The following is a 236,787-nucleotide window of genomic DNA, read 5'->3' on the forward strand; positions in this document are numbered from 1 at the left end:
TGTTGAGCCACTAAATCCCAAGAAGAAAGACTCTCCCATGTTATAGGGGTGGGTGCACAAAGCATAATGCAGCTGTGAAGAGGCCTGCCATTCAAAGCCACATCCCAGTGAGACATTCAGTCATCAGTTCCTTTCTTCCACTGCCACATGGAATGCTCTTTGAATGCACGGCATTGCAATGCAGCCACATAAGTGAGAAGTCAGTACAGGAGGCATCTAACAGGTTTAGGCGAGTCATCTAAGCAGAGTAGTTACGGGAAAGAGCTTTGGTCAACATGATAATTTGGAAATAAGTTTGTCAATTTTGATATTTGAAGATTTAGATCAAATGTCCTTTTTCCTCTGGCCCCTTTGGCAAGGTCTTGCAGCTCCTGCAGCCCTTTCTCTGAGCCCCATCACCATGCTTGCTACACTCAGCTGTAACCCTGGACCTAAAGTGTTAGCTTCTCTATGGCTCTACTACTGGCTCTTCAAAGGGGCATCTAACATCCTTCACCCACCACCTTCAGTCTTTTGGCTCCACTCCATATTCCTTGAGCCTAATTCTGATCGTTGCACCTTAGTGACACCTAAATGTTTCTGAATGAATGCAAAGAAAAGAGATGCACTCAGATTGGATATAAATTTATACACAATTAAGGAAATTTTTAAATTACTTGGAGGTTCTTTCAAAAATAAAAATAAGTAAAAGGATAACATTTATCTGATATATATATATATTGCTTCAAATCAGAGGAAGAATCATTCTAAATAGGGGCTGAGAGTAATGTATTTTCTGTATAGAATTTACCAGATTGCTTATTTCTTTAAGCAGATATAATGTATTATCTATACATGTCCTGAGAACTATTTCCCTAGGTAAACATTTCTTAATATACATTCCTATAATACAAGTCTTATTTCCCACTAATTTGCCTTACACAATTAGAAATGCATATCTATAGGAAAATAAGCCAACAAAACAAAAAGGCAAACTTAAGTGTATTGTAAGTTTTCTATAAATTTAAAAAATCAGTAGCATTATAAAAGGTTACTAAAATTACTCAAATAATATTAGTACAATGTTATCTGTAATGGGAATTTCTATGTTGCTGGTGCAGATATGGTGGGAACCTGAGTGCCTCACTATTTGGTTCTCTTTCAAAAACTGCCTCTATATTCATATTTCATTAAAAGGAAAGTCTCCCCAGTTCCTGTTCTTAAGGATCATATGTGGGCACAGATTCTTCAGAGAATAGGTGAGCTGACAGTGCTGGCCAAGCAGCTGGTCTTCTCTTGAGACCAGGTGCTGCATTCTTACTGGTTACTGACCCTGAAATAAATGAAAGAAAAGCTGGACAATCCAATCCAAAACTGTGACATGTTCTAGTTAACAGTTTTTCTTTGGGATTTATATTAACATGGTGCCAGTAAGCTGATAAAGGGGTCAAAAAATGATCCAATTCAATGTTGGAATCCATTATGACCAAAGTGACTGGTCATGAGAGCGGGAAAAGTCTATGGCATATCCTATGACAATGGTGTTGCATGGCATTTGGGGATTACAGTGAGGTGTTAACCACTGGTCAGGCTAGATTTGTTTATTGTGTGGATGAGTGGCTTAAGAGCTGGTAAGTTGAAGGCTATTGGGCTTGAAATGACCAGAAAAGTGTTTCAAGGAGGCTTTGGAGACCCTTCTTAGAACTTCAAGGGCCACCCTGGTTCACCAGCAGTATCAGGGTATATCAGAGGCTTTGTAGTTGGGACTCCCCTATCTGGAAGGCCCATCAGGTCATTCTGTCAATGCCTCTGCATTCCACATCCTTGGGGGCCATGTGTGGGCAGCTCTTTGTTAGACTGCTCCTGTTTATAGTGTTCTTTAGCGGTAGGTATGTTGGGACTATGATTTCCAAGTCCTCTAGAATTCTGGCTTGTTTGTCAGCACACTAGCTCAGTAGTTAAGCTGAGAATTAAGCATATGTGTGGAAGTCAAGTCTGTTGAAAGACGGGTTACCAACTGGTCTCTGAGTTCAGAGAGAAGCTGAGAGCTTCTCTCACTGTAGCTGAGATCTTGGACCCTGCTGTCAGATATACTAGATTTGATTCAGGCTTTGTCACCTAACAAGCTGTTAGGTGATATGGGCATGCTACTTATCCTGAGTATATTTGGGGATGAAAGCAGAGCCCACTTCAGAAAGCTATCGTGACTAAATGAGATCAAATATATGAAATACTAGCATAGCACAAAGCTTACACAAGGCAAATGCTCAATAAATAATGGCTATCACTACTATTCTGGTTTTACCCCAGTAGCAATAAGTGACAGCAGTCAGGCTGCATCCACCTAGAAGCCTTCCACTCCACATGTTGCTTCCATGCTTTAAAGGTAGGTAGCCCTGATGGCCAGTATTCCCAGAGTGGTTGTTCTGGGACAGAAATAGCTTCAGGACTTGCACATGTGGGCTCCTGTGTTTGAGTCTCTGTAAATACTGGATCCCCAACCCAAGAGCTAACCAGAATTTGTTTCAAAGTGACAGCCATTTGGGATCATAGCAGAGTAAAAGCAGGGCAGAAGAAATCACATAATCTTCTCTTTCTTGCCTGGGCTTTATCACTGGGATAGCCAGAGTAGAAAAATGGGTGATGTATTACCAGGAGTACTTTGTCAACTCCATGATCTGTTGAAGATCTGGGCTGTTGGAAGAAGTGAGGACATCTTATCTGTCAAAAAGAAGTTTGCATAGCAAGGTAGATCATGGGGATTGTTTGTCCTGTCTTCACACTTTTGGAGTGTTTCTTATGTCTGGTCAAGAGATATGGGCTGGGGTTGTGGTTCAGTGATAGAGTACTTGCCTAGCATGTGCGAGGCACTGGGTTCGATCCTCAGCACCACATATAAATAAATGAAGGTCTATTGACAACTAAAAAATATTTTTTTTAAAAAAAAAGAGGTAGCTTAAAGTGTGCCTCTGCCAAATCAGGTGTTCCTAGAGGGCCCAAACCCTGCAAATGTAAAATGTTGATCTCCAAACAGAAGATACTGCATTCTTGCAGGGGCCCTTTCATTGGTCTTTCAAGAACAAGAGCAATATCCAAGCCTAATGGCCATGCTTGCATTGGGACTGCTTAGGGAACTTGCTGAGTAATCCTAAATTGGAAATGACCTTGAGGCTATGGAGAGTTGGTCAGAATAGCTCTCCATTTTTCTGAGAGAAAGATGCAAGTTCTAATGAATTCTAGGCATTGATTTCTCCCAATATGGCTATAGAGGTCATCATTCTCAGCAAGCATTTCCGTTTTGCAGGTATGCAGATCCTATGCATCAGGGCTATAGCATTTATATTTCTAATTTTGGAGAAACTCACTTTGCTTCTTCTGTGAAAATATTTTGTTAGATAAGATACATATTTGGGATTCCAGAAATATGCAGATAATGCTCTAGAGCTTTTGAGCCTGCAGGCAGAATTGCTAGCAGTTTTTGAAAGTAAAGTGCAAGATGCAGGTTTGCCAGGTAATACCTGAGTCTCTGATATCTAGCTAGGAAAGTCCAGTACCTTTGAGTGGGTGTTCTTCAAAAGCTAAAAGCTTGCTCCACAGGGTGGCACTAGTGGGAGGTGGTGGAACCTTTAAGAGGTGGGGGGGCCCAGGGGAAGATCTTTAGGTCATGGGAAATGTGCCCTTGAAAGAGATTATGGGACCCTGGTCTCTTCGTGTTCTTTCTCTTCAGTTCCATGGCTAACAAAGTTAGCAGTTTTGTTCCACCATGCACTCACAGCATGCTGTGCCGCCTCATCAGAAGCTCAAAGAAATAGGACCACTCATTCAGGGACTGGAACCTCCAGAAGTGTAAGCCAGAAATAACTGTTTTCTTTTCATAAATTAACTCAGGCATTTCATTACCATGATAGAAAGCTAATTAACACATTTGAGACCAGAGGAAAGTATAGTAAACATGAGCTACAAAGTACTAGACAAGTGGCCTGACCATGGTCAAGTCTAGGAATATAGGAAAGAGAGTTGTACTGAATCTCAAAGGAAATTGCCATGAACAATTGACATGAACAGAAATCCTGAGTGACATGCCCTTGTAAAATAAGGGAAACATGCGAGTGCAGGGGAAATTGGTGTGCAATTGTCTGGATCTACCATGGTTCTACCTCCAGTCTTGCTCCTAATTTCAGACTCCCTGTAAATACTAGATCCCCAATCCAAGGAGAGGCTTCTCACTCTTAGTGACTGCCTGAATTCTCCCTTGAATGTGTGTTTACTTCCTAAATAAACTTCTGTGTTTGACGGACAAGTGCTGAAATTCTTTTCATCACATATACCAAGAACCCCACTGGTCTTGAGTTCTCCCCTCTCCTCTGGGAATACCTCAGACCCTTCTCTGGAGATATTTCTACTCCTGTGCTAAAGGCAGTGGGACCAATTATATGAGTAGGGCCAGATCTTGCAGGAAAGACTCTCATGATGCCCACATGCGTGGAGTAGGTGTAGATATGTAGTGAAGAACCAGGCCTGGGGGATGAGGAGCTAATTCCCCACACTTCTGAAGGTCTTCCTTGTAGATGAGAGTCCAGTGAGCTGTGGGCTCACACCAATCAGCTCTGTGACTTCAGGACATCTTTTAGTCCCATTCTTGGCAGTGGTTTCATCTTCTGAGAAATGCAGATAACTATCTTCTCCACCTATTTATAGGGTTATATGAAGAAAAATCCTAAGAATGCCTAAAATCAGAAGAAATCTGATAACACTACAGAAACCTAAGGCATTATCAGGATCCTCTCTTCTAAACTGAAAAAATAAAGCCTTTTATTTGACAGTCCTTTCTGCAGAGTTTAAAGTCTTTAAAAAGTATAGTTGTTTTTTTTTTTTTTTTGACAGAAACTGGTATTTTTTGACACAGCCACATCAATGTTTATAGTAGCTCAATTCACAATAACTGAGCTATAGAGTCAACCTAGGTGCCTTTCAACAGATGAAGGAATAAACCAAATGTAATATATACACACAATGGGATATTACTCAACCATAAAGAAGAATGAAATTATGGCATTTGCCAGTAAATGGATGGAACTGGAGACTATCATGCTAAGTGAAATAAACCAATCCCAAAAAACCAAAGGTCAAATGTTCTCTCTGATATGCAAATGCTAATACACAATAAGGGGGCCCAAAGGGAAGTAGAGAAGTTCATTGGTTTAGACAAAGGGGAATTAAGCGAAGGAAGGGGGGATAGGAAGATGAAAGAAATAGAATGAATCAGACATTACTTCCCTATGTTCATATATGAATATATGACCAGTGTAACTCCACATCATGTACAATTACAAGAATCAGAAGTTATATTCCATGTGTGTACAAAATACCAAAATACACTCTACTGTCATATGTATCTAAAAATAACAAATTAAAGAAAAAAGAAAAAAAGAAACTGGTACTTTCACATACCTCTCAGAAAATTAATTGAAGAGGCTAGCACACTTTTGCAGGAAGTGTTTTTAATCTGGGAAGTAAGCTAATGCACTGATCTCCACAGCCACTGCTGTGCTTTTAAAGAGAAAATGCTCTTGGGTTTTATACTGTGACTTTTCTAGTAGCTGTTGCAAAGGGAGTCCTCCAACTGAGCCACGTGTCAGCTCTTTAGCTCAGTACTATCTGGGTGTGTCAGTGATGTAGCCACTGTGAACCCCACCCAGCATACTTTGGATGCTACTTGGATTTATCTTGTTAATGGATTTAGTCCAGATTCTGGCTTTACCATCAGGATTACTTTCTTTGCGTTGTACCTCTACTCTATAAAGAAAAAAACAAATAGAATATCATAGTAATAATACTTATACTTACGATGGCTTTTAGCTTTAATAGCAGTTTAAAAATTCCATTCTGCCGGAGTAACTTTCATACTATGGACAAGTTGTGTGCCAAAAGTTTGACTCCACATTAGTGACTGAGATTTTGAACACATTTCCCAAAGTTTAAGTGTGATCAGTTAAATTGCTTGCACTCTAGGTCCTGGGGCAGGGGACTATGTGACTGAGAAGCAAAGAAGAGAAAGAATATTTCCTCCATCCTCTTGTACATATCTCAATTTTAATGGGAAAAAAATTCAAATAGAGTTAATCTTCAGGATCTTCCCTTTCCATTCAGCACACCTCTGCAGTTTCCCACCCTCTTTCTCCAGACTTGTGAGCACAGACAGGGATGAGCACAAGAGGCCTCTAGGCATCAAGCCTGCTCTCCCTGGCATGACATGAAAAGTGGGTCCATGATTCCCCGCTTCCCAATGTGAATCCTACAGACTGGCTGCTGCTACCTCCAATGCACCTCTGGTCACTTTAGTTTACCATGTGCACTGCTTTTAGTGTCTTCCCCACATGTAATCACAGGCCCACACTGGAATCCAGGATAAACCATATTCATCTTTGTAAACTCCCCTTTCTTCACTCACAACTTACTCTACAGTGATTTGCTAATCATAAACATACAAAAAAATATATTCCCCTACTCTATCCAGATCTTTTCTTTACTCAACAAATCACATGCTCTTTTCTTTACCATAATAGAATGTTCCTTCCTTTACTGCACAACTTTCAGGAAAAAAGTGATTTCACTTGCACTAACTCACACAAATATAGCAGTATCAGACTGCTCCAGAGGTGCTTGAATTCTTTAAAGGGCTACTTGCTAATTTTAAGAAATGTTAGACTTGGGGATTTTTGGGGAGAAACAGTTCAGGTCAACTGCCTGAATGGATATCGGCTTGCTTAGGAGTCAGCTATCCTAAGCTTTGCAAAGCTTCTCATCTTTCCCTTTTGATCCCCCTGGCAATGACTTTGATAGTAGAAGGGGTAAGGGTGACAATTTTTTGTGTGTGTAGGTTACTGTTTGCAGATTGGAGATAACTGCATATAGTTAACCTCTACTTAAATCACTAAAACTTCTCAATTCTGGGTTTAATTTGGTTTAGATATAAGGTGTTCCCCAAAAGCTCATGTGTGAGACAATGCAAGAATGTTCAGGGATGTAGCTTAGTGGCAGAGGGCTTGCCTAGCAAGTGCGAGGTACTGGGTTTGATCCTTAGCACCCCATAAAAATAAACAAATAAAATAAATGCATGCTGTCCATTGACAACTACAAAATTTTTTAAAACAGAATGTTCAGAGGTGAAATTATTAGATCATGAGAGTAAATATTATAAGTGGATTAATTCACTTTTATGAACTAACTGGGGTTAATTGTAGGAAGGTAGGGTGTGGTTGAAGAAAATAGGTCACTGGGGACATGATTGGGTTTTATATGTTATCCCTGATGAATGGAGCTCTCTGCTTCCTGATTGCCATGCCTGAACTACTTCCTTCTGCCATGCCTGTCACCAAGATGTTCTGCCTCACTTCAGGCCCAGAGCAATGGCATTAGCTGACCACGGACTAAAGCTCTGGAACTGTGAGCCAAAATAATTCCTCTAAATCATTCTTGTCAAGTCTTTTGGTTACATTGAGTAAAGCTGACTAAAACAAATTAACCCTCAAGATATTTGTGAAAATGGGCAAAACCCAAGTCCTTCATTCCATATTAAGGTAACCTCTCCAATTTAACTTGAAAATTTTTTGTATGGTTTGCATGCTTATATTTTTACATCTGGAAAAGGTCTAGTTTTAAAATTATTGGGATTAAAGCTTCATCCAGAATTTGAGAGGATGAAACTTTAAATTCATGAAAATTATCTCACATATATTCAAAACCTAAAACTAAAGGATTGTCACACTTAGAATAAATAACATTTTGATCAGTTCAGAGTTGAAAGGAGAAGAGAAAATGAGTTGAAACTCTTTCTTCAAACACTGTTAGTGAATCTGTGCCCAGGGCTGGGAATGGTGAGGGTTGGCTAACTTCATTGCTTTTGCAGGGGGTGAGGCAGGGGTGACAGCAGAGAACAGGAGTAGATACTTTCCCAGTACCATCTCTTATACCAGGAGTTGTCCTGGAAATGGAACACAGGGTGGAGATAAAAGCAAAAATGAAACAGTCTCCAGCAGTGAAGACTCTGAGAATTTCTTGTGGGCAGATTACTGTTCCACATAGAGATAAGAAATGAAAAGTCAAATTCCTCTTCCTGAAGAATTAAATTTTTGAATAATAGAAAATCCAACATAAAGACAAAATTCTCCATAAATCTCTATCATCCAGACACAATGTCTATCAGTATTTGGTCATATTTATTTCTGGTCTTCTAACCTTAAAAAAAGTCATATCCTATTTCTTGCATTTCATATTTAACATAAAAATTTCCCTTGTTACTGAACCCTCCTTTAAATACTATTTTAATAGTTGCATATTCAAGTATATTGAGATAGCATGATTTATTTAAAATTTCTTCCATGAGTGAAAAGGTGGATTGTTTCTATTTTTCCTATTATATATATTAATATACCAAACACCTCTGCACATTAAACTTTTTGCTATATTGAAGATTTTTTGGTTGCAGTGGGGGGGAAGCCCTGGAACTGTTCCTGCTAGGTAAACACACTACCAGCCCCCAGGATCAGGATGATGATGATGATGATGATGGTGATAATGATGATAATGATGATTGAGATGAGGTCTTACTATGTTTCCCAGGTTGATCTCAAACTCAGGGGCTCAAAGGATCCTCACCTCAGCCTCCCAAAAGTGGGACTATAGGCACATGTCACCACAGCAGCTATTTCTTTAGGCCAGATTTTCAAGAGTGACATTGTAAGTAGAATATATGCATGTTTTAAGGAATACCCATACCTACTCTCAAATTATATTTATTTTTATTTTTTTGGCAGGCCTTGTGCATACTAGGCAAGCACTCTTCCATTGAGCTACATCCCTAGTCTCAAATTATATTCTAAAAAATTGACCAAATTATTCTAAGTACATACATGAATATAACACAGTGAATTTCATCTTTATGTATACCTATAAAGCACCACTTTAAACAATCAATAGGTAAATAGAAAAAAGACCAGTGGAATAGAGGACAGGGAACAAGTGGAGGGATAAAGAATAGAGAGGACTGAAATAGAGCAAATTATATTCCAGGAATGTATGATTATATCAAAATGTACCCCACTATTATGTACATATAATATTTAAAACACTAATAAGAACATTATAAAACAATTATGCTGTTACTTATGATAAACAGTTTTATTTCACTTAAAGAAACTTTTGCCAGTTTTTTAAGTAAACGTTGTATTTCATGTTTATTTGTCCACTACCTCTAGTTACTTGGTTTCCTTTACGTGAGTTGTCCAATAAGCTAGTGAAATATATGTGTAAGCCTATCAGAAGCATAGATTAGCGGATCAGCACTAAAGATATGCTACTCTTTTAAAATATTTGTGGCACAATCTTGTTTTCTTTCATAAATACAATCTAAATAAAGCAAAACGAGAAAGCAAATCTCACCTTTCTTTAGAGGTTTTGAGTAAATTTCTATTGGCCTAAATTTCTTCTTCCTCCTCCTCACCCTCCTGCTTTTGTTTTTCCACCACTTTAACTTTCTCTTCTTTTCCTCTTTCATATTTTTCTTGTTTGTCTTCTGATTCCTTTCTAATCTTGATAATTTCTTCTAGTTCCCCTTCCAGATCTTTATTTTTTATGAGGGTGTAATGAAGCTTCTCATATACTTCATCAAATTTCTCTTCTGCCTGTCTGGCTCTGCTTTCAACCTCTCTGTTGGACAATGTCCAAAGAAACACAACAAAATGAAAAGTGTTGAAAAGGGATAAAAACTGATCATGTGAAAAGGGCAGTGGGGTTAGATGAACATGTCCCAAGGGTGTAAATACAGGAAGCAGGAACATCAATGATTAACCAAGAATTCAGGGCCTTGGAGCTACTATGGCCTAATGTTAGAGTTGAATCATGCTGTGATTTAAGAATATAACATACTTATTATTCTTTAGCAAAATCTGACTTTTAGGTATTTGAAATTATCTATCAATAGTCAGGAATGAAACTTTAAATTCATGAAAATTATCTCACTTTCAGTAATTAACTTGGACTTCACATAATTGATGTGATCCAACAAATTAATATAACAGCATCCCTTCTTTTCTTGCACCTCTAAAACCAGATTTTATAACTACAACAACAAAAACCAGTTTGAGATGTGCCTCTTATTAGGGCACATGTTATATATCTATATGGCCTGCTCTTCTGTTAGCATCCTTGGACATCTTAACTACATTACCCTTCCTACTCTTTAGGCTATGTAACATTCTCTCTTAAGTACAATAATTTCTCCCAGTTCTGTTTATTTCCTTAAGTCATCTGTTAGAAACATACTGACCCTCCTAACTCCCTACACACAGATGCACATGTGAGCACATACATACACTTTGACTCCTACCTGCACTGTGGGTGAGGCTAAATGTTCCTTCCAGAGCACTACAGTTTATTGCCTCTAGCAGAAGATTTGGAGATACTCACCACACTAGTAAGAATAAAGTAGGCAAGACAGCTAAAGGTAAGCCAAGAAATGTAGATTTTTCAGATAACCCCCTGGTGAGTAGCTTTCATTTTCTGCCTTATACTTACTTTAATTTCTCCTGCATATGTTCAATTACAGCCAATACTTCAACATGCTTTTGAGCCAATGTACCTTGCTCAGCTTCTTCTTTCTGACAAAGAAAATACATGATATGAAGGAAATGAAAGTCCCAAAGTTAATACTCTACTTCTTTAGGTATCTGAAATCAAGCCTTCCAGAATGTTCTTTTTCTACTCCTCATATTTGTCCAGTAGATTATTACACATGTTATTAACACTAAAAAATAACAAGGATACCTGTGACCAAACAGACAGCAGCTTCCAAATTATTCATACTACAGTGGGCATAAATTTCACTATGAGTTACAAGAGGCAGGAAACACAATAAGAACAAAAAGAGAGGAACAAGGATTTAAAAAATAAGAAGGGCAAACATGTTTTTGTAATAGATCAAATTAAAGATCAAGGAAATTAACTATATCTTATTAATAATTTACTTCATGAGGCACATAATGTTGCAAAATCCAATAAGATTTTAAAAAAATTTCAGTTATAGAGGGACACAATACCTTTATTATTTTTACATGGTGCTGAGGATCAAACCCAGTGCTTCACACATGCAAGCTGTGAACTCTACCACTTAAAGCTACAACCCCAGCCCCCCAATAACATCTTTTTAAATTCCTACTAGAGAACATCATAAAAATCACTTAAAGGTATAAAATTTTTGTCAGGAAAAGGAAAAAAATAACCTCTATATTTTCAATCTAGATATATTCTTGAAAACAAAGTAACAGGAATGTGAAAGAGGAAATTAGAGGCAAAAAATATAAGCATATTTCCAAATGAATATTCTATTTCCCCAGAAGTATGAGCTTTTAAAAATCTACCTGCTTTTTTTTTTTTTCCAATCAGAGGGAAATAAAAGGAAAACCCCACATAACAGCTGAAATGGGAGTTTTAAGTGTGTAGCCAGACGGCCACAAAATAGGGTCCTATGGGACCAAGCAAAGCCCTGTTGGGGCCTCATCCTCACGTGTGTGACTGTGCTGCTGCACTACCTTTCACTAAAACCTGAGAAATAAAATTATATGAATTGTTTTCAGTTGTAGTCTAATATTGTACTCTCTTCTTATGTTTTCCATTCCCAGTTTTCTAAGGAATCTCCATACTGCCTTCCGGAGTGGTTGCACCAATTTGCAGCCCCATCAGCAATGTATGAGTGAACCTTATCCCCACATCCTTGCCAACATTTACTGTTGCTTATATTCTTGAAAATTGCCATTATGACTGGAGTGAGATGGACTCTCAGTGTAGCTTGCATTTCTCTAATTGCTAGAGATGTTGGACATTTTTTCATATATTTGTTGACACTTCTGTGAAGTGTCTATTCAGTTCCCATGCCCATTTCTTGGATTATTTGGGGTTTGGTGTTAAGTTTTTTGAGTTCTTTGTATATTCTGGAAATTAATGGTCTATCTGAGGTGCAAGTGGTAAAGATTTCCTCCCATTCTGTAGGCTCTCTCTTCACACTCTTGATTGTTTCCTTGGCTGTGAAGAAGCTTTTTAGTTTGATACCATCCATCCCCTTTATTGGTTCCTGATTTTACTTCTTGCGCTTTAGGAGTCTAGGTTGAGGAACTTGGTTCCGAACCTGACATGATGGAGATTTGGGCCTATATTTTCTTAATGTAGGCACAGAGTCTCTGGTCTGATGCTAGGTCCTTGATCCACTTTGAATTGAGTTTTTGTGCAGGGTGCGAGATAGGGATTCAATTTCATTCTACTACATATGGATTTCCAGTTTTCCCAGCACCATTTGTTGAAAAGGCTATCTTTTCTATAATGTATATTTATGGTGCCCTTGTCTAGCATGAGATAACTGTATTGATGTGGGCATGTCTCTGCATCTTCTATTCTGTTTCACTGGTCTTCATATCTGCTTTGGTGCCATTTTTGTACTATAGCTCTTTAATATAAGATCTGGCATTATAGTGCCTCCTGCTTCACTTTTCTTGCTAAGGATTGCATTGGCTATTTTGAGCCTCGTATTTTTCTCAATGAATTTCATGACTTTTTTTTCTATTCCTGTGAAAAATGTCATTGGAATTTTAATAGGAATTGCACTAAATCTGTATCATGCTTTTGGGAGTATGATCATTTTAACATATTAATTCTGCCTATTCAAAAACATGGGAAATCTTTCCATCTTCTAAGGTCATCTATAATTTCTTTCTTTAGTGTTCTGTAGTTTTTATTGTAGAGGTCTTTTACCTCTTTTGTAGATTGATTCCCAAGTATTTTTTGGTCTTCTAAATGTAGGGTCATGTTGCCAGCAAACAGCAATAGTTTGAGCTATTCTTTTCCTACTTATATCCCTTTAATTTCTTTCTTTTGCTTAATTGCTCTGGCTAGAGTTTCAAGGACTATGTTGAATGAAGTGGTGAAAGAGGGTGTCCCTGACTTGTTCTAGATTTTAGAGGGAATACTTTCAGTTTTTCTCCATTAATAATGACGTTAGCCTTGGGTTTAACTTTTACAATGTTGAGGTATATTCCTACTATCTCTAGTTTTCCTAGTGTTTTGAATATGAATGGATGCTATATTTTGTCAAATGCTTTTTTCTCCATCTGTTGAGGTAATCGTGATTCTTTAAGTCTATTGAATTGCATTTATTGATTCACATATGTTGAACTAGTTTGCATCCCTGGAATGAAAAATAGCCACATCACATGCTGCTGGTTGAGGCTGATAAATGACAGCACAGTAGTTTTCCCTTATCATGGGGGATATACTTTCCAAGATTCCCAGATGATACTTGAAACTGCAGATATTATGTGCTATTCAGCTTTGTATCACTGTGACAAAATATCTGAGATACACAACTTTTAAAAGGAGGAAAGATTTATTTTGGTTTATGATTGCAGAAGTTTCAGTTCATGGTCATTCAGTCCTGCTGCCTTTGGTTAGGGTGAAGCAGAACATCATAGTTGGGGGCACATGGTGGAGTAAAGCTATTTACCTCATGATAGCCAAGAAGCAAAGAGAAAGAGGAAGATTCAATATCCCAACATCCCCTTCAAGGGCATGTCTGCAATGATTTAACTTCCTAACCATCAGGTCCTACACCTCCTAAAAAATCTCCCATCTCCTCAGAGTGCCATCAGACGGAGATCAGGTCTTCAACACATCTGAACCATAATAGTGCCTGTCCTGCTTCTGTGACAGTCAATCTAATAACTAGGGCATCTATTGAAGCAGGTGGCACATAAGTACAGACATGCAGAACAAAGGGGGTAACTGTCATCCTGGTCAGCACAGAGCAGGATGGTATGAAACTTCATCATATTACTCAGAATGATGTGTGGCTTAAAACTATGAATTGTTTATTTCTGGAATTTTCCAAGTAATATTTTCAGATGTGGTTGACCATGGTATAACTGAAACTGATGAAAGTGAAATTACTTTATTATTTTCCAAATAAATTACCCAGGAAGGGGCAGGAAAACATGACAGAAAAAAAAATCTGCTAAATGAATATGTCTAAAAATTAATCAAATACTGACCAGGAGATTGACAAAATAAAAGAATGAAATTCTGATATTAAAATGAGGCTTAAAGATGAGAATGAGAAATTTCTGGAAAGTTAAGATAAAGAAATGAGAGTTTTTCAGGGATGATGCTAGAAGAAAAAGAAAATCTGTGTAATACCTTACTTAGGAGTCCTGATCCTCCTAGAGGACTAAAAGCTATGCAACATTCACATCATTTTCACACACTGTTAGTTTTAAGTGTCCTAGTTGGGTTTTAGATACATACCCAGGAAGCCAATACATATTCTACTGATAGAGGTTTGGAATAAACATTTTCATCTTCCTCAATATATCGAATGACTTCTTCCTTCTCTGTAGATGTTGAAGGGATCTGGATTACAGAAACACCAAGGACCTGTTAACCAGCAGGTGTATGACATGTGGCAAGTCAAGTTACCTGGAGCCAGGTCTGAAGCTTTAATTTTCCATTTTCTTAAACATTCAGCAAGCATTTTGAAAATGTCCACACAGCAAACACTGACAAATTGCTAGGGAAGAGGGGGTGGGGACAAGGGGAGATCCCAATGGGAAAAACAGAGGATTTCTTCCAGGCCTCAGGAACTCACAGTATAGCAGGAAAGACAAATAATAAAACAAAGAAAACACAACATGATTACTGTTAGCATAAAAGTGTGTCCCAAAGGCTGTGTGCACCCAGGAAAAGGAGCTTGCACTCTGTCCAGAAACTCTGCCCAGAAGTGTTCACTGGGAAAATGACATTTGGAGGCTGAACAGATACTTATAAAACAGGAAAAGGCCTGAACTAAGTCCACAGGCAATGATAATATTAATAAAAATATAATAATTATTATATAATTATAAAATAATAATAATAATAATAATAATAGCTATTATTATTATGCTGTAAACAAAGGGAAAAGTACTAGCCTTCGATGTGCCAAGAACTTTACCAGAAATAACAGAAACTGCTGGTCAAAAGAGACTTAGGTACTATACAATATTTTTGTTCTGTCTTGTCCTTAGGTGAGTAAAAGGCCCAGGACAAGGTCTGGAGTCATGGCCACGTTAAAACTATATGCAGAGAATATTAGGGAAGTAAATCAAGGCACTGGAGACAGTGTTGGGCAGTTATGAGTTATGTAAGCTAAAGACAGTAGCAGTTAGTCTAGTATCCGCAAGTGCTCTTCTGCCAGGCTCATCTAGGTTTGAACGTTTGTTCTGCCACTAAAGCTATATGGTTTAGGGTAATACAGTCAACCTATCAGAGCTTTAATCTTCCTATCTATAAATGAGCATAATGTTATACCTTCATGTTGTTTTGTATAGGTAAGAATGTGCAGAGTTCATGATGGGAACTCAATAATTGGTAGTTACAATTTTTTTTATTATATTAATACAAATGCCCACGAAGGGATTTTATAACTACAAGTGCATCAGCAGGGGTAGAGACTAGGACGGGGAGGAGAAATATGGGGCTGGGACAGGAGAAAGGTAAAAGCAGATTGGGGTTGGAGCTGAATCAGTGGAGATATGGAATTTAAACTGCTATTTGAAAAATCTGGCAATGAAGGACAAAGAAACAGCACCAGGGTAAGAGGTTGTTCATGCAGTTAGTAGGACAGGGATGAAGCAGCTAATGGAGAAAGGCTGGATTTAGAAAGGAAAACAGAGTGACACAGGGTAATTGTGTCTGTGGGTGTGGCTAGATCTATGAGGAAAAAAAGGAAAAAGTCACTCCAGAGGGTCTACTTCTACTTTCCATGGGGCTTATGTCTGTTTCTTAAAAAGATGAAGGAAATAATCTTAACCTATATGCTTAACAGACTGGTTTTGAACTTGGGGGTTCAAACAACTCTTCTGCCTCAGTCTCCCTAGCAGCTGAGACTACAGGTACCCACTACCACTCCCCAGCAAATAATCATACCTCTTCTGCTTTCTCTTCTTCCTCTTCCACTCTCTCCTGAGATTCCTTAGTCTCTTCACTTTCTTCTTCAGCCTCTTTGGAAGGCTTATCTATATCTATTTCAGGTTCAATGAAGTCTTTGCTAACTTCCTGTGTGATGACACAATATTATAATCAAGGCTTACTGTCTGTCATTATTTATTCATACATCTTAATTGAGTGCTAATTCTGCAACTGGGTTATGAGCCCTTGGTAAGAACACAAAAGTTGGTAAGAAAGGTCTCTGCCTTAAAGAAGCTTACAATTTTGTGGACAACAAATTCTATAGATATCCATAGTCATGCAGTAGGGAGCACCTAATGCAGACCAAGTGAAAGAGAAGGTTGATCAAGCAGGTTTCCTGGAGATGTCTGAGTTTTTTCTTGTAGCCTAAGAAAAGGAAGGAAGAAAGCACAAAGAGGTTCTGGGCAGAGGATTTTGTATGTAAATAACTGGTTTGAAAATAAAAGTAGTTCAATTGAATAGAATATTTGAGGTAAGCAAGAAGACAAGAACAATCATAGAGGACAGGCTAGACGGTCATGCCATGGAAACTGGATTTTACCCTGAAAGTAATGAGGCAGGAAAAAGGAAAGAAAGAAAAAAGGAAAAGAGGAAGAGAATGAAAGAGAAGGGAGAAGAAAAAGACAGAAAGCAGGAATGAACAACAGAGGTTGCAGGGATGAAGAGGAAGAGCACTCAAGATGTTTTAGAGGTAACTCTTGTGATTGACAAGATGGACATAGGATGGGGGGCTGGAGTTGTGCCTCAGAGGTAGAGCGCTCACCTTGCATGTGCTAGGTCCTGGGTTGGATCCTCAGCACCATATAAAATTAAATAAATAAAATAAAGGTACTGTGTCCAACTGTGGGAGGCCACTCTGAATGATTCGTGTTCTCCCCGCCCCCGGAGAGGCTTTGACCATCACCACATCTCACAGTGACCTGGACATTGCCCGGGTTCTGGAAGTTGAGGACACGTCTTCACAGGTAGGTGTGTAGCCCTGCAGCCCCTTGGGTCGAATTACACTCGCCTGTCCTTTGTAACCTTGCCCCTCCTGACCTTTTTTGGATGGAACTTTCTAAGAACAAGGGTCCCCCCAATAAAAGCCCATTTCCAGACATGCTTGCTCTCTCTCGCCAGCCTCTTGTGACTTTTCCTGGCTCTCCCATTTGGGGAGCTTGAGGCTGAGAGCGGAGGAGCCATCTTGAAGCTTGTTTAAAGGTAAAGTGTGTGTCTGTGTTTTATTTGGTGTCCCTGGAAATTCACAGGAGCGACCTGAAGATCAGCTGCCCTCACAGGTCAGGGGCAGCATCCAACTACAACTAAAAAATATTTTTTAAAAAAAGATGGACATTGGATGATTAGGGAAAAGGTGCATCTTGAATGACACATGGTTTATAATTTAGGCCACTAGATAGATGATGATGCCATTCAGACATAATGAACAAAGATGGATAAACAGGTTTGGAGAGGGATGAGTTCAGGTTAGGCTATATGAGTCTGAGGTATTGCTGAGATATCTGAGTTTATATATCCAGTAAATACCTGAAAATATGGAGGGATTTGAGCTAAAGATAGAGATTTGACAGTTATATGACTTAGTTAAAGCCAAGAAAGTAAATCATATTCCAAAGTCAAACTTGCAAAGTGGTGCAAGGATAAGGGTTTAGGACAGTAAGACAGTAAGTTAGTCATAAAAAGAGGTTGGGCAAAATAAAGAACTCACCTCAAAGGCATAAAAATAGACATCCTATATCCCATGTTCTTGGTTAAAACAATCCAACATGATAAACATGTGTTCTAAGTTAATATATAAATTTAATATTCTCAGTTTTTAAAAAATCATATTTTTCTAGAGCTCAATGATAAAATTATACAGAAGAATAAATAAGCAAGAACAGCCAAAAAAAAATACCTGGAAAAAAAGATCAATGAGAATGATTGGCCCTACTAGATATGAAAATATATCAGAAAGCCTCAAAAATTAAAATGTTGTGGTAATGATCCATAAATAGAAAAAAGCAATGGGTAAGGATAGAAAATCCAGAAACAGACTTAAGTGGATGTGGTTGTTTTCAAATGCTGGGAATACTGTAATGTGAAAGGCAAAGCCACCTTATTTACATTAACCCAAAAGACTGAATTAGGACCTGTGGGTAGAAAAAGATAAAGTAGGCATATTATATTTAGTTTAATAGAAAGAATAATGTTCTAACAGTGTTCGCCAAAAGCAAATGGGATTAGAGATACTTTGACAAGGCAATAAGAAATCACTGATGACCTTCGAGTAGTTTTAGAATTTTAATTAAAGTGACTGTGATGGGATTCTAAAAAATGGGAAAAATGAACCGTGTTTATAGGTTGTTTTTAGATAGATAAAATGGAACCATTAGAGAGAAAGATACTAAAGATAGATAGAAAAGAGAGAAGACTTTGGACATGAGATTAAATGTCCAAAGGAAAAAGTAACCAGGTGTAAAGACTCAGGCTGGAGAGATAGAAGGGTGAATACACAAGCAGGCATCTGAGGAAGTAGCAGGGAGCTTGTACTTGGAAGCCATTCTTCCCTTATGAAGTAGGATTAAAAAATTACCTGCCATTTGTCTAATCCAATGGACTTCTATTCTTCCCCTCCCCACCTTCCCTTGTTGTGGGTTAACATCCACATACCAGCAAAAGGGGAATGAAGGGAAGGGGAGGGGGAGGGGAAAAGAAGGACAGTAGAATTAATTGGACATAACTTTCTTAACCTTGAATATAAACACACGACCAATGTTAACTCCACATCATGTACAACCACAAGAATGGAATCCTAATTAGAATAAGTTATTCTCCATGTATGTACAACATGTCAAAATATACTCTGTGTCATGTATACCTAAAAAGAACAAATTTTTTAAAAACCACCTGCCAACAAAGTGAGGCAAGATGTTTGGGTAGGTGATTTTCTTCCTTAAAAGGGAGAAAAGTTGCCAATGCTCTTGATCAAATTCTCTTCTGATAGAGTAAATAATGAGGATTTGCAATACTCAGTGGAAAAAGTTGCTTGAAATTCACCTAATGAAATACAAGAAGGACCTGAATAATGACCCAAATAATGACAGATCCCAGGCATAAAAGAAATGAAATAATGCTAACATGTGACAAATACCTCTTCTTCAAGTAGTTTCTCTTTTTCTTCAGATGTCAATAACTTCACTTTTCTGCCTTTGATCTGAGAAAGGAGGTGAGTACATGTGTTGATCCACTCATAACATTCATTCTGAGAAGAGATACAAGAAAATTTCTATGTCGGAAAATATCAGATTAAACCAACTCAGTCATTCACTCCTACTGAGGAACAACTGAGTACAATTCTTCTAAATATAACTCCCTTCAATTAAATTTGTATTAGTACAAAGACTGGTTCAGAAGCGATTTACTGTGAACATGGAATATCTCTCTTATTTGACCAAGTTTGAGATCAGGTTTATAACAAGATAAGGTATGATGATGTGCCATAAAACCAGATGCAGAAGAATTATTGGGTCTACTAACACTCTAAATGGTCTGTCCTGATAAACTGTATGTGAGTGACCAGTTCAACAATGATTGCATGACAATAACATGCACTTACATAATATATAATTATATGACAAACTCTAAGAAATGTAAATATATTAATGAATTTGACCCTCAATATGAGGTACAAACTATTTTTATCCTCATTTTTTAAAGATGAGGAATATAACAGTTAAACATCTTGTTAAATATCCTGGATATATATAAAGCATAATTGGATTCTAATCTAGGTTGTGTTTTTTTTAATTTTTTTTTTGTAAATGAACACACAGTATATTTATTTTTATTAGTACTGAGAATTGAACCCAGTGCCTCACATGCTAGGCAAGTGCTTTACCACTGAGCCCCAGCCCCAGCCCTTGTCTGTGTTTTAACCAATATAAAAATATTACTCACAGTTGGGCACAGTGGCCCCTGCCTGTAATCTCAGCTTCTTGGAAGACTAAGGCAGAAAGACCACAAACTGGAGGCCAGATTGGCCAGATTGAGACAAGACTCTGTCTCAAAAAATATAAAAGGCTGGGGATGTAGCTCAGTGATTAAGCATCCCAGGATCAATCCCTAGTACCAAAAAAAAAGGGGGGGGGGTGCTCAAAAATCAAAATGTCATGGTAATGGCCCATTTAGAAAAATTAATCGTTAAGAATAGCTTTCCTCTGCCACACCTTTCTGCCATGATGTTCTGCCTTATCTCAAAGCAATGAAACTGGCCAACTATGGATGAACCTCTAAAATCATGAGCCCAAAATAAACTTTCCCTCCTCTAAGTTGTTCTTGTTGGACATTTTGGTCATAGTGACATAAACTTAACACAGGACAGATGCTTACATTCTGAATTCAATGGTTTAGGATGATGTCTTATTGCATATCACCAAAAGAACTGGACAAGGCAGATGATAAGTATTGGGTTTTACTCCTAACTTTACCTAATTAATTGTGAGTTCTCAAGTAGATGCTTCATAGTCCTCATATATTTTTTTTAAAGAATTTTAATATTTATTTTTTAGTTATCGGCGGACACAACGTCTTTGTATGTGGTGCTGAGGATCGAACCCGGGCCGCACGCATGCCAGGCAAGTGCGCTACCGCTTGAGCCACATCCTAGCCCCCTCATCTATTTTTAAAAAATGAAGTTGGTGGTTTATTCTAGGTGACCCTTATACATTCATGAGCTGGAAAATGTTTAACAACCATCTTGGGGGTAGGGAGCCCTGATTTGTAGCAAATGCTGATTTCCATGATATGAATGCTCCCACCATCATAATTTCCATGATATTCATCAATTCCAAATGTTGTCACTAGGTGTGAAGTTGGGAAGGAGTGTACAATCAGCTCTTTTTAAACCCATGTAAGCCTCCATTCCACCACTACCTTTAAGGATTCTTCCAGCTATAACATTTGATGAATATATTATTTACCTTCCTTCTTATACCTAGAACAAAAGCATTAGTTAATTTAATTGTATATTTTGGGCAGGGGCATGCTTAGAATTTAACCCAGGGCAGCTTTACAATTGAGCTACATTCCCTAACCCCTTTTTTATTTTTTATTTTGAGACAGGTTCTCACCAATTTGCTGAGGCTGGCCTTGAACTTGTGATCCTCCTGTCTCAGCCTCCCAAATTGCAGAGATTATAGGCATGCCACTATGCCCAGCTGTGTTTATTAATTCTTAAAAAAAATAATGGTATTTTAAAATTTTTATTTCTTCAGAGTTAATTCACCATTCTCTTATTGAATGTACATACTATGAAGCAGATTCTAGTCATTCTCTTACAAACTTCTGAGACATTGAAAATATTTTTGTAAGATGACTTTTGATGGGGGAAAATCATTAGGAGTTTTTAATAAAAGTTTTACAGTGATCTGTAGAGTTAAGTTTTCCAGATTTAAGCAGGTTTTCCTTCAAAATCTTCAACATCACCCTTTATGAGGTATAGGGGAAGGTAGCTTGGATGCCTAATCAATAAACACAAATCTCTTTCCATGAATACTTTCCTATTTAATTCTAATAAAGTCTGATTCAGCACTGTGTTATTAAATGCTTTTGGTAAAAAGCCAAAGGACTAAAATTTACTTCCTGGGGTGAAGGAGGATTTAAGAAGCAAGATGTGATCTTAAATATTAAGCCCATTTTTGTTGATCAAAAAAAGGAGAAACAGAAGGCTGTAGGACATAGTCTTTTATGGGTACACGTAGGGAAAGCTAGAACTTTCTTGAATTTACCTGCTGGAACATCATGAGAAGCAGGTTTCTAGTACTACTCTTCAAAGTCATACTCCTTTTGGAGGACCAAATCCTGGAACTAGAAGTTTCTTGGATGACATAAAGGAGGCAACTGCAGCCCAAGATGAATGGCGTTTATAGATTACAAAGGGCAGAGATGGGTAAGAATGGCATGGAGGAAATCATGATCTGAACAAACAGCAGGTGATCTGGAAGGATCTCTAAGATATCTTTCATTAGGCTAGGATGGGTAAAAAAGACTAGCACCTAAGAATGGGAGAGAAATACCTGCTACTACCAAGGAAATTGAGGACTTTTAGTTGGAGCTCTTAAAACTGACTTCTGGCTACAACAAACTCCAGGATTATAAGTGACTCTAATTGTAGGTACTGGAACATTAAAGATAGTTAACCTAAAGCACTCCTTTATTTATTGGGGGGGGGGGGTACTGGGGATTGAACTCGACCACTGAGCCAACATCCCCAGCACTATTTTATACTTTATTTAGAGACAGGGTCTCACTGAGTTGCTCAGCATCTCGCTTTTGCTGAGGCTGACTCTGAATTCACAATACTCCTGGTCTTAGCCTCCTGAGCAACTGGGATTACAAGTGCCCAGCAAACCTAAAGCACTTTAAATGATATCTATCTATCTAGGGACTCTTCCCATGTTTTTAGCTGTTACTCCAGGTTGTACAGTACCAGTGTACTTTTATTGAAGCCAATACTCCACTTTAATGCCTCCAAGCTTCAAATGAAACCTTAAGGACAAACAATTGTCATTACCAAGTGGAGTAGGTGATATTCAGAGACCAGCTCCTTTCAGAAAACAGGCACAAGGGCTGAGGCTTGTGGGGCACTGGGTTCGATCCTCAGTACCACATAAAAATAAATAAGGATATTGTGTCCATCTACAGCTAAAAAGAAAACAGACACAAAGGCAAGGATCCTGGGACTGAGCCCTCCAGGAAAATGGGCTCCTGAATTTAACTGGAGCTCTACTGTGGGAGGTCAAGACTGGATCAAGATATGCGAGGATCAGTTGGGAGGTAAATACGGTCATTAGTCACTAGACTGACTTAGTAATCTTGGAGAACTAGAGAATTACCCATTTCTTTTTGAAATTTTGTGTTTTATGTAGGCTGTTTTGCCCGAAAAGTGGAGTAAAACTCCAAAACTTTACTTAGAAGCCCTCCCACTTCAGAACTCTGTCCAGAATCACGTGAATCTCCTTTATTGGAAAGGAATTCTCAAAACATTAGATTTTGGAAAACTATCACTAGTTATCCTAATAACAGCCTTTAGTAGGTGTTCAAGATGATGGTCTAGAACATAGCTTCTTTTTTTTTTTTTAGAGAGAGAGAGAGAGAATTTTTTAATATTTATTTATTTTTTTTTAGTTTTTGGCGGACACAACATCTTTGTTTGTATGTGGTGCCGGGCCACACGCATGCCAGGCGAGCGCACTACCGCTTGAGCCACATCCCCAGCCCTAGAACATAGCTTCTTAAAATGCTAGAAAAAACATCTTAAAATGCTAGAAGGTGATGCCCACAGCATCACTGTATACCCACATTAGACAAGGCTTCTCCAGAAGACCATCTTTTACTCTTCACCTCATGGGGTATAGATGGGGCCATCTGAGTCCCCAGAACCTGATGTCACGAAGATTCACATACCATAGAGGTCGTCTAGGAGATCATGGGATGACACTAATGAATTTGAAACTAAGATAACTTCAATAAAACTGGAACTAGGGCTGGGGAAGTGGCACAGTGATAGAGCACTTGCCTAGCATGTGGGAGACACTAGGTTTGATCCCAGCACCACATAAAAATAAACATATAAAATAAAGGTATTGTGTCCATCTACAACTAAAAAAATAAAAAGTAAAAACTGGAACTAGCCACTCATTTTAGAGTGCTAAAGCACTCCAAGAGAAGTAGAGGTCTGCTTAGCCCCCTAAATAGTTTTATATATCCTGAAAGACCTCAGCTGCAGAATTAAATAAGGGGCACATATTGTTTTAGAGAAAGAAGGTCCAAGCATGAGATTAGTTAGAATCTTATTTCTGATATAAGAGTAGATTCTCATTCATCTGATAATATTCTAATTTATCGGAGATCATTTGTAAAGGGTTAGTGATAAAGAGCTTAACAGAGGACCTAAGTAGTAATGATGGGAAGTGTGGATCCTCAGAGAGATGATGAGGTCATGGGCCTTTGATCAGGGCCTGGGGTGGAATGGGCAATGAATGGCCCATAGTACAGTGCTTTCACAAGATCGAATACAGATGGTTTTACAGTATACAGGTCCCCAGGTCCCCTTAGGAATGGCCCCTCACTATAGTATCCCTCATATTGCTATTGCCTTAACTTTAATAGGGAAGTATACACCAAAGCGTCCTGAAGATCTTATTCTAAAATTGCCTTTATCTGGAAACATGGTCTCACCACACAGAGTTCTACCTCCTTTTAAATAAGTAATAATTAAGTATGACATGGAGCTGACCGTGGATCTCCACCACTATTCATGGCACATCCATCCTGCCAAAATCGGGATTTCCATCATTTCTGAGGGTGGGTACTGGTAGGGCTGGTTGTAGCAAGCCTAAAAAGATCCAAGCACATTTTTAGATGTGCAATGAGGATGGCAAGCTCTAAGGGGCTACTCAGTTCAGAGGCACATCAGTCTGTTGTGAAGAACACCCTGAAGCTTCTCAGAACCAGAAATGAAACGGATATGTTTCATTCAACTCCCAGATAAGAAGTGAAACACACCTAGAGGAAAACACTTTCAAAGAGTTTCCCTCTCTGACATTACTCTAATTGTTCACACACAGCATTTTATTTTTTTAACTTTCTGCTAAATGAAATTTGCTATTTTAAATTTGGATTTAGCATCCATATTTATGAGGCTTATTTCCTCTATACTTATTGGGATTTTTTAAAAGAACTTTGCTAGCCATATGAAATAAACTGGGAAATCTTTTAGTCATTATCTATATTCCTAATTGTTTATATATCACAGGGATTACCCTTGCTCCTTCAAAGTCTAAAAACACTGTCTACAGAGTCCAGGTAATTTCTTTTATTTTTTTAAACTTAATGCATCAATTTCTTCTCTAAAAATTGGCCACTTTTCTCCTTCCAAAGTTAGTGCTATTTATTTTATATTCTCCTACAAAGTCTCCATCTCCTAGAGACTTAAAAGCTTGCTAGCAAGATATTGTACATAATGTAAGAGTGTGTGTGTGTGCGCGCACGCGCAAAACACACACATATAAATTTTTTCGTACCAGGAATTGAACCCAGGGCACTTAACCACTGAGCCACATCCCAATCCTTTTTTATTTTGAGATAGGGTCTTACTAAGTTGCTTACAGCCTGACTAAATTGCTGAGGCTGGCTTTGAACTTGTGATCTTTATGCCTCAGCCTCCCAAGTCATTGAGATTGAGATATACATAATTTTTAATAATACACTGTTTAAAAACTGTGAACTTGGTCATACATAAAAAAAGCATAACACACATACATGCCATTTAATAAGAACATTCGTTTAAACAGCACAAGGTGAAGAACAGAAAATTACTTGCATTCTATATGCCAGTTATCGCATACCATATTATCCATTCGCTGTTTAAGGATATTTGAACTGTTTCTACTACTTTGGAGATACTACTAAGGATATTCTCAAATATGTCTCCCAGTCTAGTGAATTTGTTGCAAAATCTTCTCAAGTTATTATAGATATACAAATAGAAATGTTACGTTCCTGGGTGTGGGAATCCAACTTTTAACAAGTAATGCCCACTGATTTCCAAATGGGACACATACATTTACATTCTTACAGTCAGTGTCCAGAGTACATGTTGTTTACCCCATTCTTGTTAACACTTCTGCATTGTCAAATTTTGTATGTTTTACCAATTTGATAGGTAAGCAATTGATATTAATTTATATTTCCCTGATCACTTGTGAAATTGTTAGCCAATTGGATTTTCTCTTTTGTGAAGTATACGTTCAAATTTTGACAACTTTTTTCTATGGGGTTATTTTCATAATATTGATCACAGAAGGCCATTTCATATTCAGGATACTTGTCTTTTATCAGTTATAGGTGTTGCAAATGTATTCTTCCAATCTGTGGCTTGTTTCTGGTTTTGAGACATTTTTTAGAAGTTCTTAAATTTAAGATAATCAAATTATAATCTTTTCTTTTAGTGCTTTTTTATTTTGATAAAAATAAAATTTAAAATATTTTCTACCCCAAGATCTTAGAGATACTGTCTTTGAAAATCTTTAAAATTTGGGGGCCTCTTGGTGAATTCTATCAAACTTTCATGGCAGAAATAATATTCAATTCTAAACAAATTGTTCAATAAAATAGAAATGTAAGAGAAACTTCTCAACTCATTACCCTGAATAATAAGCCAGTATTACCCTGGTATCAGAACCAAATACATTACAAGACAATGTGTGTAATCAACATCCCTGTGAACATCAATGTAAAAAATCTAAACAAAATTTTAATTAATTGAATTTGTGATACATAGAAGGATGATAATACCTCATGATCAAGTAGAGTTTATTCCAGTAATTAAAGGTCACTTTGACATTCAAGTTTTAAAAGTCAATCAATGTAATTCAACAGACTAAAAAGGCAACTCAAGGTCATCCCAAATTGATGTAGAGAAAGAACTTGATGAAATTCAATATCCTTTCCTGACTGAAAAAAATATTCAGTAAACCTGGAATAAAAGGAACTTTCTCAATCTAATAAAGGGCATCTTACATATGATCAATAGATTTTTTAACAAAGATGCAAAGGCATCTTGATAGAGAAAAAAGGACAGTCTTTTCAACAAACGGTTCCCAAACAATTAGATATCCAAATGCTCCAAAAGGAACTTCGATCCATACCTGGAATCATATATGAAAATATTTCAACTCAAAATGAGTCATAGATCTGAGTATAAAGTCTAAAACTATAAAACTTCTAGGAAAAAAAATAGGAAGAAAATCTTTGGGATGTTATACAAAAATTTCCTTAAGTATAATACCAAAAGCTAGATCCATAGAAGAAAAAAAAATAGCTTGAACTTCATCAAAATTAAGAACTTCCCATCTTTCAGTCATTATTAAGAGAAGGAAATAAAAAAAAAATCACAGACTGGGAGAAAATATTATAAAATCATATATCTGGCAAAAAAAAACCACTTGGTATTTATAATATATAAAGAACCCCTAAAACTCAATAATAATTAAACAAACAAGCCATTACTGGGCCAAAGATTTGAACATATATTTCATGACAGACAATATAAAGATGAAAAATAAGCAAAAGAAATGCCATTAAGGAAATGAAAATTAAAACCACAGTAACATATCACTACCCACCTATTAAAATGTCAAAAAAATTAAAAGACTGATAATTATAAGTGTCAGTAAGTATATAAAGCAACCGAGATGCTCATTCACTGCTGAATGCTTTAGCCACTCCAGAAAACACACACATTCCATTCTTAGATATTACCCAAGAGAAATGGGGATAAAAGTCTATTCAAAGACATGTACATAAATATGCACTGAAGCTTTGCTTTTAATAATAAAACATTAGAAACAATTCAAATGCCCACCAATAGATAATGGATAAATAAATTATGTATATCCCTATAATAAAATATATATGTGTGTATATGTATTTTATTATATGTTAACCAGCACTAAAAAGTATCAACTTTAGATAAAAGCAACATGTATAAATATCAAAATAAATGTTTAGTCAAAAAAGTCAGACCAAAAAAAATTATATTCTAAATGATTCCATTAACATAAATTCTAGAAAATGAAAAATAATCTTTGGTGTTAAAAAGTGGACCAGATATTGCCTGGAGATAGGATGAGGTTGAAAGGAGAGGCTACAAGGCACACACCCTTGAGTCGTTGGATATCTTCAAAACAAAGTGGAAGAAAGAAGTATTACCTTCATCCTATCCAGCTCCTGAAGCTCCTTAGCAGGATTACTTTGTGACTGTGCTGCTTGAGTCAGAGCCATTGCTGTTACCATCCCTTTACAACAACTGCAAGAAACCAAACCAAACCAAACAATAATAACCGCAAAACAAAGTACAGGGAAAAGGAAAAATCACACTCAGTTCTATGGTTTAGATGAGTATCCCCCCAAAGGCCCATGTGTTAACACTTGGTCTCCAAGGTGGTACTATTGGGAGGTGGTGGAACTTTCAGGAGGTGAGGCCTCAGGGGATGTCCTTAGGTCACTGGTGATGTGCCCTTGGAGGGCATTGTGGGACCTCAGTCTCTTTCTTTTCCTCTTCCTCTTCTGCTGTTTGGCTCATGAAGTGAACAGTTTTGTTCTACCATGCTCTCTTACAATGATTGACATGCCATCTCACCACAGATCCAAAGTACTGGGGCCATGAACTGTAAATTTACCTTAGTCTCCTGAGTAGCTGGAATTACAGGTATGAGCCACCTCCAAAACTGTGAGCCAATATAAACCTTTTCTATTTATATGTTAATTATCTCAGGCATTTCATTATAGTAATGGGAAGTTAACAAATATTTTTAGCTTGAACTATTTGTTATTGGTTCCACTAAGTGTTTAAAATCCAGATACAGTGGGAATTAACCATAGTAATTCAGCTACAGGCTTACCATGGAGAACATTTTGTCCCTTCCTAAATTTTTCACCATTTTCCTCTTCCTCTCCTCTACTTCTTTCACCCTGGTCCACTGACAAACTTAAATTGAAGGAAAATTCTGACTAGACTGTAAGAGCTACTTCCCAAAGTTCAAAAAACCATAGTGACCATCTTCATTATAGTTAACAGATTATACCTCATCTTTATTTGATGTGACTTTTCAGATATAACAATATTTTTTTTCATTTTAAGAGATATTTTGTGGCATTTAGTCAAACATTCAAAAGCATACATCCAATTTTGCAGGGAAATTACACAGAAATCACAAGCTTCTTTAAATGTCTCATGTGCAAAAATGCAAGGTGTATCTTACTTAGACAAGCAAGTTGGGTCTTTTTATTTTAAACTAATTCTCACCCTCATATAAACACAGTTCTCATCGTTTCTATGCTAACATTGTTTCTAAAAGAATTCCAATAGGCTAGGAGAGAACACCAAAAACTCATATCTCAACTGGGCAGAGTGTCGAAGTCAGATGAGAAATTAAAATAGTATTTCTTTGAAGATTTTAAAATAACCCCTACTGCTGCTACTTTGCTGTCCTTCTCGTCTGCCTTCTTTATATTTAATTTTTAAATGAGCAGCAATACAATAACCAGACAGTTTTACCTGTTCAAATAGGTGGAGTACTGGGACAACTTTCTTGCCAGTGCAGTCGCATCTAGCTCTAACTGCATAACTCTTATATTACGTTTCTCAGCACTTTCCTTCTCCAATTTTGGAAGAGTGTTTTGGTCAGTAAAGTCAGGAACCATTATAATCAGCATATTTACCATCCACTGGACCATAGAAATGTGCAACTCATCCATCTGTTAAAAATTATCATAACACAAATGACCCACTTTAAATAAAAACGGTAAAAATTAGACCACATTTAAAAACAGAAATGATCATACCTCTGTTCAAGTTTCAACAAACCCATGATTCTTAAGGAACTCAAATAATCACCACTTATCTAGTGTAACCCCCTTTTCTTCTGCACTGTCCTACATTAAACTAGTCTCTTATTCTTTTTGGCACCTTAAAGCTGCAGTTCCCAAGTTTCCTTCGGTGCGCAAAGACATTCCAGCGCTCCACAGAAAACTCATGAGGATGCTGCGGGGTTTTTAATTGAGGGAGACAATGATATATGACATCTGCAGGTACAGAGTGAACTAAACATAGATCACAATGTCAACATCAAATGCACAGCCACTTTTAATGACATCATCTTTTCTTTTTACGCGTTTTTATTGGTGCATGGTAGTTGTATATGTTGATGGGATTTGTGGTTATATATTTAAACATGTACACGATATAACAATATAATTTGGCCAACATCACTCCCCAGCACCTCCCCCATTCCTCCCTGCCACTCAGGGAAGTGCGAATTTGTTGCTGAAGATGATACATAAATCATATTTTAAAAGTCTCAAAGCATATATTTAAAAATCTAGAAGTAGGGCTGGGGTTGTAGCTCAGTGGTGGAATGCTTGCCTAACACATGTAAGGCTAGTTCAATTCTCAGCACCACATAAAAAATAAGTAAATAAAATAAAGGTATTATGTCCATACAACTAAAATTTTTAAAAATATAGAAATAAAGTTCTAATCTGTAATAAAAACTTACAAATAAGGACTGGGATTGTGGCTCAGCGGTAGAGCACTCGCCTAGGACATGCGAGGCCCTGGGTTCCACCCTCAGCACTACATAAAACTAAATAAATAAAGATATTGTGTCCAACTACAACTAAAAAATAAATATTTTTTAAAAATCTTACAAATAAAATATTTTGATTAACTGGGATATAGAAATGCTACATTGTCTAGTGTTTGCAAAAGGAACTGTGACTTGATAGAAGGAAAATTTTACTAGTCAATTAAGAAGAAACCATTCTAGGGCTGGGGTTGTGGCTCAGGGGTAGAGTGCTCTAGGTCTAGCATGTGTGAGAGGCCTTGGGTTCAATCCTCAGCACCACGTAAAAATAAATAAAATAAATGTATTGTGTCCAACTATAATTAAAAAATAAATATTTTTTTAAAAAAGAAGAAATCATTGCATAATTAATAGAATTGAAAAGTGAGTGTTAAATGATACAGTTTGTTTAGATTCATCTCTTTGTGAACTATCATTTCAACAATGACTCATTTAAAACAACTACTGAAGTAAACTGAACTTAGAAGCAGACCTTTAACTATCAATAAAATAGTAACCTTGTAATTATGTAAATTATGAAACCTATTCAATAACATCAGTTTGGTTTTTTTGTTTTGTTTTGTTTTTGGTACTGGGGATTGAACCCAGGGGCACTCGACCATTAAGCCACATCCCCAGCCCTATTTTGTATGTTATTCAGAGACAGGGTCTCACTCAGTTGCTTAGCACCTCGCCATTGCTGAGGCTGGCTTTGAACTCGAGATCCTCTTGTCTCAGCCTCTGGGGCCACTGAGATTACAGTTGTGTGCCACTGCACCCAGCCAGTTTTTTAACTATTAATAAAACTTATTTGAAAATATTATTTATCCCTTTTGACTTTTTGGCATAAGTTTTATGACATATAAAACTTGTCAATGGAGTAACTCTGGCAGGCAAATTAAAAATTGTAAGTTACAAATTACTTGCTCAAAGATTATTTTGCTTATAGAATTACATGATAAAAAAATGTTCACTACATCATGTACAATCAGAAGAATGAGAAATTATACTCCATTTATGTATGATGGGTCAAAATGCATTCTACTGTCATGTATAACTAAAATTAGAATAATTTTTTAATGAAAATTAAAATAAAAAATAAAATAAATGTTCAGAGACCACTGTTTTGGACAGCCAAGCAGCACAGATTAAATAGAGTAAGAGGGCAAAGGAAAAACAATAAAACTGAAGGTCAGACAATGGATCAGAAAGGAAAACCTGCTTGGTGAGTGAAAAAAAAAGACAAATTTTATATTTTTAAATTCTTGTACCAGTTAATATGGATACACAGAGTTCCTGAAGGAGCTTACAATCTTTTCAGTTTTCCACACAGACTAACTTTAATAATGCAGTGTTAAAAGAGAGGTATATTGTTATAATTTGGATGTGAGGTATCCCCCAAAAGTTTATGTGTGAGACAATGCAAGAAGGTTTAGAAGAGAAATGATTGGGTTTTGAGAGCCTTGACCCAATCAGTGAATTAATCCATGATGGGATTAACTGCGTGGTGGCTGAAGGTGGATGGGGTGTGGCCAGAAGGAGCGGGTCACTGGGGATGTGCCTTTGGGGTAAGTATTTTGTATCTGGCAAGTAGAGTCTCTCTCTACTTCTTGATGGTCTTGTGAGCTGCTTTCCTCCACTATACTATTCTGCCATGATGTTCTGCCTCACCTCAAGCCCTAAGGAATGGACTCTGTTGTCTCTGAAACTGTGAGCCCTCTAATAAATTTTTTCCTATTGTATAATTGTTTTGGTCTGGTCTTTTTGTCACAGCAGCAAATAAAGCTGATTAAAACATATACTATGAGTATATAAAAGCATTTCTATCTATATTATAAAAACTAAACTTCTAGAATACCAAAAAAAAAAAAATGAGTTCAAGATTTCATGGAGATCAAACCCTAATAGTAAACTGAGTATTTTGCCAAGATGGGTTTAATATAGCAACACCATAAGACACCAACAATGCCAGAATGGTCTTCCTAGCTTCATTCAACAAAAATTGAGTCCCACCTATGTGACATGCACTCCATCTCCCTTTTTCTTTTTCATTTTTTGTTGTCTCTCAAAAGACACTGGAATTTTCCCCAAGCCTAAGGATCCTATGGATCCGTACTTCCAGACTTAACATATTTGCTCCTCAATTCTTGGTGTCTACAGGTTTATAACAAGTTGACAGAATTGTAATTTTTTTTTAATTTTTTAGTTGTAGTTGGACACAATACCTTTATTTTATTCATTTATTTTTATGTGGTGCTAAGGATCGAACCCAGGGTCTCGCATGTGCAAGGCAAGCACTCTACTGCTGAGCCATAACCCCAGCCCAGAATTGTAATGTTTCTTCAGTAGTTGTTCCCATATAACATGGTGTTGCTGCCTTTCAAATTCCTAACTTAAGCAATATTAAAATGAATTAAGTTTATTGGTTCTATAAGATCAAATATTTGCATCTCTTATAATAAGAGATTCCTATGTACATTCAGATTCTAAAAAGAGTTGGCAGTAAGAGTAAATGTAGTAAACTAAGACATCCTTGGAAATCATTATTTAATGTTTACTAGCTTATGGATTTATTAATCCATAAGCTTTGGTTTTTTCACAATTGCAGAATAATTCTGTTTTTCTAGTAATTACAGACCAACAGTACTGATGCATCTCGCTTTTCACCTAGTAACATGTTCAGGTAGGGACTGAAGGAATGACAGAAACACAATCCTACAAAAGTCTTTAAAATGGCCATATCCCTGACTAATGCCATTGAGGAAAACAATGTCAGTATACTTAGCAAAGAGTAAAGATAATACTTAGAACTTTTCAAAACTCCATTCCAGATGCAAAAACATTATGCATTTAAAAATATATTGAGGTCACATAGATGTATAACCAATGTGATCCTGCAATCTATACACGTGGAAAAATGAGAATTCATACCCTATTTGAATCAAATGTATGATATGTCAAGATCATTGTATTGTCTTGAGCAACTAATAAAAAAAATAAAAATATATTGAGGGGCTGGGATTGTGATTCAGTGGTAGAGCACTTGCCTAGCATGTGTGAAGCACTAGGTTCAATTCTCAGATCCACATATAAATAAATAAAATAAACTTTGATATTGACAACTAAAAAAAGAAATCAATTGAAAAGCTAATATATAAGCTTCTGTTTTGTTCTCCCAATCTCCTGCTTCAGTTGTATATGTAGGAACTGGTTTGTCCTTAAAGAAAACCATTAGCAAAGGCAAAAAATAATCTCACAAAGTCTTATTTGTACATACATGGCGCTGAAGTTCAATGTTTCCATTGTTAATTTCATTGTCTATCTTCAAAATCCATTGTTGAATCACGTTAAATATGTGTTCTTGGAATAGTCTGAAGGAAAAATCAGGCAAAATAAACTTAGAGTACACAAGTAACTATCAGCTAAGAGAAAGGGTTTTATTTGATTGAGCATAATAAACTTGGGTGTTGACAACTGAGTACTCAGGCAAAGGTGAATGAAAGCCTTGAATTATCTGGTGTGAAGGCTTAGTTACTGACATTGCTTTCCTAATGCCCTGGTAGGGAGGAACTGGCATCATACACACCTCGGACAATTCTATTAGGCAGCTTTTAATTGCTGGAACCAAAATATCTGACAAAAATAATTTAGAGGAAGGAAAAAAGGGGTCAAAACTTCAGAGATCTCAGTTTATGCTCAGCCAACTCCTCTGCTGTAGACCTGAGGTAAGCAAAACATCATGGCAGACCTGAGGTGAGGCAAAACATGTGGGTGGAGGAAAGCTGCTCAGCTGTGGCAAGCAAAAGGAGAGAGGGAGAAGGAGAGGAGAAGGGGAGAGAGAGAGAAGACAGACCAACCAGGGATAAAAATATAATCTACAACGTCATGCACCCATTGACCTACTTCCTCTAGCCATGCCTACCTGTCTACAGTTACCACTCAGTAATCCATTCAAATTATTAATCCACAAATGAACTGATCCACTGATTAGGTTATGAGTTTCATAATCCAATCGTTTCACTTCTAAACACTCCTGCATTGCTTAACACATGAGCTTTTCAGGGGATACCTCATATCCAAACCACGACAGACAATATACATCTTACCTCCAATATTAGCTCTCTGTTATAACAATTTACACCTTTACATTCACTCCCAGGTCACTAGGAACTACTCATATGAAGAGAATTTATTTTAAAGTTGACTTCCAGCATTGACAGTGGGAAGAGGAAGGCTGCCTACCAGTGAAATTGTTGAAAATTATTTTTCTTTAACAAACCATTTAAAGCCTCTGGAAATGGTGAGAAAGAGAAAGAAATAAAAAGAAAAAAAACCACATTCAAAGAAATAATGACTGAAAACCTCCCATCTGTATTGAGAGAGAATAACTAACATATCAGAAGTTTAGCAATATCCAAGTAGGATAAACACAAAAAGATCCACACATATATCAGAGTAAAAATGCTAGAAGTCATTGATATAGACAATGTGCAAGGCCATAAAGAAAACATCAATTAATTCAAAGACCAGAATAATACAAAGTATATACTCGCAGCACAGTGAAATGAAATTACAAGTCAAAATAGGGTAAAAGTAGCAAACCACATAAATATGTGAAAATTAAATAACACAGTCCTAAACAACAAATTGGTCAATTAATAAATCATGAAAGAAATCATAAAACACTTTGAGATCAATGAAAATGAAAGTACAACTACCAAAACTTATAGACTGAAACTAAAGCAGTCCTTAGAGGGAAATTTACAGCTGTAAATGCTGATGGTAAGAAACAAAGGTCTAGAATTAATAACATAACAGTTCACTGTAAGACTACGGAAAAGATTTAGTAAAATAAAATCTAAAGAAAGCAAAAGGAAGGAAATCATAATGGCCAGAGTACAAATTAATACTATAAAAAATACTAGAGAAAATCAATGAAATCAAAAGAGAAGTCTTTGGAAAGATTAATAAACATTTAGCTATATTTGCCAAGAAAAAAACAGAAGGCTCAAATTACTAAAATCAGAAATGAGAGATGGGACACTAGTACTGATCTTTCAGAAATAAGAAGATCGTGAGGAAATACTGACATGGTCTGGATATGGTTTGAGTGTATCTAGCAAAGATTCATGTGTTGGAAGTATGTCCTCCAATGTGGTAATGGAACCTTCAAAGGGTGGGGACTAGGAGAAGGCAATTAGGTCAGTAGGGTGCCACCAAAAGGAATTAATGGAGTTCTTATGGAATCTTAGTTAGCTCCTGCAAGAGTGAGTAGTTAGGAAAAGTGAGCCAGACCCCTCCTGTCTTGCCATGTGATCTCTCCCTCTTGCATGATGCCATATGCTGTGAGCCCTCACCTGAGGCAGCATTTGATGTTTAGACTTTTAGCCTCCAAAACTATGAGCTAAATAAACTTTTCTTTATAAGCCAACAACCTCCAATATTTTGTGATAGTAACAGAAAATGAACTAATTTACAGGGAAACAGCTGAATTATATGAAGCATCTTTTTGAGGTGATAAAATGTTCTAAAATTGACTGCAGTGGCCCAAATCTATAAATGTACTGAAAACCACTGAATTACACACTTTAAAAGGGTGAAATGTATAGCATGTGAATTATATTTCAATAAAGGTTTTAAAAACATTCTCTCAAAAGGAAGAGAACTCATGGGAACTTACGGACCAGAATCCACATCGATGTGCTGTGGAACAGTGCCAATAATGTTTATCAGTGAATCCAACCGAGGTTTCATTTCATTAATTTTTTTATCAACTCCCTCCCATTCTTCAAGAAAGAAAGCAAAAGACTCCACATTTTCCAACTTGTAACAACAGAAATCAAGAGTACCAACCAAATCTGGAATCATTTTAGAGATGCCTAGAAAAGTAAGAAAAGCATGACTGTTAGAAGTATTCGCAAGACTGCTACTTTAGTACTAAAATATAAAATCCAACAGGGCATGGGCATATTTTTTCATCTTTTATTATCTTATAATTTGCCTAGCAGAGAACCTTGAAAAGATTAGTTCCTAAATGAACATTTAGTGAGTTTCCATTGTGCAAATTAGAACTTTTATGACTAATGAATGATTAATAAATTCTTTTATGATTTATACTCTTTAGTTTCTTATTTCCTCAGTAGAGAATCAAATGCATTAAAACCACAATCATTCAACAATAACGTGCCCTAAAAGGTATTATTATTCTGTTAAGATTATGATGATGATAAACAGCTTCTTCGTGATTATGGGACATTTAATAACAGAAATGAGAATACATATGGTTCTTAAGTCATTTTTTTTGAGTCACTGATAGGTTTTCATGAAGTTCATAGTTTTTTTTGAGACTTAAATAGCACATGCTTACTAAAAACAGAGATAAGTGAAACAACATAGGAACTGCTATTGATAATATCTTGGTGTCTATTTTTAAATTTGTTTATTTATATGACAGAATGCATTACAATTCTTATTACATATACAGAGCACAATTTTTCATGTCTCTGGTTACATAGTTTCATATCTCTGTATACTCAGTATATTCACATCAATTTGTGTCTTCATACATGTACTTTGGATAGAAATGATCATCACATTCCACCATCATTAATTACCCCATGCCCTCCCTTCCCCTCCAATCCCTCTGCCCTATCTAGAGTTCATCTATTCCTCCCATGCTCCCACTCCCTATCCCACTATGAATCAGCCTCCTTATATCAAAGAAAACATTCAGTATTTGGTTTTTTGGGATTGGCTAACTTCACTTAGCCAATCCATTTACCTAACTCCATCCATTTACCTGCAAATGCCATGATTTTATTCTCTTTTATTGCTGAGTAATATTCCACGTGTATATATGCCACTTTTTTTTAATCCATTCATCTATTGAAGGACATCTATGTTGGTTCCACAGTTTAGCTATTGTGAATTGTGCTGCTATGAACATTGATGTGGCTGTGTCCCTGTAGTATGCTGTTTTTAAGTCCTTTGGGTATAGACCCAGGAGAGGGACAGCTGGGTCAAATGGTGGTTCCATTCCCAATTTTCCAAGAAATCTCCGTACTGCTTTCCATATTGGCTGCACCAATTTGCAGTCTCATCAGCAATGTATGAGTGTGCCTTTTTCCCCACATCCTTGCCAACACTTATTGTTGTTTGTATGCAAAATAGCTGCCATTCTGACTGGAGTGAGATGAAATCTTAGAGTGGTTTTAATTTGCATTTCTCTAATTGCTACTGATGATGAAGATTTTTTCATGTATTTGTTAATCGATTGCACATCATCTTCTGAGAAGTGTCTGTTCAGGTCCTTGGCCCATTTATTGATTGGGTTATTTGTTTTTTTGTTTTGTTTTGTTTTGTTTTGATGTTTAGCTTTTTGAGTTCTTTATATACCCTAGTGATTAGTGCTCTATCTGATGTGTGAGGGGTAAAGATTTGCTCCTAAGATGTAGGCTCTCTATTCACTTCACAGATGGATTCTTTTGCTGAGAAGCTTTTTAGTTTGAGACCATCCCATTTATTGATTCTTGATTTTAATTCTTGTGCTACAGGAGTCTTATTAAGGAAGTTGGGGCCTAATCCCACATGATAGAGATTAAGGCCTACATTTTCTTCTATTAAACGCAGGGTCTTTGGTTGTATTCCTAAGTCCTTGATCCATTTTGAGTTTTGTGCACGATGATGGATAGGGGTTTAATTTCATTTTGTTGCATATGGATTTCCAGTTTTCCCAGCACCATTTGTTAAAGAGGCTATCTTTTCTCCAATGCATGTTCTTGGCACTTTTGTCTAATATAAGATACTTGTAGTTTTGTGGGTTAGTCTCTTTGTCCTCTATTCTGTACCACTGGTCTACCAGTCTGTTTTGGTGCCAACACCATGCTATTTTTGTTACTATTGCTCTGTAGTATAGTTTAAGGGCTGGTATAGGGATGCCATCTGCTTCACTCTTCCTGCTAAGGATTGCTTTAGCTATTCTGGGTCTCTTACTTTCCAGATGAATTTCATGATTGCTTTCTCTATTTCTATGAGGAATGTCATTGGGATTTTGATCGGAATTGAATTAAATCTGTATAGTGCTTTTGGAAGTATTGTCATTTTGATAATATTAATTCTGCCTATCCAAGAGCAAGGTAGATCTTTCCATCTTCTAAAGTCTTCTTTGATTTCTTTCTTTAGTGTTCTGTAATTTTCATTATATAGATCTTTCCCCTCTTTTGTTGATTCCCAAGTTTTTTTGAGGCTACTGAGAATGGGGTAGTTTTTCTCATTTCCCTTTCTGAGGATTTGTCACTGATTTACAGAAATGCCTTTGATTTATGGGTGTTGATTTTATATCCTGCTACTTTGCTGGATTTATTTACTAGTTCTAGGAGTTTTCTGGTGGAACTTTTAGGGTCTTCCAGGTATAGAATCATATCATCAGCAAATAGTGCCAATTTGAGTTCTTCTTTTCCTATGTGAATCCCTTTAATTTCTTTCATCTGTCTAGTTGTTCTGGCCAGTGTTTCAAGAACTATGTTAAATGAAGTGGTGAAAGAGAGCATCTCTGTCTTGTTCCAGTTTTTAGAGAGAATGCTGTCAATTTTTCTCCATTTAGAATGATGTTGGCCTGGAGCTTAACATAGATAGCCTTTATGATGTTGAGATACGTTCCTGTTATCCCAAATTTTTCTAGTGTTTTGAACATAAAGGCGTGCTGTATTTTGTCAAATGCTTTTTATGCATCTATGGAGATGATCATATGATTCTTATCTTTAAGACTATTGATGTGATGAATTACATTTATTGATTTCCATTTGCTGAACCAAAATTGCATCCCTGGGATGAATCCCACTCAATCATGGTGCATGATCCTTTTTGATGTTTTCTGATGTGCCAGAATTTGAGAATTTTTGCATCTATGTTCATTAGAGAAATTGGTCTGAAGTTTTCTCTTTTTGATGTATCTTTGCCTGGTTTTAGAGTGATATTGGCTTCATAGAATAAGTTTGGAAGTGCTGCCTCTTTTTCTATTTCCTGAAATAAATTGGAGAGTATTAGTATAAGTTCTTCTTTAAAGGTTTTGTAGAACTCGGCTTTGTATCCATCCAGTCCTGGGCTTTTCTTACTTGGTAGACTTTTGATGGCATCTTCTATTTCATCACTTGAAACTGATCTGTTTAAATTCTGTATATCATGTATATCGATGCCTTTGATATTTTCTATTTCATTGGAGTACAGGTTTTCAAAATAATTTCTAATTATCTTCTGTATTTCTGTAGTGTCTGCTGTGGTATTTCCTTTTTCATCACATATGTTAGTGATTTTTCTCTCTTCTTCTCTTCGTTAGCATAGCTTAGGGTCTGTCAATTTTATTTTATTTTTTCAAAGAACCAACTTTTTGTTCTGTCAAATTTTTTCAATTATTTCTTTTGTTTCAATTTCATTGATTTTAGCTCTGATTTTAATTATTTCCTGTCTTCTGTTGCTTTTGGTGTTGATTTGTTCTTTTTCTAGGGCTTTGAGATATAATGTTAAGTCATTTGTTGACTTTTTCTTCTTTTAAGGAATGAACTCCACGCAATGAACTTTCCTCTTAGAACTGCTTTCATATTGTCCCAGAGATTTTGATATGTTGTATCTGTGTTCTCATTCACTTCTAAAAACTTTTTAATCTCCTCATGTCTTTTATAACCCATTTTTCATTCAGTAGCATATTATTTAGTTTCCAGGTATTGGAGTGAATTTTATTTCTTATTTTATCATTGATTTCTAATTTCATTCCATTATGATCTGATAGAATGCAGGGTAGTATCTCTACTTTTTTATATTTGCTAAGAGTTGCTTTGTGGCAAAGCATATGGTCTATTTTAGAGAAGGATCCATGTGCTGCTGAGGAAAATTATCTCGTTGAAGGTTGGAATATTCTATATAAGTCAGTTAAGTCTAAGTTATTGATTGTATTATTGAGTTCTATAGTTTCTTTGTTCAGCTTTCGTTTTGAAGATCTATCTAGTGATGAAAGAGGTATGTTAAAGTTACCCAAAATTATTGTGTTGTAGTCTATTTGACTCTTGAACTTGAGAAGAGTTTGATGAACATAGCTGCTCTGTTGTTTGGGGCATATATATTTACAATTGTTAAGTCTTTTTGGTGTATGGTTCCCTTGAGGAGTATGTAGTGTCCTTCTTTATCCTTTCTGATTGACTTTAGCTTGAAGTCTACTTTATTTAATATGAGGATGAAAACCACTGCTTGCTTCCACAGTTCATGTGAGTGGTATGATTTTCCCCAACCCTTCACCTTCAGTCTGTGAATTTCTTTTTCTAGGAGATGTGTCTCTTGGAGGCAGCATATGGGTCTTTTTTTTTTTTTAATCCAATCTGCTAGTCTATGTCTTGATTGGTGAATTTAGGCCATTAACATTCAAAGTTATTATTGAGACATGATTTGTATTCTTAGCCATTTTTGTTTATTTTTGGTATTTAATGTGACTTGATTTCTCCTCTGATTAGATTTTACTTTAGTGTAATCCCTCCCTCTGCTGATTTTCATTATTGTTTTTCATTTCCTCTTCTTGGAATATTTTGCTGAGGATGTTCTGTAGTGCAGGCTTTCTAGTTGTAAATCCTTTTAATTTTTGTTTATCATGGAAGGTTTTTGTTTCATCATCAAATCTAAAGCCTAGTTTTTCTGGATATAAGATTCTTGGTTGGCATCCATTTTCTTTCAGAGCTTGGTATATGTTGTTCCACAATCTCCTGGCATTGAGGGTCTGGGTTGAAAAATCTGCTTAGATATGAGTTGATCTCCCCCTAAATGTGATCTGATTCCTCTCTCTTGCAGCTTTTAAGATTCTATCCTTATTCTGTATGCTGGGCATTTTCATTATAATGTGCCTTGGTGTAGATCTGTTGTAATTTTGTACATTTGGTGTCCTGAAACCCTCTTGTATTTGGTTTTCCAATTCATTCTTCATGCTTGGGAAATTTTCTGATGTTATCTCATTGAAGAGAGTGTTCATTCCTTTGGTTTGAAATTCTATGCCTTCCTCTATCCCAATAACTCTTAGATTTGATCTTTTGATGCTGTCCCATAATTCTTGGATGTACTGTTCATGGTTTCTAATTGTCTTCACTGTGTGATCAACTTTATTTTCCAGATAGTATACTTTGTCTTCATTATCTGATGTTCATGTTCTTTCTTCCAAGTGATCTAGTCTGTTGGTTATGCTTTCTTATTGAGTTTTTTATTTGATTTATTGTATCCTTCATTTCAAGAATTTCTGACTGATTTTTTTTCAGGGTCTCTCTCTCAAAGTAATCTTTTGCTACCTATTTTTGCTCTCTTATCTCATTGTTGGAGTGATCAGTTTTTGCTTCTATTTGCTCATTTAGGTCATTCTTTAATTCTTTAATTATGAACCTTTTGAACTCCTTCTCTGACATTTCATCAACTTTGCTGTCCATGGATTCTGTTATTATAGTGTCCTGGTTTGTTTGGGGCACTTTCCTCCCTTTTTTTTCATGTTGTCTATGTGTCTTCCTTTCTTGCAGTGGGGATCTGAGACATTACAATTTCTTCCCTATATTCTTGTAGTACCTGTGCAGATTCTCTGTACCTCACCTTGATGCTGGGCTTCCAGACCCTGCTGATGTCCCTCAATGGATGCTACTGCATCCTGTGTCTGGGATCTGAGTAAGTTGGAGTGTGTGGATCTGGGGCCTCTGGGCTTGACCCCCTGAGATAGTCTGCTGGTAGGAAGGGGTGGTCTTGTGCCAAAGGCTAGGCTCTAGCAGTGTCTGCCCCGCTGGGGGAGGAGTGAACCAGGCCTACTTAAATACTGGATCCCAGGTTGGGTGTTGTGAGCTGCCTGGGCTGGATCTCAGCTGGCTCTCGGGGTAGTGCACTGGTCAGAAGGGGTGGTCCTGTACCAGAGGCTAGGCTACAGTGAGTGTCTGACCAGCTGGGAAAGGGGTGGACCTAGCCCACTCTGTATGTGGGCCCTGCAGAGGCCGGTGTGAGCGGATATCAAGTTTATAGTTTTTAACCTGAACAAAGACTGAGTTTGGATCCTTATATGGATCCAGTAGACTGATTAATTGTGAGATCACAGAATATATCCTCAAAATAAAAAATAAAAGTGCTCCTTTTCCCTGAGTTATATAATAATTTAAAAACCAATTGTTTTTCTAGTCCTTAATGAAAATATTATCATTGCATTCATCAGTAAATGTAGATCTTTTATGAGTATTCAAAATGAACTGTTAATTCTGCCATCGTTCATCATTTTTACTTCCTCATTTATTTTAAATAAATTTGCTATTTCATTTTTTTGCCAACTATATACTCTCATGGGTAAATCTTGCCATTTTATTTAAAACTATGTTATTATTGCTACAGAAAATTATAATTGTTTTCCCATGTAGAGTAGTTTTAAATTGAACATCAGTGCCGGTCAATGGATCAGGGTAGCCTGGAACTCTTAACTGGGAAGTTTTTGATTGTTGTTTTGGTACTGGGGATCGAACCCAGAGGCACATAACCACCAAGCCACATCCAGCCCTTTTTACTTTTTGCTGAAGCTGGTTTTAAACCTGTGATCATCCTGTCTCAGCTTCCTGAGCCACCATGCCCAGCCTGGGAAGGATTCTTAAAGAACACATGATATACTGAATAAAGTACCTTTATGGGCCAGCTGTGGTGGTGCATGCCTGTAATCCCAGCACCTCAGGTGGGGAAGGCAGGAAGATATTGAGTTCAAAGCCAGCCTCAGCAATTTAGTGAGGCACTAAGCAATTCAGTGAGACTCTGTCTCTAATAAAATATAAAACAGAGCTGGGGATGTGGCTCAGCGGTCGAGTGTCCCTGAGTTCAATTCCCAGTACCACTCCCCAAAAAAATAAAGAAAAAAAGAATAAAGTACCTTGATGGATTTTTAAGGTCTTTCATGGGTTTGTGGGGGATGAATTTTTAACATCTCCATGGCAAGCTGTGATATTAGTTCACTCTACAGGGGTGGGCACTGGGGTGTAGATAAAAGTGAAGCTCAGAATCTAAGGAACAGAGGTTTTCACTTGGGACCCCTGAATCCCTGAAATACTCACTATACCTTAAGGATGAGGGTGGAACAGAAAGACACCAGCCCTCACAAAACCTTTAGTCAGACTCAGTCCCTGCTAAAATTAAGGTAATATTTCCCTATTTTAAATGTCCTTCCAGAAGAAAAAGTAAATAGTCATTCTGTGGAACATGGCATCATCCAGAGTCTCCAATTTTCTACAGATTTTTTCATTCATAATGTCCAACATTCAACAAGAAAAATTCATACAAAAAGAAATGATTGATGGAAGAAGAAACAGAAAATCAAAGTAGACTTATGAGGAGGAAAGAGATTAGCTTAATACTCAAAAAAATCACAATGAGAAGCCTAGGAGCTAAGTGCAGTAGCACATGCTGACAATCCTGTGGGAGACTAAGTCAGGAAGATGGCAAGTTCGAGGCCAACCTGAGCAACTTAGTAAGCCCTGTCTCAAAATAAAAAATAAAAATAGCTGGGAATATAGGTTAGCGGTAAAGCATCCCTGGGTTCCATTACCAGTACCTCACAAAGAAACCTAGAAACAGATGAGATATTATTTGAATTTTAACTAACATTTAAAAAGAATTTACCCATTCTTTCAAAAACTCTTCCAAAATTAAAAGATGGGAGAACACCTGCCAATGAATTCTGAGGCTAATACCAAAGACATCACAAGAAAACTATTGACCACTATCCCTTATAAATTTACACAGAAATTCTTAACAAAATACTAGGAAACTAAATCCAGTCATATATAAAAGTATTATACATGTGACCAACTTGGATTTATCCCAGAAATGTAAGGCTGGCTTAATAAAAACCAATCAGTGTGATGCACTATAATAATAAAGAGCCAAAACTACATGATCATTTCAATAGACACATATGACAAAAACTAATAACATTCATGATAGAAATACTCAACAAACCAGTGTTAGAAGGGAACGTTCTCAACTTGAAGAGACTGTTGTAGTTTCTTAGATTCTGTACTTGTCTTTTCACCATCCATTCATCATAAGCATCATTGTATTAACTATATACTCTATATTCTTAATTCTAGGGCATCATTTCAGGTCTTAAAGTTTTTAATTCATTTTGGTTTTTTTAATATAGTGAGAGATAAGGGTCTAGTTTCATTCTTTTTCATATGGATATCCAATTTCTCCAGCATCATTTATTAAGAAGACTTTCTTCCAATGCATGTTCTATAAATGTAATCAAAGGTCATGTGCTTGTAGATACATGGGTGTACTTCTAGTATTCTGTTCCATTTATTGATGTGCTCTTTTTTATGCCAATAGCATGCTGTTTTCAATTACTATAGCTTTGTTGTATATTTTGAAATTAGGTACTATGATGCCTCATGCTTTGTACTTTTTGTTCAAGACTGCTTTCTCTATCTGTTTTCTGTGGTTTCATACAAATTTTAGGATTTTTTAGCTCCATAAATAATCTCATTTGTATTTTGATAGGATTATATTAAATCTGTGGATCACTCTGAGCAGTATGGACATTTTAAGAATACTGATTCTTCCAATCCATGAACAGAGGGTGTCTTTCCATTTCTTTGTGTTCTCTTTAGTTTCTTTCCCATTTTATAGTTTTCATTGTAGAGATCTTTCACTTCTTTGATTTAAAATTTATTACTAGGATTTGGTTTGTTTTTTATTGTTGTGTTGTTTTGTAAATACTGGAAATGGAATTGCATTATTGGTTTCTTTTTCAGATAATTCACTATCAATGTATAGTAATGGCTACTGACTTTTGCATATTAATTTTCTGCTCTGTTACTTTGCTGAATTTACATTCCAATAGTTTTTTGGTAGTCTTTAAAGTTTTCTATATATGAGATCATGTCATCTGCATACAGTTACAGTTTGATGTCCCCCAATACAATTTAAACGCCTCATTTCTTTCTCTCGCTTAGTTGCTCTAAGATTTCCAGTACTATGTAGAATAAGTGGTAAAAGTGGGCATCATTGTCTTGTTACAGATCTTAGAAAGACTTCAACTTTTCCCATTCAGTATGTGATGTTAGCTGTTGGCTTGTATCTGACCTTTATTATGTGGAGATACGTTCCTTCTGTACCTAATTTGTTCAGAGTTTTTATCATGAAAGGATGCTGAATTTTATTAAATGCCTTTCTGAATCTATTGAGAAAATCACAAGGTTTTTGCCTTTCAATTGATGTGGCATTACTGATTTGTTTTCCCGAGTGGCCTTGAACTTCCAGGCTCAAGCAATATTCCTACCTCAGTTTCCCAAGTACCTGAGACTACAAGCATGTGTTACTGAGCATGATTTGATGATCTTTTTAATGTGCTGTTGGATTTGATTTGTTAGTATTTTGGCAAGGATTTCCTCATATATGTTCATCAAGGATATGGGCCTATCACTTTCTTTCATTGCTGCCTTGTCTGCTTCTAGTATCAGGGTAATGCTGGCCTTACAGAAAGAGTTTGGAAGAATTTCCTCCTCTTCAATTTTTTGGAATAATTTAATAAGAAGTGGTATTGGTTCTCTTTTAAATATTTTTTAGAACTCTTCAGTGAAGTCATCTGGCACCAGGTGGATCCAAAAGCTCCACTGGGTAGGCACTGGGGATAGGGACCATTAGGATCTTCCCAATGTTAGGTTTTACCAGCCTGGCACTGAGTTCCAAGACATGGTTCTGTGTTCACTTTCCTGCCCTACTCCCTCTACTAGTGGTGTCTTACTTCTTGCTGTCTGCCTGAGGTTGGTGGAGGGATGGTGGAGGCAAGTCCTTGGCTGCCCAGGCTGACACTAAGCTGGGTTACACCTAAGTCTGACAACCACAAAGATATATGCAGTCTTAAGGGTGCACATTAGGCCTGATACAGTTGCCAGTGATGCAGGATGAAACATGAGTTCACTCTACTAGGATATATCTCTCTGACTGATGCTTGAGGCAGGACTAGAGGCTTCTATTAGAACTGACCTAGGAATTGGGACATTTGGGCTCTATATTGTGCTGGGTCTAATGGAAGTAGATTCTTCTCTGAGCTCCATGGCAGTCTTGTTTACTTTCCTGTCCTTGCTCCCCTGTAGTTCAAGTCTTACTTTAAGCTGTCTGCTCAAGGTTGGGGAAGAGGTGGTGGCAGCATTCCCATGGCTACCATGCTATGAAGGGTTTAAAAGCTCAGTCTGCAAGTACTGGCCCAAGGAGAGGGGCTATGGGGTCCTGTCTGGCATTTGGTTTCATCATGGTGGACCTGGTACTAGGTTTTAAGTCTAAGGTGTGGACTTAATTCTCTCTCCCTCCTCAAGTGAAAGTATCTCTTTTCACACTGTTCTGCATGGAATTGCAGGAGGGATGTGTGTAATTCTTCACTGACTTCTTCAATGTGTCTTCTACTATTACACTAAAATTAGGCACAGCTTTATTGAGGATGTAGCTCAGAAATACCAGGAGGAGAAAAAAAAAAGTATACCACCACATAGCAACCATTGGAAAAACAAATCAGAAAACAAATAATATCAGAAAAATAAACTTTAAAATAAAAAAGTTACTAAAAATAAAGTAATACTTTATACTGATAAAAGGGTCAAATCATGAAGAAGCTAAACAATTATAAACATGTATGCATCCAATAACACAGCACCACAATATATAAAACAAAAACTAAGAGAAATAAAAGAAGTATGTAATTAAAACATAATAGTGACTCCAATACCCTACCCACAAAAATATTAACAGAGGTTCAACAAGGAAATATAAGACTTAAACAACATTATAAAACCAAATAGACCTAACAGACAGTTATACAACACTCTACCCCAAAAACTTGCATTCTTATCAAATACACAAGAACATTCATTCTCCAAGAAGACAAGGTGCTAGGCCATAAAACAAACCTCAATAAACTTAAAAGGACAGAAATAATGTCAAGTATATCAACCCACAATAGAATGAAATTGGAATTCAATAATAGAAAAATTTAGGAAACTCAAAAATGTGTGGAAATAACATTCCAGATAACCACTGAACCAGAAAAGGAAACTCATAAAATACTTGAGATGAATAAAATGAAAAATTAAGCATACCCACACTTATGGAAATTAGGAAAAGCAGATCTAAAAAGGAAAATTTATAGCTCTAAGTGCCTAAATTAAGAAAGAAGAAAGAAATCAATAATCTAGCCTTTCATCATATGACACTAAAAATAGGAAAACAAACTAAACCTAAAGCAACCAGAAGGAAGGAAATAATTATAACTATAGTAAAAAATGACAGAGAAATTAAACACAATATACAGAATAAATGAATCCAAAAGCTGGTTCTTTGAAAAGATAAAAAAAAAATTTGAAAAATCTTTACCTAGTTTTACAAAGAAAAAGCCTGAAAACTCAATTTACTAGAATCAGAAATGAAAAAGGGAATAACTACCAACTCTACAGAAATAAAAAAAATTATAAATAAATCCCATGAACAACTGTGCTAAAAAATTATATGACCTAGATAAAATGGACAAGACCTTCATGACTTTGAATTTGGCAAAGGATTTTTAGTTATGACAGAAAAATGCTATCAATAATAGGACACTATCAAGAAAATGAAGACAGCCTACAGAGTGGGAGGAGATATTTGCAGTTCAGATATCTGAAAAAGGACTTGTACCCAGAATATATAAAGAACTCTTACAACTCAATTATAAAACATGACTGGATTAAAACATGAGAAAAAGATCTGAATGTACACTTAACCCAAAGAAAATATACAAATAGTCAAAGAGCTTTTTAAATATGCCTGAAATAATTTGTCATCAGGAAAACATAAATCAAAACCATAAGATATTTATTTCACACACACACTACTATGGCAAGAATAAAAAAATTAAGATAACCACAAGTGTAATAATATCAGAACCCTCATACTTGCTAGTGGGAATGTAAAATAATGCAGCCTCTTTAAAAACTGTGGCAGTCTCCAAAAGTTCAATATAGTGTTACCAAATGAACAGGAATTCCACTCTTGGGGATACATCAAACAGAGATGAAAAGCAAACACATGTCCACACAGAAATGTGTACACAAATGACTATACCAGCATTTGTATTCATAATAGCCAGGACAGGAAAGCAACCAAAATGTCTATCAATAGATGAACTAATAAAATGTGACATACATATGCAATGGAATATTATTTGGCCATAAAAGTGAATGAAGTAGTGATACATACCACAACACAAGTGAAACCTGAAAACATAATGCCAAGTGAAAGAAGTCTTTTATAATTATATAAGATCACAAAGTATAGATTTCATTCACATGAAAGGCCAGAACAGGGAAATCTATAGGGACAGAGGTAGACTTAGGACTAGGTTAGCAAGGGGAGATAAGGGTAAAAGCTAAAGGATATAGGTTTATTTATACTGTGATAAAAATATTCTAAAATTGATTGTGATAAAAAATAAACAATCAAAATGTAATAACAGATACACCTGACTGAATACATTCTGTACAATTTAAATAGGTGATTTATATAGTATATGTAAATTAACCTCAATAAAATAATGCTCAATGCTTTAATCAGCTTGTTTTTAAAACGATATGATCACTTTCATTTTAGCTACTAAATACATTCAAAATAATAATTACTGTTAAAATGCTTTCTAGTCCTAAGAAATTGTCATTTTTTTTCTTACCATTATCTCCACTTATTCTTATTTCATATTCTTTGTAGAGTCTTCCTATGCTTTTCAAAATGTCCTCCATGTCCCGTCGCTCTGGTGGCACCTCCCCCTCCATATTTTTATGGCGACTAAAAATTCCAAGCCCAATATTCACCCAGTTTTCCTGTAAATGTTTAATAATCTTGAGGGTATCATGTTTTGACATTAGAGCATCCCCAGTATACTTTTCCTTCTGTTCAGCCAGCATCTAGAGAATAAAGAGGAGGAGGAAGTAGCACATTATTCATCAAAGTCTACCTAGATCCTTAATCCCCAGTTATCCTTGATTACTTTGGAGTTACATAGCCATTTTACTATTGTTCATACCATTTCTTCTCCAAAAAAGTGGTGTACGAAAGCATTTTATTTTTAAAAGCAATATAAATTTAACTTAATTTTAATACCTATGAAATAATGCACAGTTTGCCAGGATGAAAATCATTATATTGAATCCTATGAGGGACAGGCTAAGTCCTAAAGAGCTGAACATGTTTTATTATAGCAAGGTTGTAATACGTCTGTTTACATGATCCCCATTATACTGGAAAATTTACTAGCATGAATAAGTGTTTGATTCATATAAAATTTATTGGTCTCTCCCAAGTCCAAGTCCTAAACAAGAAATACCAATAAATATTAGTGAAAAAAATAAAGAACAATTTAGACATAAAGTTTGTCATTATTTGTTACTCAGATAAATAGATTTATCAACCACCTTTTATTAAGAGTAATCACTGTAAGGAAGAATTTTAACAGACCAACTAAGAGTAGGAATTTTGGAATTAGACCCAGATTCAAATGCTCACTGTGCCACTTACTATTCATAGATAACTTAAGTAATTTAACACTTCTATGCTTTAATTTCTGCATATGTAAGATAAGGATTACAAGATCTGCACCATGTAGTTGCCAAAAAAGTAAGATAACACATGGAAAGCACTTTCAGCCTAACAAAGAATAAGTTTTTAATAATGACAATTATTATTATTCCTGGTAAACATGACTTTTTAAATTTTATCTATGTACATCAAAACTGCCAGTATATAGTAAAAAGTCTCTAAAGTAGATATATAGTATACAGACCACAAACATGAGAATATTATGATCCCAAAAGCAAAGAAAATGGGTTCTTGGGAATCTAGATGAGATTTCATTAGATCATGAATTTGCTATTAACCTTGGAAGTATTTCAGTTTAGTATGTTTTTGGCAGACTACTGTAACATAATCATTTAATTAATGAAACTTACTTTCAAAGGTCAACCCCATTTTAAAAGAAGTAATTAGGGCTGGGGATGTGGCTCAAGTGGTAGCACACTCGCCTAGCATGTGTGAGTTACTGGGTTTGATTCTCAGCACCACATAAAAATAAAATAAAGATATTGTGTCTACCTAAAACTAAAAAAAAAAAAAAATTTTAAAAAGATGTGATTAATGGTTAAATAAATTTTAAAAAATATATATGTAATATTATGTATGTTTTACTACAGTAAAAAAGATGTTATTAATTTTTCTTGGGGGGGGTACTGGGGATTGAACTCAGGGGCACTCCACCACTGAGCCATATCCCCAGCCCTATTTTGTATTTTATTTAGAGACAGGGTCTCACTGAGTTGCTTAGTACCTTGCTATTGCTGAGGCTGGCTTTGAACTCGAGATCCTCCTGCCTCAGTCTCCCAAGCCACTAGGATTACAGGCATGTACCATCATGCAAAAAATATGTTATTAATTTTTAAAGTCCAATCTGTCCTTAAGACAAAAGCCAGATTTGTGTCAAAAGAAGCACAAATGTTACTTATGTCCAAATGACAGAATCTGAACTACTCCCTCACTGCTACCCAGGTATCTGATCCCTTTGTTCCCACTAGCAGCCTAACTTTATTTTACCCCAAAATCTGAAATAGAACTTACAATGTTTAAGCATATTTTTAAATCATTGTGGTCTTTCTGTTTTGTCTTTCATAAAACTAATAATGGTACTTTTAAAGGATAAGCTGTAACTCAGATGGAGGTGAGGAGTTTCAATTTTACAACCAACACTTCAATTTCCAAGCTGTTTTTAGCAAGTCTTACCCTTTGCCATTGCCTGAAGTCTGAAAGAACTAAATTGCATAAATTTCCCTTATTTGAGGATAAAATGTCTTTTGCACTGGAAGAAGAAAAAAGAGCAAGAGAAAGGTCTTAGAATGAGGTATAAACAAAGAAAATCATAGGTCCATACAGTAACAATTCTCCTCAACAATTTTTAGGCATGCTTTCCAGATTCAACCCTCACCCCATAGACAATCATCCTTATTTTTTATTAACATAATAAAATTGTGTTTATTGTATAAATTAGTGGGCTTCACTGTGAGCATTCATCTTTAAATTTACACATATATATTTTTTATTTTTATTTTTAGATTCTAAGTGAACCTGAGCAATTGTCACAGGACCATGGGAAACAATAGTATCTTTTTAAAAGGGTGGGAACTCAAAACTAGATCGATATAAGAAAAATTCCTGACACATACAGGAGCTTCTTTTAATTTCTCCAAAGTCTCAGAAGGAAAGCCTATTTTTAAAAAAGAAGAGTGAATTATGGCCAACCGTGCTAGTCTCACAGATAAGAGTCAGAGAAGTATGCACATGGCAGCAGCAATCAGCCTGGAGATATACCAGTTTCCATTTCCAGAACTTCCAATCTACTAAGTAGGAAACTTTTTAGGGTTTGTGAAAAACTGAAACTACTGTACTCAAGTTGACACAGAAATGGTACCTAAAAGATGTCTCTTTGACAATGTATCTTAAAGCTGAAGAAAAAATACTTAGAAATTATCCTGTCTATATCCAAAGTATAGATGCCCATTATACTTTGGATAGTGATTCATCCAGTCTCAACTTCACTAACTTATTATTAGCTTCTTCCATTATCAGTACTCTAATCATTAAAAAATATGATATTCAATCAAAATTGATCTTTCTGTAAATGTCACCCATTGATTCTACTTCTCTAAAATGCACTAAGCTACAGAATTTGCAAATATTCAGATATTTGGATATTCAAGTGTGCCAACAGTATAACATAAATTGACTTTATTTTAAAAAGAGAGAAAAGAAAAATAGTTGGACTTAAATGAAGGCAACAGGGGCTGGGGCTCAGTGCTTGCCTTGCATGTGTGAGGCACTAGGTTTGATTCTCAGCACTTTATATAAACAAATAAAATAAAGGTCCATTGACAACTAAAAAAATTTTTTTTTAAAAAAATGAAGGCAACAGCAGTAAGGCAAGGAGATCAAAAGGGACCTCGGAAATAATGAGCACTACAAACCACCAGAGGGTTCAAGGTCCTTAACAGCATTCTGCCCTAGTAAGGGATGCTGGTTAATTTCCCTAATATCAATGTTAGAGTAATTACAAAGTAGGAGAGAAAGAGACAGAGAGAATTGGACTGAGTTATCAGATGTGATATGATAAAATCAGAAAAAAAAGATTCTTGGAGACCCACTTATTTATGAAGAACTGCTGCCATTTGATAAGGCCATCTTTAATTATCTGCAATGTCTCCTTTGTAGATTCTTCGTTTCGTTCCGCCTCCTTTTTAAATTTGTTCATTGACATTTTCCATTTCACTGTCAACTTCTGTAACACTGCAAGGTCTACAGTGTCCTAAAATGCACAGAATCTAATTATCCACTTATTCATGTAACAAATATTTATTAACATTATTAATATTAACCAGGCCATTATTAATATTACAATACTTAGAACAATCCATAGAAAATGTATCAAAACTTTATGAAGAAATTCCTCTTTCAAAATATCATTAGTGACATAATTTTCAATGATACTTTAAATATCAGGGATAAGACTTTCCTTCTGAAACATGGACCAAATTTTCCAAACATGGACTTTCACAGGGGCAAGTGATACACTGGCAATAACAAGAACCAGGAAGCCAGTCAGAGGTGAAATGATTATGAGAGGTGTGACCCAATCAGTGTATTAATCCACAGATATGAATTAACTAGGCGAGCTAGGTGTAGCTGGAGGAGGTAGGTTACTGGGGTGTGCCTTTGGGGTTTATAGTTTGTCCCTGGGGAATGAAATTCTCTCTGCTTTCTGGTTGCTGTGTTTTGAGCTGCTTTCTTCTGCCCCACCCTCCTGCCATGATAGTCTGCCTCATCTCCAGTCCTGAGGTTTGGAATCCGCAAACCGTGGACTGAGACCTCTAAAACTTGAATGCCAAATAAACTTTTCCCCCTCTACATCGTTCTTCTTGGTTCTTTTGGTCAAAAAAAAAAAAAAAACCTGTTTAAAACAAAATCCTGGGGCTGGGGTTGTGGCTCAGCAATAGCGCGCTCGCCTGACACATGCAGGGCGCTGGGTTCAATCCCTAGCACCACATAGAATAAATAAATAAAATAAAGATATATTTAAAAAGTATCCATGTGCTTATAAAAAATCCCTAATACATATCTCATCAAATGGTTTTAAAAATTAAAGGAGTAAGGGCAGAGCAGAGCCGCCGCCCGCGCCTGTAAGGTAGGCAGACCTGCGACCGACCGGCAGAACAGCCCCAGCGGCCCGTCAGCGTGGTAGACAGATCACCCCAATTGGAGGAGGAGCACAGCCGCCGCCCGCCCCTGCAAGGGAGACTTTTCAACTATACAAGAGCAATATAAATATATAGGGGGAAAATTTCAAAAACACAACAGTTTCACCAAGCAGAAAGAAACGCGAGCAGTATGAAAAGACAAGGAAAGAAAGGACCACAAGCAATGCAGGTCAACTCAACTTTAGAAGAGGTAATAGCTGCAGCAGATGGAATGTCAGATAAAGAATTCAGGATATACATTTTCAGATGATCTGGAGTCTCAAGGAAGACATTAGACAGCAAAATCAGACAATGAAAGATCACTTCGACAATGAATTACATAAACAAATCCAAGAAGCAAAAGATCAACTATACAAGGAGATAGAGGTTATAAAAAACAAACAAACAGAAATCCTAGAAATGCAGGAAGCAATAAACCAACTTAAAAACTCAACTGAGAATACTACCAGCAGAGTAGAACACTTAGAAGATAGAACATCAGACAATGAAGACAAAGTATTCCAACTTGAAAAGAACATAGACAGCTCAGCAAGACTGTTAAGAAACCATGAGCAGAACATCCAAGAAATATGGGATAACATAAAGAGACCAAACTTGAGTCATTGGGATACAGGAAGGTATAGAGGTCCAAACCAAAGGAATGAGCAATCTATTCAATGAAATAATAAGAGAAAACTTCCCAGACTTGAAGAATGAGACAGAATCCCAAATCCTAGAAGCCTACAGGACACCGAATGTGCAAAATCATAAGAGATCCACACCTAGACACATTATAATGAAGATGCCCAACATACAGAATAAGGAGAGAATTTTAAAAGCTACAAGAGAAAGGAAGCAGATTACATTTAGGGGTAAACCAATCAGGATAACAGCTGATCTTTCAACACAGACTCTGAAAGCTAGAAGATCCTGGAATAACATATTTCAAACACTGAAAGAAAATGGGTTCCAACCAAGAATTGTGTATCCAGTGAAATTAAGCTTCAGGATGGAAGATGAAATTAAAAACCTTCCACTATAAACAAAAGTTAAAAGAATTTGCAACTACAAAAACCATCTCTTCAAAACATCCTCGGCAAAACATTACAGGAAGAGGAAATGGAAAATAACAATGAAAACCAACAGTGGGAGGTAGGACAGTAAAGGGGGAAAAATAATCAAAGAGGAAAACAAACCATGTTTAGTAACATAAATAAACAAATATGGCTGGAAGAACAACCCATATCTCAATAATAACCCTAAATGTTAATGGCTTAAACTCACCAATTAAGAGACACAGGCTAGTAGAATGGATCACAAAACAAGACCCAACAATATGCTGCCTACAGGAGACGCATTTGATAGGAAAAGACATACATAGACTGAAGGTGAAAGGTTGGGAAAAATCATATCACTCATATGGACTTCGGAAACAAGCAGGAGTGTCCATACTCATATCAAATAAAATAGATTTCAAGCCAAAGTTAATCAAAAGGGATAAAGAGGGACACTACATACTGCTCAAGGGAACCATACACCAACAAGACATAACAATCATAAATATATATGCCCCAAACAATGGTGCAGCTATGTTCATCAAACAAACTCTTCTCAAGTTCAAGAGTCTAATAGACCACCATACAATAATCATGGGAGACTTCAACACACCTTTCTCACCACTGGACAGATCTTCCAAACAAAAGTTGAATAAGGAAACTATAGAACTCAATAACACAATTAATAACCTAGACTTAATTGACATATATAGAATATACCACCCAACATCAAGCAGTTACACTTTTTTCTCAGCAGCACATGGATCCTTCTCAAAAATAGATCATATATTATGTCACAGGGCAACTCTTAGACAATATAAAGGAGTAGAGATAATACCATGCACCTTATCGGATCATAATGGAATGAAACTAAAAATCAACGATAAAAGAAGGAAGGAAAAATCATGCATCACTTGGAGAATGAACAGTAGGTTACTGAATGATCAATGGGTTATAGAAGACATCAAGGAGGAAATTTAAAAATTCTTAGAGATAAATGAAAACACAGACACAACATATCGGAATCTATGGGACACATTGAAAGCAGTTCTAAGAGGAAAATTCATTGCTTGGAGTTCATTCCTTAAAAAAAGAAAAAACCAACAAATAAATGATCTCATACTTCATCTCAAAATCCTAGAAAAAGAAGAGCAAAACAACAGCAAAAGAAGTAGAAGGCAAGAAATAATTAAAATCAGAGCTGAAATTAATGAAATCGAAACAAAAGAAACAATTGAAAAAATTGACAAAACTAAAAGTTGGTTCTTTGAAAAAATAAATAAAATCGACAGACCCTTAGCCATGCTAATGAAGAGAAGAAGAGAGAGAACTAAAATTACTAGCATACGGGATGAAAAAGGAAATATCACAACAGACACTTCAGAAATACAGAAGATAATCAGAAATTATTTTGAATCCTTATACTCCAATAAAATAGAAGATAGTGAAGGCATCAATAAATTTCTTAAGTCATATGATCTGCCCAGATTGAGTCAGGAGGATATAGACAACCTAAACAGACCAATATCAATTGAGGATATAGAAGAAACCATCAAAAGACTACCAACTAAGAAAAGCCCAGGACCAGATGGGTATACAGCAGAGTTTTACAAAACCTTTAAAGAGGAACTAATACCAATACTTTTCAATAGCTATTTCAGGAAATAGAAAAAGAGGGAGAACTTCCAAATTCATTCTACGAGGCCAACATCACCCTGATTCCTAAACCAGACAAAGACACTTCAAAGAAAGAAAACTACAGACCAATATCTCTAATGAACCTAGATGCAAAAATCCTCAATAAAATTCTGGCGAATTGGATACAAAAACATATCAAAAAATTGTGCACCATGATCAAGTAGGATTCATCCCTGGGATGCAAGGTTGGTTCAATATACGGAAATCAATAAATGTTATTCACCACATCAATAGACTTAAAAATAAGAACCATATGATCATCTCGATAGATGCGGAAAAAGCATTCGACAAAGTACAGCATCCCTTTATGTTCAAAACTCTAGAAAAACTAGGGATAATAGGAACATACCTCAATATTGTAAAAGCAATCTATGCTAAGCCTCAGGCTAGCATCATTCTGAATGGAGAAAAATTGAAGGCATTCCCTCTAAAATCCGGAACAAGACAGGGATGCCCTCTCCCACCACTTCTGTTCAACATAGTTCTCGAAACACTGGCCAGAGCAATTAGACAGACGAAAGAAATCAAAGGCATAAAAATAGGAAAAGAAGAACTTAAATTATCACTATTTGCAGGTGACATGATTCTATACCTAGCAGACCCAAAAGGGTCTACAAAGAAACTATTAGAGCTAATAAATGAATTCAGCAAAGTGGCAGGATATAAAATCAACACGCATAAATCAAAGGCATTTCTGTATATTAGCGACAAATCCTCTGAAATGGAAATGAGGACAACCACTCCATTCACAATATCCTCAAAAAAAATAAAATACTTGGGAATCAACCTAACAAAAGAGGTGAAAGACTTATACAATGAAAACTACAGAACCCTAAAGAGAGAAATAGAAGAAAATCTTAGAAGATGGAAAAATATACCCTGTTCATGGATAGGCAGAACTAACATCATCAAAATGGCGATATTACCAAAAGTTCTCTATAGGTTTAATGCAATGCCAATCAAAGTCCCAACGGCATTTCTTGTAGAAATAGAGAAAGCAATCATGAAATTCATATGGAAAAATAAAAGACCCAGAATAGCAAAAACAATGCTAAGCAGGAAGTGTGAATCAGGCAGTATAGCGATACCAGACTTCAAACTATACTACAGAGCAATAGTAACAAAAACAGCATGGTACTGGTACCAAAACAGGCGGGTGGACCAATGGTACAGAATAGAGGACACAGAAACCAATCCACAAAACTTCAACTATCTTATATTTGATAAAGGGGCTAAAAGCATGCAATGGAGGAAGGATAGCATCTTCAACAAATGGTGCTGGGAAAACTGGAAATCCATATGCAACAAAATGAAATTGAATCCCTTTCTCTTGCCATGCACAAAAGTTAACTCAAAATGGATCAAGGAGCTTGATATCAAATCAGAGACACGGCGTCTGATAGAAGAAAAAGTTGGCTACGATCTACATACTGTGGGGTCGGGCTCCAAATTCCTCAATAGGACACCCATAGCACAAGAGTTAATAACTAGAATCAACAAATGGGACTTACTCAAACTAAAAAGTTTTTTCTCAGCAAAAGAAATAATAAGAGAGGTAAATAGGGAGCCTACATCCTGGGAACAAATCTTTACTCCTCACACTTCAGATAGAGCCCTAATATCCAGAGTATACAAAGAACTCAAAAAATTAGACAATAAGAAAACAAATAACCCAATCAACAAATGGGCCAAGGACCTGAACAGACACTTCTCAGAGGAGGACATACAATCAATCAACAAGTACATGAAAAAATGCTCACCATCTCTAGCAGTCAGAGAAATGCAAATCAAAACCACCCTAAGATACCATCTCACTCCAGTAAGATTGGCAGCCATTATGAAGTCAAACAACAACAAGTGCTGGCGAGGATGTGGGGAAAAGGGTACACTTGTACATTGCTGGTGGGACTGCAAATTGGTGCAGCCAATTTGGAAAGCAGTATGGAGATTTCTTGGAAAGCTGGGAATGGAACCACCATTTGACCCAGCTATTCCCCTTCTCGGTCTATTCCCTAAAGACCTAAAAAGAGCATGCTACAGGGACACTGCTACATCCATGTTCATAGCAGCACAATTCACAATAGCAAGACTGTGGAACCAACCTAGATGCCCTTCAATAGACGAATGGATAAAAAAAAAATGTGGCATTTATACACAATGGAGTATTACTCTGCATTAAAAAATGACAAAATCATAGAATTTGCAGGGAAATGGATGGCATTAGAGCAGATTATGCTAAGTGAAGCTAGCCAATCCCTAAAAAACAAATGCCAAATGTCTTCTTTGATATAAGGAGAGTAACTAAGAACAGAGTAGGGACGAAGAGCATGAGAAGAAGATTAACATTAAACAGGGATGAGAGGTGGGAGGGAAAGGGAGAGAGAAGGGAAACTGCATGGAAATGGAAGGAGACCCTCAGGGTTATACAAAAGTACATACAAGAGGAAGTGAGTGGAAAGGGAAAAATAATACAAGGGGGAGAAATGAATGACAGTAGAGGGGGTAGAGAGAGAAGAGGGGAGGGGAGGGGAGGGGAGGGGAGGGGAGGGGGGATAGTAGAGGATAGGAAAGGCAGCAGAACACAACAGACACTAGTATGGCAATATGTAAATCAATGGATGTGTAACTGATGTAATTCTGCAATCTGTATATGGGGCAAAAATGGGAGTTCATAACCCACTTGAATCAAAGTGTGAAATATGATATATCAAGAAATTTGTAATGTTTTGAACAACCAACAATAAAAAATTTAAAAAAAAAAAAACAAGTGCTGGCGAGGATGTGGGGAAAAGGGTACACTTGTACATTGCTGGTGGGACTGCAAATTGGTGCGGCCAATTTGGAAAGCAGTATGGAGATTTCTTGGAAAGCTGGGAATGGAACCACCATTTGACCCAGCTATTCCCCTTCTCGGTCTATTCCCTAAAGACCTAAAAAGAGCATGCTACAGGGACACTGCTACATCGATGTTCATAGCAGCACAATTCACAATTCAGCAAGACTGTGGAACCAACCTAGATGCCCTTCAATAGACGAATGGATAAAAAAAAATGTGGCATTTATACACAATGGAGTATTACTCTGCATTAAAAAATGACAAAATCATAGAATTTGCAGGGAAATGGATGGCATTAGAGCAGATTATGCTAAGTGAAGCTAGCCAATCCCTAAAAAACAAATGCCAAATGTCTTCTTTGATATAAGGAGAGTAACTAAGAACAGAGTAGGGTCGAAGAGCATGAGAAGAAGATTAACATTAAACAGGGATGAGAGGTGGGAGGGAAAGGGAGAGAGAAGGGAAACTGCATGGAAATGGAAGGAGACCCTCAGGGTTATACAAAATTACATACAAGAGGAAGTGAGGGGAAAGGGAAAAATAATACAAGGGGGAGAAATGAATGACAGTAGAGGGGGTAGAGAGAGAAGAGGGGAGGGGAGGGAGGGGAGGGGGGATAGTAGAGGATAGGAAAGGCAGCAGAATACAACAGACACTAGTATGGCAATATGTAAATCAATGGATGTGTAACTGATGTGATTCTGCAATCTGTATACGGGGTAAAAATGGGAGTTCATAACCCACTTGAATCAAAGTGTGAAATATGATATATCAAGAACTATGTAATGTTTTGAACAACCAACAATAAAAATTTTTAAAAAAAGAATTAAAGGAAATGACAAGTGTAAATGGTTTGACTCAATAGAAACACATCAAATGCCCATTCCTTCCTTTTCTCCCCCCCTAAAAATCATTGAATTTTCTGATAAACTTGCACAGAATGTATCCATAAAACAACTACTTACTTTATTTTTAGTTTAAACACTACTAGAATAATTATATGAAAAACATCATAGTGTTATTAAGCTCAAATTATCAGAATTACAATAGAAGAGGAATTTAAGGAAGTAAGAGCCTTCATTTACTCTCCCTTAAATTTTTTTTTCCATTCTACCCACAAAAAAAGCACAAATATAAAACTATATTTAAAATTTTGCAAATTTAACAAAGCAAATCAATATTTGGTCCTAACCCTCAACACCTGCAGTCTCTTCTCCCATAATATAAGCGGACTGAGCTTTACCTTGTTTGACAGCAATATGATGAAATGCCTTGCATATTTATTCCAACCTTTTTCATTGAGGTAGAGTCTTTTAGCCAAAATGACTCTATTTCTTTCAATTACCTACAAAAAATAATGTACCATGATCAGGAACCTAAAACATTAACAAATCACTATAATTTATTACAGTAGTTTCACATGTCAATGTTTCATTGAATCATTATCTGAATCAAAATTTTTTGTTTAACCACTAATTGAATCACAAATTCACATTTTCTAAAACCACTGAACTGTAACCAAACTCAAGTATAGTATATAGTAGAGGTTTTTAAACAATTTGATCTCAAGATCCCTTTATACTCAAAAAAACTACTGAAGATTCCAAAGTGCTTTTATCTGTATGGACTACATCTATCATTATTTATTACACTGGAAATTAAACTAAAATTATTTAATATATATATCTATTTGTCAATTCACTTAAAGTGTTAGTAAATCCATTATATGTTAATATAAATAGCATTTTAACAAACTACATTTTTTAAAAACATGAATAAAATGTTATTGTTTTACATTTTTACAAGTATTTTTAATACATGCCTAGTAGAACTGATTCTCATATTTGCTTTTTTGCATTCAATCTGCTGCAACATCCCATGTCTAATAGCTTCTAAAAAATCCACTGCACACTCATAAATGAATGAGAGTGAAAATGGCAAATAACAACTTTTTAAAATATATTTTTAGTTGTAGGTGAACACAATGCCTTTATTTTTTTAAATTTATTTTTATGTGGTGCTGAGGATTGAACCCAGTGCCTCACCCGCGCTAGGCAAGTGCTCTACCACTGAGCCACAACCCCCGCCCCAGAAAGAACATCTTAATGTTATTAAGAAATTAATTTTGACATCACAGAGCTATTAAAAGGGTCTTTTGGATCCTCCCCCACTCCCCAAGGTTCCCTGAGCCACACTCTGAGAATCACTTAATGAATGACTGTTCTAGACACTGTGGATATAGCCATGAACAAAAAACAAAAGTCCTCGTTTCAGAGTTAACATTCTAGGTGATATTTTTCCAGTTGGAAGGTACTTTAGGGATAATCTAACACACACCCCGTCAATGCAAGATAATCCTGTACAGAAAGGTTTACCAGGGGTCAGTTATCTACTATTTAAATTCCTTAGTGTGAGGAAGCACACTTGTCTTTTTTTTTTTCTCCTACTGAACTAATATGCCTAGTTCAATCTTGTTTCTTACATATATACTGTCATGACTGTTTCCTCTGAATATGTCAATGATGGAGCAGCCACAGTCTCTCCTCATCAGGACAGCAGGCAATGACTGAGCCTGGGGTTTGCTGCTGCTACCTCTGTCCCTGCTAAGACCTGCTTTTGGCTCGGGCCATAGGACCTTAGTATCCTGAGACATTTTAGATTCTTAGCTCCCAAGACTGATATGGTCAGAGCTCATCATGTCTAAGTTAAAAAGCTCAGAGACACTCCAAGTGGTGGCTTGCTGTCGGCCCATAAATGCAAGGAAAAGACCATTTCCTATGAAAAGGTGGTGGACCTGGACGTAAATCTAGGGAAGTTGTCTGTGAAGAGCTCCGAAGGCACAGCCCATAAAATGCCCAATACCTTCGCCTCATTTGCAGTCTATGACTAGAACACCAAGCAGTTTGGATTCTATGATAAGATGTTCTGACCACTCATGGACTCCGTCCTGCAAAGTTTTAATGGGACCATTTTGCCTATGGACAAACTGGGACTGGGAAAACCTACACTATGAAAGAAGTCCATGGTGACCCTGAAAAAAGAGGGATAATCCCCAATTCATTTGACCACATCTTTACCCACATCTCTTGATCACAGAATCAGCAGTACCTTGACAGGGCTTCTTTCTTAGAGATCTACCAGGAGGAGATCTGAGATCTGTTCTCAAAGAATCAGACCAAAAGGCTGAGTTCAAAGAGAGCCCTGACACAGTAATGTAGACAAAGACCTATCTTCCTTTGTCATCAAAAGCATGAAGGAGATAGAGGATGTGATGAATGTGGGGAACCAGAACCAATCTCTTGGTGCTACCAACATGAATGAACACAGCTCATGTTCTTGTGCTACCTCTGTCATCACTATCAAGAGCAGTGAAGTCAGTCTTGATGGTAGAAAACCACATCCAGGTAGGGAACCTGGTAGATCTTGTTGGCAGTAAATGGCAAGTCAAGACCAGTGTACAGGGGAAAAACTGAAGGAAGCAACAAAGATCAACCTTCCCTTTCAGCCTTGGGTAATGCCATCTCTGCCCTGGTAGATGAGAAAAGCACTCACATTCCATATCCAGACTCAAAACTTACCAGGCTCCTCCCAGATTCCCCTGGTAGCGATGCGAAGATTGTATGGTAGCCAATGTGAGTCCTATATTACACAATGTAGAAGAGACTCTGACCACTTTGAGATATGCCACCCATGCCAAAACCATTGAGAACAAGCCAAGGGTCAATGAGGAACCAAAGGATGCCCTCCTTCAATAATTCCAAGAAGAAAATGCTCAACTCCAGGCCCAGCTGGAAAAGCAGTCCATTGGCAGGAGGAAGAGGCAAGAGAAGTGGAGGGAAAGTGATAGCAGTGGGGAGAGGGAGGAGAAACAGGAAGGAGAAGGGGGTGAGGAGAAAGGCAATGATGAGGATGATTACTGGAGGAAACAGCAAGAAAAACTGGATTGAGAAGCCAGGCCCTTGTAGAAGACCACAGCTTGGTTATAGAAGAGAAGATGAGGGGACTGGATTGTGGCTCAGTGACAGAGCATTTGCCTGGCATATGTGAGGCCCTGGGTTCGATCCTCAGCACTGCAGATAAATAAATCAATAAAGGTCCATTGACAGCTAATACACACACACACACACACACACACACACACACACATATATATATATATATATATATATATATATTAAGTGGGGAGAGAGAGAGAGAAGTTGAGGCTGCTAAATAAGAAGGAGAAAAAGATACATGGAGGACATGCAGCAGGAGAAGGATGCTGCTGAGATGCTAGGTGCCAAAATCAAGATTCCATGCCATTCCTAGGCCCTTTCCCCCATCACTGCTTTTTCTTTTACTTAAAAAAAAATACAAAGGCCAGGCACAGTGGTGCATGTCTGTAATCCTAGTTACTCGGGAGGCCAAGACAGAAGGATCCAAGTTAACAGCCAACCTGGACAACTAAGCAAGACCCTGTGTTAAAATAAAAAGGGTTGGGGGAATAACACAGTGGTAGAACACTTGCCTAGCATGCATGAGAGCCTACACTGAACACTACACACACACACACACACACACTCACGAAAAAGATACTAAGGATTTTTTTTGGTTAGCCATTTCCAACAGCTCCTTGTTCATCTAGCGCTCAATAAACATTTGTTGAATTGAATTAAAATGAAGAAAACAATTTTTTCAAATTTAAAAAAAAATTTAAAAATTGGATTTATAATAATAATTAAATATATGCACAGTATAAAGAACAGCAATAACACTAATACCCATGATGTATCCCCCCACACCAGACCTTAAATTATACTACAGAGCATAGAGCATGGTATTGGCACCAAAACAGACATGAAGACCAATGAAACAGAATAGAAGACACAGAGACACACCCACATAAACAGTTATCTCATACTAGACAAGGGTACCAAAAAACATACATTGAAGAAAAGATAACCTCTTCAACAAATGGTGCTGGGAAAACTGGAAATCCATATGTAGTAGACTAAAATTGAAACCCTATCTCTCACCCTGCACAAAACTCAATTCAAAGTGGATCAAGGACCTAGGCATTAGACCAGAGACCCTGTGCCTATTAGAAGAAAATATACAACCAACACTCCATCATGTCAGCTTGGTAACTGAGTTCCTCAATAGGACTCCTAAAGTGCAAGAAGTAAAACCAGGAATCAATAAATGAGATGGAATCAAACTAAAAAGCTTCTTCACAGCCAAGGAAACAATCAAGAGTGTGAAGAGAGAGCCTACAGAATGGGAGAAAATCTTTGCCACCTGCACCTTAGATAGAGCATTAATTCCCAGGATACACAATGAACTAAAAAACTTAACACCAAAACCCAAATAACTCAATCAATAAATGGGCAATGGAACTGAACACACACTTCACAGAAGAAATATGATTGGTCGGGGCTGGGACTGTGGCTCAGTGGTAGAGCGCTCACCTAGCACATGCGAGGCCCTGGGTTCGATCCCCAACATCTCATAAAAATAAATTAATTAATTAAATAAAGGTATTTAAAAATGTAAGCATAATATATTATAAAAAAAGAAATATGATCGGTCAACAAATATATGAAAAAATGTTCAACATCTCTAGCAATTAGAAATATGCAAATTAAAACTATACTGATATTCCATCTCACTCCAGTCAGAATGGCAATTATCAAGAATACAAGTAACAATAAAAGTTGGAGAAGATGTGGGGAACCAAGTACACTTATATATTGCTGATGGGACTGCAAATTGGTGCTACCACAATGGAAAGCAGTATGGAATTCCTTAGAAAACTTGGAATGGAAAACATAAGAAGAGAGTACAATATCTAGACTACAAATGAAAACAATTCATACAATTTTCTTTCTCAGGTTTTAGTGAAAGGTATGCAGCAGAATCTTTAGAAGCTTCTGCTATTCCCTTCACTCAGAGGGTACACCTCATCCTGAATTTGGTTCTTACCGTTTCCTTCCTCTTCTTTAAAGTCCTTCCATATATGTATATAACTTTAAATAAAACAGAGGTCAGTTTCATGTGATTTCTTACTTTTCAAAAATGATTATTGGGGCTAAGGCTGGGGCTCAGCAATAGAGTGCTCGCCTAGCATGTGCAAGGTGCTGGGTTCAATCCTCAACACCACATAAAATTAATAAAGATATTGTGTCCAACTACAATAACAATAAAAACTTAAGAAAATAATAAATAAAAACAATTACCAATGACTTTTTTTACAATTCTGCATCAGGATGGATGTAACCTAGATAAGGTTTGACCATTCTAGAGGAATATGGGACAACTATCTCCACCTATTTTCTTTCTTCTCATCTTGTCAGATCTAGCATTATTTTAAGAACCATCTCATGAAATTGCCTTATAGAGAATTTGCAGTCATTTCAATGCCATTGAACTTTTTTCTTACACGGGTTGCTTTTACACTGGGTCTCATTAGGTGTCTGCCCTGAATTTGATCTATTTGTCCCTGAAGACAGAATATCATGGTAGTTGGGAGTTCAGGCTCTAGAGCAGACTTGCTAGGCATTACCTATGTAAACTTAGGCAAATTCCTTGAGTCCCAATTTCCTCATGTGAAAAATGAGGGTAATTATGGCCCTCTTTCATGAGATCACTGAAAAAACAGTGCTAATTACTCCTTTAGTAAATATCTGACACATAGTAATAAAAGAATGATAGCTGCTATTCTTTTAAATGTTATAATCATAGTATTATTAATGTTAATAACATTAATAAGGATAATCTATACATGTATCCCTGCTAATATTTCATTTGTTTGGATAAGCCTATCATTCTAGATTGATGCAATATTTGAATCTCTCAGTTTTTAAGTTTTTGTCAATTATTTTTGTTTTATCAACCAGAATATGGCATATTGCCTGACCCATAAGGTGCTCAAACTTTGCTTTAAAAATTAATATTTCCCGGGGCTGGGGTTGGGGCTCAGTGGTAGAGCATTTGCCTAGCATGCAAGAGGCACTGGGTTCAATCCTCAGCACCACATAAATGTAAAATAAAGATATTGTGTCCACCTAAAACTAAAAAATAAATATTTTTTTAAAAAATTAATATTTCCCTCCAGGCGTGGTGGTGCACACCCGTAATCCCAGGGACTTGGGGAACTGAAGCAGGAGGATCACAAATTCAAAGCCAGCCTAAGCGACTCAGCAAGACCCTGTGTCTAATTAAGATCTTTTAGTGAAATTTTAGAGTTTTCACTACTGTTTAGGTCTTATTCCTGTTTGTTTTGCCTCTGCATTTTAAATTGCTAATTATTGATGTATATTTGCTGGGTTCTGCAAACAGTATTTATCTTGTATCTAGCTACCTTAATAAAGGCTAATTAATTCAAATAATATTTACATTCATTTTTCCAGTTTTCTGACTAAATAATTTTATCACTAGCAAATAACAGAATTTTGCACCTTTCTTTCAGTATTTATACTTCTTGGTTATATCTGCATTTTATTATCTTAACTAATAAGTTCAGTGACAGCCGAAATTCTAGGAATAACAGAAAACCCTTTTCTCTTGAATGGGAATGTCTCTAACACGTCCCCAAGAATGCTCCAGATTTCTAATAATTATTTCTGTCAAGTAAATGAATTTTCCCAAATAAACAAGTCTTTATAAACCCTTCAGTATATTAAATTTATCTCTAACTTTAGGGCATCTGAACACTTTGACAAGGAAGGCTTCTACATTTTCATCAAATAATTGACAAGCTCCCATGGAAGGAAGGATCTAATATAAATGTATTATGCAGCTATCTCCATGGAGAACACTGTGACTTGCCACTAGTAGACTACCAAACTAACCCAACTAGACCAATTTTTTAGTCTATTATGGGGTCATAATTCACTGTTAATACCCATACGTCCCATATGTCAGAATAGGCAATCAAAAGGTAAACATTTTAGAAATATAGAATATTGTGGAACTTTGCAATTTCCCTAAAGAATTATCATCATGTTCCACTGCCACATTTTAATTCACTTGTTATATACCAAGGTAAAGAGACAGGGTGTGATATTCAGTGATCCTAATGATTCCATTATACAAAAAATAAGAACCACCTTTTCTAGTTTATTATTACATAAAGTTGAATTTTTAACATTTCCAAACAACAGAAAAAGAATTCTTGTTCATACTCTATATATTCTGGTGAAAAACAAACAAACTCTGAATTGTGCAATAGTTAGTACCTAACACAGAAAAGAAAAAGAAAAAAAAAATTAACTTTCCATTTTCAAGGCACAAAAAAGCTACCTTGTTTATCAATAAATATATACTTTATTCTTTTGTTGTTTTGTCTATGATTAAAATTGAAAAATGAAACTTTAACCAATAAACTTTGAGCTGTGGATCCAGAGAACAGTGGATCCAGAGAACAAACCTTCAGGGCCAATTCATATGTAGCTGCGCTCCATATATCTCTTTCTTCCATTAACTGTTTAATATCATTCTCCATCCTTCCTCTTTGTAATGTATATAAGTCATGGTATTCTTCTACAATTCTAAAAGAAAAATTAAGAAACAGCTATTTAGACATTTTTTAAAAAAGAGGACTATTATAAAATAGGCAATTTCTTCCTTTAAAATTTGTCACAATATGGTATAACTGATATTGATATCGACTGTATATACTATATAGAATGAAATAGAAGAAAATGTTTCGTTCATAAATCTTTTATCTATTCACTAAACTTTTAACAATATGATATCCCAATGAATTATATATAAATATATATATATATATATATATATATATATATAGTTATATATAATGATAAATTAGAATACAAGTAACAGTAATATAACAGTTTTATTGTTATGCTTCTTTGACCATAAACTTAGGCTTCTTTATTAAAGGCATAAATCCCAATAACTGTGAGCCTCTAAATTTTAAATTTTAGCCAAGTGTTATGGCACATGCCTGTAATTTCAGCAACTCGGGAGGCTAAGGTAGAAGGAGGGCGAGTTCAAAGACAGCCTCAGCAACTTAGTAAGGCCCTGTCTCAATAAAAAAAAATAAAAAGGGGGACTGGAGTTGTGGCTCAGTGGTAGAGCATTTGCCTAGTATGTGTGCGGCAACACATAAAAATAAATAAAATAAAGGTCTATCAACAACTAAAATAAAAAAAATTTTAATAAAAATAAAATAAAATAAAAAGGGCTGGGAATGTGGCTCAGTAGTTAAGTGTCCTTGGGTTCAATCCCTGGTACTAAATTAACTAAGTGATTAATTAATTTTAAATTATACATAATTAGTACAAGATTAAAAGAAATTCCTCCCAGCCCACCAAAGGCTTAAGTATAAAAAGCTCTTTGTTACTCATTATTTCTTCATGTCTACCAGAGCATATCTTTTCCTTTTAAGTTACACTGAAGCTTCTCTCAAAATTAAAAATTTCTGAAATTAAATGCAAACACAGAAGTTTTAAAGTGACAAATAGTATCTCACAAATCTTTTAGAATACTTCCTCCTAAGGGATATTAACTCTTTTAAAGGCTCCTTCTATTTGGAAATTTCCATTTGTTCAAAATCAATAAGAAATACAAGCCGGGTAAGGTGGCAACACCTGTAATCCCTGTGGCTCTGGTGGCTGAGGCAAGAGGATCGAGAGATCAAAGCCAGCCTCAGCAAAAGCAAGGTGCTAAGCAACTCAGTGAGACCCTGTCTCTGATAAAATACAAAATAAGGCTAGGGATGTGGCTCAGTGTTCAGGTGCTCCTGAGTTCAATCCCGGATACCCTAAATAAATAAATAAGTTCACACAGGTGAATATACATGTAAAAATTCATTAAGTAATACCTTTAAGATTTGTGCACTTTAGTGTCTGAGAGTTAGAAAACAATTTTTAAAAAGGAATTAATGATCTTAAAAAATAAGAGCAAAAGCAAAAAAATTCAGAAACAACCTCAATATCTAATAACAAAAGACAGAATGGCCAGATAAAATATGATTAAGTTCTATGATAAAAGCACTCTTGCAGCTGATACTTTGATACCTAGGAAAACATTTCATTTTATGGCATAAAATGAAAAAATGATAAAAAATATATATTCAGTTTTATTTCATTTTTATTAAAAATGCATAGAAAAAGAAAATAAATAAACATTAATAACAGTTAACCTTAGAAGAAAATAATTATGGATATTCTTTATTTTATATTTATGTATTTCCATATTTTCTAAATTTTCAATTAAAAATCAGTTATGAGAAAAAAATATTAAAAAATTTCAAATCGCACAAAAAGATAACCATCCCACTTTAGAACCAACATTTTTGTTTTTGAACCAACAGTGATAAAGAAAACAAAACTTCCTTCTCCTTTTTCATCTCTTCCTTTCTGATTTGAGAAAGTGCTATTTTTTTTTGTTTGAGTTTTTTTTTTTTTTTTTGGTCTTATAATGCCCATTAGTTCAAGGCCAGGCTGAGCAACTTAGCAAGACCCCTGTCTCAAATGAAAAATAAAAGGGGCTGGAAATGTAGTTCAGTGTAAAGTTCCCCTTGGTTCAATCCTCAGTACTAAGAAAAAAAAAAAAAGGAAGACAATGATTATGGAATAGTTATATAGGAAGATGTGAAGGATAAAACAGTACAGAAAACAATAGTATATACAAAAGTATATACAATGAATAAGTTACCTCCTCTTATTCTAGTAAATAATTTGAATTGTTATATATATATATATATACACACACACACACACACACACACACACATACACACACATCTATGTGGTATAAGAACACAGTTTTTAATTTAAATTTTATATACTGGTATTTCTTTGCATTTAAAAATTAAATAAAATCATTCTTCAGTAAGTTTTTTTTTTTTTTAAGCCTAAGCACAGGATAGATTAAAAGAGACATAAAGCAAAATGCCATGTGTGGTCCTAGATTGAATACTGGTTTAGACAACCCAACATAAAAGACATTTTGGAAACAAAAGAGAAATTTCAAATATGATCTAGGTAATCTATGAAAATGTATCAAATAGATAGGGATTCCTAACTGAAAAAGAAACTGACCAAAAAACAGTATATACAATACAGTTTTAGTATTAAAATATGTATACATGTAAGCACATGTATACTGAAGCAAATATCCACAATAATACACATTAAGGTATTTATAGTAGTGGTAGTTGGTAACGAGATTATGGTTTTCTCTTCACTTTTGTTTGTATTTTTACCTTATTTACAAGGCATATTTGTCACAACTGTTTTTTGTGGGGGTGGGAGGGTATTGGGGATTGAACTTAGGGACACTCAACCACTGAGCCACATCCCCAGCCCTATTTTGTATTTTATTTAGAGACAGGGTCTCATTGAGTTGTTTAGCGCCTCACCATTACTGAGGCTGGCTGTGAACTCGTGATCCTCCAGCTTCAGCCTCCCAAGCCGCTGGGATTACAGGCATGTGCCACTGCACACAGCTTGTCACAACATTTTTAACCAACAAAAGATGTAATCAGATATGAAATTACAGCCTATGGATCAAATCTTGCCTATCATTTGTATTTTTGTATAACCCACAAGTTAAGAGTTTTACAATTTAACTTTTTAAATTTTATTTTCCTTAATGTATATATTATATATGAGGGGAAAACTGGGGATTGAACCCAGGGGCACTATACCATGTTTTGTCCCCAGTGTTTTTTATCTCAAGACAGGGTCTCATTAAATTGCTGAGGTTGACCTTGAACTTCTAGGCCTCCCACCTCAGCCTCTGAGTCCCTAGGATTATAAGCAACCACACCAGGTTCCTTTTCACACTTTTGGATGGTTAAAAGAACCAACAGAATATGGGTGCAAATTAAAATAAAAATAAAGTTTAATTAAAATTAAAATGGTTGGAGACATAGCTCAGTAGTAGAGTGCCCCTGGGTTCAATCCCAGTACTACCAATAAAAAGAAAAAGAAAAAGAGAAAAAAACACATCTCACTATCTGACCCTTTTCAGAAAAAGTTTACTAATCCCTGAAATAGCATAAAAACATTAAGACCTCAGTAGATTCATTACTTCTAAAAAAAAGAACTAGATTCACCACAGAACTAATTAAAGAAATGCAATAAAAAAACAAATACCTTTTCTTACCTAGCAGATTGATAAAAGATATTAGCAAGAGAGAGCTCTCATATCCTGATACACTGGTACAACCACATGGTATAACTTTTGGCAACATCTAGCACAGCAAGGCTATGCACATCCTGTGACCCAGTAATCCCACTTATAGGTTTACACCTCTCAAAAACTCGCTCACAAAAAAGACATTTATAAAGTGTACATTTCAACAATGCCTCGAAGAGATGCCATATGTAAACAACTTAGAATAGTGTCCGAGATGTCACTACATATGCTCAACAAATGCTAGGGATTATTATTTTATTAACTGAAAAATCAATTCATACTATTGAATGGATCCATAAATTATTAGTCATATGACTTAATATACACAGCAGTAAAAATAAATTTATTTATTCTGTATGAATCATGGACAAATCTCAAAACTGTAGTATTGGTTGGTAAAAGCAAATTTTACAAACATAAAATGACAATATATATTGGGTTTTAATATATAAAGATGTAGAAAACATAAAAACAGGAAAATCACATAACTGCTGACTAGTAATTAATTCTGAAGAGTGAAGAAGGCTAATGGAGATAGCTCTTAAATTTTTTAAATATTTCTATAAAAGGTTAATGGATATAGCTCTTAAAATTTTTAAATATTTTGTTTCCTAAAAAAAAGGTATGAAGCTGGACATGGTGGCACACAGCTGTAATGCCACAGTGCAAGGCAAGAAGAACACAAGTTTGAAGCCAACCCTGGCAACTTAGCAAGACCCTATTTCAAAACAACATATAAAAAATGCTGGGGATGTAGCTAGCTCAGGAAGAAAGCTACATCCCCAACAAAACCAATATGGGGCAAGTATCACATGATAGTAAACATTTGAAAATTAGGATGGAGTATGCATGAGTGTTTGCTATAATGCTTTATTTTTCTGAATGTCTGAACATTTCATAACTTATAAAATTTTACAAAAAGGGAAACAGAATAAAAATATATCGTACTGTCAGGGCACTGAGTAGGTGCCAAGCACCATTCCAAGTGCTTTATTTATATTAATACCTTTAGTCCTCATAATAACCCCAAAAAGGTAGGTGATATTATAATCCCAATTTTATGGGCAAACTAAGACTCAGGAAAATAAAGCAACTTCCCCAAAGTTGCAAAGATATAGTATGGTTCCAGAATTTGTGCTATGCACACTGCCTCTCTATACTTTCTACTAGAAAACCAAAAAGGAATAACCTTCAAATGTCATTCAACAAAATGATTAAGGCTAAAACAAACAATATGCCTACAAGAGAAAAATCACATTTTCTTGAGTTTAATCCCCAGCAAGGAAAAAAAAATCACATTTTCTTTCCACCTATCACCCAAATTCAGATGAAGTAAATTATACGTGTTTTGGGAATTTAAAAATTTAGCTAGCATTATATGTTATTTCAGAAGCTGTAGAATCTTCTCCCTTTTCCCCTACATAATATACATATACCTTAAGCAACTTACCTAGCATTCTTTTCAGCATCTAAAAGAGCTTGTGCTAAATCTTTGTGGGCTTTCTCTGCTTCCTCTGTTAATTTAATATCCTGCGCCCGAACCAGACACAGTTCCCTGTCAAAATAAAGCAAAAAAATTTCAAAATCACAGTTGGAGACTTCCACAAAGTTTCTACCCAGGAAATCAGGTATCTTCTTCTTGGTTATTGTGTGTATTGCCCTAGTTTTTCCATCCCATAACATCAAGAAATCTTCAGTTTAATGCTTTTCCAGCTGAGCTCTCTCATCTACTTGCAAACCAAGAAATCTAGTATGCATTCTAGATAGACTCTTGTGAGGTTTAGCAACTGACTCACATTGGCAGGAAAAGGCAGAAAGAAGATATAATGGGGTATCCCCTAAAGTAAAGTGGAGACAGATGCTGATGGACAAGGCCACCACTCTGCTCTACCCCACTCTCTGATCTGCCTATACTGTCCTCTTTATTCTTTCCACTAGTCATCTTGTTACCAGGTTAGATAATCACGAATCTTGATTGCTATATATTATTTATTCTCTTTAAAATTTGAACCTTAACATCCATAGTTATGGTAATGCTCTGTAAATCTGATTAAGATAAATATCTGTATCTTGGAAGAGAGAGCAAGAGTCTCTTCCCTATCAAATATGCGTAGATCTTAAGTTCTGCATTAACCTGTGTGACTCATTTCTCTTCACTTACCCCTACTGCAATATCCAGTTCTTTCCATTTGCTTGCTAAACATGAAAGAAGACAAGAGTTTCCACCTTTATCCATTTATTCTCCAACAATATTTTTTACTCTTTAGACAAATGGCTCTGACTTTTTTGTGTGTGTTTAGGATAATCACACTTTTTACCTGGTCAGTTCTTCAATAACATTCTTGAAATTATACAATTCTTCTAAAATGCGCTGGTCCATCATTCGCTGAGCTACCAAGTCTTTGTAGAAGTCAATCATCTCCTGGGCAATCTGGTCAAGCATTTGCACATACCTCTCTCTGAATGAGAAACAAGGGGAACACAATATCATGCAAAAGCAAAATGCAAACTTCCCTTTCAAAGTGGCAGAAGCCCAAAGTGGCTCCAAAAATCCTGAAATGGCTCAAAGAAACTGAAGAATGAGGAGGAAAAGGAAGGGTGAGGCCCAGCATACACTTAGCAGGGATCACAATTCAGGACCCATAGAGTCCAAGAGTTCATTTCTCTTTTTCACCTAATGATGGTAAAAAGCAGCCAGTGCTGGCCCAAAGTGGAAGAGGACTGGGTGTCAGTAGAGGGGGGAAAATCACAAAAGGAAAGAAAAAGGGAGCCAGAAAATATATGACAGAAAAAGTAAAGAAAAGAAATACTAAACAGACATTCATAAAACATATGTGGGAATAACAACAGGGAAAAAGAAAGGAATCTTGGCTGTGTTTTCCCGCCATGTTCATACAAGTGAATGAATAATTGTGGAAAATTATAACCAGAGCCATAATTATTCAGAATATTATAATTGAAATGTAAAATAAAAATAAGGACCTCTTTTTATTTCTTCTTCCAGATTATAAATGCTGTGGGGAAAGGAACTATCTCTTATATTTTTTATATTAGGATGGTTTGTTTTCATTTTCCATCCCTAGAGATTTGTATTCTTTTTGCAAGCCCAGTAATGCTTTGTGAAGTTTGAGCCTATGGATTAAATTGTGTAAACAGTAGGGATCTAGTGGTATTGGAATGGGAAGGACCTTCAGAGTTTCTAGTCCCTATATTACCAGGAGCAAATTTCCCTTTCAAACAGAGTACCTGATTTATGGAAGCTGGTTTTCTGCTGACAGTGCTGAGAAACTCATCCAACAGAGTTCCTTGAATTTGTGAGTTTTTTTTAATAAATAATCAAATTCATAAATAACAACACTTTCCTCAAAACTAACTAAATGTAAAAATACACCTGTTTAAAAATAAACAAAGGACTTTAATTCAAAGAAGTCTTTTTTTCTTTTTTTTGCTTCTAAATAAAACCAAATGAGATTGTCTGGAAATCACCATAGATGATAAAGTATAGATACTATAACTTACTTCTACTGATAGTAAAAGTGATCTAGGTATTATATCCTAAGCATGAAGTCTGATAACTGTAATATCTTTTAATTGAACTGGTCATTTAGACTAATCTCTCACCCACTGAAAGAAAGGATTATCTAGCCCTTATTTAAACACTTAAAGTAACAGGAAACTCATAAATTCAATATAGAGCTCAAACATTGGAAAGTATCAATTTTAGGACTTCTGCTCCTGGTAATATAGGGACTAGACACTCTGAAGGTCCTTCCCATTCCAATACCACTAGATCCCCCACTGTTACACCATTATATCCATAGGCGCATACTTTACAAAGCATTACTGGGCCTGCCAAAAGAATACAAATCTCTAGGGATGGAAAATGAAAAGAACAAACAAGAAACAAGTGGTATGGGAGATAGTTGTGTTTCAGTAAGCAAACCCAGGATCAAAGTCGCCCCAGGAAGAATATCAACATTGGGATGCAGAGATAGGTCTCGGGCCCACTTCAAAATGAGAGACCAGGGCAAGCACAGGACTGCCACAGGAAGCCTGTGTCCCAGAGGGAGCAAATACAGATTCTCTTTTCAGAAAGGAATCCCTGACTTATGCCCTGAGGATTCCACAGTTAAGATCTTCCCAGTATGAGCTTCACAATGAAGAATACTAATGTTAATAAATCATCATGAAAATGACAGAAAGCTGACCAACACTGTTTACACAGTTAGTCATGTAGTTCTTTGCCCTGCTGCTTCTACTACTCTTGGCTTGTTTCTTAGATTGACAACTCAGACCTTAGTTGTCCCTATCCTCATTCTGATTTGGCACTTTGGGTTTTCCACGGTATTCTAACTACTTTATTGTATCTAATCTTAATGGCTTTCCTCTGAGTTTCTCAGTACTAGATAACAGAAAATCAGCTTCCATAAATCAGACAGTGACCAGATTTATACCTCATTTAGAAGAAACCAATATTCAGAGAGATCTAATAATTTTCCTCTTGCCCCAGAGCAAGTCAACATAGATATATATTATTCTTTTCAACTTTTTGGAAAGTACTACAGTTATAAGAAGAATTATAGTAACAATAGTATTTGTCATCCTTGTTGCTAATAATTATATTTATTAACAACCTACCTCAGCATTCTCATTTAAAAAACCTCACTGCATTCCTATGAAGTATCTCAATACTTGGTACAGCGTAGGTACTCAATAAAAATTGTTGGCTTATGAATGAATAGATAGAAAAAATGAAAACTTTCACAGTAGTTATTATTTTTCACTTACAAATGAGAAAAGTAAGGCTCACATGTTTAACAAGATTTCATACCAACATGAAGAGTAACCTATAGAAAACATAATAAGGGGCTGGGATTGTGGCTCAGGGGTACAGTGCTTGCCTAGCATGTGCAAGGCCCTGGGTTCAATCCTCAGCACCACATAAAAATTAATAAAATAAAATAAAGATATTGTGTCCAAACAAAAAATAAATATTTTATAAAAATAAAATGAAGATATTGTGTCCAACTACAACTAAATATTTTTTTAAAAAGAAAATATAATAAAATGCAACTAGGTTCCTCATTATCAGTACAATGGAGAAGTGTTTTTGTGGCTTTCTCAAAAGTAGATATAAACATAATTCTAATATAAAATCCAAAAGTTGGAACATTCCAATAATAGCTCTAACCTGATTTTGGACAGCAGTTCTCCTCTATCTGCACAGTCCACACTGACCTGCCGAATAAGTTCATGAAAGACTGTATTGTAAATTGTCTGCTCCTTCTTCAAAATATGTAGTAGCTGGTGCATCTGGCAGAAAATAAGCAAATTAATCAGCATTATCACAGTCTTACCAGAAAAAAAAAAAAACATTTTAGGAGGTAAGTACTCTAAACATGAACAAATTTTAGTAACTCCTTGATTGACATGTTCATACACATTTACAAAAATGATGATTTTTAAAAACCTCTCTAATTGTGCATCTATTTGTGGTGCATAGAGGTCATCACAATATTACTTTTATGTGATACCTGCTAAAAATACAAAACATGAATCTAATCATGAGCATATACATCAGACAAATCACAACTGAGAAACATTCTATAAGTTATTCTGTAGAATAAAGAAGCCTGTGCTCTTCAAAATACCAAGGTCAATAAATACAAAGAAAGGCTGAAGAATTGTTTCAAATTAAAGTTGTCTAAAAAGAGGCTGAGGTTGTGGCTCAGTGATAGAGCACTTGCCTAGCATATGTGAGGCACTGGGTTCAATTCTCAGCACCACATATAAGTTAACAAATAAATAAATGTCCATTAACAACTAAAAAAAAAAAGCTGTCTATAAAGTAATATGACAACAAAAAGCACTGTGTGGTCCTGGGATGCTAGACTAGGAGGGAAAGGTAGCTATAAAAGACATCATAGGGATTGGGTGTGGTGGCACACACCTATAATCCCAGTGGTCAAGAGGCTGAGACAGGAAGATTGTGAGTTCAAAGCCAACTTCAGCAACTTAGTGAAGCCCTAAGCAATTTAGCTAGACCCTGTCTCTAAATAAAATTTAAAAAAGGGCTCCAGATATGGCTCAGAGGTTAAGCACCCCTGAGTTCAATCCCCAGTACCCAAAAAAAGCCATTATAAGGACAATTGATTAAATATAAAATTTGAGCATGAACATCAGATAATTCTATAATATCTGTGTTAAATTTCCTCATTTTTTTGGTTTTTGGGTTTAAGTTCCTTTTTTATTTGTTCTAATTAGGTATACATGACAGTAGAATGCATTTTGACACATCGTAAATGGAGCATAACTTCTCATTTGTCTGGTTGTACATGATGCAGAGTTATACAGGTCATATAATCATATACGCACATAAGTAATAATGTCTGATTCATTCTACTATGCTTCCTACCCTCATACCTTCTCTCCCCTCCCTTCATTCCCCTATGTCTAATTCAAAGTACTTCTATTCTTCCCTAGACCCCCACATTGTGAATTAGCATCTGCATATCAGAGAAAACATTCAGCCTTTGGTTCTTTGGGATTGGCTTATTTTGCTTAGCATAATATTCTCTAGTTCCATCCATTTATCAGCAAATGCCATAATTTAATTCTTCTTTAAGGCTGAGTAATATTTCATTATGTGTATATATACCACAGTTTCTTTATCCATTCATCTGTTGAAGGTTACTTAGGTTGGTTCCATAGCTTAGCTATTGCAAATTGAGCTGCTATATAAACATTGATATGACTGTGTCACTGAGTATGCTCATTTTAAGTCCTTTGGGTTAAATTTCTTGATTTTAATAACTAGATTATGGATATTTAAGAGAATATTCTTGTTAGTAGGAGTAAACACTGACATATTTAATGGTAAAGAGGTTTGATATCTCCAACTTACTCTAAAATGGTCAAGGAAAAAAACTGCATATATAGAGGAGAGAGAATGATAAAGCAAATAAGGTACAATGCAAACAACTGGATGGAGAATCTGGGTGCTATGCTTTCAATGTCCCCTTCAAGATTCATGCTGAAGTATAACTGCCATTGTGATATTTAAAAATGGGGTTTGTAGGCAGTGATTGGATTAATGCTATTGAGGAAGTGAGGTAGTTATCACAGGAATGGGCTCCTGATAAAAGAATGAATCCAATCGATTTCCTCTCTCTCTCTCTCTCTCTCTCTCTCTCTCTCTCTCTCTCTCTCTCTCTCCTGTGAGATCACTTGCCCCTCTACCTCCTACTATGGAATGACACTGCATGAAGACTCTCACCAGATGCTGGTGCCATGTTCTTGGACTTGCCAGCCTCCAGAACTATGAGTCAAATAATCCACTAATGTTTATAAATCATCCAGATTGTGGTACTCTGTGATAACAGCAGAAAACAGACGAAGATCCCAGGTAAAGGCCACATCAGAGTGCCTTGTTTCAAATTCTATGCAAGTAAAAATGTATAAAACAGAAAAGAAATAGCCCAAAAAGTCTATATCTAAGACTGAGAGAGTTCTTTCATTAAATACAAATAAAAGTGACAAGTGGTAAAAACATGTTTAATGGAACATAAAATAATGAGAGTCTTAAAAATAACAAATGCTGAGGAAATGCCAAGGAAGAATGAAAGGGGAACTCAGCCAAGATATGAAATCAAACTAAGTGTTCATCATGACTGAAAAGATAATATTGTATACATACACAATTGAAAATTATTCATTCATTAAAAAGAATGAAATTCAAAAAAAAAAAAAAGAATGAAATTCTTGCAGTTAGAAGAAATGACTTCTAGAGCACAGTAGAGTTAACTATGATTGACAATTAATGCATATATCAAAATAGCCAGTAGAGAGGATTTTAAATTTTCTCAGTAAAAGAAATTATAAATGTTGGAGGTGCTGATCTGATCATTGCACATTTTATACATACTTCAAAATATCACATTGCACCTACCCAATAAATATACATAATCATTATGCCAATTAAAAGTAAAAATGAATAACTAACAAAGGTCTTAAAATCACTGATGCATTATGTTCAATGAAGTACAATAGTAATAACACAGCCATGTTTTTGTTGCATAAAAACATTTCCGTCAACAGCAAACCACATATATGAGGATGATCCCTATTGGAGCTGAAAAATTCCTCTCACCTTTTAATTTTAATTAATTTTCACTGTCCTTTTCGGTAATTAAATACATAAATACTAACCATAGTGTTGCAACTGCCCATGGTATTCAGTACATTAACTTGAAGTAGTAATAGGATATGCCATATATCCTAGGTGTGTAGTAGTCTAGGTTTGTGTATACAGATTTTTGTAAGTATACACTATGATACTGACACAGTGACAAAATTGCCTAACAATGTATTTCTCAGAGTATATCCCCATTATTAAGCAATATATAACTATACTAAAAAATAATTATATAGTGTTTACTATGTGCAAGTACTTTATAGTTATTATTTCATTTCATCTCACATTAACCCCCATGAGGTAGATACTATTATTAACTATGATTTACAAATTAGGAAACTAAGGCAAAAGGACATTAAATGATTTGCCCAAGGTCACCCACTAATAAATGGCAGAGTCAGTATTCCAGCCCAGGCATTCTGCTTCCAGAGTACATGCTCTACTTCTGGGTTACACTGATCTTTACAATTACCTTGGTTGGTCCTCTATATTCCTCATTTTCTACACCAGCCCTCTCGAGCATAATATCCATCACATCATTCAGCTTGATCACTTCTACTCTTTTATTAGGTTTCCTAAAAGATTAAGGTGGTAGACTTATACAATTAGCATTACAAAAAGTCATCTCAAGTGACAAAAAGAATGTAAAACTTTTAATGAAAATGTATATATGATGTAATATTAATGGTGTTTTAAAGCATTAAACATACACCTGCTGATAGAGTAGGATATAAGTAATACAGTGAAAAATTAAAAATAAGAAAATTGCAAATAGCATGATCTTTTTTTCTTAAAATAATTATCCCCTTCAAAGATTCCATAGAACTATTGTGTAGGATGATTAACATCGGTTACCTCACAAGGTAGGAGAAGAAAAAGAACAAAGGAAGATAAACTAGCAAAATGGAGAAATACTAAAGATTAAATGTAGAATATAAAAGAATTTTACAGTACTTAAATAAAGTTGATAAATTAACATAAATTTAAATATACAATTGGACATATAAACATTGTTTATATGACAGAATTATAAGCAATTACTGTTATAATATTTTACTTAATAAAATACCAGTAAAAATAAATATATGTGTATCTAATTATTCTAAAAATACTTGAGAAAATAAATTCTACTCACATGGATGGGAAGAGTAACAGCCTGTTTTCACTATCTGTCAGGAGAGTAGTATATTTGCTACAATTAAAAAAAAATGAGTGAATGTTATTTTAAGAAACTATTTTGAGATGTAGCTCAGTGGTAGGGCATGAGCTTAGCATGCACAAGGCCCAGTACAGATAATACTCTGGCCTGTTTATCAATTCGCATACCTAATACCCAGAATCTTGGTTTCTAAGTATCGTTCTCTACTAAAAGAAATCAGAATAAATCACATGATAAAATTAAAACCTAATGGAGCCAGGTACAGTGGCACACACATGTAATTCCAGCTACTCTGAGGCTGAGTCAGGAGGATCCAGAGTTCAAGACTAGCATGGGCAAATTAGCAACGTGTCTCAAAATAAAATATAAAAAAGAGCTGGAGCTTTAGTTCAGTGATAGAGCACCCCTGGGTTCCATCCCCAGTTCAAGAAAAATACTTCATGGAATTTAGAAACTTGAAGGTGATGATAAAGGCCTGCCATTTGCAGACAAGACAATACCAAATATCTATAGACATCTACAAACTTAGATATAATGACATTTGTCATATTTGGAACATTTTAGTAAAGGAGATTTTATCACATTCCTTGATGTGTCAAAATTTGAAAATTTCAATTCAATAAAATTCAATAAAAGAAAAAAAACATGTCTTTTTAGCTATTTCAAAGGTGAAAGGAGGGGCTGGGTTTTTAGCTCAGTGATAAAGGGCTTACCTAACATGCGCAAGGACCTGGGTTTAATCCTCAGCACCACGAAAGAAAAAAAAGAAAAAAGGTAGAAGGCTGTCCTAAGAATATTGAAGTCAACAAATTTAACTTACTAAACAGGTTATAAACTGTTTAAGAAGCTATTATAAAACTAGAACCCATCTTTCCTGATGCCTGGGTTAAAAAACATACATTTAAAGTATTTGTATATGTGTAAAAGCAAACAGAACAAAATATAAATACCCAATGAATCAGGATAAAGAGCATGTGGGAGTTCCTTGTCCTACTTTTGTAATTTTTTATCAGTTATCAGAATTATATAAAAAACAACAGAAAGTAACCCAAAAAATGCATTCCACATAGTTGTACTTTCAAAATACTGTTCTTATAAGGAAATGCCATGTTATTATATAATATATAAGATCCAAAGAGTGACATACTCTGAATATTTTATTAAAAAACCATAGTCCAAAATTCTAGTTTTTTAAACTATAAAACAATTAAATGTTGCTTCAGAAAATAAAAGCAAGATCTCATTGTCAATCAGACAAACAGGAATCAATGACTGGTCTGCAGTCTGGAGCAAATCCCTGAGTGTGCATTATGAAATCCTGACTTTATTACTTTACTTTGTCTGCGTGGTCATTGATCATAACCATTCCTAAAGGACATGGTCAAGCATTCAGAACAAAAAAGCACTCAGAAAAAATCCCATTTTTATTTATTTTTATTGGTGCATTATAATTGTACATTGTAAGATTCATTATGCTATATTCATACATGCACATAATTTGATCAATCTCATTCCCCAAAACCTTCCCTTTCCCTCCCTTCCTCCTTCCCCTGATCCATCTATTCTATTCATCTCCTTTCTAGTATTTTTATTATTATTATTACTATTATTATTATTATTTCAATCAATATATAACTTCATATATGTATACACACACACACACACACACATACACACACGGGATTTACTGTGGTCTAGTCATACACAGTGTGGTAGATTTCATTCCCCAAAGTTCCATTTTTTAAAAAATTCAAAATTAAATGGCAGGAAAAGATAGAGAAGAGTTAATTACTAAAATACCAAACGTTTTTAAGTCTTTCTCATTAGTTGTGGCATCTTTCTTAAATTGTATTAGGGTGGCTAGCCCAAATATTTTCACACTACATGAACATGATGTACTGCTCTCAGGTTCTTCTGTGTGTGGGAAGGGGGAACAACGGTTGGGCACCTCAGATATTCAATACACAACATAGTACTCACTCGTCATAACACTCCAAACCTGAAACTCCTGTACTTGACACGATATGAAATTCTTCAGGAATCAAAGTATCTGTTAATGTCTTTGGCTGAAAAGAAAAGAAAATGAAGACCATCTAAATAGATGAAAAAATTAAATTGCACAAATACTAATTTCTATCCCAAAGGTATACTATTTATTGAAATATTTTGATTAGCGAAATAACAATATTAGCAATGTGGGTCAATACAGATGACAAAAAAAATTAAGCAGAGCACATGTTAAAAATAACCATGAGTTAGAGAGCAACTTTAGTTCTAGTACAATCAGCCCTTGATATGTGCAGGGGGTGGTCCAGGCCCCCATACAGATGGAAAAAAAATTGTTATACTGAATGGTTTAGGGAATAATGACAAGAAAAGGACTTATATTCAGCACAGAGACAATATTTTTTTCAAATATTTTCTATCTGTGGTTTGTTGTATATGCAGGTGGGGAATCCTCAAGCGTAGAGGGCCAACTGCATTTAGAAATTCATTAACTCTTTTTTTATTTGATTCAGTAGGAAGCTTAAAATTCAATTTAGCAACATACCAAGGATAAGAATTCTACAAAATTACATGTGGATTTCTGTGAGGGGAAAACCTAGTCTCCCATACTTTTCTAGATTAAAGCAAATAACTGTGGTTCGAAAAATGGCTTAAATATCTTTAATCTTTTCCCACTAACTACCCTTTTAAAGAAATAATTGGAAAGCTCTATGAAAACAAATAAACAATGCAGTGTTATAGTGTCAGATTGCCTTATATTTGGGGGAAATTATTTTTAAAACAAAGAAGGAGAGATGATTTTTCAAATACTTTACCTTATGAGGCACCATGGCACCATCATGTGACTCTAATGAACGGTCCATACGTGGAGGACAAACTACATTCTCTCTAATCTCTCCTTTTACACGTTTTATGTCATACAGAAAAGAAATGTCCCTAAAAATTAGAAAATATAGATATATAAAAATATATTTTAAAAAATAACTGTTCTGTCTAGCTAACTAAATACAGATGGTAAAGAGTTGTTATGCGGGGCTGGGGATGTGGCTCAGGCGGTGGCGCGCTTGCCTGGCATGCGTGCGGCCCGGGTTCGATCCTCAGCACCACATACAAACAAAGATGTTGGGTCTGCCGAAAACTAAAAAATAAATATTAAAATTCTCTCTCTCTCTCTCTTTAAAAAAAACAAAAAAAAAAAGAGTTGTTATGCTAAATTGTTTAGGGAATGATGACAAGAAAAAGCCTTACATATTCAGTATAGACACATATCTTACCAGTGAGTAAAATGTCATTTATGTCAGGAAAAACTGATCTCCTTACCTCATACTCTCCTGAGGCACTAGGTACAAGTTCCCATGCATTCTTCCTCTTTTCTATCTGATATTTCTCATTCTCATCACAAACTCTTTCTTTTCCTTCCATCTCAGATTAAGATACTGTTTCTATGGTTATTCCTTCCATTTATGTACCTTCATTACATCTTTGCCCATACCCTCACAGCTCCTGTTCCATCAATCATAATTTCTGTGTATTTCCTACAATTTTAGTCTTTTCTCTAAAAATCTTTTTCTTGACCAGGCATTACCAGTCTGTGCATGACTGTATTATATGGCTGACTGGCTATCTATCTATCTATCTATCTATCTCTTGCTTTCTGTTAAATATCAAACTTCCTAAAATTTCCCTTCAATCTAATTCCTACCCAAACATCCCCCAAAACCATTCTCCAAAAAGCTGATGATACTTCCCACTGCCAAGTTAAATAATTTCTTATTAGTTATCTTTCACTACACTGTGGAATATTTTCTAGGACTGATCATCTCTGTTTAAATACACTCTCCTCCTCAATTTCCTGTGGTACTAGATGCTCCTGGTTTATCCTTTCTACTTTCTTAGACTTCTTTGTGCTCTCCTGCTACTAAATGGAAGTACTCTACAAAGTTGCATCCTCATCCCTTTTACTCTTCTTTCCCCTACATTTTCTTCCTTGACAATATCATCAAATCTCACATTATCATAGATGTTACCCTGTAGGCACAACTAAATCGTTCTTCCGTTCCTTCTTTTCCCCCTCTAGTATTCACTGTCAATTAACACCACCACTCTCTTCACCAAAATCTCAACATCTATAATCAATCCCTTCCCATCCTTTGTACCTAATATCCAATCTACTGCTACCACTTATTCTTTTTTCCCCATGGTTTTATTGAGGTATAATTGAAGTACAATAAAATGCATATTTGAAGTATGCAATTTGATCAGTTTTTGCATGTATGTAACCAAAACAATCAATACAAAAAGTATTTCCATTACTTTTTCTAAAATTTGACATCATGCAGACTGTAATTCCTGCATGATTTATTACATCAGAAACCAATTACCTTAAGATATACAGAACCCCACCCCCATGCCAACTATTTCAAAATTAAATGGCACATTTATAAATATTTATGAGGTCAAGGAATAAAGCACAAGGAAAGTAAATAAGAAGTGCTTTGAACAAAGTGATAATAAAAACTTAAAATACTAGGATCTCTGGGATTAAACAGTACTCAGATGAACATTTATAACTTAAAGTACTTGTATCAGAAAGAAGCTAGAATAACAATCAAGTTATTTTCAAATTAAGTAGTAGGAAGGAAAAATAAGAGTAGGAACAGAAATATATGATCTAGAGAAGAAATAATATAGCTAAAATTTGATAAAAATCAAACAAGTCTAAAGAAAAAATAAGAACACACAATTTAATACCAATGGAAAGGAAGCTATCAAAATAATCCCATAGATGCCAAAAATATATTAAGGTAATTTTGCAATTGTATGCCAACACATGTGATAGCTTACATAACATGGTCCATATTAGAGAAGGATCCATGTGCTACTGAGAAGAAAGTGTATTCCATCATTAATGGATGAAATATTCTATATGTCTGTTAAATCTAAATTATTGATTGTATTATTTAGTTCTATAGTTTGGAAGTTTTTGTTTGGAAGATCTACCCAGTATTCAGAGAGGTGAGTTAAAGTCACCCAGTATTATTGGATTGTGATCTATTTGATTCTTAAGTTCAGAAGAGTTTTTTGATGTACATAGATGCTTCATTGCTTGGGGCATAAATATTTGTGATTGTTATGTCTTGTTGATGTATAATTCCCTTAAGCAGTATGGAATGTCCTTCTTCATCCCTTCTGATTAACTTTAGCTTGAGGTCCACTTTATCTGATATGAGGCTAGAAACCCCTGCTTGTTTACATGATCCATGTGAGTGATCTGTTTTTTCCCATCTTTTCACCTTCAGTCTGTGGATATCTTTGCGTATGAGATGAGTCTCTTGGAGACAGCATATTGTTGGGTCTTGTTTTTGTTGTTTTTAATATTTATTTTTTAGTTGGACACAATATCTTTATTTTAATTATTTATTTTTTTTATGTGGTGCTGAGGATCGAACCCGGGGACTCACAAATGTTAGGCGAGCGCTCTACTGCTGAGCCACAACCCCAGCCCTGGGCCTTGTTTTTTAATCCAATCTGCCAGTCTATGTCTTTTGATTGATGAGTTTAGGCCATTAATGTTCAAGGTTATTACTGAGATATGATTTGTTCCTGTTGGTTTATTTCTAGTTTTTAATTTGAATTAGTTTCTCCTCTGATTGACTATTTCTCCTTTAGTGTAGTTCCTCCCTTCATTGGTTTTTACTTTTTTTTCCCATTTCATCTTCATGGAATATTTTGTTGAGAATATTCTGAAGTGCAGGCTTTCTGGTTGCAAATTATTTTAAAAAGTATTTTTAGTTATAGATGGACACAATACCTTTAATTTGTTTATTTAGTTTTTTGGTGGTGTTTTTTTTTTTTTTTTTTTTAATTGTGGTGCTGGAGATTGAACCCAGTGCCTCAGGCATGCTAGGCAAGTGTACTATCACTGTGCCACAACCCCAGCCCTGGTTGTGAATTCTTTTAACTTTTGTTAATCATAAAAGGTTTTTATTTCATCTTCAAATGTGAAGCTTAATTTTGCTGGATATAGGATCCTTGGCTGGCATTCATTTTTTTTCAGAGCTTGATTTATGTTATTCAAGGATCTCCTAGCTTTGTGGGTCTGGGTTAAGAAATCAGCTGAGATCCATATTGGTTTCCCCTATATGTAATCTGATATTTTTCTCTCACAGCCTTTAAAATTCTAGCCTTATTCTGTATGCTAGGCGTTTTCATTATAATGATGTGGGTCTGTTGTAATTCTGCACATTTGGGGTCCTGTATGCCTCTTGTATTTGATTTTCCATTTCATTCTTTATATTTAAAAAATTGTTATTATTTCATTGAAAAGATTGTGCATTCCTTCGGTTTGTATCTCCTTTCCTTTATCTGTTGGCTCTTTTTATATTTTCCCATAATTCTTAGAAGTTGTGTTCATAGTTTCTTAACATCTTCTCTCCGTGGTCCACTTTATTTTCAAGATTACATATTCTGTCTTCATTGCCTAAGGCTCTGCCTTCCAAATGGTCTATTTTTTTGGTGATGCTTTCTATTGAATTTTTAATTTGGTCTATTATTTCCTTTATTTCAAGGATTTCTGTTTGTGTCACCCCCCCCAAATCTATCTCTTTATTGAAGTGATCTTTTGCTACATGTATTTGCTGTCTTACATCATCCTTTACTTTGCAGATCAGTTTAACTAAATGCAGTCCAAATTCCTCTGACATTTCTGTGGTGTTGATAGATTCTGTTATTGGAGTATCTTGGTTTGCTTGGAGCGATTTTTTCCCTTGCTTTTTCATGTTGTTTGTGTGTCTACCCATGTAACAGTATGGATCTGAGGCAGCAGTTTCCTTCCACTTTGTAGACTCATAGTGTCCCTGAAGGTTTCCAGTACCTCATTTGCTGAGAAGCTGCCTATTAGTTTTCTTTGTTTCACTCCACAGAGCAGCCAGGAATGTGAACTTCTCTATTCTGCCATCTACCACCACTTATTAATTCTATGGTCACCCTCCTCTTAATAGTGGTCCTCTTGTCTCTTGCCAATGCCAAATCACTAGTCAAAGTTGTCATTACTTTTTATGTTGATTCCTGGTGGGGTATAATGGCACATACTAGTAACCTCAGCAACTTGGGAGGCTAAAACAGAAGGATCACCTCATATCAGCCCTTTTGTTTTTGGTGTGGGGACTGAACCCAGGGCTTCGTGCATGTGAGGAAAGCACTCCACAAACCAAGCTATATCCCCCAGCCTCATAGCAGCTCTTTTAAAAAAATTTTATTTGATAAAAGGCTTACCAAGTTACCCAGGAAGGCTTCAAACTTGGGATCCTCCTGCCTCAGTCTCCCAAGTAGCTGGAATTATGGATGTGTGCCACCAAATCCTGCTAAACTCTTTTTGATTTGTTATGAGACCCCCAATATCCTTGTAGTTAGCAACCATATTAGGAGATCAAACTTCACCAGTTATTCCAGAAGCTTCACACACCATCCTTCTCTATTGCCCTCACCTCTGAGAACGAGTGCTATCATTTCCTTGTGCTTTAATCACCCACTTAAAAGCAGGGAAAAGGAAAACAACTCTATTAAGCTAGCAAAAAATAAGAAAAAAAGGATGCAAAGAGAAAACAGAATAAGATGGCATAAATAAATCAAAATGCATATGCTCGGGATAAATATCTATTCCAGGGTATTATACTCTTAGACCCAAAGCTCCTGTGGTGGTAGCTGCTTCCTGGTAGCTGCCTCCTGCTTCCCCTGTCCTGGGAGTTTTTTCAACAGACACTGCTTCATACCAGCTCCTTTGGCCCGTCCAACAATTTTGTATTCAATTCTTTTTGTGTTTAAAAATATCTAAATTTTTTTTTCTAGAGTAGTTTATTTTTTCCACTAAACTCTGACAAAGCCATCAAAAATATGATTCAGGGATACTACTTTGTATCTTTTTGTTGTGCTCTGGATATTTGAGGTTGCAAGACATGTTACGTTTTGTTATTATTAGTTGTGTGCAGGTATATTTCTATTGGTGCCACAACAAATTATCACAAACTTAGCTTAAGCAACACAAAATTTTTTTATTTTATTTTGAGACAAGGTCCCAGGCTGGCCTTGAATTTACCATCCTCCTGCCTCAGTCTCCTGAGTTGTTGGTATTACAGGCATAAATAAGCCACTGTACCTGGCTTAACATAAATTTACTACCTTACCATTCTGCAGGTCAGAAGTTCAATACGGTTTGACAGAGCTAAAATTTAGGTGTGACAGGACTGTGTGAGGTTCCAGATGTGTTAGAGGAAGACCCATTTTTGTGTGTATCCAGGATAACAGAATCCAGTTCCTTGGGCATACAAGATTGAGACCCCTGTTTCCCTGATAGCTGTTAGCCGAGTCGTCACTAGAAGACCCAGCTTCTAGTATCCAGTTGCATTTTTTGGCTCATGTACCCCCCCACCTTCCATCCTCAAAGCTAACAATGGAAGGTTGAACCCGTGTCATGATGCATATCTGCCCTCCTCTTTCTATCTCATCTGCAACCCACTTGACTGCCCTTCTTTACAACTTTCAGGGATTCAGGTGATTAGGTCACTCTGACAATCCAAGGTAAGCTTTCCATCTCAAGTCCTTTCTGCCATATGAGGTATGTATTCACAGCTCCCAAGAATACAGTAAGAACATTTTAGTAGGGGCGAGGGAACATTATCTGTTTACCTGATTTTCACATTTTAAAAATTCTGACTCAGAAGTCATTTGACATCAAAACTTTAATGTCAGTTTATTGCTGAATTCAGATATGGCTATTTTTTCAAAGTACTTTAAATATCTCATAACTATTAATTATTACTATTAATAATTATATCCATGATCTAAATGCATAAAATGAAATACAGATGCTGTATGACACTAAAGCCCCAGGACACAAAAGTCAATAGACTAAGTTTCTGCCACTCTTTGTAGCACTGAGACACAACTGAATAATAACAACTTATACTTGAATAGCACTTATGGTTTTACAAGTGCTCTTGAATTCATTATCTCATTTGTACTTTTACAACATCCCTAGAGGCACACAAAACTGAGTTACATTTTTTAGTTGTAGACAGACACAATACCTTTATTTATTTATTTTATGTGGTGCTGAGGATCAAACCCAGTACCTCACAAGTACCAGGCAAGCACTCTATCCCTGAGCCACAACCCCAGCCCTAAGTTATTTATTACCTTTTTTACAGACTAGAAAATTAACTTCAGAAAGAGTAAATCACCTACCCAAGTACAATAAGCATTTTCAGACAAAAATGACAGGTAAACAAGCAGCATGCAGGAAGTAAACTGATAAATGTATTTTACTTATAAAATGGGGTCACAATCTTCACAGGAAAAAAAATTTGACACTTAGAATAGTTTTAGGAATGATACAAAAACAATAAATAGTATTTGCTGATTTGACCTAGAAAAGTATTAAAGAGTACGGGTTCCCTTTGAAGAGAACCAGAATTAAGCACTTGTTCTACAGGGTTTTCCACATTATAAAGCTTTTTCCTCTAAGATATTCAAAAAACACCTATACATACAGATACAGGAAACTCTAAAGGCATTCTGCCTGTCAGATCTTGCTCCTTTTAGTAGGTAGCAATAAGGAATAGGAGAGTATAAGGACAGCTATACAAATACATGCAAAAAAGAAATAAATTTAAACAAACTGAAAATATGCAGAGCCAATACCTACAGCTATCATACTTATAATCATCATAAACAAAAACATGACCACCCTTTTGGATTGTATTCTGATTTATCAAAGATACTGCAAGTACCAACTTGAATCTAATGTATGAAATATGATATGTCAAGAGCTTTATAATGTGTTGAACAACCAATAAAAAAAAAAAAAAAAGATACTGCAAGTTTTATAATCAATGATTTTATGAGTTCTACAATCCTGCCCCTCCCAAGGCTGTCACATGAAATAAGAAAATGACTATTAATCTGCATCTATCTGAACCTCTTCCTTCTTTACCTTGCAGCTCCTGTCAGGGAGACAGGATGGTCAATCAGGTATTTGAATTTATTCCTTCGAATAGGGTGCTGCCAGACATGGTCTACAGGGCGTGGAAGAGTACCCTGGGAAAAAGAAAAACACATGGATATCCAGCAGAGGGCACTCTAGTCAAGCAAAAAATCTATTCTTAGTAATTGAATATTTATATTTTGATACCCTGTGGAATAGAGCAGAATTCTTATTCAGTAGCATGCGCAAAGACTGAAAATAGAACATTTCTACAAATATTAAAACTAAGTATGATAATTTTGGTAAGAAAACAGATTAATAGAAATATTCAAGCCTTAGAAATTTGGGTGAAAACATGAGTTTTCAATGTAGAAAATTACTTTAAAAAAAGTTAAGACCACTTGGAATATATAACCTGTGCTCAACTAACACTTAGTAAACAGGATACCAAAGAGATAATATCCCCAAGTAGTCTACATGCAAACTTACACACCTTTGGAGTTTTAGTTTTCTTAGGAGGCAGTAAATATTCAGGACAGGGACCGGCATTGGCTGCATAGGTCAGAGAAAGCAGAATCTCCTCGGGGATGAACTCATTCTGAAGGGAAGTAGGAAGGGGTTTGGAATGACCCACCATACTTTTTTGCTCCCTTAGTTCAGGAAGTCCTAAGAATGAAAAAGGAAAGAAAAGCTCTTATTCTAAGTTTTTGGATGGAGCTTCCCATACTGCCTCATAATTCTCATCTGTATTTTCCTAATAGAGAGAAACATTGCTTCTGATTGAAAAGGATAGTAACAAATAATATTTAAAACACCAAAGATTATCTGGTCAAAAGAAATGTATTACCTACCCTACTCACATCAAACAACAGGTTCAAAACCTCATATACAAAGCTGAACCTCAATTAGTCCAAGCTGAAAATTAACTCACTTCACTTATCATATACAAAACTGAACCTGAATTAGTCCAAGCTGAAAATTAACTCACTTCACTTAACTGGGAGAGCTTTAAGATGATGGGAATCAACTATTTTCCTTTTGATATGCAAATAAAACAAGAAATCTTTCCTTCAATCTGTCAGATTATTTATAATTTCTCTCAAATAAATTCAAAGGTAAAACGACTGTATTAAATTGAGGATGGGGGCTGGGGTTGTAGCTCAATGATAGTGTTTGCCTCTCATATGTGAGACACTGGGTTAGATCCTCAGCACCAAATAAACATAAATAAATAAAGGATTGTGTCCATCTACAATTAAAAAATATTTTTAAAAATTGAGGATGGAAGGGATCTGAGTGGAGTTTAAAAGTAAAAGTAGGGGTTGGGGAAACAGTTCGGTGTAGAGCACTTACCTAGCATGTATAAGTCTTTGGATTGGATCTCTGGCACACACACACAAAGTAAAAGTAGAACTAGGATTGTTGGAAATGAAAAGTGGAATAATCTCAGCAAGCTGATAGAATAAGAACTGTGAAGAGTATTCTCCATAGCTTGATTAGTACACAGAAGTAAAAAACATGGGTAATAGGGCTAATTCGGGAAAAGGCTTCCAGGAAATCAGTCAGGTAGTTTGGTAGTCACTGTTCATAACTTTCAGTAAAGAAGTACCATGTTTTCATCACCATCAAAACTTTTAAGATTTATACTACCAAGTCTCTCTCAAGGGTTTGGTATAGAATATCAGAAGAAATAGGGGGGAAACAAAAAGGTTAGGTGGGACTTCAGCAGAATCTCTCCCAACAACTCCTGAAGGTGAGACTGGAGAAAGTGTTACCCTAATAGGGTGAGGATGCTTTTAGCAATTTTTGTTTATTTTTTTATCTTTTTTTTTTTTTTTTGTAGTTGTAGATGGACAGCATGACTTTATTTTATTTATTTTTATGTGGTGCTGAGGATTGAACCCAGTGCCTCAGGCATGCTCCTAAAGTACTCTATCACTGAGCTATAGCCCCAGCCCAGCAATTTTTATTCTAGTGTTAGATCTGCATTCATCTAAGAATGAAAAGCTCACAGAATTGCTTTCATTTAGAAAAATTATTAAAACTTGATACAAATACATAATTTGTATGATTTGCATGTGTCTGTCTTATCTCCACTATTCTTTTTAAGTGCCTTAATGTCAGAGACCAACTACCAAAAAAGATGCCATTGTATTTAAAATAGGAGGGTGAATTTTTAAAACAATATAAAACTCATCAGCATTTGGAAAAAGTATAAACATAGCCTTTAGGTGGAGTAATCAAACAGGACTGGCTCTAAACTACTATAAAAGAAAATGGCTTTTGGTTTTACTTGAACGAGTGTCAGAAAAACAGCTCTAGTGCCCACTGAGGATCATTTAATCATCAGAGACCAGCTTTGATAACACAGGGAGACCCTGGGCTCAGAGGAAGGGAGGGGAAAAGGGTAGGGGGAAACGTCTGGTGAAGAAAAATGGTGAATGGAAGGTGATTTCTGCCAATGACCGCGATTATGTCGGCGGGATCCTTCAAGTTTACCTCGGGTCTCCTCCTTGACTACAGAGACTCTTGACTTTTTGGCCTCAGATGATAAGGAGTTCAGAGATGCGGACGGTGTTTTCTGAAGAGACATAGTTTTTAAAAAAAAGGGAGAGGGCGCGCGAGAGCAAGCCTCCTACCGTTCTTTAGTAATTTGAAATATTCCTCAAATTAATTTAAAAGTAAATCGGCCTCGTACCAGGACCTTCAGGCTGTCAAATTGTCCTGTAGGCAAAAGAAATGAACAACAAAAAAAAGAGAGAGAGAGAGAGAGAGACCCATTACGTGCTTGTGTTCATTTCGGAGTTGGAATCCACCTAGCAGTGTTCCCCTTCTTTGGGGGGGACCCTGAGGTTCTCTAGGGTCCTCTAACGTGACTGAGAAGCCAGCGAGTGTGGGAGGGTCGGGGAAGGACACGCTCGCCCCACCACAGCCTGCCCGCCCGCCCGCAGCCCTGTGGGCACCGCCCGCTCGTGTCCCCAGCTTCCCCAAAACAGTGCCCCTCGCGCAGGACAGAGCCACGGTGTCGAATGTCAGGCAGGGCTCGCAGCGTTTCTCCATTAAAAACCACAGGAAAGGACACCTGTGATCTGTACCGGCAAATTGGGTTTCCCTCCAGGCCTCCGGCCGCCCGGCCCTCCACTGGAACGCCTGCGCATCGTCATGGAAACCCAGGACTCCGCTCCATAGCAACCCTCAATCGGGGCTGCCTTCGGAGGTGCCGGCGGAGGAGGAAACAGCCGGAAAACCGTCCCTTACACTCTCCCGGAGCTTCAGTGCAAGTCACAGCATAGATTCACTAACAATTAAGAACAAAAGTGTTTAATCCAGCTGTTGTCACGGAATCCGACAGCGTCTCTGCAACGGCCTAACGTCCGCGGACCGGGCTAGTGCGCAGGCGTCAGTCGGGCAGGCGCTCGCTCCCAAACGACCTCCTTGGGCCGCGCCGGAAACGAGCCAGGGTGGTTTCCGGCGTTGTCTCCATTCTGTCTTGTTTTGCATATTTTTTTTAAAAAGCTAAGCTCGGGAAAATTGGATAGCCAGAAACTCTAGATTCCTGTCCGTCGGGGTTTTCTTGCTAAAGCTGTCTGGCCCCTGGCATTTGTAACCCCGTCTTCTGTGGAGGCGTGGCCTTCCCCAGAGCACGCGCAAGGCTTTCCTGTGTCCATTTTCCCTTTTTTTCTTTTGTGAAGACAAAGGAGTGCTGCACTTTATAAGGAGCCAACCCAGGTAAAATCGTTTAAAAACCCAACTTTTGCCGGGCTTCGTGGCGCACGCCTGTAAACCCAGCCACTCGGGAGGTTGAGGCAGAAGGATCGCAAGTTCGATGCCAGCCTCAGCAAGTTAGCGAGGCTCTAAGCAATTTTATAGAGTTCCCGTCTCAAAAAAAAAAATTAAAAAAGGGCTGGGGATGTGGTTAAGCACTCCTGGGTTCAATCCCCAGTACAAACAAAACTAAACACAGGTTTTCTCGCTTAAAAACCTGCTCTCAGGACAGACTCTTCTCGGCTCTTACACTCCTACCTACCTACCAGGGACCATTTGTATTAAAGCGGGGATTCAGTGAAGAATAATGAATGCTAGTGGAGACAAGGTCTAGATAACTTTGAGAAGGAAAGGAAACTTGATTGTATTCAGTCGTCATATTCCTTACAGTGCCTGCACAATGCCTTCAGTGTTCGCTTTGATAACACAAAACAGTTATCCAACCGATTAATAAAATTAAGGCTCTGGTTTCCAGAGTAACAGAAATATGGGCAGAGGATTCAAAACCAGAAACATAGTCACTTTTAACTCTTCCAGTCTGACATCTTGGGTGTCTGCGCATTTTAGCCTGCAGCCCTATCTCCCCTATCCCCCTAATTTTTCTTTTTCAAATAATTAAAATACACAAAAACAGCATCATAGAACACGTATAGTTCATGTTAAGGATTGGCAACCATCAAAACAAGTGACAGGTTAGAAGCCAGGCAAGTACAAGTAGGCAAGGGTAATTCCCCCCAAAGCTTGCCGCTTTTATCTTCACTGTGTCACTTTATAGTTTGGAGCCATAGCCATCAGTAGGGAAATCAGGTCCCAAAGCAGTGTCAGGTACTATATGGCTAATCAAGTCTTTAGTTACTAGAAGAAGGAAGTAATCCATCATTTATGTTCTTTTTTTTTTTTTTTTAATTAGAAGACAAAGGGTTTCTCCACCTACAACCCCCCCCCCCATTTTTTTTGAGAGAGAGAGAGAGAGAATTTTAATATTTATTTTTTAGTTCTTGGCGGACACAACATCTTTCTTTGTATGTGGTGCTGAGGATCGAACCCGGGCCCCACGCATGCCAGGCGAGTGTGCTACTGCTTGAGCCACATCCCCAGCCCCATCATTTATGTTCTTAACCCAACTTGAAAAAATCTTAGTAGTACTGATAGTGGAACAAATAAATGAATACGTTCAAAAAATACATAGAAAGTAAAATCTGTGGGATTTGGGAAATGATTGGATCTGTAGTGTGAAGAAAATGCCATCGAGGGCTGTTCAGTTATTGTCTTCTCTTTTGGCTATAGACAACAGTTGCCTAAGATTAGGATGAAAAGCACTTATGATATACAAAATAGTTAATATTGAATACATAAGAAGTTACTTTTAAAACAGACTAGATTTTTTTCCAAATATATTTATTTACCACATTCTTCACATATGCAGTATTTTTCCATCTTGTGTGCAGATATATTTTTTAAAGTTTAAAACATGAGATTAATGTTAATACAATACATACTAAAAGTCATCACACAATGATTAGACAAACAAGGACTTGCAAGGAGAGGAAGGAAGAATAATTCAGGGAAAGAGCAAACAAGAATTAGAGAAAATGTCTTTAATTGTAGAAAATCCTTTAAAAACAACTTTGGGTTTCTGTGACCTTCTGCTTATCTCAGAACACTATGGATGAGTACTTAAAATGGAGAGGTACAGAAAGAAAGCAGCTGCACTGGCCCAACTGAGAGAAGCTTAACTCCAGGCTCATTTCCATCCAAGAATTGGCACACTGGCACAAGAAAATTCAAATTATATTTCTGAACAACTAGGTGCATGAACTGCCTGTTTCAACAGGTTTTAAAAACAAAGTACAGCTACCACTTCATCAAGACAAAATTCCACTAGCTTGAAGGTCAGCACTCCATTGGAAAAGGCAGAAATGTCAACGTAATAATGTAAAAATAAGGATCAACATTTAGGAAAAAGGAAGACATAAAAAAAAATAAAAAATAAAAAAAGGAAGACAGAGGCAGTATTAGATTTAAAAAAAAAAAAAAAAAAACGTATCCCTTCCAATATTAATTCATTCTTTTTCTCAAGTCCAAATTCCCTGTTAATTTCTTGCTGGGTGCAGTAGTGCATACCTGTAGTCCCAGCTACGGATGAAACTAAGGCAGGAAGATGGCTTGAGACCAGGAGTTCAAGTCACCTAGGTAACAGAGCAAGACCCCATCTCAAATTTAGAAGAAAAAAAAAATACTCTATATAAGCATTCTTTGCACTCTTAACAGTTTTATTAAGCATTTAGATAGATTTATGTAGATTATACAGCTTTCCTACTAAAGTTTAGTAACTATTATTGTTATTGTCTACTGATTTTCAAGTAGGCATTAAATTTAAGGTGGGGAAGGGCTGTACTCTCCTTGCTTCAGCCAGACTAGTTGTAGTTTATCATCTCTGTAAACCAGGCATATCTGTAATATTTTATTTCAACAAAGGTTTTCAACACTCAGCTGATAGTGATGTTAAAAATGAATCAAATTGCTATAAAAACTTCACTAATGGCATTCACAGTATTCCTCAAAATGTTTATGTCCCAGTCTTTAATTTGAGCTAAAAGCCTAGAGATAAGATATGTGAAACAATGCTGAAGACACATCTTAGCTTGTGTGTGTAGTATTAAATAAACTACATTAAATTTTGCACAAGATTGTTAAACTTCATTAACAAAAAGTGTGAGCTATTTTCCATTAAGAAATTTTTTCTGCCTTCCAAGACTATAAGCTTTCTTTGCACTGGTAGAAATGAGTTCTCATTAATGTTTCCTTCCCCTCCATAAATTCTAAAACTTAGCTATAAAATAGACACACTAGTTCTAAACATTTAAAGTAATAGCAGCAATACTTCCTTTTAGAAGCTTGCTACCTTATAATGCTAAAGCAGATAAACCTGATAACAACATTGGAAAGATGGAAATAAGAGCAAGTGCCTGTAACAATCATGTTTAAAATGACCAGGTTAATTCCGTCATGGGAAAATCTATCAAAGTGCAGCACCAATTCGCATTATCCTGAGGGTCTATTTTAAAAGACAAATACAAGTGCAGCATTTGAAAAACCCACCCCTACCCCCGCCCCAGATACTGGGGTTGAACTCAGGGAGCTTTACCACTGAGCTACAGCCCCCGTCCTTTTTATTTTGAGACAGAGTCTCACTAAGTTGTTGAGGGTCTTCTTGAAGTTAATCTTGAATTTGTGATCCTCCTATTTCAACCTCCTGAGTCCCTTGGGTTACAGTGTTCATCACTGTCCCTGGCAAGAAAGAGGCACATTCTTAAGACACCAGTAGGGACCTGGGTTTCAAATTTAGGGAAGGAAAATAATGAGACCATATGTCTACCAGGGATAATGCTTTGCAACAATTCTGTGAGGTAGTTGTTATCCCCATTTTACAGATGAGGAAAATTCTGGCTCTGATAAATTAAGCAATTTTGCCCCAACTCATGTTGCTAATAAATACTGGGCTATCTTAATCAAAAGCCAATTCTCTTTTTAATCACACTACTGGTTTCAAACTGAGTATGCTGGGGTAGGAGAGAATGAGTGCACCAAGCAAGAAGAGGTCCAGGCCCACCATCCCTTTTTCAACCTGAAGGAGCTCTAGTCTATTGGTTTTATCTACTGGTTTAAGAGTAACATTCCAAAACTGAAACAAAAGTGTACTGTATCAGGCCACCTCATTACTAGTTATGTTAGTTTCTGTGATAATGTCACCCCCACCCAACAAAACAACTGGACTTAACTCAAAATTATACCCTTACAAAACAAAGATTTCTTTACGTGAGAGGTATCAACAACTATTACATCTTTTTAGGGATATAGACAAAAAATAATAAGTGTTTTTTTCCAGTACTGGGAATCGAACCTACGGTGCTCTACCACTGAGTTACATCCCCAGCCCAGTTTTTTATTTTATTGTTTTAGTTATTGATGGACTTTTATGTTAATCATTTATTTATTTATTTTAATCATTTATTTGTGGTGCTGAGAATTGAACCCAGTGCCTCATACATGCAAGGCAAGTACTCTAGCACTGAGCCACAACCCCAGCCCGTTTTTTATTTTTCATTTTGACACAAGTTCTCATAAGTTGCTGAAGCTGGCCTCAAACTTGCAATCTTATTTTTTTAAATATTTTTAGTTGTAGATGGTGGACACAATACCTTTACTTTGTTTATTTAGTTTTACATGGTGCTGGGAATCGAACATATGCTAGGCGAGCACCCTGCCACTAAGCTACAACCCCAGCCCCCTGCAAACTTATTTATTATTTTTTTGCAGTGCTGGGGATCAAACCAAGGGTCTTGAGCATGCTAGACAAGCGCACTACCAGTGGGCTACATCCCCATGCCTACAATGTACTTTCTTGCCGATATTAGCAATTTTTACCTTGCACATATTGAAAAGGGGAAAAATATTTTCCTTTGCTTCCAAATGTTGTAGTTACTATCATCAGGTTAAAAGCAGATTCAATTAATTATCTTATAATTGAATTCTAATATGGGATGAACAGTTTTACGGAGGAAATTTTAGTACATTAATCCACCACCAACAACAAAAAACAATTGTTTTCATTACCCAGGATTCAGAATAAAAGTATCAACACATTTATCCCACACATAAAAGGTACTAAAAGACCAACTTAAAGGTCTAATGAAAAATTAAATGCTGTACACATACTAAAGTTTTCTTGTATTACCACACAAAAATCATGGTTATTATCATTAATACTTCTTACAGAATTCTAAATTCATTACTTTTCAGAAGAAAAAACAGTACCATTTTATAACTTAAAATAACTTTACTGCATTAGCAAAATAGGAAACAAAATAAACGAATCTTCCTGAAACATGTTAGCTAGAGGTTTTAGTTTTGTTTAGCATGTAGATGGTGGTTTAAAGAAAAGATTTTTGCTAAAAGTAGCCAGCAGTAAGAATCTCCTTTCAAAAAAGTGGCCATTCCTTTAAGTACTAATGTGTTTCTGAATGTTTCTCAGTACAGCTGGCATTCTAAACACTACAATCCTATATGCATCATTAATTATTACTTAAAATCTCAGGCAGAAAAACAAATCACTACTAAAAAAAAAATGGGAAAGCTTTAAAAAAAAAAAAAACAAAACTTGACCAGTCCAATACAGTATTCAGAATTGCTACATAACAGAGTCCTCTTGCAAGAATAAAAGACTCCAGTATTTCACAGAAATGCACAACTAAGCATTTCATTCTCTTGCTTCAAAAGATTGGCAAATTCAGAACCAAATCTTAGGCCAGTCTGTTCCCTCATTACATGTAGTGGGGTTTGGTTTTGTTTCTGGGGATTGAATCCAGGGGTGCTTTACCACCAGCCCTTTTTATTTTGAAACCACGTCGTAAGTTGCCCAGGCTGGCATTGACCTTTTTTTCCTCCTGCCTTGGCCTCCAAGTTGATGGAATTACAAGTGAGTCCCCATGCCTGGCAATCCTCATATTTAAAATGCAGTGACAGATTCAAGTAACTGATTCATTTTAACTTTCAAGAAATATTTCAGAAATTACAAGGTATAGTACTCTTGTTAGGGGTTATGGTCCTATTACATTACTTCTTAGAAATATGCAGAATAATTTTTTAATAACTTGTTTTGAGGTGAACTTGTGTCTTTTAAACTGGGTCTTACGTTTGAAAACTGCTTCAACTCATCTGATTCAAAGGTATGGTAAACAAAATGGGATCTTAAGCTGGAGACCTGTGGTCCAAACTAGGTGTGACGGTTAAGAAACTCCACCTTATCTTCTTGTGAGATTCAAATGACTGTAGAACAGTGGTGAAAAAACATCCGAAAAGATATCCCAAAACTATCTGGATATCAATAATCTCTCAAGTGGCTGCTCCAGCTAACAATAATCATTTGAATAATATGTAAGTCTCACTTTTGGGGGGGTAGAAAGTTGAACTATATGGTATCTGATATCTCTTCCAATGTGCAAACTTTATAAACATAATAATATTTCATACATACAAAGAAAAACATTATTTTACACACCACATTGTATTAGGAATGAGTATCTTATATCCTGGAAATATCACATAATAGAGTACATTTCCTGGATAACAGTCACATATTTATCTAAAAATAGGCTACCATTGAGCAACTGCTTCAGAAGCCAGCTTCTGGATCCTTAATGATCACTTTACTATTAACTGAGGAGATTAATATTATGTTATATATGACTCGCTAGTCTGTAAAATAAGGGAAGTCACTGTTTATTAGAAAATAAAATAATTGCAGCAAAGGATACTTCTAAATAACTTCAAAGAAGTTATTACCTTAAAGTTAACAAACCTTCCATGTAATTGAAACACATCATTGACTCAGAAATTTTTTTTTAAATTACTCTGGAATCAAACAAAGAAATGTTCTTCTTGTGCTACTTCTGATCCCCTCAAATATATACTGTGACTGACATAAACTCGAGAATTCAAGGTGAAAGGCAGCTAATTGCTTCACAATATTGTATAGAGAAAGAAAAACTGAGTAGATCTGAACTTTTAAAAAAATATAAAATGGAATGTATAACAAATTTATCTTTGGAAAATTGATATTTTTTTCTTTTCTACAAGAAATACCAAAAAAATCTTTATTTTCCTTTCTTCTCCAATTGCATGTTTAATTAAAATACCTTCCAACAACATGTATGAAAACAACTCTAAGCCAGAGATACTTAAAGTGAGATACTTCCTAAGTGTTTTGGCTAACTCAGTGGCCACACAAGTATGTTTAGTCTCTGATTGGATGAAGTGAAGGAATAAAACAGATATAATTACCAAGGCTTAAGCTGAGATGACCCAGCAAAAATCTGTCATTACCTCAGCTATAAGTCTCCCTTCTCCCAAAAAGGGGAAAAAAGTCCTCTTAAGCATACAAGATTCCAGTGAACTCCCAACAATCCAGCACCAGGAGAGCTAGGAATGGAGTGAGCCATCTGTAAAGCCTGGAATAGTCCAAATTATACAGCTGTCCCCAAATCAGGCAGAATATCCTATCTTCAGTGATGAGGATGGAAATAGTCCAGGCTTCTAAAACACATAACGGCAAGTCCAGGAACGTGGCCGGATATAGTCCAGAAATGTTGGCTATGACAGAAAAAAAAAAAAAAGAAGGAATGTTTTATTTGTGTATACCATATATATAAATTATGGTGGTGGGACAGGTGTAATGTTATACAGTATACATCTCTAAATTGCCCCCCAGCCATTCAGAAACTTTTAAGCTATAAGAAACTAATACAAAGGTGTTTGGTATTTTCATCTATAGCACCGATTTATTCAACTTAGAAGCTTCACATGAAGTCTCTGAAGTTCAATAAACTCTACACAATTACATGACTGCTGACCAAATTCTAAATAGGTACTAGGCCTTTCAGCACCTTGCCTTCTTATTTTAGCAAAATCCCACTTTGTGTCCTAAAATCAAAATAGTGATAGATTAAGGATGATAAAATATGTACACAAAATGACCATAATATAAGGTTTTAAGGTACTAAACTATTTAAAGGAGAAGCAGACTAAGTACTATGAAATTTTAGAAATAAGATGGGAACAAAAATTTGAAGAAGCTTCATGGAAAACAGACCTTCCAAATTAGATTTTGATAGGAGAATAAAATCTGACGTGGATTCCGAGTATAAAGAGCAGCATGACCAGGGTAGAGTCTAGAGTCAAGAGTGATTAGTTCAGATGCACACAGGGGATCAATAGGAAATAAGAAGGGAGGATTAAAGCTACATAACGGAGACAAAGTCTGCAAAAAAAGGAACCATAGGGAAAGCTGATTAATTTTATTATAGATATCCACAGCTATAGATGTGTGGAAGATACACCCAGGCTAATATATCAAGAATGCAACCCCCCTCAAATTTTGGAAGTTATCCATATACAGCTAAAAAACAAGGCCCTAAGAATCAATGAAACCCGAATATAATTACAAAAAAAGGGGGGGGGGTGTGGAATTCTAGGCATATCAATGTTGTCCGGCATTTTTTATAAGAGTTTATTTGGGAAGAAAGAGATGAAAAACATATTTAGATGGTAGGGGCATACATGCTGCTGGGAAAACCCTGGAGAATACCTACATTTTCAGGAGACAGGAAGAAAATTAGAAGAAGCTGAAGAAAAGGCAGTAAAGGAGGGAAAAGAAGAAGAAAGAAAGGAAACCAAAAACTAGGAGAGTTCAATGTGAAGAAAACCCAAGAAGGAAGAAACTTCAAGGATAGCATAGAAGGTGTGATAATAAATGAGCGCCTTTTACTCTTTATTTCAACATAATCACAACTACCCTTCTTAATATTGCCCACCAACCCTTACATCAGAGGTCAAGGAAGTTACTTTTGCATTCTAACTGAATTGAAGACTCACATTTTTCAGAGGACAGTGCTGACGTGCATACCATTCTTGAGAATAAAAGCACAAAATGACTCCATTGCCCAAGAAAAGGGAAGCCCACACCATAATGTTCCAAATTGGCCTTTTCCGACTATCATTAACAATGAAGTTGAAAGCCACTAAAGTTAGAAAACAAAAATATACACACTTATCAAAACATAATCCATTAGTGACAAAAAAACAAATCAGGAGATGAGCAGCCTCAGTTATGTGCTGCAATCATTTAATCATTATACTGAGCATCAACAGTTCATATATGTATTTTATTCTGGTCATTGGTTCTATAAATAAAAAGGAAGCTTGATTGTCTAAATTTAATAACCAGTAATCAGTAGGAAATCAACAGTATCTAAAACATGAAATTATCAGCATTTTAATTTTTTCCTATATACCCACTCAAAAAATGGTCAGTTTCCCAGGCAGTGCATGCTGATAGTATGTATGAATCAGGAAGTTGTTTAGATAGATTTCATGTTTTTTCAAATTATTGTTATCAATGGTCCTCAAGAGATAAACCAGTTTATTTCTCTAACTTAAAAGTGTAAACACCTTGAAACAGAGTTTTGTACAATTACTGAAAGCCATTATTCTGATATACACTGCCTTGAAATGGTCATTACTATTCTCTCATTTTTCTATATTGATTTTATAGTTTCCTTCCTGATTTTCTCTTTCAGCATAATACCCAGGATTCAAAACATGCCAAGATACTCACTTCCAAAGAACATGAAGAGCACGAAGAGCACTGGATAGAAATAGCTCAAGCAAACAGCAAGGGCATACTCATGCACTACAGCAGACATGGCAAAGACAGCCAACATGGCAGCAGACTTGAACCTCTTCGAGAAAAACTAAGGTACAAAGAAAATATGTAAAAGTAACATTTTAAAATAATTTTTAAGTAATTAAGCATGAACCACATAAGACATTATCATATGCTAAGGGCACCTAGAAAATTTTATTTATACTTGACTAAGTTTACTCCTTGGATTAACCCAAATCTATTAAAATCAATACAGAAAACATGCTCTTAAACACTTGTTTTATTAAAATGATGCATTTTCCAAAGCATTAATGTTCAAAGATCTGGATTACTTTCAAAGACATTAATTTTTAATTAAATTAATTGAGCTTACATTTGTGAGTTACCATGGCTAACAAAACAATTTTCATATGTAAACAAAGACATCAAATTTCAATCTTTAGAGCAACGATGTACTGTGAAAATAGGGCAGGCATCCTCTCTAAAGCTAAAATTTAGAAAGGAGAAGGGACTTGCCTCATCCCATATGTGAAGCCACACATAAAACAGAACTAGCACTCAAATACATTACCATTTCCACCAAAGAGGTTGTCACTTAAATGATCCCCTTATTTAATAATAAAAACTGTAATCCATAGATTCTAGTGTTAACCAGAAGAGTTAAGATTACATTTCAGCAGCCAGGCATGGTACATCCTATAATCCCAGCTACCCAGGAGGCTGAGACAAAGGATGGCAAATTTGAGGTCAGTCTTAGAAACTTAGAGATCTTGTCTCAAAATACAAAATTAAAAAAAAGATGTAGCTCAGCGGTAAAGTGCCCCTGAGTTCAATCCCCACTACCACAAAAGAAAAAAAAATAATAATTTCATCAGTCTAAATACATTCTACTACAAAGAATGTCTCACAGACATGTGTCATTGATGGGAGAGAAAAATCCACACACAGGTATTTCTTCATTTATAACAAAGAAACAAAACCAAATGAAAAAGAGCTAGAAGGAGACTATTTGTTGGTAAAGAGATTCATAAGAAGCAATCCATTATTGGTGATTATGAGCAATTAAGTATAACTTCTTCCCGCCTGGACAATATTTTGTAGGAAAGGATCTCCATTTTTTAAATAGCCTGAGCTAACTCTTGCTGCTTACCCAGAGAAGGTCCTTGTAGGCATAGTAGTATAGCCAGTCATGGACCACTACATTCCAGGTCCTATAATAGTTAGAGTATGATGTAGAGTTCCACCAATCCTGAGGGGGAAAGTAAAGGTATAAGATTACATACACACATACACACACACACATACCCACACCCACACCCACACCCCTCTAAAGCAAAACCCTGGAATAGTCCCAAGGAACATGCAAATATGACACAGAATCAGAGCATACTCTGAAAAATTGCTAGTCCATATACAAACATTAGAAAAATCTTAAAAGGCGGGGCCAAGTTTGTGGCTTAGTGGTAGAGCGCTTGCCTAGCATGTGAGAGGCACTGGGTTCGATCCCCGGCACCACATAAAAATAAAAACAAGTAAATAAAGGTATTGTATCCATCTACAACTAAAAAAAAATTTTAAAAAAGAAAAATCTTAAAAGGTATTATTTATTAGTGTTTAGTATGACATTATTCTAGTGCTACATATGATTAAGTCTCTAGAGTAATTCTGTCTCATTATCAAACAAGTTATGATGGAAAAATACAGAAAATACAGAATGATTTAAATCTCTAATGTTCATTTAAACAGCAATTAGTAAACCCCTGCCCATCTTGCTAAAACAATGAGAGAATTAAAAGGTCACAAAGACTAGATTGAGTGCGAATATTAAAGAGTTGTTGGGGCCAGGCATGGTGGTGCACGCCTGTAATCCCAGTGGCTTGGGAGGCTAAGACAGGAGGATCACAAGTTCAAAACCAGCCTCAGCAATTTATCGAGGCCCTAAGCAACTCATTGAGACCCTGTCTCTAAATAAAATACAAAACAGGACTGGGGATATGGCTCAGTGGTTTTAAATGTCCCTGGTTTCAATCCCTAGTACAAAAAAAAAAAGTTGGGGGTGGTATATAAAGATTTAATTACACAAGAACTGACATGGTACTTACTTCCAAGTCCTGGTATTCCTTTGTATATCATTTTAAAAAATTTTTTTAGTTGTAGATGGACACACTATATTTATTTATTTAATTTTTATGTGGGGCTGAGGATGTAACCCAGTACCTTACATATGCTAGGCAAGCGCCCTACCACTGAGCTGTAACCACATCCCTTCCTTTTTATATGTCTTATTCCCAATTTTAAGACCAGACTAACAGAATCAGACATCTAAAATTTGCAACACATACTGCAAGAAAAGAGCAGTAGACTTGAGGGTAGCGTTGTGGATCACTATGAACCACTCTGGCTACAGCTTAACTCCAACTTCAGAAGTATTAAGAATATAAGCAGAATCAATACCTTTCAAAGTAAAGAAGGGAAAAGTTAATTCCCTCATAAACGGCTAATTTACTGAGGACTAATTGACTGAGGTCACTCTTACAGAATAAGACAGCCAATTTCAAATGAATGAACAGTCAGGGGAAGTCTTATATAATGCCCTTGGGACAAATGCTGTCCTACCATAATCACCAATATATCTTCAGAGGATTCAGCAGAAACCACACGCTATATTATGGAAGCAGATGTTAGAAGCAGAAGATGGGGCTATGTTAATTAACCTGTTATCAGAATTTCAGACTTAATACTGGTAAAATTTGTGGAAAATAAAATTATTTCACAATGTTTGAATCAAAAAGCTGGTTAATATCAGCCAAAAGTATTCAAATACTTAACAATGAGGAAATAAATAAATTAGGAAGAGGAAGATGAATCCAAATGTATATTACCTTATAAAACATCCTGTCACCAAAGCGTAACATCTCAGCAAAGGCATTAAGCCAGCAGTGCAGAAAGGCAAAAAAAGCAAGGAACAGTATCAGCACACCTAAAAATAAGATTGACAATATGAAGAATCTTTCCAAATAGCTCACATACCAAGCCATTAATTCTACATCATTTGTTCAGCCGGAATTATTCTGTAAAATATAAATTGTTATTCTAGTTTACCCATCCCACAGATGAAACATATACTTTTTAAAATATATATACATTTTTAATTTTCAGTGGATCTTTATTTATTTATATGCAGTGCTGAGAATCGAACCCTGTGCTTCACACATGCTAGGCAAGCACTCTACCACTGAGCTATGACCCAGCCCCTGAAACATTTACTTTTAAAAGTTAATATTTTTTAACATTTATTTTTTGTAGCTGTACACAAGAACTTTTATTTATTTTTATGTGGTGCTGAGGATCGAATCTAGGGCCTTGCACATGTGAGGCAAGCGCTCTACCGCTGAGCCATAACCCCAGCCCCCAAAAAGTTAATATTTTTTTAATTTTAAAAAGCAATGACTTCCTTCCAAATGGGTTTAACAGACAATAGATGACTCAGTCTATTTTTAAGAAATATCTTGATACATGGCTTAACTTGGTATCCAGGGCCCCTTAAAACCTAGCCCTCATGGGGCTGGGGTTGTGGCTCAACAGTAGTGCATTTGCCTGGCATGTATGAGACACTGGGTTCAATTCTCAGCACCGCATGTAAATAAATAAAGGTCTATCAACAACTAAAAAATATATATATATTAAAAAAAAACCCTAATCCTCACGATGTCCCCCTAAACCAACTATTTAAAACTGGGAGATTTTGTTCCCTTTACTTTGGTTGTCGCAACTGGAGGAGTAGGGGTTGTACCACTGATATCTAGTTGTTAAGAGGCTAGGATGCTGCTAGACAACCTATAAGAGAGCCACCCAAAAGAATTATCCAGCCCAAAATGTTAGTGGTCACAGGTTAACATACCCTGGTCTAAACTTATCTCCAATAACTTTCCAGTGTTGTAAACACATCCATACTGAATTTCTGCCTCTGCAAAACATTTCAAGCATTTGCATCCACCCTACTCTCTGACAGACCTTTCTACCTCTTCCCTGCAGGCACACACCTACCTGTTTTTCAATACTCAACCTTAAATATCATCTCTAGTATGAAACAAAGCCCAAAAGCACTTTATTTACCCTATTTATATAGTAGCCGTACACACTACAAGGTAAAACATCCATTGACTTGTCCACCTCTCTCATTCATTTATTCAAGAAATATTTATAGAGCATCTACTATGTGCCAGACAACAGGATATTGACTGACTGGCTTTAGGACACATTCCTAAAGGAAGGCCTGGTGAGGAAGGTATCCAAGTATGCAATACTCGTCCGATCATAGGGACAATGTGGACTTCACTGAAATTAAGTCTTGGGCATAGTGAGGGAGGGATACCGGAAGAAGCCTGTGAGAAAGGGAAAGGAGGAGAGATGGTAATGACAAAATATTACCAATGTTTAATAAAAACTTACACAACAAAACAAAACATTTCATGAATGAACGAAGAAGAGGAAGTCAAGGAAACTACAAACTGCAAGATCCCAAAGGGTAAAGACTGTGTATGTCTTGTTCATTGCCAAGTCCTCAGCATCTGGCACATAGTAGGTACTCATATATCTCTAGAAAAATAAATGGAATAAATGAAGTTAAGAGATGGAGATATGGCTGGAAAGAAAAGGAGACTAAGAAATGATACCAAGTGAGATTTCAACATGTGGTCAGAATATCCCATGCATCATGGAGGTCAAATTGGATAAGGGCTAAATCACGTGCTGGGTTTAAAAGTCAGGAGGTTACTAATGATTTTAACAAAGGACATTTCAGTAACCTGGTAAGACTGAGAGCAAGATAATAGTGAACTAAATAGTGAAAAGGAAGGTAAAACATAATAAATATGGAACATTCACCATCAGAGAAAGCAAAACTTAAGTGAAAGCTAATAGATAAATAGAAAAATTGGCCTGAAACTTGAAGGACACTTCATTTCTGAGATAGAAGGAAAAGAGGTTACTTAAGATGGCATAAGTGGGTAGATACATTTACAGGAAAAAGGAGGAAAACCAAAGGTGCTCAGAGGCAGTGGCTATTTTCCTTCTGCATAAATGAATTAACAAGGACCCACTATACCTGGCAAGATGGAGTTAAATACACACAGGACCAGAACACGAGCACTGAAGGGCTCCTGTTTGATATTCTGAAACAAGGGGGCGCAGAGCCTTTCAAAGATGTAGTACACATAAAATAGACAGCCAAAAACCTGAAACAAAACAAAGATGATTAGAAAATTGATGACTTAATGAGAAAAAATAAAGCTTATGTTTTTGTTCCAAAAGACCCTTAAACCAATGCGACACTTAAACCAATGTTTCATATATATTTCAGTTAGCCCTGGTATATAAGATTACTATGCTGGGTGAGGTGGTGCACACCTATAATCCCGACTACTCAGGACTACAAGGTTGAGGCCACCCAGACAATTTAAGAGAAACCCTGTCTCAAAATAAAATAAAATAAAAACTGGTGTGTAACACAGAGGTGGGCATTTGCCTAGAACATGAGAGGCCCTGGATTCCATCTCTAGTACCACCAAAACAAATAACAAACAGGTACTCAAGCTTAGTCTCTACCATAATTTTTATTAACCTTTACCAAATGACATTTTTTTGATACTTCTTTTAGTTGAGATGGACACAATACCTTTACTTTATTGTTCTGTGGTGCTGAGGATTGAACCCAGTGCCTTACACATGCAAGGCAGGTGCTCTACCACTGAGCTACAACCTCAGTCTCTGACATTTTAAAAGATCATCTAAGAACTGTTTTTCCTACTACATGAAGCCTAAACAAAAGAATAAATAAATGGGTATTAGAAACAATTTAAATGGGATCTTCTGGGATTTATGATTTTCACAATGGAGTGGGAATGGAGTGAAGGACCATACCCACAAACATATCTCCCCACCCCAAAGTACAGAGAGGGGAAAATTAACATAGATGCTTACTGAAATAACCAAACAGAATTACTTCAATTAAAATAATTTCTCTTCCTGAAGAAAATTATCTTTGATGTTGGCAAAAAAAAAAAAATACTACATATTTGTTTTAAAAGATTTCATAGTCTCAATAGAAAGCATTCTCAAGCTCCTCATTGACACACATTTACCATTTTGAATAGATTACATTATAATAAATATGAATCCCCATTTTCCAATCAACACACCTTAGGCAATTAAACAATTTACCTGTGCAAACTGCATAGCAACATAACCCCATCTCACAGTGGGAGTTCTAAAGAAAGAAGAAACAAAATAAGTTTTCTAAAGTATGTAACTGAATTTAAAGAATGACCTTCACAATTAGTATTTTTCCACACAGAGTAACATTTATGGGCTGGGGGAGTAGCTCAGTGGTACAGCACATGCTTAGTTTGCATCCCTAGCACCAAAACAAACAAAAAAAAAAATTACTTAGTATCATTTATGATCATACAAAATTATAATTCTTCCAAGAATTAATATTACCAAGTTAGACTGCTGGAATGACCATTTAAGGCTTCCCATATCAGAGAAAAAAATGAGGATACTTTCTATTATCTCTGTACCCCTACATGACCTGGCCTCTGCCTACCTACCCATCTCACTCCTCTATACCTCCAGTGCTCACCACAGTTCTACTTCATAATGCTATTACCTGGGATAGCTGTCACGGTAGATAAGGGTAGGAGCAAACAAGAAGTACAAGTACTGGTTGACTGTGGGTATTGGAATCATGCCTAGAAAAGAAAAAACAGTATTAGATCAGAGGCTCTTTGATTTCTCCCAGCAAAACTAAAAGGGGGAAATAAGGAAGTACAGGACAAAGAAAAACATGACCTCTAAGCTCATGTTATTTCCTCTTGGTCTCCTAAAACAACCTATTCTTGCATTAACTGAACATTATCAATCTAAGTTATTCCTGTGACTGAGATAATTTCCAGAGTGTGAAGCACTCTTGGTGCTTGGTAATCATTAGACTCTTCTGTAATTTCGCATTGTGAACTGTTATCAGCAGTAGGCACAGTTGTTAATGAGGCTAGTAACAGTCCACAATAAGAAGTTACAGAAGAGTCTAATGATCAATTTTTTTTTTAATTGTAGGTACAAGGACAATCAGTAAACAGTCTTCCAAATCAGCCACTGATCGATGTATTTAAAAATAAGTATCATCTCTACAGAATGTAACATGTCTTCCTAGTGAAAACTAAAGGCTGAAATATCCTATAACTCTAATGGAATTACATACTCGACTTCTCCTTAGCTGCATGCAGTACCCGTGGCACATTCTCTCTGACAAATGAGTGAGCCTTCATTATCAAACGAATCTACAAAAGGAAGAGGGAAAAGATGAATTTTCTATCATTGCCTTATCTCCTATAAGCAACCCCAGAACTAGATTATATTGACACTAATGAACTTCACTTTTATGGAATAAAGCAAATTAAAAAAACAAACCCTAAAGGACATGTAATTACTCAAATTATTCTGTACCTAACAGCATTATTAATATAAATATTATAATAATCTAAATTAAGAAATTAAGTCTGTTCAAGATGGAGGTAGTGGTGCATGCTATAATTCCAGTGACTCAGGAGGCTGAAGCAAAAGGATCTCCATCTAGGCTCAGCAACTTAGCGAGACCTTATCTCAAAATTAAAAGTAAAAGGGTCTGGGTAGCTTAGTGGTAGAGTGCCCCTGGGTTCAATCTCCAATACAAAAGAAAAAAGAAAAAAAAAGAAATCAAGTCTGTTCAAAGAAATTCTGAATTGGTCTTTATTAGTCAAATAGTGCTACAGACAATATATGTTAGAAAATTCTAAAGGATATATTAAAAAATTGAGATAAGGGCTGGGGCTGTAGCTCAGTGATAGAGCGCCTGCCTCGCACTTGTGAGGCACTAGGTTCAATCCTCAGGACCACAGAAAAATAAATAAAGATATTGTGTCCATCTAAAACTAAAATAAATAAATAAATAAAATAAAAATAAAAATTGAGATAAATCTCTTACTTAGAAGGAAATAGTTACATGACAATACAATGAGTTTTATTTTTTATACCTTTATTTTATTTATTTATTTATTTATTTTAATTTTTTTTAATATTTATTTTTTAGTTATCGGAGGACACAACATCTCTGTTTTGTATGTGGTGCTGAGGATCGAACCCGGGCCGCACGCATGCCAGGCGAGCGCACTACCGCTTGAGCCACATCCCCAGCCCATTTATTTTTATGTGATGCTGAGGCTCGAACCCAGGGCCTCACACATGCTAAGTGAGCACTCTACCGCCGAGCCACAGCCCCAGCCCAAAAGTGGAGTTTTAAATTACAAAGATATTTAATCATCTAGATGATTTTTACAAAAAGTATTTGGGGGAAAAAATTTAATTCATCCAGAACTGTTCAATATAATTTATTTCAATTACTAACATCCAGAGAACACTGGAGCTAGAATGAATTTTAAAAGATAAGATGATATGCCAGGAACGGTAGTGCACACCTATAATCCTAGTGACTCGGGAGGCTGAGGCAGGAGGATCATAAGTTCAAAGCTAGTCTCAGCAAAGCGAGGCTCTAAGCAATTAACTGAGACCCTCAGTTAAAATACAAAATAGGGCTGGGGATGTGACCCAGTGATCGAGCACCTCCGAGTTCAATCCCCAGTCCCCCTCCAAAAAAAAAAAAAAAAAAGATGAGATAATATAGTTCAGCACTTAAATTCTACATCTCCTGGCACACAGTGCCATATATGAAAACTTACCCACGTTAATACAGCTAAAAATAATACCACTATTATGTCATTATTGTTATTATTATTTAACTAAGCACAGCACCCTTTTGGGTAACACTAAAAATCTTACCTGTTCAAGTATAACAATGAACCGAGAAGCTGGTGGTAGTGTATATACTAATACAACATATGTTGGTCCAAACCCTAGAATTCCAAGCTGGAAGACCATAAAAATCAAGCCATGGACAAGAGAATAGATCACTGGATGAGAACTCCTGCTGTAGCCATCGGCCCAATGTTGAAACAGGAAATAGGGAATTGAAAGCGTACACAGGAACATGATACACCATGTCCAAACAACAGTAGGAAATTTACCAAAAGCATAAGACAGGAGATTGAACTCAAGTACAAGCCTGGAGAGGAAAAAGCAGAGAGGAAGAATAGAGAAGTTAGTTTCTAATATGTACAGAATTCAAAACTTTCAGACCCCAAACTTTCAATCCTCATAAACAATACAATATTAATACACTGAACATAATTACACTGGATATAATGGCTCGCTGGACAGAGACCTGTGTCTAACCCTCTCTCTGCTTCACAACATATCAGCAACAAACTCTCTAAAAGCCCTATTTGGCTATGAACTCAAGATACCTAAGGTGATACTTCTGAAAGATCAGATTCTTACATTAGTATTTTAAAACCAAAATATTAAGTGGCAAAATATTCAATAACAATTATTTTTATGTACAAAAGATGATTTTTCAGAAGGAAATAGGTATGATTCAAAAGACTACTAATATACTATTTTACCATTATTTCAAAATTGAATTTTTAAAAAAAGCATGCACATTCAATCTATGACTACCACACTGCTATTACATTCAATATTTATTTAGTTTGTTTGTATACTGGGGATTGAACACACATAGTAAAGACTTTTCTTTTAAAGTAGTTTAGAACAGTGTAGGGACGAAGAACAGGAGAAGAAGATTAACATTTAACAGGGATGAGAGGTGGGAGGGAAAGGGAGAGAGAAGGAAAATTGCATGGTAATGGAAGGAGACCCTCAGGGTTATACAGTGGAGGAGGTAGAGAGAGAGGAGGGGCGGGGAGGGGAGAGGTGGGGAGGGGGGAGGGGGGAGGATGGGAAAGGCAGTGGAGCACAACAGACACTAGTATGGCAATTTGTAAATCAATGGATGTGTAACTGATGTGATTCTGCAATCTGTGTATGGGGTGAAGGTGGGAGTTCATAACCCACTTGAATCAAAGTGTGGAATATGATATGTCAAGAAATTTGTAATGTTTTGAACAACCCACAATAAAAAATTAAAAAAAAAATAGTTTAGAAGATAATTCACCTTTCAAAAACATCTCAAAATATTAATCCTGACCTACACCTCCAGCCATTTCTATTTATTTATATTTTTGAGACACTGTCTAAAATACTTGTGATTCTCCTGCCTCAGCCTCTTGAGTAGCTTGGGTAACAGGTGTGCACCACTGCACCCCCTTACACTTGATTTTTTTTTCAATAAATATTTTTTAATTGATGATGAACCTTTTTTATTTTTTTTATTTATTTATATGTGGTGCTGAGAATTAAACCCAGTGCCTCACATATGCTAGGCAAGTGCTCTACCACAGAGCCACAACCCTAGCCCAACACTTGATTTTTATATTAAGGGGCTGGGGTTGTGGCTCAGTGGTAGAGTGCCTGGTGTGCACCAGGCCCTGGGTTCAACCCCCAGCACCAACAACAACAAAAAAAAGGAAACAGAAAGCTACCTATTTTTAGCAACAGTCTTAAATATGCACCTTAGAACACTGATAAATCATACATACAAAAATCTCCTCCTGTTTGGGAAAGTTGCCTAGTCCTTTTTTTCTTTTTCTGGTGGTGGTGCCGGGGATTGAACCCAGAGTTTGTGCATGTGAGGCAGGCACTCTACCAACCGAGTTATATCCCAATCCCCAGGGAAAGTTGTCTAGTAATTATTGATCGTGGTCTATTAAAATTGAGTACTTTTAAAATAAAAGCAAAGAAACTTCCAACCTTCTCTTTAGTTATACTTTTCAGGAGAAAGGAATATCATCCTCTTTTTAGCCAAACTATCCTTTACTAAAATATAGTGATAACTCCCAACTTCTCATACATCAACTAGCAACTTTCTTCTCTTACCTTCCTTCATCGATGTAATCTACCACAAGTGTGCTGAGGATAAAAAGAATGAGGAGGGCAATAAACATGTGATATATTGTCCTGATGTGGTCCACTTCAAACAGCTCACTGTAAGTGTAGTTCAAACAAATCAAATTAGAAATCTGTACCTAATTTTAAAATACCACATAGTAAAGACTTTTCTTTTAAAGTAGGTTTAGAAGACACTTAATTCACCTTTCAAAAATACCTCAAAATATTAATCCTGAAGTACAGTACAGAGACAATGAATGATCAGACCAAGGTAAAACTATAATGGATTCTCAACCTTTCTTTCCAATAAAATTATATTGCCTTCTAGAAAGCAACATGATGCCAAATCTTTAAACAAATGGTCTGCATTCCACAACACCCACCAGAAATGACTGTTTTCCATTATAAGCAGAGTCCATTCACTGAAAATGGGGAGTTTGGAAACAACTACACTTAGCTCCCCACATCACCTATTCCGGATGTTCAACCTGACACATCTGAGCTCCTTTGCTGTTGCTGCTGCTGACCACCGACCACCTGCACATTCATGACACTTAATCACTTAACAGACGCTTCACCCTTTCTCTTCACTAATATTTAAAACTTTTTCTTTTAAAATGGCAATACCTTCTAGATGACTTATCCCCAGTAAATACCTTTTATATCTGACTAAAAGCAAGCATTTAACCTTATTTATAGAAAGTGGCAAGTTAACCTTTCTCTACTGACTTTTAGAGAAATCTAAATACTATTAAATCTCTAGAATAAGGATCTTCAAATTCTAATAAAAATCCACCTGAGCCATGGAAAAATGTATTCTATTTCCTTGATTAACATTCTTTTTTGTTAAGGTGCATTTTATTTTTTTTCCCATAGAGTACATACAATCCTAACATTAAAATCATAATTACAATGTTCAAAGCAATCATTTTATTTTCCCTTTACGTGAAAAGCCTGTATTTCCCCCTAGATATAATTTTTTCTTTTTTTGACACAGAGGATTGAACTCAGTGGTACTTGATCACTGAGTCACATCCCCAGCCCATTTTTGTATTTTATTTAGAGACAGGATCTCACCAAGTTGCTTAGGGCCTCACTAAATTGCTGAGGCTGGCTTTGAACTCATGATTCTCCTGTCTCAGCCTCCCAAGCCGCTGGGATTACAGGTGTGCACCACTGCGCCCAGCTCCCCCAGATATCATTTAAAAGATCAATCTTGTCAAATCATCATGTCACAAAACCCACTGAAATTGAATTTTTCATTACATGTTTAAAAAAACTCTAGCCTTCTTGTTGAAGTTAAAAGGTACAGATCAATTTGGTTCATGATTTTTCCCCTCCAGCAATGGGGATTGAACACATGGGTAGTGCTTTACCACTGAGTTACATCACCAACCCTTATTTATTTATTCTGAGACAAGGTCTCCCTAAGTTGCCCACTCTGTCTTCAAACCTTTCTTGCTCCTGCCTTAGTCTCTCGAGTAACTGGGATTACTGGCATGTACCTCTGCCCCATAAAGTAAATTTTGATGAGTGTAAGGTACATGTTATTGTTTAGATATGAAGTATACCCTAAAGACTCATGTGTTGAAGGCTTGGTCCCCAATACACCCTATTCAGAGGTGAGGATTCTGGGAAGTAATTGAATCATGAGGGCTCTGACCTTATCAGTAGATTAATCCATTAGAAGGATACATATCTGATGGTATTATTGGAAAGTGGTGGAAAATTTAGGCAGTGGGACCTAGTTGGAGAAAGTAGGTCACTAGGGGCATGCCCTAAAAGGGTATATCTTGTCCCGGGCCTCTTCCTCATTCTCCCTCTGCTTCCCAACTGTCATGAGAGGAGCAGCTTTGCTTTGCCGTGCCCTTCCACATTGACGTTCCTGTCTTGGAGCCAGCCAGCAATGCACTGGCACCTCTGAAACCGTGAGCCAAAATAAATCTTTCCTCCTCTAAGCTGTTTTTCTCAGGTATTTGACACTATAAAAGGCTGATTAACACAGTGCATTTTTAAAGACAGGCAGGTTAAAACACTTAACATAATTTTTTAACAAAATAACTATCTCAATGATCTACACAGATTAAATTTCAGCAGTATTTTAATTTCAGCAGTATTATATTTGCTATTACTGAATGAGTAAACAATATACTCAGCATAAAAGAAAAATATTCATCACCTACTCAAAATGCACCTTTAATTTTCAGTTCACAAATGAAGTCACCATAATGAATTTACATGGTATAGATTCTATTTTAAAGGCATTAGGCAATCAAAGTTTTAAAAATTACCAATCAAAGTTTGAGAAAATTACCAAGTCTTCCAGCAAAAAAGAGAGGAGGCATTTAAGTCCAAAACTAAAAGTCTACCTACATTACAAAACTTGTCACTCTATCCCTTGTCCTTGTGAAACTAGATCCAAAACCAGAAGATCAGCAAGAAGGAGGAAGAGAACCCAATGTACAAAGAGAAGAATCAAAACTAATGACTTATATGGATATAGAAAGACTCATTAAATATTTATAGATTAAGCAATCTACTATCAGGAGACTCACTCAGGGCAGCTTTTTAGAAAATTCAAACTAATGATTAACAAAAGCAAAAACTACTCACTCTAAAAGTGATCTCCTTGCAATAAAAATTTTTCCTTGTTCTGGAGGTGCTCTGAAATCTCTGGAAAAAGCAAAAAATACAATAAAATAAGTAACCCAAATATTATAAGAAACATAATCCCATGGACAAGAGAAATGATATTAACTACAACAACCAACATTAATTACCCTTCACTATGATCTGGGTACTGTGTTAAAGATTCTGTGCATGTTATCTCAGTTACTCCTACGGAACAATTTGTGAAGGTGGGTACATGCGTAACTGTTTAGGTTGGGAGAGATGTCAGACACACCTAAGTGCAGCACCCAGTCCCTGTGGAAAAGCATTCTCTGCAGCACAGGTTGGCAACCATTCTTCCTGTTTCTAGAGAGTCTTTGAGATCAGGGACAGGCCTGCAGCCATACTTTACTCCAGGTCAGATATTGTTACTAGTTTGTCTTCCCAATTTCAATGAACAACATATGTTTATTTTATATGTTTATACATGGTGCTGAGGATCGAACCCAGTGTCTCACACATGCTAGGCAAGTGCTCTGCCACTGAGCTATAGCCCCAGCCCCATAAAGACATATTGTATAGAGTACAATGGCAAGGCATGAAATAATGTGGTTAAGAGCAAGGACTGGTGCAGACTATGGGTCGAATCCCTGCTGTTTAATCTTGAATATCATTTAAGTGCTTTGTGCTTCAGTTTCCTAAGTTGTAATATGCAGACAGTTATAATATCTATTCAGAGGGACACTATTCGGTTTAAATAAGTTATTCCATGTAGAGCACTCAACTATTATTAGTCAGTAGTCTTCAGGTATGTATGTGTTATAATTCACACCCTAAGAAGGAAAAACCTGCCCTTCAAGGGATTAAGTAATGTACCCAATGCAACATAGAGTCAATTGAAGTGATGGCAGGGCATGAATCCAGGCGTTTTTACCGCAGTCTATACTCTGACCACTGAGATTCGCCAGAGTAGATATCTGCATTCAAAGAAAATAACTAACACTTACTTAGCTCTGTGGTTGTTTTTCATTTCTTCAAGAATGGAAAAAGTTGTGAGGGCGCAGCCACCATTGTCTAATGATGCAGATTTTTCAATGAGATTGGTCACAAAATCATCAAAGTGACTGCCAACTTCCTTCATAAAAAGTGGCTTTAATTCCTAGAATTTTAATACACATGAAGAAAAATAAGAAACTAACATATACATGTGGGTTATTAATGTTTTTCTAAAGGGCTCTCTTAAACAGAGCTGGTTCAGGAGAAAGACATACTAAGTAAATGAATTCACAGGAGTCAAAGCAGAAAAATAATTTCTATAACTGACTTGTAGTTCCAGAAATGTCTACTGAAAAAGCAATACAGTGATTTTACACTCTTTGTTAAGTGTATTCTCCTTTTGAGCACAAATTAAGATACCAAAGATACTAAATAAAATCCTACAAATGATACACAAAACCAAAATTACAGAATGAAGAAAATGAGGCTATTCCTTTCTCTTCACATTCTTATTTAGAAAACAAAGTTTTTATATTGTAGCCCCATTACATAATTACCATAAATTTAAGTCTTTCTTCTAAAGCAATCCCTTTACCCCAAGTACTCACCATTTATATTTCATAGCATGTCATTCTACATCATATCTACATTTACATGATGCTCATTCCTAACTCCAAACTATGTATTTTTCTAACCACAATACATGTACATGTATGTGAACATATTTATGTTAGCTCACCATTACACTCAGATGAATTACACCCTTTGCTCTGATCTAACAATGAGGAGAGAAATTAAATAAAGGACTAATGGTGCAGTGAATGCCACAAAGAAAGGACAGTTCAGAGTGACAGGAAAACAAAAAGAAGACAGAATACAGAAGAGAAGAAATCACTGGGTAGTGTGAGGACTGATGGAAGGAGGAAGGTTTCAAGTGTCCTTGTACGTTTCTTTCACACCCTCACACCCAACACCTCAGACAATGATATCTCTTAGCTAGGCTGAGCTTGTAAGGTTTCTCTTTTACCAGGATTAATTCTTGTCCTTTTCTTCCTGCAGTAAAATTTACTGGTAGGTAGTTCAGAAATGCAAGATGACCATTTAAGTCTACCACATTCCTGTATAATTAGGTGCCTACTGCTCATTTCTTAAGGCCTTTCTTCTCTTTCTCTGAGGAACTAAAAGTTGGTAAAAGATGCTGCCAAAGGGACAACCAGAAATATCTTTATGGCTGAGGACACCATTATATTTCCTTAATCCTTAGAGCCTAGTAGTGAAGGTAATAAAGAATCACTGCTTGTTACTGTCACTCACTTTGTAGGATGGGATGCAGAACAATACAGTACAAGCAGTGTCCATTTTGCCTTCTTCTAAGTTCAGTCACATGAAATTTGTTAATTAAAACTTCAGTATGTGATCACAAGATGGGCATATTGGCGCATGCCCGTAATCCCAGCAGCACAGGAGGCCGAGACAGGAGGATTGCAAGTTCACAGCAGCCTCAGCAAATTTAGCAAGGCTCTACGCAACTCATTGAGACCCTGTGTCAAAATTTTCAAAAATACAAAAAAAAAAAAAAAAAAAAAAAGGGTTGGGGATGTGGCTCAGTGGTCAAGGGCTTCTGAATCCCTGGTAATCCACTGCCCCCCCCCAAAAGTGATCTCAATAAATCTGAGCAATGTCTAATACAAGTAATCTAAAAAGGATGAGGTTATAGGCTTTCTGATTTACTGAACTCTTATCTAGTCCTATTTATTTCTTTCAGTCAATAGACCATGATAGCCCCAGTACCAAGATGGAGGAAGGAAGAGAGTTAACTAGAAATCAGAAAAGGTGGTGCTTAGATAATCTTGTAAACAGAATCACTATTTGGAGTTTAAAGAAAGCTGATTTTTTATTTTTCCAGTGCTAGAGATCAAACCCAGGGCCTCACACATGGGAGGCAAGTGAACCACCACTGAACTATACCCTCAGTCCAAAACATTTTATTTTAAATAAGCAGATGAACTAGATAGCCTTTATGATAAGAGGGAATGACAACCATGAAGCAAAGACCCTATGGTAAGAATACATAATAAAGATACCAGTGATCAGAGAGAAGACTGGGAAAAAAAGACGGGACTAGACTACAACAGACTTTTTTGCCATTTTAAGAATTTTTAACTTTATCTTGAGGACAACTGCAAGCCAATGACATTTTAAGCACACTTATAAACATGTCCTGGATGTGCAATTTAGAAAGATAAGTCCTTCTAAAAAGACTTCCAAGCAGAGATTTCTTTGGACTGAGTCTTAAAGTAAGAAAAGGGCAGGTCATTTATAGATAAATAAAATAACCCTTTCAAAGGTACAGAGGCATGAAAAATTTAAAAGTAGGCTGAGAGAGAAATACATAATAGAATTTTCAGTTTCTCAAAAAAATTAGGTTACTTGATCACAATTTCTTTAATATGACTCCACACGGTCATATTACTAGCCTTTGAATTTTTTGACTCACTGCCTGGCTTTGCACAGAGAACCTTTCAACCTTACTATGGCTGGGAACCAGAAACCTGACCTTTCTGGGCAAAACTAGTAGCACAAGGGCACAGTTAACACAAGGTTTTAGGTCTTATTCTATGCTGACGGCTCAGAAAGGTCTCCCCTGATGATTCACTCTGAAGTTCTTTATATTGTTCTTTCTTCTCACATATCATTATTTTCATTTTTCTGAATACCGTTTAAAATTCTGTATATTTCTACTTTTGGGCCTCTTCCTATTTGTCTCCTCAACTGACTTAAATACATATTTTTGTGAACTGTATGTCCAGCAATCAGCAAAGGAATTGGCAGGTGACTTTGTAATTTCTAAACAGTTTTTAGAACCAACCTGGCAGCAAAATTCCTACTTACTCCTTTGCTGGCTTAATTCAATTTTTAGTATAAAGTACACAGAAAGTAGTTATTTAAAAAAAAAAAAATATTTATTTTTTAGTTGGTGGACACAAATATCTTTATTTCATTTTTATGTGGTTCTGAGGATCAAATCTAGTGCCTCAGGCGTGCTAGGTGAGCACTCTACCTTGAGCCACAACCCTAGCCCAGATAGTAGTTATTTTAAAAGCTATCTAGTCTTGATTTCTTTCGAGAAGCTAAGAAAAGTACTAAAAATCATCACTGTTATTGCTCATTAACAGCTATCATTTTTTATTGGATGATTGCTATATTCTTGATCTCTGTTAAGGGGCTCTTATGTGTTATTTCTAGTCTTAAAACAATCTTTGAGTAACCATTATAATTCCTATTTTACGCATGGGGGACCCAGGCTTAAAAAAGTCAAGTAGAGATCTAGTAAGCTGTAGAACAGGGATCAGAACCCAGGTCTGTATCACCCCCACAGTTCATATGACACCATATTGCTTCAGCTGTACAATCTGAAATAGGTTCCATGCAATTAGTACCATAAACCCAAAAAACAAAAATAAACAGCTAAGAGAAAAAAAAAAATCACTGATATACCTAACGTGAAAATGGTCAGATATCTAATAAAAAGTATAGTCTTGGGCTTGGCTTGTGGCTCAGTGGCTGAATGCTTGCCTTGTACATGTGAGGCCCTGGGTTCGATCCTCAGGACTATATACAAATAAAAAATAAAGGTATTATGTCCATCTACAAGTAAAAAAATATTTTTTAAAAAAGGTACAGTCTTGTTTAGCTCAGTTCTACTGCAGACATTTCATTTGAAAACATCATTATAGAAATGGTTTATACTAAGCAGTGCATTGTAATAAACTCCTATTTTTTCAACAAAGTGCTTGGAAATTATCCCGAAAATAACTATTACATAACCCTTGATACAAGAGGCTAATGGTTCAGGATAAACCAGCAATAAAATTAGGTCCCTGAATTATATAATTATAAGCCCTTTGCATTAGCACACCTATAATCCCAGCTACTTGGGAGGCTAAGTAGTGGAGCACTTCAAAACCAGACTGGGCAACATAGCAAGTTAAGTGCCCCTGAGTTTAATCACCAGTACCAAAAAAAAAGAAGAGAAAAGAAAGGAAGGAACGAACAAAGGAAGGAAGGAAGGAAAGAAAGAAAGAAAGAAAAGGAAAATATACAAACTAAGCATATATATATTCAATCTAGCTTTGCTGACATACTTATACATACATACATGTGCCAATGTATATCTACACAGATCCATATGTTATGACAGAAAAAGGAAAATGAATTATCAGGAGGAAATGAACCAAAATATTGTCTCCTGGTGGGGATGGGCATTGAAGTAGTAACTATTTTCTTTTTTTAATTGCAGATGGACACAATATCCAATACCTTTATTTTGTTTATTTAGTTTTATGTTATGCTGGGGATAAAACCCAGAGCCTCACACATGCTAGGCAAATGCTCTACCACTGAGCCACAACCCCAGCACCCACACTTTTTTGAAATGATTTTTTCTGCAATGAGCCTATACTACTTCTATATTTGTTTTGTACAGTTTTTGTTTTTTGTGGTGCTGGGGATTGAACCCAGGGCCTTGTGCATGCGAGGCAAGCACTCTACCAACTGAGCTATATCCACTGCCCCTACTTCTATATTGGGGGACTATGTAAGTAAACATGTTCCCCCTGCTCTTAAAGCAATATTACATAAATATTACATAAATCTATCACATGTTGTATGATAGCACAGCAGTAAAACAAACTCTTAAATCTTGGGCATTTTTTTTCCAAAGAATGTATTTTATCTAATCTAAGATGCCCCTGATTTTTGTGTGGCATGAAGAAAGAAAAGTTTCCTGCTGGGCTAGGGTTGTGGCTCAGTGGTAGAGCACTTGCCTAGCATGTGTGAGGCACTGCCTAGTGTGTGTGAGGTGCTGGATTCGATGCTCAGCACCACATATGAATAAATAAAAATAAAGGTATTGTGTCCACCTACAATTAAAAAACAAATTAATAAATAAAGGTATTATGTCCATCTATTAAAAAAAATTTCTAGCTGAACCACACAACACAGTGCCTTCCTCACAGTGTATAATATATGTGTTCTAATTGAAGAGATATTAAGTAAGCAATTTGGAAGGGAGTATTCCTCAATCAGTGATATGCAGATTATCATCACTTAATCAATTTAGATATTCTAGATTCACATTAACCATAAAATAGAGGAGCAATCATCTGTAAGGTTTTCAACAGCTCTAAAATTATGTTAAGTGTTTATCATGAACACCAAAATTGCTTTCATATCATTTTTTAACTTTCAAAGAATAATTTTAAGGTAACTAGTTCAGTCATTGTTCTTCATCAACCACTTTTTTTTGCATAGTATTCTTGGTCAGCATGAGGACAAATCCAAGGTCTAACATAGTGCTTGACAAAGAAACTGGGCTGCTCCTAAGAGAGCAACAAGGCAGGAACCTAACTTTTTCAAGTGATAAAATCATAAAGAATAATGAGCTGACTTTCCAAAAAAGCTCCAAAATAGAATACAGACTCATACATCAATGCATTTAAGTAAAGCAGGAACAGGAAATATTATAAGAATGTAGTTATATTTGCATAGCCTCAAGAAGGTGAGATGTAGTCTGTAATCCCAGTGGCTCAGGAGGCTAAGGCAGGAGGATTGCAAGTTCAGAAAGCCTCAGCAAAAGTGAGACGGTAAGCAACTCAGTGAGACCCTGTCTCTAAATAAAATACAAAATACGGCTGGGGATGTAGCTCAGTGGTCGAGTGACCCTGAATTCAATCCCTGGTACCCCCCCCCCCCCAAAAAAAAAAGATCAAAGTAAAATGGACAGCTGTAACAGACACTGTTAGCCATCCATCTTCTCATCCCATGTTCTCTTCCATAGTCCTAAAATTCCTGGTTTTAATTGCAGGCTTATCACTACCCAGAATAAGATACCAATGAGAATACAGGAGGAATTCTTTTGTTAAAATCTCCAGAAAACTTCCTTAAGATAGCTGGTACCTTTCCTGGTCCTTCTTCTTCCCCAACTCAGGTGAGATGGCTGCAGTCATTTGCAGGAGGAGGATGACAGCCTACCCATAGTGAGATAGGGAGCAGGAAGGAGCCAGGGTCCCTACAGACCATGTACCTCTGAACTTCCTACCTCTGAAGAGGTTTATAGAAGAGGTGAATATACTTGTGTTATTATTATTATAGCAAAACCTAACTTTTAATTTATTCAATAATAAGAATTTCTGGGTAAAAAATACTTGTATCTTCAGCAGTCTGCCAATAAATCAAACAGATCAACATTATTCAAAACCTTTTCTAGAAGAGGTTGTTAAAAGAGGCTTGTTGCAGTGGTGCACACCTGTAATTCCAGCAACTTGGGAGGCTGATATAAGAGGATAACAAGTTCAAGGCCAGCTTAGCAAGGCCCTCAGCACCTCGGTTAAGACCCTGGCTCAAAATAAAAAATAAAAAATAGGTGCTGGGGATATAGCTCAGTAGTATAGCACCCCTTGGTAAATGCTAGTTCCAAAAAAAAAAAAAAAAAGTGATAAAACTTGGAGAAGCCCTCATTTGCAGACATGCCATCTGGGTCTGGCATCTGGGTTTGGTTCTTATTGTTACAATTTGCTCATTTAATGGCTGAGCACTAGCATAGAGTATTGATGTGAAAAAACAATACCTGAAATGCTATATAAGAAGCAACAGGGCTGGGGTTATGGCTCAGTGGTAGAGTGCTTGCCTAGCACGTGCGAGGCCCTGGGTTCGATCCTCAGAACCATGTAAAATTAAATAAAATGAAGGTATTGTGGCCAATTACAATTAAAAAATAAAAATTTATTTTAAAAAAGCAAACAAAATATGCCTCAACTATCATACACTTTTAAGAAGCAGAAATAGGAAGTGATTTTTTTATCCCTTTAATTTTCACATTAGACTTAACAGTCCCTCTATAAAATTGTGTGTTAATAAAAGTTCCACAAATACTAACAGTAAAGACACCCTCTTTCCCAACTAGTAAAGAGGAAAAGAGAGAAAACTCAAATTACAAAAATTCATGTTGAGAAATGAACACTACTGAAAAAAAGAAAAAAACAAAAAAACGACACCCTCTTTGCCCTTCTCAGCACACTCAGTTTCCTCTAGAAACCATCTTCAGAGATAAGAACAGGCACCCAGCAATCAGGCCAGGAATGTGCTAAATGGCCTTGCCCTTCTGTCCAAAATGGAATTCTCTTCCATAAATCTGAATTTCTGAGCTTTGAAATATCTAAACTCTTCCTATTAAAACACTTACCCCTTCCAGAGCTGAGTATTCAACTTCTCCTTGGCTTCCAGGAAATATTTTAGTACCTTTCAAATACATTTTCTTTTATACTTAAATAAGCCTTAGTGGTCTGTTATTTGCAACTAAAACAAACAATTTAACACAACATTTAAACAAACAAACAAAAAAGCTAATTTATCTATTAATATAAGTTGGTTGGAGCTTAATCATTTGAATCTCCTGGGCTCTTTGAAGAACTTTTAAGTCTTGTTAAAACACAATTCTAAGGATTTCAAAAGACCATGACTCAGGCCTATTACACAATTTTGTATGACCCCACTAATTTCACCCCACTAATGTCATAATCTCCCTCATTCCACTTCCCTTCTGACTAAAGAGATTACTCATCACTTGACAATGTTCTTTATGCCTTTCCTTTATAGGCTCCTTTATTCATGTAAATCGTCATACTTTGGAGATTGCTAAATAAGCAAGTAAAAATACAGGCACCCAGTTAAATCCGAATTTCAAGTAAATAACAAATAATTTGTTAACTCTAAGGTATGTTTCAAATAATGCATGATGGTTTTAAAAAGTAGTCACTGTCTAAAATTCAAATTCAACATGACATAGTATATTTTATCTGACAATTCTAGTTTGTGGAGTTAAAAGAGTTGTCTAATAAGATTTGTAGACTACCTGGTCCTTTTACAATAAGAAACAATGAATACTGAGCAAAAGTTTTAGTCAGTTACATGACGGTGACATAAGCCACTGGTGCCAACGAGGGCCTTGTGGACAGCTAGTCCAATGCTTCACCTTAAATATTAGGAGACGACCAACTAATGAAGATGTGTGACAAGTGGTGGAGCATGACACTGAATTCCAGTGACTACAAAGATTCCTGACTTTCTGGGGACTAAACCCAGGGCTTCATGCATGCTAGGCAAGCACCACTGAGCCACATCTCCAGTGCAAAAATCATTTGTTTAAAAAAAAAAAAAAATTGAGAAAGAAATTAGTATATGCAAAAACAAGCAAATTTTATGGCTATGAACAATGTTCACATACCTGCCTTCTCAATTAATTTTGTGCTAGTAAATATTAACCAATAAAATAAAACTAACAAAAATATAACCAATTACAGACCTCTCTTATAAACTAGGATAATTTAATAAATAAGATGTTACAGTTTGGGGCTGGGATTGTGGCTCAGCAATAGAGCGCTCGCCTAGCACGGGTGCGACCCAGGTTCGATTCTCAGCACCACATAAAAATAAAGGCATTGTGTTGTGTCCATCTACAAAAAAAAAAAAGAGAGAGAGAGAGAGAATCTTTAAAAAAAAAAAAAAATGATGTTACAGTTAATACATGAGATGTATACCACACCTGCTAAGGCAGAGGCAAATGATTACATTATGAGAGCTGGAAACTAATCAGTGGATTAATCTAGTTGATGGATTAATAACGTGAACATTATTTGGTGGTAACTGTAGCCAGGTGAGGTGTGGCTGGAGGAAGTGGGTCACTGAGGGCATGCCCTGGGGATTATATATTTTATCCCTGGTTTCTCACCATCTCTCTGCTTCCTGGCTGACATCAATTTTCCTCCTCCATTCTCGTCCATCATGATGTTTCACCTGACCTTGGACCCAGAGCAATGGAGTCAGTCAACCATTGCTGAAACTGGGAGCCAAAATAAACTTTTTCTCCTCTAAGTTGTTCTTGTTGAGTATTTTGGTCAGAGCAATGAAAAGCTAACACACAAGGCTATGTCTGTGAAGCACCTAGTACGAAGACTGGCTTATAATAGGACTTCCCTTCTCCTACCTACCCGTTTACTCAGTCTAGAATACCAAGATATCACAATAATCCCTATCTCATTGTCTCCAAACTATCTTAATAAGTTATCTTGAGCTTAGACATCAGAATATTGGTCCTATATCTGATTAAAAAACATTCTAATTAATAAAGAATGGCAGAGTTGTGGGGTGTCCCTGTAGTTTAGCATGCATATGGCCCTAGGTTAAATTCCCAGCACCAAAAAAGTAAAATAAATAAATCAATGGCAGAATGTTTAATCTCACTAGATTTCAAATAACTGCCAATTAAAACAAATCTAAATCATTATCTTACAAATTCACCAAATGCAATTTAGTGATTTATTCAGAATAAAGCACTCTTTATTAAATACAGAGTATATATTAAGGATACAAAGTACGTACTCAGGAGTATAGAATAAAGAGGAAATAATCCCAAACAGGAATGTTTAGAAAACTGTAGAAAAACATGGATTTGAACTAGAAATTAAAGGCCAACTGTACATTATTTTGATTGGTAAAGATATGAAGTTAAGGGGCTGGGATGTGGCTCAAGCGGTAGCGCGCTCGCCTGGCATGCGTGCGGCCCGGGTTCGATCCTCAGCACCACATACAAACAAAGATGTTGTGTCCGCCAAATACTAAAAAATAAATATTAAAAAATTCTCTCTCTCTAAAAAAAAAAAAAAAAAAAAAAAAAAAAAAAAGATATGAAGTTAAAGAAAAATCTGAGGTAGAACTATACATAAAAGGATTCAAAAATAGAGAAAACATGCTTTACAATCCAGCCCCAATTTCCCCCATTATATTATTCTTTCCATTGTACCCCAACCTAGACAAAGATGCTCATCAAGTGCTATTTCCAAGACACAGTGTAGGTTTTCCAGCTCCATACCTATATTCAGGCCAGTCCCTCCCTTAACCGCAGGGACAAGTCTCATACAACTTTGCACCCCTCACATCCATTTGTTCAATATGAGTAACAAATAATATGGTTAAACCAGTGTCTACCTTTCCCTCAGCTACTTTTCCCTTATTCACTCAATTCTTTTTCCTTCCATTCCTCCTAACTGAGCAAACTAGTTTTATTCAGTAATATATAAAGCAGTTAAGCAGACTATTCACTTTAAAAAGTTTAGCTTAGATCCTTGCAGGAACTCCATTCTTTCCTTTCTTCCCATCCCCTTCTACTCTTTGTCCCCCACCTCAACTTCCCATTTCAATTCCCGTTACCCGTGTATAACCTTGTGTGGAAAAATATTTATTTTGCTATTAAAACCTTGATATCTGTTTTTGTTGATATTTAAGAGAAAACAGCTTTTCCCCTAATTCACTGTTGCCTGGACTTGTATTTGGGCCAATTAGGAAGCAGATCAAATTGCATTCTTCATAACTCTATTCAGTTGATAAATGGTACTTAAACATTATATTTTTAAAAATCATGGTTAACAAGGTTCTATGACACTGATTATTCCACAAAGGATGAAGAACTGGTGGTAATTCAGATGGGCACCTCTGAAAAGATCAGTGAGCGGCATGTCCCATTAAAAAGAAAAGAAAGCAAAACAAAACCTTGGAGAAAGACAAAAATTCCCCATCACTCTAAGACTTTGTAGGTTTTTATAACATCAACTGGAAAAAAACAAGATGGCACCCAACAGATCACCACAGATAAAATCATCAGTCAAATAAGCATCATGGAGGGCTGGGGTTGTGGCTCAGCGGTAGAACGCTCGCCTCGCACATGCGAGATCCTGGGTTCAATCCTCAGCACCACATACAAAAATAACAAGTGAAATAAAGGTTTTTTTTTTAAAAAATAAGCATCATGGACATCACAGGAGGCAGATGCACCTTAATGGGATGTGGAAGTCCCCGCACTGTCCCCTTTCCCTGCCACAAAAAAAATTGCTGAATCCATTATAAAAAAGAATGAGCACCAAGCCTTGATAATACTATCCAACTCCATGCCGTTTCAGCAACTTGAAAGCTTGATAAGTGTTCAAAAATTTGTCCTGATGTTTGTGGTCTTGAAGCAACATCTGAACTCTTTCCAATGAAGCAATAATCCTAGCTATCCCAGCAGCACTGCAGCCACACCAGGGCTGGAGCAAAGGTTGGAGCATTGACATATTTTTTTGCGAAGGCAAGATAGGACCTCACACAGACCAAATGTAAGTGCCGGCAGCATCATCTCCCACGTTAACGCATGAAAGAATCTGCCCCACAAGCTTGGAAATCCGTTTGATTCTTTACAGCTATTGCTGAAAGAGGGTCTTCTGAAGGGAAAGATTATGGTACATTATTCAAAGCCAGGCAGTAGACACACAAGCAGTGCCTCATTTCACCACTTATAATGCGAGGTTACATATCTTGTTTTGAAGATGACAGGATCAATGGCCTCTTTGCATGAGTTTCTGAATCCACATGTTACTTAAGAATTTTTTTAATCTGTAACTCCATCTGAGCCTGATGTGAGGAATTGCTTTTTAATAAATTTCCCAATTTCTTCCACTGTTATTGGTGTATAGGTTCTCTCCTCTGGAGTCAATTTTAACACAGAGATGTACTTAGGAGACATCCCAGTTCCCTCCCAAGCAGATGCCCACCCACAATGATGGAGCCCATGAGCCAACTCACCTGCACAGGCACAAACTCTGCCTGTGCCTAAAGTTTTAAAGCATGTAGCAAACAAACAGGACAGAATGATCCTTCACCTATTTGAATCTTTACAAATAGAGCATAAGACTATATGTTCTTAAGGCTGGGGTTGTGGCTCAGCGGTAGAGCGCTCGCCTAGCATGTGCAAGGTGCTAGGTTCGATCTTCAGCACCACATAAAAAAATAAATAAAAGAAAGGTATTGTGTCCAATTATAACTAAATATAATATATATATATACACACATATATATATAAAATATATATATATATATATTTTTTTTTAAAGACTATGTGTTCTTAAAAAGAAAAATAACCAAATCTTGTAAAATTATTTCAGATTTCCTTCTGGTTTCTTATCAGTTACATGGAGCACAATACAAATATAACTGCCATTTTTGCATATAATAGTCTTCCAAAGTAGATTTACCTTAGAATTAAGCATACAAAATGTATGAATACTTTCACATGTGCTTCAGTGTTTTCATTTCACTGAGTCATTTTCCTGAATTATTTTTACTATTACAGTCGCTGTAACTTTAAAAAATATCATCACAATGAACAATTAGACAAGTGTGAGACAGTTTTGCATGATATGTGTAAAAGTTTGAAATGTGTGTACACCAATAAAGAATGTTTTCACTGGGTGGGGGGGAAGGACTATTTGTTCTTGATGGGAAGGGGAAAATGAACAAAAGACATACACCAAGGAGTCTGTCCTGTCTACAAGAATGACAAGTCAGAAACACATTAGGAAACTATAAAAACAAAAATTCTTTATTTTAATCACTAAATTCATAAGAATAAACCTTCGAAAATAGAACATGGGTTGGACACAATGGCATATACCTGCAATCCCAACTATTCAGGAGGCTGAGGCATGACTATGCCAAGTTCAAGGTCAGCGTCGGGGCAACTTTGCAAGACTGTCTCAAAATAAAATAAGACTATGGATACAGCTGACATGAAGCTGAAGCTTGGATTCTTTTGTATCTTTGTAGTTTCATCCAGATTATGAATGTCTGAACACTTTGCACCCTAAAATATTTAGCTTTTGTGAGTTACTAATAAGCATGTGCATGTGTGAGTGTGTATGTGTGGGTGTTGAATTGAAAAAAAAAAAAAAGCTAAGGATATAGCTCAGTGGTAGAGAATGTCTGCCTAGCATGCATAAGGTCCTGGTTCAATTCCCAGTGCCACAAAAAAGAAAAAGAACACATGTGACTTATATTATGAAATATATTTTATAAATATATTTAATTTTTAATAAATATAAAATATATTCTTAGCCAAAATTACAAATTAATCACTCAGATAAGAAGTTGCCTAACAATCATGTCTTTTAACAGTCTCTTATAACAACAAAGTTCCAAATCAGAAAAGACATACATACTCCACAAATGACCTTGTTCACCTTAGTTTTAGAGGCTCATACAGTTAACTTAATGGAATCAGGAAAAAAGAATAAAATTTAACACTCTTATTAACTTCGTCTAGACTTACTATTTCAAATATGGCAAACATGTCTTTTGAATACCACTTTATAAAGCAATATGGTGAATGGTTATAGTGTAGTCATCACAAATACCCTCTAGGATGATGGGGGTTAATTTCTTCATGTGGTAAATAGGTTCTTGTAATAATATTTCTAGTGAAAGCATCATCCCTGGACTAAGAAAGTGTTATGTTTCAAACAAATGAGATGAAAGGGAAAATGATTATGCCCTTAGCCTTGGGAGATAACTGAAAAACCAGCCTGATAATAAAGACACTGATATCAGAGTGAATATAAATAATCTCATACACATTATTTTATGTAATATTTTTAATTTTTCTAAACTATTTGTTATAAAGGCATGTGCATACACATATATATGTAAGTAAATTAATAACTAAAATAAGTCTATTTTATCTACATAATAATAATTATGAATTGAGATTGGTTAACAAACTTCTCTCATTGGAAAAGGTTTGTCTTGGATTTGAAGTCAGCTTACACTAAGGCACAAATGGTATTAAATTACAATTTTTTTTTTTAAAGTATTCTTTGACCCCAGAATTTCCTGAAGGTACACTGAATTCTGATTTAGGAAATAGTTTTCCCTGCTTGATATGGCTCCACTTTGTTATTTTTTGAGTTGTTATTTCTACTTCCCTGACAGAGAATCTACTTCTAGATGTTGACTCCATATTTATTGGAGGCCTATTTACTGTGAATCATGATAAATACTTTCATAAAGCACTCCTACATTTAACTACATCAGCCTTTACATGGCTTATTAAAAAACAAGATTTGGGGTTGGGGCTGTAACTCAGTGGTAGAGCACTTGCCTAGCATGTGTGAGGCACTGGGTTCGATCCTCAGGATCACATGAAAAATAAATAAAATTAAGGCATGCTGTCCATCTACAATTATTAAAAAAAAAAAAAAAAAAAAACAAGATTTGCCACTTAGAGCCAGAAAATGACAGTAAAGGATGGGACAGGGGCTGGGGATGTGGCTCAAGCGCGCTCGCCTGGCATGCGTGCAGCCCGGGTTCGATCCTCAGCACCACATACAAACAAAGATGTTGTGTATGCCGAGAACTAAAAAAATAAATAAATAAATATTAAAAAAAATTCTCTCTCTCTCTCTCTCCCTCTCTCTTTCTCTCTTAAAAAAAAAAAAATCTTAAAAAAAAAAAAAAAAAAAGGATGGGACAGGAAAGAAAAGGGCAATATGCATTCTTATACAGGTCAAAGTGGCAGATCTTATTTTCCTGTGCCTTAGCAAGATAATATCAACTGATGAAAAAGGCAAATAATGCTTAAAACAATTTAACATTAAAACTGTTACTTAATAAAATTCTATAAAAAAACTGTGCATTTATGTTTCTGAAAGAGGAAGTTTCTTACCTCTGCCTCTGCTGCCAACTGTCTCTTCTTAGCTATCACCTGTTTTATGTCAATTCGACCTAAAGGAAGGGAAAAAAGTGAGTTTGAAGTTCATGAATACAAGCTGTCTAGCAGCACTATTTAAATTATGAGGCTGAGGGACAAGCAAATAGTATAAACTACAGTATAACCACAAAACATGGCATAGCCTTAAGAACACAGCATGGGAGCTGGGGTTGTAGCTCAGTGATGGAGTCCAGCAAGTGTGAGGCGCTGGCTTCCATCCTTAGTGCCAGATAAAGATAAATAAATAAAATAAAGGTATTGTGTCTATTTACAAATAAAAATTTTAAAATGCAATATGGGCAATATAAGTAGAAGGAGCTTTATACATAATAATAATACTAAATATGAAAAAAACTACTAAATATATACACAGTGATGACAGCTATGTTATCCACATGATGCTGTAGATCCACTTCTGACAGTATGAGATGTTAGATTCCCTGAATAGATCCTACAATTGAGATTACTAAGATAATATGAAAATATTAAAAACTAAAAAACTTTTAAAACTTATTACCAAGCTGACACAAATTCACAAATGAAAAAAAAAAAAAGAGGAAATATGTGAGAAACATAAGAATTCTTATCAAAGGTTTCTAGCAAATCTTGAGCTTCAGAACTGGCAGCCACTCAGTCCTCTGTTTTTACTTATGAAGTCTAGGTCCTGCCCAAAATGGGAAGTCTGGAGGACACTACCTTACAGCTTAGGACTCCTACGGCTACATCCTCACCATACAGGGTGGAAACAACAAAGAGAACAGTAAGGAAATGAGCCTGTCTCTTTTTAATGCTGTTGGAGGTGGGAGGGGGGTGGATTTCCCTTACTCTTCACTAGATTTGCAGCCTAAATTCACATTATCTGTGTGGCCTGAAAAACCTCAAGAAGTATATTTATTTTAAAGTAAACCCAAATTGTATCCCCAGACAGATGCAAATGTAATTCCTCCCTGGAAGATTATTCATAAAAAAAAAAAAAAAAAAAAATTTAAATCAACCAAGTTCTTAAAGAATTACAACAGATAAAGGTCCAAGAAAAAAAGAAACTTGTAGTTAAAAATCATAAAATACACCAGGAAACAGGCAACATAAATGAGAAATAGAAGAAAGCAAAACCAAGGTACTCGAGCTTCAAAACTAATGATATTAGAATTATTAGTTATAGGATATAAAATAAGATGCTTAATATAATAAGGAAATAAAAGTGAAACTTGAAAATATAAACAAGGAACAAGAAACTACATAACCAAGCAGATCTGAAAAGGCACCAGATTTCTTAAAACACAAAATTTAAACAATTGGAATGTATAGACTAAACACATCTGCAGAAACAGTAGTAAATGAAAACGTAGGTTGATTGGTTAGTTTTTAATCTAATATAGAGCCCAGAGAAACAGTGATGGAAAATACTAGAGGTTAAAACACAGAAGGGATCTAACAAAACAGCCAGTGGGAGAGGGCACCAATGGGACTATGGTGAAATTTGATGACAAGTCCACACAGATGTTTCTGACTTGTAATTTCTGCAGAGTAAATTGGACGGAGTTATTGTTATACAGTCTTACGATGAACATAAATGATCATAAAGAAAAAATTGTTCAGGGCTGTGGTTGTAGCTCAATGGTGGAGTATTCATCCAGCACATGAAGGCACTGGGTTCGATCCTCAGCACCAAATAAAAATAAATAAATAAAATAAAGGTATAAAAAAGAAAAGATACAATGGTTCAAAACAAAGTCTCAGGGAAATTGTCAGTGTCAAGAATTATAAAAAACGCCATACCTCAAATGGGAAAGATTGCAAAGGATGTCAAAGATTATATCCAAAAATTTTACTTCATCAAGCTTTATAGTATCTGAAGTGAATGAAAGATGCCATGAAGAAAACAGAATTTTTAAAAAACCTAATGGACACAAAGATATACCATCTTCATTGATTGGAAGTCTTATTCTTGTTAAGATAGGAATACTTCCCAATTTATCTACAGATTGAAAGCAATCCTCATCAAAATTTCAGCTGGCTTCTTTGTAGAAACGGACAAGCTGATCCTAAAATTCATCTGGAAAATCAAGTGACACAAAATAGAAGAATCCTGAAGAAAACCAAAGTTGGAAGACACTATCAATTTTAAAGATGGACACATATGCCAATGAAACAGAACTGAGAGTGTCTAGAAGCATGCAATCTACCACTGGGCCCCCTTTTTAGCAAGGGTCTCACTAAGTTGCCCAGGATGACCTTAAACTTGCAATCCTTCTGCCTCCGCCTCCCATGCCCCTGGGATTATAGGCATGTACCACCACGTTCAGCTCATTTGATTTTTCTATCAACTGTGAGAATATACTTTATATTCAGTTCTATGACTAGACAGTCACTTCATATTAAGCTATGTATTTCATAAATAAATGAATATGCAAACTTCTCTTTTCAACTACCAAGGGGACAAGGATGAAACGTTCGTTGTAAGAAATTCCCACACCTGTACATCACTTCCAAAAAGAAACTGCCTATCCATAAATAACATGATAACCATTATTACAAACTGGCTAGCAGCAATAGGAACTGGAAACAGAGAAGAGAGTTTGTTCACACTTAAGAATATCTGAAGACTCCACTGAAAATGACATTAAAATTGAATAAGAAAAATATTAAAAACCCAATTAATTTTCTTTTACCCAAAAGTAACTCTTTAGGGCTGGGGATAGAGCTCAGTTGGTAGAGTGTTTGCCTCGCATGCATAAGGCCCTGGGTTCAATCAATCCCCAGCACCACAAAAAAAAAAAAAAAGTAACTCTTCATATAATACTTAAGAGAAAAATACTTTCTTGCTGCCAAGGCACATTGTCTGTTGCTAATAACACAATACCACAGACCAGGTAAATCTTACAAAAATTTCTTTTGGCTCCTGGGTCTGGGGTACAAAGTCAAGGGGTTCCATTTGGCACTGGCACTCTTGCTGGAACAGTTCCAAGGCACTGCAGGCAATGGTGAGAGAGTGAGTGCACAAATGTGTGTATGCATGTGTGCATCTGTCTTTTACTCTCTTCTTTTAGAATCACCAGTATTCAGTTATGGAGGTGCCACCCTGATAGCCTTATCTAATTCCAATCAGCTCACAAAAGCCCTTGCTCTAAACACCATAGATCAAGTCTCTACCCTCTTAAACTTCACAATGGGAATTAACCTCCAACATCAGTGTCAAAGGGGACAATGTATATAAAACCATAGCACTACCCCAATATGTAAAAACTAAACACTAATAAGCCAAGACTGATATTGCTGTATCTGCCTGGTTCTACTAATACCACTAATTGATAACAACACAAGGAGTCAGTTATTTTCTAACTGAAACTTAAGAGAACCAAATGATAGATCCCTAAGGAAAAAACAAAATCTTGTGTTTATTTCCTTAACTCTGATTTCTAAGAAATCAGGCCTACAATATTTATCTTCATGAATGAATGTTAACTAACACTTTTAAGACATGTAACAGTTAACAGAAATGTTTAAAATGCAGTCCTTGAAGTGTCAAAAATCCTATTCTAATGACTTTTAATGAAAAGCTTTCTAAAACTATTACACATTTTACCACCTTACCAAAAAAAAAAAAAAAAAAGTAGACTATAGCACACATACTTAAGCTATAGGCTAAGTGGGAGTAAGTACATGCTGTTGCATGCTATCATAGTTGCACCAGGGAGTTGCACCTTTCCAGTTAGGCAGCTACTTCGTTGATTTTCACTAGAAATGCTCACTTACAACAATCCTGTACTTCTATTACCTCATCAGATCTACTGCCAAAGTTACCCAGAAGAAAGACACATAATGAATATCATTGGATTAGTAATTTATTTACTCATTCAATTTATATGCTTGCTCATTAAACAAAAACCCATTGAAGGCAGTAAATGTAGGTCTGAGGTAAGTTTTCCAAACTCCTCCTTTAGGATCTCAGGAGAAATATACATCAAAAGATTATAATACATGGCAGGGATATGGGAGCACTGGTAGGATAGAGGGGACTTTTGCAGAGGAAGACAATATTTGAGCTAAGGGTATAGCTAGCTCAGTGAGTAGTAGAGCACTTGCCTAGTATGTATGAGGCCCTGGGTTCAATCCCCAGCACCACAAAAAATAAAGCAAAACAAATTTTTTTTTGTATCTTTAAGTCCCAGCCCTACTAAGTAACCTTTAGTTCTTCACTCTGGGTACCAAATTCTTAAATGTCTTCTATATTTCTTAATTTTCACTATCTGTAAACCTCTTTCTTCATTATTCCTATGTCAGAGGAAAGGGTGGCCTCTTTTTAAAAATTAACTATTCAAATGAGACTAGATCTCTCTCTCATCCTACACAAAAGTCAACTTAAAATGGATCAAAGACCTAGAAATTAGACTAGAAACTCTACAACTCCTAAAAGAAAACACAGTTCTTGTAACTACAAACACCACGAAGCACAACTTCAATAAAGATACATTTTTTAAAAAATAAAGTATATAGGGCTGGGGTTGTAGCTCAGTGGTAGAGCACTTGCCTCTCACACATGCGGCCCTGGTTTGATCCTTAGCAACACATAATAAAGATTTTAAAATAAATAAATTATGTTTCATATGTCACCACTTTTAATCTTTTTTTTTTAATGATGGCAATCTTTTTTTATACCTTTTTTTATTTTTATGTGGTGCTGAGGATCAAACCCAGTTCCTCACACATGCTAGGCAAGTGCTCTACCATGGAGTTACGACCCCAGCCCAACATATTTAATCTTTATATCCCAGTGAGAAATACACACACACACACACACACACACACATATGTATGTAACCCAGTGAGAAAAGCAAGGTAACTAATATCATTTCTCTTTAAAAAAAATTAACATTTTAAAAAATTAAACATCGTGCACACTGTCACATGATCTATATCTTGGGGCTGAGGTTGTGGCTCATTGGTGGAGTGCTTGCCTCACACGTATGAGGCACTGGATTTGATCCTCACCCCACATAAAAGTCAATAAAAATAAAATAAAGTTATTGTGTCAATCTACAACTTAAAAAAAAAATCCCACATCTTCTGATCCCACTCATGAAGCATTAAAAAAATAAATAAATAAAGATAGGTCAGGAACTTATAGTGACTATAATTTTAAAGATGACTAAGGAGCCCTAAGCAGTAACTAATTACCACTTTTCAAGTTTCAGTTCTTTCAGCAAATGTTTTGTCCACTTGTGGCAAGAATCAAATTAGCTAATGTGTAGGCACTAACAGGATTTTATTGCCTAGAGAAGTTCAAATTTATTTACAATTCTGATTATTTTCTAAAACACTCTGAATGATTATGTCTTAAACTACCTTCATCCTAGTTTTACCTTGCTCTCCATGAAGAAACAGAAGTAATCTAGAAGTGTCACTTAAAGATAGTCTTTATGTCCACAGGATGGTTGGGCTTAGACAAGTGCTCTACCACGCACTGAGCTACACCCTCAGCTCAAATATTGACTTCCTCTGCAAAAGTTCCCTCTACCCTACCCGTGCTCCCATACCCCTGCTATGTATTATAATCTTTTGTTTGTATATTTCTCCTGAGATCCTAAAGGAGGAGTTTGGAAAACATAACCTACAGACCTGCATTTACTGTCTACAGTGGGTTTTTATTTAACAAGTATATAAATTGAATGAGTAAATAAGTTACCAATTCAATGATCTTCATTATTTGTCTTTCTTCAGAATGTTTCTCCCCAATATTAACTCCTCCTTCGTTGTATAAATTTCATTTTTTATATAACATTAGAATATGCAGCAATTTAAGGGGCTCAAGTTGTGGCTCAGTGGTAGAGCACTTGTCTAGCATGTATGAGGCCCTGGTTTGATTATCAACACCACATAAAAATAAATAAATGTAAAAAATGTTTTTTAAACTTCATTATGTCAACTTAAACAGCAACACTTACATTCCAGTGGAATCCAGCTACTGATATTGAAAATTAAAGTAGGAAAAACAAAATAATGTACTTTTATAAAATATCTCAAGATGCCAAAGACAATATCAGAAAGTTTCACCCTATTTGTTAACCAAACAAGGGTCAAATATCAAATCCGTGTTGAAATCTAACCTATACAAATGTCACTGCAAAAACAAATATCCTGATGTAACAGATGACATCAGAGTTACATTTACAAGTCTACCATTCTTAATCATAAGCCTTTACTTTAACAAGCACTGTGTTATACTCCTCTTTGTATTCAAGTACTTGGCAAACTTGGATATAAGAACTAAGTAAAAAAAAAAAAAAAAAAAAAATTTTAAATAGAACTTCCTAATTTCTCCCTCACTCCTAAGATTTATAACTCAGTATAGACCTAGATTAGGTACTCTGCTAATTACTAGTTTTACTCATTATATCTATTACGAGAGTAATTAGTAATTTTGATAGTATCAGTTATTTTTAATGATCTACTTATGTGTGTGATTTGGGGGGGGGGGGTTGCCATTCACTTAACTTGGAGCTCTAAGGGGCAAACATCAGTATTGCTCACTATTATACCCCAAAATATAACAGGATACCCAATAATTATTAGTAGGTTAGGTGACTCTTTGTTACCAGATATAAAAACTATTAATATTCATTTATAATAGAGAAAAAACAAATAAAATTGTAATCCCTACTCTGGAACACTGAATTTATTATTTCATTAATTCATCCCAAAAAATGTAAAGCCTCACCATTTCTATGAGTCTCTAGGGACTCCTTTGTAGGGTTTTTCTGGTCTTCATCTTTCTCAGAGTTTTCATTGGACTTGGATAGCCGGTTTCTTACAGACATCTTCTCTTTATCCACCATTGATTTGCTAGGAAAAGAAGATGTAAAAAGCTTTAAGCAATGGCTAGAAGAACAGGTTCTGAATGTTCCCAACACAAAGAAGTGATACATGATTGAGATGATGAATAAGCTATTCAGCCTGATTTGATCACTTCACACTTTATACATGTATTGAAATATCATGGTAACCTATAAATAATATACAATCATTATGTGTCAATTAAAAATTTTTTAATATGGAGTGATATAGCTCAGTGGTACAGTGCTTGCCTAGCACACACTAGGCCCTGGGTTCCATTCCCAAAATCACATACACAAAAAAGAATTAAAAATTATAAAACAAGGGGCTGGAGTTGTGGCTCAGTGGTGGAGCACTTGCCTGGCTCAGGCAAGGCCCTGGGCTTGATCCCCGGCACCACATAAAAATAAAGGTATTGTGTCCAACTACAACTAATACAATTTTTAAAAAATTATAAAATAAAAGCTTTGAACTAAGCATCTGACTTAGGTGAATTTCAGAATAAAACCATAAGAGATGTGACAACTGATGATATGGTCTTCCTTGTGTTTTCCTTTAATCACATTTAATCATGAGTATAAAATACTGTAACAAACTTGAAGAAATTAGATCCTATGAATAGTTTAGTTGAACAAACAGGCACCAAGTACATGAAAAATCAAAAATTAAACAGCAAAGTACAGCTACAAAGATGCCACAGATAGAGTATAATTGATAATCAATCCATGGTAAAAACAATAACTCGGAAGTTCAAAGTCAGGAGATATCAGAAAAAGACATAAAAGTCTCACAGAAAAGAAGGTATTTGGGGACTGAGTCTTGAAGGATGAGAACATAACACTCCATGTGTGAGAAAGGGTTAAATCAAGACCTTTAGAAGCCCTGTTCAGGGGACCATAACTGAAGCAGACCACTAGAGAACGAGACTAGACTTTGTTGTCTACTCCATGGAAAGCCCCTACTGTGTGCTTTAGGTTGTCTCATTTAATCTTCATAACAATTCTGGGGGAAAAAAATGTTATTACCTCTAATATGAAAAAACAAAGGCTCAAGAAGTATTACCATCAGTGCCCTCCACCCATACAGGAACACAACGGCAGCTGAACAAGCTGAGTTATTAGGAAGGCCTACAATAGGAAATTAGAAGATCAGAAGTGGAATCTGGCTGGATAGTTTTGAAGAGTCCCAGGGCACAAGGGTTTACTCTGGCTCAGGTACTGTCAGAAAGCAAAGACAATTCTACAATTAGTAGACGCAAACAGAGTGCAGCTGAACAGAAGTCCCCCCTTATCTACAATGGATACAGTTTAAGATGCCCCCCCAGAGAATGCCTGAAATCAGGGACATTATCAAACTATTCATATTTTGTTTTTTCCTATACACACATAAAGTTTAATTTATAAATTAGGTATTGTAAGAGCTGGGGTTGTAGCTCAGTGGTAGAGTGCTTCCCTGGCAAGCACTCTTCCCTGAGGCACTTGGTTCACTTCTAAGCACCACAGATAAATAAAGGTCCATCAACAACCAAAAAAATTTTTTTTTAATTAGGTATAATAAGAGATTTAACAACAGTAATAACAAAATAGGACAATATACTATAATAAAAGTTTGCATTTGGGGATTATTAAGTAAAGGTCACCTGAACAAAAGTGAATCTGATAACCAAGATGGCTACTAAGTGACTATTAAGTAGGTAACATACACATGGTGGATACTCTGGAAAGAGATAATTCATGTTCCAGGCAACAAAGGATGGTATGGCTCAAGATTTCATCAAGAATACGAAGAATGGTGTACAGTTTAAAACTTACGAACTGTTTTTATTTGAAAACTATGGTTGGCTGCAGGTAACTGGATACTATGGAAAACAAAACTGCAGACAAGCCGGTACCACTGTTAATTGGTAAAGCAGCACAATCATTCACATTAGCCTGGAAAGGGGGATGTTTCATCTTTTATAACTTAGCAATGTTTAGTTTCCTCTGTGTTCAGACATGATTAATGCATAACCTTGGCTTTGTCTTGATACATCAAGGTCACCAGATGATCTTATCTAATGTTGGTGTTCAGAGAAATTGTTTGTGTTCAACAGAAGAACACCAAAAGGACTTAGCTATTAAGTGCCAGGTTGGCTCATAGTAACACCAAGGCCTAGCTGAAGTGTCAGGGAAGCCCTAGTGTGCAAGAGGCTACTTTTCTTCTAATTACAGTAACTTGCCCAAGACCACAAAGTCTATAAATAAGAGCCAGATGTGAAGTGGCATTAGTGAGATCCAAACTACAAATGCAACTATTAAAAAAAAAAAAAAAGGTTGATAACAAAGTGATATGAGGAAAAAGATTAGGATTGAGAGGAGTCAAACTAGGAAAGCCTACAAAATTTGAATTTTTTAGGAAGGCAGTGGGGAGAATTTTAAGTACTGAAAACATGGTCAAAGTCAAATTTTGGAAAGATCAGAATAAAAATGGTATCAGATATTATCATCCTATGTACATACATAACTATATGACCTGTGGGATTTTACATCATGTACAACCAGAAGAATGAGAAATTATATTCCACCCATATATGATTTATTGAAGTGCATTCTACTGGCATGAATAACTAATTAAAACAAACTTTTTTAAATATTTATTTTTTAGTTTTAAGTGGACACAATATCTTTATTTTACATTTATGTGGTGCTGAGGATCGAATCCAGTGCCTCATGCATGCTAGGCAAGCACTCACTCTACCCACCGAGCCACAATCCCAGCCCCTAAAACAAATTTTTAAAAAAGAATTTTTAAAAAAATAGGGCTGGGGTTTATGGCTCAATAGTAGAGTGCTTGCCTAGCATGTATGAAGCCCCAGGTTCAATTTTCAATTTGGTGGAGGAGAGGGGATGCTAGAGATCCAACCTAGCACTTAAGACTGCCTTCTACCACCAAGGTACACCCCAGCCCCTCATTACATTATTTTTAAAGTCACATATATTTAAATTCTGGGTTCATGGTCTTCCTAAACTTTTAAAGATGTCTTTTGTGTATGAAATGATAGAATATAGCAAATGGTGAGTTTAGTTGCTTTTTCAGCTGTCACTGTTTGGCAACATAAAAATCTAACAACTCTGGATCAGTTCCCTTTTAATTTTTTCTGAAATCATACAAATGAAAAAGAATGCAAAACAGTAGATGAATATGTCAAAGAAATTTCAGAAGAACAATAATATTTGATTAAGAGGAACCTAGAAAAGATCTGGCCAGGGCTACTGGTAGAGACTTAAAAGTCATCTGTGTTACCATGGTAGAGGAAGCCATGGAGCATCTAATCCTCAAACAGAAATGAGTAGAGAAGCGAGAACTGAAAACTAATCTCTGGTGCAGAAATCACGAAAGAAAACCAAAATAGATGTAAAGGGAAACAAGATGTTTCAAAAAGGAAATAATTTTACAACAGATAATGTGGAATTAAAAACAGGCACTCCTGCTGGGCACTCTAGTTCAGGGGAAGCATGCTTAGTGAAAGACCCTGAGTTTGAGCCCCAGCACTACAAAAAATAGATATGTTTTTAAAAGGCACTCTTTAAAGATATTAGTAAAAGATTAAAATACAAAAGACAGTAATGTAAGAAAACTGAAAAATAAATGCGAGATTAAAGTCTATTACCAGAGCCCTATGAGAGAATACAGCATAGTGCAATGTTTCTCAGACTAACAACAGCCAATTCGGCATGTTTACATGCTTTACATGCATTAAGTATGTAAAGTCAATATATCAGTAGTAACAGCAGTGGTAATGTCATCAACAAGAGCACTGATTGAAGGGGCACCTATGTACCTCCCAAGAACTGTGCTGCTAAGTCCTTTATATTTTCTCAATATTTACAACCTTAGATAAATACTCTCCTCATTTTAAAGATGAGAAAAATGTAGTTTAGGGAGGTATTTTAATATATATTATATATGTATGTATGTATGTGTGTGTGTGTGTGTGTATATATTTGAATTCCAGTTCTGCAGTTATAGAATAATTATTTTTTAACAGTCAATAAATATTTAAGGAATTTCACATGTTGTAATTCTTTCACTGCCCGTCAAGGTCACCGTAGTTCCTCTGATGCTGAAGTTTGAAATTTATCTTTAAGATAATCCTTTTGAAAAAGTACCAATGCTAGATTAATATATATATCCCAAGTCATAATTTTCCAACAGTTTTGTGATCTCTCCCAAGAGGGCTTCTCCTGTAGCCACACATCTATTGAAAACACTCATACAGTAACTTTGTCGTTTTGCTTTACTCACATGAATATGTGGGATGGAATTATAAGACAGTTAACAAAAACTATAAAGACCTAAAAAAATTTTTTTAATCTTAGGCATTGGTATATCCCACAGATCTATACTGTTTCTGAGTATGATGGATCAGAGTGGCAATTAAGAACATGGCAGCCAGGCCACAGTGGCACACACCTGTAATCCCAGCGGCATGGAAGACTGAGGCAGGAGGATCCTGAGTTCCAAGCCAGCCTCAGCAACTCGGCGAGGCCCTAAGCAACTCAGCGAGGCCCTAAGCAACTCAGCGAGGCCTTGTTTCTAAATAATTTTTTTTTAAAAGGGCTGAGGATGTGGCTCAGTGGCTAAGTACACCTGGTACTAAAACAAACAAAACTAGGCAGATCCATCAACCCTAAAAAGTGATCCTGAGGTCAGCTTCTTGAAGAAAGTTGATCCCAGAGATTGATGGGGAACTTTGAAATCATCATGATCTATGTGCATAATTCAAATAGAAACAAAAGAAATCCAAATTTTAAAACTGCAGGCTGATGGAACAATTGAATCTAGCATCTATACTTTTTAAAAAGGACTATCTTAAAGATAAATCTCAAACTTCAGCATCAGAGGAACTACAGTGACCTTGAGGGGCAGAGAAAGAATCACAACATGAGAAATTCCTTAAATATTTACTGACTGTTAAAAAATAATAATTCTATAACTTCAGAACTGGAATTCACAACAAAATCTATCAGATTCTACAGCCTACCATCTACCACTAGCCTGCCTCCAACCCACTACCTCTGCTCAAGTCTCCTCCACCAACTCTCATCTCACCCCCTCTGTAGCTCCACTGCACTCTCCATCTGTCAGTGTCATACTATCCCTCACAATAAGCCTAAATTTGTCAAACAGGGACTATAGAATTTTCTCCTTGAATTTCCAAAATCTCGTGGAAAGTACCTGGGGCACAACAGGAATGCATTAGGAGAGGAAGTGAATGTATCAAACATTCCATAAACCAATTATCCTAAACTTGCAGAACCAAGAGGAAAACATGCTGGGAGGATGCCAATGCGCATCATCTTCACTGTTAATAGCTTCATGTGTCCTACAATTGTTCTTTTACACAATACCTTTGTTTTATTTATTTATTTATTTTTATGTGGTGCTGAGGATTGAACCCAGGGTCCCGCACTTGCTAAGCGAGTGGTCTACCACTGAGCCACAATCCCAGTCCCCTACAATTGTTCTTAATTGATGGTGGGGGATCCCCTAGACTCCAGAGAGTATTCACAATCTATTTCAAGCACTTCAATAAGTGAAAAAGACAATTATACTTTTATTACATAGAAAAGTTATATATGCTATCTAAAATAATATTATTGGGGCTGGGGTTGTAGCTCAGTGGTGGAGGGTTTGCCCAGCATGTGTGAGGCACTGGACTGGGTTCTCAGCACCACATATAAATAAATAAAAATAAAGTTCTATCAACAACTAAAAAAAAAATTTAGAAAAACAATAAAAAATAAAATAAATTATTATTTTTCTCTGGCTGTTATCCCATATTGATTAGACGTGCTCATTAAAAAGTAAAAAAAGAAAAAACCTAAAAAAAGTTTGATAGACAAATGCTGTTTAACCGACACACACAAAAATATTAAACCTGGGTATCCTGTAGAAAAATAAAACATTAAAGGAAACCATGATGGTTAAAATTAGGAACAATCAATCTACTCTAGAAAAAACCATGTCAAAAGCTAAATCACTGGGGCTGGGGATGTGGCTCAAGCGATTGCGTGCTAGCCTGGCATGCGTGCGGCCCGGGTTCAATCCTCAGCACCACATACAAATAAAGATGTTGTGTCCGCCAAAAACTAAAGAATAAATATTGGAATTCTCTCTTAAAAAAAAAAAAAAAAGCTAAATCACTGAAAGACAGTCCTGTAAAAAGACTAAAGGAAAGAAAGATTTCAGAAGACCAAGCATTTTTAAAACCACTGGTATTACAGGCATGTGCCACCACACTCAATTAGTGTTGTGGGTTTTTTTTTTTTTTTTTTTTTTTGGGGGGGGGGGGCTTGTTGTTAAACCAACAGAACTTTTTAAAAGATTAAAGTGGACTAAGTCCTGTCCTTACCTAAAACCCTTCAAACACTGGATTTTTTTTTTTTTGCAGTGCTGGGGGTTGAATTCAGGGCCTCAGGCATGCTAGACAAGTGCTCTGCCACTGAGCTACATCCCAGCCCTCTGCTGTTTCTGAACTAGCTGTGCTCCCCACTCAGAGGCCTTTCTTGCGGTGGGGGGGGGGGGGGGGGCGGGGGAGGGAACATTCCTGAAGAAGCCCCAGAGGCTGCCCTCAAGGCTTTCCCCTTCACTTCATTCAAGTTCTCTATAACTGTCCCCTCCGCTGGACTTCCTTCTTTACCCTATCTGAAATGAACACCCTGAGCCAAGTGGGCTAGGAATCCCAGTCATTCAGGAGACTGGGGCAGAAGGATTCCAAGTTCAAGGTCAGCCTCAGCAACTTAGAGAGGCCCTAAGCAACTTAGAAAGACCATGTCTCAAAATGAAAACATAAAAATAAAAGGGGGGAGATATAGATGTGTGCTAATCCCAGTACCACAAAATAAATAAATAAATAGATAGATAGATAAATAAATAAATAAATAAATAAATAAAATTAATGCCCTGGAATTCTGCTCCTCTTCTACCCCCTCACACTGCTTAATTTTTCTTCAGGGCACTTGTGTACAAATTACATTATACTATTTCTTTCCTATCTACCCCAAAGGACTGTAATCCCCTTAAAAAGAATTTTCTCTTATTCACCATTTTTAAACAAATACCTAAAAATGTATCTGGAACACATTCTGCACTTCATACAGTTTGATGAACTAATTCACAAATACTTACCAAATATTTTCACATGCAGTAAGAACATGAAACCAGATTGCTCACCACAAGTTCCTGGAGCCATCATTCAAACGTTGGTGTAAGCTAGAGCTTGACACTCTGTACTTCTTTGTAACTTTATATGCTAACACTAAAAACTACAACCCTACAACAACTGGCTAGGTGTGGTAGGCCATGGCTGTATCCCAGCTACCTGGAAGCCTGAGGCAGGCAAATCACCTAAGCTCAGGAGTTCAAAAGACAGCCAGGGAAACACCACAAGACCCCAGCTCAAAAATAAACACACAGGGGCTGGGAATCTAGCTCAGTTGGTTGAGTGCTTGCTTCATATGCACAAGGTCCTGGATTCAATCCCCAGCACCACAAAATAAATAAATAAATAAACACACAAGGGCTGGGTTGTGGCTCAGTGGTAGAGTGCTCACCTTGCATGTGAGAGGCGCTGGCTGGGTTGGATCCTCAGCACCACATAAAAATAAATAAATAAAATTAAGGTATTGTGTCCAACTACAACTAAGAAAAAAAATTTTAAATAAACACAAACAGAACAATTAATAAGGATATTGCTGAGTCTGGGATTTAAATTATATGTATATAATTTTAAATGATCTGTTCTAAAGCTTAAGACTTCCATCAACATCGGCCATTCAGGACCCATCCCTACAGTTTGTCTATTGGCAAATGTCATGTCCCTTACTCCACTGGAAGATCTCTCAAACTTGAGATTTTTTTTTTCCTACTGAAACAATTCAAACAATTAGAATAAATGAGAACTGTTAATAAGTTCTCTTTAGAGAACACTTACTGTCTGCTAAACTGTATGAAAAAATCCTTTGTATAGATTATCTCCTCTATTCCTAATAATAATCTTTCTTTTTTTTTTTTTTTTAATTTTAACATTTATTTATTTTTTTTTAGTTTTCGGCGGACACATCATCTTTGTTTGTATGTGGTGCTGAGGATCGAACCCGGGCCGCACGCATGCCAGACAAGTGTGCTACCGCTTGAGCCACATCCCCAGCCCCAATAATAATCTTTCAAGGTGAGTAATCCTGTCCTCATTTTCAAATAGAAAAAAGTAGTGACTGCCAGAAGCACAACTACAGAAGACAACAAAGAAAGAAAGAACACTTTGAAAATAGGAACCAGCACTTAAAGAGAGAGAACAGGCCTTTTAATGTAGGACCAAAGTTTAGTTTCCCAGGCTGGGGTTATAGCTCAGTGGCAGAGCGCTTGCCTCGTACATGTAAGGCACTGGGTTCGATCCTCAGCACCACACAAAAATAAATAAATAAGCAAAATAAAGATTGTGTCCATGTATAACTAAAAAATATTTTCAAAAAGTTTAGTTTCCCAACACATCAGTGTAATAAGGCAGACCTGAGCTGAAGTCTACGCTTACTGACGTTGGACATCAGAAAAAGGCTATGGTAGTTTAAACAGAATGCAAGGGGAAATTTTTCATTTGCATTGAAATTATTATTTTTTTAAAAAGAGAGAGAGAGAAAGAGAATTTTTTAATATTTATTTTTTAGTTTTCGGCAGACACAACATCTTTGTTTGTATGTGGTGCTGAGGATCGAACCCGGGCCGCACACATGCCAGGCGAGCGCGCTACCACTTGAGCCACATCCCCAGCCCTGAATTTTTTTTTTTTTAAAGTTCTAACATTTAAAAGGTATGTATCAATCAACTGAAAAATTCACACATATTAAGCACCATAATCTTCGGTGATATTAGATAAATATGTTGTAATACTTCAGAGGCCTACACCTCTCTATTCTTGCACACAAACACAAAATGTGCTGAAAGAAGTCATAATTAACAATTTAAGAAAGTCAAAACAAGACCTCAGGGAGAAGGTAGCATCCGAGTGGAGTTCAAAGAAGGAATAGAAGTTTTTGAGGCATTAAAACAGGATGAAAGTTAGTGAGCACTCTATGAAAAACATACCATAAAGCGCAGGCCCTGGTGCTAGACTCCTTAACTCAAACACTTCCTTGAGAGCTAACATAAGCCAGGTGTGGCATACAAAGATGTTTACAACAACCTGTGCTCTCAAAGACTGAGGAACTAATGGGAGAAAGACATAAAACATAATTATCACACCTGCTGGTATTACTGGACAGCAACAGAGGTGTAGAGTGTGAAGGGAACACCAGTCTATTCCCAAGGAGCCTAGGGGCGATGAGGAAAGGTTTCCTGAAGGAGGGAAAGTTTAGGTTACTTCTCCAAGGAAGAGAAGCTATAAGGCTAAGCACAGGGTATGAAAGGGCAAGGGCCCTTAAGAACTATTTTAAGAAGTTTGGAACTTAGGGAAAAAAAAAAAAAGAAAGAGCTAAGCCAGGGGTGTAGCTATGTGATCTGCCTCGGAAAGAAAAACAGAAGAGAGGGAAGGAGGGAGACCTAATGCCTAGTGGAGGTTTTTAAACAGAGACTGACTGCATATTTATCTTTAAGAAAATTAAACTCAGGACCTAAGGAAAGGATACACAAGAGAAAGGAGAGATTGATGGGGACCACAATAAGGTCACACACCAAAGACAATAAAGACCTGAAGTAAGGCTCAATAGCATGTATTTATTAAAATAATAAAAGAGTGGAGAGATAAGGGAGATGAGATAAAGTTACAAACATTATCCTGAGGAGTCCCTGAGATATCCAGGCAGCTGTTCACATAGATAACTCACTGACTAAAGCTACAGCCCTGCCAGTATGCTAAGTAATTACACCTGGGGAAGAGAGAGGAGTAGGTAAAGTCAAAATCTGTGCCTGCAGGCCAGCCAAGCGATTATGACCAGCTGAATATACAAGCCTGGGCTGAAGACAGAGATCTAGGATTCATTCATAATGAATGAATTATAGTACTTAAAATTATAGTACAGGCACAGATAAGGACAAGCCACATGAACTCAGGAAGCCTCCCAGGGAGGTGACCTAAGAAATAATACAGCTAACATTTACATAGCACTTCTTAACAACCTATAGAGCAGATACTAGTATCATTCTTATAAATGACTAAATAATTCCAGTTATTATGGGGCATTTAAAGGACAGTAAGTTACAAAATCAACATACAAAAAAAAAAATCAACAGATTTTGTACATACCAACAACAAATCTGCTAAGAAATCAGAAAAACAACCCCATCCACAATAAACTAAAAAAAAAAAAAAAAAAAAAACACCACCTAGAAATACCTCTAACCAAAGAGATGAAAGACCTCTACGATGAAAACTACAGAATACTGAAGAAAAAAATTGAAGACCCCAAAATACGGAAAGACCTCCCATGTTCATGGATGGGCAGAATTAATATTATTGAAATGGCCATATTACCAAAAGCAATATACACATTCAATGCAGTCCCCATCACAATACCAATGATATTTTTCACAGAACTAGAAAAAAAAGTCCTAAAATTCATTTGGAATAAAGACCCAGAATAGTCAAAGCAATTCTTAGTCAAAAAAGGCAATGCTGGAGGCATCACAATACCCAACTTAAAATTATAGTACAGAGCTATAGTCACAAAAACTGTGTGGTACTGGCATAAAAACAGACAGTTTCTAGAGGCCTCATGTTTTCCCTTAAAACTCCCTTTGTTTCAGCCTACTTGCCCTTGGCCTACTGTGACACTCACTTCTGGTTCTGGACAAAGACAGAAACAAATCCACACAGATACAACGATCTGATCCTACCAAAAACACACTCTGGAGAAAAGACAGCCTCTTTAATAAATACTGCTGTGAAAACTGGTTTACCATATGTAAAAGAATGAAAAGAGACCTTTCTCTCTCAACCTGCACAAAAATCAACTACAGGAGCTGGGGTTGTAGCTCAGTGGTAGAGCCCTTGCCTAGCACCTGTGAGGCACTGGGTTTGATCCTCAGCATCATATAAAAATACATAAATAAAATAAAGGGATTGTGTTCATCTAAAACTAAAAATATTTTTTTTTTAAATCAACACGAAATAGGTCAAAGACCTAGGAATTTAGACCACAAAGTATGCAACTCCTAAAAAATAATAATAATAATAATAATAAGGTCAACACTCCAGCATATAGGCACAGACAGTAACTTTCTAAAGCTCAGAAAATAATGCCAAGAGTTAATAAATGGGATGGTATCAAATTAAAAAGCTTCTGCACAACAAAGGAAATAATTAAGAATGTGAAGAGAGATCCCACAGAAGGGGAGAAAATCTTTGCTAGCTACTCTTCTGATAGAGAATTATTATCTAGAACATATAAAGAACTCAAAAAACTAAACACCCCCCCCAAAAAAAAAAAAAAACAATTAATGGGCAAATGAATTAGATATTTCTCAAAAGAAAAAATACAAATGGCAAAAAAAATACATAAGAAAATGTTCAACATCATTAGTAGTCAGGAAAAGCAAAACTACACTGAGATTTCATCTCCACAAATCAGAATGGCAGTCATCAAGAATACGAATAATAAATGCTGGAGAGGATGTGGAGAAAAAGAAACACTTTCACACTCTTGGTGGGATTGTAAATGAATACAACCACTATGGAAATCTGCATGGAGGTTCCTTAAAAGACTAGGAATGGAACCACCATATGACCCAGCTAGACCACTCTTTGGTATTTATCCTAAAGAATTAAAGTTAATGTACCACAGAAATACATGCATACCCATGATTATGGTAATACAATTCACAACAGCCCAACTGTGAAATCAGCCTAGGTGCCATCAACAGACAAAATGTGGTATATGAACACAATGGAGTTTTTTTTTTTATTATTATTTATTTATTTTTGTTTTCGGCGGACACAACATCTTTGTATGTGGTGCTGAGGATCGAACCCGGGCCGCACACATGCCAGGCGAGCGCGCTACCTCTTGAGCCACATCCCCAGCCCCACAATGGAGTTTTATTCACTCAAATAAAAATGAAATTATATCATTTGCAGGAAAATGGATGGAACTTGAAAGTATTACATTAAATAAGGCAAACTCAGAAGGTCAATGGTCATGTGTTTTCTCCCATATGTGAGAGAAAAAGGAAAAGAAAGGGGAGGGAAATTGAACAACAAATCCCATCAATATGTACAACTATAATGCAACAATAAAAAATGTGGAGAAAAAAAAAAAGAAAGTGGGGGTGGGGGATCTCATGAAAATCAAAGGGAGATCAGTAGAATAAGAGGAAAGGAACCAGAGGGTAAGAGGGAGGGTGGGCGGGCGAAAGGAATTGCTAGGGAGGGATACTGGCCAAATTACATTGTTACATTGTGAGCACTAGCGAATATGTAACAAGTCCCATCATAATGTACAACTATAAGGAACCAAAAAAATGTGGAGAGAAAAAGAATTAACAATAAAAAGAAAAGGCCTAAAGTAGAGTAGAACCAGGAGCAAGCAATGTTGGAAATCAAGTTAGAAGATTCAAGAAGTAGTAATCTAAGGTCAATGGAAATTCAAGTATAACAAAAAAAAAAAAGGAGAGTGGGCCAGGGTACAGATATTTCACAATTTGAGGGCATTAATAGCTGTGATTTACTTAACTACATGCATAGTTAGTTTCAGGAACAATGACAAATAGACTGGGGTGGGTTGCAAAATGAGTTAAGGAAATGAAAACAGTGATCATAAGACAAGTCAGTCTAGCTGGGTACAGTGGCGCATGTTGGTAATCCCAACAACTTGAGAGGCTGAGACAGGAGGATCCCAAATTCAAAGCCAGTCTCAGCAACTTAGTGAAATCTTGTCTCAAAATATAAAGAACTGGAGATGTCGCTCAGTGCTTAAGTACCTGTGGATTCAATCCCCAGTATCAAAAAAAAAAAAAAAAAAGAAAGAAAGTCTCTCAAGAGGTCGAGCAGTGAAGGAATCAAGTGTACTTAGCCAGTAGCCTTTGCAGAGCTGGCATCACAGGCTGGCACCACCCCATTTAACATGTCCACTCTATTTTCAGATAAGCAGGAGATTTGTTCAAAAAGTCACAGCCAATGAGTAGAAGTGCAAATATGTTCCTCCTTGGTGACATGAAGTTGACTAGGTAGCTATTTTTAAATACAACACATTGATTCAACAAGAATTTCAGAAACTAATCTGTGGCGCTGCAGTTATGTAATGTTCTGTGTGATAAGTAACTTGTCAGAAAGCAAATAATATCAGTTTGAGAAATAAATGAATCATGTTGAAAAAAGTGTCAACATTAGGCTGCCTGTAGCATTCTCGTTAATAAAGCATTCAGAAGAACCTAACATTACAAATAAATACTGAATACCTATTCTGGTAAAGAACTCTGCGACATCACCCTTAAGTAGGGGGAAAGAGAAACAACTGTGAATAAAATTTTAAATCCAAAACATAAAATATTTGGACCTTCTTCCTTCCAAACAAGTTTGCCCTAGTGCAACCCCACAACTTTTACATATGGCAGAACCAGGTTATTTAATCAGTTAGCAAAACTGAAGGACCTGGGCAAATTTGATTTACATCTCTACAGTTAGTACAATCACTTATCCACTGTGGTAAATTCCAAAACAGGGGCTCCTCTTAGACAAACCGAGCTTGACTGGCCTTTGTTAAATTCTTTTTCCTTTTCTTTCTCATAGGAAACTGCCACTCTTCCCTAGTTAATGTTTCTCATTCAAAAGTTCTTTCCTGCTGGCCAGGGTGGCGCACACCTGTTACAAATCACAGCAGCTGGGGAGGCTGGGGCAAGAGGATCAGAAATTCAAAGCCATTCTCAGCAATTTAGATGAGCAACTTGGCAAGATGCCGTCTCAAAATAAAAAACTAGGGGCTCGGGATGTGGCTCAGTGGTTAAGTGCCCCTGGGTTCAAACCTTGATACACACACACACAAAAAAAGTTCCTTCCTTTTTCACTCAAGTGCTTTATTGTGCCAGGTGCTGGTCTAGACCCTAAGAAGACATAAAGAAGATAAACTAGCCCAGCCTTCATGAAATTTACTAGTAGAGAACAATTAAAGCATCTAATTAACTAACATACTCATTACAATTAATGATTAATTATTGGTAAGGAGACTAAGGACTGCTAGGGAGACAAGGAGATAGCTTGATTTCCAAAGGAAACAATATTTGGGCTGAAGTTTTAAAGAACGTTTAGGAACTGGGGAAAGGGAGAGGTGAAGGAGACATTAAAGGTCAAGCAGATAAGCAAAGAGGAGGCTTTCCAGGAACAAAAATTAAAGCCAGTGTGGCTTGAGTCTGAAGAGCCAGGGGAAAAAGAGGCTCCAATGAGCTGGCGACAGGAAGAATGAGCTCACTCAGACCTAAGAGAATGTGAAACCCTTGAGGGGTTCCAAACATGTGATACACCGAGACACGTGCTTTTCTTCACAATTACTCCTCTTTACTCTTCCATGCATCAGACCTCTTTCCAAAACCCAGTCCCAGGCCCCCAGCAGCACAAACTTCCTTAACTGGTCATTCATGATGCTGCTCAAGGCAAGCAAGGAGGGGGGAAAAAATCTTCAAGTTGAATTCTGTATTTAAGAGAAGAAGAAGATAAGTACTCTTCGGGGGTGGATGGGGGAATAGTTTAAACAAGGGGCAGCCACTTAACTATTCAAGTGATAGCTGGACTTAACCTATGCATAAAAGCAGAGAACACAGTTTATAGATGTTTCTTGCAAATAACTTCTAAAAATATGTGTGTGTGTGTGTGTGTGTGTGTGTGTGTGTTTAAATTACATGGGTATTAACATTTAAAGTCAAAGATTGAAAACTTAACTACAGCCTAATATTTAAAAAACAAAACACGAGCCCACAACCTAACAGATTTTGACATTTTATTGCGCCATCCTTCCCTTCTCACAGTTTTTCCCCCCTAAATCAACAAAAAGATGACTTCCCGAATGCAGTTTGTGGTTTCGCTTTTTAAAGAATAAAATGCCTTCTAATTTATAACTTTCTGTGCTACTGGCTTGAGAGATGCCACAGGGCTGGGGGACACCAAACGAGCATCCGAGGTTTAAACGACTGCCAGTAACGTGGATGGATGCCTGACCGTAACTTTCCCGTCCTCCCCTCCCAAACTCCCGGGGACTGGCGGAGCCTCCCGGTCTCTGGGCTGCGGGGACTGGACAGCCCTGGACAAGGCCAGGCCCGCAGAGCCGGAGTTGCAGCCGCCACCTCTTTCCCCTTCTCCTCGGGCTGAGGCAGGGGGGACCCAGACGGGAAATGAGAAGGAAGGTGGGAGCATGGGCATTACCTGGGGCCCAGCCGGGCTGCGGGGACTTCGGCAAAGAGGGCCGGGCAGGGAAGCCGTCACTGCACAGCGGCGGGAAGGTCGGCTACAAAAGACGTCCCGGGGCCAGGGCCCGCAACGCCGCGAGCCCAGCCGCAAACGAAGATAAAGCGCCCGACTCGCCCGCCCCTCGGCCCCCAACCTCCAGCCGGCTCGCCTGCGTCACGCGCACGGTCCTCGAGCTCGGGACTCCATTGGTGGTCCCGGCGATCGCAGGCTCCTCCCACTGCCCCGCCCCTTCCCGGGCGCGCGGGTACCCCGCGCTAGAGCCTTCAGCTGGCGCTGGCGCCCTATGAGCGGTGCTTCGCACTAGCCGCTCGTGACACCGGCCACAACAGCTTGCTTTCCACTTCCACCCAGCGGTCAAATGTGGGACAGAAACGTGACCAACACAACTTCCTGCAAGTTCGAAAAGGCACCCTGCGTGGTAGCATGGGACAGGGGAGTCTAGTGCTGCTTCTGTAGACTCGCATAAGCCACTTCAGGAACGGAGGATCATTGACATTGAAACTGATCGTCAAGGAACAAAATAGAAACTCTAGTCAGAAACCCTTGTCATGAGTAGCCTTTTGCTCTGTAAATCATGCTTGACAATGCCCTTCAGCAACATGCGAACTAGATAAGGAGAAAGAAGTCACATAAAATAAACAGATAATCAAGTAACTTAAAAGGAATCTTGGGACTTCATAATCAAAGAGAAAATGATGCAGAGAGATTTAGGACGTAGATGAGATCCAACAGTTTATTGCTTAGATTTTATGAAGTTAAGGATGTGGGAGAATTTAGGGTAAAGATTGCTAAAAGTGAATGCTAAGAGGAATAGAGACTGAAGAATCACACTCAAAGCCAGCAAATCAGTATCATCCAATTTGGCCTGGCTAATCATTCCCTTAACTTATCCCATTGGAATAATCACTGTTGAGATGGCCACTCCTCCAGGTCAGAAGCCCTAAACAAATGGATCGTGTTTATTGGAACTCACTAATCTCAGTAGACTTCCCCTCAATAGAAGAGATCGAATCCAGGAGCTTTACCACTGAGCTACATATGCAGTTTTTTGTTGTTGTTGTTGTTGTTGTTTTGTTTTGTTTTGTTTTGAGACAGGGTCTTCTAAAATGCTGAGACCAACCTCAACTTGGGATCCTCCTGTTTAGCCTCCTGAATAGCTGGGATTACAGGCTTGCTGCTACCAAGCCTGGCTCTGTAGACCTTTGAACAAAGTAGATAGATAAAAGTTCCCCTGGACACCCATAGTAGGCAGCACTGTAGCATTGAGTTGAAAAGGCACTGGCTGTCATTGGCAGACCAGCACAGTTTTGTTTGTTTGTTTCTTCTATAACAATTGGGATTGCTGCTTCTGTCAACTATATGCAAACAGAGTCTGGTAGATCCTCTCTGCTTTTGTGTTTCACCTCTCCCCTCCCACCAGTTTAAGAGCAATAGGAACATAGGAATCCATTTCTGTTGGGATTCCAATATCCACCTTATATATACCCCAAGAAGACACTTGTCTATTCATTGTTTGATTTATTCATTTTAAAAAATATTTTGGTTGTGTTTTCCTGGTGCCAGGGATACAGCAGTGAATAAACAGAAGCAGGCTTTGCACTTGGAAGCTTATGTTTCTAATAGGGAAGATAAATAATAAAACAAGCAAACAAGACAATTGCGGGTACTGATAAATGTTAAGAAGAAAACACATCAGGGTAGTTAGAGAAAGACATGACATAATGCACAATCAAATAATTTAAAAGGAAACTTGAGGCTTTATAATCAAAGAGAAAATAATTCAGAGAACCAAGCATGGTGGCACACACCTGTAATCCCAGTGATCCCAGAGGCTGAGAGGCAGGAGGATCACAAGTTCAAGTCCAGCCTCAGCAACTTAGTAAGGCCATAAGCAACTTAGCAAGACCCTGTCCCAAAAAAAAAAAAAAAAAAACTATGTATGTAGCTCAGTGGTTAAGCACCCCTGGGTTCAATTTGGTACCCCCCCCAAAAAAAAAGAAATAAAAAATGCAGACAGATTTAAGACATAAATTAGATTTAATTGTTAATTGCATAGCTTTTGTGAAGACAAAAAGTTCAGGTAACCTTCTGAGGAGGCCTGAACTAAGACCTAAATGAGGAGGAGTCAGGCATGCCAACCACAGAGAGGAAGAGCATTCCAGACAGGGCAATGAGTGTGAGGGCTCTGATACTGAAGAACTGTGGCTGGCTTGAGGAACAGGAGACCAGGAGTACTGAGCACACTGAGTCACAAGTATGAGACTGAGGCTGTAGTGTTAAGCAGGAGCTTAATCATATTGTTTGGATTATTTGGTTAAGTGCAAAGGGAAGACAAACTTCTTTTTTAAGTTAACCTATTTTATAGAGAAATTTGGAGGGAGCAGAAATGGAACAAGGAGAAGCCAGAGAAGAAAAAGAAGTTATTGGACAAGTCTATGGGATAGATTAGGGGAGTTGCTATGGAAATACAAGTTAAAAGATTTCAGGATGGGGCTGGGGATGTGGCTCAAGCGGTAGAGTGCTTGCCTGGCATGCGTGTGGCCCAGGTTCGATCCTCAGCACCACATACAAACAACAATGTTGTGTCCGCCAAAAACTGAAAAATAAATATTAAAATTCTCTCTCTCCAATCTCTCTCTCTCTCTCTTTAAAAAAAAAAAAAAAAAGGTTTCAGGATACTTCCCTGAGGCACAGGTGTGAAGAAACTAGTAAACAAGGTAACTCCAGGTTGTTTCCTTAAGCAACTAGGAGGATGGCAATATCATTTAGTGCAAAGGCAAATACCATATTATATGATTGGAAGGAATCCAAAAGCTTCTATCTAGAATCCAAGCATGTCCCCCCCGCTGGCCTGAAAAATCTCATATCACTCAATCCTTGAGATCAAGTCCTGGTTAATTACTAATGTCAACTTCTTCATACTCCAAAAAACATGTGTAGGGAACTCGTAATTAGTTCCGGGCAAATAAAAATTAATAAGTCTGTTGGGGAGATAAATAAGTGAGCCATTTCAAAACAATATGATAAGTATAACAATAAAAATAGATTTTAAAAAAACAGTGCCTACCTAACAGTGTAAATATTAAATGAGTTAATGCTTTCAAAGATTCACATACAGACCCTGGCAGATAGAAGTGCTCAATCAAAGGGCTGGGATTGTAACTCATAGGTGGCGTGCTTGCCTAGAATGCATAAGGCACTGGGTTCACTTCTAGCACCCATAAAAATAAGTAAAATAAAGGTATTGTGTCCATCTACAACTAAAAACAAAATTAAAGAAGTACTCAATTAATACTAACAATTATTATTGTTGACAGTATTATCTTCTGGTGAGAAAAGGCAGAATGGAGGAAGATTAACTGAGCCCAGCTTTCTGAACCAGTGTGAGTTTAGTTGTTAGAGAGGAGGAATTGCCCAAGCAAAGGAGCAGGGTCAAAGGCCAGAAGACAAGAAAGAGCCAGAACCATCTAGGAGACATGCAGGTGATTGATTATTTTTAAAGGGTAGGATACTTCCTGAGAAATGGCAAGAGGAAAAGCTGGTGTCCAGACTTGAATTTCGAGACCAATGTCTATGAGACATTCTGATTCAGACTCTCAGACAGCAGGGAGCCAGTGAGGGATATTAAGTAGGAGGGAGTCATAATTTTGGAGACCTTATTAGAAGGAAATGCAACTGGAGGTGGATAGATTAAGTGGAAAGGTGATGTGGTAATATAGGTGAAAGATGATAAAGGCCTAAACTAAAGCTGTAGCAAGTGGGATAGAAAGAAGGCATATCTGAGAGATATTAAAAGAATAATTAACTGAATTATTAGCATTTGGTTGTGGAGATGAAGGATATATTCAGGATTTAGCAAGGTAGGTGGCTGGAGTTAAGGCTGACTAAGATAAGAAAATACACCCTGGAGAAAGAACAAGAAGAAGCTTTCCTTGAGTTAATATTTAAGCTACATTAGTCCATACTGAGAAGAACTGACCAAGAAGCAATCAAGTTTTGTTTTGTTTTTACAATAGAACAGCTTTCACATTTTCTTTGTTATGTCAACAGTGCATAGTTACTGCAGAATATTTTTAAAAATTAAGAAAAGTACAAAGATAAAGGCCACCTAGTATTCTACCCAGAGATGCAACTGAATTTTGATGGGGAGAAGGAAAAGAACAATGGCTTGAACTTTACTGTCAGAAGGCACTGGCTTCTACAGGGAAGATAAAAAGGGAAACTGCAGGGGAACCAAGCCAGATTTCAAAACACAAACGATCTCAGTTCTTCAAAGGGCCCCCTTAAGGATACCAAACATGCAATAAACCTCTATCCCATCCTAAGCATGTGTAACTTCACCATTGGCATTCAAACATACAGAAAATAGATTGAGTAAGAGTGAGGCAATGGAATGAATCAGGACACAGAACTTGCCTGGTATGTTCCTTAAAATTTTTTGGAGTTGGAATCCTCTCTCATTTAAGTATTCCTGAAGCACCCAACACAGCACCTATGTGTCATGTGTTATATGTATTGAATTAATTAAGGAAACAAACTGAAGGTATAAGACTGCAAGGTGTGGGTCGGACACAATTTCATTCCTTCCCTTGGTGACTTACTCAGCTTGAAAGCTGTTTTTCACTTGTCTTCTACAAAGACAAGGCTTCATATACAAGGGCAAGAACCATATATCCCAGTTAGGTAGGATGCCATCTTGACTGTAAGGATCTTCTATACCTCTAAATAGCAAAGTACGTTCCAGGCACCCCCATAGATGTCATGATAGTTCAAGACCTACGCACGTGAAGAAACAACATCAAGAGTTCCTGAATCATCACTGGTGACGAGTACTCTCCGTAAAAATAGAAGAGCTGACACACAGCTGTGCTCATGACCCAGTTCATCTTTTTTGACCCTATTACTAGAGATTATTCCATGAGTCTCCAAAAGACAGTGGCTAATTTATTTTAATCACCCAACTTGGATTTTTTAATTCCATAAGGAAAATAGATTTATTCCTTATTAGATAAATAACACAAGCTTATTGGAAAAACTCCTTCCTCCATACGTGTAGAGCCTTCTTCATTTAACACTCCCCACCAGATTGGTACATTTATCCCAGTTGATGAACCTACACTGACACATGATTATTACTCAACATCCACAATTTACCTTGAGGCTCACTTTTTTTTTTTTTTTTTTTTAAGAGTGAAAGGAGTAGGATTTATTCAAGAATGGAAACAGAACTCTCACAGGGAGAGGGGACCCAAGAGGTTGCCCCAGGGCTCATTCTTTGTGTTGATATCTTTGTTTGGTGACTTCAAGCTCTTCTTGAAATAATTACTTTATAACCTGTAAGAAATTAGAACTTTATTTTATTTGTGTCAAGTGTGTCTTTCTTTGAAAGTTCAGAAGGTATCCCTTAGTCAATTTTAGTAATTTAATCAATATTTAGTAAACTTCATCATTTTATATACTTTAATTACTTCCTTCTAAATTTCCATTCTTTGTTTTGAAAATTCCCAGTCTTTCTAAACTACCATGCTACAGCTTCTCTAGTGTCCTCCTTGACTTTGCTTTTTCTTTCTGTCTTTCTTTTTCCCAGCACCATAGATTGAACCCAGAGGTGCTTAACCACAGAGTCACATAGCCAGCCCTTTTTAATTTTTGAGACAGGGCCTTGCTAAATTGTTGAGACTGGCAGCCTCAGCAGGAGGTTGCCTTCTGCCTCAGCCTCCCAGATCTTTCAGATTACAGGCATGCACCATTCTGCCCAGCTTCCATGACTTTCTTGATTATCTCCATATTTGTAGACAATTATGTTTTCCTTAAGGTTCAGATGGTTGGGTGGTTAGATGCACAATGGTGCAGTAATAAGGTTAGATTTTGAGGTGGTTTTATTTTTTGTGTATGTGTGTAATTTTACAATATTGATTAGCTTTGGGATCCTTTAAGAAAACACTGAGCTAGTCCACAGTCACTCCAAGACCTCTTTGTAATATTATAAATTATATTTCAAAGGCCAGTTATGCTATGGGTATCATTTCCCCAAGGTCTGTCTCCTTCAACTTTTATACATTGAGGTTCATTTTTTAATTGGCTGACCCAACCTTTGAGATCTTTCCTTTTTCCTTTTTTTTTTCTTTTATTCCGATCAGATTGATACATTTCTATAAAGAATTTTGTGGGATGGGGGTTACTGAGGATTGAACTGGGCACTTAACCACAGAACTACATCTCCCCCAGCCCTTTTAATTTTTTTGAGACAAGATCTTACTGTTACTTAGGGCCTCCCTAAGTTGCTTAGCCTGATCTTGAACTTGCAATTCTCCTGCCTCAGCCTCCAGAATTGCTGGGATTACAGGCATGCACCACCATACCTGGTTTACACAGAAATTTCAAAGTAATTTATAAACCAAATTTTTCCCTGTGTTTTATGTCCACATTGTACAATATTGAATGACACTCAGACCCAGCTCACTTTTTGTTTTCTATTTCTAATATTTTTTCTTATCTAGGGAAAAGCAATTTTCATAGCTTCTCCTGCAGATGTCTTTCAATGACTTTTGGAAAAACAAGTTTTTATCTGCAATTCTCCCTTTCCCAGACTTGTTTATTTTAGGACATTGTTTCCATCCCACATACCACTGTCCTAATTCAGGTTATCCTTACTTCTCACCTGTAATTGCAGGTATGACTGAATCCTAACAAATACCCACACCTCTACTTTTTCTTTTGCAACCAGACTGGTCTTCCTAGAATGAAACTATAATTATTACCCTACTCTGATTTGAGTTCTAAAATTTTTTAAAAAGATTTAAAATATTGTGCAAGTATATGTTTTCACTTATATCTTCTATTACCCCCATACTCATAGCCAGTCAAAATGAGACTACCATGCCATGATTTCTCAGCTCTGCCTTAAAAAATTCTACTTCCTTGTCTGCAGATTACTTTTAGCCTCACATCTCTGCCTGTAGAAATCAAATTCATCCTTAAAGACCTATTTTTATTACCTTCTTTCTCAAAAACCTTATATTCCCACAGGCCCTTCATAAGTTAACCCAGCTAAGTGGAACCTACCTGGCAGGAGAACAAACCAAAAAGACTGGCTTCAGCATCTCTGCCTGAATTTAATTATATTTGGTTGTGTAGCAGTTTATATCCCAGGATATTGTTGAAAACAATAGCACAATTAGTAGAAAGTAATTTAAAGTCTAACAACTGGGTATGGTACTACAGAGGTATGCAGCTTAGCAGAGAGGCTGGGAGAGAGACAGGCTGAGAGCTCTGCTAAAATCGCTGCCAGGACAGTTCTCCTCCAAGGAGTGACACAAAAAGTTTCACACTGGAGGGGAATAGACTATTAAAATAGTTCACACTAAACAAAAATAAAAACAAGCCAGGGAGTTGGGTGTGGTGATGCATACCTGTCAGCCCAGCCACTTGGAAGGCTGTGTGAGGCAGGAGGATTGAAAGTTCAAGGCCAGCCTCAGTCTCTTAGTGAGACCCTGTCTCAAAAATAAAAAGGTCTGAGAATGTAGCTTGGTGGTAGAGCATTCCCCGACTTCTGGGCAAGGGGGCCAAAGAGAAGGGGAAAAGGAATCAGTGTTCAGAGTTGTTACTGGATAAATATCTATTTTTCAACAAAGAATCATGAGACTTGGAAATAGGAAAGCATGACTCTCATACAAGAGGAAGAAAAATCAGGCAACAGAGTCTCCTGTGAGAGGGCCCAGATGTCAGATTTAACAGATGAATCCTTCAAACAGCCATTATAAATATGTTTTAAAAAACTAATGGAAACTGTGCTTTTAAAAAGCAAAAGAAGTGTTGGGTGTGGTGGCGCACTCCTGTAATCCCAGCAGCTGAGGCAGAAGTATTAGGAGTTCAAAGCCAGCCTCAGCAACAGTGAGGCAGTAAGCAACTCAGTGAGACCCTGTCGCTAGATAAAATACAAAATAGGGCTGGGGATGTGGCTCAGTAGTTGAGTGCCCCCGAGTTTAATCCCCAGTACCAAAAAAAAAAAAAAGAAAGAAAGAAAGAAAAAGAAAAAGAAACGGGGCTGTGGTGCAATTCAATGGTAGAACTAGCACTTGGTTCAAATCTCAGCACTGAAAAAAAGAAAAAATTAGAAGAAGCTGTGATAGCTGTGATGATAGTGTCTCCTCAATTAGAGAATATTAATAAAAAGAAAATATTTTTAAAGAGCTAAATGGAAAGTCAATATTAAAAAGTACAACTGAAAAATTCACTACAGGGCCTCAGTGGGAGATTTTAACTGGCAGAAGAAAGAATTAGCTAACTTGTAGATAAGATAATAGAAATTATGCAATATAAAGAATAAAGAGGAAAAAATGAAGAAAAATGAAGCCTCAGAGAAATGACAACATTAAGTGCACCAACATACAAATAATGGGAGTATCAAAATGAGAAGAGAGAGAAAAAGGAACAGGAAAAAAATTTTTTTTCATTGCTGAGGATTGAACCCAGGGTCTTGTACATGCTAACAAGTGCTCTACTGTACCATATCTCCAGTTCAGAAAAAAGTATTTATTAAAAAAAAAAAAAAAGTTGCTGGAAATTTCCAGATTTGTTGAGAAACATGAACCTAAATATCCAAGAAACTCAACTCCAAGGAGGTTAAACTCAAAGAAATCCACACCTACAATATCACAGTAAAAATGTTGGAAGCATGTAAGACAAAGAGAAAATCTTGAGAGGAACAATTTATCAGGAACTCCTTCAAGACTATTAGCTAATACCTCATCCGAGACAATAGAGGCAAGAAAGCAGTAAAATGAGGTACCAAGGTGGGGGAAAACTATCAACCAAGAACTGCAGTCAGAAAAGCTCTTTCAAATATGAAGACAAGGTCTGGGGCTGGGGCTCAGCGGTAGCACACTTGCCTGGAATGTGTGAGGCATTGGGTTCGATTCTCAGCACCACATATAAATTAATAAAATAAAGGTCTATCAACAACTAAAACAAATTTTAAAATATGAAGACAAACTAAAAACATTCTCAGGTAAACAAAAACTGAAAGAATTTAATGCTAGCAGACTTCCTTACAAAAAGGGCAGACTGTTGGCAGTGCACACCTGTAATATCAGGAACTCAGGAGGCTGAGACAAGAGGATCACAAGTTTGAGGACAGTCTGGGAAACTTAGTGAGACCTAATCTCAAAATAAAAAAGGAAACGGGCTGGGAATGGAGCCCAGGGGTAAAGTGCCCCCTGGTTCAATCCCCAGTACAAAAAACAACAACAACGAAAAAAGTCATACAAAAAGCAAGCAACAATAAAAAAGTAAAAGTAGCTATTTCGTATCAGACAAAATAGACTTTATGGCAAAAAAATATAAAATTAATACAACTGCTTTACAAAACAGTCCGGCAGTTAAACCTAGAGTTACCATAAAATTCAGTAATTCTACTCCTAGTTATTACCCAAGAGAGCTGAAAATATGAGGCCACACTTATCCATAATAGCAAAATGTGGAACCAACCCAAATGTCCATCAACTAAAGAATAGGTAAAATATGGTACATCTGTACAATGAAACATTATTCACCCATAAAAAGAAGTGACGACACACTCTAACCTGGATGGACCTTGAAAACATGCTAAATAAAAAAAGGCTATGGGGCTGGGGCTGGGGCTGGGACTCAGTAGTAGAACACTCGCCTACTACATGTGAGGCACCAGGTTCAGTCCTCAGCACCACATAAAAATAAAATAAAGGTAGTGTCCACCTACAACTAAAAAAATACATTAAAAAAAAAAGACTATCACAACAGACCACCTGTGGTATGATTTCACTTAGGTAAATCTACAGAGACAGACAGTAGATTGCAATTGCCTAGAGTTGGGAAAACTGCAGGGACATCAAGAGTGACTGCTCATAGATACAGGGTTCCTTTTGGGGTGATGAAAATGTTCTAAAGTGATTGTTGCTGTGGTTACACAACCTTGTGACTATACTAAAGAAATTATTTTTGAATTGTATTATTAAAGTAGGTGCATCATATGCTTTCTGAATTATATCTAAATAAATTTGTTTAAAAGATAGAAAAAGCCTCTTAAATAGTGATAAAGTCCTGAATGGTAGTTACCTTTTTTTGGGAGGAGGGGTGATTACTGGGGATTGAACTCAGGGGCACTAGACCACTGAGCCACATCATCCCCAACCCTATTTTGTATTTTATTTTGTATCTCACTGAGTTACTTAGCACCTCACTTTTGCTGAGGCTGTCTTTGAACTGCAATCCTCCCACCTCAGCCTCCGGAGCTTCTGGGAATACAGGTGTGCGCCACAGAGCCTGGACGGTGGTTGCCTTTTGCAGGTTTATGAGCTAGAAGTATGGCATGAGGAAGCATGTGGGTATGTCAGGCTGTGGGTGTAGCTCAGTGGTAGGGAGCATGCTTAGCAGGTACAGGGCCTGGGTTCAATTCATTCTACCAAAAAATAAAAATAAATATTCAGTGTCCCACTCTAAGTGGTGATTACATGACTATATGCACACGAAAAAGTTCTTCCAACTTAAAATTTGTGTGCTTTACTATATTTAAGACTTTGAACAAAAAGAAAAATGTTTTTAAATGTCAGCTTTACTTAAAAATAATTTTATTTTAAAATAATATTAGTTAATTAAAATTTTATTCTTTTGTTAACTTTTAATAGATAAGAATATTTTAAGACAGGTGCAGTGAAACACACCTGCAATCCTAGTAACTTAGAAGACAGAGGCAGGAGGATCACATGTTCAAGGCCAGTCTGGGCAACTTGAGGGAGCTCCTGTGTCAAAATAAAAAATAAAAAGGGCTGGGGTGTGTCTCAATGGTAGAGCACACCTGGATTCCATAGCCACTACTATATACACACAAAAGATTATTTTAAAAGATATGAAAATAATATTTATTTGACTTTTTTGGGGGGGTACCAGGGATTGAACTCTGGACCACTCAACCACTGAGCCACATCCCCAGCCCTATTTTGTATTTTATTTAGAGACAGGGTCTCACTGAATTGCTTAGCGCCTCACTTTTGTGGAGGATGGCTTTGAACTTGAGATCCTCCTGCCCCAGCCTCCTAAATCACTGGGATTACAGGTGTGCACCACCATGTCCGGCTTATTTTACATTTTTGATATCAACATTCTTTTTTCTTTTTTTGAGATTGACATTCTTAATAAAAATATAGTCAACATATTCAGGTTTGTACACTTTAAGTTTTATTACATTTTTTGTACTAATCCTTTAGATGATTGCTTTAGATAGAAGATAAATAAAAGCTTTCATGATAATCTAACTAATGACTGTTGTTGAAATGATGGCAAAATAAGTTATATAATAAATACATGGCAATATATGCATTACATGTTTTAATCTTATTCCTCATCCAAACATCACTGAATCTTTAGCCAAAACATGCCATAATATTTGAATTCTGTCATTTTTAACATTTCACTTCTCTTTCCATCATATAAAAAACCATATATATATATATATTTGGTTGTTGTAAGATCAGGCAGTGGTGACCAAAAGGAGGCAGATTCAAGAAGGCCACTGATTGAAGCTTTCTTGAGATTTTGCTCCTGGGCAGAACTCTCAGACCAGCAGAGTGGGAAGAAGGTTTGAGGAAAAGCGAGTGACCAGACTGGAATTTTTATTGGGCTTAGGGCAGGAAAGGAGGGCTTGGAACAGGAAAATAGGTTTTTAGAGTCCCTTGTCCTACTAGAGTTGGTTAGGGGGGAGCTGGCTAAGATCCAGGATTGGCCCGGAGACCCCTGGTAGAGCACACCTGGATTCCATAGCCACTACCACATACACACAAAAAAACCCGCTGATTGACAGGCAGTTCTGTCAGTGCCTGATAGGTGTTTCTTTCAAGGGAGAGTTGCTTGGTGCTTTGTTCCTTAGTCACCTCCATTGACCTGACAGTTGTTATGAAGGATTATTTGTTGAGTTATGTAGGTATATTTTTAGAGTGTTATTAACTTGATTTTAACTTTTAAAGATTTAATTGCATGTGGGTCTTAATTTTTCCTCATCTCTTAATCTCACAAATGTTACTGGTGTGCCTACATACAGCATGTGTGCTTTGCCTTATGTTCCAGTTATTTATATACTTTCTGACCTTCCTCGACTTTATCTTCCCACACACCTATACACAAACACACTCACCATCCTGTAAAGCTCCTGAAGTGCAAATATTGTCTTACCCCTTCCTGGTTCCACTGTGTGGTGTCCAGCACAGTGATGGTAGGCACTCAATAAACAGGTTTTTAATGTCAGAGATCACACACGGGAAGGGGGAGGGACGCCTCAAGACCCAGCAAGCAGGAGTGACAGGTGTTGAAACTCTAGTCTCTTGTCCTCAGGACACAGAAAGCAAATGCAATAGAGAACACATTCACCCAGTCTGCTCCACTGGTGAGTGTCCTTTGACACAATGAGCAATTTATATAGGTGAGAGACTCACTGACTCCGGGTTGGCTGATATGTGGTAACAAGACGTACATCTTCCTGTTATGATTTTTAGAGTGAGAGGTGGGGAGACATTAAACTTCAGGGATATTATAAGTTCCTTTTTGCAATATTCTAACAGTCCACCTTCCAATGCCACTAGCATCTAAGTGTTGAAACTACCAGTAAAAATTCAAGTAACAATTCTGTTGATTTTAGCAATATAAGGAATAGCCGCCATCTGTTAGAAATTTGACTAAAATTCCCTACTAAGTTGCTGGGGCTAAATAATTCTAAGTAACGAAAATAATTTTTCCTTTTTTCTAAATAACAAAAATAATTTTAAGCGGCAACCAATTTCATCAAATCAATTGATTAATTCAATTTAATCAAGTCCATTAATTTGGTTGATTGGATTAGATTGACAAATTCCAGCTATGAACTGGAAACAGTTCCCTCATAGGCTATACCATTTCGTGAACAGAATGAATCAACATTCGTATTGTCCTCAATTTCGGATCAAAGCAAACTTGCACAAACCTAAGACAACACAGAATGTAGGTTGAAATCATGCTAGTTCCAGGCAAGAAACAGTGGCCTTATCACCCACTCCCTCTTTACCAAGGCAATTTTATGACTTGAAAAGTTTGTGGTAGAGATAACGGCAGGAACAATATCATGGAGTAAGAAGAAACAGGATGTGTTCAGGAGATACTGAGTCATGAAGTAGGTCAGAAAACCCAAGACTTCTCAACAGTTTCTGTCAAAATGTCCCTTAGAGAAAGAATAAATCTGAATGCTCACTCTGGAATTCAGGCATTTGGCCCCATCCCTCACTCAATCTTTGAAGTCTCCTGTTTTATCTTTAAAATGAATGTAAACTTTGCCTCCTACTCTGTCATATCAATAGTACTATATAAAAATAATGTTTTCCAGGCCCGGGGAGGTAGCTCAGTGGTACAGTGCTTGCCAGCAAAACTGAGGGCCTGGGTTCAATCCCAGTACCTCAAGAAAAATAATAAAATAAATAAGATTATTTTATATCATTAGAGGACTTTTCTATTTTTGGTTAGTAGACTTTGGTTAGTAGGTTTCTAGCACATTCCTCTACTCCCAGTGACTCAAGTGGATGGGTTTAATTCCCAGTACCAAAAATAAAATAAAGTAAATAGGTTTCTGCTGGTGTTATTCATTCATAAATATGACTGAGTCTTTCATATAAGCGCTTGTTTTTCATATTTGAGAAATCATAAATATGAGAGTACATATAACATATACATGTTTCTAAAATTAATAATTAACTGACCACTAAATAAATGCCACTCAACCTAACAAATAGAATATCTTAGAACTTTAAAGCTCCCAGTATACCCGCCCCCAGATTGCTGCTTAGGCCTATTCTCCCTTCCTAAAATCAATGTCTCAAAATTCCTTTGAGCAATCATTTCTTTGTTTTTCTCTATAGTTTATTTATCACAAAGATAAATCTTCCTAAACTATACATCATAAAGTAGTATAAATATCTTCACTTATTTGTGACCTCTATATTATTTATATGAGTGTATATATTATATGTGCCTTTTGAGCTGCACATTGCTTTTGTGATTTATCCACATCAATATGTGTGTAGCTGAAGATCATTCATTTTTACTTGTGAACAATATTCTTTTGTATTTGTCCATTCCAATTTTGCTGGACATTTTGGTTGTTTTGCTGTTTGTAGTTACAAAGTGTTGTGTCTGCAGGTGCACATAGGAAAGAATTTCCCTAGGGCAAATACCTGCTGTGAAATTACAGTCAAATAGTATTTAAATCTTGCTGGGCAAGGTGGCGCACTCCTGTAATCCCAGTAGCTCAGGAGACTGAGGCAGGAGGATCACAAATTCAAAGCCAGCCTCAGCAATTTAGCAAGGCGCTAAGCAACTCCGTGAGACCCTGCCTCTAAATAAAATGTAAAACAGGGCTGGGGATGTGGCACAGTGAGCAAGTGCCCCTGAGTTCCATCCCCAGTACCCCTCCCAAAAAAGGTATATAAATCTTCAATTTTAATACACAATTCTTGTGGCAGATCATATTTTCTAAAGACGGTTACTGTGCTAACTTTCCATTACTGTAACAAAATACTTGAGATAATCAACTAAATAAAGGAAAAGATTTATTTGGCCTTGAGTTTCATAGGTTTGTGCCCATGGTTGCTTGGCTGTATATCTTTGGGTCTGTAACAGCACAATACCCTGTGGCAGGAGTGCATGGTAGTGAAGAACTGTTTACCTTCTGGCAGCTGGAATGCAAAAAAGAGAAAAACAGGAAGCTTTCAAAGTCCCAATATCCTTAAGGACACACCCCCAATGACCCAATTTATTTCCACCTGTCAACGTACTACTTCCCAATAGTCACAGGCTGGGGAAAAACCTTTAACACATGGTCCTTGGGGGCATTTCAGATATAAGCTATAGCACCATAAAAATATCTTCCATCCCATGTATACTTCTTATAAGATGACTTTGCCACACCTTCCATTAGGAGGTAGAGTCTATATACCTTTTCTTCTTCTAACTGGGTAGACTTTGCAACTGTTACAACCGAGAGAGTATGGCAGAAGGCATTTCATGTGACTTACAATGTTTCTTCATAAAGGGTCATGCAGGTCTACTTTGTTAACTCAAATACTTGTTCCTAAAACCTTCAGCTCCTGGGGGCTGGGGTTGTGGCTCAGTGGTAGAGTGCTTGCCTAGCATATGTGAGGCACTGGGTTTGATCCTCAGGACCACATATAAATAAATAAATAAATAAATAAAGGTATTGTGTCCATCTGCAACAAAACAAAACTTCAGGTGTCTCGTAAGCACTCTGACCACCCTGAGACCAGAAGGCCACGTGATGTGAGCTCTATCAACCCATGTGAAGAGATCATCAGGAGGGTCCCTGAGACAAAATGAAGAGAGACTTTAGCCAGTCCCCAGCTGCCCCAATTCCAAATGTTCAACTGAAAAAGGAGAAGTGATTACAGAATTGTCTAAGTTTTTTCCAACTTGCTGTCCCACAGAAAGTATAAGATACTGTTTTAAGTTGTTAAAATAAGTTTGTAGCCAGGCAGAGAACTCCAGAACAGTAAATACCAAAACGTTTCCCTAAGTGGTTGTAAGGGAGACCTAACTAGCAGTGAAGTACCTGTAGAGATGTCCCTTAACACCTTCACACATGTGACAGGAAATATGAGCATGGTTTTAGTTTGAATTTCCCTGATTTTCATGTATTTAGTGGTTGTCAACTCCACAATTGGTTGTACTTGGTCAGAAGGGTAGGTTACTGAAAGACCAAAGAAAGTGCCCAGAGATGGCGTTGAAGGCATATGATTTATTGGGGAAATATTTATTGGATCAGTGACTGCTCCAAGGAGAGTTCAGTGGCTCCAGAGGCTGAACCAGTAGGGCCTTGTCCCTCAAAGCATGCTCCAGAGAAAAGCACCTTCATTCCTAATAGCTCTTTGTTCAGCAGTGGCTCTCTGACCACAAGTGACACGTATCCTCTGCACAATGCCCTCAGTTCTGCCCCAGTCACCACTGAGAGTGGAGTTTTATATGTTAGGCTTCAGGATCAGTGACATGATCTTGCTTAGTTTGCTTACTTTGCTTGTAAGACCACCATCCCAAGCAGCAAGTGCCCTAGAGTAAGAAAGCAGCTTTCTACAGATAACACTAACTGAAGTGGCACCCCCTTTCTCCATAGAAAAGCCCTCTTCACCATGACTGATTTTAAGACTGTCGGCAAAAGAGTCTCCATGAAAGAGTCCAATATAGATGAACTTCCTATTCTCATGTTGCCCTATTTTACTTGGCCACTGGCCAGGAAGATACCAGCACTCCAGGTGCTGGACACTCCTTACTAGTTTTTCACAAATATATCCAGTATAGTACTTTGTAGAAATATGCAAACAAGGCCTCTGGCCTTGAGCTGGGCTTCACAGAGATGTCTACATTTTTAAGATACATTACAAGTGGGCTCCATGGTAACAGCTGGCAGGGGGAGGAAAAAAAGGGGAGAAGAAGCTCTCCCCTTCTCAGGTGTTGTCCTTGAAGAGTTAACATGCCCAAAACAGTGAAAGAAAAAGCTGCTTTTATGTGAACTTCTGCAGACTGTGAACTTCTGAGCCCTTCCCCTTACATGGTATAAAACTCTGAAACTCCCTGAACTCGGGGTTCAGGGGATTGATTGATTACAGCAAAAGCTGTACCCTCTGAACCTGGCTGCAGCCAAATAAAACTGTTTCCTGCTATCTTTGGTGCCTTGCCTCCTTTGTCCCTACAACAGAGCTAGCTCCCCATGTGCAAAAGACAAAGCCAGTGTCCTTCAAGATATGTATCTGGACATTCCAACTCAGTCTTGCTGTCAGTGTTCCCTTATTTTTGGTACCGAGGATTGAATTCAGGGGCACATAACCATTGAGCCATATCCCCAACCATTTTTTGTATTTTATTTAGAATCTTGCTAAGTTGCTTAGGGCTTCACTAAGTTGCTCAGGCTGGCTTTGAACTTGTGATCCTTCTACCTCATACTCATGAAGCTGCTGGAATTACAGGTGTCTGTTACCATGTCCAGCTTGGCTAGCTTTTTGATCACACAAAGAGGACATTCAGGGACATGATGTTTTACTGTTCCCCTTTTCTTTAAGAGAACATGGTGACCCATTGTGTTTTTTCTTGCACATGGTGAAATATATTATAGCTACGACTTCTAGGTTGTTGCTTACCCTCTGCTCTTTTAATAGTGCATTTTGATGATTAGAATATGCAGCAATACTTTTTTATTATTTGAGCTTTCTTATATTGAGAAATCTTCCCATAATTATTTCCAATTATTGTGTGTCAACCAAAAAATGTTTAAGCTGGATGTGGTAGTGCACACCTGTAATTCCAGTGATTAGGGAGCCTGAGGCAGGAGGATCACAAGTTTGAGGTCAGCCTCAGCAACTTAGCAAGGCCCTGTCTCAAAATAAAAAATAAAAAGGACTGGGGATGTTGCTCAGTGATTAAACACTCCTGGGTTCAATCTCTGGTGGAAAAAAAAAAGTAAGAGATAAAACTATCAATGGAGAGAAATTATTGGCCTATATTTTTGTGACCTTGCATTCAGTGATGCTTCCTTGGATATCATACCTCTACATATAACTTCTAACTCATGACACCAAAAGTACAAGTAACAATAGGAAAAAATAGATAAAACGTTATTTGTTAAAAGGTTTTCGTATCCATAATTCTTAATTCAATAATAATAGTACAATAACCCAATTTTTAAATGGACTAAGGACTTTCATAGACATTTCTCTGAGGACAATGTATCAATAGCCAATGAACACATGAAAACTGATTAGCATCATTAAACATTAGGAAAAAAGCACTCAAAACCACAAGATTTAATTTCATGCCCACAAGAATATCTATAATAAAAAGATGAATAATAGCAAGTGCAGGTGAGGATGTAGAGAAATTGGAACCCTCCTACATTGTTGCTGTGAATGAAAAATGATGTAGCCCCTTGGAAAACAATTTGACAGTTCCTCAAAAAGTTAAACACACAGTTACCATGGGTACGCTGATATTCTTTGGTATTTTTCTGAGGTCCAGATTTAAAGTATATTCCTTCAGAAAGTATTTGAATTTACTCTGCCAGGTGGAGCAGTAGCAACTACCAAGACCACTTGAAACTGAATTTTGACCTGGGGGTATAGTTTCAGTGGTAGGGCACTTGACTCGCAGGGGCAAGGCTATGGGTTTGATCCCCAGTACCAGCACCACAACTAAACAAACAAATAAATAAGTAAATGAATAATTTTTAAAATTAGTTAAATTCTCAGCCAGAATCTTTTTTTTTTTTTTTTTTTTTTTTTGTATTGAGGATTAAACCCAGAGGCTTTTTTCTTTTTTTTCCAATGAACTACATCTCCAGATTTTTTATTTTTTATTTTGAGCCAGGGTCTCACTGAGTTGCTTAGGGCCTTGCTAAATTGCTGAGGCTGTCCTCAAACTTGAATCCTACTGCCTCCTGAGTTGCTGGGATTACAGGCATGCACTACACACTCAGCTTTACCGGGAACTTTATGTTGATTTTGCTTTGCTTTTTGCATGGTTAGGAACTTTCACAAAAACATATTTCTCCCCCAACAAAGCTTAGATTGAAATGGACAAGGATGCCTGATGAATCCTTCGCATGGTGTTTTGTCCTATTTTACTTGCTGAATTGGTATTTTTTGGGAAGTTCCCAGATCCATGTAGGGATTTCCATCACATCTTTCCCCATAGGGCCAATCCTTATTTTCTCCCCTGTTCTCTGCATTAGGCAGAATTCAAGCTTTAGGACTCCCATGTAGACAGATGTCACCAGAACAAATATCAACACCTGAGGGCATTGCTGGTTTCAAGTTTTCCTACCAATTCAGCCAGACATTTTATAGCTCCGTGTTGTTAAAACTGTTCATTTTTTTTTTTTTTTAATTTGGTAGGTCATTAGGCTGAGATGGCTCACAGCACCTTGGATTGCTGCATGAGTAAACTCAAGTTTACCCAACCACCCACTAACCTCTAACTAGTGACTGTCCACTTTAGCCAACCAAATATATTTTCTTTGTCTTGCTTTCACAAACACTTTATGAAAGACTTTCCTCTCACCTCCCTTGGTAGAGCAGTAAACCCCTCTCAGACTGGTGCTACCCAATTCCTGAATTGCTGAATGGTCAAATAAACTTATTAAAATTTTGGCACTGGGCACAGTGGTGCACGCTTGTAATCCCAGCGGCTCAGGAGGCTGAGACAGGAGAATCTTGAGTTTAAAGCCAGCCTCAGCAATGGCAAAGCATAAAGCAACTCAGTGAGATCCTGTCTCTAAATTTAAAAAAAAAGAAAGAAAGAAAAATAAAAAGAAAAAAACACAAAGTAGGTTTGGGATGTGGCTCAGTGGCCAAGTCCCCAAGTACCCTTGAGTTCAATCCACGGTATCAAAAAAATTTTTTTTTACATGTCTAAGTTTATCTTTTAAGAGTTTGTATGTATTGGGCTGCGAATATAGCTCAGTTGGTAGAGTGCTTGCCTCACATGCACAAGGCCCTGGGTTCAATTCCCAGCATCACATACACACACACAAAAAGAGTCTGTATGTATTTGTGTGTGCATGTGGTGTGTGTGTGTGTGTGTGTTTCAGCACTCTTGGGGAGTTCCAATGTAAGGGTCCCGCGAAACGTCGGAGAAAGAGACCACCAAGTGACCACTCATGCAATTGGCAGAAGGGGATTTATTGAACCAGCATGCTGGGGCTCCGTGCCCACTCAAGAAGGGAAAGCAGCCCAGAGCCCCGAGCAGGGGCTGAGCACTGCTTAAATACACTTTTTGGGGAGGGCGGAGGGCTTTGTATACATCAGAACAAATCATCATGAGGCACAGGAAAATTGAACAACAACTCCTAAACATGATTAGTTCATTCATTGGCGGGAACAGGTCAGGCTGGAGTGATAGGTCATTTCTAAACGGGGTACACATTCAAACTGATTGGTTTTAGGGCCTAAAGGACTACGTGACCAGTTACACAGAGCCCTGAATTATTAAACAACCAAACAGGGGAGATGTTTACTGGGCAGTTCCAAGCATTGTCTTAACAGCTACAGAAATTTCAGGTTTTGCAGGTAGCATAGAAACCTAACAATACCTAATCCTTTACATTTTAACTCAGACCTTGCAGCTTAGAAACTTTACAACACCCGGTCTTTTAACCTTTAACTTTTATGCTTTAACTTCAATTTCTTTTACCCTTACATCAGGATGCCAGAAAGAGTTCTCTGAACACCTAATTTGTCATAATGCCTGAAACAAAAATCTGACAAAGCACATTAGTTGCACAAAAGTTCACATGCCCCATCCATGACTATTCAAAATAATCTTTGAATAAACATTCCTCTCTGGGAAAATATACCATGCTCACCTGATGACTTCTTTTATCCCCTGGACATTCTTGCATCACTCATAGTTTAAGTAACACAGTGGAGTGAGAGATTAGATTAAAAAGGTAAATTGAAGTCACATTTAAAACAGTCTTCAGTGCAAAAGTAGAAATATAGAATATTTAGATTGCCTAAGTTTTACTTTTGTGATTCAGTGGAATGAAATTCCATGCCCAACATACTTCCAATTGGCAATAGTTATTTTTCTCAAATGGATTATTTCCTTCAATCTTTTGAGTGATTCCTATATGCCTGCCACTGGTGACAGTGTATGGGATAAAAGAAACAATGAAAGGCACTTTTCTCTCCATAAGCAATTTATAAACAACTCTTGGAGACCCTTCTTGTATGAAAGTGACAACTATGTAAAGCAGAGTATGGTAAGTGACAAATAAATGGTGAAAGGTCAGAGAGCTAAAGAAGTTCAAATTAGGGAATGGTACCTCCATCTTGGAGTGTAGGTAGGGTGGGCAACTGTCCTGGCGTGCAATTGCTGGGGACTGAGAGGCTTTTAGGGGTGTAGAACCTTCAATGAGAAAACCAGGATCCCTGCAGACAAATCAGAACAGCTGGTCACCTAGCAAAGGCAGGGATATAAGAAGAGTCAGAGAAGGCTTCATCCAGGACAGGAGACAGAAGCTGAAAAGAAAATTGTAGAATTAGTTGGATTCTTTTGGCTACCTTCATTAATACATTGAACATAAATACAACCAAACCTCCTCCTCCACACTTCAATAATAGCCTGGCAACCATGTAGTGATCCTGTTCTTGTGTCAAAAGACAAAATTACAACAAATTTAGTTTAAAGATCTAATGGCTTTTTTGCAGTTCTACAATCAATCAAATCACATTCTATAAAATAGAATGGGTGTGCCAGGTACCGTGGCACACTCCTGTAATCCCAGCAGCAGGGGAGACTGAGGCAGGAGAATCTCCAGTTCAAAGCCAGCCTCAGCAAAGACAGGCGCTAAGCAACTCAGTGAGATCCTGTCTCTAAATAAAATACAAAACAGGGCTGGGGATGTGGCTCAGTGGTCAGGTGCCCCTGAATTCAACCCCCATACCCTCCCCCTACAAAAAATAGAATGGGTGTTCTGCTGAGTTGGCAGAGGGGGTGGCTTAAAGTCAGAGAAGGCCTGAGGACAGTAGAATGAAGAAATAAGCAGATTTCCCTCATAGGGTTAAAATGGAATTTTCTTAAAATGCAGCTCAGGTAAACTAAGATCCTTCCGATGGTTACTACTGAAGTCAGAATTAGACAGGCAGTCAGTGTAAATCGAGTCAGGTCGGATCAAGGAGGCCAATTTTGAGTGAGGCTGGGAAGTTGGAGACTGTCCCCTGAGGGATCTTACCAAAAACCTGCTGGCTACTCACCTGTTGCCAAGGTAACCTGTTCCAGGAATTTCCCTTCCCTACAGGGAGCTATAAGGTTGTTAATGAGTCTTGGCTACTCCACCCTGCCCTTTCGGCTTCAGCCCACCTGGTTCCCACCTTTTGGCCACCCCACCGAGCATTCCCTGGGCCTAGTCAGCAGGCAGAAAGGAGAAAGGGGAAGAGAGCAAGAGAACAAAGGAATCCTAGGACTTATAAAAAGGGCAGAACACCTTGTTTCTTGAGATACCAGGATACCAGCTATGGCCCCCTTCTTCCTCGTGGGAGAAGTCTATGTTACTCCTTTTTTCCTGCCTCGGTGTGCTTCCCTAATCAAACTTCAACATGTGGGGAAGCAGGACCCGTCAGCAATAACCGGCGGTATCACTGTGAATCTCCTGTTTTGTTCTGTTTTGGAAAGCTGGCCCATTTCAAAGTTCAGGTGGATTCCTTAACACTCAGCACCAATGGTTCTACTTTGGTTTGGTTTGGTCTGTTGGGCTGAGGAATGCAGTTTGAAACAATGGTCTCCCATAAATTTTGTTTAACAGTGATACTCTCTTTCAGTAGTCATATGTGTTGGAATCTTTTATTCAACCATTGTCTGCCACTCAATCACTGCACCGGTATAGATAGTGTTCTAATTTCCAGTTGCTTTACTTCCCTTCAATGATTCATTAAATGAAAACATTTTTTTTTTTTTGTACTGAGGATTGAATCCAGAGGTGCTCTACCACTGAACTACATCTCTACTTCTCCAATCCTTTTTGGGGGGCGGGGGGGTTGAACTCAGGGGCACTCAACCACTGAGCCACATCCCCAGCCCTATTTTTATTTTATTTAGGGACAGGGTCTCATTAAGTTGCTTAGCGCCTGACTTTTGCTAAGGCTGGCTTTGAACTCAGTCTTAGGTTCCTGAGGCTGCTGGGATTACATCGTGTGCCACTGTGCCTGGCCTCCAGCTCTTTTTATTTCTTGAGATAGAGTTTCACTAAATTGCTGAAGCAGGCCTCAAATTTGGTGGTCCTCCTGTCTCAGCCTCCCAAGTGGCAGAGATTATAGGCATGTGCCCCTGAGCTAGAATCCTAAATGAAAGCCTTTTATAATTCCTCCTTCTGTTCAACTGTATTAAATTACAAATTAGTCTATCTGTGGCAGTTATGCCCCTGGGTCAGTAATTACAAGAAAGGCTGCTTAGAAACAGAAAGTTGGGCGTCATAGAATAAAAATTCTCGCAAACAACAGTTGACCTAACGTTTCCCTACAGAGGAGAGAAAGCCTTTATCTGTATGGAATGATCTAAACCAGTGTTTCTCAAACATTAAGGTGCCTGCAAACTACTACCACCTCCTTATCTTGTTAAAATGCAAATGACAAGTGGGCTTGGGGCTCTGCATTTCTAAAATACTCAAAGCTGATTCCATTGCTGCTGCTCCTAGGCCCAGGCTTTCCGCAGCAAGGCAGTAAAGCCAAAGGCCTTTTATTTGTCTTCTACCTTCCCGGATTTCCCGCCACTCCCTAAAGTTCTTTCACAGTGCTGCTATCTGAAATTTTACCAATACTTTTATGAGACAATCTGCCAATTTATTTCCAACTTAATACTAATTCTTTTAATCAAATAGTTCATCATATCCACTGAGTTAGAAACTAATTAAGAATGAACATTAATTTTATAGGTAAATAAGGAAGAATTTTAAGAATGAGGTGAACATAAAAGTAGGCATGAGGGAATTAAGAGGTGGATATTGGACCCCTGCACGTAAGGGAAAGTGGCAGGTAATGCAGGCAGTAGTGCATATACATAATCCCAGCTATCTGAGAGGCTGAGGCAGGAGGATGGCAAGTTCAGGGCCAGCCTCCACAATTTAGTGAGACCCTGTCTCAAAATTAAAAAAAAAAAAAAAAAAAAATAGGCCAGCATGGTGATGCACACCTGTAATTCTCGCATCTTGGAAGACTGAAGCAGAAGGATCACAGGTTTAAGGCCAGCCTCAGCAACGTAGTGAGGTCCTAAGCAACTTAGCAAGACTTTATCTCAAAATAGAAAATAGAAGGGCTGGGATTGTGGCTCAGTTGTAGAGTACTCACCTAGCATGTGTGAGGCACCGAGTTCAGTCCTCAGCACCACATAAAGATAAATAAAGATATTGTGTCCATCTACACTAAAAGAATATTTTTTAAAAATATAGAAAATAAAGGGGTTTGGGGATGTGGCTCAGTGGTTGAGTACCTCTGGGTTCAATCCCTGGTACCAAAAATAAATAAAATTTTAAAATAAAAAGGTCAAGGGATATAGCTCAGTAGTAGAGCACTTGCCTGGCATTCATGAGGGTTTCATTTCATCTTCAGTACCATTAAAAAAAAAAAAAAGGATTGAGAAAGCAGAGACACTTGGGGTCAGGAGGACAAAGGTAATATGAGGAAGTAGGAGGAGGTGAAGAAAGAGAGGTGAGAAACCACCTGTACAAATGTCAGAGCTTCCGGAAGCCTTGCCTCTGGCCATTCTGAAGAAATCATGATCCTAATTAAAACAGCAAATCTATTCCTAACTTTTTATAGAGGGATAACCTGACACATACATATGTCGATAAGGATTAATTGTCTTCTCTTAATTTGCTTATGCAGTTGTGAAATGCAAAGAGTCCTTTTGCTAAATGCATAAGCCGGTTGATTCTGAGGCAAATATCTTTTAATAAAAACCAAAGATTTCAAGATAGAATTTAGACATATATATATATATATATATATATATATATGTGTGTGTGTGTGTGTGTGTGTGTGTATAATTGATTATTTATATACATATAATTGGTTCTTTTTCATTATACATGACTGTAGAATTCATTCTGATATACAAGCATGGAATATATCTTATTTTAGTTAGGAACCCATTCTTATGGCTGTACATGATGGTGGAATTCATTATGGTGTATTCATATAAGTACATAGAAAAATTATTTTAGATTCATTCCACTGTCCAAATAGAATTTAGAGCTAAAGGCAAGATTGGTGAATGGCATCCCAGAACGGTAGTACTTAAACACCTCTGAGATCACCCAGCCTTTTTAGTCTATGGGTGAAGAAACTGAAAACAAGTAGTTGGTTGCTCAATGTCTGTCATTCAAATAGTTAATGAAATAGATTGCACTTGAACACCAGGACTCTTGACTCTTAATCAAGTGCCCTCTCTAATACTACACACTAGTTCAAAAATCCAGGTTCAAGGACTGAGGATGCACCTCACAGTAGAGCATTTGCCTCACATGCCCGAGGCCCAGGGTTCTATCTCTTTAGTACTACAAAACAAATAAATTTATTGATGAATTGACTTTAAAAATACTGGTTTGGGGTGGGGAGATGGTAGAGCACTTGCCTAGCCATGTGTGAAGGCCTAGGTTTGATTCCCAGAAATAAAAAAATTTACAAAAATCCAAGTTAATATTTCCCAAAAGACTTCACATTTTTTAATGTGTAGAAACCTGTGTGCTTAGTGATCTTACACATAATGGTTCAACTAATTTTGACTAATTTTCATGTTGTTATTGTTGTTTTGAGTTTTGTTTTCAGTTCTAGGAGGGCCATACAATTTGTATAGTCAAAACCAAAATTAATCCATTTATTTTCCAAATATATTCCAGGGTTACCTGGAGCCCTCCTTTTGAGAAACCAATGAAATATTTTATTGAAAATAAACTGAGTTTTCTTTTTTCTACCTACCATTTTTTAAAGATATTTATTTTTTAGCTATAGGTGGACGCAATATTTTTATTTTATTTTTATGTGGTGCTGAGGATCAAACCTAGTGCTCCACACATGCTGGGTGAGCCCTCTACCTCTGAGCCACAACCCCAGCTCCTTTAACCTACCATATTTTAAGGGAGGCCAATGACCATCTCTAGCTATTTTAACTATCTTAGGTTTTTTTTTTTTTTAGTATTTTTTTTAGTTGTCAATGGACCTTTATTTTATTTATTACATGCAGTGTTGAGAATCAAACCCAGGGCCTCACACATGCTAGGCAAGCACTCTACCACTGTGCCACAACCACAGCCCATGGGTTATTTTAGTTAATTTACACAGATCCTTATTAGTCAGCTTTTCATCACTACAAAATACCAGAGACAGGCTAACTTATGAAGAAAAGGATATTTACTTAGCTCACGGTTTGGGAAGTTCAAAGTCCAGGATTATATGACCCACTGGTTTGACTTCGGATAAGGACCGAAAGGTGCCACATCGTGGCAGGAGGGTGTGTGGAGGGGGAAGGGATTGAGAAACTAATGTGACTCCATTTTTGAGAAACCAGCCTCTACCTCAGAGCAAAGCCTGTCCAAGGAAGGGGGCGTGACCCTTGTCCTTGGAAAAACCCACAGAGCACTCCTAAGCACATACTCACCCTTCTGAGTTGTTTGTCTGTAAATAACAGGAGAAGTCTGTGGCGCCAGGTATCCCTGATTCAGTTAGGCTAGGTGAGGACCCATAGCAACCCCCTAGCAACCTCCAATCAGCATGAGACAGGGAAAATACCTGGAATGCCAGATGACCCCCCCCAGTAGTTTATGGTGGTTGATAACATGTTGGGAAACCATGTAGTTTAGCACGTACACCCCTCATGGCCTAAACCAATCAGTTCAAACAAATCCCCCTATTGTACTAACCAATCACCTCTACCCAACTTGTTCCCGCCAGTGAATGTGCTAATCAATGTTAAGAGTTGTTGTTTGATTTTCCCGTGGTATGGAATGATTTGCTGTGTGATGTTGTGACGCATAGAGTACCCCCAAAACCTATAAAATCTCACTGAACAAAAGACCAGACTCACTCACTTCCTGCTGTGTGGGGAATGGTTGTGAGTCCAGGCTCGAGCTTGCAATAAAGACTCTTGTGTGATTGCATCGGATTCGGCTCCTGCAGATCTATTGGGGTCCCACGAATCTGGCATAACAGGATCACATCTCAAACAGGAAGCTGGAGAGCCACAGGCTTGCTCTTTTATAAGCAGCCTCTCAAGAACTATCAAGGGGTTGCCTGGAAACTACCTTATTCCCTTTAGAGGGCATGCCCCCCCATGACCCAAGACGTCCCACTGGGCTTCATCTTTTAAAGGCTTCCCATCTCCCCAATACCACCACCCTGGTGATCAAGCTCCCAATGCATGGACTTTGGGGGCTTCCCGATCCATGTCCAAACCAAGGTGGATCCATTGCAGCACCCATCCCGGGTCATCGGTGATAAGGGTTGTTTCCTTCCCTTGGCCCAGAAAGGCACCTTTCCCACAGGAATTTTATGATTTACTGTGAGTAAGCAAAAGGCAGTTCAGATAGCCCTTCCTGTAGATGCTGCTTCCCAAGTACTTCACTCAAAATAATCAATATGGCATATTTTGAGATGCCAAGTGCTTAACTCCCACAATACCTATATTCCAAGTCTGAATTTGGACAGCCAAGGGCAATGTGAAATGGAAGCGGGAGCCAAATAAGACACACCTGTGACATGATCCCACCTGCCAGCTTCACATACTTGGCTAGGATATACTGTAAAGCATCCATAAAGTACGTATGGAACAAATGAAAGGTGATGCTATGTCATCATGCAGGTCAAAAGCAGTGGTACATTTCACTAGAAAAGGCACAAACTAATATGTTAACTTCCCAGAATCCACTTTACCCCCTATCAAAAATGCATTATAATGTCAGGCTTTTACACTCCAGTGTGATTAACTCAGTGTATTGCATTTTCTTTTTTTTTAATTTTTTAAAAAATATTTATCTTTTTTAGTTTTCCGGCAGACACAACATCTTTGTTTGTATGTGGTGCTGAGGATCGAACCTCTATCGAACCCGGGGCCTGAGGCTCGAACCCGGGCCGCACGCATGCCAGGCGAGCGCGCTACCGCTTGAGCCACATCCCCAACCCTCAGTGTATTGCATTTTCCAGAACAATTTGGATCTTGTACCTTAGTATACCTTAGGGCTATTCTAAGTAAGTGTAACAGGAAAGCAAGTCCTCCCCATTACTCATTTCTATAGAAGGCAAGAAAATATTATTTTTAGTAGAAAATTTATAGAAGTCACTCTTGGTTAAAGAACAAACTATTCTAGCATTATAATTATATAATAAATTATATAATTCTGGCATTATTATAATTAAATTTTAGAAAAATTTGTCTCTTCATAGGTAATTATTATTGTATGAGGTTTTGTTTATTTTTGCAACAGGAACATACCTGTTGCCTAGGCTGGTCTCAGACTCTTAGACTCAAGTGACCTTCCTGCCTCAGCCTACCCAGTAACTGAGACTACAGCTGAACACTACCCAGCTCCAGCTCCATAGGTACTGATATTTTTAAGGAAGTATTAAAAGAATTAGAGCTAGCATCTCTCTCTCTCTCTCTCTCTCTCTCTCTCTCTCTCTCTCTCTGTGTGTGTGCGTGAGCACGCACTCTAGAGATTAAACCCAGAACCTCAGGCGTGCTAAGCATGCTATGCCATCCTTGGAGAAAAGGACAGAAAAACACACTATGTCCCTATAATGCCCCTTTCCACTCCCAAGAACCTAGTCAGGTTAAGAGAACATTAAGAGCAAGTCTGGGCCAGAATACCCAGATAAGTATTCTCTCTAAGAACACTGACTTTCTCCTGTGTATGCTAGGAATTAGGTAAATGAGTGTTATCTGTAGAAAGCTGCTTCCTTGTGTGCATACCAAGTTCCTTGAGATGCTGGTCATACAATGGAACAAAGCGAGGTAAGGTCATGATGTCACCTCTCCTGTAGCCAAGCTTATGAAACCTCTCTCCCTGCAGTAACCGGTGTGGAGCAGAGCACCATGGAGAGGACAGTGCTCCAGCCACTCCCAAACCAAACATCATGAGGGATGAAGGCACTGTTTCCTGGTGACCAGGAAATGGCCAGTCCATCATCACCACACTTTCTGGTGAAGCACCTGGCCAGCCCATTGCCACTGGATCTTCCTTGCAAGCACTTCTCAGTAAACCCTATGTCTCCCATTCCACCTCTGGGTGTTTTCTTTGGTCTCTTGACTACTTATCCCATTGGCCTGCTGCAACTGGGCTGTGGACAGTGTACATGCACTTAACACTGAACTAAGACCCCAACCGCAAGAATCAGAATCTTATAACTAGGACCACATAACCTTTCTCTAGTTGAAGTTAGGAAAGAAAACTTCTCACAAAATATTCTTTAATGTATGTCAACATTAAACTTAATGAACTCACTTGGATAAATCACAAATGTTTTCCATGATGGCAAAGAAAACCATAGAATCAAAGAAATTACCTAGTGCAAACTTGTACTTTGTAGATGTTTAAACTAATTCTTACATTGTTGTACTTAACATCTTACCATTAATGAAATGAGGAGAAAACAAAATCTACAGAAATCATAAGAAAGGAAAAAGGTGGGCGTAGTGGTATATGCCTGTAATCTCAGCTACTTGGGAGGCCAGAGGCCAGCTTAAGCAAGTTAGACCCCTGCCTTAAAAAAAAAAAAAAGGGGGGGGGGCTGAGGATGTGGCTCAAGCAGTAGCGTGCTTGCCTGGCATGCCTGGCATGCTTGCGGCCCAGGTTCAATCCTCAGCACCACATACAAACAAAGATGCTGTGTCCGCCAAAAACTAAAAAATAAATATTAAAAAATTCTCTCTCTCTCTCTCTCTCTCCCCCTCTCTCTTGAAAAAAAAAAAAAAAAGCTGGGCGTGATGGCACACACCTGTAATTCCAGCAGCTGGGGAGGCTGAGACAGGAGAATCACAATTTCAAAGCCAGTCTCAGCAAATGCGGAGAGTTAAGCAACTCAGTGAGACCCTGTCTCTAAATAAAATACAAAATATGGCCAGGGATGTGGCTTAGTGGTTGAGTGCCCCTGAGTTCAACCCCAGTACCAAAAAAAAAAAAAAAGAGGGGCGGGGTATAACTCCATGGTAGAGTGCTTGCCTAACATGCTCAAGGTCCTGGTTTCAATCCTAGCACCATATTAGGAAAAAAAAAAAAAAAAAAAGCCAGAACTCAGAAATATCCCAGTCATTATATTCCAAGTGCCTTACAATCCTATAATCCTTATCATGCTTTATATTTCCAAATAATTTTATAAGCATTTAATGCAAAGTTTTCATTCTTTTCTGGAATTTAAGCTAATTTAAGAAAACTTGAGATTGAATTTGTTACACAGAACCCAGTAATGCCTCACTGTAGCTTCAGGGAAATATAAATAAAGAAAATAATCATAAGCATCTGCAGGTACTGGGACAATTAAAAGTCATCAGCATCTCAAAACAGATGCAGGTATTATTTCCCAATATATCACAAAATATAGGATGAGCCAACGTGTTCAATGAAAAGTAAAAAAGAACAGATGTGAGGAAAATTCACTGTGTCGAAAATTCATACTATTTTTCTTCGTAAAGAATAAAAATTGGGGGGCTGGAGATGTGGCTCAAGCGGTAGCGCGCTTGCCTGGCATGCGTGTGCCCCGGGTTCGATCCTCAGCACCACATACAAACAAAGATGTTGTGTCCGCCGAGAACTAAAAAATAAATATTAAAAATTCTCTCTCTCTCTCTCTCTCTTAAAAAAAAAAAGAATAAAAATTGGCACACCTGTTGTTATGCTCGATTTGGGACCCCCAAAAGACCACCAGAGACCAAGATCGATGTAAACAGCAAAGAGGTGTTTATTGCGATCTAGCTCGGTCCTCCGCGTGCACACAGCAACTGGTGACTCTGAGAGGCCCCGGCCCAGGGTTAGCAGCAGTTTTATACATTCTTTGGAGAAGGCAGGGACCCCCACATACATCATAGCATCTCTTAGCAAATCATCACACATCGCGGGAAAATCAAATAACAACTCTAAAATATGACTAGCACATTCACTGGCGGGAACAAGTTGGGTAGGGGTGATTGGTTACTACAAGAGGGGCATTTATTTGAACTGATTGGTTTAAGCAAAGAGGGGTGTTCATGTTAAACTACATGGTTTCCCAACACGTTATCAACCACCACAAACTACTAGGAGGGTCATCTGGCATCCCAGGTATTTCTGTGTCTTGTGCTGATTGGTGGCTGCTAGGGGGTTGCTATGGATCTCCACCTAGCCTGACTGAGTCAGGGACACCTGGCGCAGCAGATCTCTCCTGTTATTTGTAGATAAACAACTTAGCAGGGTGGGAATATGCCTAGGAGTGCTCTGTGGGTCTTTCCAAGGACAAAGGTCGTGTCCCTTCCTTGGACAGGCTTTGCTCTGACATAGAGGCTGGTTTTTCACTGTAATCCCAGCTACTCAGGAAGGAGAAGCAGGAGGATCAAAGTTCGAGGCCGAGTGGGCAACTCAATGAAATCCTGTCCTGAAAACTAAAAAGGGCTAGGGATTTAGCTCAGTGGTAGAGTGTTCCTGGGTTGAACCCCCAGTACCACACATACACTCACACACACACACACACACACACACACACACACACAAAGAAGGAAAGAAAGAAAAGAAGTGGATTCCATTAGTCAACCCCCTGGAGTCTGGACAAGCCTTATGATTTGCTTTGACCAATGGAAAGCAGCAGAAGTGATGCTATGTGAGTTCCAGGGCCTTTGCCCTCAGATTCTTGGCAGTTTCTGCCTTCACACTTTTAAAACAACAATGCCAGGCCAAGAAGTTTAAGTAGGCTGCCTAGCGATGAGAAACCTCAGGGAGAGAGAGACAAGTCCCAGCCTTACAGCTATCCCCACTAAGGTCATGGAACAAATTCTATCATGTCATGATCATAATCAACGTAAATATAATGACTTACAATATATATAAAATTTTTACTAAATGTGAAATGAATATATTGTACAATACACATGTAAATAGAAAGAAAGCTTTTTTTCTCCAAGATCCTATAAGAGAATATTCCCAGTATGTCCATAAACTTGGGAATTGTGTTGTAAAATGAACAGAAGGGCAAGGTCAATGACATTTTACCATCACTTAAAATCTCTTAAATTAATGTAGGCAAGATAAAGTCCAGGGACTGGGGTTGTGGCTCAATGGTAGAGTGCTTGTCTAGCATGCGTGAGGCACTGGGTTTGATCCCTGGCACCACATAAAAATAAAACAAATAAAATAAAGGTATTATGTCCATCTACAACTAATTTTTTTTTAAAAGACAAAGGCCAGACATTAAAGAATACTGACTTTTGACAACTCCAAAGAAAAGCCAGAAAGGCCAGTTACATAGCTAAGTGGGTCACAATGTGCATGTATGTGGTATAAGGAAGTAGTTTGGAAATAATATCTACACTTAAGGAATCCCAGTAAGGACAAGAAATTCAAGTGTTTGTTCTTTATGTTATACAATTTGTTTATTGGCTAGTTTGAGGATTTTCTGTAGGGGGGTGGGGTGGGGGGGTGGGTACTAGAGATAGAACCCAGGGATGCTCTAATGCTCTATACTGAGCTATACTCCCAGCCATTATTATTATTATTATTATTATTATTATTACAGGGGTTTGCTAAATTGCTGAGCCTCAAACTTTTGATTCTCCTACCTCAGCCTCCCAAGACACCAAGATCACAGGTGTGCACCACCATGCCCAGCTTTACTGGCTAATCTTTAGGTATTTAGCTTGTGACATGCCTAAGCCGAAATTGAAAAGAAGACTAGGGGATAAGGGATAGCTCAGGTGTAGAGCCTATGCTTAGAGTGTGGAAGGCTCTGGGTTCAATCCCTGCACCCCCAGCAAAAAAAGAAAAAGAAAGAAAGAAACTTAAAAAATACAGTAATTTGGGGTTTGTGACTTTCTCATTTACATTTCTTGCAAGGCTTTGAGTATAAACCACATACAGACCTGCAGTTGAATAGACTGCACTATTTATGGCTCACATTTCTAACATCAAGAGCACACCTTTCTAAAGGAAGTCCTTGAGTACAATAGAACTGACATTGATTATACCAGCAAGCCTTTCCTTTCAGAATTTTGTTTGGAATACTTTCATTATTGGGAAACAAGAGGAGGACAGTTGTAAAAGGGCCCCTGACCTACAACTGACCCAGAAGACCCAATATCCCTCTTGCCAGGCCATTAGGACATCAATTTTCCCTCCTCTTTAGTGGGTGGGGCTATGGAAGAAACCTATCCTTTGAAGGTGAACCTATCCTTCCCCACATTCCAGAAATGATGTTTCATTCCAGAAAGAGGACCGGTGCTCTCTCCAGTAGATTTACTGGGCAGGCATCATGTTCCCAAGGTCATGCATGTGTCCCCAGCTTGTCCGAAGTCAGTTGACTGTTATATGACCTGAAGTGGGTACGCTAGGCAAGAAAGAGCAGCGGCTCAAGTGGGCAAGCACATGCTCTTGGTTTTCACACGGTGGAGGCATATGACTTCCCCAAATGGGCAGTAGCTATGCAAGCCCTGAGTGCAAAAGGTGTGGCTACCTGGCACTCCAGAGTTTCCCGCTATAGCTCATCCCACCCTCTATCCCAACCCATCCTAAGTCTAAAGCCTTTTCTCTTGGGTGTATTCCAGTTCCTAGCTGTTCTGTGGGGTGTATCTCACTTCACTGCCTCCTGCCTTCTCTGATTACCATCCCTGCATTGCTGGGTTTGTTTCTGTGCTGGGGTAATAGGCCTAATCTTAGGCATGACACCCAGGACAAGGATCACTCCACTGTTATCTCAATCTCAGAAAACACTTCCTGATGGCAATTTATAAGTCTTTAGGGTTTATGTTTGACCTGCATATCTTTTTTATTTTTAATATTTATTTTTTAGTTGGACACAATATTTTTATTTTATTTATTTATTTTTATGTGATGCTGAGGATCAAATCCAGGGCCTCACACATGCTAGGTGAGCACTCTACCACTGAGCCACAACTCCAGCCCCTGCATATCTTTTTTTTTTAATATGTATATATTTTTAGTTGTCAATGGACCTTTTTTATTTATTTATAAATGGTGCTGTGAATTGAACCCAGTGCCTCACACATGCTAGGCAAGTGCTCTACCACTGAGCTACAACCCCAGCCCCTGAACTGCCTATCTTTAAACAGCTTACTTCATGAGGCTCATGAATCAGAATAATAGATATTTATTTCTCAGAGGAAAAGCATTAGAAAAACCCAGAAATGTTGTCATTGTTTTAACTTCATTCTTCTCCCTCCCACACACAGTTTAAGAAAACACATTTAATAATTTTCTGAATCTCTCTGAACTGAATTTTGAAACAAAGACTCACTAAATGCCAGGCTGGCCTTGAACTTGTGATTCTCCTACCTCAGCTTCCCAAGTAATTAATCTGCTTTGTGCCTCTAAAATTTTATGTACTTTATGAATAGGATCTCATGGCTTTTTGTATCTTAGCATAAGGGTTATCCATGTTGTTGCACATATCAGAACTTTATTCCTTTTTATGGCTATATGTAATTCCACTCTCTGGATAAACATTTTTTGTTACCTATTCATTTGTTGATGGGAATCTTGATGCTTCCACTTTTTGATTATTGTGAATGGTGCTGTTACAAACATTCTTATACAAGCTTTATTTGAACACTTGTTTTTAATTCTTCAGGGTATATAACTAGAGTGTAATTGCTGCATCGTGTGATAATTCTGAGTTCAGTTTGTTGAGGACCTGCCCAACTGTCTTCCACAGACTGTACTTGACATTCCTACCCAGCAATGTATGATGTTCCATTGTCTACATCCTGATCAACACTTGCTGGTTTTCTTTTCTTTTCATTTTTCTTTTTCTTTCTTTTTTTTTTCCCCAGCTATAGCAATCATAGTGGGCTTGAAGTAGTATCTCAATGGGCTTTGATATTTATTTTCCTAATAATACTGAACATGGTTTCATGTGTCTATTGGGCATTTGTAAATATTCTCTGGAGTCATGTCTACTCAAATTCTTCACCCATTTTTAAATTGGGTTGTTGGTCTTTTGCTGTTGTGTGTTTTATATATTCTGGATATGGATAAAAGTCTCTTATCAGATATGTGACTTGAAAATATTTTCCCTCATTCTGTAAGTTCTTTTCCCTCTCTTCACAATATTCTTTTTTTTTTAATATTTATTTTTTAGTTTTTTTTTTTTAGGTGGACACAATGGTGTTGAGGATTGAACCCAGCACCCTGTGCATGCCAGGCGAGGGCGCTACCGCTTGTGCCACATCCCCAGCCCACACAATATTCTTTTATAGCAAAAAATTTTGTTTTTTTTTTAAATTTTTTAATATTTATTATTTAGTTTTTTTGGCAGACTCCACATCTTTGTTTTGTATTGGTGCTGAGGATCGAACCTGGGCCGCAGGCATGCCAGGCAAGCGCGCTATCGCTTGAGCCATATCCTTGGGCCACATCCCGAGCCCATCTGTTTTTTTCTGGTGCTGGGGATTGAACCAGGTCCTTATACATATTAAGCATGTGCTCTAACCACTTAGCTATATCCCAACCTCCAGTTTCTAATTTTTATTAAATCCAAATTATCTATTTTTCTTTTTTGTATATACTTTTTTAAAAAATGTTTTTAGTTGCAGATGAACCAGGTACCTTTATTTTATTTATGTATTTATTTTTTAATTTATTTTTAAGTGGTGCTGAGGACTGAACCCAGTGCCCCAATGTGCTAGGCAAACAATCTACCACTGAGCCACAACCCCAGCCCCTTATTTATACTTTTGATATCATACCTAAGAAGCTATTGCCAAATCCACAATCATGAAGGTGCACCCCTGTGTTTTTTCTAGGAATTATATAGTTTTACCTTTTATATGTAGGTCTCTGCTCCATTTTGAGTTAATTTTTGTCTATAGTGTGAGGTAAGGGGTCTGTCTTAGTCCATTTTGTGGAATACTTGAGACTGAGTAATTTTTTTTTAATCTAACAGAAGTTTCCACATACTTATTGCTGAGCCAACTTTCTAATGCAGAACATTGAAATAAAGAGAAAAATCATTTTCCTAATAAAACATCTCTAGCTTCCCAATGAAAATATTTTCAGCTTAATATGGTAAGATGATAATGACCTCAATCGAGCATAAATATGTATGCCATTGTACATACACTCAATTCCTTAGACACCCAGCTTGGTTCTTCTTCAAGTTCTTTTCTTAGAGTTGTACCTGATTTTATTACTAGATTTCATCTAAATTTACTGAAGAAAGGGACAATTTGCCTTAGTTTCTTGGCCAGAAATCTCTTGATCCTGAAAATCTTGTGAAGAGACAGCAAGGAATAGAGTCAACCACACACACAATGATGGCAGAGGAAAGGAGAGGACATACTGGATACTTTATTAATGGAAATGTATTCTTTCACAGTCTGGACATAAAGAAGCCCAAGATCAAGATGCCAGCAGGTCTGTCTCTGGTTCCAAGATGGTGTCTTGTCGATGCACCCTCCAGAGGAGAGCAACAGTGTGTTCCTAACATGGCATAAGCACAGAAGAGAGAAAATATGCCTACAAGGCCTCTTCAGAGCAGTATTAATTTATTAAATCCAAACACTTCCCATAGGTCCCACCTCTTAGCATGTTTCATTAGAGATTATATTTGTAACACATGAATATTGGGAGAATATGTGTTCTCCCAATATTCACATTCAGACTATAGCAGTATCAAACTTTATTCTTTTATTTTTAATTTTTAAAAATATTTATTTTTTAGTTGTAGTTGGACCCAATACCTTTATTTTATTTATTTTTATGGGGTGCTGAGGCTCAAACCCAGGGCCTCATGCTAGGCGAATGCTCTACCCTTGAGCCACAACCCCAGCCCCTCAAACTTTATTCTTTTACATGTGGCTATCCAATTGTCCCAGTAAACCTAAGCAATGTTTTTAAAATTTATATTTTACTTTATTTTTCTTTTATTTTCTTACACTTTCTTTTCTTTTCTTTGGTACCAATTGAACCCAGGGGCACTCAACCACTGAGCCATATCTGTAGTCTTTTTTTTGTATTTTATTTAGAGACAAGGTTTTGCTGAATTACTTAGGGCCTCAATAAATTGCTGAGGCTGGCTTTGAACTCAGCCTCCTGAGCCCGGGGGATTACAGGCGTGCGCCACCACTCCCACCCAGCTACTTTCTTGTTAGTTCATTTGTGTTATTAGTAAGAAAGTTATGGTAACTTTATATCAAAAACAAAATAATAATAACAACAATTATTATTATTATTATTATTATTATTATTATTATTAATAGCAATAGAAAGTAAGGATTGGAAAAGGAATACATGCCAATCACAGCAGCCAGCTGTTCAACCCCAGTGCTGCAAACACACCAAGCATGATGTTTCCCAGTCCCCAAGAAAGAACTTGGAGAACTCCACAGAGAGATTTTGGAAATTTTATTACTTCTACACTTTTGGTGGCATCAGGCTGACATATGATGGAGGACCACACTGTGCCTCTAAACAGGAGAAATGTATAGGACAGGTTGCATGCCACTGCACAGGTGCAGTTCTTCAGATGCTGTATGCATGCATTCTTTTACTTTACAACCAGTGCCACTCTGTTTTGATCCTAACCTAAAGATTTGAGATAAGGGAAATAGCCAGTTTGCCTGCCCATTTCCTTTGTTATATTCTTTAGAGTCCTTCTTATTTCACTGTAAGTTTTCCCAGGCAGTCGCCCATCTCTTCAGTGCCTTGGAAGTCCCCTAATGTCCCTTACAATCTTATACCACTCCACATCTTCTGTGAAGCCCTTGGAAGCCTCCAGAGTCATACTGCATCCATATCTTACAACAACAGTACAAAGAGCAAGAACATATCAGCAAGTATGCGAAGGTAATCAAGATAGCATTAATTTGTTTAGATATTTAGGTTAAAACATGAATGATGTTGTATTTTTAGTCCAGTTGCATTTTATCCAAGTCCATTTGGGCTCATTTGCAGGTTGGACTATCAAGAGAAGTCCTCATGCTGCAGTCACAAGGAGTTCTGAGCAGACCCAACAAGTCTGGTTGGGATGATGTGTCACTTCCATTGCCCAGTCCAGGAATAGGTTACTTGTTGCTAAGCGATGGAGAATATAACATATGTTTAATAGGCACCAATAATGGCACATTAGCTCCATTTGTCAGTATACAGGCTACTCTACAATCTTGTAAAGTAGCCTGCACAGTAGACTTGTCTGAGCAAGTATACCATACCAATCTATCTGACTTCAGGGGTATAGAAAAAATAAGACATATTTGGAATATATAATTGCCATGAATTGATACAAGTGTCTCTTGGGCTGGGTGTGGGAGCACACGCCTGTAATCGAAATGGCGAGGGAAGCTAAGGAAAGAGGATCGCAAGTTCAAAGCCAGCCTCAAAAACTTAGCAAGGCCCTAAGCAACTCAGTGAGACCCTGGTCTATAAATATATATACATATATATGTATACATGCATATATACATATAAACACACGCTCACACACAAAAGGCTGGGGATGTGGCTCAGTGGTTAAGCGCCCTTGGGTTCAATCCTGGGTACCATAAATAAATAAATAAACAAACAAACAAGTGTCTCTTGGATGCTGACCCCCAAAGGTAACATCGTGTGTACTTGTGAGGGCCTCCCAACAGAGTAGGATTTATTTGTAAGTTTAGACATTATCCCTCCCTCCAAGGGGTCAGAAGGGCAAACCATCAGGGTCTTACTTATACACTCCATGGACATCTATCTGCTCCTTGTCTCCCATGTGAAGTCTTGAGAAGCCAGCAACAGAAAGCTGTTATTTGTGTCCCATGCCAGTTTTAAAAAATGTTCAGTGAATGTGTGCTTTATCTGTACCTTAATGCTGATGGGCAGGTTAATATAGAAATTACTGCAGGCCACTGATGTCTGGGTTTTTTATTTAATGTCCTCAGTGTCTCAGACAGAAGAGCAACTCACCCCTGCAAAGAGTTATTTTTAGGCATTAGAGCTTGTTTCAGCAAGCCATTCATTCTTTTGATTATCCTAACTTCTGTTGGATTGTATGGCAGATGGAGAATCCATATGTTCTGGTCTTGAGCCCACTGTTGTATGCCATGGCCTGTGAAATGAGTTCCTTGATCATTCTCAATTACCTGGGGTGTGCTGCCATACATAGCACTCAGCAGGAATAGCCCCTTAATGGTTGTCTTTTGATTGGCTCTTTTGCTGCTGGAGGCTTGCATCAAGCCTGCAACTGTTGACACAAGTCAAAGCATATTTGGCCCCTTCTAATAACAGAAGAGGGCCAGTGTAGTCTGTCTCTGAAAAGGGTTGCCCCCTCATTTGATATGCTCCTCAGTGGCATCTAGTCACTGAGAGTAGGCAAGAGGAGTATGGCATGCAGCAGCAACATCTGGCATCTTTATGGGCAGTCCTCAGAGGGTTACAGCTGCCCACAGAGTCTTTTGGCCTTCATGTTTTTTTTGTTTTGTTTTGCTTTATTTTGTTTTCTAAATATTTTTTTTTTTAGTTGTCACGGACCTTTAATTAATTAATTAATATGTGGTCCTGAGAATCAAACCCAGTACTTCACATATGCTAGGTGAGCGCTCTACCACTGAGCCACAACCCCAGCCCTGGCTTACATGTTTTAATCTACAATGTAGCTAAGTGGTGATTTCCTCTGCTAGGGCTTCATGTAGCCATCTTTTCTTCACCAGTTATACAGCCTTGAATGGTCCTTCTCTGGTAATAGGTTCCACAGCAAGAATGGCATAAGTTGCACACAGTTGTCTTTCCTACAAGCTATAACACTCTTCCACCCCCTTTCATAACTGTGACCAAAATCCCATTAGAGGTCTTATGTCCCTTAATCTGCTGCCCAAAGCCTCATCCAAAGTCATTTGCAGTGACATGGATTGTAAGCTCAGCAGGTTTCCATGTGTCTCATGTTTCAAGGGTTTGTGCCTGTTTACTGTCTGTTGGGTCTGATTAAAAGTGGTTCAGTGGGGGCTGGGATTGTGGCTCAGCAATAGAGTGCTCGTCTAGCATATGCGAGGCCCTGGGTTCGATCCTCAGCACCACATAAAATAAATAAAGATGTTGTGTCCACCGAAAACTGAAAAATTAATATAAAAAAAAAATTCTCTCTCAGATCCGTAGGCCTAAATATGGACGCCTGAGGAATTCTGGATCCGGGGGCCTAAACATAGACACCTGAGGAACTTCCGGATCCAGACGCCTAAACATGGATGTGCACCTTTGAAACTTCTGGATCCGGATCTGGGGGCCTAAACACGGATGTCTGAGGAACTTCCGGATCCGGGGGCCTAAACATGGACGCTTGAGGCATTTCCAGATCCGAGGGCCTAAACATGGACATGTCCCTGGAACTTCTGGGTCCTTGTGCCTATAAAGGGCAGGGCGTGACTCTCAGAAGGGACGTGGCCCATGAAGGGGAGCTGAGTTTGGGGCCTGGGGGGGGGGAGGTAGACTGAGCTGTCGCACCCTGAACTTGAATGTGTCGGTGGCCTCACTTCCCGGCCTTCCCCTGGGTGTCACTTCCTCCCCTTCCAGGTGGTGCTGGGGAGGAAGTGAGACCAGGCGCAGGGATCAGGCCACCATCTTTCTCCTCGCTTAGCCAGGCGCCCAGCCTGACTGGGGATGGGGACATCTTATGACACTAGCAGCCTCCTACATCCCTGCCCCAGGACCTCAGGGACCACAGGCGGGGAGTCGTTGACATGATTCTCCCCTGGCCGCTGACCCTCAGCCCTGGGGTCTACCCAGGGAGAGCTCTGTCTCCCAGAGGGTCAGGGGGCCCCTGTGACCTGCTGCTCCTTACCCACTGTCATCCTGGGCGAGCACAGGTCAGGACACTGGAGGCTACTGAGAGTGACATCTCCTGGATGGGCAGCTGGGGACTTTGCCTCTGTCTCCAGGCCTGAGACTCCAGATGATCCCTCCCAGAGACAGAAAATAACCCCACACTGTCCAAGACTTATTTTTAAGCTTTGGATTATGAAATTTTCCTGCTGCCACCTTCTTTGTGAAGCCAGTTTTTCAACAGAGACAATATTCCAGGGGGGATAAAAAAAACCAACATGGAGTCAATCAAACCAAGCTGACACATCTGGTCCTCCAAGAGAAATCTGGATTGGGGGGAGAACAGCCATTCTCAACTGGTGAAATAGTGAAGTTCCCTTGTCCTTATTTTGTGTAAGCAAAATAAATAATCTGATGTTAGCCATCAAAAAAAAAATCTCTCTCTCTCTCTTCTCTCTCTCTCTTTAAATAAATAAATAAAATAAAGGTATTGTTTCCAATGTTTAAAAAATAAATAAATACATAAAAGTGGCTCAGCATGCCGGGCACAGTGATGCACGCCTATAATCCCAGCAGCTCGGAGCCTGAGGCAAGAGTATCTCGAGTTCAAATCCAGCCTCAGCAATTTAGCAAGGCACTAAATGTAGAGACCCTGTCTCTAAATAAAATACAAAGTAGGGCTGGGGATGTGGCTCAGTGGCCCTAAGTCCAATCCCTGGTACTCCCCCCTACCAAAAAAAAAATGGTTCATAGGCTTGTCAGTCCAGTGCTGTACTGCTTAGGATAACTGAGCCAGATGAGGAATGAAAGCCCTCCAATAACCTAGTAGCCCCACAAATTCTTGTATTTGCTTTTACTGTATTGGGAAGTGGAATCACCTGAGTTTTATCACAGCCTAAGTTATAACCTTTATCTTACCTGATTATACAGCATCCAAGACTTTCCCCATAAGGAAGACCTTGCACTTTGTCAGGGTTTACAACCCATTCTCTCCCTAACAAATGAGTCAAGTGCACGAGGTAACCTTGGTGAGCACTAAAAGACAATCAGATATGATCATTTTTATGAGGAGGGGAGAACAGGTTCATTATCATACCTATGGTACAAGGTGGGATGATGGAGCTATCCTTGAGGTAACACTGTTAGCCTTACTGCATGAAGGCCAATGGGTCTTGACTCTCAGGGATCTTTATCTATCATAAAAAAGGCATTAGCAAGGTCCAGCACACAGTGATATGTTCCCAACTTAGTACTAGTTCTTCCAGAACAGAGGCTATGATGGGAACAGCTGCAGGAAGTGCAGGTATCACTTTACTTAATTCCCTATAACCCACTGCCATGCACCAAGTCCCATCCTTCCTTCTTACTGACCTACTATTGCTATTAAGTCCACTCACATATATTTGTGGGAGACTCAGAGGGGGCCTCCCAGTTTGGCCTGGGTTTTACAGACCCCCATTTTCTTTCTTTCTTTTTAATATTTTCTTAATTGTCAATGGACTTTATTTATATTATGTGCTGAGAATTGAACCCAGGGCCTCACACATGCTAGGCAAGTGCTTTACCACTGAGCCACAACCCCAGCCCCGACTCCCATTTTCTGACACAATCTTCTTCTCCCCTAGATCTGCTATCAGTTGTGCTAGTCGCTGGAGGGGTTGCCCTAGTAATGGGGATAATATTGATACCAGGACATCATAAATGGACAGAGGGGCCATGTGTAACACTTCATCCCTCATCCTGGCAATGAAACTCCTACTGTCCTCCCAGAAAAGACTGCACATATATAGTATGTTTCATCCCCAGTTCCTGCAAATATCTCTGTAGTTCTTTCATTGAAACGATGGCGCCTCTGGGCATAGGAATATCTCTGGAATTTGACCATTTATTGCAATTGGCAAGAAGCAGCCAAGTTAATAATGACTCCATATTTTTATCGGCAGCACTAGCATAAAGTCACTGACAAAAAGCAGGGTGGGCAGTTACTGAACCACTTTAGACAATTCTATACTGTGTCAAATTATCCCACAGGTCCCAGTGTCCCACAAGCTAAGCATCGTCAGTAGACTTTCTTTTGTTTTCTGCCTGAATTTGGACCCCAGTTCCAGCAGCTCCAGTGGGGTATAAGATCTCATGGTCATATGTACATGTCTCTCTGGAGCAGGGAGCAGATCTGGATCTGTCCCCTCAGGCTACTTCTGCTGGGTCTTTAACTTTTGGGTCATCACAGGTCAGCTTCCACTATAGTCTCATTCTCCACCTCGACCTTTTTGTTATTGTTGTTATAGATGGACACAATACCTTTATTATTTTTTTTTAATTTATTTTTACGTGGTGCTGAGGATTGAACCCAGTGCCTCACATATGTGAGGAAGTGCTCTGCCTACTGAGCCACAACCCCAGCCCCTCCTCCTCAACTTTTGAGTCACTGGAACTAGTGCACTTCCTGAATGGGTCTCATGTCTGAGGATCCCAGTTTTTAATAGTCCCAATGCCCTAATACAGGCTCCGGGCAATGTTCTCTTAATTTAACATAAAGGCTGGCCATGACTTGCAGGTGTTTGTAAGTTCTAAACACAATGACAGCAGATCCTTGCTATCAGCCTGCGCTAACAGGCATCTCCTTTAGTTTTAGCTCTTCCTACTCTCTGCGGAGTTGACATGAGTGGCCAATTGTAATGTACACAGTGGGGGCCTCGTGGCCACTGCAAGCCACATTCTGTTTCTTTTAGCTTTCCTGTGATTTCTTTGGATGCCACTTGTCACTCTTGTAGCACCCTCTTCGCCTTTTCAGGGCATCCTCTAGTCATGCAGTAGTCACCACCCCTCTGATCGGGAAGCCAAATGCATGGAGGCTGTGGCCAGTCCAGGAGTTCTCCTGCAGGCCCCATGTCCTTTTCCAATTCCAGAGTCAAGTCAACATTCTATTTGGGATCCTGCTGACCACGCCCATTGTTCAACCCCAGGGCTACAAAGGCCCCACACATGCTATTTACTGATATCAGAGAAAGAACTTGGAGGACCCCAAGATAGGTTTTGGACATTTTATTACTCAATCACTCTTCCATGGCAGCAGCTGGGATACAATGGAGGACTGCTCTGTGCCTACAGGCAGAAGTGACCCATAGGATGAGTCGCATGCCCACTGCACCAGTGGAGGTCTTCAGATACTTTTTTTTTTTTTTAAGAATTTAACTTTTATTTTGTTTATTTGTGTGTTGTTGTTTGTTTATATGTGGTGCTGAGGATTGAGCCCAGGGCCTCACTTGTCCTAGGCAAGTGCTCTACCACTAAGCCACAACCCCAGCCCGTCTTTGGATATTTTATTAATACATTCTTTTACCTTATAACCAAGGTCACTGTGTTTGATCCCCACCTACATATTGGAAATAAGAGAAATGGCCAGCTTCTCCTTCTTATCAAGTTCTTCAGAGTTCTTCCTATCTCTAAGATTTCTAGGCACTGATTAGTGTTTACCCCAACACCAGCAGAATTGCTCTCATAAACATCAGTTGGCTTTGATGGCAGTCAAGGAGCCAAGAGAATCACAGGGGTGGGGCTGGAGGTGCAGCTCAGCGGTAGAGGGGCTGGAGTGGCTCCCCAGGACCAGGAGAGAAAGGAAGAAAGAAAAGAGAAAAAAGAAAGACAAAGTAGTTCTTTTATGTCAATAGTTAGTTTAAACTACACTTTAACCCATCTGAATATGAATCCAATATTCATATTCCAATACTCATATTCTAAAATATCTTTTAAAAAATTTTAGATGTCATTGGACCTTTATTTTATTCATTTATTTATATGCGGTGCTGAGGATGAAACCCAGTGCCTCACACATGCTAGGTAAGCACTCCACAACGGAGCCACAACCCCAGCCCCTAAAATATCTTTTTGGTAGTGCTTATTTGGGAAAAAATTAAGAGAAATGTATCATCCATTTACTCAAATTCCTTACAGATCAAACAAACAAAGCTCAACCCAAGTTTTAAGTGCTGCTTCATTGCAGCCTTTGGGCACGCCAGGCAAGCCTCTACCACTGAGCAGCTACACCTCCTCACCTTTACTAATTCTTTTTTTTTTTTTTTCATACATGGATACAATATCTTTATTTAGTTATGTGGTGCTGAGGATTGAACCCAATGCCTCACATGTGCAAGGCAAGCACTCTACCACTTAGCCACAACCCCAGCCCTAGCCTTTATTAATTCTTAATGAACTTTGCATAGTACCTGTTACTTCCTTCAGTAATGAAGCAGCCCCAAACCAAATCGTAAAGTAGATGTAGTTTGTCTTTAGCATCTCCTCTCCCCATTTTGGTGCATTCCCACTGAGAAGTAAAAACTTCCACAAAGCCCCTCGCCTTCCTGCTCCTCCCCTTCACAGATATTTAATTGCCTTATAAATTGATGTGACAGGCCAACCACTGCTAATGTTTCAACAGGTGTGGGTTATCAACCATTCCCTCTAAGACTGCACCCTGGGAACTTTCTGAAATGACATTTTACCTAAAGGCAAGAGCCTATAGGAACTGATTGCAAAGCCATTGCAGCTTTGTGATCAGGGTATTTTGGGAACAGAATTGCCAAAGAAATCTTGCCACATGGACACCCAATCCCCCCATACAGGTATGACTGGCCTGTCCATATAAAAAGTTTCCCCATAATTACAGAGGTAAATGAGAATTCCCCTTTCTGATAATGGGTGTAAAATCTTTTTACAGGTAAAATTTGCAATAGTATAAAATAAATAAATCCCTTCAGGGTGAGAAGCAGGCTGTAACATGTTGAAATTTGTTTTGCTTTATTTCTTTTTTTCATCATAACTAGTGAACAACACTCTGTTTGGCTTTTACCAGAATATCTTCAATAAAATCATTCGGTGGGTAAATGGATGTTTTACTGAGCACCTATTATATGTCAGTTGCCATCCTTGTGGTTTCAAATGTGCATTAGCACATCTCATTATCCTTACCATACCCATTCCTCCTTTTTCTAAAGCTGACCTAGTGTTTACAATCAAGGTTCTAATCTTGCAACGCATATGAATATAATGTGTGTTAATATATATCCATGAGACCATATTCCACGAGGTAAAAGACTAATTGAATAAAAATTACAGAGGGCCACTGTTACAGATTAAGCTCCTGCACTCCCAACAAACCAGACTAAAAATCAAAATGGAGTCATAGAGGCTAAAGTTTCACATCACCAAACCGAAGCTAAGTTGTTATTTGATCTTCAGAGAAAACAGAAGACGAGAGAGCCACTTCCCACATAAGCCAGCCAGCAAGATAGTGAAGTTCCTTCCGTTTAATCCTTGCAAAAGTAGCCTAAAGTAATCACTAACCAATCAATTACTTCCTATTGTGTCCCCTCTCCACTTTACAAGGAAAGTAACATTAAAATGACTAATCCATTTTTTGTTCTTTATTTTTGCTTTTGTTCCCTTTTATTTTTACTTATTTATTTATTTGGTACTGGGGATTGAACCCCGAATGCTCAACCACTGAGCCACATCCCTAGGCCCTTTTTGTATTTTATTTAGAGACAGGGTCTTGCTGAGTTGCTTAGGACCTCCCTAAATTGCCAAGGCTGTCTTTGAACTTGCAATCCTCCTGCCTCAGCCTCCCAAACCCCTGGAATTACAGGTGCACGCCACTGCACCCAGCTTGTTCCTTTTTATTTTTAACTGATGTGAAAACATAAAGGTTGTACATAATGATGGATATTCTGTAATATTCTCTGTCTATAAAACAAACCTTTTCCGCTCGGCCATTAGAACATTCATCCTACTTTATGGAATGAAAGGTAACCTGATTCTAGAATAAAAATAAAGCCAATTAAGATCTTAAATGTTTGCAGTTTTGCCCTTTGGTAGGTCACCTGTTCATTCTTGTATCCTCTGAGCCCAGTCCAGTGTCTGACATTTGGTACATAAAATCTTATCAAATCATTAAATCTTTCTTTCTATTTATTTATTTTGGTACTGGAGATTGAATGTAGAGGTGTTTTACCACTGAACTAAGTCCCCAGACCTTTCTGTTATTTAAAATATTTTTTTAGTTATACATGGACAAAATATCTTTATTTTGTTTGTTTCTTTCTTTATTTTTTATGTGGGGCTGAGGATCAAACCCAGTGCCTCACAAGTGCAAGGCAAACATTCTGCCACTCAGCCACAACCCCAGCTCCCCTTTCTGTTTTTTTATTTTGAAACAGGTCTTACTAAATTGCTTAAGGCATTGCTAATTTGCTGAGGCTGGCTTTGAACTTGCAATCCTACTGTCTCGGCTTCCAAGCCATTGGTGCCTGGCTAAATTATTCTTGGGAAAATAATTTTTTTTTCTTTTCAGTTCTGGAGATTTAACTTAGAGCCTCACACATGCTAGGCATTGCCTAGCAAGCACTCTACCACTGTTCTACATCACAGACATTTTGAATAATTCATAGAGAAATTATGGAATAGTTTGTTAGATCATTGTGAGTAGTACTTCATAAGTCTCTCTATTGATAGTACTTTTTTTTTTTAGGTACTAGGGATTGAATCCAGGGCCTTGCACATGCTAAGCAAGTGCTTTTACCTCAGAGCTACATCCCCAGTCCTTCTTATTTTATTTTGAGACAGAATCTTGATAAATTACCTAGGCTGACCTCAAACTTACAATCCTCCTCCCTCATCCTCCTGTATATCTGGGATTACTGGTGTGTGCATCATGAGAGGAATTAATATGTATTTGACCGGCCCTAAGAATACTTTGTACATACTAAGCATTCAATAAATATTTAATTAAATGAGAAATTAAAGAAAGCATTGTGAGGAGTGCAAGACTATACATGCTGAGATTTTATAAAAACACAGGTAACCAGAGACTACTTCCCTGGTCACTCAGCTTGGGGTTTCTCACGCCCTTCTTTCCCCCAGAGTGTGGACGTAGGGCATCTAGGGTAAGCGTGCACATTTTCCTGCTGTTGTCATGATGTGGAATGTTGACAGCAAAATGGCAGCTGAGTTGCTCAGAATGCTGGGCCAGTCCTGCTCCAGTTTCAAACACAGCACTGGCAGGATGCTCGTTAGTGTTTCTTCCATCCACGTGCCCGGCCACCTTGTGGATCACTGCTGACCTGGGACCTCAGAATCAGCATGTACTAAGTTATTTGCCACTTCATGGACCAAGGATCTGTATAAATTTTCTCTTTGTTTCATTGGGATCCTGGCAGGTTACCATTTTCCTGTGACTTAACAGCTCTTTCAAAGTTAGCTCCAAACTGGACACACTGATTTTTAGCATGAATAGCTACCAAATCCTTTTATCAGCTATGCAGATAGACTCTAGCTTGGAAGTGGCCAGCCCCGAAGCTGCTTGCTTTCTATTATATTGTGAGCATCCGGCTTCTGCCTCCTCTTTCTCCTAGGTTCTTTCCTGGCCCAAAGGGAGGGTGGGTTGGTATTGAAGCTGCCCAGAAACCCTACCCAGAAGACTCTTGCCATAATTAAGCTTCTCTGGTCAGATCAGCAGAATGTCTGCAGAGGTTATTGTAGTTGGTAGTTTCCTCTTTCTTGCAAATGCCAGGTTTGCACACAAAAGGTGTGACAGAGTAGAATCTGCAATCTTGTTGTTAAAAAAAAAAAAAAGATATTATCGCTGTTTTCTTGGTAAAAACTTGTGAAACCTGTGTCTAGTCTAGAGGATGGAACAGAAAGCCCTTGTTATGTAAAACCTCCAAGGCCCTCCTCCTCCTGGATATAAAGTTCAAAGAATTTCCAAAATCTTTGTTCAGAGGAAGAATTCTTAGGCGTGAGCCACCTCTGAACCCTGCAGTCAATAAACCTGCTTCCTGAGAGTTTCCCAGGTGACCAGCCTCTTCTGTCCTACTTCAGTGTCAGCCTCAAGATCCTCCCTATTTAAGGTTCGCCTTAGTTTTCTGATAACTTGAAAAAATGCTTTAGGTTTCACAGTTCTCCTTTGTGTAGCTCTCTGTGAATACAGCCATGTACCACATCATGATACTTTGGCCAACGATGGTCGGTCCATAAAATTATATGACCTAGTGACATCATGGCTGGCTTAGTATATGTAAGTACACTCTATGATGTTTATAAATGAAGAAATAACTGTCTCCATCATTAAGTGATACATGGCTTACCCATATTTTCCAGAATAAAATAAAAGCATAGCCATGGCTGGACAGCGCCTTCTGGCTTTAAGAGGTTTTGATGATTATTTAAAATTCTGGGCTGTAGTTAATATTCCCAACTGGCTGTTAAGATCTTAGGATGGGACTTTTGTGTGTGTGTGTGTGCTGGGAATTGAACCCAGGACCTCACACATACAAGAACATGCTCTACCACTATCTACATCCCTTCCCCACTTGGGTGGGCCTTGATGGCTCTTTTCAAAAGATTCCTTCTTCTCTTTCTCCAAAATCTTGAATGGGGTTTTCACAGGTTAAGCCTGCTTCTCTGCTCTTTGTTAGGAGCAGTGTCTGCTGGCTTGGTTTTCTTATGGCATCCACTGGGAATGAGATTTTGGAGCACAGACTCTAAATGTGTATGCTGTCTTAAAAGTTCTCAATTGGAGGATTCTCCTTTCTCTGGAGTCTAGTCTTAAGTTATTTAAACCAGAGAAGTTTGATGATTCTTTATATTCCCGAAAATTTTGTTTGTTTTGTTTTGTTTTTAAGGTCTAAAACCCCCATAGCAACTTAGCCTAGACCCTGTCTTGAAATAAAAAATAAAAATGACTAGGAAAGTGGCTAGTAAAGCGCCCCTGGGTTCAAGGCCCAGCACCAAACAAACAAAGGTCCAAAACCTTACGTGTATAACAACGTGACTGAATCTCAAAGCCATTATCCTACATAAAACATGACAGACTCACCAAGTTATGAATCTATTTATATGACATCCCAGAAAAGGCAAAACAATGGGGACAGAAAACATCAGTCAGTGCTGGAGCTGAGGTAGGGGAAGGGTTGACACAGACAGGGAAGTGTTTTGGGGACATAGAACTATCCTGCATCTTGATCATATGGTAGTCAAAAAATGGTACATGATGTAAAGGATGTGCATACCGATTTTTAGTATGAATAGCTACCAAATCTTTTTCATCCTCAGAGTCATAACCATCCTCTGAATCTTTGGGCCCCATAGAAGTGAAGAAACTATTCCTTATTTACATTTATGAAAACTCCTTACTACGCTTGCCTTGGGTCCTGCCATGGGATTTGGAAAACGGACAATAACTCACTTTTTTTTTTTTAAGTTTATTTTTATGTGGTGCTGAACCCAAGGCCTTGCCCTTGCTAGGTGAACACTCTACCGCTGAGCCACAACTCCAGCCCTAGTAACTCACTTTTTTTTTTTTTTTAGAGAGAGAGAGAGAGAGAATTTTTTAGTATTTATATTTTAATTTTCGGTGGACACAACATCTTTATTTTATTTTTATGTGGTGCTGAGGATGGAACCCAGCACCCCGCGCATGCCAGGCAAGCGCGCTACCGCCACGTAGATAGGCTCTAGCATAGAAGTGGCCAGTAAAGAATTTTACTCTACATCATCATACCTAATTTTTAAAAATATATTTTGTTTATTTTATTTTTATGTGGTGCTGAGGATTGAACCCAGTGCCTCACACATGCTGGGCAAGTGCTCTACCACTGAGCCACAACCCCAGCCCCATCATCCCAATTACTTTCAAAGACCTACAAACACTTCCCTAGTTAAAGGCACTTTCTACTCAGGGACCGCCAATAACTGTTAGGGCTCCCCAATAACTGTTAGGGCCCCATCACTCAAGTGTTATATTGATCTCCAGTTGTTCTCTTGTAATATCAGCCTCTTTTGTAAGACTTTAGCAATCCTGATTAAAACTTTATTTGTTTCTTTCCTGGGAGTGGAAAGGTCATTCCCAGGTGATACCCATGGGTTCTGGGGATCTTTATTTCCACCACAGGCTGGACAGCCTTTCCCATGGCCTGTTGCAATGTACCATGTTGGGCATGTCTCTGGTGGCTTGCCCAGCCTTGGGGTAATTACAGTTTTCTTGTGCACCAAGATTTTTCCAGTCAATGCTTTAATAAAAGTGTTTTAATGGTCCACCCCTACCCATGTACTTTAGCCTATTATCTGCATGATAGCCATTGTCTAAAAACAATTAATATGTCCCACTGTAATGTAAAACTTACAGATGCCATATTTTGGAATGCAGCTCCTGTACTGGGCCCCAAGAGACCAGACTAAAAATCAAAATGGAATTACCCAGGCCAAAGGTCCAGATCATTAAACTAAAACTAAGTCATTTTCTGACCTTTAGAGAAATGAGGAGAGATCACAGTCAAACAGGCTCGTTTCAATGGGCACAAAAGCCTGGAGCTGCAGCTCAGTGATAGAATGTCTCCTTTGGCCCTGAGTTCCATTCCCAGAGTGCGCACGGCGCGCACGCACACACACACACACACACACACACACGCACGCACACGCACACACACATACACACACAAATTAATTAATCGGCATGATGATGAAGTTCCCTTTTGCCTTAATCCTTACACAAAAACAGGTAACCTGAAGTCACCTGACTCAGTTATCTTTCTATTGTTTTGTCTCCTTGTCTTCTGCCTTATAAGGAAAGTAACTTTATTTAATTAATTTGTTTATTTACTTATTTATTTGCAGTGCTGAAGATTGAACCCAGGGCCTCACACACACCAGGTAAGCACTCTACCACTGAGCTATACCCCCAGAAAGTAACTTTTAAAAGCCCAATCTTCCTTTTTTAAAAAAAAAAAAATTAGTTGTAGTTGAACAAAATACCTTCCTTTTATTTATTTATATTTATGTGGTCCTGAGGATCAAACCTGGTGCCCCAAATGTACTAGGTGAGCACTCTACTGCTGAGTTACAACTCCAGCCCCCAATCTTCTTTTTGCTCTTTATTTCTGCTTTTCTCAGCCCTTCTCTGTAAAACCAATCTCTTCTGATCAACCCATTAGAAAATTTATTCTATTTTAGGGGATGAAGTGGTGCCTGACTCTAGAATTTAAAGAAAAATAAAAGCTAATTAGATCTTCAAACTAATTGTTGTGATTTTCTCCTTTGACACCATATTGGAAATTTCAGTGAGTCCATAATCCAGGTATGTGGTAATGGAAGGTCATAAATTCTCAAGATAAGGCCTTTAGTAATGCAACCAACTGCCCCCATGAACATGCTACAAATATTGCTATATCTCTTTTATTTTTTCAAATAAATTATGCTGGTCCCATTCATATTATCAATAAATCTAGTATCTTTCTCTCCAGGCTCCCACCTTTTTCTGAATTTTCCAGAAACTTAAGAACTTAAGCAATTCAAAAGTGTCCATCTGCCATCCCTCCTGTGGCAGACACTAGTATTCCCATATTTAGCAAATAAAAATACAGAACACTCAAATATTACACATAATATACATTTTAAAAATTGTCTCCTAGGTGTGGTGATACATGCCTATAATCCTAGCAACTCAGAAAGCTAAGGCAGGAGGATCACAAGTTTGAGGCTAGCCTGAGCAACTCAGCGGTTAAGTACCCCTGGATTCAATCCCCAGTATCCCCCTGTCCCCCCCCCACAAAAAAAATTGTTGTCTGATTGGGGACATAGCTTAGTGCTAAAGCACTTGCCTTCTGTGAGACCCTGGGTTTGATCCTTAGGACCATCAGAAAAACTTTTAAATGCTATTTATCTGAAACTGAAATTTAGCTGGGTGTTCTATATTTCATCTGACAATCCTCCAGCAAACCCATTTCACCTCTGGACACACGCAGCTCCACCTTGTTTCCCGGCTTTCTTTGCAGGTAGGTATGGCCAATGACTAAGTTATAGCTCAAACTCTCTCAGGCACAGTCCTCTTTTTCTTTCTAGTTGGGAATCTATGTGATGAAGGTGACACAAATACAAGCTCGAAGGAGCGTGGGTACCTAGATCATCCTTGGATCATTCCCCTGCACAGGAGAATTACCCAGGAAAGCTGCATGCTGCAAACTCAAAGAACTATTATTTGAATAAGAAATACACTTTTATTGTACCAATAAGATTACAGGTGTGTTTATTATATCAGAGAGTTTACCTTAACCAATACAAAACACTGGTATCTTACAGTGGAGTATTATCATAGAAATCTAAAATTTGGGGCCAGGCATGGTGGTGCATTCCTGTAATCCCAGCAGCTAGGGAGGTTGAGGCAGGAAGATCAAAGCCAGACTCAGCAACAGTGAGGCACTGAGCAACTCAGTGAGACCCTGTCTCTAAACAAAATACAAAATAGGCCTGGGGATGTGGCTTATTTGATTAAGTGCCCCTGAGTTCAATCCACAGTACTCTAAAAAAAAAAAAAGAAAAGAAAAGAAACCTAAAATTTGTAATATCAGCTTAGTGGATCATCAGTGGGAAATAAGAGATACCCACACATAGATAAATGGACACAGATGTTGTACAGTAACAAACATTTGTTAAATTGTCACCTGAAATAATGTAGGTGAATGAAGACATACCTGTTAAGTTAATGTGTTTATAGTTCTAGAGCAGAGAAATGTACCCCCTCTTTTGTCCTCTACCCCTCCGGCAATCTGATGAGATAGTGGTCCACATTACAGACTAATGTTTTCTAGTGTGCAAAATAAAATACATCAGACTATAAGAGCCAATTATATAAAAAAATACTAAAATATGCTTTAAGAACAAATAGCGATATAGTATAATACATCTTCATTAATGCATCAAACAGCAAAATTTAGGGACACTCGAGGGTTCATTCTATGTGTCAACTTGACTGGGCCATGGGATGACCAGATAGATGGACAGACAGACAGACAGACATCCACATGTTACCAGCTTGGTTTGTTCTTATAAAGAACCCAAGGAAGGCACCCTTGTGGCTTCTTATTGTGACTTCCTGCTCTAGCAGGGGGGAGACACAGGATGGACTGAGAGAGCGCCCAGCTGGCTCCCTGAACAAAGAAGGGAGCTAGTTTTTATTTGTGTGTGAGGGTTGCAGGGTGGGCTAACGTCTGGAATTTTAGTTGACGTTGGGCACATTTCCTAAGGGTTTTATTTGCAGGTTTGTGGTAGGGGTATCTGTCTGGAGCCCCAGGTGCCTTCTCTCAACATAGAGCCACCTCTGTCTTGTAGTAAGGATGAGCTGCTGAGAGATCACACAGGTGGGGCGTGAAGAAAACACAAAGCACACAAGGAACAAGAGTCCCAGGAATTTGGTGTTCCAGCCACTCCTCCTCAGTTTTATCCTTTGTGTTGTTTGTCCTGAGTGCTAAGCCACTAAGTCATGGTGAGGGTCATGACTTTAATGATGCACTTGGTTTTTCAAGCTGATAAGACTGTTGAGAGTGAGTGGGTGGGTGGGTGGGGAAAGTATGTGTCGTGTTCTTAAAAGCCAACAAGCATGAGCTAAGGTGCCTGAAGTGCATTAGACTTTTTTTTTTTTTTAAACCAGGGATTGAACCCAGGGGTGCTCTACCACTGAGCCACATCCCCAGCCCTTTTTATTTTTTTATTTTAAGATAGGGTCTCACTAAATTGTGTAAGCCCTCACTAAGTTGTTGAGGCTGGTTTTGAACTTGGGATCCTCCTCCTCGGCCTCCTGAGTAGCTGGGATTACAGGTGTGCACTACCACATCCACATCCTATCCTTTTTTTTTCCTTCTTTCTTTCGGCAGTACTGGGAATGGAAGTCAGGGCCTGGTGCATGCCAAGTACCCTACCACTGAGCCACACCCCACTACCTCTCCCCCCTAAACATTAAGGGATAAGGCAGAAAAAGCCTGAGTGACAGAACCAGTAAAACTTCTCAATGAATTACATTGTTAGCCATGTAGCAATTAGATTAAGGATGCTCCCTCCTCTGCTAAGCCTGAAGGTACTCACTTTAAGGTGAAAGGTGTAGGTGAAAGAACAAATCACAGAGGTGAAGAAGCAAAGAAGTCAGTCAGCCATGAGAACTAGATTTAGATGTGGCTGTCAAATTTAGCAAACAAGAATACAGAAATATATACTTGTGTATAGATGTATGTATTGGGGATTGAACCCAGGGATGTTTAACCACTAACCGATCCCCCAGCCTCTTTTTATTTTGAGACAGGGTCTCACTAAATTGTTGAGGCTGATCTCCAACTTGTGATCCACCTGCCTCGGCCTCTCAAGTTACTGGGATTACAGGCATGTGCCACCATACCTGGACAGGACACATATCATTTTATCTGGCAACTCTAGGTCTAGAAATAAAATTTTTTAGTATCTCCGAGTACTTGAATCTTTCTGAAAACAAATAAGTTAGAAATGTACCAACTCTTTTTTTTTGGTGGGGAAGTGGAGGGATGGGGGTGGGGGCGGTACTAGGGATTGAACTCAAGGGAACTCCAGACCACTGAGCCACATCCCCAGCCCTATTTTGTGTTTTATTTAGAGACAGTGCCTCACTTTTGCTGAGACTGGCTTTGAACTTGGGATCTTCCTGCCTCAGCTTCCCAAACTGCTGGGATTATAGTCATGCACCACTGCACCCGGCTTGTACCAACTTTTTGAGGGGACTATTTTGATAAAGAAACCATAACCCTGGGCTGGAGATGTGGCTCAGGTGTACAGCACTTGCCTAGAATACTCAAGGACTTCATTCAATACCCAGCACCAAAAAGAAAAGAAACCATGAGCCTGACTATAAAGGCTTTTGCCTACCCAAGAAACTTAAAAACAACAACAAGACTCCAAATTTGCATGGAGAGGAAGCACACTAGTAAGACATCCCTAAACAGCATATTACTCAGGGCCTACTGCAGACGGGGGCCATCCTGATATGAACAAGGAAGAGCCTTTCGGAAGATGGAGCCAGGGGCAAGGAGCTCTTCCTGAAGGTAGGATCACGGTGTAATCAAGGCAATTCTCCCACTCCAAGGTAGAAGAGACAGAGAGTCTGCCCAGGAGGTTTGAATAATAGCTAAGGACTTGCAATTACATCTCCCATTCTTCCTTTTCCTGAATAGGAGTTGGTTTTGTTTGTTTGTTTTCATTTTATAGATAGCATGTCCTAGTTCCACCACTGTATGCAAGGGAGAGGAGAACAATTTACAGAAAGTTTGTTTTCCTAATTCAAAAGTCCGAGGTGCTAGGGTGACACAGGCCTGTAATCCCAGTGGCTCATGAGACTTTGGAGTTTGGCAAGTTCAAAGCTAGCCTCAGCAATTTAGTGACACTCTAAGCAACTTAACGAGACCCTATCTCAAAATAAAATATAAAAAAGGGCTGGGATGCACCTCGGCGGTTAAATGTCCCTGGGTTCAATCCCTGGTACAAAAAAAAGTCTATGGTGCTGATTTATAATCTCAGGGACTCCAGAGGCTGAGGTGGGACAATTGCAAGTTTGAGGCTAGCCTCAACAATTTAGTGAGGCCCTAAGCAACTTAGTGAGACCCTGTCTCAAAATAAGCCCTAATAAGAATACTGTATGTCCCCTAGAGATATGGATTTTTCTTTTATTTATTCACTTATTGGTACTGGGGATTGAACCCAAGGGCACTTAACCACTGAGCCACATCTCCAGCCCTTTTTATATATTCTATTTAGATACAAGGTCTAACTGAGTTGCTTAGGGCCTCGATAAGTTGCTGAGGCTGGCTTTGAACTTGGGATCCTCCTGCCTCAGCCTCCCATGCCGCTGGATTTACAGGTGTGTGTTCCGCGCCCTGCCTATGCATTTATTTATTTGCAGTGCTGGGGAATGAACATTGAACTCAGGGCCTCCTACATGCTAGGCAAGCAGTCTACTGCTGAGCTACGCCTCCAGTCCAAAATCCTGGATTTTGACCTTGACCCAATGATGAGATGGGACTTAGGGTTGACTCCCTGGGTGAGGAAAGAGAAGAGTATGTTCTACGTATGGTAAAGGGGTAAAACAGATATTGGATGACCTGAAGTGTGAACTGTGACAGAGTTCTTCCTGGGAACATTAGTAGACTACATTTCCTAATCTCCTTTGCAGTTAGGTGTGGCCATGTGTTTGAGTAATACAGTAATTTCTTGCCTGATCCATTAAAAACCTCTCAGGAGGAATTCTTCATGCTTTCCCTTGCTTTGTGATGTAGAGGGTGATAACACCCAGAGCAGCCTTGGAAATCACATATTGAAGATGGCAGAACCACTTGATAGAACTTGAGTAGCTGCATCACCATCCAGAGGAGAGCTGCCCAAGAGAACCACCTATCCGCGATCACATGCCTTGACTATTAGCAGAGGAAAGAGTATTTTAAGCCACTAAAATTTTGAAGATTCACCTAAGGCATGGTTCTCAAAGTGTGGTTCTCCCAGACTAATAGCATTAGCATCATCTGATGACTTAGATTTGGTTAGAAATCCAAATTCTTTTGCTGGGCATGGTGGTGTACACCTCTAATCCCAGTGGCTAGGGAGGCTGACACAGGAGGTTGGCGAGTTCAAAGTCAGCCTCAGCAATGGCAAGGTACTAAGCAACTCAGTGAGACCTTGTCTCTAAAGGAAATATAAAAAGGGCTGGGGATGTGGCTCAGTGGTTGTGTTCCTGAGTTCAATCCCTGGTATAGAAAGAAAGGAATGAAGGAAGAGAAAAGAGGGCTGGGGCTGTAGCTCAGTGGCAGAGCACTTGCCGAGCATGTGTGAGGCACTGGGTTCGATCCTCAGCACCACATAAAAATAAACAAACAAAATAAAGACATTCTGTCCATCTACTACAAAAAAAAAAAAAAATTAAGGAAAAAGAAAAAAATCCAAATTCTCAGATCCTACCCCAGAAATATTGAATCTGGGGACGGGATCCAGCAAGCTGGATGATTCTGATACACACTGAAGTTCAAGAACAACTGGTCTAAGGAAATAAATAATGTTGGGGCTGGGATTGTGGCTCAGCGGTAGAGCGCTCGCCTAGCATGGGCGGGACCCGGGTTTGATCCTCAGCACCACATTATAATGCGTTGTGTTGTGTCCATCTACACCAAAAAATAATATTTAAAAAAAAAAAAAAGATTGGCCAACACTGGAATACAAGGGATAAAATAAGTTTTTTAAAAAAAGAAAATAAATAATATTGACTAATAAAACACCCAAGTAGGCAGCCCTTAAACTTGATCAGCCCACTGTTGCCTCTGTTTCTCACGGTACCATACCAGGCGTTTCTATGACCAAGGCACTCATTCTACCGGCAGAGGATTCTGGTACACTCTTAACCCTGATCTCAGCCCAGACCACAGCAGACCCTTAAGTAAGTGTGGCTCTCTTCCTTTGGTGGTAAGCTAACTCAGGGTTCCATTAGTGCTTGGTTTTCCCTGATCTTGGCATCCACCAATTCATGAGCCAGAAGCCACAGGAGGACTCTGTCAGTTGGGATGATCAGCTCATCCCAGCTCATGCCTGAGATTTTCCTGGGGTCAGTATTAAAAGCCTCTTTTCCCAGGAAACCACCCAGTCCCAGTCAGTTTGGGCTGAAATATTCACTGTCCTTTACCTACTAAGGGACAATAGTTTTCCACCCCAGTTATGAAACCAAAAGTATCTCCAGACTCTGCGATCCAGGCCCTTTTCTCTCAAAAGATCATGGCTCAACAGGTCAGGCAATTTTTTTTTTTTTTTTTTTGTACTGGGGATTGAACTCAGGGGCACTCATCCACTGAGCCGAATCACCAGCCCTATTTTGTCTTTTATTTAGAGACAGGGTCTCACTGAGTTGCTTAGCACCTTGCTTTTGCTAAGGATGGCTTTGAATTTGTGATCCTCCTGCTTCAGCCTCCCAAAACACTGGGATTACAAGGGATTACAGGTGTGTGCCACTGCACCCGGCAGGTCAGGCAACTTTCTATTTTCAATTTTCAAACACAAAAATTTTTCCCACACAGTTGATCTACTCACCTTTCAAGCCAGCAACCTGATTGCCTCTGCTTACTCTTTTGTGGGTGTGTGATCTTGACAAGGTCACTTAAGGCCAGTGGAGGGTTTGCTCTCCTAAAGGTGAGCAAGGTAACTTTCTAGCACTTAACCTCAGTCAAGCAGGACCCACATTTTCTAGTTAAATATCTCCTCCGTACTTAAGCCTACAGAGAATATGTGATAAGCATCCTGACTTCATAAGACAAGGCAAAATGTTAATTCTGGCAAGAATTACGTATAATGAGATTTCAGGACAAGGAAAGAAAGGTTTATGTTCCCTAAATGTCTTCAAATCCCATTCAGATCACTATTTACCAATGGTGGGCCTGGAGGGCATATCTAAATTAAGTGTGGGTGATATTTTAAAGTACAAATCCCCCCCCCCATTGATAGGCCCCCGGTAGGGGAAATCTCAGATGACTTTGATGCATCTCTTTTCTTTTGTTAATCATAGCCTCAGAAGAACAGGGGTTCTGAGCCTCAGCACTATTGACTTCCTAGGTCTGATAATTCTTGGTTGGGGGTTGGGGGAGCTATCCTGTGTGTCATAGGATGTTTAGCAGCATCCCTGTCCTTTACCTACTAAGGGACAATAGTTTTCCACCCCAGTTATGAAACCAAAAGTATCTCCAGACTCTGCAAAATGTAAAAGTAGGGTTTCCAGAAAAGCTAGATATGTAGGGGATATGCAATATGTGGGAAATAATTTTACTAAAAATGTTGTTTATCTAAGATCCAAATTTAACTGGACATGTACATTTTTATTTGCTCAATCTGGCAATCCAGTTAGGGTTGCACTACATTAGAACAAGGCTGGAATGATAAAAAATAAAACCAAGTCAGTCAATCTAATACAATCTTACTAAAGATACACTTTAGACAAATGCTTCAAAGAAAGACACATTTTTTTTAGGGTCTGGGGATGTAGTTCACTGGGTGAACATTTGCATAGCATGCTCAAGGCCCTATTTTAATTTCACTTTAAAAAACAAGGCACTTTCCCGTACACATTGTAAAGGAGCAACCAGAGAAAATTTGTTTGTATAGTAGGGAATCAGAAATATAACTAGTACTCATGAAACAATATATATGTTTGATGAAGGCAGTAATCTTTGTTGATATGTTCCATCTACCTTAAACAATGCCTGGCATATAATAATCAATCATATAATAAGTATTTGTTAAATGAATGTATGAAACCATTGGTGATGTTAAGTATGGGATGAAAATGTCCATATGAGCCAGGCATGAGGACACACACCTGGAATCCCAGCAGCTCAGGAGGCTGAGGCAGGAGGATCACAAGTTCAAGGCCAGTCTTAGCAACTTAGAGAGGCCCTAGGTAACTTAACAAGACCTCATCTCCAAATACAAATAAAAGGGGCTAGCATGTAGTTCAGTGGTAAAGCACCCCTGGGTTCAATTCCCTAGTACCAAAAAGTGTACTCTACCATTGAGAGGACCACAGCCTGAGAGCAAGATGTGTGAGAAAGAGATGGGGATAAAATTACTACCTATCCTTTTTCCTCTAGAAAAGAAATGAAGTTCAAAGCATTTTGTTTGATTTTGACTTCAAATTCAGTAAATTTGAATTTCGCTTTTGAATTTAAAATATTTTCAACAATGTGGGAATGAATTCAGGCAGATGAATGGCAATTCAATCAACCCTGCCTTGTGCCAAGGCCCCTCTTTTCTACCTTCCTGGAATCCTTTCCCCCACTGAGCTTGTACTGGATGGAATCCTGTGTGCTTCAAACGCATTAAAAACCCAGAGCTGGTTCCAGGACCAACTTCAGAATTTGGAATTGACTCTACTTTAACTAAGAACTTCAATATTCAGGTCCATATATACAGTAACATGAAGTTTTACCAACTCGAGAGGGAACTTCTCGACTGACTCAAATGATCTGGATTTATCTAGCACTTGAAGATGAAGCAGCCTTTTATTCTGTGTTGCTCTCGTTATGTGACTATGTTGTAAATAAGCTTCCCTTTGCAGAAAAGAAATGAATACATCAGACCTCATTACTTTAAATAGCTTGATGCATCCCACCAGCTGCCTTACAAGCAGAGGAAATGCAAAGCCAAATTATCTGGGTTCAAATCCCAGCTCTACTACTTTTAGGCATGTCATGTTTGGACAAGTCATTCCATTCTTATCTGTAAAATTAGAATATTAATAGTACATGCCTGATAGGGTTCTTATGAAGGTTAAATGAATTACAATTTTTTTTTATTGTTTTGTTTTGGTACTGGGGATTGGTGTGCTCTACCACTGGTTAATAATACCCAGTCTTTTTAAATTTTGAGATAAGGTCTTGCCAAGTTTCCCAGGCTGGACTTAACCTTGTGATCCTCCTGCCTCAGCCAAGTTCAATGAATTAAAATTTGTAAAGGACTTTGATGACTGGCATGTAAATGTTTATTAAATTACAAAGTTAAAAATTAAAATCACTAAAGTAGATTAAATGAGATGTTGTCCAACATCCTTTTGTGAGAATTTTTAGAGGCAGAAAAGGAAACCTTCAAATTCTTATAATCATAAGGTAGATGAGTGTAAGCCTGGAGGAAGGGATCGGTACAGAAAGGCGTAAATGCTCTCTGAGGAGTTTGGTCACCAACTATGATTCTGTTTTGTGACCATCCTACACTTGCTATGGCGTTTATACCTAAAGAGTTCAAATCACTGCTACTACTTAAGCACCAAGTTGAAGGAGATTATAAATAAAAATCTAGTTTCCCAAGGACCACCAGAGTCTTGAAAGAGGATATGACCAGGTGTAGTGGCGCATGCCTATACTCCCAGCGACTGGGGAAGCTGAGGCAGGAGGATCTCAAATTCAAATCTAGCTTTAGCAATTTAGGGAGGCCCTAGGCAAGTTAGAGAGAACCCATCTCAAAAGTAAAAAGGGCTGGGGATGTTGCTCAGTGGTTAAGCACTGCTGGGTTCAATCTCAGAACCAAAAACAAGAAAAGAAGAAAGAAAAGGAAAAGAGGATATGTACTACATGGCCATGTGTATTCAAGGACACTGAGAGAGCACCCAAAGCTGTGGGGACGGGTATTGAAAGTTCTTTTATCTAGTGTGGCATAAAATAGTGGCTCTGTGCAGGGTCTCTGGAGCCAGAGCCACTGCTCAGCTGTATTATCTTATCTAAATGACTTGCTATATCTCAGCACCAAAAAGTTTCATTTTCCCTTGACTGCTCTGCATTTGCTGCCCCTGAAGAAAGCATTGGCAGTTAATCCTTGCCTCTGACTCTGTTTTCTAGGGAACCCAGGTTAAAACAAGTATTATGGAGAAAAAGAAAGCAGAGGTATAGGGAGACAGGCTCAATCTCTCTGTGCTTCCAACTTCCTTACCTGTTCAAGGATTAAATGACATAACAATAGAAATAAGTCCTTAGAACACTGCCTGGCACAAGATAAAAACAGTATGAATTTTGACCACAATTAAAGTTCTAGGAAGCTTTTGTTTCTTCTCTATGTAGAAAAATTGGGCCTTAAGAAGAGAACTCTGAATCAGGTGCAGTGGTGCATGCCTATAATCCCAGCAGCTTGGGAGGCTGAGACAGGAGGATCACGAGTTCAAAGCCAGCCAGCAAAAATGAGGCACTAAGCAACTCAGTGAGACCCTGTCTCTAAATAAACTACAAAATAGTGTTGGGGATGTGTCTCAGTGGCCGAGTGCCCCTGAATGCCCCAGCAACCCCCGCCCCCCAAAGAAAAGAACAGAACTCTGCCACCAATCAGGCTATGCTATGATTGGGTTTCCAGGGTCAACTTTGCGCTGTGACCACAGGATATAGAGCAGCAAGCATGACTTCATGTATCCCATAATGAGTGTGTCATTTTCCTGTTGCTGTGGCAAATTCTGGAGTCTGTATGGGAGAATGTCTTCTTGCCTTTTCCACCTGCTAGAGGCTTCCTGCCTTCCTAGCTGTGTTGGCCCTGCTGTGTTCCTGACCTCTGCCTCATCCTCACGTATTCTCTTTCTCTGAGTCTCCTGCCCACCCCCCTTGTAAGACCTATGTGATGACTCTGGGCCCAGCTGGATCATCTAGGATTATTTGCCCAAACCAAAATCCTTCATTTTCTGGGCACCGTGGTACACCCTTGTAATCCCAGCTCCTGGGGAAGTGGAGGCAGGAGGATTGCAAGTTTGAGATCAGCTTGGGCAACTTAGTGAAATCCTGTCTAAAAATAAAAAAAATAAAAATAAAAAGGACTGGGGACATAGCTCAGTGGTACAGCACCCAGGTTCAATCCTCAATCCTCCCACAAATAAATAAATAAATAAATCATTGACTGAATCAATCTGCCAAAGCTATTTTGCCATATGTAGATAACATATTTGCAAGTTCCAGAGATAATGGATATTGGGAGAAAGACATCAATTGCTTATTACACTGGGCAAGGAGTATCCCTGTTGTTTATGGTTCACATTTCTTTGAATTATATGTAGGCAATGTAGCTCATTTTCTCAAGGATGCTCTTTTCCCAGAGAATAGCAGCAGGCAACCTGAATGTCATACCTGTTGAGAGAGTGAGAGGGATGGAGATGCGGGGGGAGGAGAATGTTTCTCCAGTATGAATGAGGAAGTAATGATAGGAATAACTACTTTCTTGTCAGACATGTGGTACATGCCTATTATCCCAGCAGCTCAGAAGGCTAAGGCAGGAGGATTGCAAGTTCAAAGTCAGCCTCAGCAATTTAGTGAGACCCTATCTCAAAATAATAAGTATATAAAAGAGATACGGGCTTAATTTAATTTTGCTGCATATGGATTTCCAGTTCTCCTAGCACCATTTGTTGAAGAGGCTATCTTTTCTCCAATATACGTTTTTGGTGCCTTTGTCTAGTATGAGATAATTATATTTATGTGGGTTTGTCTCTGTGTCCTATATTCTGTACCATTGGTCTACAAATCTATTTTGGTGCCAATACCATGCAGTTTTTGTTACTCTTGCTCTGTAGTATAGTTTAAGATCTGGTATAGTGATGCCACGTGCTTCACTCTTCTTGCTAAGGATTGCTTTGACTCTTCTGGGTCTCTTATTTTTCCAGATGAATTTCATGACTGCTTTTTCTATTTCTATGAGGAATGTCATTGGGATTTTGATTGGAATTGCATAAAATCTATATAGTGCTTTTGATAGTATGGTCATTTTGACAATATTAATTCTATCTATCCAAGAACTAGGGAGATCTTTCCATCTTCTAAGTTCTTCTTTAATTTCTTTCTTTAGTGTTCTGTAGTTTTCACTGTAGAGGTCTTTCGCCTCTTTTGTCAAGTTGATTCCCAAGTATATATGTGTGTGTGTGTGTGTGTGTGTGTGTGTGTGTATTTTAGGAATTAGACCAGAGACCCTGTGCCTAACAGAAGAAAAAGTAGGTCCAAATCTTCATCATGTTGGATTGGAGGGACTTTAGATAGGGTAAAGGGGAGGGAAGGGAAGAGAGAGGAAAGGCGGGGGCATGGGGGTAGGAAAGATGGGGGAATGAGATGGGCATCATTACTCTAAGTACAGGTATGAAGACACAAATGGTGTGACTCTACTTTGTGTACAACCAGAGACATGAAAAATCGTGCTCTATATGTGTACTATGAATTAAAATGCATTCTGCTGTCATGTATTACAAATTAGAATAAATGAATAATTTTTAAAAAAAATAAGTAAGACAAGGACTGGGGATGTGGCTCAGTGGTTAAGCGCCCCTGGAGTCAATCCCTGGTATCCACCCCCTTGCAAAAAAAAAAAAAAAAAAATAGCTACTTTCTGAGAACATGTGTAGGCTGTTCAAAACTCTGCTGTTGGGGGTCAGTGGTAGAGTGCTTGCCTTGCATGCACTGGGTCCAGGGTTCAGCCCACAGCACCACCAAAGTACATCCAAAAAACTCTGCAATGTTAAGAGCTTCATGACACTGAGGTCCCATTAGCAACTCACAAGGCAAGTATAATTTTGGCAGGAAGTGACCTGAAAGTGGGTTGCATGGCCACTTCATGCTTTTGCATATGCTGCCAGATCACGCGTGAAGGTGACAAACGATTGTGTTAGAGCCAAATACATAAGAACACAAGTGCTGAAGTCAGCCCAGCCCAGAACCTTGGCTCTGCTATTTCTAGACTGCCCTGTAGCTACTCACTACAAGCTTCCTCTGTCCAAGGGGGACATCTAGAGGTTGCTTTTAATGCCTCAGCTATCCCAAAGCCTTTTCCAAACCCAAGGAGGTTATATTGATTTTTCCAGGTACAGTAGAAATATATTCCAAGTTACAGAAGGACTTTAAAATGTGATGGGTTAGGAGAATAGTTATAAAGGACATTTGGGGAACAATTTAGGGTATTTATCTGTTGACAGAATGTTGGCAGATGTGATTAAGTTGTAATGTTGATTTCCTTTATTATTTATTCTTCCTCCTCCCTCTTTTTTTTTTTTTTTAAGTACTCAGGCTGGTCTTGAATTCTTGGGCTCAAACCATCCTCCTAACTGGGCTTCTTAAGTAGCCGAGACTACAGGTGCGCACCACTGCACCTGGTCCAAAGTGATTTTCCAGGTGTGGTTAGGGCATTGTGCTGTGTACCAGATCTAGGAAGATGCAGGAGGAGGTATTTCAGGGTGATCTAGAAGGGTAGTAGGATGTTTGCAATCAATTTCAAATGTTTTAGCCAAAGGGAAGTGTGTGCACACCTGCAGAGACAAAGCTGAGAGGCAGGATGTCAACAGCTGGTACCAAAAAAAGTGAGTACCTAAAAACCCTGAACAAAGGTGCTTAAAATGTCACCTGAATTTGCATCTCAAATGTCACGTCTTCCCTTGTACTTGGCTTCATTCTTTTGTTGAAATCTAGCTTTTAGGCCTTACCACCCGCCAGATTGTAATCCCTCCCGTGGTTGGTCTCTGCTCTTGGTGTGACTCCTGCAGCACGCAGCAGACCCACGCAGGTATTTGCGGATGCTGGAAAAGAATAGACAACTTCCCAGCTCCCTCCGGTGGCGTCTCTGTCTGGTCTTCCTTCCCCTCTTCCCAACACCCCCAGCTTTCCTGGCTGACTCACAGTTGTCCTCCAGATCCCCTGCCCTGCTTCTGGGCGCTTAGGTCATTTCCCCTGCCTCAGCACTTAGCACACAGTATAGTCTAGTTGTATGTTTTCTTGACAGAATTCTCCACTGGACGTCGGTTTCCTGGAAGACAAGGGAATTTTATTTGTCTTTTTGGATCTGTAAACTTAGTCACTGACATGGTGTCTGGCACGTAGTGAAAGCTTAAAAAATTACTTAGTGAATGGATGGCCAACCTAGAAGGAACAACATTTGAGAACCAAACTGGAGTTCCGCTAGACTAGAAATCACCACAAATGAATGAATAAATGTAAAACTATACACATGTTATTAATTTTACATAAAATATGAAAGTAGATGTTGGTTTATTGCAAGGGGATTTTTATTAGGATTATGGTAAAAATCTTCTTAGAAGTTTGTATTTCAGCGGGGCATGGTGACAAATGCCTGTGATCCCAGAAGCTCAGGAGGCTGAGGTAGGAGGATCGCAGGTTCAAGCCAACCTCAGCAATTTATGGAGACCCTAAGAAATTTAGCAAGACACTGTCTCAAAATAAAAAATGAAAAGGGGTGGGGATGTGGCTCATCCCTGGGTTCAATCCCTGGTACCAAAAAAAAAAAAAGTTTATATTTCATAATGCTACATAATGCTAGGTTATCCTTAGGGAGAACTCTCTTCTTATTGAATTAATCTTTATACTTTTTATTATGAATTCATACTTCTCACAATACTGTCTTCTGATTAACTCATTTCAAATACACATACCTATGTGTGTGTGTGTGTGTGTGTGTGTGTGTATTTTTTTTTTTCTATTTTTTGGTGCTGAGCATCAAACCCAGAGCCTTACACATGCTAAGCATGGGCTCTACCACTGAGTTATACCCTCAGCCCCTACATTTTTTTTTTAACTTTTTATAATTCTAATTCGAACACATTATTCCTCTTGTAAAGAATAATGTCAATTTAAAGATCATGATTCCAGGGGCTGGGGTTGTAGCTCAGCGGTAGCGCGCTTGCCTAGCATGCTTGAGGCACTGGGTTTGATTCTCAGCACCACATACAAATAAATAAAATAAATGTCCATCAACAACTAAAAAAATTTTTTTAAAGTCTATGATTCCAGATAATGTATGAAAACAGGCAAATTAGATGGTATAATCATTGGGCAACTATCTTTAGCTATGACTGTATATTTAGAAAATCTAGTATACTTAACTCTAGAGTTTTAGAATGAAGAAACAAGTTTGAGTGCCAGACAGAAATAAGAATACACAGCTCTCCTTTACAGGAGGAACACGCAGGAAACTGAGTTCCAGTGAGATTTTCTGCTACCTAAAGAGTACATAGTTCCACCTTACTTTCTTTTATTGAGTAGAAGAATTTGCACCAGTTAAGAGTTCAGAATTAATTAATTTATTTTTGGTATTAGGGATTGAACCTAGCTTTACCCCTGAGCTACATCCCTAGTCCTTTTCATTTTTTGAAATGGGATCTCACCAATTTGCTGAGTTGCTGTGATTATAGGAAAGAGCCTGGCTGAGTTCAGAATTTTTTAAATGATTTTAATTAAAAAAAAATTTTTTTGCAGTTGTAGATGGACAGAATGCCTTTATTTTATTTGTTTATTTTTATGTGGTTCTGAGGATTAAACCCAGTGCTTAATGCATGCTAGGCAAGAGCTCTGCCGCTGAGCTACAGCCCCAGCCCATGATTTTAATTTTTAAATGTGTAATTATATCAAGAAACGAAGTCTATTATTAGCATCCATAGTGCCTTTTTTCTTGTTAACTTGAATAACTTATAAAGAGTACTTATTTTTTCATTAACTCCTTCCATATCTCTTCTATCTTTATATAACAGATTTCTATATACTAACATATATAATTGTGCTAATTGTATTCATCACTTCATGAAGTAATTGTGAAACTGAAGTTTGTTTTCCCTTAAGTGTTCGCTGGATGCCTTCTGAGTTTAACATCTTTCAGCTACATTTTAAGAGGGGGTTTTTCAGCTGGGCATGGTGACCCATGCCTGTAATCCCAGCTACTTGGGAGGCTGAGGCAGGAAGATCTTAAATTGGAGGCCAGCCTCATCAACTTAGTAGGTTCCTGTCTTGAAATTAAATATAAAGTGCTGGGGATGTTAGTTCAGTGGTAGAGAGAGTGCTTGTTCAACAAATTCAAGGCCTTGGGTTCTATTCCCAGTACAGGGGTATGTGTATATGAGTATGTATAGATTTCCAGGTGTTGAGGGTTCAAGATAAAAGGTATTTTTGACCTGGCCTCAGAAATCAGAGTAAATTGTCTTATATCCATTGGTCAAAGCAAACCACAGGGATTGGCCTAGATTCAAGGAAGAGAAAGAGACTACACACTCTGAAGCACATTGGATGTCATTTGTAAATTAAAACTTTTTCTTAGCAAAAGTGGTTTTAAAGCACAGAGGAAATTCTGAATTTATGAAATCAAAGTTGGATTGTGAATAAGTTACAGTTTTAGTACTAAAATACGTAAAGTTGTATTTAACTTGGCTATCTTTTCCTGGTGATACCTGTTCCCTCAAGTTCTAAAGCAATCTTATTTCTAAAAAATGAATCATTTGTTTTTTACTGTTTTTTTTTTTTTTTTTTTTTTGCAACCTACACACAACTGTAAACAACTCAGGAGTAGTTATATATCCTTCCCCTTCCTCCTTTTTGGGCTCCTTATGGCCTCTTTTGAGATCATCAGTTTTGGAGAAATCACATCTAAATGATAATAATCCTTTTCTTCATTCTCATCCTAAGTGTAATTTTCAAATTAGAAATGGATATTCTTCTTGTCACATATGTTGAAAATATGTTATGTTAGGCTAATGTTTTTTAAAAATATTTTTTAGTTGTAGACAGACATAATACTATTATTTTATTTATTTATTTTTATGTGGTGCTAAGGATCAAACCTAGTGCCTCACATGTGCCAGGCAAGTGCTCTACCACTGAGCCACACCCCAGCCCCGAGGCCAACATTTTAAGATCTTTTCTAAGGCAGATAACAATGGTAGTCATAGACACATGTCTATAGAGGTTATCTTTTTTCATTTCTGAGAAGTAAAAAATCTTACGTACTTTTACATGTTTCAAAGAAACTGAAAAGTCACCGCAATCCTTTATTGTGTTCTTAGTCTACTGGCATTGCTATAACAAAATATCTTAGACTAGTGATTTTTAATTTTTTGGGGGGGGGGTACCAGGATTTAAACTCAGGGGTACTTTACCACTGAGCTACACCCCAGCCTTTTTAATTTTTTTATTTGGAGATAGTGAGACCCTAAGTTGATAGAGCTGGCCTCAAATTTATGATCCTCCTGCCTCAGCCACCTGAGTCACTGGAGTGACTCCATGTGCCACCATGCCAGCTAGACTGGGTAATTTATAAAGAACAGAAATTATTACTCACACAGTTCTGGAGGCTGGGAGGTCCAAATCAAAGGGCCAGCAGATTCCATGTCTGGTAAGAGCTCACTCTGTTTCATAGATGGTGCCTTCCTGCTGTGTCCTCACATGGCAGAAAGGGGAAACAACTCCTTTGGGCCAATTTTATAAGGGCATCAATACCATTCTCAAGGGTGGGGTCCTACTTATTGCACTGGGGATTAGGTTTCAACATATGAATTTTGGAGAACATAAGCATTCAGACTATAGTGATTATGAAAGCCTCAAAATCGTAGTAAACAAATCATATAAACATGCACATTTTTTTGTTTGGATTGATGGATAAGTGTATCCTTTAAAATTTTTATTGGTGCATATTAAACAGAATAGTGGGTTTCATTGTGCCATATTTGTATATGCACATAACCATTTGATCAATTTCCCATCTTCTTTAAAGCAGTGTTGTGTATGAAGTAGCAGTGTTGGACATTTAGCAGGTAGAATAGTTTTATTTTCTCAGGCATGTTTATTAATAATGGAATTTGCCAATATTTACATTTTTTTATACCAGGGATTAAACTCAGGGGCACTCGACCACTGAGCCACATCCCTAGCCCTACTTTATATTTTATTTAGAGACAAGATCTCACTGAGTTGCTTAGTGCCTCACTGTTGCTGAGGCTGGCTTTAAACTCACGATTCTCCTGTCTCAACCTCCGAAGCTGCTGGGATTACAGGCATGTGCCACTGCGACCAGCTCCAATATTCACATTTATACTGTCTGCTAAATATGCAGATAACTAAAGTCTGGTTTGCATTGGGATGAGATAGAAATAATCTTTATTTTATTTTATGTGTTCCTCTACTTCATTAAAATCTTCACCCAACTGGAAAAGATGATTCAAAACTCCTTTTTAAAATCTGAAGTCTCTAAAAGCTAGGAAGAACATTTTGTTGCTGCTGTTGTTCCTGTGATTTGAAGCATCATTAAAAGATGCATGATTGCTGGTAGGACTTAAAATCATCTCTGCACTAAGGAGCCAACCCTTCTGTCATCAAAATATTTCCCTTTTGTTTGCCAACCAAGACATTTTAGTTGCACACTCTGAATCAGTAAATATAACTTTACTCAGCTTCATAGAACAATCTAGAAATGAATACAATAATGTATATTAACCCATGTTAGTTTGCAAGGTATGCCCAAGCTATTCAGCAGCAACTATTTCAGACTGAGCATTGGGGGTCGTTTGGGGAATTGAAAAAAAGACTTTTTTTTTGGCGGTGCTGGAAATTGAGCCCAAGGGACCTTGCCACTGAGTTACTTCCCAGCCTTTAAGGAAAAAAAAATTGTATTTACATGTTTGTTTTATTTATTTATGATGGTACTAGGATTTAACCCACCGAGCTACATCCTCAGCCCTTTTCGTTTTGAGAGGGGGTCTTGCTAAATTACCTAAACTGGTTTCCGACTTGCCATTCCATTGCCTCAGCCTCCTGGGTCACTGGGATTACAGGAATGTGCAGCTAGCTATGAAAAGACTTTCAATTGAGTAGAAGTGCTTTTCTTTCTCATCCTGAACTTGTGAGATTATCTTCAACTCAGTGCTTTCACTGTTCGATCCCAAATTTTTTTCCTACAAATCATGCAGTATGCTTCATTTGGTTAGCCAGCTCTTTAATCCTGTTATATGGGTTCTAGCTATCATTGAAATAACACAGTTGCTTGGTCTCCTTTTATAATGTTATATAGATCATGCTGGCTTAGATATTGTAATGGTTCTTTTTGATGATTTTGAACTCGCAGAAAACATGGTCAAAATAATAAAAATTAAGCTAGCACTATCTTGATACAAAGCACATTGGTTAATCCACAAGCAAAGTCAAAAACAGATTGTTACAAGATAGGTAAGTTGCCTGTTTAAATTGCTTCCTTCAGAGCAAAGCAACAAGATGAGTTACCCTGAACTACTAATCAAGGTGGAAAAAACATCAGTCTGAGGCATTGGAGGGGACAGTAGCAACCAGGAGACAGAAGGCAGATAATTTATGCTGCATCCTCTTAGCACTAAAAGCAGTATTGCTCTCAGGCTCTGTTTTTTTTTTTTTTTAAGATATTCGTGGTTTCTACACCTTTCCCCAACCTCCACTAGGACTTTTCTTTTCCTGGAAATTTCCTTCCCTGTGGTTGCGCTTCTCACTCTGTTCAGATGCTCATGGCTCCTGCAAGACTGTCCCTCCTGGGGAATGCCCTCCTCATCCCACTTGGGCTCAACACCCCCTCCTTTACCTTGCCTGTGCTCTGACCGCACATTTGAGGCTGCCCCTCTCGGTCCCAGTGTTCAAACAAACAAACAAAAGGATATAGACCAGACTAGAATACCAAATATGAGCATGTCACAAAAGTCTTTTCCTTTTTCTGTTTTGAGATGCTGCGGAATCTAACCCAGGGCCTTGTGCATGGTAGGCAAGCATACTACTACTGAGCTATTCTCCTGGCCCCATCACATTTCAAATCTACATTCTGTACTTTAATTCTGTACTTATGAGGGTAAGTAGTGTATTTAAAAAAAAAATATATATATATATATATATATACACACACACACACACATACATACATATTTGGTTGTTGATGGAACTTTATTTTTTATTCATTTATTTATATGCAGTGCTGAGAATCAAACCCTATACCTCATACATGCCAAGCAAGTGCTCTGTCACTGAGCCACAACCCCTGCCCAAGTAGTCTATTTTTAAAATTTATATCTTACTGATACATAATAACATAAAATTATACATATTAATGGAGTACCATGTAATATTTCAGTACATGTACTTTGAATAATGTTTAAATCAAGTTAAACATATTTATCTCTTCAAACATTTATTGTCAATTTTTTTCTCCCTCTCTCTCTCTCTTTGGTATTGAGGACTGAACCCAGAGCACTTTACTATTCAGTTATATCCCTAGCCATTTTTACTTTTTGTTTTGAGACAGGGTCTCACTAAATTGTTGAGGGGCTTGCTAAATTGATGAGGCTAACCTCATACTTGTGCTCCTCCTGCCTCAGCCTCCTGAGGAGCTGGGATTACAGGAAGATGCCAGTATGCCTGGCCATTATCATTTCTTTATGATGAAAGTTTTAAAATTTCTTCCTTCTAGCTTTTTGAAACACACAGAGCATTATTATTATCTATATTGTTATCTATATGTTGCACACTACTGTGCAATAGCTCACCAGAACCTCTTGCTCCTAACTGTAATTAGTACCCATTGATCAACATTTCCCCCATCTTGCTCTATTTACTCAGAAATGCATTATTTACTCAGAAAAAATAAAACTTAATAATAAACACTTAAATGTGTGTCTATATACAATTTAAAGGAGCAAGACATGGTGACACACACCTGTAATCCCAGTGGCTCAGGAGGCTGAGTCAGGAGGATCATGAGTTCAGCAAAAGAGAGGTGCTAAGGAACTCAGTGAGACCCTGTTTCTAAATAAAACACAAAATGGGGATGTTTCTCAGTGGTTGGGAGTGCCCCTGATTCAATCCCTGGTATCTCCCCTAACAAACAAACAAACAAAAAAACCCCAAAATGTTTAATAAGCACTTTGTGTATACACTTTGTATATACTAGGCACTCTACTAATTCCTAGGAATACCCTGATGAATAAGACCAATCCTCTCATTGGCTTATAGGAAGTCAGACATCCAACAAGTATTTACAACAATATATGATAAGTGTTAGGGGTTGCTATCAAATACAGCCCTGTGAAGGCGAGGTTATCAGGGAGGTGGGAACTTTCACCAGAGAAAGGTTTAGGCTGAAAGGAGGTAGGTAGGAGTTAGTCCAGCACACGAGACAGGGTCTGCATTTAAAGCAGAGGGAATATGGACAAATAAATTCAACTTGCTTTATTAGCAGAGATGTAGTTACAGTTATGAAGTTGGAGAGGAAGTAAGGATCCAAGGAAGGTCTGGCCAGTCCTGCTTAAGGAAAAGATGGGAAAATAGCTTCTTCATCTGCACTAGCAGCTTTTTGAAGCTCTGTGGATATGCAAAGTCCTGGGTTCCATCCCCAGCACCACAAAAGACATGGTAGTTGTTATGGGAGAAGAGGCAGTCACTCAGTCACTCAAGAAAGGCACTTACTCAGCAAGGCTCTTACACTACAATAAAGGATTGCACCTCTGCATGTGAAGAGTTGTGTTTTTTTTAAGTCTCCATAAATTGCTAAAGTTTTATCTTTAGTAGCGGGAAAGTTTCTTACTAATCATTTTGAAATATTAAGCAACTCAACTTACTTTTTCTGCTGACACCATTCTCCAATTCATCGATTACACATGAGTCACATGCATAATCTGGTCACACCACACCTTCTCCTCCCCTCCTTTCTTCTTTTCTTTTTTTGCAGTACTAGGTATTGGACTTTAGCACTGAACTACATCCTCCGCCCTTTTCAACTTTTATTTTGAGACAGGGTCTCATGAAATGGCCCAGATTGGCCTTGAACTTGCTCTTCTCCTGCCTCACCCTCCTGAGTCACTTGAATTACAGGCATGTGCCACCATGCCCCGCTATGGCATTTATTTTGATTGGATTCTTTGCATCAATTATTATGATTGAAAATCAGCTCAAACTTAAGGGCTGAGGATGTAGTTCAGTGGAAGAGCATTTGCCTTGTGTAATTAAGGCCCTGGGTTTGATCTCCAAAACCACACACACAAAAAAAGATTATAACATTATTGCATCAAATGGCAGATGTTTTGAATTATTATTTTTTTAAAGCGAGAGAGAGATAGAGTGTGTGAGAGAGAGAGAGATAATTTTTAATATTTATTTTTTTAGTTTTCGGCAGACACAACATTTTTGTTTGTATGTGGTGCTGAGGATCGAACCCGGGCTGCATGCATGCCAGGCGAGCGCGCTACCACTTGAGCCACATCCCCAGCCCCTTGAATTATTTTTTAAAAAAATATTTTTTAGTTGTAGTTGACACAATACCTTTATTTTATTTATTTATTTTTATGTGATGCTGAGGATGAAACCCAGGGCCTCACATGTGTTAGGCAAGCACTCTATTGCTGAGCCACAACCCCATCCCCTTGAATTCTTTTTTTAAAAATATTTTTTTGTAGTTGTTGTTGGACATGATACCTTTATTTTATTTTTTATTTTTATGTCGTGCCGAAGATTGAACCCAATGCTGGACACATGCTAGGCAAGTGCTCTACCATTGAGCCACAACCCCAGCCCAGAGTTTTGAATTCTAATATTACCCACAATATGAGTTAAATTGTGTCTTCCAAAAAGGTATGTTAAAGTCCTAGTTCCTAGTACCTCAGAATATGAGGTACTAGCATCTTTATAAAAGTAATCAGGTTAAATAGCATCTTTATAGAAGTAATCAGATTAAAATGAGTTTATCCAAGATGACTGGTGTGCTTATGAAAAGAAGAAATTTGGATACAACATGGAGAGGGCTTCTGGATGCCGGCAATATTTTGTTTTAAAATGCTGATGAGATGACAAGGCTGTGAATAGTTTGTGAAATTCATCAATCAGTACACTTACAAGATGCATATTTTCTCATATGTGTTTTACTATACACACACACATATACACACATAAACCTAGAAATAGAATATACTGCATATTTTAAAATGGGGAAGAGCTGGGGTATAGTTGAGTGGTAGAGTCCTTGCTTTGTCTGCACAAGACCCTAGGTGCAGTACTGGTACTGGCTTTGGAATCAGGAGAAATAACATAAGCAATGGCACGGAGATTAGTGATTATCCCAGGAACTGTTAGGAGAGTGGGAAGAGAAGAGGAACCTGGGGTTGGAGGAGGTAGAGGAAATATATTCAGTAGTGGGCATAAAGATTGGTCTGGGTCCCTTCTGATTGTAAGAGTCTATGCTTTTTGATTATCCCAAGGCTATATACCTAGTTAATCAAAGAAAAAAAGTTAAAACCCTATGGTTTATTGGAAATATGGCTATAATATTTTGCTGGCATTCCTATCAAGAGGTGACTGGCTGTAACTAATAGAATATGGCAGAAATGATGCTGTGAGATTTTGGAGCCTAGACCTCTTTTGAACAGGCCCGCTTAGCATCCTGAGACCAGCATGCTATGAGAGAGCTCAGTGATGTACACTGAACTGTAGTTCATGCAAAATTCCCAGATAGAAGCCCTTACCCAGGACCTCACAACATAACCTTTCTTAGAAACAGGGTCTTGACAGGATTAACTGAGTTAAAATTAAGTCATCAGACTGAGCCCTAATTCAATATGACTGGTACGCTGATACAAAGGGCATAAAGGCACAGAACAGCTTCTTTCTCAGAGCCCTCAGAAGGTTCAACTCTGCCACCATCTTGATCTTGAAGTTCTGGGCTCCAGAATAATGAGACAATAAATCTCCCAGTGGTCACTTAGACCACATAGTCTGTGCAATTTGATGGCAGCCCTAGCAAACTAATACTATCAGTCTAACCTACTAGAGGATAAGAAAAACTGCACCAAAAAGGCACATGCTGCTGGGCACAGTGACACATGCTTATAATTCCAGTGACCCCAGAGACTGGGCAGGAGGATTGCCAGTTCAAAGCTAGCCTCAGCAACCTAGCAAGACCCTGTGTCAAACAGAACAAAACAAAAAAACAAAACAAGGGCTGGGGATGTGGCTCAATGGTTAAAATGCCATGTCCCTGGGCTCAATCCCCAGTACCAAAGAAGGCACCTGCTCTACCACTGAGCTATAGCATCTGCCCTAAATTTCCTTGCTTCATAAAGTCAGCAATCCTATTAGTTAGGGCCCACCTAAATGACCTCATTTAATTTTTTTTCTTTCTTTTTTGGTGGTACCAGGGATTGAACCCAGGGGCGTTTAACCTCTGAGCCACATCCCCAGCCCTTTTTAATGTTTTATTTAGAGACAGGGTCTCACTGAGTTGCTTAGGTACTCGCTAAGTTGCTAAGGCTGACTTTGAACTTGTGATCCCCTGCCTCAGCCTTCCAAACCGTTGGGGTTACAGGCGTGTGCCAATACTCCCGACACCTCCTTTTAATTTGAAAGTCTATTCCAAATCAGCCACTTATTGAGTTACTGGGGTTAGGACTTCAATGTATAAATTGAGGAGGGAGGGATACAATTCAAGACATGATAGGAGGCCTGTCAGAGAAGAAACTCCAGCTGCTGGGCACAGTGGTCCAAGCCCGTAATCCCAGCTGCTCAGGAGGCTGAGGCAGGAGGATCATGAGTTCAGAGGAAGCCTCAGCAACTTAGTGAGGCCCAAAGCAACTCAACAAGGCCCTATCTCTAAACAAAATATAAAAAGGGTTGGGGATGTGGCTCAGTGGTTAAGCGCTCCTGGGTTCATCTCTGGTACCAAAAACAAAAACAAAACAAAACAAAAACCTCCAGCTGACAGCAGCACCAACTGCTGAACATTTGAATGACACCATCATGTCCTTCAAGCCCAGTTGCCCTCCAACTGAATATTGTTACATGAGGTGAGATCAGCAGAACTGTCCATCCCCCATAGAATTACAAGAAGCAGTAAATCACTGTTGTTTTAAGCCACAACATTTTTGCCAATGGTTTGTTATGCAGCAATGGATAACTGAAATAGAAGCATTGCACAGAAATTCCAGGCCAGTTCCAAGTCCATTACCCTGTAATTAGTGACAGGTTACATGTAAAATGGATTGTTTAGTCAGCTTTTTCATTATTACCATTGAAAAGGAAGTGAGTACTAATTTATTAATTTAAAATGAATAGATATTGCTACTGGTAACATTTATATAGCACTTTGCCAATTGTTTGATGTAGTCTCTTAATAATTTATAAGGTTTTTTAATCAAAGAAATATTGAATGATAGACTCTGGGGGACTAAAAAGAACAACAAGAGGTCATTTAATCTATCTCTTTACCTTCAAAGAGAATGACTTATTCTGTCCCAGCCAGATAAGAATATTCTTCTTCCTCCTTACTATCATCATCCAAAAAAGCATTTAAAGTGTTGATCTGTAAGGAGAACTGCACTTGGCACTCCATAGGCCTTTAAAGATTTAATACAACAATGCAGAGACAAAGCATACACAAATCCCAAAGTACTGTATGCACCAACAGCTAAAGAAAAATGCTATACAAGACATGACAATATTTTTTTCCTCCCCACTTATCTCCATAAACATTTTCAGACTAGGTAGATTCAACAGAAAAACTTAACTATATAGGCACATGCACTTATACAGTGGAAGAAAAGATTTGGAGACACATATTGGCTTTCAAATGTTTAACAGACTGTCATGTATGAGAAAGATTAGATGTGTTCCCTGGAGTGCCACAATGGAACTAGGACCAGGGTAAAATAAATCACGTAGAAGTTTCAAGGGGACACATTTCAGTTTATCTTTAGGAAGAACTTTTTAAATAATTAGACCTCTTCAAAATACATCGACTCCCTCACTGGAGTTACCATAGAGCAGATTCCAGGAAATTAGAGTAGATGACCAGTTTCTTTCCAACCCAATGACACTGAGCTGAGTGTCAAAAATTAAATACATTTGGGGGATGTAGAGGAAGGTAAATGAATTCTGTAGGCAAAGAATTGTTAGCAGCTGTGGTTGTTTTAGGTATGGGCTCTAGAGTCCCAGGAAATTGTTGGTTCTCAATTGATACTTCTGAGATTCTCTTATGAGGGAGGTGGGATCTAAGTGGAATCCTGGCTACTGTAAGGGGAGGCACTCAGGAGTCATTTTGAGGAAAACAGAATCATTACCTATATGTCCACAAAGGAGACTTCTCAGAATGAGGCTTACTGAATGAAGCATGTATATCTACCATAGGAAGGGGTCCGGGTGGAGAAAGAGGAGATAAAGAACATTAGGCAGTTACAAACAAGGGTATTTTAGAAAATAACTTTGAAGCATTAGGTGAAAATTTTAGGTTTTGTACGTAATGAAGGGAGGAGGAACAAGGTCAAAGGGATGAGAGAAAGATAGCGTTTCTGTGAAGAGAATTGCTTGATGCCAAAGGTGAGGAATCTAGAAAGAAAGGCCTGCAGAGAAATGACGGGAGACAGTGTCCTGCATGGCAGGGTCCACACAGAGGTAGAGAGGAGGCAGATACGGGAGATACTGTGAAAATATGGCAACCTCCTGGAAATGCAGACTTGTGAAGACAGGAGTCAGTGCGGATTGCTCACAAGCTCCCTGCTTCTGGAAAGTGTGGTCATTGCTCCTATTATAGGGACAATGAGGATCCTGAGCAACTGAAACTTGGCTAAAAGAGACTTCTCAGAATGAGGCCTACTGATCCTGAGGATCCTGAGCAACTGAAACTTTCCTCAGGCAAAAGGCACCATCCCTACTACTTTCTTCCTTTCTTTTTTGGTACTGGGGATTGAACCCAGAGGTTCTTTACCACTGAACCACATTCCTAGCCACCACCACCTGTTTTTCTTTTATATTTGAGACAGGGTCTTACTAAGTTGCTTAGGGCCTTGCTAAGGCTGGCTTTGAACTTTCAATCCACCTGCCTCAGCCTCCCAAGTTGTAGGGTTTACCGGCAGGTGCCACCACACCTGCCTGTTTATCCCTGCTATTTTATTCTTCTTTTTATTTACTTATTTACTTTCTGGCATTAGGGATGGAACCCAGAGCCTCACTCATGCTGGGCAAGCACTCTACCACTGAGTTACACCCCCAAGCCTCTATCACTTTTCTTCCCCTGGTTTCTGCCCATGCCCTGAGCTCCCAGCTGCTTTCAATTCAGGTTGAGGTGGTACTACTTGGAATTGTTTTAAATGTTGAGGTGGGGCAGCAACCATTGCTTATGATAAAGAACCCTAATTAATTCACAGGCAAGTCAGTTTGATTTGGTTATGTTGAAGTGAGGTAGTTTCCCACACATTTCTCTAGTTTAGCCCCCTATTCTCCATTCTGAAAGGTTCTATGTCACTCTTTTTAAGTTGTAGATGAACTTTTATTTTATGTATTTATTTTTATGCAGTCTAAAGATCAAACCCAGTGCCTCACACATGATAGGCAAATGCTCTTCCACTGAGCTACAGACCCAGCCCCCCATGTCACTTTGAAAATAGAGTGGAAAATATTTTACAAGATCATGCATGTTTTGTAAGTCTCCACTTAGAGGATATTTGCTTCAGTTTAGATAGGATCTCAAGTATCGATGGTAGGGGAATCTGTATATGCAAAACCAAAGTGTTATGTAATGATTCACTTGCTGGTAGCCTGGTGATACCAGGTAGGAATGAGTAATAATGAGGGATATATGATTCCTCACCTTTTCATTGCTTGGTTGGTGTTTTTGCTTTTAAGTATTTGCAGAGTAGCAGGTGGAGGGGGCTCACCTGAAATAAATATTGCAGAATTTATTCTAAGATCTAAGTATATACTACTGGAAAAAGTCAATCTTGTGAAAGTTAATGGACCCTGGGAAACATTATTACATTTTTTGTACTAATAGTATATGCTTATATGACACTTTTATATGCCAATATAAAATAATACTATTTTTTTTAATACTGGGGATTAAACTGAGGAGAGTTATACCACTGAACTATACCCCTAGTCTTTTTTATTTTTTGTTTTGAGATAGCAAGGCCCTCGGTAATGTAGTGAAACACTAAGTTGATGAGGCTGGCCTAGAACTTGCGATACTCCTATCTCAGCCTCCCAAGTTGCTGGGACTACAGGCATGCACCATCACAAACTTGGCTTTAAGTACTTTTAACTACTTTAATCCTCATAATAGCCCTGTAAAGTAGGTACTATTTGTGGTCATCATGTTATAGATGAATTGGGACACAAAAGGTTAAGTACTTTGGTCAAGGGGCTGGGGATGTGGCTCAAGTGGTAGTGCGCTCGCCTGGCATGCGTGCGGCCCAGGTTCGATCCTCAGCACCACATACAAACAAAGATGTTGTGTCCGCCAAAACCTAAAAAACAAATGTTAAAAAATAATTCTTAAAAAAAAAACGTACTTTGTTCAAGATCAAAAGCTAATAAATATAAGAGTCAAGTTTTAAATTGAAGCAATCTACCTTCACAGTCCCTGCCCTTAACCATTGCACTATATTACACTCACCTATTATTACATGTCTTGTATGAATTAGCAGAAAAACCAAACCATTATCCCAATGTTGAACCTCTCAGATAACAAAAATCAGACAATAAACCAAATTCTCATCTATAATCATCTTTATCCCTTGTGATTGAATTTTTTTTTCAGTAGTTGCAAACCATTAGACTTAAAAGAAAGTATTTTATTTACCTATTTATTTGAGACAGTGTCTTTCTATGTTGTCCAAGTTGGCTTTGAACTCTTGGACTCAAGTAATCCTTTTGCTTTAACCTCACCAGTAGCTGGGACTTACAGGCATGCACCACTGCCCGCAGCAAAAAAGACAAAACAAAACAAACAAAAAACACAGGAATTGTATCCAAATGAAAATTCAGGTTCTATCCAGTACTAAGACATAGTGCCTCTGTTCCCATTTTCCCATTTTGGGGGTAAATTCAGTTATTTCTGGTCATACCTGGATGGAAGTAGAATATTTTCTTTTCTTTTTGACAATGTAGTGTTTTCAAAGTGCTCTTATAATAGAAAATACCCATGTCACTTCATCTCAAGTCAGCAGGGTCCCATGAAAATCAGGTAAAGGAGAGCTACATCCACCTCATCCGCAAACCTATCCTCTCAGGGGTTGTTTTGGCCCTTCTTTGGAATGACTTCTATCCTTTTTTTTTTTTTCATTTTGGTATTGGAGATTGAATCCAGGGCACTCCAACACGGAGCTATATCCCCAGGCTTTTTTGTTTTTTGAGACAGGGTCTGGCTAGGTTGCCCAGGCTGCCCTTGAACTTCCAGTCTTCCTGCCTCAGCTTCCAGAGTAGCTGAGATTACAGGCATGTACCATCTTCTCCAGCTCCATTCTCTTTAATTTTAAGCAAAAAACAAACAAACAAACAAACAACAACAAAAAAAACAACAACACGTGGTACCTCCAGTAACTGATAATTTTAATAAAGCAAACAGGAAAGCTAAAAGAATAGTGGAAGACTAATCATTATCAAGTTGAAATTTTTTTTAACCATATGATTTATTTTAATTTTTTTAGTCATACATGACAGCAGAATGTATTTTGACATATAATACATACATGGAATGTACATACATCAATCATATTGTCTATTCTATTCTGCTGCCCTTCGTATCCTCCCCTACTCCTCCCCTCCTCTCCCATCCTTTCTCTCTATCTCAAGTTGAAAATTTAAAAACCTGGATGTCTATTTAGATACAAGAATGCACAGCGGAGGAAGGATGGTGAGTGAATTGCATACCAGGAAATGTGTGTATAAAAATCACTTCTACCTAATTCACTCCCTTTAGATGATATTAAGATAACGATGGGTGAGTTCTGACTCAAAAACAGATATGTATTTTTCTCTCCTTTGCTATCAAAAGAAGGCCTGACCACGTGTACAATAAGTAAAGCATACCAGTAGGAAGATTAACTTTACTGTCCAGCATGGTAAGGAAGACAGAAACAGTGGTTAGAGACATGGTAAAGCAGTTTAAAAAGGAATTCATGGTAATATGAGGAAATGGACTGCAATTGTTTTGCCAATGAGACTGTAGAGTGCACATACCCAGGCAATTGCAATTTAACATCAAGAACTAATATCAAAACAATTAAAACTAACCAGGAGCCCTGGCATCAGCCTGTAATCCCACTGACTCTGGGAGGCTAAGGCAAGAGTACCGCAAGTTCAAGGCCAGTCTT

General features: G+C 37.7%; 3 protein-coding genes, 1 long non-coding RNA gene and 1 pseudogene across 6 annotated transcripts in view; 3 read left to right on the forward strand and 2 right to left on the reverse strand.

The window, feature by feature from the left end:
- Nphs2 (NPHS2 stomatin family member, podocin) overlaps positions 1-46 on the forward strand; it is an 18,692-nt gene extending 18,646 nt beyond the window's left edge. For both annotated transcript variants that reach the window (XM_027935045.3, XM_027935047.1), the window contains one exon: positions 1-46. This exon is cut by the window's left edge and continues 233 nt beyond it. In XM_027935045.3, the coding sequence (XP_027790846.1) occupies positions 1-46 (46 nt within the window).
- A 9,222-nt stretch (positions 47-9,268) lies between these two features.
- Axdnd1 (axonemal dynein light chain domain containing 1) lies at positions 9,269-93,758 on the reverse strand. The gene is made up of 25 exons (XM_027935058.2): positions 93,703-93,758; positions 93,107-93,331; positions 91,101-91,273; positions 90,617-90,720; positions 83,442-83,562; positions 82,600-82,685; positions 80,596-80,652; positions 79,933-80,035; positions 76,458-76,579; positions 73,585-73,725; positions 72,717-72,821; positions 67,524-67,644; positions 60,360-60,461; positions 52,439-52,599; positions 51,024-51,099; positions 48,925-49,159; positions 35,872-36,070; positions 33,469-33,562; positions 29,126-29,325; positions 27,778-27,874; positions 19,157-19,267; positions 15,985-16,113; positions 14,326-14,430; positions 10,555-10,637; positions 9,269-9,687 (listed from the first exon to the last, which is right to left on the reverse strand). The coding sequence occupies exons 2-25, from the start codon at positions 93,198-93,200 to the stop codon at positions 9,456-9,458; spliced, it is 3,051 nt and encodes a 1,016-aa protein (XP_027790859.1). The 5' UTR covers positions 93,201-93,331; positions 93,703-93,758; the 3' UTR covers positions 9,269-9,455.
- Positions 61,813-63,424, forward strand: LOC114092309 (kinesin-like protein KIF3B pseudogene; annotated as a pseudogene).
- Positions 93,759-94,074: 316 nt separating the features above from the next.
- LOC139701421 (uncharacterized) lies at positions 94,075-151,895 on the forward strand. 2 transcript variants are annotated; one of them, XR_011704002.1, is made up of 4 exons: positions 94,075-94,336; positions 103,510-103,688; positions 147,697-147,820; positions 150,388-151,895. It is a non-coding gene; the product is annotated as an uncharacterized lncRNA (long non-coding RNA). The 2 variants fall into 2 exon arrangements; XR_011704003.1 differs by lacking the exons at positions 147,697-147,820; positions 150,388-151,895 and adding an exon at positions 110,712-110,858.
- Positions 95,752-155,149, reverse strand: Soat1 (sterol O-acyltransferase 1). Its single transcript, XM_027934968.2, has 16 exons — positions 154,991-155,149; positions 139,493-139,617; positions 132,730-132,788; positions 118,154-118,305; positions 117,150-117,209; positions 114,525-114,632; positions 112,470-112,752; positions 110,857-110,935; positions 110,266-110,347; positions 109,818-109,863; positions 108,703-108,832; positions 106,478-106,575; positions 104,746-104,844; positions 103,548-103,683; positions 102,806-102,951; positions 95,752-101,524 (listed from the first exon to the last, which is right to left on the reverse strand). Exons 2-16 carry the CDS (start codon positions 139,608-139,610, stop codon positions 101,468-101,470), a joined length of 1,653 nt encoding a protein of 550 aa, XP_027790769.2. The 5' UTR covers positions 139,611-139,617; positions 154,991-155,149; the 3' UTR covers positions 95,752-101,467.
- Between the last annotated feature and the right edge of the window lie 81,638 nt (positions 155,150-236,787).

This window comes from Marmota flaviventris, chromosome 12, assembly GCF_047511675.1.
Source record: "Marmota flaviventris isolate mMarFla1 chromosome 12, mMarFla1.hap1, whole genome shotgun sequence".
Lineage (NCBI taxonomy): Eukaryota > Metazoa > Chordata > Mammalia > Rodentia > Sciuridae > Marmota > Marmota flaviventris.

Excerpts from the sequence above, each read along its gene's own strand:
- Axdnd1 (XM_027935058.2), bottom strand. The coding sequence starts at position 93,200 with ATGTCTCTTCAGAAAACACCGTCCGCATCTCTGAACTCCTTATCATCT. Across the intron at positions 67,645-72,716 it reads GATGCTGAAAAGAATGCTAG|AATTGTAGAAGAATACCATG; the intron begins GTAAGTTGCTTA and ends TTTTTCTTTTAG. Across the intron at positions 51,100-52,438 it reads CAGCAGTTCTTCATAAATAA|TGCAAAAGACATTTTATCCT; the intron begins GTGGGTCTCCAA and ends TTCTTCTTCCAG.
- Soat1 (XM_027934968.2), bottom strand. The coding sequence starts at position 139,610 with ATGGTGGATAAAGAGAAGATGTCTGTAAGAAACCGGCTATCCAAGTCC. Across the intron at positions 132,789-139,492 it reads CCTAGAGACTCATAGAAATG|GTCGAATTGACATAAAACAG; the intron begins GTGAGGCTTTAC and ends CCCTTCCTTTAG. Across the intron at positions 110,936-112,469 it reads TCATTGTTATACTTGAACAG|ATTCGTTTGATAATGAAGGC; the intron begins GTAAGATTTTTA and ends TTCCTTTTGTAG.